Source organism: Danio aesculapii, chromosome 8 (genome assembly GCF_903798145.1).
Source record: "Danio aesculapii chromosome 8, fDanAes4.1, whole genome shotgun sequence".
Classification (NCBI taxonomy): domain Eukaryota; kingdom Metazoa; phylum Chordata; class Actinopteri; order Cypriniformes; family Danionidae; genus Danio; species Danio aesculapii.
In genome coordinates this window covers 35037617-35299986 of record NC_079442.1, presented here as the reverse complement: position 1 = coordinate 35299986, position 262370 = coordinate 35037617, and the positions used below count along the sequence as shown (strand labels likewise).

At 35.7% G+C, this 262370-nt stretch overlaps 11 protein-coding genes across 15 annotated transcripts in view; 3 read left to right on the top strand and 8 right to left on the bottom strand.

The window, feature by feature from the left end:
- fpgt (fucose-1-phosphate guanylyltransferase) overlaps positions 1 to 3386 on the bottom strand; it is a 5272-nt gene extending 1886 nt beyond the window's left edge. Inside the window, exons 1-3 of the mRNA XM_056463844.1 lie at positions 3135 to 3386; positions 2503 to 2670; positions 2025 to 2117 (exon numbers count right to left, since the gene is read on the bottom strand). Coding sequence (XP_056319819.1) covers positions 2025 to 2117; positions 2503 to 2670; positions 3135 to 3207 — 334 coding nt within the window. The 5' untranslated portion in view covers positions 3208 to 3386. The remainder of the gene's footprint in view (positions 1 to 2024; positions 2118 to 2502; positions 2671 to 3134) is intronic.
- A 442-nt stretch (positions 3387 to 3828) lies between these two features.
- lrriq3 (leucine rich repeats and IQ motif containing 3) lies at positions 3829 to 8107 on the top strand. The gene is made up of 7 exons (XM_056463842.1): positions 3829 to 4095; positions 4165 to 4488; positions 4585 to 4715; positions 5089 to 5224; positions 6206 to 6283; positions 6357 to 6468; positions 7425 to 8107. The coding sequence occupies exons 1-7, from the start codon at positions 3829 to 3831 to the stop codon at positions 8015 to 8017; spliced, it is 1641 nt and encodes a 546-aa protein (XP_056319817.1). The 3' UTR covers positions 8018 to 8107.
- A 624-nt stretch (positions 8108 to 8731) lies between these two features.
- On the bottom strand, positions 8732 to 26942 carry acot11b (acyl-CoA thioesterase 11b). Of its 2 annotated transcripts, none has more exons than XM_056463841.1 (16): positions 26800 to 26942; positions 23286 to 23491; positions 22538 to 22607; positions 22404 to 22464; positions 19630 to 19731; positions 19361 to 19496; positions 18917 to 19073; positions 16372 to 16491; positions 13617 to 13755; positions 13392 to 13447; positions 13189 to 13255; positions 12189 to 12272; positions 11931 to 12064; positions 10444 to 10575; positions 9865 to 9991; positions 8732 to 9619 (listed from the first exon to the last, which is right to left on the bottom strand). In XM_056463841.1, exons 2-16 carry the CDS (start codon positions 23476 to 23478, stop codon positions 9461 to 9463), a joined length of 1737 nt encoding a protein of 578 aa, XP_056319816.1. In that variant the 5' UTR covers positions 23479 to 23491; positions 26800 to 26942; the 3' UTR covers positions 8732 to 9460. The 2 variants fall into 2 exon arrangements, with proteins under 2 accessions (XP_056319816.1, XP_056319815.1); XM_056463840.1 differs by having other exon boundaries at positions 23286 to 23488.
- Positions 26943 to 31817: 4875 nt separating this feature from the next.
- ssbp3b (single stranded DNA binding protein 3b) lies at positions 31818 to 58659 on the top strand. 4 transcript variants are annotated; one of them, XM_056463837.1, is made up of 17 exons: positions 31818 to 31997; positions 32912 to 32984; positions 33114 to 33175; positions 34968 to 35052; positions 44024 to 44113; positions 48207 to 48278; positions 48458 to 48517; positions 52211 to 52271; positions 52366 to 52489; positions 53063 to 53111; positions 53491 to 53526; positions 53629 to 53683; positions 53853 to 53917; positions 54099 to 54171; positions 54266 to 54294; positions 54937 to 55035; positions 57066 to 58659. In XM_056463837.1, exons 1-17 carry the CDS (start codon positions 31942 to 31944, stop codon positions 57093 to 57095), a joined length of 1119 nt encoding a protein of 372 aa, XP_056319812.1. In that variant the 5' UTR covers positions 31818 to 31941; the 3' UTR covers positions 57096 to 58659. The 4 variants fall into 4 exon arrangements, with proteins under 4 accessions (XP_056319812.1, XP_056319811.1, XP_056319814.1 ...); XM_056463836.1 differs by having other exon boundaries at positions 31819 to 31997; positions 57063 to 58659; XM_056463839.1 differs by lacking the exon at positions 48207 to 48278 and having other exon boundaries at positions 31819 to 31997.
- A 2689-nt stretch (positions 58660 to 61348) lies between these two features.
- dio1 (iodothyronine deiodinase 1) lies at positions 61349 to 64416 on the bottom strand. Its single transcript, XM_056464405.1, has 4 exons — positions 63928 to 64416; positions 63125 to 63268; positions 62829 to 63028; positions 61349 to 62469 (listed from the first exon to the last, which is right to left on the bottom strand). The coding sequence occupies exons 1-4, from the start codon at positions 64391 to 64393 to the stop codon at positions 62404 to 62406; spliced, it is 876 nt and encodes a 291-aa protein (XP_056320380.1). The 5' UTR covers positions 64394 to 64416; the 3' UTR covers positions 61349 to 62403.
- A 1643-nt stretch (positions 64417 to 66059) lies between these two features.
- On the top strand, positions 66060 to 220961 carry LOC130233677 (zinc finger protein GLIS1). The gene is made up of 11 exons (XM_056463835.1): positions 66060 to 66203; positions 66357 to 66645; positions 121215 to 121404; positions 124542 to 125751; positions 171248 to 171409; positions 177602 to 177712; positions 179037 to 179205; positions 191393 to 191549; positions 209594 to 209751; positions 214712 to 214870; positions 218234 to 220961. The coding sequence occupies exons 2-11, from the start codon at positions 66390 to 66392 to the stop codon at positions 218365 to 218367; spliced, it is 2706 nt and encodes a 901-aa protein (XP_056319810.1). The 5' UTR covers positions 66060 to 66203; positions 66357 to 66389; the 3' UTR covers positions 218368 to 220961.
- A 725-nt stretch (positions 220962 to 221686) lies between these two features.
- On the bottom strand, positions 221687 to 227883 carry rps8b (ribosomal protein S8b). Its single transcript, XM_056463834.1, has 6 exons — positions 227601 to 227883; positions 227063 to 227169; positions 226439 to 226538; positions 225101 to 225276; positions 222613 to 222742; positions 221687 to 222238 (listed from the first exon to the last, which is right to left on the bottom strand). The coding sequence occupies exons 1-6, from the start codon at positions 227602 to 227604 to the stop codon at positions 222129 to 222131; spliced, it is 627 nt and encodes a 208-aa protein (XP_056319809.1). The 5' UTR covers positions 227605 to 227883; the 3' UTR covers positions 221687 to 222128.
- Positions 227884 to 227967: 84 nt separating this feature from the next.
- Positions 227968 to 231570, bottom strand: elovl8b (ELOVL fatty acid elongase 8b). The gene is made up of 8 exons (XM_056463833.1): positions 231355 to 231570; positions 230989 to 231057; positions 230636 to 230823; positions 230398 to 230478; positions 230205 to 230261; positions 229995 to 230109; positions 228598 to 228725; positions 227968 to 228415 (listed from the first exon to the last, which is right to left on the bottom strand). The coding sequence occupies exons 2-8, from the start codon at positions 231044 to 231046 to the stop codon at positions 228248 to 228250; spliced, it is 795 nt and encodes a 264-aa protein (XP_056319808.1). The 5' UTR covers positions 231047 to 231057; positions 231355 to 231570; the 3' UTR covers positions 227968 to 228247.
- A 1027-nt stretch (positions 231571 to 232597) lies between these two features.
- mutyh (mutY DNA glycosylase) lies at positions 232598 to 240733 on the bottom strand. The gene is made up of 15 exons (XM_056464404.1): positions 240326 to 240733; positions 239382 to 239509; positions 238788 to 238827; positions 238630 to 238703; positions 238500 to 238541; positions 238351 to 238422; positions 238164 to 238277; positions 236814 to 236911; positions 235389 to 235533; positions 235222 to 235312; positions 234960 to 235142; positions 234753 to 234898; positions 234430 to 234579; positions 232905 to 232946; positions 232598 to 232783 (listed from the first exon to the last, which is right to left on the bottom strand). The coding sequence occupies exons 1-15, from the start codon at positions 240432 to 240434 to the stop codon at positions 232637 to 232639; spliced, it is 1581 nt and encodes a 526-aa protein (XP_056320379.1). The 5' UTR covers positions 240435 to 240733; the 3' UTR covers positions 232598 to 232636.
- A 2258-nt stretch (positions 240734 to 242991) lies between these two features.
- Positions 242992 to 250033, bottom strand: armh1 (armadillo like helical domain containing 1). Its single transcript, XM_056464461.1, has 12 exons — positions 250010 to 250033; positions 249420 to 249644; positions 247932 to 248000; positions 247155 to 247321; positions 246729 to 246925; positions 245412 to 245496; positions 245219 to 245335; positions 244845 to 244917; positions 244597 to 244726; positions 243443 to 243520; positions 243283 to 243364; positions 242992 to 243146 (listed from the first exon to the last, which is right to left on the bottom strand). Exons 2-12 carry the CDS (start codon positions 249623 to 249625, stop codon positions 243121 to 243123), a joined length of 1230 nt encoding a protein of 409 aa, XP_056320436.1. The 5' UTR covers positions 249626 to 249644; positions 250010 to 250033; the 3' UTR covers positions 242992 to 243120.
- A 2131-nt stretch (positions 250034 to 252164) lies between these two features.
- Positions 252165 to 256044, bottom strand: guk1b (guanylate kinase 1b). Its single transcript, XM_056464511.1, has 7 exons — positions 255933 to 256044; positions 255785 to 255826; positions 253477 to 253573; positions 253190 to 253328; positions 253026 to 253110; positions 252279 to 252364; positions 252165 to 252197 (listed from the first exon to the last, which is right to left on the bottom strand). Exons 1-7 carry the CDS (start codon positions 256042 to 256044, stop codon positions 252165 to 252167), a joined length of 594 nt encoding a protein of 197 aa, XP_056320486.1.
- Between the last annotated feature and the right edge of the window lie 6326 nt (positions 256045 to 262370).

Sequence of the window (262370 nt, the reverse complement as noted above, 5' to 3'; positions counted from 1 at the left end):
CAGCTCAAAATACACCACAAATAATGTTTTATAACTCCTTGAAATGGCCCCTTTTAGGCTTTGATCTTTATTGTGCCATTTTGGTGACTGTCGCTTTAAATTCAAATGAGATTGTGCTCTTTTCAAAAAAGGGGTGGAGCTACAAATACATCAGCATAGTGGCAGATTCAAAAACAAGACTAATTGTCCTACGTTAATGAGGGAGAGATTAAGTGCGTTGGACTTCATGCATCGCTGCGCAGACCGATCAAAATTCGTCTTTAAGTGGTGCATGCCGGTTTGAAATGTTGGCCGGTTTGATGCTGCGCAGATGCCTGTGACTGTCACATGTGGCATCAAAGTACCACAACAGTGCTCCGAGATCAGACAATTGATTCAGCCAGTGCAGCATCTGAAGAGCGACTCTAGGAGCTGCGATGACGACACCGATATTACAAGATTGGCTGGATTCACCACATGACAACAACCACGTGTATTTCTGGTTTATTATTGGACAAATTCTCTCACAAATTTCAAAGCAAACAATTAACTTTTATGCCATCTTTATTTTGTATATATCTTGTGTATATGCTTATTAAAAGATTACAAATATTTTATTGCAGTTTCATATTTTGTTAAATAATTTGTTTATAATGGTTAAATTGTAGCTCATTATTTTGGGTATGTCCTTTTGTTCAATCTTTTTAGATTAAAGTGCTTTTTTTTAATGCTCTCCTTATCCAAAATAATCTTAATCATTTTAAGACTTAATCAAAACATCTTGTTTTGGGTTTTACACTAATATGTATTGGAAAGTTTTATATTTATAAATTTAAATCCTTTTTAGCATATTCAAACAAGAAGTAATAGCCTAAAGAATGATGTTTAAACACCTAGAATTTGTGCTTATTGCTTTGTATTTAATAGGCCTATTCATTGATATTTATTTACCTTTTATGTTTATATTACCCTCTCGTTTACCCTTATTTCTCTCACGTGTTTGTTACATAGGCTACCTAAATTTAATTCATAATTCTTAAACCAAACATAATTCATTAACTTGTTTAAAAGGGAAGTACAGTTTGTGGAGACTGTATTCTGTTTTATTTGTATTGTAAATCTTTAGTTGTTAAAAATAAATAAATAAATAAATAAATAAATAAATGATGATGACGCCATGTGATCGGTTATCATGACTGCCGCTACTTTGAGCATCAAAGTATCCAGCTTGACAGCTCAGTTTTTAACTCGTTTTCAACACCTGCGCGTGGCTAATCTCAATGATCACCGGCTACAGTCTTGGTTCAAGTCGAACGCACCTATTGTCTCTAATGGACGAGCTTTTCGTCTCTCAACATGTACAAAAAATTTTATTAATAACTTTTTACCACTGGAAGCTGGTTATATTCACACACCGTTACCACACAACTGATTTTAAACCCCTCATAAAAGTGTTTTGCATGATAAGTCCCCTTTAAAATCAAAAGTGACAATGTATGGAGTTACAAAAACATCTACTAAGTCTACTAAATGAATAAAATATAAATAATATATAATAATAATGTAGCTTCCACAAAATATTAAGCCTTAAAACATTTTTGAAGCCCTAATAATTAAATAGATTTTTTTTGTTGTTTTTTTTGTAAATTTGTAAAAAAAAACAAAAAAAACATTGGTAACACTTTACTTTGATGGTCCCTTTGAGTATTAGACTGTCTGCTTAAATGTCTGTTGAAAGAGCAGTATCAACAGATATTAACTGACTATAAGAAACTTTGCAAGTACATGTCAACTGACATTAACTAAGAAGAATTAGTTGGCATGTAGATGCAATGTAACTTAAATTCAACAAACGGACCATCAAAATAAAGCGTGACCACAACATTGTTATACATTTATTATTATAAAATAAATGCTGCATTTGTGAGCATAACAGGCGTCTTTCAATAACATTAAAGAATTTTATAAACCCCAAACTTCTGTAATGTACAGTGACTGGTGCAGAAATGAGAGATGGCAAATATTATTGAAGATTAATATAGTACCTGCATGAATAAGGATGACTTTAAATCCAGACAGTGATTTGCCATATTTATCATGAAGACACTGCAGTGAATGTAAAGTGGATCCTCCATTACCTGTGTGAGCAGATGAGGCTTAATATTCTTAAAATTGCATTTCTTAAATTATTTAATTACAATAAAGCTAAAATAAATATTTTAACTTAATAAAAAAACTTAAATGTATATTAAAAATGTTTCCTTCACACCTACATGAAGTAAAAAACGCTAACATTTAAAAAAGTATCTACAAATAAATAAAAATTAAAAATTACAACTAAATAAAAATACATCATTAACATATTAAATAATATTAATAAAAAAGCTAATAAAGAAACTAAAACATGAAATAAAAATGAAAACTGAATATCCATGCCAATTCAAAATACAACAACTAGGGGTGCATCCTAAATCATTATTCTACATAATTTTAGACATGTTTAGCTTTTGAAGATTATTTTACCAATCTTGCATCCTGGAGGATCTGCAAACACATGATAACTGATGCCAAGAGGCAGTTCTTTCCTCTCCAGTTTATCTGTGATTTGAATTTCATAAGCACACCTCTGGTCCTCGTCCACTGCAGTAATGACCACAAGATCCCAAAATTCTTTAGACTTTACTGCTTGACCTGTGGATGAGAAATGAATAACTTGTACTGTTGTTTATAGTTATAGAAACCTTCATGAACATCACACAAGTGAATACTCTTAGCAACAGTAACAGTACTGAAATTAAACTATAGATCGCCAAGTTTATTTGCATATGTACTGTATTTAAACAAACTGAATAGAATACCACTTAATACCATAGTAAACAAAGTTAAGTTATAGATACCTACGTGAACACTACACACGTAAATACTCTCAGCAACAGTAACAAAGAAGTGCTGAACTTAACCTACAGCTTGCCATGTTTATTTGGATATGTACTTCAGTCAAACAAACTGAATAGAATACCACTTAAATACCATAGTAAAAAAACAATACGACCATTCGGTAGCAGTGTAATACCCTAGTTAACCATGGTAAATTCACAGTAGAATTAAAGTTAAAAACAGTTGCACATCCTACATGGATAAAATAGTAACTTTACCTCTCATTTTGTTAAATTTTTCGATTTTGTCTTTGGTAGATTTTTGCAGATAGACGTTTCCGCGTTCTGTCATTATGACAATCACTCGTGTTTATAGCTAACGTTACAATAAATTTCCGTCAACGTCAGTTATGAATCAACAAAAATAAGTCGATGACTGAATCATGTGCGAAAATGATAATTTATTAGCTATTATCAAAAAGTCATTCAAACTGTCACTTAACGTGTTTACATAGGCATTTCCGGGTTCCAGTCATGTGACAACCGAACTCTATGACGTCTCTGCGTTTTTTAGCTCATGTATTATCTTTAAAAATAAATAGCATTTTTTTTACCCAAAATATATTCTTCGACATAAAATGTAATTTTATTTTATCATTACCCAAGTGCTGAATTCGTTTAAAATAAGCTTCCTGTATGTCCAGCCAATGTTGTCATGGCAACTTTTTCTTGCAATCATTCAGCCAACAAAAGAATACAATTGAGAGCCAGGAACAGAACCTCGGTAAGAATAAACTCAACCGCAGATTTGGGAATTTAACAGTTTAATTAAAGTTAAATATAGTCAAATATGTCCAAATAAATATTAGGACTATAATATTAGCATCATCTAGTGATGGCATAGGCCTAATTCAATACATTTCAATGTTTTCAATCTCAAAAAGGAAGAGATAACCATCACCCACAGGTAAAAATGGATTCCCTTGAAGCATACCAGGTTTATTTGGTAAACTGCACTCAATCCCTGTTACTGGACCATGGCTACTGGATATCAGAAGGTGACAAAGACCTAAATGACATTGTGATGGTCAAACTGAACAGCTTACTTGTAAAGAGTCTCGATCAGATTAGATCTTGCAAAACACTGCGGATTTGCATCTTGTCTGACAACTTTTTAACCAGAATTGAAGCTCTCATGGAATGCACTAACTTGGTGAAGATAGATTTGAAAGGCAATCAGGTATGAGATCCATGTACTTTCATGCATGTCTGATTCACTATGATCACTAATAATCATCTTTATGCTCAGATTGTTCAGCTCCCTGATGCTTCATGTTGGAGTCATCTAAAAGAACTGCAACTTCTGTATCTACATGACAACAACATGTCAACCTGGGACAATATTAAAGGCCTGTCGGGTTGTTTAAACTTGACTGCTTTAACTCTGTATGACACCCCAGTAAGTTTAAAGAGGAACTACAGGCACTGTCTGGTCAACAACATATGGTCTCTGAAGGCTTTGGACAACTTTGTTATCTCTGATGAGGAAATCATTGAAAATGTGTGCCTTCCCTTTCGGTTCAAATCAAAGAAACAACACTTTTGTGTCCGTTTGTACCCACCTACAAAGTCGGTTAGTGCTCATTATTTACACTGGTCTTTGTTTTCTCTATTATTTACTGTTATGTCCAAGATTTAAAATAAAATCTCATGTTTTCTTCTTTCTCAGTATTCATTTGAGACAGAGATGAAAGTGATGTATAAAATAATCACTGAGATAAACAGGATTCAAGCCTTTTATTCGCCCACACTTATTATACAGCGCTGGATCCGAGGCTATTTAATTAGAAAAAGTCTTGGGTAAATATGCTATGCATGCTGCTGTGTTTTTGATATCTTGACGTTTGCTATGCAAATTTTCTCTGCTTGCTTGGTCTACTATAAAGTACAGTGATTACTTTAGAGCAGGGCTATCCAAACTCAGTCCTGGAGGGCCGGTGTCCTGCATATTTTAGTTCCAACCTCAAATAAACACACCTGAACCAGCTAATAAAGCTCTTTTTGGGTACAATAGAAACTTCCAGGGAGGTGTGTTGAAGGAAGTTGGGCCCAAACTATGCAGGACACTTGGCCTTCAGGACCGAGTTTGGATAGCCCTGCTTTAGAGGTATTATTTGGGATATTTGTTCAGTGTATTGAGAAGTTGGTTTTATGTGGAATTCTGCATTATCAGGCTTTGTGGTATGAAGAAACTGAGAGCATCTGGAAAACCGTTTATTTCCAATCCAACTGCGAAGGCAGAAAATGAGCAGGTACCATCTCAGCTTCAGGAAACCATGGAGGAGGACACAAATGACCCCCCTGAGCCAGTATGTACTACAATTGACTCATTATTTTGACACTATTATAATAAATCTGTATTTGTTATGTTTTATTTGATAAAAAAAATATGGTAATTTTGTAAAATGCTATTTAAATTGATAGTTCGACCAAAGAATGTTAAAAAATTGTTCTTCACTTGTTCAAAACAATTTGAGTTTCTTTCTTCTGTTGAACACAAAAGAAAAAAGGCTGGTTTCTGGGACCCGATGACTTCCATTATGTCTATATTTATACTATGGATGTCGATGAGTGCTAGCAAGCAGCATATATCTTGCAGAATATCTTCTTTTGCGTTCAACAGCAGGAAGAAACTCATAAATTTAAAACCACAAAAGGCAGAATAAATGATGAGATAATTTTCAGTTTGGGTGATCTAAGACTTTAAAATTAAAATGACTAATTTCTGGTTATTATATATATTAAATGCAATTAATTCCTGTGACTGCAGAGCTGGACTGTCAGTAGTCGCTACTCCAGTCTTCAATGTCACATCAGAACACAATATTATAATTTTATGAGGTTTAATTTGAATTTAACTGAAATAAATAACTCAATGCTGGGTTTGTCCATATTTAACCCAATGTTGGGTTACAAAAATCCAGAATTATATAGAGTGCATTTAGTGTCATTTTTAATGCAATGTATATAATTTCCCCTATGTAAAAAAAACGTACCCTTTCTTACTCTAGCACTAAATTCTCTAAGCAATAACAGTTCCTTTGTAAAATTAGCACGTCTTGTGTGTACCTTGTTGAACCGCTGAATATTTCCTCAATTTTTAGACAAAAACCTCAGCTAAATGTAAATGTAATATTATAGCAACATGTTTCTTGAGTTAATCATAAAAATAATTAAATAATTCTAAAGTGTAAACAATATGATGATAAGAGATGTTGTGCAGCATTTAGTAATGTTTTTAAAAGCTCAAGTGCAGTAGTCTAACATGTAATCGTGTTTCCGATCCAAAGGGAAAGCAGAAGAGAGACACAGAGATCAAAAGGCTTTATGTGAACCTTAATAAACTGATGCAAACGACCTACCCAGAGGTGAAAATATAAGCAATGTACACTTTAAATAAATGAACTGTCTGTACTACTCCTCACTGACTATTTTGCACAGGTTTTACAAGAAAATGCTAAATTACTTGATGGTGAACAAGACATGAAGGCATTATGCAACACTCCTCAATGCAGGCTGAAATTTTCAGTGAAAACAAACAGACCCAACCAAGGTACATCAAGAGTACTGGCTTTAAAGGGAAAGTTCTTCAAAAACAAAAATATACTCACTATTTACTCACCCTGAAGTGGTTCCGAGCCTTTATGGGTTTCTTTCTTCTGTTGAACACAAAAAAATAAATATTTTTTGAAAAATTTAAAACTGGTCGACACGGTGGCTCAGTGGCTAGCACTGTCGCCTCACTGCAAGAAGGTCCCGGCTGGGTGTTCCGGTTTCCCCCACAATCCAAAGGCAAGCACTATAGGTAAATTGAATAAAACTAAATTGGCCGTAGTGTATGTGTGTGAATGAGTGTGTATGGATGTTTCCCAGTACTGGGTTGTAGCTGGAATGGCATCCGCTGTGTAAAACATATGCTGGATAAGTTGGCAGTTCATTCTGCTGTGGCCACCCCTGATGAATAAAGGGACTAAGCTGCAGGAAAATGAATGAATAAAGCTGAAAACTGAACTCAAAATAAAATAAATATATATATTTAAAACAAGCTGAATCAACACAATTCTTGACTTTTTGGGGGGACAACTAAAATTTGTGAAAACGATTAAATTAACTTAACCGATTTGCATTGGGAAGACATGAAGAAATGAAGTCAACTTATTCGTTTTTACAAATTGAAGTGTATTGAACAAAATACAATTACGTTGTCCCAAAAAACTTGAGATTGTGTTGTTTCAGCTCATTTTGAATAGTTTGAACAAATAACAAACCTCATTTTTGAGTGTAAGAAAAACAAATACTATGGAAGTCAATGGTTACTGGTTTTCAGCATTCTTCAAAATATCCTCATTATGGTTCAACAGAAAAAACCTCAAAGATTTAAAACCACATGAGGGTGGGTTAATGATGACAGTTTTCATTTTTGGCAAACTATCCCTTTCAATATATCTTATACAGTAAATACTGCTTTGAGGTTTGGATTCACTGAATGCTTCTGTTTTGCTCTCTTAGATATCAATGATGCTTGTATTGAAGAAAATGGAGAAGGTAACATTCATGTGCTAGGACTGAAGGCTTCAGTCCACCAGAGTGAGCCACTGAGTGATTTGTTGTTGTCCCGTAAAGCCCTCAACCAAAAGCCTGATCCACAGCCTCACTCACCTGCTAAAACTTCAAGAACGCATCTGATGATTAGTCGTCGCCAGGACACCGTCAGCCTCACTCCCTTCAAAATCATTGAAAAAGCCGATCAGGCTTTTGATAAGACCAAAATGCAAAGAGAACTTGCGGAGAAGGTAACCGAGCGTCACGTTGACCGAGAAGTAGCCAAAGGCCGCAGAGTCAACTTTATTGAGGACCGGAGGACAGACATGCGTCTTCGTCAGGAGCGCGAAAGAGAAGATACGGAGAAAACACTCACTCTGCAGAGAGCCAAGCTGGAGCAGGACATCCATCAGGCACGGCAGAAACATTCCCAGTTCATGGAAGATAAGAAGAGGAGGATCCAGGAGCAGGAGATGGTTTGCAGTTTCAGCCGTGAGCACATCTCAATAGCGAGGGCTGTGCTCAGATATAACACATGTAAATGCACTAAGCAACAATAGATGCATTCATTCTTTTTGATTGAACTCTCTGTTTAAGTTGGAAAATTACTTTGAAGTGTTGGTTAGTTAGCAGATTTACTATACTATAATATGGAGCGTAGCATGTCTGATTATATTACAAAAAATTGGGATCTGCTCCTCTTTTCAAAATCCAAAAGATTATATAACATGGATCCAAAAATATTCTCCTATACACATCCACCCCCGTCCATCAGGGACAAGTCAAGAGAGAAACTAGTGTTAAAGCCACCAATTTCTAGTTTTACATAACAAACAACTCCACATTAATTGAATCGTCATTACACTTTCTAATTAAGCAACTAAAATTAGTATGTTAATGTCAGGTTTTTGATTGAGAACAGATATGTATGTGGTTCAAAAATTATTAACATGCAAATAACATTAAAACACGCACATAAGACAGCCCATATAGCTTCAGGAACTGAGAGATAAATATTTTAATTGCCAAAGCCTTTTTTATCTTGTTAAAAATGTGCTGGTACAAGTAATTTATGGAAAAAATAAAATATATATAGCATTAAAAACGATTACAAATTATAATACTAAGACTTTTTCAATAACCAGTGGTGTGAAACTCAATGCATTGCTTTGGCCTGATGTGAAAAGAAAGACTATATAACATCTGTCGCTAACTAGAATGAAAATCTATGCAAACCTCATTGCACATGTCGCATGAAGTACCACATATCGACCTTGCCACTTATTTAAAGTTTATTAGTTGTTTTTTGTGTACCAAAGTCAGTGAGAATGACAGCAGTGCTATAAACTAGCATACAGTAGTCTTTCAGTTTTACATTATTGCACGTGACCCTGAATTCTAGCTTATAAAGGTGAATTATCTAAAGAAACATTTTTAAAATAATAGTATTAACCATGACTACATTATAAAATCAACTCTCCAGCTAATGACAGTAATGCCTTTTTCAAAATTTATACAGAAAAAGAGTTTTACGCACCTACAGATTCATGATCTTTTATATTCAATTCAAATGTGTATCAGATCTACAATGAAATTTTTGACCCTAACAATGTATTTTTAGTGCATTTTTAAGTAAATGGTCTGCTTTGCTCTGAAGTGCAATTTCTTGTTGGTTCGGTTCACTTTCTAATGGCAATATTTCTAAAAAGGCCACAATTTATAACATTAACTCTCATTTCATTGGTCATTTATTATCCCACCATTTTTTTCTGAGAGGTATTAGAAAATCAAACACTACTATTTTTCACTAAGTGAGTGGGTCTCTGTTCTATAATTTGTTTTCAAACGGATCTCAGAACAATTGTTTAGATATGAGAGCAATTGGCCTGTTCACATACAGCTAAACCAACCAAGCTTAAGGAGCAAACGTGCCAGGTGTGAAAGCCCCTAAATGAATTTCTGAAGAGCACTGAATGTTGACCTCAGCTTCTCTCTGAGATTTCTCACAGCATGGAGGTGGGCAGAGAGGCCAGGCTGTCTTTATTCTCCTCCAGGAAAGCGCTACATGAGGCAAAGGTGCGGTAGAAGCTGGAGGAAAGCCCAGCGATGTCAGTGGAGATGTAGGGCAGCACGCCAGGAGTGGCCTGGTTGTAGTATGAAATCTGAGAGAAATGCATACATAAGCATCTAAGCCAGACGCACTTAACCTTTAGTACTTTAACACCTATGTGGCAGAACGAGGAACTACTGTAAGCAGTTTCTGAACCTGAGTTATAAATGGTGTTATTGGCTAATGTCCGCAAATTATTTCAGTTGTAGAGACTGGTGTGTGGAAAGTTGTGTTAACTCTTGAACTATGACTTATTCAGTATAGATGTCCATTGGGCTTTCTGTGTATGTGTATTACCTTAGTGAAAGAGTTTTCCTCTTCCCATATACTGAAGCCAGCACAGAGTACCTCTCCTCTGTTGTAGTCTTCAGTGGGAGGATACGCCGGCAGGGTAACAGAACGCAAGGCAATCAAATAAGGGTCTCTGAAACAGACAAGGATGTGTTATTTTGGTTCTTTAAAAGACAAAATATAGAGATTCTGTATTAGAGGATGAGATGACACGGTGGCTCAGTGGTAAGCACTAACGCCTGACAACAAGAAGGTCACTGGTTCGAGTCCCGGCTGGATCAGTTGGCATTTCTTTGTGGAGTTTGCATGTTCTCCCAGTGTTGGTGTGGGTTTCCTCTGGGTGCTCTGGTTTCCCCCACAGACCAAAGACATGCGGAATAGGTGAATCGAATAAACTAAACTGGCCGTAGTGTATGTGTGTAAATAAGTGTGAATGGATGCTTCCCAGTGCTGGGTTGCAGCTGGAAGGGCATCTGCTGTGTAAAACATATGCTGGATAAGTTGGCGGTTTCGTTCCACTGTGGTGACCCCTGATGAATAATGGACTAAGCCGAAGGAAAATGAATGAATGTATTAGAGGATTACCCAGAATCACAAGGGCGCCTCCTGGAGGCCAGGAGAATGAAGTCTTGGCCTTTGCCTCCTTTCGTCACAGAAGGGGTAAAAACACGGTAGATGGTGTCATCTTCGTTTGAGTCCGTTATTACTTCACACTCTCTGCATCAATTAAAATATCAATGTAAACCTTAAATCAGGTCATTTGACACTGTTGATTACAATTTTATCTTATACACCCTCCATTGTGGCAGACAGTCTGTAAGATTTCTCAGATTTGCCGTAGACATAAAATCCAGTAATTTCACAAAACTAATACTAAGTGTATTATATGGCATAACATTTGCTGCAGTAAATTTGTTATTTTACACAAAGCATAGATGTTGGGGGAGGAGATTATGTCGTTTTATTATGTAGCTGTATTATACACTCTCAGAAATAAAGGTACGCGAGCTGTCACTGGAGTGGTACCTTTTCAAAAGGTACACGTTTGTACTTAAAGGGTACATATTGGTACCTCAAAAGTATATATTAGTACCTAAACACTTTTGTACTTTTTAGGTACTAAAATGTACCCTTGAGATATTAATATGGACCTTTTAGGTACAAATTTGTACCTTTTGACAAGGTACCACTCCAATGACAGCTCACATACCTTTATTTCTGAAAGTGTAGCTACAGAGAATTAAAGGGGTAGTACGCTTAAAAAATGAAAACAAGTCGTCATGTTCTACCCTCTTGTCCTTTCAAACCTGTATGACCACATTTGTGGACCATAAAAGTGTATCAACCAAACTGTGTTGGTGCCAGTTGACTTTGTGATTGACTTCCAAGATTTTTTTTTATTTTTGGAACCCAAATTAAGATATTTTATAATAAAACTAAGTGATTTTTCTGAGTCAATTAAAATTATAGACTCTGATACATATCAAAAAAAGTGAATTAGTCCAAATCTTTTAAAGAGACCAGATCAGGCTTTTATTCATATGTAAACAGTGATTAGCAAATATAAACAGAAGCTCAACCAAACCTGCTTGACATGAGAACAGACCATTTATGTACCTGAATACTTGACTCCCCATCCAGAGAAGCATAAAGCACTATTTATTTAATTTGAAACTTGGCTGTATTATATTTATCTACATTTGTATTTATTAATTATATTTTCTGCACTTGTTCATCTGCTGAAATCCTCTACAGACTTGGATTAATACCTATGGATTTATTTATGAATGTCTTAAAGCTTCAGTGTGTAGGGTGGATAGAGTTTCAAAGGAAGGATAGAATTTTCCCAGTTTAAACATAATTTGATTTGTTCAAATTTGGTTTATAGTTTATTTGAATAATTTTTCCAACACTCTGGTTGGGCACTCTGGTCAAATTGATTGTTTGGGTTTAAAAGAGACATTTGCATTGAATGTTATATAAGCAAACCATATTCTCCCTGATTCCCCCAGTAATGCTAATATCCTTTAGATTATTATTCTCCAACTTGCAGAAAAATGCATTTTACATACTGGTAGTGGTGGTCCCACGCCTTCCTTCGCCTTAGATCAGACAGTAGGAGAAACACCTGCTCAGCTGCAACGGCCACATGGGTCTCCACCTTAAAGCACAGCATCTGGTTCTCCTCCAGAGTGTATAAACTCACCTGTGCACAAAATTTCACCTCATAAATTTCTCTCAAGTGTACACACCATTTTTGTACACTCAAGTAACCTATATAATCTCAAAAGGACCGAATGCAAACTTCAAATTTAATTATTACTACCTACCTTATTTTTCTCAGAGGTCAAGACCCAGTTAGTTTGGGCAGCCAACATCTTAAGTGCCGAAACATTATTGTAACTGAGATACATCTGCCAAGATATGGAATAGTCATATGGCAAGCATCAGTTAAGACAACATTAGCACCTGTCAGCTTTAATTGTGGGGAAAACTGGATCATTTTAAACTTTTGTCAGCCAATTTCATCTTCCTGGTTTAAAATCATTTTTGGGGCGGGATTAAAATCGGTGACAGGCGGGAATCTGCTAGTGGAGTGGTGATGTGTCGGTTTCTCATTATTATTCATATCTGAGTTTTCTTATCCTATGAGAAGTCGCTGCTTCTTGATTATTCATGAGAGCACATGCTTTTCAAAGGCAAGGCAGACCTGCAAAGCTGTGAGACCCAATGACTGGGTGAGACCTCGTCCGTCTTTTAATTTTAACTTTGTAAACTATAAAGTCGTGGGTCTCCTTATGGTTTGTGTCTAATGTTATGAGCCAACTCACAACACTTGTTCGCTCCTCCTTCCTCACCCTGCTCTGCTGCCCACACCCATTCCTCCCTCTGCTCACAGCGATCCACGCCTATCATAGAGCATTTTTGGAAAAAATTCTGAGGTAGACTTGAACCGAAAGAGCGGGTTTTCAATAAAAGCTGCTAGGACTTTTATTACAGTATTTTGGTGTACTTCCACCTGAAACGGTATATTGGCTAAGGGGCAGGGCTTTTTTTCTGTGCATCATTACCTCATATTAATCTAATGGTAAGAGAGATGTGGTTAAGAATATTGTGGCTGAAGCTGTCCAACTGATGTCAACAAAGGACCACTGCTCCAAATGCAGAAGCAAATGGTCAGACTTTGATTGAAGATTATGAAAAACTAACTTTTTTCAGTCGATTAACTTGGACGAATTAATTGTTCACCTAAAGAGTAACAATGTGTGCTTACAAAATATGCATCATAAATACTGATTTCACACAGACTTTTAAAACAGATAAGCTTACCTGGTTACTTGGGTCCCAAGGAACCGACAGAGGAACCTCACTTTGGTTGCAGGATATTATGTATTTCCTGTAAAAGGAGAGCAAATTCATGATCTAAAATGTGACGATGGAATTTATATAACTTTAAAGTAAACTTTGACATAAGGAGTTATATGACACCATATGACATCTTATTATAACAGACTCAATCTTCAGGATGCTACCTGTCAAGGCGGATTTTTTTTCTGGCTATGGCTTCTTGAAAGCGCCTCTTGCCGTCCTTAAAAGAAAGGATGAGAAGATTAGACTTGTTTATAAAAACACTAAGCAAAATCTTCAATTCTAGAATTCATTTGGTTTCACTGTACTGAACTCATCCAGGAATCTCCCCGTCAACAAGTTAAACTCTTCCACCATGTGAGAGATTTGAAGAATGCAACAGTGCTCACCACAGGCTCAGGTCGAATCCTTGGCAATGTGCATGGCTTCCTGTCATTGTCCAAGACCTCAAAGGTCATGAAGGCGGTGTTGATGTGTCGCAGAGGCTCTCCACCCTGATAGGCCTCCGCACACACTCCCACCTCCATACTAGACAAGCACACACAACATAACAGCTGTTACTCTCACTGGCACATTATTAGATACATCTTGCCTTCAGAACTGACTTCTTGGTGTTGGCATAGATTCAGCGAGGTATGGGAAATATTAATCAGAGATTTTGATCTGTCTATACTGACATGATAGATCATGCTGATGTTGCAGATTTGGCAGCCATCACAAGATGGTCACACTGTGGTCCTGAAGGTCAGCAGCACTGCTCAAGTAAATGATGCCAGTTGATACTTGGGGGGCAAAAGTGTGCCAAAAAAATTTCCCCCACACCATAACTCCATCAACCACCAGCCCGAACCATTGATACAATACAGGATGGATCCATAATTTATGTTGTTTATGCAGAATTCTGATTCTACCATTTGAATGTTGCAGCAGAAATTGAGATTGATCAGTTTAGGCAACCTTTTATCATCTTCTATTGTCTAATTTTGTTGAATCTCTCTGAAATGTAGCCTCTGATTCCAACTTAGCTCAGTTCATTTAGAAACATGTCAAAATCTTGAATGTCTACTGCTTTAGCATCAGTCTGAGCTCGCCTGAGTGAGGTGGTCTCACCCCACTTGAAAACAAACTCTTCATTGGTTTGCTTGTATTAAGAAAGCAATCTAAACTAATAGAAGAATGAACCAGACTTTATTAAACTGTATCATTCATAAGATATTGCGTACAGTGCATGTAAAGGCTGGGACACACCAAGCTGAGGGTCGGCCATTGGGTTTTGTTGGTCTGTCGGTTCGGCTAGTTGGTTTGGTGTGTTCCATACGTTGGCTCTCACCGCATTAACATCAGATCACGTTGGCCTGATTTAGCATGTAGAATCAGCGTCGAACTGTAGGCTGACTGATTATTCAGCAACGAATCAGAGCGCGAGTGATGTAGTGAAGTGACATAGTATTAGCAGGTTTAGCATGCTGTGCCGGGAGAAAACCCTGAGCTCTGAGATAATTGAGCCTAGGGCTCCCACCTGGTCGATGAGCATGTAACGCCTGATTTACACAGGGCTTCATCGTCAACGCTTGATGGAGGGCGTGTCTGAAGATGGGGCTGACGCGATCATTATCAATCGTCTACTGTCTGAACTAGGGGATTGGCATAAAGCGATCTGATTAGCTGACGCTTCCATTGGCGCTTGAAGAGTTGAGAAATTCGCAACTGCTGCAACGCCACTGAAGCCAATGGACCCACAATTCAGTTCAGCAAAGCTTGACGTCACCCATTCAAAGTGAATGGGAAGCGTTGATGCTGACGCACCGTGTGAATGGGGCGTAAGGGGGTACGAGATCAGGTAGTTCTCGAGAGCTCCCCCTAGTAAAGAAGGAAGGGGGTGGATGGGGGATTCTCCAAAACGAAGATAAGTGATTCCTGTGACGCTCCAGGGACAGACGAGTCTTCGCTGAGGCCAGCCTCCGCCGCTGAGACTGCAGCTCTGCACAAGACATTTGGCTAGCGGAGAAATTAAAATGGTCGTGCCCAACTGAGTCTGGTTTCTCTCAAGGTTTTTTTTTCTTCACTTTCGCCAATAAGTGAAGTTTTTTCCCTCTCCGCTGTCGCCACTAGCTTGCATGGTTCGGGATCTGTAGAGCTGCGCATCGTTGGATTTGCTCTTCAGTGTTTGGACTCTTAGTAGTGATTATTAAACCACACTGAACTGAGCTCAACTGAACTGAACTTAAACACTACAAACTGAACTACACTGGTCCAATTTACTATGACCTTTTATGTGAAGCTGCTTTGACACAATCTACATTGTAAAAGCGCTGTACAAATAAAGTTGAATTGAATTGAATAAGGAGGTCGTGCTAGATGGGATATTTATAGTGAGTTTGGAATAATCCGATAATTTCGTTGGTGCTAGTTGTGTGGCGTCAGCTTGGTGTGTCCTGGCACCAAAATAGAAGCATTAGTTTTTTTCTAATTCTGGATTAAACTAGAGCAAAAACTATTTAAAACTCCATAGGAAGAACATTTTTTTCAGAACTTCCTAAAATTTAAAAATAACACTGAAGCCTTTATTCTTGATTCTTGGAACAAAGCAAATTATCTATAGGTATAAAAACACCCTTGTATAGCCATCCCATGTTTCACTAATTCTTCTTAATATAGAGGGTTTTCTCTTAAATTATGATTTTGTCAGTTATCCATATGCACGTTGCCATTATGGATATAATTGGCTCGGATGTAAACAACAACATGGATTGCACAGTAAGACACAGGGTGATTCAAAAAGAATACCACAACTTTCGGGTTGATGTAACTCGAGTGTCTGGAGGGGGGTCATGTTGAACATCTATGAACTTGTTTTTTACTGAAAAAACTGAAAGTACTCTTCACATTACCCAATTAATTAATTACCCAAGGTTCCATCATGTTTCTTTGATTAAAAACAGATGTTCAAAATTGTGGTATTCTTTTTGAATCACCCTATACTACTGAATATAATGTTCTGCTTATTTATGAATTGAAATTGAAGTGAATCATTTTCAGCAGCAGCAATCTGAATTAAGTTTTATTTAATTCAGTGGCATCGTTTATGTTCTGCTATCCAAAGTGGCCAACTGATGATGCGTCATAAACAGTTTTTGGATATACCTTTTCTTGAAAGCATTGTTTACGATTGCCTTAAGCACCAGTCGGTCTCCAATGTGGGAGGGGCCACGAAAGTGGAACATGTCGATGCTCTGCAGAGTTGGGTGAGCATTACACAAACGACTAGAGAAAAAAGCATACACAGTATAAGGCATTGAAATATGATTGATTTTACTTGAAGGGGCATTCATAAGACTGTCATGAAGCCTTTATAATCATGATATGTGTCATGAATGAGATTTTATGCATGCTTATGACAACTGTCTTAAATGTCATTAGCTCAGTTGTGTCATTTTAAATGCAATGATGACATTGTTTGAGATGTCTTTGTTAAGACAACTTGACATAAACATATACATCACAACCTGTCTTTAGCGCCTTTTACACAGTAATACCGGTAAATATCGTAAAAATTACGGAATGACATTACTGGTAAATTTAACAAAAAAAAAAACACAGGCACGGACGTTCCGTAATTTTTCCGGAAAAGATCATTCACACATTCATTACAAAATACCAGTAAATTCTGACATCATTAACTAGAAATGACCTATAAACAGCAGCGCTTTTATTTCTAAACATAGCAGTGATCTGCCTTTTCTTGATGGTTTCACTTTTATTTAAAGCTTTAGCATTCATGCAGATGCTCTGTGAGACATCCAAAGGCAGAAGCGCAGCTAAAAGTTTACACACTTGCTACATTACAAATTATGTGGATTGATAAGTATTGTGAACAACTTATATGAAAACATGTGGAGGAACACATTCACATGTTGAGATGTACATAATATGTTCATAATATATGTTCATTAAAATGAACATAGAAACATTATCTGACTAGCAGCTAAATGTGTCTGGAAAAATATTCAAAGGCTTTTATTTTCATAAACAGCACGGATGTGAATACGTCTGAGTATTCTGATTGGCTAAAGTAGACGTTCTCGTTGTGAATGCGCTCTTTCCGGCAATCTTCCATCTGCGTTCACATAGTGCAGCATTCCGGCAAATTACCGGTAATGTTACAACTTCTCTTTCTGGAAAATTGCTGTAACTAATTTACCGGTATTTTCAAAAGGGGCCTGTTCACACATACAGACCATTCTGGAAAATTGCCTGTAATTTTCCAAAAAGTCTGTATCTGTGAAATTGACTTTAATCTTAACAACTCGACAACATAACTTGTCATAATTTGTCATAAACATGATTGTCATGAGCCCATTATAATTGTGTCAGGAATTTTACAACAGCATCCTTAATATTTTTTCATTATCAATAATACTACAATGATACAGATTGAACGTGACATTAAGATTTCATTAAATATAAATGATGTTGTTATAGCATTATTTAACAGAGTATTCACATTTTTACTAAGACATTGTAATGACAAATTCCAATATAGGCTCATTCTGAAAACGTAGCCCTATATATGTTTCTGGAGATGGCGAATTATGTAGCCAAATGTATGTATGGCTGCATTTCGTTTTTAAAAGGAACGCTACAGGGTGGTATGATGCCTTCCCTTTTTTGCGCGCTTACCAGCTGACTGCTGACCTCCCTATGGACGGTTTTCCTGCTGTTACCAGTTTTTCCAGTTAGCTAACTATGTACATTGGCAGACTTGAGACGCAGAGAGGAGATGACCACAACAATGGGGTTCAAGTCTAGTGAAAACGGTTCCAGAAAGCAGGTTAGACAAAAACAGAATCCAAAAAATTAAATAAACGAGTAAATAACAGGGGTAGAATGTGGTAAAAATCCGACAAGGGCTTTTCTTTTCTGTATAGCTTTTTAAAATTGTCAGTTGGGTTTAGGTAAGTGGGTGGGTGGGTCAATTTGTGCTTTTTAAAACACAATTAGTTGGGTTTAGGGAAGGAGGAGGGTGGGTCAGTCGATCGGTCTGTCAGTCTATCATTCAGGCAGTCAACAGCGGCCTCTGGTGGATTTACGTAAGAACAGCAGGCGCGAATGGCACTCGGGAGAGAAATTTGAGATCTCAAAAAGCATACACAGGGGCCTCTGGTGGATTCATGAAAACAAAAACTGGGAAAAAACTTAGCTCTCGGGACGTATTTGGTGGTCTTCAGAAATGTATATAGAGATACGTTTTCAGAATGAGTCTAGGTTGACAAATTCATTTTGTTTTACTGAAAAAGTGATCAGAAAAATATTCATGACACAATTGTAATGGCCTTATGACACTCATGTTTATGACAGATTTATGACAAGTCATGCTGTCTTGATAATGTCAAGTTGTCATAACAAAGTCAAGTTATTATGTATTTATGTCAAATTCTCATAACAAACAATGTCATCTTTGCATTTAAAATGTCATAACTGAGCGAATGAGACTTAATAACAGTTGTCATAAGCAAGCATATGTTATGTCATGATTATAAAGGTGTTATGACTGTCTTCAAAAAAACACCCCCTTTAAATAAAGAGTTTCCATTTTTAACATGTGCTAAATCTAATAAAAAAATGTAATAACAGAAATAAAATATCCTAAAAGAGATTGTATGACTTTAACAGAACAGTGACTGTACACCTGGCAGATATGGTGGCTACATTCTCCATCCAGGCCATGATTTGTCCACCGAAGGTGCTGACCTGGTGATTGGCATGAGGTGGGAGCACCAGCTCGACGCTTTCTACTCGAGTCCTCTCTGCAGACACAGCATCCTGGTAATCCAGACACTCACTCACTGGCAAACACATAGAGCACCACTTATCACTGCATTTTAGAGACTATTTATTCTACACACTTCAACCCACGTGACGCTTTGTAAGGTTTACTGTACATATATACACTTAAATGAGTGTTGGCAGAATGCTCGTGATGAGACACCAAACAAACCGAAAGACACCTTTAATCAGAGCTCAACTTTCGGATTCATGACTCATTTCACGTGGCAAGCGTTTCTAAGCCCTCTCTCTTCAAAGTCTTGGAAGTAAACAAACACACCTGGAGAAAGTGAGTGTCTCCGCTCACCTGTCTGAGAGCAGCAGCTGCTGAGAAGATCGTTAATTATCTCTGCATGGATTAGTCTCATCCTCCTGCGCTCGGCGGCGAGGCTGTACTCCATCTGCTCTGCCTGCGTGTGTGGAATCACCTGCTTCAGCTGTACCTGCGCAAACCCAAATCACAGCTCTAACAAGACATGGACCAAATCCAAGATCTTTTTTTTTTTTTTATCAAGATCTGATTCGATGCTGTAAAAACTGATTTGTTGTGAACTGGTTGGACTGGATGCTTCTTACTTTTCCTGCTTCTGTACGACGGGCAACGAAGGTGGCGAAAGCATGGCAGACTTTCCACTGTCTGTCACTGAAGAGATCCTCACAACTCACTGAAATCCCAACCTGAGAATCATACAATCACACATTTAGCTTTACTACAAATGAACTTAATTAACCCTTGTGCACTGTTTAAATTTACTACCGTTTTGTTATGTTAGGGATAAAAAAAAATCCACTGAATTAAACTGCTGTAAAAATGCTTCAAATAAATATTTTTTTCAAATGTTTTTGCATAAATCTGTTAATCAACCACAGTCCTGATCAAAACTACTAAATTGTTTTGAAAATTACAGGATTTTAACTCTTTAATTTCCAAGTTCACAAATGATGTCACTGATTTGGTGAAAAAAAAAAACACAAAACTGAGGTATTTTCAATAAATGTAGTTGTGGACTGGATTTTTTTTTATCAAAGTCTTGGACATGTAAACAAGTAGTACCAACCTTGGCTTTGATGCATTGTTAGATTTTCATTTTTTCTCCTTAATTTACTGTTGGTGGCTGTTTTTGCCTCATTGACTTCCATTATAACCACATTTGATGGTGCATAAATACACAGTCGTTGTTTTTGTTTACTCCATGTAATTCTGAGTGTTGAGACGAATATTTATATTTTTCAGACACATCAAGGTAAGTGCGTAAAAGTCACTCTTACACTCTCACAGACACACATACACACACTTTAATTGCTGTTATACTCTATATAAAATCCAGAATTTAAGCTTTTTTTGCACAGGCCTATCTAAAGGGTTAATGGTGTCAACTGATGATCAACAGTAAAAATGACAAATTTTACCTCTTCCCAACAGGGAAAACCACCAACAATCAAAAATGCATGATTATATGGTGTCATGGTTTTGTAATAAAAAATGTGATTATAATTGTCAATGGGGTAAAAACAGCCACCAACAGTAAATTAGGGAGAAGTAACTTTCTAAGCAATTTAGTAGTTTTGATCTGGACTGAGGTTGATTAACAGATTTATGCAAAAAAATATATAAAAATGTTTTTCTGAAGCGTTTTTACAGCAGTTTAATTCAGTGGATGTTTTCATCTCGAACATATCAAAAGGGCAGTACATTTGCCCAGAGTGTATTGCTGATTTTTTTTCTATTTCAAAGCATTTTCTCTAACTATGTGTCAAAATAATATTTGTCACCAAAAATCTTTCTGATAGCTGAAACACAGAAAAAGTTATGGCCAAATTAAGACACAAAATCCCCCAGAGTGGATGAAAACAACAGCACATAAGGGTTAACGGGATAGTTTGTCAAAAGCATTTACTCATCCTCAAGTGATCCTAAAGCTTTCTGTTTTCTCTTGAACACAAAAAAGGGATTTTTAAGAATGTTAGAAACTGGTATTAAATGAGCTGAACGAGTAGAAATCTGCAAATGAAAATGCTAATAAAATATATGACATACAAGTACATATTTGTATTATACATATATGTAACATATTTAGAAAAATTGCCACTTACTTATATTTTACCAACCATTGAAATATACATATGTTCAAATATATTATTAATAAAATTATCTAAATATATATTTATGTATATTTATTTTTAATACAACTGTAGTTATACAAATGGTAATAACGGTTGCTAAACTTTACTATTTTACTATATTTAGTATACTTTACTATAATAAATCCATAAATACAAGCATCACTGCAAGCAATTTATCATAAGGGTCAAAAATATTTGCAGTACACAATGGCAAGTTTCCTCTATAAACACACACACACACACACACACACATATATACATACATACATATATATATATATATATATATATATATATATATATATATATATATATATATATATATATATATATATATATATATATATATATATATATATATATATATATATATATATATATATATATAGTTGAAATCAGAATTTGATTGTTTTTTTCTTTTTTAAATGTTTCCCAAATTATGTTTAACAGAGCAATTACATTTTCACAGTATGTCTGATAATATTTTTTCTTCTGGAGAAAGTCTTCGTTGATTTATTTTGACTAGAATAAAAGCAGTTTTTAATTTTTAAAAAAACATTTTAAAGTCAAAATTATTAGCCCCTTTAAGCTATTTTTTTCGATAGTCTACAGAACAAACCATCATTATAAAATAACTAGCTTAATTACCCTAACCTGCCTAGATAACCTAATTAACCTAGTTAAACCTTTAAATGTCACTTTAAGCTGTATAAAAGTGTCTTGAAAAATATCTAGTCAAATATTTTGTACTGTCATCATGGCAAAGATAAAATAAATCAGTTATCAGGAAAAAAATAAACAGGGGTGCTAATAATTCTGACTTCAACTGTATGTATATATATATATATATATATATATATATATATATATATATATATATATATATATATATATATATATATATATATATATATACACACACTATAGTTTCTGAATTCTGTATAGCATCTCTAATATCATTAATATCAAAAATATCATTTATAATATAATAATATCATACATTACTAAATATGAAGCTGTTTTTCTCAATATGTATTCAAATACGATTAGCAAAACCACATATAGGCTTATGTTCATCATATATGCAGACTGTTATCAAAATATCAGCATGACATGTGCTTGTGCTGTTTTTCTATTTATTCACACAACATTTAAGATAGAGCCTATATGTTTGATTTCACATAATAATTTGTCCTTGCTAATATGTGCTAGATGTTCCCACAAACCTCCATGCTGGATGTAAAGGCTCTGTTGACTTTGGCTGTAATGTTCACAACCTGTCCAATCCTGAGAAAACAGCAAAATATGTTTCTTAGTAATTAGGCAAAAACTGTATCGTAGCTGTTGTAAATGTTTTTACCCTATGGTGGTTTCAAAGTGAATGTCATCCACTGAGGCTGTGATACAGGAGCAGCCAGCATGTCTCTCAGCTGGGAACAAAAGAGCAAATATTGACGATTAATAAATGTTTACACCCCTAGCAAGTATTAAAACAGGTTCTTCTTAAAAGCAAATGCGCAAGTGATTCTGAAAGTAGAAGTAGAAAATGTTCAGCGCTACAGAACAAAGTGAAACGCAAACATTTCGTGCAACATTAAGAGATGCCTGCAAAGCTGTTACCAGCCACCATCTGTGCTTTTCACAGTGCCACAAAGGTTTAGCCAAATTCTCAGAAGAAATGCTTTTGCCTTTTACCAGTTAAATGCGATTAAAAATCGTTCCAACTGCTAATAAACTTTCTCACCAGCCCGTTACTCTGTTTATTCACGCTAAGAGGATGGAAATCATAGTCCAAACTGTACAGACTCCTCCATCTGTGATTTCTAATGACACTTAGTACAAGCATATGGTGTGGAGGAGTTTACATGAATATTGGAGGTGACAGCAATGATTCAGACTGAAATTGAATCACCTTAAAAGATTTTTCTGCACTGCGTAATCAACTTGAAATGGCTTCAATTGACGACAGAATATATATAATATAATAATAATAACAAATGATTTAAAAAAAAAGACAAATTATAGAATAAAATGAAATAATAACACTCATGGATGCGATCAAACAGCAATGCACTTTGTTTCTAATATTAGAAATACTCCTAACAAACCAGACAGGCAGGCGGTGGAGTCCATCCACTTGAGCAGTTGCCCAGCGCTCAGTTCTCCACAGTGGTTTGCATGGCAGGGAAGAACTATCTGGCTCATCTTCACTTCTGTTTGGTTTCTGTACGTCTCCCCATTCTCCAGAATAAACACTGAAGGCTCTTGCAGCAGCGCAGGACTCTGGGTCTCACTCGCCATGACTAGGGCTCTGCTGATGCAACATACGCACAATAAGAAGTTTATTTGTGTGTCTGTTTGATGGTAATCTGCATTGGGGTGAGCATTAGACTATAATATGATTTTCCTGAACATTAGGAAGGTGTAATGTCAGAAAGACTCAGGGCGCTTGAAGTCATTAAGCATGCTTTTTAAAATTAACATGTGGTTCAAATGCATGTAATTCGGTGGCTATACATGCCCTGTGGATTTTACTTTTATTTTCAAGAGCCAAAGCCATCTTGAGTCATTTCAGAAGGGATTAGTCATACCGGTTTAGTTCAAAAATAAGACTACTTGAAAGTGCTCCACCAACAGATTTAAAATCAGAGAGAATTCCTTTCTGTATTAATGTGCTGAAGATCAGAACAGATCACAGTGAATATAATGACGTAAATGATAGATAGAAGATATTTTGAACCATCAAGAGAAATTTTCTCATCACCTCAAGCTGCTAGACGCAATGACTTCCGGTTTATTTACTATGTGCAGTCTGTTGATCAGACAAACTTGCACTGCACAGTCAGCCAAACATATTTAACATACACACATTTTGTGATATATTTGTGTATTTTTATTTATACTATGGCTGTTGAATGCTTGATTCTGATTGGCTGATAAACATCTAAGGCGTGCAATTATTTTCAGGCAAAGGTGATGTAGTTCCAGGAAGGTTAGTTCTATAGCACTATGCCAAATTCATTCATTATCCTTTGGCTTAGTCTCTTTATTCATAAGGGGTCGCCACAGCGGAATGAAGTGCCAACTTATCCAGCATTTGTTTTACACAGCGGATGCCCTTCCAGCTGCAACCCTGTACTGGGAAACATCCATACGCACTCATTCACACACATACACTACGGCCAATTTAGTTTATTTATTTAACCTATAGCGCATGTCTTTGTTCTGTGGGGGAAACCGGAGCACCCGGAGGAAACCCACGCCAACACGGGGAGAACATGAAAACTTCACACAGAAATGCCAACTGACCCAGCCGGGACTCGAACCAGTGACCTTCCTGCTGTGAGTGCTAACCACTGAGCCACCCTGTCACCCTACTACACCAAATTATTTAAGTTGTTTCATAGCCTACAACCATCACAAATCAAATCAAAACAGAAGGCTTTAGATGAGATGTGTAAAAACTACTCCACACACAGTGAATGTAAACTATATATATAGATTAAAATTAATAAATTTAAGTCATTTATTCATTCATTTTCCTTCGGCTTAGTCCCTTAATTCATCAGTGGTTGCCACAATGGAATGAACCACCAATTTATCCAGCATATGTTTTACACAGCGGATGCCCTTCCAACTGCAACCCAGTACTGGGAAACATCCTGTGGGGGAAAACGGAGCACCCGGAGAACATGCAAACTCCACACAGAAATGCCAACTGACAAAGCCGGGACTCGAACCAGAGACCTACTTGCTGTGAGGCACCTATAAATTTAAATATTTACATATTAATATTCATAATAATGATTTGAAATGAATGGTTGACAAAAAAAAAATCCTTTTTTAGAGTGTTAATGAAAAACAGAAAACATGTGTTGATGTATTTACCTCCACAGGTGTATTATTTCTGTTCATGAGCTTTTATTTATTGCCAGGAGATATCCATCTTGGTCACACTTTATTTTGATGTTTGTTGAATTTGTTACATTGCATCTCCAGTTGAAGTCAGAATTATTAGCCCCCCTTTGAATTTTTTATTTTTTTTTATATTTCCCAAATGATGTTTAACAGAGCCAGGAAATTTTCACAGTATGTCTGATAATATTTTTTCTTCTGGAGAAAGTCTTATTTGTTTTATTACGGCTAGAATAAAAGCAGTTTTTAATTTTTAAAAATCCATTTTATGGTGAAAATTATTAGCCCCTTTAAGCAATTTTTTTTCGATAGTCTACAGAACAAACCATCGTTATACAATAACTTGCCTAATTACCCTAACCTGCCTAACCTAATTAACCTAGTTAAGCCTTTAAATGTCACTTTAAGCTGTATAGAAGTGTCTTGAAAAATATCTAGTAAAATATTGTGTACTGTAATCATGGCAAAGATAAAAGAAATCAGTTATTAGAGATGAGTTATAAAAGGTATAATGTTTAAAAATGTGTTTAAGAAATCTTCTCTCCGTTAAACAGAAAATGGGGGAAAAAAATAAACAGAGGAGTTAATAATTCTGACTTCAGCTGTACATGTCAATTTATTCTCATTAGATTATAAGTAGACTGTTATGTTTGGGTTAGGGATAGTGTAAGTTGACATGCACTTGCAAAGTTTCTTATAGTCAGTTAAATGTCTGTTGAAGGAGCAGTATCAGCAGATATAAGCAGGCAGTCTACTAATACTCAAATGGACCATCAAAATAAAGTGTTACCAGGATATTTAATATTATATTTAATATTTAAAGTGTTACCTCCATCTTTTGTGTTTTAATGAAATGTCTACATAATATTCATATAATTAATATTACAAACTTTCATTTGTTTGGGAAAAACCCCATTTGTGAGGCACCAAGACATTTTAAAATGCACGATTGTTCTAAAAATAGCTCGCACCATGCACATGTGATGCATACATGTTTAAACTTGTGCAATCTGAAAGCAAAACAATATTAAGTAGGAGAATTGGAGCTAGATCAGAAACAGGACAAAGCCGTTTTTGTCTGAAAAAATGGACGTGCCAAAGCGATTAATACGCTTAACTCCTTTCTGTTTGCATCAAGATAAGTGCTGCGAAAATATAGTTTGTTATTAAGGAACATATAACAATCTGTTACACATAATATTCCGCATTACAGTTCATTTTCGGGCATTTCCCATGTTAGCCCTTGAATGCGTAAACATGAAACCTGCACCTGAAAGAGCGGTAAACAAGCATATAATTATTAGATAATAATTATTATTTAGTTATTCAGCGTTATTCATGTTCACTTCTCATATGAACCAGTCATTTCAGAAAAAGTGAATTATGACCAACAAAAACTGGACTTGCATGTCACCTGTTGTTAACGGACATAACAGAAAAGTTTTGCTCATTCATGAATGTTTTGTTATCATTGATGTTACAGCTAGACTTTCGTCAGTGTAATAAAACATGATTAGCTTATAGACTGTTGAGCATAATGTAACTTTTCAAGGGGAAAAATCCAATTTGATGATAAAATAACAATGTTTTTAGCATGTCTAGATGTTTTCATGAAAAACGAATGTTTTTTCTGAAGTTTACACATTCACTGTCAACTGCGTCTGAACTAATTTACTAGTTTGACAACGAAAATAACGAGCAACTTACGTGAATTAATCTTGAAGCGCTGTCATTTACACGAAGAAAGAAACAAGTCTGTGTGTTGTCTGAATCTTTGCAAGATATCTGAAAACACGTATTAAGACATTCATTTTCCCTGTTAATCGAGTCCCCTCTGCGCTCGACTCCTAATGCCCTGTGAGGTTACAGTGACGCCCAGAAACTTTTTAAGGTAGACTGAGGTCATTACTCAAGATCAACCCTGACCTTGTAGAATTACGTGTGGAATAAATAATTGTCTAATAATAGGGTAACTATCACTGCAAAGTGCATTTGATGTCTCACAAGATTTAATCTGTCCTTTATGAACATTATGCGAAATAATGAATTCTGATGTTTTAATATGGTTGGTTAAACTTTTACACACATGCAGGTAGAATTATAAGTGTTTTGAAATGTGTTTTTGTCAGTTTTTGCTATATTCTTTCATTGAATGGATGTGATTTTGCCATGCCCCACACACTGCTCAGCCAACTCTATTGAGCCTAAAAAGTAGGTAAATTATATCATATTAAAAGATTTTTACATTTTCCTATTGCCTTTAACAAGCTATTTGATGATAAAAAAAATGTTTATTTTGTTTCATGATATTATTAATCATTTTGCACATGTCTTTGAATTGCTGTCCACCCTGTCATGATGTGGTAAATGCCCCTTTAAGAAAGCCTCTGATGTACTCGTTGGCATCCTCATGCCCATTTTGGGATTCTTCAGGAGGTTAAAACACCTGCTGTGCACACAGTAACTATCTACACTTATGTTTCCTTTTTTCCCTCATATTGTGTTTGAAACTGAATGTTGTCAAGTTTAACATGTCCACCCTGTCATAGTGAAATATTAATTAATATTTTTAAAAATCAGAAATTTAAAATATAGCTTTTAAACTGTGTACAAAGAGCTTGAATAGGGAAACTCTTTACCAACTGCAAGTACAACCTGTGTTGAACAAATGCTATCTTTAGCTAAAAATGTCCTCCCTGTCATTGTCCACCCTGTCACAAATCCTTCCTTGACAGGGTGGACATATGCATTGTTATTGACACTTTATTTATTTATTTTTTCTATTGTTAATTAGTTCATGTGTTTATGTTACAACACTTATATACACACACATACTACACCAGTAGATGCAATACATAAGTGGACAATACAAACCTTTTAGCAATATCTTCCTCAGTCTATATAAAGGATATTCCTTTAAAGTCCATATAATAAAGCTCATTGACTGTTTGAAATAAAAATACAGCTCTAAGTATTTGTACATTTATATGAACTTCTGTAATCTATTTACCTCATTTTGAAGGAATAAAAAAACAGTATTATTAAGGTGTTTAACTTGAGTTGCTTCCTACATTCCCTTCACTCATTCAATACAATGTACAATGTAAAGATTTACATTCATTAGCAAATTTAGTTTAATTTGAAGGACGATGATTATTTATTTTCCCATTAATTTGCATATTGATAAAACCTAATTGATAACAGAAGAGGTGGCATGGTGGCTCAGTAGTTTGCAGTAATTAGTGAAAACAGAAGTTCAATTCTTGAAAACTTTTACAACCCTTTTATATGAACCCTTTAATATTTCTTGTTTTACCTGTTGGTTTTCAAACGTTCCTCTATGTAGTTCACTAAATAAAGCCTTTGTCCACCCTGTCATGCCAATGTCCACCCTGTCATCTTGTTTTCCACCGTCATGTTCAACTTTTATGAAAATTAACAAATTATTTATAACCTCAGCAAAACATCTTGTGTGATTTCTTAATTAATCAATAAGGGTCAGGTAAGATTGTTTGAAAGTTTGACAAAATATTTTAGATCTTGAGTTTTATTTTGAAAATAATGTGCAATGATTGCATATTTTATTGGAAAATAAATGTTTTGTCTATTATTTCATTATTATAAATAGACTTTTACCATAATCTAAAAAGTAAGCTTGGTAAAAGGACACATTACCTAACAGAAAAAATATACATTTTATAATCACACTGCAATGAAAATACACTTATACTACTTTAAATTTGTCCATGACAGGGTTGACACAATTTAAAGTTTGTTTACTGTTTTTCTGCTTGCAGATTATTTATATAAAGTGCAGGAGCTTGACCAACATTCATTTCTTACAGCCTAAGGTCTAATTAATACAACAACTATGTGGTTAAATCAAAAATCTCAAACTTTTTTTTTTTAATTTTGAAGTCTCAAAGACACTTTATAGTGATAATGACCCAATAATATATCATATTTTATTAAGCCTCTTTAATAAATAAATAAATAATATAAATAACCATCAAACAGGGTTTTAGTTCATTTATTAATGTAAGAATTTGTTAACAAAAAAATAAATACGTTTTAACTTCCTATTTACACACAGACGCACAAACAAATTTTTTGCTAAATTGATTGGAAATCAAAACTGCAAATACACCCTGGCTGATATGTAAAGCAAAGACTGTACTTAAAATGTCTTAAATCTCCAAAGCTAAATTTTAGGCCTTAAAAAGGTCTTAAATCTACTGAAATATTGTGTTATAGGTTTTAAATCATTTTTTAACAGCTAGCTCTTAAGTTTCCTTTGTTCATGTATAGCTACCCAATCTGGCCATTAACACCCATACAATCACCAACAATCCCAATCTCAATAAAACTTTTATCTTGTCATTTAAAAATAGCTTTTAAATACTTTCCTTATGGTTTACGATGTGATTTTGATTTTCCACTGAAACTTTCCAATTTTCATGAACAGGACTGGTGACAAAATGGTATTTAGTCTGTACTCCATATTTTAGATAAGAATGATTGTTTTGTTGGTTGCAATGAGATTGGTAGATCTTTAAATTTAATTGTGTTAAAAAAGATTATTTGAAAGTAATTAGATGTATTTCCTTACCATTCATTAATATGTTAAAATAGACCCTAGTTTATTCCACTGTCACGCCAAAAATTATGGATATTAAATTAGGTAAGTTGAGATTTGTGGACAAGAAATGTACAAATACGTTTATTAAAAAGTGTCTTACACAGGAATGCTCTTAAAAGAAAAGTCCTTACCAATATTTTTATTATTAAATAATTTTTATTGTTTTATTGACTGAAGTAAGCTACAGCTATGTTTTGTTCTATTCTTGGTGAGGTTTATAGGGTTTGTGAATGGATATATTTGAAAATTAATAAAATAAATAATAAACTAAATTATTATTGTATTATTAAATGTATTAAATTGTAATAATTTTTTGATAAGGCAAGTAAATATCTATAGGCAAATTACCAGTTTATTTAGGATGAGCGCGCATCAAGGTTGCAGAAAAAAATCGGGAGCACTAGAATTTACAGCGAGGGAATGATATTGTATTGTATTGTATTGTATGATCTTGTTGTATTAGAGATAAGTTATATTGACTAAATATTATATATATATTATTTACATAATGCTTTCAGCATGTTATAACAGCTTGTCACCCAGTGATCCCTACTGAAAAAAAAACTGCTTAAACCAGCCTAAACTGGTCAGGCTGGTTTTAGCTGGTCACCCAAGCTGGTTTTAGCTCGTTTCTCAGGCTGGTCATAGCTAGTGTGAGAGGGGTTTTGGCTGGTCAAGGTAGTGTGGTTTTAGCTGGTCAGGCTCTAGAGGGGTTCTGGCCACTTTTTATCTGGTCTTAGTTGGTCAGGTTGGTCATAGCTGGTTTTAGGTGGTCAAGTTGGTCTTAGCTGGTCAAGCTGGTCTTAGCTGGTTTTAGCTGTTCAGGCTGGTTTTAGAGGGGTTTTGGCCACTTTTTAGCTGGTCTTAGTTTGTCAGGTTGATCTTAGCTGGTTTTTAGCTAGTCAAGCTGGTATATCTGGTTTTAACTGGTCAATCTTAGCTGGTTTTAGCTGGTCAGGCTGGTTTTAGAGGGGTTTTGATCACTTTTCAGCTGGTCTTAGTTGGTTGGGCAGGTATTAGCTGGTTTTTGCTGGTCTTGCTGGTGAAATCATTGCTGCAATCAAAAACGAGTAATGTGTATGATTCAGCATAGCATGAACTTACCTGATATAAAACGAGAACTGCAGAGTAGGGCATTTTTAATTAGGTCCTCACTCCATTCAGCTCTTCTTATGGCTGTTAGCCAAAGACGTCTGCGGTTGGCATTAAAAGCTGTGTGGTGTACCGTAAAATTTAAGTTTTCTATTTTTGCATTTTCGAATTTGGCATTCTATACCGCACAACATGATATGTTTGCCATTGCATCTGTTTTTTTGTTTTGTTTTTGCAACCAGTATGCGTGGCTGAACCCGTGTGACATCATGTGTGGCGTAGGTTGGTAATTCCCTTGAATGAAAATTAATTAAAAAAATATTCAAACAAAATTGTTATTGTTATTATTGTATAATTAAATGCATTAAATTGTAGTCATTTTTGATTGGGGAAGTGAAAATCTATTTGAACTGGGATATTCGAAAAAAAATCCTTTGCATTTAGCCCTGCATATGACTAAAATTTCCTTCATAATGTGTAAATATCTTAAAAGGTCTCAAATTTAACTTGGTGAAACCGGCAGAAACCCTGAATTTATAAAAATATAGTAAAATACTATATATCTTAAAGGGACTTTGTGTAAAGTAAACATGTAGTATTTAAACAACGTCTTTAGCATTGCACTTATTATTTTTAGTCACTATTATAAGCTATTTCATTAATTTTTCAGGCCATCCCAGCATGTAAGGGAATGATTCAGGATTCAGATGCCGTTGTTCGCATAACATAGCGATTTCTCTCAGTTTTTTAAAAAAAATTGTATTATCACAAGAGCCATCCCATTCATGCCTGAGAGTAAACAAATGCAGCACTAATTAGCCCAGCGCTTAATGCAACCCATCTTTAAAAGAATCACAGGAAATTGGAGGAAGGAACTATTTGGTCACCGCGCGCACGTCACTGCGGGGGCTTCACGCAAGAGAAATAGCGCTCAGCAATTGGCCGCTTGCCCTTGTCAATCAAACCGCACGCTTCCACCCCCGCCCCGGTGGTCAAGGTTGGTTGAGAAGGCGTCAGTGTGTTTAGTTTGTGCAGTCGAACCTGGAGCAGTGACAGATGAATTGTCGAAAATAGAGGAAAAGGGAACGCGGGCGACTCTCCCGTGCATATACAAAAACATGTTTCCTAAAGGCAAAAGCTCCGTCGTGCCATCGGATGGTCAAGCTCGGGAAAAGTAAGCTCTTTTTGAACGTCGCCCGTCGTGCGTGTGTTATTGTGTTGGATGTAGCCTATTGTTAGGGCAGTATAGGCACGGCTGCATATGGAGTGTATGCTGCTGCTGCTATAGGCTTGTCGTAAGCCTTGAATCGAAAGTGTCCGTCCGTGCGCCATTCTGGGGTCCCCCTATGGCACAGAGCTTTCGCCTCTGGCCATCGTGTTGAAACCCAGAATGAAACCGTGGCTTTTAAAACAAAATTACATGCATTTTAACGTAGCCGTCTGGGGTAGTTTCTGCATGCGGGACGGGCGCTTCTGTGTTCCTTGTTTCATTTCGTCTCAGACGCCAGTGTTGGAGGGGAGTGGGTCCCGTCTTTTGTTTAGTTTTATGCGTTTTGCATGTTCCCGAGGTGCAGACTTGGTCAGTGGGGGTTTTTAGAGCTCTTTAAAATTATAAATGCATGACCAATGTAATCAGCGGATATTTAGCATGATTTTGGTTGGTATTTTATTAGTAATCCGATCCATTTCTAATATAAACATGGTTTGGAAAGAGTGTGGCACAGTATTTTTTAATTTTGTCCCAACCAACCATATTGTGATCTGTTTGTTTGTTGGTTAACACTTTACAAAAATGTTGAATTGGTTAATGTTAATGTATTTACTAACATGAGCAAAAAATAAACAATACATATATTATAATATTTATTCAACTTCGTTAGCATTAATAAAAATAAAGTTAAGTCAGTGCATTAATTAATGTTAACTTGCATAAATATTGATTTTAATATGGCATTAGTAAATGTTGAACTGATTAATAAATGTTGCACAAGTATGGTTATATTACTAAATACATGAACTAATGGAACCTTTTTGTAAAGTGTGACTTTCTATTGTTGTTTAATAACTTAATATTTTGTTTTATTACAGGCTAGCTTTGTATGTTTATGAGTATTTGTTACACATTGGTGCTCAGAAATCTGCTCAGACTTTCCTGTCAGAGGTAAGAGACAGAGTCTCATTATAGAACCATACTTTCAGACTTTTTTTTAATCTTCAAAATTAAAATAGTTTTTCAGTTCTTTAAACAAAATAAACTGAAATATTAATATACATTTCTAATTCATTGTAGATTCGATGGGAAAAGAACATCACGCTGGGAGACCCTCCTGGGTTCCTGCATTCCTGGTGGTGGTGAGTATTTTGAGAGAATTTTGTCTTGAGAAAATTAGCCAAAAATTAGAATTATGTTATTATTTACTTGCCCTCGTGTCCTTGCAAGCCATGACTTTCTTTACTCCTTGGGACACAATGAGAGAGTCTGGTCACTGCGGTTACAATACTGGTCACCAAAGCTTGAAATAAGGAAAAAAGTATATATTCAGTGTGTGTGCTGTTAACTGAACATGTATTCAAACCATAATTTATGTGAGAAATATACTTTACTAAAATCTGTTGATTTATTGTTTTCACACAGAGCCTCTGTATTGCATAGATAATTGTTAATGCTCTGATCACAATCATGAATTATTTTTCTGTGGAAGCAAACTTCATACAGGTTGAACAAGGCAAAAACATATAGTGAATACAGGGCTTGCAACATTTCTAAATTCTTGGAAGCCCTTCGAACTGGCACTCTTCAGTTTTTGGTAGCCCCAACACAAATATAAGTAGCCCAAATAAAATACAATATTTATTAAATAAAAACAAAACCATACATTTACTAAATAAAAAAGATATAATGACGTGTTATAGGCTATATATTCATTTTAAATAACCAAAATTGTGTTAATTAATTATCATTGAAGTTTTTATTTCATAATTTATTTTTAAATAACCAAAAAAAAATATTACGTAAACATTGTTCAGGTTATTATTTGCAGCTATAAAGACATTCCAATATGTTACTGAGTAACGTGTGTGTGTGTGTGTGTGTGTGTTTATATATATATATATATATATATATATATATATATATATATATATATATATATATATATATATATATATATATATATATATCTCTATCTGAACAACTGAATGATTTTAGCTCTGATGAAGAGAAGACACATTTTACCTAAACAGTAAAATTCTGTCGTCATTTTCTCACCCTTCACTCATTTCAGACCTGTTTGTGTTTCTTTCTCTTTTAACCTCTTAAAGTCAAGTGCTATTTTGGGGTTTCCCTCTGGATTTTGCCTACCCAAATTTAAAAGCTTCCCAAATCCACATGCAGAGGTGTAAATTCAAAAGTTTGGTATCATTTTAAAGAAAACCCTTTGCAGTTTCGTAAAACACTGTTGAAAGTGATTAAAATAATTATATGGTATAATAATAATATATGTTGTCTCTGTTATAATAAACCCCTCCCAAAAAGAGGGTTTTTTTTGTAAACTCAAATTTGAAAGTAATCATAGGAAAAAAGAAAAATGTCTCTATCATAATCTAAGGGAGTAAATAACCCACTGGGCAGTGTGTAGATAGATTTTGGTAGCTGATGTCCTGGGGCAATTTTTAATTAAAATTTTTTTTTTAAATCAGGCTACCGAAATTTCTCCCTTCACTTGTTTCAAACCTGTTTGAGCTTTTATTCTTTTTGTTAAACACAGATATATAAGTATTGAAGAAAACAGATTTCGTGATTATTTTGGATTTGTTTTTTTGTCAGTTTTTTAAAATGTGGTTGATTTTAATATTGATCATTAAAAGTCATAAATAAATCTTATTTCAGTATTACATGTGGTCTTATGTGTCAATTCGTAATAGAGAGGTGATTCTGTTTGTAATGTGAAATGAAAAAAAAGTGTTAATTTTTAATAAAAATTGTTAATATGAATAGCATTTATATTCACTAAACAAAAAAAGTCCAAAATGAGAATCAATAACCATGCTTTCTGAGTACTGTAAATGATTTTAATTTGTAGCACAAATATTCCTTTGTGTATGCATGTGCAGATTTATTCAACCACTTTTTTTGTCACTCCAGTGTTTTTTGGGACCTCTACTGCGCAGCTCCAGAGAGGAGAGACACATGTGAACATTCAAGCGAAGCCAAGGCTTTCCATGATTATGTGAGTATATGAGAACATAGACTGTTATATATATATAATGTTATAACATGACGTATGCAGATTCAAGGACAAAATTGCCTTTCTTGTGCCTGTCTCTCTGGAGGAGTGTCTGAGTTGTATAATAAGAAAACCTGTACAGTGTTGTGTATAAAGGATGTAGTAATCATCCTGACAATAGCAATGATGTCAGCAGGATTTTCCATGGAACCGTCACTGTTTGTAGATGAAGATGGTGCGTGGCTGGAAAGAGCAGTTTTGTCGTGTACATGATGACGTTTGTCTGATTGGAAATCAAGATCTGTGTGACCAGAGATTGAAGCCAGGAAAGCTCTTATTATTGATAGATATTTAAAAATTGCTTTGCACTGCACTTCTTAAAATGGATTTGTACACAGATGCCCTTGGCCACAATGACACGTGGTTACTCGCAAGTCTAACAGAAATATTTTTAGGCAAGATGATGCACCATGACCTATCAGTCTTGATTTTGCATAGCACAAATGAGAATGTAATAATTGAGGGAATGCTTGATATTAGTGGTAGAGATGGGTGATGTGCTCAATTTCATATTTTATAAGTCATCTCATATCCTACTAACGATATATATCATATAATAAAGATATACAGTGCATCTGGAAAGTATTCATAGCGCTTCACTTTTTCCACATTTTTTTATGTTACAGCCTTATTCCAAAATGGATTTCAATAATTTATTTCCTCAATTCTACGCACAATAGCCCATAATGACAATGTGAAAAAAAGATGTTTTGAAATTGTTGCAAATTTATTAAAAATAAAAAAGCTGAAAAATCACATGTGTATATAAGTATTCACAGCCTTTGTCGTGAAGCTCTAAATTGAGCTCAGGTACATTCTGTTTCCACTGATCATTCTTGAGATGTTTCAGCAGCTTAATTGGAGTTCACCTGTGGTAAATTCAGTTGATTGGACATGATTTGTAAAGGCATACCTCCACTCCTTCGTAAAGGGCACATAGCAGCCTGCCTGAAATTTGCCAAAAGGCATCGGAAACAAAATTCTCTGGTCTGATGAGACTAAAACTGAACTCTTTGGAGTAAATGCCAGGTGTTGCGTTTGGAGAAAACCAGGCACCGCTCATCACCAGGCTAATATCATCCCTACAGTGAAGCATGGTGGTGGCAGCATCATGCTGTGGGTATGTTTTTCATAGAGGGAAAGATGAATGCAGCAGTGTACAGAGACATCCTGAATGAAAACCTGCTTCAGAGTGCTCTTGACCTCAGACTGGGGCGAAGGTTCATCTTCCAGTAGGACAATGACCCAAAGCACACCACCAAAATATCAATGTAGTGGCTTCACAACAACTCTGTGAATGTCCTTGAGTGGCCCAGCCAAAGCCCAGACTCAAATCCTATTGAACATCTTTGGAGTGATCTGAAAATGGCTGTACACGGTGGCTTTCCATCCAACCTAGTAGAGCTCGAGAGGTACTGCAAAGAGGAATGGGCAAAAATTCCCAAAGACAGGTGTGCCAAGCTTGTGAGGCTGTAATTGCTGCCCAAGGTGCACCAACGAAGTATTGAGCAAAGGCTGTGAATACTTATGTACATGTGATTTTTTTCACTTTTTTTAAATTTTGAATAAATTTGCAACAATTTCAAAAAAATCTTTTTTTTCACATTGTCATTATGGGGTATTGTGTGTAGAATTTTAAGGAAATAAATGAATTTAATCCATTTTGGAATAAGGCTGTAACATATAAAATGTGGAAAAAGTGAAGCGCTGTGAATACCTAAATAACCTAAATGATAGTTTAAGTGATAAAAAAAAATCTTTGTTATAGCTAATATTAAAATGTAAATCATAAATCGTAACATCTGTTAGTACTTTCTCAAGTGCGCTTTCAATACCTTATCTAGGAATGGTGCAGGTCCTAGGCAGAAACCTTGCGCTTTTAGGAAAGAAATTTTAAAAATATGCTATTTAAAATGGATTTGTGGGTAAATGTTCGTTCACAATAGCTTGAATGTACTAATAAATCAAATAAAAAAGACAAATAAATAAAAGAAAAGAGCTGCCAGGATTTTTGAAGCGTACTACTAATTTCTTATTCTGTCTTGTTCTAATTTCTTAATCTTGACATTTCAGGATTTATAAAAGTGATGTGTTCGCTCTCTTTTGATGGTCACTGTTAAATTGTTCCCAGATAAAATGGATAAGACTGTCTTAGATGTTGATTTGGGTATCATTTAATGTATTTTTTATTAAGTGTGCATTCAGAATTCTCCAGTGTTGTATATTTGTTTGTGACTGACTACAAAACGCATAGAAAAATAAACTAAAACCACGTTTTTCTGTGCACTTTTTTTTTGTTTTTGGACAAACTACGCATACTCTGGCTGGCTATACAGAAAAAAAGACTTGTCTGTTCATGATAATGATCTAGAGCAAGTTATGCAAAAATCCCGTTGTAATCATATATTCTCTTAAATAATTTCAGCACTTTTGTTTTTTATGATAAGAGAGTTGAGTTAGCATTTGCAAACAAAACTGCATTTTTAGCTGTGAATAATGTAACGCCTTTGACTACTGTATGTTCAAAAGCTCAACAGAATCACCTGTGCTTGGTTATAAACCTCAGTTTCAAGGAAACCCAAAAAGATGCTGATGCAGTGTGTGCAGATTTAAATGGGATGTATCTCAAATTGACAGTTCAGTTCATTTTTGTTCATAACGCAAAGTAAAACCACAATGGTCGAACTTTGTGCTGAACGATATAGTTCAGTTTACTTCAATCACAACGATAATTTAGTTTAACAGTTAAGGGGCTATTTTTACCCTCTTATCTTGAATTTTAATGGGTATTTTTGTTCATTTTAATGCCATTTTTATATTACATCAGTTATTTCTCCACAGATTGTTAAAAGTCATATATCACATATGACTCAACTACCAGTTGAGTCATATGTGATTATATGGCTTTTAGCAATCTGTGGATAAATGATCAATGAGTCTAACGTTTGGTTAACATTCATGATACCTTAAGTGTATAGCTTATTTAAAATAGTTTTTTCTGTCTGTCCTATAAAGCATGTATGAATGGTGTGACTCTTAGGCCAACATTTTAAGCTTTAAGGTCTGACTCTTTTAATATAAACTTCACAATTGCACTTTTTATGGATTTGTACAAGGCAGATGCTTATTTACATTGACAAAGTTATAACAAAAGCATTGTTGTCAGGTTAATCCAAGTCTGTTTTAGTTTTGGATAACACAACTGTAAAATGTGAAAAAGGCACTTTGGTTTAGTTGCTATTAATATGCAAAACATTATGGCATCTCTGCTTTGAGTGAATTCCCAAGAGGTTACGTTGGAATGGTATGACTCTAAGACCAAAATCTCCAGTTTATTATCGATAGATGTTTTGAAACTGCACTTTTTGAAATGAACTTTTAGGCAGATGGCTGCTTGCAATGGCATAAAGTAAACAAATCTAACAAAAGCAAATTGGATAACAAAAGACTGTAATAAGTGCACTAGTTCTAATTAAAATCCATTATCAGGGTCTCCGCAGAGTCTTAAATTTCAAAAACTGAATTTTAGACCTTAAAGGTCTTAAATTCACTAAAATATTGTCTTGTAGGTCTTAATTTTCCTTTATGTAAAGCTACCCAATCGATTTAACATTTATCCAGTAACCAACAATTCATCTCAATAAAACTTTTATCAAAACTCTATTTATGATTTAAAACTGTAACAGATTAAGTTTTTATTTTTAAAGAGTTTTTTATGTTAGTGTGTACACAATTAGGGTCTGCTTGTTTTGACGCATTGTTTTAAATATGTGGCTAAGAAATTGCTAATCAGAATTAGTTTTTAAATTTAGAATTAGAGGGGCCAAGTAAAAAGAAATTCTGCTGGACCATCAAAAAAATCCTTAGCGTTAAGCCCTATATAAGTCTAAAATTTAATTCTTTATGGTCTTAAAAAGGTCTTAAATTTGAATTTGTGCAACCTGCAGAAACGCTGATTGTTGTGATTTCTCTGCGTGCTCCAAGTAGCACACATAGGAATGGTGTACCCCTTAGACCAAAACTGCAGCTTTAGTCTCTTATTATTAATGCATATTTTCAAACCGCTCTTTTTTTTACATTGGATTTTTAGGCAGATAATCATTAACGATGACATGAAGTTACTAACAAGTTAAACAGGAATCGATAATTCCTAACTTTAGATAACCTAAACAAGACCATAATACGTTTTGATGAAACCACCAGCATTGCTTATTTACAGTTACAACATAAACCACGAATCGTGGCATCTGTATTTACCATTTATCTGTGTTTCCAGCAATTTACTTGGGAATGGCGTTTCTCTTAGTCTGAAATCTCCAGCTTTTGCCTTCTACCAATAATATATGGCCGCTGTTGTCTAGCCGCAAGCTTTAGCGAGGGGGCCACAGGTCAGAGGTCATATGCAGCGAGTCTAAAAATCAAACCCTTGCTCTTCTGTCTAGACGCTCTAATCTGAAAGGATGCTGCCATATAGTGAAACATGAAACCTTATCCATCATCTGAAAATTAGCCGCATGTTTGGCATAGCTGGATCTACCGTAGTGTTGGAGAGCGTTGTATGTTGAAGTCGTTGTGTGATTGGTGACGTTTCCTTGCCTTTTGTACCCAGCTGTGGTTGGGACGGTGGCGTTAGGTCTGTTCTCTCTTATTCTCCAGAGGGTGGGGGAGGAGGCTGCTCCCTCTTTAAACAGTGGCCATGTTGTCTTCATGCTGTGTCAGGGGAAACGCTCCCCCTCGGGCTGCGCTTGGGATGGTGAGTGATTGATGGCTGTCACGGAGGCTGTCGGTAGGCAGATTGAATAGGAGAGAAGAGACAGATGGAAGCGAACTTGGAGCGTGAGGAAGGGATGAGCTGGAGAATGCTGGGCTGTTTTTGTTATTTTAGGCCGGTTATGGGGATATTGTTGAGTTGCTAATGGTTAACTGTGGTGATGGTGGGACTAGGGGTAGATGGTTTGATCAAAATACTAACAATAAATTTCACAATATAGTTATTAAAATTGGTAATTTATTATTGGAAAAATCAACAAAAGGGTTATAATTAATAAACATAAATACTTAAGAAATGAAAAGGACCATGTTTAATATAGTAGGGAGGGATGCACAATATTGGATTTTTGCCAATATTTTCAATCTCCTTTTGGCTGAGCTGTTGCCCGTGTTTTTTCTGTCTGTGTATTTTTGAGGTTTTAGATTTCCGTTTCCCGTAAGTGTGAATTAAAATTAGATTTTTATAATCCCAACAGATGCTTTGTTCCTAGACATAACTGAAATATCTTTAAAAATGATTGTTTTTATTATTTTTATTGGTGGATCCAACAGGAGGCTGGTTGGCTCCACCAGAAAAAAAAAGGATTAATGAAACGAGCAGATAATTTCTTTTTAAAAATGATTTGTTGCATTGGGAGTGCTGTGTTTTCAGTTCATTTTGTAGCATGACTCACTTTGCAAAACAGGAAATTGATGGCAATGGTGACATCAGCAGAAATACCACTGTAGTTTAGGGGGGGAGCAAGTGATGCTATAGAGCAAGTAAACTTTGAAATGTTGTTTTTATTATTATGTTACGTACTAATATTTCCATTAGGGATGTCCTGATCAGGTTTTTTTTGTCCTCCAGTTCGAGTCATTTGAATTTGAGTGGCTGCTGATACCGGAAACCGATCCGATACATTTTATAATACATAAAAAAGAATAAAGAGTGAAGAAACATATCCAGGATATTCCTTATTTTTTTATTTAATTCACCTTATTTTAACATTCAATAACTCTGTTAACAAATGGAGCATTTCTGTGAGGTAGCTTGATCAATCAAGTAATAAATAACACCAATTCTTCACTTTTGGACTACAATAGTAAAAATAAAAAAAATCTAATTTTAAAACAAATAGCTCGTCAACTTAATATACCCGGCATGCATGTAAACAAAAAAAATAAATAAAAGTGTCACAGTGTTTGCAAATCCAGTAATGTGCTTTTAGGAACTGCACTCCTAACTCTTACTGTCATCACAGTAGTAAGTTTCACAGAAGGAAATGTATGTTTTTCTTAATGAAAATGAACATCTCTACCTTGTCATATTTGAGCCCATTTCTGTTCTCATCAAGGATGTTTACAACGCCACTAAAAAGTCTCATCAACTTTATAATACCTCCAGACCACAGACATACTCCATGCTTTATGCTTCAAGCTGCTTCCGTGTTCTACTTTGCCAGCTTTTAACCAATAGCGTCTCTGCAGTAAAGTGATGTCAAACACGTTGCTGTTTCTGTGTGAAGTCAACAAAGAGGTCTAATTCTGTGCCACTGCATAACTATAGATGTGTTAAAAATAATGAGTATATATATACATATATATTTGAGTCCTGATTGGGAGGTAATGTCCGATTGAGTCTGAAACCGTGTGATCGGGCTCAATTTCCATTAACCTTTTTCAGTCCTCTTTTTATTTTTAATAATTAAATTTTTTCCCCCTTTTTTTTTGTGTAATTCTTCTTAAAATTCTTCTTCTTCTTCTTCCTATTCCTCCTCTTCTTCTTCAAATTATTAACATTTTTAGTAAATTTATGCTTATGAGTCCTTTAATTTACTTTCTAAGTTTCATGTTTGAACTTGTAGTGCTCCACCTTCATATTTACCTTGCAGAAAATACATATTTTCCTACCTTTTTGTTTAAATGTATTTTCATGTTCTTTTCGTGTTATGTATAAGTCAGAGCTGTTATAAGTCTGTTGTCTATACCAAATTAAATGTACAAATACGATCTCACAAATTTTACCAAAAATATTTATGCAGAAATGAAATGACATTCTGATCTGTACTAATTAACCCTCTACCGCACGCATTATGATAAATCTATAAAAAAATATTTGACTTTTTCCTTAAAATGGCTTAACTTGAAGTGCTGTAAAAATTTTTGGAAAAATGTATTTTTTTTTTTAAGGTACTTTTTGAAATGTTGCCATATGGCAACAACGTCCAAGAGTGGATCTAACTTAGAAATTTCAAATTTAAAACTTTTTCCTTATAATTAATAATTTAGTTGTTTGAAATTATTTAATTGGTGTTGCAGTATTATAAGCTTTAACTGAGGCCTTATAAATGACACCTTATACATATGTTCCAATAACTCATATTACCACAGTTTTCATTCATTCCATTCTGTTTTACTGAATATTATTAAAAACAAACCTAATATTGTGTTATGTATACAACATACAGTAGGTGTAAATATTTCCTCCAGTGAATATTATAACAAATAAATAACAAGTCTAATATGTCCAGATGCATCAGAATAATGTAGCTACTAGCTAACAATAATTATATATTATACTGTATACTATACTACACCTATCTTATCTGCCTCGGAGCTAAATTACCTGAACTGTCTCTATCAAATGTCCAGTCTGCATCATTCTCATGGTCACTAAAACCCACCTCATTCTCACTTTCATCTGCAGGAAGAGCCAGTTCTGTCCTTCTCTTTCACTTACCATAGAACATGGTGGTCCTCACTAATACACTGTTGCCTGTATTCATATCTATTCAAAAGTAGTATTGCCATTAAAACTAGACTTTAGTCATTTGTTAACGGCCTTTGCATTATGGATAATCAAAAATATATTACTAGCATTCATGTTGTTATTGTTACAACTCAAAAGTTTACCACTGGCCTTGCTAGCTAGCTAACCCATTGCAATATTGCATGTTCCACTATTGCACAGTGTTGCCATTTGGCAACATTTGATCGATTTACAAAAAACTAAATTGGTTTAAAAAAAATTTAGTTGTGAATGTCATCATAACATACTGGAGGTGATGTTTCAGATTTTTTTTTGTGGATCTGACATAATTTGATCCTTGTTTTTATTGACGTTTACATTTGCATTTAGCAACTACTCACAATAAACGCCAGTCTGTCAAAAATCGCGCTACAGAAAAACGCAGTATGTCATGTGACTTAACCAAAGCACATCATTGGCTACACTAAGGTCTTCTCTTTCCAACAAAAAAAAATATGTTGGTCTTGAAACAGTGGCAGGGAAATGAACATAAGTATCATGTCGCCATATGGTTACACTGTGCAGTAGAGGGTTAAAATATGCAAAAGTATAAGCAGTTATGCTAAAATGTATTTAAAATAATTACAATTACTGGTCACACTTTATTTTGAAGGTCCGTTTGTTGAATCGAAATTACATTGCATTTACATGCCAACTAATTCTCATTAGATTATAAGTAGACTCTTAGGTTAGGGTTAGGGTTTAGTGTAAGGTGACATGTACTTGCAAAGTTTCTTATAGTCAGTTAAATGTCTGATGACGGAGCAGTATCGGCAGATATTATATGCTATAACATGCTCAAAAATGAGTGTTAGAACTGATTTTGATATCATGCGGATATTAAAAATAGGATGCCGCCTTGGCTCTTGAGCTGCAGCCTTAACAGTTTGAATGAAAAGCATAGCTGCCCCATTGTAGCGGATCAGTCTCGGTCTGGCTCTTCCCATTGGCCGGTTCTGATCCATTAGGGAGAGCTGCTCCTCTTTCTCTCTGTCTCCTCTCTGTGGTATTTCACAGCGCTCTCTGAAACCCTTGCTCCGTTAACTCGGCCTGAAGTGTGACAGGCAGCAGACCACACTGTGCTTTTTCCGCTGCCATTATATGCATGATCAAATCCCTGTTGTGCTCTGAAACCCAGTTCTTTCCTCTTGGTTTTGTAGACCTTAAAATTGGATTTTACACCAGTCGGTTGTGGCTCTGCCTTTGGCTTTACTGCTCGCTGTTAGAGCGCAGATTTATGCATTTAGTTACATTTTCTACTTGTTCTGTTTTTCTTAGGATAAAAGGCTCAGTGTTTTTAGCATGTCTGGTTAGTTTTCTGATCATTTTATTTATTCTTGATTATATCCACAGAGTGCCGCCGCAGCCCCCAGTCCAGTTCTTGGGAATATGCCACCAGGAGATGGGATGCCTGGTGGACCAATGCCTCCTGGATTCTTCCAGGTTAGACCATCTCCCTCTGTTTAATCTCTTTTCATATCTTTGAATTTACATGGACAACTTGTCAAAGGTTTGGATAAAAGTGAAGTTACAAAATGTTTCTTCATAATGAGGAAAAATTCTATGTCAGTGGTCACCAACGTTTTCTTCAGCCCAAGATCCCTAACCTTGGCCTTGTGGAAAGGCAAGATCTACCTATTAAAAACTGAGAGAAAAAAATATCTATGGCCCAGTCCCAATTCTACCCCTTAGCCCTTCCCCATACCCCTACACCTTGTTTTGCACGTTCATGTGAAGGGGTAGGGGTGTCTCAAATCTCTTTAGCTTGAAGGTGTAGGGCTAAGGGGAAGGGCTAGATGGTCCTTGAAACTAAGATTTTTCCAGCACCATGCTCTAAACCAGGGGTCACATATCTTGTTCCTGGAGGTCTTTTGCCCTGCAGGGTTTAGCTCCAACTTGCCTCAACACACTTGCCTGGGTGTTTCAAGTATACCTAGTAAGAACTTGATTAGCTTGTTCAGGTGTGTTTGATTAGGGTTGGAGCTAAAATCTGAAGGACACTGGGCCTACAGGAACAAGTTTGGTGATCCCTGCTCTAAACCAAGAGGTGGAAAATTTCCCAGAATACACCATCTACAACAGCAGCATGGCTGCACACAGAAGTAAGTAGATGCACAAATTAGCATTATTATTATTTTTTTGTCATTAATACGAATTTTACCGTCATGCTTTAAAAGAAAAAAATTAAAAAGCCAGCTAAATATCGTTATCTATAATTCATACTAATAACTCCTGTATAGTAATCCCACAACGTACTTTCACATCTGACATTCGATGACACTCAAATGTCCTGTCAGAAAAGTCAAGTGGCTGAGTTACAGTGTCTGGTATAATGTTAATGCTGTTTTTGTGTGTTTACATAGATAAATATGGCCATGGTGTAAATGCACAGTTACGTGCTTATTGCCACATTATATTGTTATTGATAACATAATTTATGCCTTCACTGATTTCCTGAAGATAAATACCAAAAATTAACACCACTGGAATAACTACAGCAATCGCAATCATCTGATCTCATATGAAGTAAGAGATCGTAATGACATGTGGTGACGTGTGCAGGTGTTGTAGTGGTGTCTAATTTTTTAGGGGTAAATTTTGTAGGGGTACAAAAATAGAATTGGAATTGGGTTTATATTTTTTATTTGCTTTTTCAGCTTGGGAACTTTAATTTAACGTTGAATTATGTAAAAAACACTAGTTTAATTAATTTTTTTTGCGATTATTGCAACCAAGAAAATCTGATAATACACCTGGATGGCATCTGGAGGGGTGAACATTTGGGTGACAATGCATTGTGACATTAGCAGTAATTAGATCCGATGAAGTGCCTGTAAAAAAAAAGAAGAGATTTGTAAAAAAAAATTTTTTTTATACTTTTGCAGGGACCGCATTAGTATTTTAAAAATGAGCTGCAATAAAATAAAATAAAAATAATAAGAAGAATAATAAGCAACCATAATAAATATAATAAAACAGTAACTGTAACTGCAAACATTCAGCAATTGTAACTGTGGTTTTGTCAATTCAGAACTGGACATTGTGGAAACTTAAGAGCCCAAATCAAACCAAACACATTGTTTGAGCTGATTAGTGCCTTTTTTAAGGCTGATTTCTAATAGCAGTGAGAGTTTTGCAAGCTCTTTATGTCTTTTTCACAGTTTAATCAAAAATAGTTGAGAGTTTTTCAACTCTCTGCACTGTAGGCATGTCTGGGAAACACAAGCGTGTGCAAGCTATCTCGATTTGGGTGTGCAAGCCATGTGTCTCCATTTGAAATGACAAAATTGAGGGCGTAAATGACGCAATATGCGAGTGGGCCCTTATTACTTTGAGCCTCATATGTAGAGCTGTATATCAACATTGTGGCAGTTAACCAATGAAAGTAAAAAGCAGGAGTTGGATCATGAAAAATAATGTGAGATAGACCTACATGCATTTTTTTGTACTTATTCTGCCAGGAGAGTCTATCGTGATCGAGTTGGCCACCACTGGTCTGTACTTATGTGCATGCAGTTTAATTTTAAAAGTATTATTACTACTATAATTAGTACTACCACTATTATGTGTATATAGTTGTATGTTGCTAAGGTTTTTAATGTACATTTTTCTCATTTTTATGTATATTTACTTTATCAACTCTTACTGAAATGACGTTGTTAAAGCTATTATGCTTCAATATGTTTTTATTTATCTTGCTCTTGCCATGAAATGACGACAAGTTTCTGATGTGGCAAAAAAATAAACAATCAAAAAACAAATAGTTGTGTGTTGCATGTATACATTTTTTAAAAGTTTTTTTTTTTTTGAATATTGTTTAGAATAACTGTCTAATTAAAGTATTACTTTTATTAGTAGTAATATATTATTAAATGTGTGTGCAGTTGTAATTATATGTAAATAGTTTTTGCTTATGTGTATCCATGCATTTTTAATTTGATTGTAAAAGTATTATTATTAAGACCACTGTTGTTGAATACTTGTATATGCTTTAACTTTTTTGCAGTTCAAATCATAAATGTGTATATGTACAAAAAATATTATAAATGACTTAACCTGTGTATGAAGATTTAAATATATACAGTTAAAGTCAGAATTATTAGCCCCTTCTTTGAATTTTTTTTCCCTTTTTTTTTAATTTCTCAAATTATGTTTAACATAGCAAGGACATTTTCACAGTATGTCTGATAATATTTTTTTCATCTGGAGAAAGTCTTATTTGTTTTATTTTGGCTAGAGTAAAAGCGTTTTATTTTTTTAGAAGCCATTTTAAGGTCAAAATTATTAGCCCATTTAAGTTATATATTTTTTTCAATAGTCTACAGAACAAACCATTGTTATACAATAGCTTGCATAATTCCCCTAACCTAGTTAACCTAATTAACCTAGTTAAGCCTTTAAATGTCACTTTAAGCTGTATAGAAGTGTCTTGAAAAATATCTTGTAAAACATTATTTACTGTCATCATGGCAAAGATAAAATAAATTCGTTATTAGTGATGAGTTATTAAAACTATTATGTTTAGAAATGTGTTGAAAAAAATCTTCTCTATAATAATTCTGACTTCAACTGTACATGTCGACTATCTAAATAATTAATAATGATGATGTAGGATGCATGCGGTAAAAGCAGGCAACAAACTTCCAGCATTCATGAGAACTTTTTTAATACATGCAAAGATGATCAGACGGTCTACACCAGATGTCAAATTGGACATTCTAGGTTGACGCATTCATATTTATTAAATAACGAAGAATCACCTAAATGTAATATCTGCCAGATTGCTCTCACCATCAAACATATTTTGTTGGAATGTAGAAGTTTAAATTCCGTTAGACAGGATTTTTATAAGGAGAGTACTTTGATGGACATTTTTAAAAACGTACCACCAGGAAGAGTTTTACATTTTTTATCAAAAATAGAACTGAAAAACCATATTTAACTTTGAATAAATTTTTTGTAAATTTTATCTATTTATATTTTATATATTTGTCTAAGTAATTTATTTATTTTTTATATAATACGAATTTGTTTTTATCATGTAATAGTTTAATGTATATCCATTTGGCCACGAAATAGCCATAAGTTGCTGATGTGGCAATAAATATGTAATAAATAAATAAATAAATAATACATGCAAAGATTATCCAGAAGCGAATATAATTGCTTTTATTTTATGCAACGTTGAGCAAAAGAATAGGACATCAGACAACTGACTAGTCAAGTGTTTGCTTTGTTTAATTACATATGCTTGTGTTTTACTCTTTAAATGCAAATTGTGTTCTCCATATAAACGGCGCTCTTGTTGACCCCACTTGCTTATTCATTTGTTTGACAAATGTCTCCACAATGCTTTGCGCTTTCAGTGCGAGTTTAGCTGTTCATTCGCCAGTCGCTTATGATCCTCTGTGCATTCTGTGGTGTTGTTCTCTTTCCAGCTCTTAAAATAGCCTAATGACTCTCTCTGTTTTTCTTCTGTCTCTGTCTCTCCATCACTGGCTACATTTCCATGGCTTGCTCCTGTGTGCTCTCTTAGGGCCCTCCAGGCTCGCAGGCGTCCCCTCACGCTCCTCCTCCCCCTAACAGCATGATGGGACCCCACGGCCAGGTAGCGGCTCCCATCTATTTGGTTTGAGAGATTCTGCCCTATGTGTGGTTTCAGTCTTGCTGTCCTCCCGCTGGCCTGCTCTGCTGAGCTGCGTTTTTGCAGGCTTAATTTGTTTGGTTGCGACTTCATTATATTCAGGCAAAATGCCAAGTGTTACTGTTTTCTGCTTTGTGTTGCAGCCGTTCATGTCCCCTCGCTTTGGTGGAGGACCAAGACCCCCCATCAGAATGGGTAACCAGGTGAGTTCATCAACATGGTAAATAAGAAGGGAAAAGTTTATCTAATTAAGTAGGGGTGTAACGGACCATGGTTGATCTGTGATTCGTGTGAATCAAAACCCACGGTCCGGAACACATGTGACTTGCGGATTAATACCTCTTTTTTTTTTTGTAGATTAATCTTAAATGTGTAATGATCGCAGAGAGATCGCCTCTCACTCCATTCAAATCACATGTATGAAAGCATTTAGGCTTTCCTGTAAAATACAATGATGACAGAAATTGTGGTAGGTTATTCGGGGTGTAGAGGGTTTCTTAGGTTATTAAAAGTGTTTCCTGTAACAACTTGTTGAACCTGCATTAATGCATTTAGTGTAAGCTGCATGATTAATCATTAAAAGATCGGGATCTCAACACCCACGCAACATAAATTATAAAGGATCAAATTTGTGTTTGAAAAAAACACAATCAAGAAAGAGATTGAGTCTTTAGTCTTGAGCTATAAAGTTACAAACAGTCAAATAACAGAAGTTCTGGAGTAACAGTTTATAGCTTGAAATGAACGTTGTAGGCAGCAATTGCATTATTCAACCAATAGGTGGCGACAACCAGCCACACAAAATATGCCACTGAATAATTCATCAAAAATGACACATCTAGCAATGAAACGAAGTTTTAGGAGTCATTAGCTGAATCATATATTGAAAATAAGACTGAAATAAATATTGGTTGTACAAATTATAATGTTAGATTACTACATTTAGCGTTATCAGCAACAGTAGTAGTAACAGTGAATTTTTCACAGTACTGAATATTTACTATCTATATTTATTCAACTAATTATTTCTTCGTTTTATTTTTAATAAAAGTACAGATTCAAAGTTCAGTTTGTTAAAACCAAAAGTGTCTTGCAGTACTGTTTTTGTAATAAATGGAAAGCAAATTTCATTTGTCTCCACCCCGTTTTGGCCTGATCCATGATTTAAACCATAACGTGATCCGAACCGTGAGATTTGTGATCCGTTACACTACTATAATTTAGACACATATTTAAAATAAGCAAACAACAGCAGTAGAATATTACAATTAGTTAATGTTGAAGTTTTCAGCGATTGCAAATAACGTTACATTTTTGCATTGAACAGGGAAATTTTACCCGTTCTTCTGATTTCTACCTCTGTTTACAAAATAAATATTTGTTGTTTATTTATTTATTAATTATAATTTTGATATCTTAACCAATTCTTCTGCTTAATATCTTGTCATTATCTTTGTCCTAATTTCATAAAGTGAATAATTCACTTGTTAAGTCGTGACGTACTGTTCCCAGGTCCAAGCCGCTACTCATTTGAATTGATTTTATTGTCATATCACACATTAAAGTCAATTTTATATAAAATCATAGTGTACACATTAGTCTTTGGACTTGCTGCATCACAGACATCAATGTTTTAACAATTTATAAAAGATTAATCACTTTCTGGCTATGGAATATTAGGCATGGACATATATATTGTGACTGTGATTTTCAAAAGTATGTATTTTGTATTTTTAGAGAAGTTTTACTGTTCAAAAACAAACTTTGTTTTTCATTTTAAGTTTTGGCAAAATTAAAGGTCATTAAACTCGATTTGTGGCTGTTGCCTTTTGCATACAACTATACTTTTATACATAAATAATACCCTGATTCAAATAGTTATATTAAGCAAAACTTCAAATAAAAAAAAATATTCCTATGCGATTCATCGAAAGCATAATCATCCATCTGATCAATTATCAAAAGAATCATCACTTACAATTAATGTCAGTGTCAATTTTATTTATATAGCACTATTAAACACAACCAGAGGATGACCAATGTGCTGCACAATACACATCAGAACAAAAAAATATATTAAATTATGGTTAAAACAGACAATTCTCATTGATAAAATGCCAAATCAAAGAAGTAAGTTTTCAACCTAGGTTTAAAAACAGACAGAGATGAAACCGATCTAATACAGAGAGGCAGAGCATTCCACAACCTAGGACCAGCTACTGCAAAAGCACGGTCACCCCTGCATTTTAGCCTCATTTTAGCCTTGGGGATACATGATAATCTCTGGTTAGATGACCGAAGATTCCGACCAGCTCAATCAACATGTCTGACAGATAAGGTGCCTGGCCATTTAGTGATTTAAAAACCAAGAGAAGAATTTTAAAAGTGACTCGATAGTGCACATGCAACCGACATAAGCATAAGACTGATGTGATGTTTTTTTTGGTACTGGTTAAAAGCCTTGCAGCAGCATTTTGAACTAATTGTAAATGAGAGAAGGTTGTCTGACTAATCCCAAAGTATAGTGAGTTGCAGTAGTCCAACTTAGTGGTAATAAAAGCATGGATTATTAAAAAAAAAAAACTTTCTAGATAGAATAGTATTAGTTATTCATCCTAATTTAGTTATTAGCCCACTTCATTGATCCTTCTTTACATTCAAATAAATTCCAGCATGTCCCTCAAAAAGGTCATAGGTTTAACAGATCATGTGATGGGTGCAATTGGACACCATTAATGGGCAAACCAACAGATCGACCACATTGCACAACATCTAAAAATGTTGTTTTGGTCATTCCAAAAAACCCTTAGCCAACGTTCATCATCGAAGACCGCTCTCTGCTTTCACAAACCAGCGCACAGTTATTGCTTTTTTTATTATAAAAGAAAAGAGGCCCACAGTGACTTCTAATGCTGGAAATTCCATTTTGCTTTTTGATATTTGACACCAGTTTATCAGGAAGGGATGATTTTGTTCTCTTTGACTCATTTGATGGAAACAGGGCTTTATTTGCAAATGTTTCATAACATATTTCAGATTTGCTCATATGTCTAATTTGCATATTTGGATGGAAACATAGCTGGTGACCATGTTTTAAATGGTCTTTCAATTTATCAATAATTGACATTAATGCAACGTGTATCTGTTTCAGTGGCACATTGTGCCCATCATGACAATGTCCAAATAGTATTTAAAACACAAAACATCCTTACCCAATGCAATTTTTACTGTAAATAAAGGCTAGAAGGATTGTAAAAAGAATCAATTATTAATAATTAAATAAAATCATTTAATGGTCAAATGTAATGACTAAGGTGCAGTTTGTCAATAGCATCGTTTTAGAAGTACACACACTGGTAACTGGTGCATTGTGCATTCATGTGAGCAAATACTACGTTCCTGTAAGTGTGTTATTTTCTTCCTAAATATGCATAGGATATTGAGCATGTTAAGGAAAATCTGGAGAATGTGAAAATGCCAGCATTTACTCATGAATGGCTTATGCCTTTTAGTTATTAGCCCACTTTGATCATTGATTCTTGTTCATAAGCCAAATGTACCAGTTAAGTTAGATGATATTATTATACATTTTGGATAATTAATGATCTGATAATGCCGTCCAGCACAACACAACCCCTGGTGGTAAACTGATTCTCTGTTCTGTTTCTCCAAGCATAGTAGTGTACAGTTTTTAATAAACCCTTATGTGTTTGCTTAATTTTCTTTTCACATCTACAATACGCATTGTGTGTGTAAGCCATGTACATCTCAAAACTATTTAAGCCCGTTCTTAATCAGCTATTAATAAAGTGTAGCGATTTTTAAAGGATTATTGATAATCTATCTATCGTTTAATTGTTGGTATCCCTAATCTGTGTGTTTCAACACTCTTCCAGCCCCCAGGTGGAGTTCCAGCCGCCCAGCCAATGCTCCCCAACATGGATCCCAGACTACAAGGTGAGCCTTTTTTGCTTATGGCTTTTATGAGTTCTTAAACGTATTTTATAGCATCAGGATGGCTTAAACTGGTTTGTCTTGTCCTCATATCAAGGGCCTATGCAGAGGATGAATGTTCCTAGAGGAATGGGTCCCATGGGCCCTGGACCCCAGGGTTTTGGAGGAGGGATGAGACCACCACACAACTCAATGGGTCCTGGGATGCCAGGAGTGAACATGTAAGAGCTTTTGTGACAAAGACAACCATTCAGATATTTGGGGTAGAATTATTCAAGTTAAAACCATGAAACAAAAATAATTTAAGCAATACAAATATATGACAAATTGTGATATGTTTCTTCTTCTGGAGAAAGTCTTATTTTATTTCTAGAATATAAGCAGTTTTTAATTTTTTACAAACCATTTTAAGGTCAAAATTATTTGCCCCTTTAAACTATATGTTTTTTCTATAGTCTACTGAACAAACCATCGTTATACAATAACTTGCATAATTACCCTAACCTGCCTAATTAACCTAGTTAAGCCTTTAAATGTCACTAAACTGTAGAGAAGTGTCTTGAAAATTATCTAGTAAAACATTATTTACTGTCATCATGGCAAAGATAAAATAAATCCGTTATTATAAATGAGTTATTAAAACTATTATGTTTAGAAATGTGTTGAAAAAATCTTCTCTCCGTTAAACAGAAATTGGGGAAAAAAATAAACAGGGGGGCTAATAATTCAGGGGGCTACTAATTCTTACTTCAACTGCAATATAATTCAGTAACTATTTTTGTGTGTGTTTGCAGGGGGCCTGGAAATGGGAGACCACCATGGCCAAATCCAAATGCCAACAATGTGAGTGCATTTAAAAAAAAAAAGGTTATAGGTATAGTTCTCCCAAAAATGAAAATATATTTTCACTTTACTGACCCTGAAGTGGTTCCATGTTTCTTCATTCTGTTTAAGACAAAAGAAGATATTTTGAAGCATGTTGATATAAATCAGACAATTTACAGTAGCCATTTCCATAGTAGGATAAAACATGGATACATTGTGATTTTCAAAATATCTTCTTCTGTGTTCATCAGAAGAAAGAGACTCATACAGGTCTTTAAGGGTCAAGTAAACTTACATTTTTGGGTGAACTACCTCTAAAGTATTTTAACACAGTTATCACTCTGATTGTTGTTATTATTTCAAAATGCAATAACAACACTTTATTTTATTTGTGTAGATGCCATATTCATCACCATCTCCTGGAGCATATGGAGTAAGAAAAGACTTCCTTATACTACTGACTTTTTATTTCTATAATAACATATAAAGACTTTAGAGAAATGAATCTCACACAATAATCCATTTGTTTCTTCAGGGTCCACAAGGAGGGGGCCCTCCAGGAACACCTGGGATTGTCCCCAGTCCAGCAGGTACATTTGCCACACAACCTGTCTTTCATAAGCTTCAATAACTGAATTCAGTTCATCTCTGATTTGCAAAGATGTGAGATTTCGCACAGGGTCTGCTTGAAGCACATTATTGATCGTTGAACTGATCATGCAGAAAACTCAGTTACATTAAACATTTCTCGCCCCTCAGACTCCAACAACTCCAGTGAAAACCTGTACACCATGATAAACTCAGGAGGTGGAGGTCGCAACAACGTAAGAGACAGACCTGCTGACTCATTTCTCACAGGCACTCTGTTCCGTAATTGCCTGCTGTAGTACATTAATGGAGCAGAAGTGCCTCTGGTTGTGTTCATGTTACCCTTTTTCATCATTACTGTCTGATGACAGTACTCAGGTTTTTTTAAATGTATTATCTCCCTGTGGTTTTGTTCAGTTTCCCATTGGCCCAGGCTCTGAGGGCCCTCTAGGGGCCATGGCAGGAATGGACCCAATGCATATGAATGGAGGTAAATACACATGCTTCTATTTGTAATTTAACAAAGGAAAATCTTATCCAATTGAATATAATTGTAAATAATTCTGTGTCTTTTCTTTTTGTAGGTTCAGGAGACCTGGATGGACTTCCAAAGGTGATTTATAATTTTAGGACTTTGATTATATTCAGGTGACTTTGAAACGTACTCGTAAACCTGCTGTAGAAGACTATTTAAAGAAATAGTTCACCCAAAAAATGAGAAATCTGTCATCATTTACTTATCAACTTATTTCAAACCTGTATGAGTTTCTTTTGTTGAACCCAAAGGAAGATATCCTGAAGAATGTTGGAACAAAACAGACACTAACTTCCATAGTATAGTATTTTTTGTATCTATGTAGGTGAATAGCTGCTTTTTCCAACATTGTTTACAATATCTTGCTTTGTGCTCAACAGAAGAAATAAATTAATAAGTTTAGAACCACTTGTGTGAGGAAATGTTCCTTTTTTTGCATTGTATGGTTTTATTATAGCACTTTAAAAAAAAAAGAATCAGCAATGTAAATTAATTTTAAACCTTTTATTAGTTTTGAAAAAGTCGGACTAAAATAGGACTGCAGATGGGATTGGGAATATTTTAAGTACCATTTATTGATGACAGGGCCTATTTTCTACAAGAATCCAATGGTTAAATCTCATTGGATTTTTTTTTGTTAAGAGGAATCCAAGACTGGGCTATAAATATGTAGTTTAACATGATGTATGAAAACTTGCCAACTAAGTATCTCCTCAACAGAACTCTCCTAACAACATGAGTGGCATGAGCAATCCCCCCGGGACCCCCAGAGATGAAGATGTAGGAGGCAGCTACCTTCACTCTTTCCAGAATGAGAATGTAAGATTCATCCACCTTGACTGTGCTTTTAAGATAACAGATTAAAGTGCGGCTTGGAAAATGCTAGCAACTCGCAATACGTTATTTTGGTTCTCAAATGGATGTATGCTGGAACATTCAAAAATGGAACATAATTGATGCTAGCAGGAATTTGGACCAATATAAGATTACAGGGTTTGGCTAAGCAATGTGATGTAAGGGACAAGTTGCTATAAAAAAAAATGATGATCAAAAAAAATCTTTTTGATCATCATAAATTTTACAACAAGGGCTGAGGAGTAAATTAATTGTGTGTTACATATTTAAATGACATTATATTAAGTAACTGTATTTTGTAATTTTTTTTGTTATTTTGTTACATTTTAAATAGTTGTAATCAAATTACCATTGCATTCGAAAAGAATATTAGATTACCAATTTTACACGACAATTTAAATTTCTTTGAACTTTTACTGTAATTTCCTTTAATATCCAAGCAAACATGGGTATTTTAACCAATAAGGCAACCTATTCTCTGTTTAATAAAAACTGAGTGCAATCTGTTCATTTAGCAATTCATAGTAGTTCTCCTAAAATACACTTTGCAATAATTAACATTTCCATACCAATCATACATGGAATAAACGCTTATGAAGTCAAATAATATCTTTGTCTGCTTTACAGATAAACGTGAAGTCCTTATTCATTTAATACTGGTGCGGTAATGCAAGTTCATGATTTGATTCTTTGAAAACAGATCATTCTTTCGAGTCGATCTTAAGTTAATCATTTATTTGAAATCATGGTGAATGATTCACAAACTGGACAGAAATGGGGTGTGTTTCGCTAAAGCAGAGGTGTCCAAACTCAGTCCTGGAGGGTCAGTGTCCTGCATAGTTTAGTTCCAGCTTCCTTCAGCACACCTGCTTGGATGTTTCTAGTATACCTAGAAAGAGCTTGATTAGCTGGTTCATGTGTGTCTAATTGGGGTTGGAACTAGGCAGGGGCCGGTATAAGATTCTCACGGTATGATATAACCTTGGATAAAAATATCACGGTTTCACGGTTTTGTGCTCACTGCTTTAAGATATATTCTTTTTAAATGTCTGGGTAGAAAACAAAAAACTTTTTCCCTTTTGAAAACAATAGATTCTGTTTTTTGAAAGATTTATGATATTTTGGAGCAGTAAACACGTCAGGCTAAATAATTCAAATGAATCATTGACTTCTGCTTCATTAGTTTCAAAAACCCAGATTTCTTTACAATTTAAAATGGCATCTTTGAAAATTTTTTCTGCTGGAGATACTGTTGTCCTAAAAACAAACAAAAAAAATGTAAATAAAAAATCTTACACACACCTTATTAGGAAAATTTTGCTTTTCCAAACCGTGGTATACCTTAAAAACGATTATCGTCCCATGCCTAGTTGGAACTAAACTTTGCAGGACATCGGCCTTCCAGGACCGAGTTTGGACACCCCTAAAGCATTGTTAGTGAACTGAGCTTGTTAAATTGCTTTAAGCTGTATCATTCATCTGCTTTGACCATCAGTTTTCACTGATTTTATTTATTTTTTTGTGCCTTCTCTTCTCTCTCCATTCACTTCCTTGTCAATTTTGACTTCGATTCCTTTGTGCCATTAAATAGAGGATTTTCAGTAAAGTAAAATCTTGAAAGTTTAGTCCAATCATTAAACAAATCTGTTGTATAACTTGGACAACTCCTGGATACTTTTGGGATATGTTTGGATTTATTTTGAAGCTTGAAATGTAGCATAAAATGGCAGTATTTTTTACATAGCTTCAGTATTTCAACATATTCTAATGTTTAGATTAAGTTACCAAGCCTGAGTAATCTAAAAAAATCCATTATAAATGACCTTTTTAAGCGTGTATTTTACATTTTATTTTATAAGTAATCTTCCCAGCCCTGATCCTACATTCATAGGGTCATATACTTCAGCCTTTGGAACTTTTTAAAAGGCACCTGTGAGCTGATTTAAGATCCAACAACTTCCAGTTTTGACTTTTTTGTTTTGTCTTTACAGCAGTACTCTCCTTCCATGACCATGAGCGTCTGATGCCAGTCTGTTTGCTCTGTTCTGGAAACTCACAGTTGGCCATCAATGACACAGACAGAGTACATGTACAGGAAATGGAATTGGGTGGGACTGACCTGCGTCCTCACAAGTGGTCTCATGCAATATCAAAATCATTTTTGTTGTTACTTTTTTTTTTTTTCAAATGGCTAGCAAATCTTTTTCCTCTCCAAGATCAGAAGATCTAAATGTAACTCAATGCTACCGGATTTAGTTTTCTTGTTCCCCCTCTGAGGCCATCTCTCATTAAGAAGCGAAGTATGGTTACCGCTGACATAATTGCTGGATGTGTGTACATTTTGTGCCGAAGAGGAATAGCCGCAGTTCACTCTCTCGAAATCCGACATCCAACTTCAGCATGGTTTACACGTACCAAACTTCCTCCGACTTTTTGACACTGAACTCTCATACGTGGCCTTGAATTCTGTGAATATTTTATTGCCTTTCGATGACCTGTTTTGATTTTTCTCCATCAAGTGGTGAGAGAGTCCAGTCTTTTCTGAACACGGGAAGACTCAACAGTTGTATTTCCCTCATACACTGTCATTTTTGTTTCATCTTCAAGCATTATTAAGCAGCTGCTTTTAAGGAATAATTGCATTGACGGGTCCCATCCTGAATATGACTTACGATTTCGTTTTTCTGCACTGATTTCATGTTTTTCTCGTTTATTTCTTCTGAAATTAAACTGCTGTCTAAATCTTTGGTCAAAGACTGAATGATACGTCGATTCTCTCAGATGCTGACCCTTACAAACATACTACCTACGAGACCTTCTCAGAGCTCTTTGGGCAGGTGACTGGATTACACACGCCTGGATGCGTCTCTCTGCAAAATGTTCGGCCGCTCTTGCGTTTTAATTATGTCATGATGAATTTGTGATGGTTAAAGATTACCCATATCATGTTTTTCTTCTTTTTTTATATGTAATTCCCTGCCATGTGCCTCTTGTTTTAGCTCTGAAATGGTTTGATATTGCTTCAAGGGCATGCTCTTAAAAGAACATCGCCTTGGTAAGCCAGACTCTAGTGTGTTTGGGGTTTTTTTTGTGTTAGGTTTCATTTAAGCGACATCAGACAAAGTCATAATACAGTTAGAATGGTAACTTATTCTATTTATACAGACATTTGGTCATTGTTTTACATTTTAGTAGTTGTTTTCCACTGCTTTTGTTAGCTTGTGCATCATACCTTTATCTGTGGGCTGAATAGGCTTGTTTGTATATTGACTACTAAATTATTTGGCTCCTTTCTAAGTTTTTTTTTTTATGTTTTTCAGTCATTCATACTAATTCAAACAGGAAAGCATAGTTTCAGCCTAACTTCAGTTTCCAGCTTATTGCTTTTAAAAGAGAAAAGGGAAAGTTCAATGTGAAGTGATTTTAACTTTGGAAAATGATGTATAGCTTTTGATGTTCCCTGACTTCTTTAGGGTAGCATCTCTCCAGAGGGCCAAGATCCAGCCATTTGATTTCCATGTAAATCATTCTCTTTGAATCAGTGAACCAGTTTCGATGTAAGATAAAGTTGTTCCCAAATTGTCTCAAGCCTTTCTGTCTGTTTTCACTTGACTTTTTTTGCTTTGTAAAATGTCCAGCAGTGGGCATGGCTCAAATGTGCAGAAAGAACAAGTGCTTGATGAGAGTCCTACAGGTCTGCCTGAGCGGCTGAAAACTGGAGATGGTGAGTGTCACATTTATTTGACTCCTCAAATATTCAGTGATCATGAACGGTGATTAGAGGATTGTTGGCACAAGATTTTTATCTTAAATAGTATTAGGCGCTGTTTCCAGGATGCACAATTTGGCATTTCACTTGCCTTATTAGCTTTCTTTTCGCTAAACATGCTAATATTAACTCGTTCAAAACCGTTCTGACTCCTCAATTGACCCCAACAATTTTGAAGGCCTCAGTCTCATATAGACCATTTTGAGGGATGTAAACAATAACAATGGTCCTGATGTATTTCCTGTATTACATTTTAAATTTCCAAAGCTTCCAAGAATCCAAAAAGGTCCTCATATTGATAATGTTATGATAGCTGTTTTAACGTTAAGATATGATTAAATTGTCTCTTGTTGCAGTTGCAAAATAGTTTAACAACAAGCAGGAAATGTTCATGGGCCAGTGACACCACCAATTTGAAGTGATCTATAGTTAATAGGTTTCTTCTGGTACATCTGCTGTAATAACAAAACTAATAATTATAAAATATATATATTACCCAAATATTATTAATTATTATTACAATTTATAAAGATTTAAAACCACGTGGGTTTTTCATTTTGGGTGAACAATCCCTTTAACAGCAGCTAAAATAAAGAATTAAAAAGGTTTTAGGAGTACAAGACCACTTTTTTAACCAATTAATAAATTTTAATTGACCTTTTTAATCAATTATGATTTATTGAATAATATTTTAAGTCCATTCCTGCATAAAAAAATATTTTAGGTCTTATCATATCCAGGAAAGCAAAGTTAAGCTATTAATTCATTTAATTTTTACAAATATTAGCCATGGTTTTATAGTAAGAGTGGAAATAAAACAACATGTTTGTGAGTGTACTTTGACTACCAGTTGTATATTGACAGTTTTGCTACGAACACCATGGTTAAACCATGTTGACTTTGTATTTTTGCTTTTACATTTGACACTGGTCATAATTTATACCCTTGATAACCAAGTAATTCTGGATGTTCATGCACGGAGGTTTCAAACAGCAGTCATAAACCTTGCTCCTTATTAGCATATTTGTGGCAAAGTGCAGACTTGTTAGGTGCAGAGAAAAGTGTCAAACCGCTGTGTGAACAGACAATCCTGCTGCAAAATGTGACAAATCCTAAACGACGGTAATAGCTTGATTGCTGTATTTACATGTCTGTACTGCACTTCAATAATGCGACTAAAAGCGGCATACTCCACACTGTCACCTTAGAATTTTAAGGTTCTATCTGACATTTTTGTCAAAATTGAGTTATTGACAGATTCTTATTAAATGACAACTTATTTACATTATGGGATGTTTTTTTATAAGTTGTTTACATTTTAAGACGTTTTATTTAAAAAAACAAATGTTACACATAACGTTTGCTATGGAATACAAAAACTTTAAAGCTCAATATCTCATAATCATTCAGAACACTGATAAAACCTTATAATTCCAAGGTGACGACATGTCTTAATCCGATTTCTGTTTAGTTCAATTATGAACTTAATCGGATTAAATTATTCAAAAATCGCTGTTTACATGGTAGACTTTTAAACTATTGTCTTAATCGTATTAAAATCAGGTTATTGGTGTCTATGTAAACATGCTCACTGATACGCCAAACTAATCAGCTAACCTGTTTAAGTAAAGCCTCTAGCATTTGAACATCCTCATAAATGGGCTTTTTGTGCTGTAAACTTCTTCAGTTGAGCCCTGCTCCATCACAAATTGCAATCTTTTTTTTTTTCAACTGTAAAATGACCATCTATATAATATGTGCTCATTTTTATGACCGTCCAAAGCATGTGAGATGATTTGCTAGACCTGAGTGTTCCAAAACCTGAACTTTGTAACAACATTTCACACTGCAAGTTTGGCACTGAAGATGTGATCTGTAGGTTTTATAACTCTAGTTAAAGACCAGAGCTAACACCTCTGCTATATTTGAAGTATGAAATTTTCCTTCATCCATGGTTAAAATGGTTATTTAAAATAACTTTAACTCAGAGTTAAGCACTGTGTGAAAAACACAGTTATGATAATGACTCAACAGTGCTAACCTTTTATTTCTTGTTGAGTCTAATCTGTTTTTTGGCCACATGGCTTCATCTTCTGATGTTGTGCACCACTTTTGGCCGTCAAAACAACACAATCTTGACTGCCAAATACATCATGTGACAAGAGTCCAAAATACAGCCATAAGAATAGTGCTAATAGGTGGCACGGTGGCACAATGGGTATCGCTGTCGCCTCACAGCAAGAAGGTCGCTGGTTCGAGCCCCGGCTGGGTCAGTTGGCATTTCTGTGTGGAGTTTGCATGTTCTCCCCATGTTGGTGTGGATTTCCCCCATAGTCCAAAGACATGCGTAGTGTATTGTGTGAATGCAGTGTATGGGTGTTTCCCAGTGCTAGAAGTGCAACCACTGCATTAAATGTATACTGGATGAGTTGGCGGTTCATTCCATTTTGTTAACCCCTGATTAATAAAGGGACTAAGTCGAAAAGAAAATGAATGAATGAATAGTGCTGATAGTTATAGTTGTTTATTATTCATATACATCAAAGGAATAAATAGAGAGATCAAAACTCAAACAAAAAGTGCTTCAGGGGTAATTAATGTGTCTGTGCTCTTAGGATAAGGGATTCATAAAGATAAACAACAAAATCAGAAGTTAACCCTGATGAAGGCAAGTTTTGCCACAATAGTGCTGTTTTTTTTTTTTTTTTTTTTTTTTTAATAATAGCAGTGCCTTGGACTTATGATTTTGTTGTTTAAATAAAGAGATCATGTGGAAATTCTCAGTTCCTATACATTTACAATTTATAATTGAGTAAAACAAAATTAGTTTGTTCTGCAAACTGCTGATAAATTCTTCTAAATAAAAAAAAATGCTAATGTAAAATAAATAAAATGACAATTTAGTTATTTGTTGTTATATTAATTTGTTTATATTAATAGTTTTAGAAGATTTGTTCAAAATGGGAACACCTTTTTTCATGAAAGGACAAGAACACACAACTATTATGGTATAAGTTTTTAGACAAGTCATGCTTGTATATGCTGACTCTTATGAAATATATATTTTTATTTGAAAAGTAGCTGAGAACTCTGTATGTTTGTGAAATCTGTTTTTTTTTAAGAACAAATGACTGAATCATCAGTTTACACAGTTCAGTTTTACCCTGTAAGCATCATTTACAGTCACAAGTTAAAAAACAAATTCAGAAAAGCATACATGCTCATTGCAATCTCTGCTATTTGAGTATATGCTGGAATGATAATTGTGCACATTGCATTTATACTGCATTTGCATGAAAGCTTAATTTTTATAGAACTAAAAAAAATCTATATTTTGATATATAAAGGCAATCTATATATTAAAAATATGCTACTGATGCTACCATTGCTTGCATTTTCCATCCGCCCCAATGTCTGAAACATCAAGTTACAGAAACCATCTGGTTTAATCTGTACCCGTCACAAACAAACACGAAGGCTCAGAAAATGAATCCAGGCGCTACAATTTCAGAAAAGTGCAAAGATATAAATATTTTCCCTTTTTTTGTTTTTTTTTTCCTCCTTTATTTTATTTTTTCCAGAACTTTTCGAACCTCTTCAGGTTTGTACCCCCAAGGTCCGATGCCTCCCTGTTAGGAAGAATAAAAATTGTGAAAATCCTTCTTCACTGTGGACTTCCGGATGGATATATTTAGACTATACAACACACTAGAGCTCAAAAATGCAACAAAAGCAAAAGAGCAGACCCAGGCGACTATAAAACTCATGCTTTGCCTCATGCTGTTCAGCTCGTTCCAAACCTTTCACCTCTATAAACACGTGAAATCTCTTACTGCAAGAGCACGGGCCATGTAAAAGCCCCTGGCCAAGGTCAAAATGTTCCAAAGGTTTCACTCGCAGCTCTCAACTGCTCTCACGAGAGCTGTTATGAAACTTTGGAGGCATTTCCTGTACTGCGTGCAGATTTTCAGCATTGCGAAATACTCACCTGATAGATAACTTTGCCGCTTTGAATGACATAGAGCCGCTCGGGCAGGGCTCCGTATTTGCTGGCAGTTATGTTGGTCATCTCATCCACCACCACAGGGCATAGAGGGTCTTCTTTGAGCAGGGTCCGAGCTGCAGCAAGCCTCTCCTCCAAGTTTTTGTGCACCCTGATGTCCACGTTGTTTGTAAAGGCCCATGCATCTATAGCAAATATGCAAATGACTCTGCATTATATAAACACCCTATTGTTGCATCAAGGCTACTGTAAACTTGCTACAGTATTGTGATTGTTATTACCAGTTGCATGAGCCTCAGCAAGGTAAACAATGAGGAAATCTGTGACATCGCTGAAGTCCTTGACAAGCTGTTTGAACTCGTCAAGTTTGTAGAGAAACGGGGGTCAGGTGCAGCTTCCGAAACTCAGAACCAGTGGACGGTTACCTGTATTTAAAAAAAAACAAAAACAAAACAAATGAACAGAATGGATCAGAACAGCACCATTCATATTATATTTATAATAAATTATTACAAGTATTAGAATTTAAAAGTAATATAACTATTTAAAATAAAATAAAAACAAATCCATATATGATAAACCAAGTTTACTACTACTACTACTACTACTACTACTACTACTAATAATAATAATAATAATAATAATTATAAATTGATAACAATAAATGTGATTTAATGTAATAAGCAATAAATAAATGCAAAAAAGTCGTATGACTGAGAGCTCAATTTAAATATTGCAATAATAATAAAATATTGTTGAAATAAAATCTTGATTGTGCAGTAAGTTAACTTATTTTAATTAAGCAATCAATATTCACTAAGAAAATGGAACTAAATAGGGTTGAGCAGTCAGTTTATATTAAAACAACAAATATTTAATATAAATTTCCAAAATATTGAAAATATTCTAATTATTCTAATAAATATGATAATTTGCATAATGTATTTACCTCATATGCATCCTGCCGAAGAAGTAAATACATTATGCAAATTATCATCATATTTATTAGAATAATTGGAATATTTCTAATAATAAAAATAATCAAATAAACATGGTGATAATTTGCATAACGTATTTACTGTACCTTTAAGAAAACGATGAACGCTTGTCTTCTGTCGGTCCAGGGTAAATAAAGCGCTGTCCGGAGCGGCGTGTCCCTCAAACGCCTCGAGGCCCAGCGAGCACCAGTTGACGAAGAACAAGGTTTTAATGAACGCCAAAGAGAACAAAGCCGGTCCCCAATCTTCGTATTTGAATTTAGGGTTTTGGGTCATCGTAGACCTCTCCCCCATTTTCAGATGGATTTTCCTCATGCGTTCTGGGGAAATGATTGACAGGAGCTTCAACAGGGACATCTGCAGGATAGCAGCGCACACCATCAACACAGCTGATATATAAACAAAAAGTTTTCTCAGCGCAAATCCCACTGTGGACCCCATCGAGAGATTTGCGAGTGCACGCGTCGTGCTGTAAACACTACACCAAACTAAAACGATATCAAAGTTCGCGTATGTTTTACTAAAGAGGCGTGCCGTCCTCCAGAACAACATTATATCACGCCGAAATCAGGAGAATCGAATCAGAGGTTTCGCTCAGGATTATTTACTAGTTGCGCCAGAACGTCACTCTGCGTAATTAATATTCATGAGATAGGATTTAATAGGTTTTTGGCTCTATTATATGTGTGGGACTCATGGCGGTGCTACTGATTAGATCTAAACCATTCCCATCATAAGGACCCGTTTTCGGTCAAATAAATAAATAAAGCAAAAATACTGATATTGTGTAAGATTATAAAAAATAAGATTATATAAAAAGTTACAGGCCTGTTGCCAGCCTGATGTAAAGGGTGATTCTTTTTTTCTCAAAATGTGGACCTTTTATATTTTGTATTTATTTATAAGATATAAATACCGAGTTTTAGTGACATTGTTAGCTGTATTAAGCGTGTTGGATGGTGATCAAAGACACTTTTTATTGTTCCTAAAGATTTAGAATAAAGAAAAATTAATAAATACTTATTTTTAAAATACAATCACATATTATTAGAAAAAAATATGAGTCTGTTAAAGTTTTAAATTAAAAAACTAGCCTACTGTCATTTATTAGGCAAATAGCAAACTGGCCAGCACATTCAACTTTCCCATTTGAGCTTTATAATTTAAGCTTCGTGATTTGTCTAGCCTCTCTTGGGGGAAAAAAATACATTTGATAAAATTCATTGATAACAACAATATCTAAATTAGTTTTCAAATTAGTTTTAATATTGGCCGCTTTTGGTGCTTTACACCTTTTAATTTGTCATTTTTGTTTCAAAAATAAGTTCCACAATTTAGAATAAATGTTACTTGTAAAATGCTTTCTCTGTTTGAAAACAATGCAGCAGTAAAAGATGACTTCACCTACATCTAACTGTATGTATTCTTGCACAACTGAATGTTGGACTCATGAAAAATAATAGTTTGCATTGGCCAAAACTAATAAACTGAAGTCACACTGATGTGACAGTCAACAGATGATTCAGCTTGGTCTTAAAGCCTTTTTCAATGGGTTATTTTCACCATGATGGCATAGCTGCCAAAATAGGACAAATGACCTCATGTATGAGACAAATTCTGGACCTTTGTCATTGAGGGTCATTGTGGGTCTTTCGAACCACCCGAACCCAGCCCTCCCTGGCTACGAGCCTGTTACATATTCATATCAGAAGCCTGGACCTGCCAGCTTTAGATTCTAAAATTGTCCATAAGATGTCACTGTTGGTATGTTTGAGAACAACTTTTTGTGCATATTTCACAACTATCTATTTATATACAACTGCTCTCTGCGAGCTTTGTCCTTTTATTTCATAAAAATATAAAGTATAAATTACATGTATGCCATATGTAGACGTCTTAGTTATCTGCTCATTGAATATTTATTGAAGTCTCCTTTTGATGTTTTGTCCAAAACATATGTCTTTGTTTTTGTTGGTAGGGATTATAATCTCATGTATGCTATATCATATATTGTTTTACTAGGTTATAAAGCTCTGTTTTAGTGATATGGAAATTATTATTCCCAGTTTGAAATGGCTTGAGATCAGTTTCATCACTCACAGCGCATACAGTTAGTTTCGATTGGTCCCTCCCCCTTTCAGCCCCGTATATTCATTGGAACGTCGAGCTGTCAGTCAAAGCGCGGACGCATGTTTTGGTTTTCAGAATTGATGCTATAGAAAACTCATAAAATTGCAGCTGAAACGGGAGAGAGGATGCGGTCGGTAAGAACACATTTAACAGCCTGTTGGTCGCAGAAGTTGACAGTGATCATCATACAATCAAAATATCCTCTCTTTCTTGCGTTGGAGGGTTTAAATAGGTAGCTATATTTAAAAAAAAAGTCTACCACAAAGTATGCTGAGATTTAATTATTCATTGTGTGTTACTGTACATTTGGAGATTTGTTTTTGGTGTTGCTTCAGAGCACTGTTATAAGGGTTTGTTCATGGCGCAACCTTTCATTCTCCCACAGGTAAAAGAAACGATAAGGACTATAGTACGGGACATGCACACTTGGAAATCAGAGGTCCAGATGCAGAAATCTGCAGCTCTCATTGGGATGGTCAGTCATCAGACTGATTTCACCGAGCTCACTTTCTCCATGTTCAGCAGTAAAGCAGACATCTGCCCGAAACGCGTTCCTGCTGACGGCTGTGGCTCGAATCCCGCCTCGATACAGATGCGCTGCGGGTCCGAAGATCTCAAACTTCACGCGCATCACACCGCCAAGCTGCACTGCTTCACCATGTCACCTGGAGAGGGTATGTACCGGCGGGCTTTTCTCTTAACAGATGTATTTAAACGACTTTCACGGATAGCCTATATTTAAATATGTGTATACAGGAGTGTATTTGGATTTCATAGGCTTAATTTGGGTTGTGGATAAAAATCATCCTAGCTCAAGCATAATTAGGCTATTAAAAATTTTAATCTAAAACAGCAATACAAATAATTCGCATACACCACTCCAATACAATAATGACAAACAAATAAAAAAAAAGAAAATGCAAAAAGATATATGATACACACAATCAAACCATTCAGTGTGTAATAGAAGGAAGGTTCTGTATACCTTTATCAAAATGTTTTTTGGCTTCCGTAACTTAATTAAACAGATGCCAAATGTCAATGTGCACAAGAAAAAGGGCCATTCATTATTTGCATACTTTTAATGGTTTGAATATATTGTAAAGACACATGCATGTAATAAACTAACAATAAAAAATACAAATATATGTTGATAACTAATTAATTATGTAGGAATGTATCCCTTTAATCATTAGCAATACAATCAACCACAGAAATTGAAGTTTGGCGTTGTCAGTTTAGGCAAAGCATTGACTTTGTCATGTGTTGAAAAAACTGAACTTTTAAATTAGGAAAGTTTGTTCACTTTACATTATTTCACTTATTTATAACAGACACTGACACACATATAGGGTGTCACATTTTGACGCAATTCTTTATTGATAGAGTTTTTAAAAGTGTGTTTCTGTATCGGGAATAGAAATGTAACCTTTATAAATACTAAATAGGCTAACAAAAAAGTCAGATTTCAGATTGTCAAAATAATTAGACTATTAAAATGACAAATTTTCTTCACATCTGACAATTTGCGAGGTACATTAATTAATGATTACATCCTTAAATGAATAATTCAACCACACATTAAAATTATGTCATAATTCTGACCTTCACATAGCTCCAAACTTGATTGTCTTGCAACTGTGGAACAAGAAAGCAGATGATAGGAATTTACAGCCTTAGTCAACATTCGCTATCATATAGCATCTTTTTTCATGCACGCTCTAAAACCCAATAAGTTAAGGTAGCTCAAACCATTTGAGGAAATCGATTGCAACAAACCATTTAAGTTTAAAAACTAATCTTAATGAGTACTGTGAACTTAATCAATTTAAGTAAATGAAGCAATTTGAGCACAATAATAGCACCCAATAAATGAAGAGAACTCAAACCAACTGAGTACTGTAAAACCCAATGAGTTAAGGCAACTCAAACTGTTTAAGGAAACCGATTGCAAAAAAACAAGTTGAGTTAAAAAAACTAATCTATAGGAGTACTGTGAACTTGCTCCATTTAAGTTGAAGTAATGCTGTATTTAATTAACTCATTACCTTCAACACGGAGTTCAAAACTCTTTTTTTAAATGAGTAGAATTAATTTTCAGTAAATTTTGAGTTAACTACATTCATTTCATTTCATAAAGTTTACTGTTAGGGTTTACAATGCAGTGAAAGTAAATGGTGACTAAAGCTGTCTGGTGAATAGTGACTAAGTCTATCATCTCCTTTTATATTTCCCTGACGCAAGTAAGCAAACCCAGTTATCCCAACATGAGGGTGAATATTTAATAGAACTATAATTAATAGGTGGTTTAAATTAAATCATGCTATTGCACCGGCAGACCACTGTATAGCCTATAGAATGTACAGTAGCTTCATTCATAGTCATACACACATCTTAATACTTGCAGCTTCACTTTTTTTTGTTGCAGAATGAACACTTTCTATTGCTTTAAGCTCCTCTGTATGTTCATATGTGTGCTTAAATATGCATAAAACTCCTATTGCAAGTCAGTGGTCATGCACCGCTCTGAAACATGGCTTTCTTGTGTTGGACTTTAGGGTGGTCACTTTGTTTAGACGATGCTACAGTGGCGTGGGCTTGCAGAGGCTGGCACAGTTAACCGCGTACTCCAGCTTATGATTATACAAATTTGACTTGCAAAAGTAATCATACCTTGTCGCCAAAAGGATTTGATTATGATGTTTGCCTGACAAATTCAAACCAAATGTTTTTAGAATGTGTCTCAGCATTTATGGGACGTGGTTCCACAATTCACCCCATCTAGATAGTGTCTATCACATGTATTTGACAGAAGGGAACACTAATTATTTAAGCATGCCTCTTTGAGCATGCTATTAAATTGCTAGAAAGGAATAGGTGAAATAGTTTGAGCGTGTAGTGTTTTGTGTGCATTGTTGACATATTTCAGAGAGGATGTTACTGATATTGTAGCTTTTTGTGTAAGTATTAGAGTAAATTATTGCATCAATCCGGAAAAATCTGTTGTTTATGTATTTTAGATAATCAGTAGTAATCGATCAGATGCTTGTTTGTATGTAATACCCTATAAAAAAAATGTATAATTATTTTTTCTGAAGAAGCATTTTCTTTTTTGTCGGCAATTATACTTGCAGAGACTTCATAGGAAAGCAGTGCTGCAGTAATTTATAATTAGAGTTCAATTATAAAGGTTTGTTTTCCGTATGCCATTAGTAGTCAGATTATAATATAAATTTTGCTGTCCATATCATATCAAGTGGACAACTAATAATTAAAAGTTGTATTTTTTTTAATTCATATAAAACATCGACTTAAATATGTGTAAAAGAATGTTGCATCATCATTCAGACAATGACATTTTTGTAAAAGAGAAACAACTTTATTCTAACCTGTAATTAAAAACAAATTACAATATTAAGCAGACATAAATGTTACTGTCTTTCAGATTATTAAAAGCTTTTTATATATATATATATAAGCTTTTTTTTACTATGATTTATAAAAAGTTTATATATATATAAAGCTTTTAATAATCTGAAATACAATAACATTCATTCACCGTTGCTGCTTCACAAACGTCACTTTAGAGCTAGTATTTGAATGATTCTCTAGCGTAATGTCTAAAGTGATAACTAAACAGGAGATTTCATTGACATTTTAACATTATAAGGCTGAACCGCATGAAATCACATCAGATTTCCCAGTATTTCTTTTTTTGCAATCGGGATATCACAATAATTAACCCCGAAAAAGCCAAAACGCTAAACACATGCGGCCATTTCTTCTTTCTTTTTACTGAACTAATCTGCAGTAACAAAAACAGGAGACGCATTAGAAACATTTATATAATTAGGGCTTATTATGCGTATTAGGATATATTAAAAATTAGGGCTTATTATAAGGTCTCTGTCGCCATGTTGTTGATGGACAACGCCAACCATCTTTGCTCTGCTCAGTATGACAGGTTGATGGATGGCGACGCGCTGTATCTCCGAAATTAAAAATAGGCACTATCCTTTTAAATAAACTGCATAGTTGCAATATAAACAACAACATTCTCGACTAAAAAGCCTCAAATGTTCAATATGGTCACCTTAGAATTATAAGGTTCTATCTGACATTTTTGTCAAAATTGAGTTAGTGAATAAGTAATTAATTGACATTATTAAATGAAAACTTATTTACATTATGGGATGTTCTTTATAAGTTGTTTACATTTTAAGACTTTTTATTTAAATACAAATGTTACACACATACTATTATTAATATTATTATAATTTTTTTATTTTATTATTTATTTACTTATTTTTGTAATTTGCAGAAATGGCTATAGGATCAAAAAATGGCTAAGGTGCATTCGTTTTTTTAGCAAAAGTCATGAGCCTTACCAACTATTATAAACAGGCTTTTAACAAAAGTTGATATCACATGGCTAACTTTCTGCTAAAACCTGTTGAATTACAGTACAGTTACTGTTTTCACTGTTTCAACCCATCTCTGCTTCCAAGACTTAATGTAATTGTTCGTAAATAGTTTGAAGCACTATAGCACTGTCATGTTTTACAATTCAACAAGATCATTTATGGCCACTAAAAGTGTTAGTTGGCAACTTCACACATGCTCATGATGAACATTTTAAAAATGCAGCCAGTCTGATGGGACAAAATCTGTAGGTCACACTTTATTTTGATGGTCCGTTTGTTGAATTTAAGTTACATTGCATCTACATGCTAATTAATTCTCAATGCAAGTAGACTGTTAGGTTGGGGATAGGGTTAAGGTTAGTGTAAGTTGACATGTACTTGCAAAGTTTCTTATAGTCAGTTAAATGTCTGTTGGAGGAGCAGTATCAACAGATATTAAGCAGACAGTCTACTAATACTCAAATGGTCCATCAAAATAAAGTGTTACCAATCTTTATAGCACATCTAATTAAGTTCTTTTTGTTTAATATTCTTTTAGTTTTTAAATTGAACATTCTGATATTACATTGAACAAGCCAAGGTCGTTTTTCATCATATGAGATTATCATTATCAGTTGCTGTGATTGTCTCTGGTTGTGTTTTTTGAGCACAAGGTACTACTTAAGACAAACTCCCACGAAGTGTTGATTCAGCTCATGAAAAAATGAGTAATTGACTCCAAAGGGAATCATTGCTATAGTGTTTCAGGTTTCCATGGCAATGAGTCTACTCCTACACACACTTACAAACTCGGCACCGCTTGGTCACTCTGTGTCATTTGTGCCCATAAGTTGAATTCCTCAAGATGTGTGGTGTGGTGTTGGCATAACAGGTTAGCAAAGCTTATTAAAAACCCACAGATTCATTTGTCAGATTCAGTTTTCATCTTTAGATGGAATGCTTTATATATATGTATATAAAAAAGGTTTAAATTTGGTGTCTGTAAACATGTGTTGTCCACTTTGTTTTCTTTGCTGTGGCTGACTGTACTTGAGGGAAAAAAATGTTGATGTCTTTGATTGCATCACCACTAAACTGCTTTGGATTTTTTTTGGACTGCACAATTACCTGCTTTCCCCTGGACATTTTCCGTTCTTTTCTCTTGTCTTTGGACTTTCTCTCTCACACCTACACACACTTGATCTCGGTGGAGTTGTGCTCTCACTCCCACACATCCTCCTCGACTGCGGCCCACGTCTTTTGGGGGAACTCCTATGACATCAGAATGAGGCACGGATGAATTGATTGTGTGGGGAAACTGTAATGTTTGCAGCTTGTTCCATTGATTCAGAGCATTCTCATGATCAACGCGCGGTGCTATTTCATCCTGGTCAGTGACATCACCGAGCAAACCTTTAAAAAAGTGAGCGTTTCTCAGCGTCAGTCACCAAAGCTTCGAGAGCCAGCTTGCTGTAATTGAAGCCACTGAATCATTTCTCCCCAACAGGTCTCTGGAGGAGCTTTTAGAGTGTTGATGCAGTATAATTTAGATGGGAGTTATGAGCTTATTTTAGAGAAAAAAAAAGATGCGGTCGGTGAGGCATAATCTGCAGAAAAACATTTTATAATCTAATCAGGCAGCGTTTGATGAAAGACGCTCTTGTGGTTTCAGAAGATTACAGCATGTGACGCTCCATCGTTATGGTTTGGGATCGCTCCGTCATACTTTTTCAAATAATCTGTAAAACCTCAACGTACTTGAGTGCTGAGGTAAAACATTTAGACGTCGGCGACTTTTTATTGTTATTCGGATTAAAACAACAGCTTTTTATGGCACCTGTGATGTCATAGCCTGCATCCAGTTTGGTTTAATGCATGTGGGACGTGTAATACTAAGTCAAAGAAACATCCTTCATCCTTTTTCCTGCCAGCACAACCCTCAAACCGATAATTCTGTTTAAAAAATATGATCTGCTTTGAATAAGTGTCGAAATATCACTGGAATACCAGAGGAAATGTGCTCTGGACCTGAGCTTAAACGGAGGAAAAACAGAATTGGCTCTGATGTGTCATCATAAAATGTATTTTTAGCTTGGACCATGTCTTGAGAATCACTCATAAAAATGCGCCCACACTCTCCAATCTTTCCCCCCTCTCTTGCTTTTTGATATAGGGTTGAATTCCTGCCTCGTGTGAAATGGATCTGATTGTTTTGCCTGTACTCTCTCTGTCTCCCTGACTCCGCACTGAGATGAAGGGGCTACTCGCAGTCGGCCGGTGCCAGGGGGACGTGCCACAGCTAACCGCACATCTACATGGGCCGAATTACTCATGCATTTTCAGACGGCAGCAACTGCGTCTCCAGACTTCTCAGCGCGTGTGACTGCTTGCGGGTGGCTTTTTGATTTACATTTCAACAGTGGCACTTGCTGTTCTTGGCCTCGTGCTCGTTTGCTTCATCAAAGAAAAATCCGCTCTGCTTTAAGCGGACACGAGGGCCCCTCACGATGTCCGTGACCCTTTGTATCCACTGTTGATTCAGTGTTAAAGGTGACGGATGGCCATCAACACCCTGCTGGTACAGCTGTATTTCAACTCCGCCCAGTTCACTTGCCTGTTTAGTAGAGCATAAATATGGATAGTACCAAAACTGGTGCCAAGTTCCCTGGTGGGTCTTTTATTAGAATAAGTATTATTCTTTTATATCGAGAAATACCACAAAGATTACAGCAGATTCTCGGTACAAACACAATCTGGCCGCACAAACCAAGCCTTTAATTTATACGGAGGACGTAGTGAATGTAGACAGATTCATAAGACGCTTTCCTGCCAGCCCTCAGACCTTCGGTTTTACAAGTCTGGGCACGTCAGCCATCCAATCGAGCACTGGCTTCATTCGAGTGGCTGAAAACAAACGCGCAAACATTTATTCCTTCATTAGCGGAGAGCAGAAATCATTCCAGTAGGCATGGTTATATCCTCTGTGTTGTGCGTCGTGCCAGGAAGCTGCCATGGGGCAGTGCCCATTCAGTCTGCGATCCGATTGGCTGGAATGACCCTTGAGGACTATGAAATACATTATAAAGTCTAATAGTGCAGTTTATATACTTTATTGCTGGTTGTTAATAAAGCGCAGGGCTCTGGAAGAATTAGTTACTCTCTGTTCCACTAGTGATCCAGCAGCAAGCGAGTGTAATGTTACATTACTCTCTGGGATTTCTGAAGGCTAATAAGCTGGCATGAGCTCTGAATGTAGATTGTTTAGAATGAAAACACTTTGCCTTTACGAACAGATCTGGATTATGAGATGAAGCCATTTGTCTTTAGAGTCACTGAAGGCTGTAAATTTAATGCGTTCGTGCAGTTTGTGAATTGCATGTTACGATGGTTGAAGGCAATGCGGCATAAGTTTAAAAGCTTTTATTTTTTATAACTTTTTGTCTAGCGCTGTTCTCCAGTCTCAGTAAATTGCTAAAATAACATTTCACCGCCATCTCTGTTGACCATGTGTCATGTAAACTCGACCTTTTGCAGTTCAAAGGCCAAAAAAAGGAACTGACAGGCATTAATAAATATTCTGGAATGGACAGTTTGCTTTGAGCACATAAAATATCATTTATGTCCCCATTTTCTGCAATAAAACCAATATTTTTGTGAATACCAGACATTGTAGAGTGGAACCAATAATGTTGTGCTGTTCTTATTTTTTGTCACGTCTAGCGGCAGTCCGGTTAGATTATTCTGACCTGAAGGGGCTGAATTTTTTTTATTATTATTATTTTTTAGGCATTTGAGAACAGTCTACAGTCTTGAATCAGTAAGCTCTGAGCACTGCTTCCTGTTTCCGTCGAGCTGCTGTTGGATTACTAAGACGGAGACATGCTCAGACCGAGGTTAAAAGAACACCGAACATTATTAAACTTTTCTCTGTCAGACAACTCTGTCGTCTCATCTCCACACAGTGCTCTGGGGTGTTTACTTGGACTTACAGCATAAATTGAAATCAGCAGTTTGGCAGGTTAATATTTGGAGAAAGAGATGCCGGTATACGATAAGCGGACACAATTTCCCACGGTACAGACGGACCGTCCTGATCTTTTACTTAGTTTTTATGTTATGGGAATTTATGTGAAATGCAAGAACTTTTGACCAATAACTGCTCTGTGGCTTGTAAAAAAAATAAAAATTAGACTAGACTGTAACTGCAGGGCATAAGCAGCAATTTAATAAATCCTAGAAATAGTTTTTATTTTAATAATGGCCATAAATAAGGTCAAATATTATTTGAAAGGCAGCCATTTACAGTAGGATGACCATAAACTTGATTATTATGAAGTCAGTTATAGTTCTTATATTGATCACAGTTTTAAATCATTAATAAATAAATCATTAAATATTAAATTCTAGAAAGAAGTTAATAGCACAATTGCCTCACAGCAAGAAGGTTGCTGGTTCGAGTCCCGGCTGGGTCAGTTGGCATTTCTGTGTGAAGTTTGCATGTTCTTCCCGTGTTCGTGTGGGTTTCCTCCTGGTGCCCCCACATGCGCTATAGGTGAATTGGGTAAGCTAAATTATCTGTAGTGTATGTGTGTGAATGAGTGTGTATGGATGTTTTCCAGTGATGGGTTGCAGCTGGAAGGGCATCAGTTGCGTAAACCGTATGCTGGATAAGTTGGCAGTTCATTCCGCTGTGGCAACCCCAGATTAATAAACGGGCTAAGCCGAAAAAAGAAAATGAATAAATAATAATAATAATAATAAAAAGCTGCATGGCTACAGCAGTTCCATCTACATGATTTCTCTGATACAGATGGCATTGTGTATTAAAAATAGTCTGATGGATTATTATGCAGTAGCTCTATATTTATTCAGTGTGTGCCACATTAAAATGTACAAGCACAAGATTAACAACCTGTTTAGCCATATTTCGAAGCAAAAGAGACAGTTCTTTTCATTGAATCCAAAACATATAGCTTAAACAATTGAGTTCAGGGCGACATGGTGGCTCAGTGGTTAGCACTGTCGCCTCACAGCAAGAAGGTCGCTGGTTCGAGTCCAGGCTGGCCCAGTTGGTATTTCTGTGTGAAGTTTGCATGTACTTCTTGAGTTCGCTTGGGTTTCATCCAGGTGCTCCGGTTTCCCCCACAGTCCAAAGATGTGGTGAATTGAATAAATCAAATTGGCCATCATGTATGTGTGTGAATGTGAGTGTGTATGGATGTTTTACAGCACTGGGTTGTGGCTGTAAGGGCATCTGCTGTGTAAAACACATGCTGGATAAGTTGGAAGTTCATTCCGCTGTGGCGACCCCTGATGAATAAAGGGACAAAACAGAAGGAAAATGAATGAGTGAATGAAGTTTTATAATGTATGTAGAACTTTTGAAATATTTTTTAAAAATATCGTGATTAGTTACTCCATTAGTTTCTGTTGGTTTATAAAAGGTTGTATTTGCAAATATTTCATTTATCATAATTAGATGTACAGTTGAAGTCAGAATTATTATTAGCCGCCCTGAATTATTACCCCCCCCCCCCCTGTTTTTTTCTCCCAATTTCTGTTTAACGGAGAGAAGATTTTTTTCAACACATTTCTAAACATAATAGTTTTAATAACTCATCTCTAATAACTGATTTATTTTATCTTTGCCATGATGACAGTAAACAATATTTGACTAGATATTTTTCAAGACTCTGAACAGCTTAAAGTGACATTTAAAGGCTTAACTAGGTTAATTTGGTTAACTAGACAGGTTAGGGTAGTTAGGCAAGTTATTGTATAATGATGGTTTGTTCTGTAGACTATTGGAAAAAAATCTAGCTTAAAGGGGCTAATAATTTTGACCTTAAAATGTTTTTTAGAAAATTAAAAACTGCTTTTATTCTAACTGAAATAAAACAAATAACTTTCTCCTGAAGAAAAAATCAGACATACTGTGAAAATTTTCTTGCTCTGTTAAACATCATTTGGAAAAAAAAATATATAAAAATAATTCTGATTTCAACTGTAGGAGACACAATTACACCAGATTTAAATCCATTTCTTTTCTCCTCTTTTGAACACTTTCATGTGCTTTTTCTATAAAATATCTCAGTATCACAGTATTGTGATTACTGCTCTAAAATATATTATTTTTAAATGTCTGGGTAAAAAACAAAAACTTTTTTCCCCTTTCAACACAGTATTTTTTATTTTTTGAAAGATTTATATTATTTTGGAACAGTAAACATCAGGCTAAATAATTCAAATTAATTATTGACTTCTGCTGTCTTCATTAGTTTCAAAAACACAGATTTCTTTACAATTTAAAACACAGTGTCTTTGGATATTTTTTCTGCTAGAGATACTGTTGTCCTAAAATACAAAAAAAAATGTAAATAAAAATTCTTACGCATACCTTGGGAATGATATTACAAATGTTGTTAAACCTTACATATGTTTTAAAACCATTACTTTTTCGAACCTTGGTATACCTTGAAAACGGTTATCTTCCCATGCCTAATGTGTACGTCTACTGGTGGTTAAAATGCTACATTTTATATGACTTTGAATGGTGGACTTAAATAGATTTTAAATTTGTCCTGGTTATTAATGCACAGTTGATTGATGACATCAGAAAACAACTATTCATAATTCTGAAGCTGAATTATTGTGTTTGAGACATATGCTTGTCATTTCCCTTGACAACGTTATTAGACCATTTTAAGACCATCATAGGCCACAGATAAAATGAGACATTTGTCATCATCAAATTATGTTCAACATTATATAGGCTAGAGTATACTGACTCAGTAAACATTTATTCTCATGCACAACACTTTGTGTAAGCTATATAAGAAAAAAAACGCATCAAATGCTTGTCGTAATCATAACTCTAAAGTGTGATATGATCATGTAAATAAAGTGTGCGGTTTTGGTATTGGTTTTACTTTCACTGCCGAGTGCGGTTTATGTCGTGGCTTTCGTCACTTTGAAAAAAAAAAAAAAAAACATACATGCAAATCATTCTTCCTGCGCGGCTCCCAAACGATCGCTCTGTGCAACAAACTGAACATTATTTACATCTTTATAAGCTGTTATTCACAAACTATGCAGGTTCTGTTCACTAAAGTATACATCAATTGCAGTCCTCTCAGTAGTAAACAAAAGCTCACGTGTGATTTTGTGGCCGTGAATACATTTCTAAATTACACCGTGAATTACACCTTATAAATACAGTATGTGACACTTTTAACACCATTTGGAGGTGTCCACATTGCTAAGCAACGTATAAAAAAACAATGTGAAGACTTGTGCGACCGCCTGCTCCTCTCAAACTTGAAAATACAATTGGCTGAATCGTAGAGATGCTGAATTAAGATCATGTGGGGGTTTGAGATCGAGATCACAATCTTTTTTCAACTGCCTGGCTAGTGCTCTTCCATTACACATCCTGTGACGTTTAATAATGAGTTAGTGAGTTTAGCCTTTACTGTAAATAGGCTACTCATAGTATGCATGACGAGCCTTACAGTTTAAGGCATAAAGACAATCCAAATTTCTAATAATGCACTTGAGATATGTCTGCAATAGCTCATGAGAAAGCAACGCATAAGAGGAGAGAGAAACTAATGCGTCCTGGCCCTTTAACAGGATAAGAGGAATTTGAGGAATGAATGTTGACTTCAGCTTTTTACAATTTGCACTGAGTTTGCTGACTTATCACCTACCGCAAATATTTCCCCCACTATTTCACCCTTTAAGCCCTTACCGCAATCTCACAGATGAGTTTTCCAGGGTCTGGTCCATGCCAAACTTTCCACTGGAGTCACCCCTTTATGCGCATATGTGTGTGTGCGAGAACATACTCATCATGCTGTAGCAAATGTGGCGTAAACGCTAAGATACTTCTCTAGTGTTGACACAGCATTAATTCCACTGTCAAACGTTCCATTAACATGAGAAATAAGACATCCCATTATGGCAATATGCTCAAGTTTTCTTTCAACCAGGCGTGTGCTTCTAAAAAGGCATGAGAACCATTTCTTGGGTGCAAATCAGTTTTGAATATACCATCCCATTAGACATATAAAGACAATATAGTATGGAATATCGTAGAGTTTATTCTGAATGATTTATCAGTGTAATTTATTATTTTTTTTATTGTGATGTTTCTAATCAGAATAACTCCCTTCTGGGCAACGTTGTGAGATCCACCAATTGCAAATGACAAATCCAATGATCCAAGCAATTCCCGACGGGCAAGAGTCAAATATGTACTGCAGCTAAATTTTCTTGTCAATTCTCTTAACAGTGCTTACTGTAATCCTATTTCTTTACACAGACTCTTCAGTAATCTCGGGAATGACAACTGTATTCATATACAGAACTAACTTTTAAAAGCTGTAGGTTGTGGTAACTTTATTTTCAGAAGTTCTATGCATTGTGTAGAACCAAACAGAACTAGCTGTCAGTGATCTATTTATATGTGAATTATTGATGTGGCACTCTTCTGTATGTTGAGCAAGAAATCACAAGGAAGTAGTAGCATCTCATCAGTGTTGCCAGATCTTTCTAAAAAAACAAATAAGAACACAAAACACCATGTTAAACTTAAAACCAAACTCTTTATCTTGGAAATATGCCACATGCTAAACTATTGTGACCTTCACTTTCCTATTTTATTAAGTTTATAAACTAGATTGCTTGAGGCCAAATATTCTTAATTAGTAGTGACGTGTGAAATATTGGCCACTATATCGGCATTGACCAATAAATGATTCTTTTAAATGCTATAGTTATCGGTTCAATGAGTATTATGACTGTATTATTTCTACCAATTCAATCGCTTTAAGGCAAAATGTAAGGTTTTTATATCAAAATATCCCAAAACCACTAGAATGGTGTTATACACTCATCAGCCACTTTATTAGGTACACCTGTCCTACTGCCTGTTAACGCAAATTTCTAATCAGCCAAGTACATGGCAGCAACTGAGTGCATTTAGGCATGTAGACATGGTCAAGACGATCTGCTGCAGTTCAAACTGAGCATCAGAATGGGAAAGTAAGGGGATTCAAGTGAGTCTGAACATGGCATGGTTGTTGGTGCCAGACGGGCTGGTCTGAGTATTTCAGAAACTGCTGATCTACAGGGATTTTCTCACACAACCATCTCTAGGGCTTACAGAGTATGGTCCGAAAGAGAGAAAATATCCAGTTAGCGGCAGTTCTGTGGGCTCAAATGCTTTGTTGATGACAGAGGTTAGGGGAGAATGGCCAGACTGCGAGCTGATAGAAAGGCAACACTCCTGTCAGCTAAAAACAGGAAACTGAGGCTACAATTCACACAGGCCCACCAAAATTGGACAATAGAAGATTGGAAAAATGTTGCCTGGTCTGATAAGTCTCGATTTCTGTTGCGACATTCAGATGGTAGGGTCAGAATTTGGCATCAACTACATGAAAGCATGGATGGATCCTGCCTTGTATCAACAGTTCAGGCTTGTGGTGGTGGTGTAATGGTGTGGGGGCTATTTTCTTGGCACACTTTGGGCCTATTAGTACCAATTGAGCATCGTGTCAATGCCACAGCCTACCCGAGTATTGTTGCTGACCATGTCAATCCCTTTATGACCACAGTGTACCCATCTTCTGATGGCTACTTCCAGCAGGATATTGCACCATGTCATAAAGCACAAATCATCTTAGACTGTTTTCTCTAACATGACAATGAGTTCACTGTACACAAATGGCCTCCACAGTCACCAGATTTCAATCCAATAGAGCACCTTTGGGATGTGGTGGAACGAGAGATTTGCACCATGGATGTGCAGCTGACAAATTTGCAGCAACTGTGTGATGCTATCATATCAATATGGACCAAAATCTCGGAGTAATATTTCCAGTACCGTGTTGAATCTATGCCACGAAGGATTAAGGCAGTTCTGAAGGCAAAAGGGGTCATTTCTAATTCTAAAATTAGTGACACGGACTATGTACTGTGTCGCCATGTTAAGGTTTGCTTTGATAGAAAACAGGGAAACATAAAAGTTTCTTTGATATGTTGTGTGATTTATTTAACTTCACTGAGCACCATTAAAACAGAAGTATATTAAGTATGATAAAACCACAAACCACTCCTCAACATGATCACGACTGAAAGAACTGGAAGCCACTGTGGCAAAATAATTACATATTGTGCCTTTAAAGATTTAATGTTTACAAGCCTTTTAAGGTTTTTGAACAGATGCTGCTTTCTATATTATATGAACTGGTTGCGCCAACAAACAAGGACTTTATTTTATGCTAAAGGAAGCGCGGGAGCTTTTCCACCATAAAAAACTTAGCAATTTGTAAGGGATTTTAGAAAATGACAATTTTATTTTATAATGAAGCTCAGAATAATTCACATTAAAATTTGCATTCATTCCCCTTCATATCAATGTCAGGCAAAAAATTTCCATAGCCAGAGTGAAGTTCTGCTATACATTACTCTTGTTTAACTCACAATAATAAAGAAAAAACTAATCACAACTTCCATTTCACGCAAATGCAAAGACATCTGAGCGACACCAGTTCTGACTGAAGAAAAAGGAAGTGGGCTTTGTGAACTCCAGGTCACATTTGTAAGTGACGGAGCGCAGAATGCATGTTGATCGCGTCTGTCACACGTAACCACCATTTCTCATGCGCGTGTGTTTCTTATTGAACGAACACATGTGAAGGAGGTTATACATCGCTAGATCTTATGGAAACGCAGTGTGTGCGTGCTCTATCTCCGTGGAGAAAGTGGAAACGAAAACAATTTCAGTCTAATCAGAACCAGGTCACTCTGTTGTCCGGGCCGTGTTTGACGTTTACAGCCTTTCCTTGGCTCCAAGCTCTCACTTTACAGCAGAGTCGGTTCATGAAGCTACGCTGCACCATATAACTGATTTGCTAACGTTCCTAAATCTACACATAAAGCAATGCCTGACTTCACAAGGTTCCTATTTAAAGAGAGAGGATGACACAGGCTAGAGGAAGCAGTTGTTGTATATCACTTGCAGATTCTGACAAAAATATTGAGGGGAGAAAAAGTGAGGAGCAGTATGTGTTCCAAGTCTCTCTCGTTGGGCTGAATAATACTGAATCAAGCGCTTGTGTTGTGAATGACCTAACAGCTTTGCTTTTTAAAAACTGAAATGAAGTAAGGCCTGACAGCCAGGTGCTGTGTGCTTGGCCAACCATTTCACTTCTCCGGCCAGCTGGAAAACGAGTCCCAGAATTTATCTGCACCCTTTTCCCTTGACAAATTATTTTATTGTTCTCGCACAGTTGGTTTGCATTTATTCTTTTGGCTAATGATAGGTTAAGGCAGAGTGATCGGCTTTCTCTGTGTTATGCTGCAAACGCACCCCAATTGGGCCTGTTCCTGCAATGACAAAGCATGTTCCCTCTCTACACTGACAGAAAGATCGATCGTGAGTTTAATGCTGGGGAACTCGTGGCAGAAAGATTCATCAAAAGGGATTTTCTGATTTGCGACATAAAGAAATTGCATTACACTGCAAAAGTCTTGCCTCGGGATACCTGAAAACCTAACCCCAGTGCCTGGAGGTCAGATCTTTTTGCTGGCTCTTTATTGAATTACAGGGTCGTTGATATTGTAGGAATGTCCCTGCATGCTGCAGATGGAGAGATATCAGGGTTATAACTGTCTGCTCACTGCACTCTACCTGACCCGAGCACAGTAGACGAGAGCTAGCCCGCTAATCTTTTACAAATGCTGCTAGTCTCCAAGACCAGGCTTTCTCAAAGATGACCGAGTCAAAACAGCCCCTGTTTCCCAATGAGCCTCCATTGAAAATATGTCTGAATCAAACAGTGACTAACACATACCTTCTGTCTGCGGGGTTACTTTGCGAATCAGAGCAAGCCTTACCGGAGACGCTTGCGCTCATCTGGAGGCTCTGGTTTCTCTTTAGAGTCAGCACACTTATTTTCAAGGATGTTACAGAGTGGAGACAGTCGACCGCCTAGAGGATTGTATTGTCATAACAAATCCGTAAGTCTTTACAATCACTGACGTCTCAGCCAAGCTAAGGCATGACGTCAAGAGGAGAAAGTTATACGTTAGCATTAGCATTTCACATTCAGCAAGGATAATGGATTGCACAAGTATTTCGTACATTTAAATTCTCGTTATTTGACATAGAACAGCATTTCATGTGTGGATTATTTTATAGTTGTAAATGTTGCAAATAAAATAATAGTATAATAATTCCTTACATTTATATAGGGCTTTTCTGGGTACTCGAATCGCTTTACACATTTTGTGGGGAATTTCCTCATCCACCATCAGTGTGCAGCAATTACCTGGATGACGTGACAGTAGCCATTTTGCACCAGATCGCAATTTATGGAGAGGATGAAGCCAATATGGGGATGGTTAGAGGGCCACCATGAGCAAATTTGGCCATTATATCCTAGGCACACCCCTACTATTTTCGAAGGACATCCTGGGATTTTTAATGACCACAGAGAGTCAGAACCTTGGTTTAACATCTCATCCGAAAAGCGGCGCTCACAGACAGTGTACCACCCCCTTCACTATACTGGGGCATTAGGACCCACACATACCGTTGGGTGAGCACACCCTGCTGGCTTCCCTAACACCTCTTCCAAAAGCAACCTAGTGTGGTCTCCCATCCAGGTACTGACCATGTGCAACCCTGTTTAGCTTTAGTGGGCGAACATGTGAGAGCTGTAGATAGCTAGTTGCTGGCTAATATAAAGTGTAAAAAAATTAAGAAACAGATTTTTTTTTGTTCTGAATGATTTAGAAGTAAAAGTATTAACAAATATTCATATTGTCAATTTTTAAATACATATAGAAAATATATAAATATTTAAATTCAAAATGTGTGTTAAACTTGTTAATGTATTCAGTAACATTCATCGCTTAATACCTTTCATTTAGTTTTGCTTGTATGTTTTTTTTTTTTTTTTTTTTAGAATCTCATATTGATTGTAATGGTTGACTTGCATTTTATTGGCAAGGCAAGTTTATTTATATATCACATTTCATACACAATGGTAATTTAAAATACTTTAGAGAAACAGGAATAAAAAAGACAAGAAAATATAAACAACAAAGATGATTAAAAATGGATTATAATGTGTTAAACGGGTTTAAAGGAATGAAAAAAAAAGAAAGACATAATAGTGTGATCTGTTGGATGTAGCACAGTGCTCATTCAGTAAAGACATGGCTAAACAGATGTGTCTTGATTTGAATGTTCCTAATGTTGGAGCACATCTGATCATTTCTGGAAGCTGATTCCAGCAACAGGGTACAGTAGCTGAAGGTCAATTCACCCTGCTTTGACTGATTGAAGAGTCCAATACAGTAATCCATGCTGCTGGTGATAAAAGCATGAACAAATTTCTTTAAGTCCTTACTGGAAACAAAGCACCTGATTCTTGCAATGTTTTTGAGATGGTAGTATGCTGATTTAGTTACTTCTTGGACATGACTACTGAAACTCAGATCTGACTCCAGAATCACACCAAGATTCTTGACCTTATTTTTTGTTGTTTGACCCCTAGAGCCAAGGTATGCATTCACCTTGAGAACCTCATCTCTGTTTTCTCTTTGTTTAATTGAAGAAAGTTTTGGCACATCTAACTGTTAATTTCATCAATGCATTGGCAGAGGGTGTCAATGAGCTGAAGTCATTAGGCAGCAAGGCAAAGTAGATCTGTGTCATTAGCATAGCTGTGGTAAATTTGGTTCTTTCTCATAATTTGGCTCAGTGGGAGCATATAAATGTTGAACAGGAGTAATGTAATATAACAAAAATTATTATTATTTTGATTCACATCATTCGTTTTCATAGTTTTATAAATAAATGTAATTTCTGCAACTCTATAAATGGTATGTTTAAAATGCAGCTGTTTTTGAATGTATTTCAATGACAAAAGCTTTTTGTTTAGAAGCTGATTGTGTAATTACAGCTCTAACCAGTAGGGGCTGACAGGGTTGTACAAACCATCAAAATCTTGACTACTTGATGAATCCATACGGACCTCGACATTTGCTTTAGCATTCACACTAAATCACTCATTAAACTAGCAAGCCCAACATGTTTTGACAAACATCTTATCAGTCAAGCATATGGACAGAAATGACGTCAGGCGTACGGCTTCATTTCGAAGGCTTTTTGTTTCTCCCACGCCTTCCTCCGCTGTGAATGTGAATTTGATTGGAGGCACGGAGCTTTCTAAACATGTTTCTCATTCCATTTCACTAGATCCCTGCCAACCACACATCTTGAAAAGGACTTTGAGTTGTATTTTCATATGTTCTCTTTGTTTACATGGGGTTAGCCACATCTTCAGATCACTCGGTGCTTTAATTGACTCCATATAGTTTTGACTTGACTCCAGTAACAAATAGAAGGACTGTCTTTGAGTATTAGTGGATGGCAGAGAAATGTAGGGAAGCCAGCAAACAAGACTTGCGTAATAGCTTTCTATGTACATGTTTTCGATGCTTTCTCATCATTATCTCAGCGATTCGTTTTGCTTGCTTGTACTTTTTTGATAGAGCGTACATTGCATCAGACCACTTGATGTTAAACGATGTTAAAATGATAAATGAGCGAGTCATTGAGAAATTGATTCAAAATGAGTAACTTCTTTGTGAAAAATTGTCTTTGAAAAGTTGTGATTTAAAAGTAAGTTATGATAATTAAAATAAAGTTACTAACTAGAAAAATAAGTTGAGATAAAGAAAAATGTTGTGAAAACTTTAAAAAATCAAGTGATAGGAAAAAAAAGAAAAATTAAGATGTGATAACTAGGCAAATGAAGTTGTGATAATCAGAAAAATTAAGTTGATTATTAGATTAAGCAATTGAGTAACTATTTTTGAAAGCAGAACAGAGAAAAAACAGAGAACAGAGAACAGAGAACTGTGTATTTAAAATGTAAGTCTCGTAGTGCTATTTTTTTGTTGAACTGTTGTATAAAATCCATTCCTTGGTGATCATGCTGATAAAAAAAGTACACTGTAAAAAGGATTAGTTATTTAAAGCAAGTAAACCAATTGCTTTACAAAAATAAAGTACACTCATTGTAACTTGGAACTGTTAAGTTGATTTAATTTTTATAATTATGGTAATTGTACTTACTTTTTTAAAGTCAGCTAATCCTTTTTTACAGTGTCAGACTATTTTAGCATGTCTGTTTTCTAATAATAACTGTAAGTATCTCAATATTACATATTTGGTGCTTCATTAAGTCTATAAAATCTACAATTATAGCCTGTATTGAATTTAGAAGACACACTGGAGATAGAAACAGAAAAGATACAGCTGTATACAGAAAATCTGGGGAAAAAAAACAAATGTAATTAAAGTGTAATGAAAAAAAGTGATTTGTTTACTTTTATTTAAAAAAAAAAGTGACAATGGGTTTACTTGCGTTATTTTTGTAAAATCAACTAGTTGCTTTAAAGTTTACTCTCTTTAAGTAACTAATCTCTTTACAGTGTACACTCTTGCTTGTGTGATGATACCACATTATGTAACTACATCACATAGATATAAAACATAATTACAACAAAGTGTGTTTTAAAACACGGCAGCAGGCAGACGTAAACATGACATCAGATTGACGTTGTACCCAGTGTTGTGGGAACGTAGCATTTTTTATTTTTTTATTTATTTATTTTTTGGAAATTAATAGGGTTGACGTCAGAAGCCAACGTCAAATATCAGTATATTTGATATTGAACAAATATCAGCGTCTAATGATGTTACAGCTTGACGTTGTGTGGACGTCACCATTATGATGTCTATCAGACGTTGGATTTTGATTGCCATACCTGACGAATAAATGTCCATATTGAACATTAATATGAAGTTGATTTAAGATGTTGGCTCGACATTGGGTCACTTTCCAACACAACCTAAAATAAACCAAATATTTGACGTTGTTATTGTACGCCAAACTAACATTGTCCTTATATGCTGGCTAGACATTGAATTTTGGTTACATGACATCACAAACTAATTCTAACCTAATATTAACATTTTATGACGTTGTGCGCCTATTGGGAATGAAAACAGGTTGATGTTCTCTTGACATGACTGATAAACTTGAAAAATATAAAAGCTGAATCTTTGCTGAAACTGTTTTCAGATTTGCTGTCCATTCCACTTTGTAATATATAAATATTATATTTAAACTAATATGTTAAGCTAATGTAAGCTAATATTTTAACTAAATGTGCCAATGTAAAATAAGTGCACCTTAAAAGTGTGCTTTAAAATCTAATTTTACACACAACCTTGTCTGAACAAACATCAATGAATGTAAAAGAAATAAACATACTTTTAGACCAATTCAAAACAGTCTAATTCAAAATATGGTCAGCATTTAAATGAACAGTTTAACTACTGTAAAATACCTTGTTTTTTTACCATGTCGTCAAGGCTTATTAGACTTGCCAATAGACTAGCGAGGCTGAATTGACCATCAGCTGCATGTCAGATCGAGTTTGTACATCTTGTAGATGCCAGCTTTCTACAAGCCTCAAGGGTTTGGAAAGCAGGAACCAAGTCTAATAATTGGCTAGCAAATCATTAGGATATGAACAGCATTGCCAGCCAAAACTCACTCATTTAAAAAGCATACAAAAAGCCCGTAGGAACCCACCATGGACCCATTTTTAACATGTTTGTATTAGCGATGATGTATAATGGCAAGAATTCATATTTCGCCTCAAATTATGCTTCAGAAAAAAAAAACTTTTGGGTTTTTTTTTCCTGCAAAGGAAACAAATATTTGCATTTCAAAGCTCTTTTGGAGTGAATGAAAAACAAACTCTTTATGGGTTTGGAGACTTTTTTGGAAAAGTCCAGGGATGAAATGAATATGATTTATGCTTTATAAATGCACTGCTAATGCCAGGTTGTGTGAAAATGCTGGTGTTAAGTCATGCTTACAGCCCTGAGAGGGAATAAAGATCTACAAAACACTAGCTAACGGACTTTCACAGCTGTTCATGATACATTAGCCAAACTCTGGATGAGGAGTTAAACCGTGAACTTGTTGGTTGAGCCATAACTCAAGGCATTTTGTTGTAATGAAGTGGTTTACACATGTAGTTAAGTAAAAGTGGAAAACAGTGGTTGACAAAGCACACAAATCTTTAGTAAAAGTGCTTTTACCCTGATGAAATGTTACACCATTACATTGAGTACTACTTTATCACTTTACTTTTTTTTTTGTACTGAAGTAACAAGTTAAAAAGACTCGTGATGAATGTGTATTCATTTTGCAGGAAAACATTTTGATTTATTACAAGAACCTAAACGCTGATAACAGCTAATGATAAATAATGGTTATTTTAAGTGAAAACAAGTGAAAAATAACAAAATATAATTCAAAAATAATAAAATATAGTATAAAAATGAGTAAAATGTCCACATTCATTGGACATAATGCCCATTGAAATAATGCCCACATACATTTTATAGCATAACCTGCCCTTAAACCTAACAGTAGATTTAGATCATGAACAATTGACGGTCATAACCTAAATATAATATTTATTTTCAAATAAAAAGACTTAAATTTTGCCTCCGACACTTAGGAATTTTGATATCCCATTCTTGGTTCATTTTGAGTCAGACTTGTGAACTCATTGTTAACTGTAAACTCGCTTTGATTGAATGATTTGAATTAATGAATCATTAACTGGAGATTCTCTCCAATCAGATATTTTGAATCTGTTTACTGGAATCAGACTCTGATTTATTTATTCAGTGAATCTTTAACTAGAGACTCACTCTGATTTATTCATTTGAATCAGTAAATCTTTAACTAGAGACTCACTCTGATTTATTCATTTGAATCAGTGAATCTTTAACTGGAGACTCACTCTGATTAATTCATTTGAAACAGTGAATCTTTAACTAGAGACTCACTCTGATTTATTCATTTAAATCAGTGAAACTCTAATTGGAGAATCATTCTAGTTTATTCATTTGAATCAGTGAATCTTTAACTGGAGACTCACTCTAATTTATTTATTTGAATCAGTGAATCTTTAACTGGAGACTCACTCTAATTTATTTATTTGAATCAGTGAATCTTTAACTGGAGACTCACTCTGATTTATTCATTTGAATCAGTGAATCTGTAACTGGAGACTCACTCTGATTTATTCATTTGAATCAGTGAATCTTTAACTGGAGACTCACTCTGATTTATTCATTTGAATCAGCGAATCTTTAACTGTAGTCTCACTCTGATTTATTCATTTGAATCAGTGAATCTTTTACTGGAGACTCACTCTGATGTATTCATTTGAATCAGTCAATCTTTAACTGGACAATCTTTAACTTTAACTTTCACTTAATCACTAAAGCATTAAAGATTTAATTCACTCCAAAAAATGAAAATTCTGTCATCATTTACACACCATTTACTTATTTTTTTTTTTTTTTTTTGCTGTTGAACACAAAGGGAGATATTTTGAAGAAAGAGGGAAACCTGTAACCACTGACTTCCATAGTATGTGTTTTTCCTACTATGTAAGTCAATGGTTTTCAGAAGAAATAAACTCAAAGTTTGGACATTTGAGAGTGAGTAAAGATTCATTTTAGGGTAAACTATCCATATAACTGATTCGAATCACTACGTTGTGGACTCAAGAACAGATATAATCAGATCAGTCCAAGTCACAAACGAATCGAACCCATTTAACAGGTTAACTAGAACGAAATCAGCTTGTTTATACAACAGACACTGATATCAAGCCTCAGAGATTGTGATGAAGTCAGAATAATGGGGATCAACTAGTAAAAAGTATGATATTGTGGTTTGAAATATACTAAAGTAAAAGCTTCCCAATATAAAAACACTCAAATAAAATGGAGCATATTTAAAACTGTACTTATGTGTCCACCACTGGTAATAGACATCCATCAAGCAAGCAAGCGAGCAGAGAAAACAGCAGGACCTGTGACCTGCTGAATGCTTGCACAGGGAGAATGCTTTTGCTCCGCTGATGGTGGGCCCGTCTCCACAGCTGGATATGACTCTCTGTCTGCGTAAATATTCCTTTATTTACCACCTTCCCCTACCGAACCATATCGCTGTCTACGATTGAAAGAATTTCCATTAAAATCACCCCATGATGCCATGCTTTTATATGCATGACGCCCCCATTTCTGCATTTGCCTTTTTTAGGCTCCTCAGCCCTCATTTCTCAAAGCGGCAGTCGGTGTTATTCCTGACCGGGGGCTCCTGTGCTGACGGATGCTCTACCTTCTCTTCTGCTCTCTCGGGACATTTGCATTGTGAGGGCCCCGTTTGATGTGTGATGATGTATATTGTCTGCTGGTCTGTCCTCTCTCAGGTTTCCAGGGGCCTGAGCGGGACAGGAGTTGCGGAAGGAACTATAAAAGGGGGTCGGTTGTAGAGCGATCCTTTGGTTTGTGAGCATGAAACCCCACACAACAAAAAGAGTCACTTTGTTTTTGCCCACTTCCGCTCAGGGATATGTGTGGTTTGAAACTCTATGCAGGTTGAGGGTGATGGAAAAACAGCAACGCATGTCAATGTATTCTGTGAATATGAAATGTGAGTTAGGGTGAGTACTGTGAGCACTTTTAAACTTTCAAAAAGTCAGCTATTTTATTAAAGGAAGTTGGTTTTTAATTGCAGAAGAATATTACTATTATCATTAATATATCTGTGTCATGAATATTACTATACTGAATATTAATTTGTGCTACTGTTTGGAACTGGTTGAGATATTCTTTTGGTGTAAATAAATTAATCCTAAATACAGATTTAATTAATATACACTGTAAAAGCACACAATTCATTTGTGTTGTCCCAACACAAATCATTAAGTTAATGTAATAAATTTAAGTGGATTGAACATAAAGCAATTGAGTTGACCCCCCAAAAATGAAAGACCATTGTGTTGTTTTAGCTCATTTTAAATGAGTTGTTTGAACAAACAGCAAACATCTTTTTTTTTTTGGAGTGTCTGATTAATCATAAATTATTAAAAACAATTATATTATGATATACATTTACCGGTCACTTTATTAGGTACACTTGTCTAACTGCTTAACGCAATTTTTTTAATCAGCCAATCACATGCTGATAGAAATGCAACAGTTACTCAAATAACCACTCGTTTCAACCGGGGTATGCAGAAGAGCATCTCTGAATGCGCAACGTGTCAACCCTTGAGGCAGATGGGCTACAGCAGCAGAAGACCACACCCCGTTGGCATTATCCTGTCAGCTAAAAACAGGAAACTGAGGCTACAATTCACACAGACTCACCAAAATTGGACAATAGAAGATTGGAAAAACGTTGCCTGGTCTGATGAGTCTCGATTTCTGCCATGACATTTGGATGGTAGGGTCAGAATTTGGCATCAACAACATAAAAGCATGGATCCATCCTGCCTTGTAGCAATGGTTTAGGCTGGCGGTGGTGGTGTAATGGTGTTGGGGATATTTTCTTGGCACACTCTCGACCTATTAGTACCAATTTAGCATTGTGCCAACACCACAGCCTGTCCATAATGACGCCACAGCCAGAGTATTGTTGCTGACCATGTCCATCCCTTTATGACCACAGTGTACTCATCTTCTGATGGCTACTTCCAGCAGGATAACGCGCCATGTTATAAAGCATGAATAATCTCACACTTGTTTCTTAAACATGACAATGAGTTCACTGTACTCAAATGGCCTCCACAGTCACCAGATTTCAATCCAATAGAGCACCTTTGGGATGTGGTGGAACGGGAGATTCGCACCATGGATGTGCAGCTGACAAATCTGCAGCAATTGTTTGATGCTATCATGTCAATATAGACCAAAATCTCTGAGGAATATTTCCAGTGCCTTGTTGACTCTATGCCACGAAGGATTAAGGCAGTTTTGAAGGCAAAAGGGGGTCCAACCTGGTACAAGTAAGGTGTACCTAACAAAGTATAAAAAAATAATAATAACAGAAATTAATAAAAATAACAGTTCAAAATAACTGTTCTCTATTTTAATATGTTTATAATTGCTATTTGGTCCTGTGATGGTAAAAAGGAATTTTCAGCAGCCACTACTCCAGTCACATGAGCAGTTAAAATGATTTGATTTCTGTGCAGATTAGTATTAGTATTCACATTATTATTCATGTTGAAACCGTTTGTTCTTTACAATATATATTTGCTGAAACCATACTACGTTTTTAATGATGGAAAAAAGTTTAACAACAACAAAAATTTTGATTTGTTTGTTACGGTTTAATAAATTATTGTATTTTTTTAACTTTGTCTACTATAATACAGATTTGTGTCAATAATATACCAGTCAGGAGGCACGGTGGCTCAGTTGTTAGCACTGTCGCCTCACAGCAAGAAAGTCGCTGATTCGAGTTCTGGCTGGGCCAGCTGGCATTTCTGTGTGGAGTTTGCATGTCCTCCTTGTGTTCTTGTGAGTTTCCTCCGGGTGTTCCGGTTTCCCCCACAGTCCAAAGACATGCGCTATAGGTGAATTGGGTAAGCTTAATTGTCCGTAGTGTATGTGTAAATGTGAGAGTGTATGGATGTTTCCCAGTGATGGGTTGTGGCTGGAAGGGCATCCGATGTGTAAAACAAATACTGGATAAGTTGGTGGTTCATTCCGCTGTGGCGACCCCTGATTAATAAAGGGACTAAGCTGGAAAGAAAACGAACGAATGAATGAATAGAATTGGTTGTAGTGTATTGAGTGCGTGTTTCCCAGTACTGGGTTACGGCTTGAAGGGCATCCGCTGTGTAAAACATATCATGGAATAGTTGGCGGTTTATTGAATGAATCACTGAGTTGAATTTTTTTTTTTAATAATTATTTTTTTGTTTTCACCTTTTGATGACAGAACAGTGAAGATTTACAGACAGGAAAGTATGGGGAGCAGAGAGAGGGGAAGGATCGGCAAAGGACCTCAAGCTGGGAATCGAGCTCGGGTCGCCCAAGCACCTGGGTGCTATATGTCGACGCACTAACCACTAGGCTATTGGCATTGACAAGAGTTGAACTCTTTAACCATATTGTTTATGAATGATTCATTTAGATCTGTGAACTGAATCAGCTCATTCTTTCAAATGATTCAGTGTTCAAAAATGAATCCACCGCTATTTTTTCATAAACATTCCAGAGCTACCGTACGTTTTCTGAGGAGTCATCTGGATTACTTTTACGACTCCTTTATTGTGCCTCAATTATAATTGCATAGAAGAAAAAGCATAGAAAATTGCCTTTAAATTGTCTCCTTGTGCGATCTGCGAGAAACATTTCAGAATACCATGAGGGTGAGAAAACGATGACAGAATTTTCATTTCTTGCAGAATTATTCCTTTGAGCAAAATCTGGACCTTAATCTGAAAATGATGTTCTTCCAAACATGATGATTGATTGAGCTTGCTCTGGTGCAAGAGTCAAATGTGAAGGAATCAAGAGTCAGCATGGACTCAATTTGACAGTTCTATTTATTTGTGAAGTTGCCCTGGGCTGAATAACTCCATTGTGTTCTTCAAAGCCCGAAACGGTCTTCGTCGCGTTTCCATGATGCTTGACTGAGAGAGAGAGAGAGAGAGAGAGAGAGAGAGAGAGAGAGAGCTTTGATAGTGACTAAGTTAGTTTACCATTGCAGTCTTCAGCCAACTCCGTCATCTGCTGCGAATTTGCAGATAACATTTGTTTGGGGATATCAGCAGGGATTATGTTCTTGTTTCGGCTTGAACTGGTCATCTCAGCACACTGTAATAGGAAATCACGGGGCTTGAAGAGGGAAACATGAAACAAGATGAATAATCAAATAAAAATATATAAGGTTTTCCTTCTCTGCCCCTTTTGTCAAAGCAAATCATGACTCTTAAAAAAAAAAACATGAAGCCAAGTCATTTCTTAATCACCAAGACTATACTCCGTTAATGAGTTTGGTCGATTCTATCCCAATTCTTGCCAGGGACTTCAAAGCTGAACCAATTACATTTGAATGCTTTGAATGTCTTATTCTGAAAGAACGCTTCCATTATTTTTTTCCCTCCACTAAAACAACCATAACAAAAAATAGGAAATGAAATATGATTCTCTGTAGTGTTCCTCACGTAACCATCTGGTTTTCTCATCTAATAACAAAGGATCCCTAAGAGAATTGCAGACGGGGCTATGTTGCGTAGATAACGATATAATCATTGTCAAACGTTGTTCTATTTATTTATGACTCAATTAAGTGCTCCTCTCATTAAAGCCGGGGTATGGCATTTTTTTCCCCTAAATGTTTTTTGTTATACTGGCTGAAAGACTTTTCAAATGCATAAATGCAGAGGTTTGTGGAAGGCTCAGGACCATAATAAAATGGTCATGTGATAGGATGTCATACCTGCCAATCATTTTGAATACTATTTTGCATGAGTTCCTGCAGACCAAGGGAAGCAGCAGCTATCTTTCATTTCTCCTAAACAAACACCAGACACATTACAGCTTATGATGTATAACACAGATATGACAAAAAAGTATGAGTTAAGAGAGAGCCAAAAGAAGAATTAGCATTGGATTTTACATTGGCAGCAGATGTAGTGTGCAAAGTAGGGTCTGTCTGCAGACTGAAAGACAGGGGTGTAACATGAAGGGGCATAACTTGTAGTTTGTTAGAGACATAATCTGAAGTTATGGGGACCCATATGTCAAAACTATATTCTCTGTAAGATGGCGCTGTACATCAGTTATTAACATCTAGACCTCCACACCTAAACCCAACCATCATCGTTATTACCGTCTACACCTACCTCAACCCTTAACCCAACCATCAACTATTCATTTCGTTACCTACCATAACCTAAAACCCAACCATCATAGTTATTAACATCTACACCTTCCCAAACCCTTAACCCAACCATCACAGTAATTAATGTCTATACCTACCACAACCCTAAACCCAACCATTATCGTTATTAACATCTACACTCTCCCCAAATCTAAAACCCAATCATCAGTTAATAACATCTACACCTTCCCAAACCCTTAACCCAACCATCACATTAATTAATGTCTATACCTACCACAACCCTAAACCCAACCATTATCGTTATTAACATCTACACTCTCCCCAAATCTAAAACCCAATCATCAGTTAATAACATCTACACCTTCCCAAACCCTTAACCCAACCATCACAGTAATTAATGTCTATACATACCACAACCCTAAACCCAACCATTATCATTATTAACATCTACACCTTCCCCAAATCTAAAACCTAACCATCATAGTTATTAACATCTACACCTTCCCAAACCCTTAAACCAACCATCACAATTGTCTATACCTACCACAACCCTAAACCCAACCATCATAGTTATTAACGTCTACACCTTCCCCAAACCTAAAACCCAACCATCATAGTTAATAACATCTACACCTTTTCAAACCCTTAACCCAACCATCACAATTGTCTATACCTACCACAACCCTAAACCCAACCATCATAGTTATTAACGTCTACACCCTCCCTAAACCTAAAACCCAACCATCATAGTTAATAACATCTACACCTTCTCAAACCCTTAACCCAACCATCACAGTTGCCTGTACCTACCACAACCTTAAACCCAACCGTCATCGTTATTAACGTCTACACCTTCCCCAACCCTAAACCCAACCATCACAGTTATAAATGTCTACACCAACTCAAACCTTTAACTTAACCATCATAGTTATTAATTTCTATACCTACCACAACCCTAAACCCAACCATCAAAGTTTTTAACATCTATACCTTCCCCAAACCTAAAACCCAACCATCATAGTTAATAACATCTACACCTTCCCAAACCCTTAACCCAACCATCACAGTAATTAATGTCTATACATACCACAACCCTAAACCCAACCATCATAGTTAATAACATCTACACCTTCTCAAACCCTTAACCTAGTGTTTCCAACCCTGTTCCTGGAGGCACACCAACAGTACATATTTTGGATGTCTCCCTTTTCTGACCCATTAACTTCAGGTGTTGGAGTCTCTTCTGATGTTATGATAAGTTGATTCAGGTGTGTTTGATTAGGGAGAGGTTGAAAATGTGTACTGTTGGTGTGCCTTCAGGAACAGGGTTGGGAAACACTGCCTTAACCCAACCATCACAGTTGTCTATGCCTACCACAACCTTAAAACCAACCATCATCGTTATTTACATCTACAACTTCCCCAACCCTAAACCCAACCATCACAGTTATAAATGTCTACACCTACCCAAACCTTTAACCCAACCATCACAGTTATTCATGTCTATACCTACCACAACCCTAAACCTAACCATCATAGTTATTAACGTCTACTCCTTCCCCAACCCTAAACCCAACCATCACAGTTATAAATGTCTACACCTACCCAAACCTTTAACCCAACCACCACAGTTATTAACGTCTATACAACAACGCTAAACTCAATCATCATCATTATTAACATCTACTCCTTCCCCAAACCTAAACCCAACCATCACAGTTTTTAATGACTAAGCTAACTGTTATGACAAAATGGATGATGAAGTCAGCGAGCTGCATGGTGGAGTTACTAAATGAATGAATATGATAATATATTAAATGAATTGGTTGTGGAAAATTTGAAGAAAACTCATGAAGACATCTGGTGAAAACATTCTCTGGTAAGTATGTCCGCCATCTTGCCAACAACATCTCGTTGTGACATCTCGCATGGTTCAATGGGATCCCAATAACTGCAAGTTTCGCCTCTCTAACTTACTACAAATTACGATCCTTCATGTTACGCCCCCCTCTTGCAGTTCGCAGACAGATACACTTAAATGTGCCTAAAAAATAAACCGGTGGTTGCAGTTTTTCTTAGATAATTGGTTATTGTTGTAACAATGCATTGTTATATTGAGATATTACAATTTATAGTTTTATTTAAGACTCTGCTTACTGTCTAAGATATAAGTCACCCAAAAATATAATATGATTTTAAACCTGGTGTTCTTGTTGTTTTAAACTGCAAGTTTTTGTTCATTTCTCAAACACAGATGTAGAATTTTTTATGTAACTTGAGAGATTTCTGCCTCTTCATTAAAAGTCTGTTCCCCTGAAGATTAAAAGATCCCAAAAAGGTCAATGGCATCGTAAAGATAATCTATAGATGGGTCTTATCCAAATCCAAGTCTTCTGAAGAGACACTATGGCTTTATATGGTGACAGATTTACAGCACACATACTGCAGTGAACACAGACATTCAAAAATGTGTGTGACGCACAAGAACAACATGAGGGAGAGAAAATTGAGAATTTCACATTAAACATCTATATATAATGTATAATAGTTCAAGAGGGAATCTTTAAGGGTCCTGATAATGACAAATGTCTGATAATATTGTAGTATAATAATGTTTTTTAATGGATTTTCTTAATGTAATGCAATTTTGTGTGTGTGTGTGTGTGTGCGTGCGTGCGTGCGTGCGTGCGTGCGTGCGTGCGTGCGTGCGTGCGTGCGTGCGTGCGTATTAGCTCAACACTAGCAGGTTTTAACAATAACGATAAATGAATTGTTTACATGTGCATTGTTTACATGGTTACCAGCATAACTTGTGTTTTGCATTCTAACAACTGTATGGGACACTGGTTGCTGGTTTTCTGATGCAGCTTGGAATGCTTGTTGCTTATTGAACAGCGCATGCTATTATTTGTGTTCTGCTTTAATCCCAGCAAAAACAACAACTCATTTTTGTTACAAATCAGTTATCATAGTGTTTGTTTATATCTTAATAAAAGCCAATTATCCAATTAATTTTACATTTCAATTTAAAATCCCACTATTATGCCTTTTTAAAGTGTTCCTCATTTGTTTCTGAGGTCTTCTACGACAGGTTTACGTACAGCTAAAGTCAAAAAACACATTCATTATCTACAGATACATATACATTTCAAATTACCTCTCAAATTATTTGTCTTAGATGATTCGTGTGATTCGTTGGATTTCCTTTGTATTGGGCTAAAGTGTCATTATACGTAACATTACTACTTTAACTCCATTTCTCAGTAGCATGGTGCTAGTGTCACCTTTTTTTCCCCTGAATAATACACCTTATTAAAGGTCTTTTGTTGAAGTTGTGCTGTAGTTAAAGCTCAAATCAGTGGCTTATTTGTGTATGATGGCAGTTCACAACCAGATTTTTGGTGCATTGTTGACATCTTATGCTCCTGATGGTGACATCACATATCAACGGTTTGGCACGAAGTAGATTTTTGCTTGATTAAAATGGACAACGAGTAATAGATTCTCAAAACTTGGTTTTGTTATTATGTGGATCACATTTTTGTCTTTTTTTGCTGATCTGTTTTTTTTTGTGGCCAAAGTGGTTTGTAACCATTGATGAATAAACAACTGAACTGAACAATTAAAACTGCCTATCTATTTGACTGACACATTTATTGATAGCCTTGTGCTAGTATAAATGTTTTGTCACAATAATATATTCTCAATATGAGGTCAACAACTCAAATCAGCTACAACCCAGTGGACACCTTTATGTCAAAACAACATGATATGAATATAATTAAGAAAGTGATTGAAGACATTGTAGAACCTTTAACCTATGTTTGTAATAGATCTTTCCAATCTGGTAAATTTCCAAATAAAATGAAAAATGCAAAGATAATCCACTTTATTGATCTGGAGATAAACACTTCTTTACAAATTATAGGCCTGTTTCTATACTGTATCTCAGTTTTTTAAAAAATTTTGTGTAAACTTTTTGCTGAAAGGCCTAATAATTTCATAGAAACACAACCTTTTAGCTGATGAGCATTAGCTGATGGTTTCAGGAAAAACAGATCAACATCTCTGGCATCAACAGAAATTATTTAGGAAATTACTAATAAGATAGATTAAAAGGTATTTGGAATTTTTATAGATTTAAAGAAGGCGTTTGTTATAATAAATAATAATATATTGTTAAATAAATTAGAAAGGTATGGTATTAGAGGAGTAGCCTTAGATTGGATAAGTTATTTAAAAATTAAAAATGGCCAACAGTTTGTGAAAATTGGCAACCATAAATCTTCAAATCTAAATGTAATTTGTGGCATACCTCAAGGATCAGTTTTAGGTTCAATATTGTTTATAATTTACATTTAATGATATGTGTAAGATATCAGAGTTGTTTAAGTTTATTTTATTTGTGGATGATACCAGTATTTTGTTCTGGGATCATATTAATAAATTGGCATTGTGGTTTGATTTAAATAAATTGTCATTAAATATAAGTAAAACAAAGGTTATGCTATTTGGGAGATTAAAAAGTAGTCATAATACAGATTTAAAAATAGATAATGAAGTTATAGAAAGCGTATATGCAGTTAAGTTGTATTGTATCATAAAATTAGTTTAATTAGTAAAATTAGCAATAGTGTATAAACCAAGATTTATCCTGCACAATAAATCAATGTATTATATAACACACTTATATTGCCATACATGAGTTATTATGTTGAAATTTGGGGGAATACAAATAAATCTAACATTTGATCCTTATGTGCAATAAAGAAAGTAATTAGACTGATAGAAAATGTGGGGTATTTGGAGCATACAAATCCTTTAATTTTTAAATTGGAGATACTTCAGTTCAATGATTTGGTTAAATTTTAAACAGCACAATTTATGTTTAAAGCTAGGACTAAATTACTTTTGAAATGCATACGAAAAAGAAGAAAGACAAGGGGGGTATAATCTGAGAGATGAACAACATTTTAGGGGCTGAAAACAAGGAGAATTTTAAAAAATGTGTGTGTGGCTGAATGTGGTGTGAAATTATGGAACAGATTCTCAAACAATGTCAGGATATTAATCAATTTAAAAAGTTGTATAAATATATATTATTAAAGGGATATTAGAGGTGATTAAAAAGAATAAAATGAGAAATGTATGATGAAATTTCAAATAATGGTTGTTTGGTCTATGTTATAAAATGTAAATGTACTAATGGAATCAAACATATAATATGTCAAAGATGCCAAAAGGCTCAAATATGTCTCATATAAATCTCATATGTCACATGTAAAAACAAGAGATAAGCAAAAGAAGAAATAAGTTGAAGTAATAGACGAATGATGTGTGTGGTAATGGGGTGGAAAAATAAAAAGCTTGTGTTTCATCCTGCTCCATTTCCACCATGTTGAAATGTATTTTTTTTTGGTTAAAGAATTTTTATGGATGATTTTTCTGTTCAAATTAAATAAATCAAATCAAACATCAAATTGACATCAAGCATGACGTCAAAGAACACCTCAAAACGGCGAATCGATTTGATGCCAAAACCCTGACATCGGTTGGGCATACACATACTGATGCCTTTTTGACCAACAAAATAATGACATAAAAATGTTATAATATAAGAAAAGTTTTATTCATCTGAAAGCTTCAATTTCAAATGACAAATTTACATTGGATTTTAAATCCCTACAATGGATTTAAACTACCTTGATGTTACGTCAAAATAACATCATATTGACATCTTACACTGGCGTTGAATTTACAGGGTTTCATAATTGAAACTGAAATTCCCTGTGACTTGTTTTGGCAATTAAGTTCATGTTTACCTATTATATTTGCAAAAAAGGTTAAAACAGGTCAAATTCAAAAAGGTATAATGGGGCACTTTAAATAAAGACCAATTATCCAATTTTAATACATTATATAATGAAGAAAAATGATGCTGGCTTCATGTTTAGTGGGACAGCAAAATCCTCAGAGTTAAACGAAAACAGCTCAATGATCACATGGCTTCAATCTAAAAAGACTCAAAAGTAATAATGAATCAGTGTCGCAGTTAGTGAAATAAAGTAGATCTTTTATAATAGATGTAATTTATTATAATGGCATCATTAACCTTTATAAATGTCTTTATTGTCACTTTTGATCAATTGAATGCGTCTTTCCTGAAGAGATGAATAGAAATGATGTATGTATACGGTCTCCAGCTTCAGACAAGTGTACTCTCATTTGGAAAGAGGATCTGTGATGTGTGCTTGTGAGGTTCCTCTCATGTTTTGCGGTTGAATTTGGCCACTGTCATTTTGAGTGGAACTTCCTGCCATCTGCATTCAATCGAATTCGCTCACAGTTTCAGGCTTGCTCGTAAATATTGGAAGCAGCCTAAAGTGAACGCCGTACTCGGAAATGTATGCCAGTACAGTTGTGTACAGAGATGCCTTTGGCTTACAGGCAGTGATAGGACATTCATTGGCTCGTTATTGGTCAATTTTTATAATGCGCCTTTATTTCTAGTCTGTTAAAATTAAGTAGGCTAATAGGGCTGCGGAAAAGTGTATAGTAAAACTCCATTCGTCATGTATTTATTGGAAATGGCGCGCTGACCATTAGCTGTCACACCTTAGGAATGCTCCAAATGAAAATATTAGCCTTGACTCATACAATACAGGAATTTGCGCCTAGGACGTTGGACACTGTACAAGTCTGCATTTCACTTTTAATTAAAAGGGCCAGTTTTCATAATAAGGATTACGCGAGAACTGGATTATTAAGTCACAGCCCTGACAGCCTGATTTAGTGTGAAGAGAGATTTTTCAAATGGAATTAATTTCCCATAATCTTTGAAGGGAATACAAGAGTGTTTAAATATGACTTCAGAGGGCAAACAGTGAAACCCAAGCATTTTGCTCCTAAAGAAACTCTCTATTTCTGTTCAAACATGGCCTGATTGTTTTGTCATTAAAAAAAAAAAGCTTAGAATAACCACCAAGGCGTGCAGAAACAAAACAGTTGCGCACACACACACACACAAAACAGAAACGGCGTAATACAAGCCATACAGTTTCACTGCGGCAGTATCACAGGACCTCCGAGGTCCCAACGTTCTTGTGTTTTTTACAGTGCCCCAAAGACCCGTCAAGATCCCATAAAAGCCAAAACAGCAGCCTGTGATGAGGTTTAATGTTAAAGCTGTACATTTTTACAGCACAAGACACAGGAATGCAGAGCAGCCTCATGCTACCGATGCCTTTACATTGTAATCACCCCCAGTATTTCACACTCTATAGATTTCTTGGGCCTGATGTAAAATTGTTTCCAGTAACCTCATCCTCTAGGAGGTAGACCGTAAAATGAGAGCTCTATTCATGAACCCGTTTCTTACTACTGTTCACTGTAAAACAGCTCATTGTTATTGTTAAAGGGATACAACAAGATTCCGTACCAATCATTTAGTTAAATGTTGCTTTAGTTAAATGGTGATTTTTATTTTTTTTTTGTGATACATATATATATATATATTATATATATATATATATATATATATATATATATATATATATATATATATATATATATATATATATATATATATATATATACATTTCTATGATGACAGCTGAATTTTCTGTTGTTTTCAGTGTCTTGTTATTCTTTAGAAATGATTGCTTTCTGATAATCTGATTTAGTGCTCAAATGTAGCAAGTTGTATTCTGTCTGGAATTTAAAATAAAAATTAAATAAATACAGTACACTATATTCCACTAGAGAGTTGCAGATCTTTATCTCCGCTAATAAAGCACAATAAATCGTCACCTTGAAATTATATGGTTCTATCTGCGCTCTAAATGAGTTGAGATATTGAAAGTTTTTGCATTCCATATTGCAAACAATATGTGTGCAGCAGTTCTCGTTCGTACATTAACATGACAGAGACTCTAAATGTACATTATCAAAATTCTCTTCAATTTGCAAATTGGGGTGAACAAAAGAGGGCGAATGCAGAGAGAACCTTCTAATTCTAAAAAGTAATTTTCTACTTGTTCTATCTGGCAGATCATTCACTTAAGCATTACTTATCAAGAAATACAATCTGTCTGCATATTAATTTAATAGTAAAAAATGGTTTGAAAATTGAATGTTTAGGGTGAATATTTTTCCTTGTTCGAATTAAGCATACAAAGCTGTGCTAAATATTTTGTTCAGTGCAGCTGTTAATTTTATGTAATTAATATGGTCATATTTATTGAATTATGTGCTTTATATGAATTATTTAGTTATATTTATTAAATTATATGCCTATAAGTCTGTTATTTTTACTAAACAATATATATTATTTGAGTTTAGCACTAGAGATATAAAAACTGTATTAAAAAAATGCAGTAGGGATCGGTATGATATCGGTGCATCCCTACATTCAGTGAAAGAAAAAGTGTAATGAAGCCAATGTTAGATAAAGTCAGAGCTCCAAAAATAAGCCCATGTTAGTTAACCGTCTTTACTTCAGCAAAATACCTTTCACAGACACCTCATCTTGGATTACAGTGACCAAGTCTTTTATCCAATAGTCATGATAAAAATGACCAAAGATGATGATGATCATTGTTGCGACAGTATTGAAGAAGACTCTTGCTTTTCAGAGTCACTGAACACTGATATTGAAGGATGACTTGAATTCTTGTGGCTTTGGAAAACTTTTGAAAAACTGAGTTCGAGATGGCAGGAGCGGCGCTGTACCGTATTTGATGATCTGATGAGAGCCTATGTGTTACCAATCAAAAAAACTAAAGCCATGAGCACCGTCTCTGGCACAATGGGCACCGCGGTGGCTCTGCCAGGCTCTCCAGCACCACCCTGATCCAGCCTCACCCGCCGCTTACTGGAAACCCAAGCGATGGTGGTCCAGATCCACCCACGTCAGTCCACTGAGGACAGACTCGCAGGCTCCTCCAGTGACAGCCAGCCGCCAGCAGGTGGTGACATGCCCAAGAGGAACCCACTAATTACAAGAACACTATAGAAGAGCATCAGCACTGATCACAATCTTTGGAAGCTTGTCAAGAAGTCTGCTTGATCCCGGTCAGGAAGGATTATCTTTTTTTGGGGGGGTATTCATATAGATGATACAGTTTTGAAATTACCTTGTAATGATTTAATCACCATGAGCTTTGATTTATAAGGGTCTCTTGTCCAAGCGTGCGGTTTAGTCATTGGACCGTAGGAGTAGCTCAGGCAGTGTTTTGTGTTTGTTTGTGTTCAGTAGTCTGCGGTCAGTTTCGGACTGTTTTAGGAGCCGAGGCTGTTACGAAATCAGTGGCCAGCTGCATCTGTCCCTCCATCCTTCTTCTTTTGTTTGATGAAGTCTTGTGTAGGTCTAACGTTACAGGGTATCTTTAAGCATATTATTTGTACATTAATTTTGTCTGTGCAACTGAAACCTCTCATGTGGTTGCAGAAGAGAGAATCCAGCACATTTTGCTGTGAATGGTTGCTTAAAGGAATAGCTCACCCACAAATAAATATTCTGGTATTATTTACTCAGCATTTACTTGGTTTCAAAACCATAAGCTCATAAGCTTTTTTTTTTGGTCCAAGGAATGTAAGCAAAAAGTGCCAAAAAGTACAAATAAACTTACAGTATTCTGCTTCTGTTGTATTTTTACACTTGCTTGTTGTTACAAGCTGTATGGATTATTCTTTTTGTTTCACACAAACTGAATGACAAGAGTAAATAATACCATTAATTACCCATTTTAGTTTATGTAGTTCAGTCATATTACGACTGAATGTGCACATAATCATTTGTGTGTGTAAATTCACCAACTGGCCACTTTATTAGGTACACCTTACTAGTACCGATTTGTACCCACTTTTGCCTTCAGAACTGCTTTAATCCTTCGTGGCATAGATTCAACAAGGTACTGGAAATATTCCTCGGAGATTTTGGTCCATATTGACATGATAGCATCACGCAGTTGCTACAGATTTGTTGGCTGCACATCCATAATGCGAATTTCCCTTTCTACCACATCCCAAAGGTGCTCTATTGGATTGAGTTCTCGTGACTGTGAAGGCCATTTAATTACAGTGAACTCATTGTCATGTTTAAGAAACCAGTTTAAGATGATTCAAGACATGGTGCGTTATCCTGCTGAAAGTATCCATCAGAAGATGGGTACACTGTGGTCATAAAGGAATGGACATGGTCAGCAATAATACTTAGGTATGCTGTGGCATTGACACGATGGTCAGTTAGTACTAATGGGCCCAAAGTGTGCCTAGAAAATATCCCCACACTATTACACCACCACCACCACCAGCCTGAACCTTTGATACAAGGCAGGATGGATCCATGCTTTCATGTTGTTGATGCCAAATTCTGACCCTACCATCTGAATGTTGCAGCAGAAATAGAGACTCGTCAGACCAGGCAACGTTCTTCCAATCTTCTATTGTCTAATTTTGGTGAGCCTGTGCGAACTGTGGTCTAAGTTTCCTGTTCTTAGCTGACAGGAGGTCACCAGGTGTGGTCTTCTGCTGCTGTAACCCACCTGCCTCAAGGTTGGACGTGTTGTGTGTTCAGAGATGCTGTTCTGCAGATCTCTGTTGTAACGCTTGTTTATTTGAGTTACTGTTGCCTTTCTATCATCTCAAACCAGTATGGCCAATCTCCTCTGGCATCAACGAGGCATTTGCGCCATCAGAACTGATATTTTCTCTTTTTCAGGCCATTCTCTGTAAACCCTAGAGATGGTTGTGCATGAAAATCCCAGGTAGATCAGCAGTTTCTGAAATACTCAGACCAACCCGTTTGGCACCAACAACCTTGCCACATTAAAGTCACTTAAATCACTTTTCTTCCCATTCTGATGCTCTGAACTGCAGCAGATCGTCTTGACCATGCCTAAATGCATTGAGTTGCTGCCATTTAAGTGGCTGATCAGAAATTAGTGTTTATGAGCAGTTGGACTGGTGTACCTAATAAAGTGGCCGGTGCGTCTAGATGTACATTTGTATATCTACATTTACATGTATGTTTTATTGTTTTGGTTTATTTAGTTGCGTTTCATTTAATTTAAAATCTTTTTTTCATTAAGGTTTTTATGTTAACAATAAATCAGGCCATCTCAGTTTGTTTTTCTTCTTTTAGCAAACCTTGTTTTCTGACATAATAATACTGGCTTAAGAATATATGTACGCTAAATATGGTGTTTTATCTTTAGAACTTAAACACAAACCAGGACCGTCTTCTTATAGAAACTACCATAACAAACCAATTTCATCCTCATGTAAAACCCAGTCTAGTGGTACCAATAATCCAGCAAGAAAAACAAAGCATTTCAGTCCCTCATAATTTAATCGGGATTTTTTTTCTCCCTGTCTATACAGGGCCGAGCACCTGTTTGAGGGATCCTTTCCCCAGACTTTGTTATTTTTCATTTCGTTGTACCCTCAGGTTTTCAATCAAACCTTCATTACTAAGCAAACAAATAAGTTCCGGGTCTGTGTGGAGACACAAATATAGACTCGAGTTATAAGATTTAAACATGGAAAAGGCTCTTGTCGATAATACGCAACATCTGCGCAGGACACTGCGGTTGTGTTGAGGATTCAGTATAAGCCCACAGCTCAGGTGTCTGCTGACCCTGTCTCTGCATGAAAAAAGACATAAAGGAAAACAAAGAAGACAGTGAGAAAAGCAGAGTCAAAAAATATGAGTCAATTGCTTTGTTTTTTCCTGAAGAAAATGCTATGGGTTGTTATGGTGTTTAGGGTAGGGCAGAAGGAAATATAATCAAATATATAATTAACTTATTTTAATTGTTTATTAATCATATCCATTTAGAAGGTTGTGCAACACAAACTCACTGGAGAAATTTGAGTCTACCAAGATTTTTTTTTAAAACTCCCTATAGATACAGTTTGCTGCAGTTTTTAGCTTTAATGAAGACCAGAAGCTGTGAAAATCCAACAACTTTATTCTTTTTTTCTCAGATGTAATAGGTTACATGCCGAAGCATGCTAATAGGACTTTTCATTTGCCAGTAACCTGGGTTAAGCACTTCCGGTGAACAGTATGCCATTTCAAAATCGGCGCGCTTAAGGTCTGTTTTCTTTAAAAATCAGCTATCTCCACTGGCTGAGTGATATCCGATATAAAGTGTGTCTCAGATTGTACAAGAAGCACTGCATTAAATTAAAAATTTCCCCGCCATGTCTTTATAATATGAGCATTTATTTTACCCCAGTATATTCAATGGAGCTTCTGCGCTAGCCTGCTGATTCTGACAGGTGCGTGCGAGTAAACAGCTTTTTGTCTTGTTTTAAGCTTGAGCAACTGAATGAATGCCAAAGTCTGTTTAACTGATTGTATTTTAATAACATTACAACATCGATGCTGTAAAAGGAACCATGTAAAATGGAAAAAAACTCACAATAACCAGTCACCGGAAGTTTATCAGTATGGGAACAACACTAGCTCGGCATATACCCTATTATAGAGCAGATTATAAATCCACAAAGACTCACAGTTCCCTTTACAATACTGTGGTATTACCACAAAACACGTTTATTCTAGTGCTTGATACATTTTAACATTCGCATCACATATTGATTGCAAGGCTTTTCCAACACAGTAAACTTGCTTAATAGTTCACATGGTACAGCTTTGTATTTTTAAAATAATGAAATGGCAAATCGTGTGAAACAGTTTAACAAGAAAACAGAGATTCATATTTTAGTTTATCCATGGAGCTTTTTAGAGATGACTCAACTTTCAACTCAAGTACTGCACTTGACTGGATTTAAGTTGAGTAAACTCATTTTCACAAATTTCCTGAAACTTTTTTTTTTTTTTTTTTTTTTTACACTTTTGTGTGTTTACTATAGTTTATGACAGAAACGTTCTTATTTGGCTATCTTCTTTTAATCTAGACCTTTTTGAACCAGTAGGCATCTTAATGTCATTTCCATGGAGTGATTTATGCACGTGATGTATGCAATAGTTTTAGTTTATATTGTTTACGTGGTGGATGTTGTGCTCCCTCTCTCTCTCTCTCTCTCTCTCTCTCTCTCTCTCTCTCTCTCTCTCTCTCTCTCTCTCTCTCTCTCTCTCTCTCTCTCTCGTTAACTTAAATACTTGTGCTTAAATACTTGTTCTACTTGACAATATAAAAGCTTTTTTTAGTCCTCGTGTATGAGATTTAAGGTTTGGGACTCTGCTGAAGTCTGATCTGAAATGAAAGCGTTAGACCTGACGTCATTAGCTATGGTTTTTAATGATGCACGACTCACATTGACAGGTGAAAATCTGATCTATGTGCTTACACTGCAGACACGAGGGTACAGATCCGATTCATATCAGATAAATTTCCACATATGAAAGGCCTGAATCTGATTTGAGTAAATCTGAATCCATGTGATTTTTTTTTTCCGTAAGGCTGAAGTCAGAATTATTAGCCCCCTTTGATTTTTTTTTTCCCCCAAATGATGTTTAACAGAGCAAGGAAATTTTCACAGAATGACTGATAATATTTTTTCTTCTGGAGAAAGTCTTATTTTATTTTGGCTAAAATAAAAGCAGTTTAATTTTTTAGAAACCATTTTATGGTCAAAATTTTAGCCCCTTTAAGCTAAATATTTTTTCGATAGTCTACAGAACAACCCATCGTTATACAATAACTTGTCTAATTACCCTAACCTGCCTAGTTAACCTAATTAACCTAGTTAAGCCTTTAAATGTCACTTTAAGCTGTATAGAAGTGTCTTGAAAAATATCTAGTCAAATATTATTTACCGTCACCACAGCAAAGATAAAATAAATCAGTTATTATAAATAAGTTAATAAAACTATTGTATTTATAAATATGTTGATAAAATCTTCTCTCCGTTAAGCAGAAATTTGGGATAAAATAAACAAGGGGGCTAATAATTCAGGGGGACTAATAATTCTGACTTCAACTGTACATGGGTCGAATACGGTCTGTGCCACTTGGGAGAAAAAAAACGGAAATGGGTCACTTGAACCATACAGTGTAAATGCAGCCTAAATTTGTATACAAAAAAAATGTGTGCGTGCATATGTGCATCAAATAGACGGAGAGCAACAAAGAATGGATCTGAATGCAAACAATTCACAATAAAAAGCAATTAATTACTTAGAAAAGTGAGAAACCTGTTGCCTTAAAAGTGATGAGTTAACGTTACTTAAAGTGAGTATACCTGTTGTGATTTAACAGATTTAGTCACTTTTACACTCGACTGAATAAAAAATTTGGCTTATAAATATTGATTATTTTTATTTAGGCTTTTTATTTTTATTAGACTTTAAATGTAGCCTTTAAATCAACAAAATCAACCAAAATTGCTAAACATTCATGCATTTTCATACACTAAAAATGCTGAGTTCCACACAATCGATTTATGTTGGGTCAGCATGAAGGAATTAAGTTCAATTAAAAGTTTATAAGTTTTACAAATTAAAGTGGATTGAACATGAAACAATGATGTTTTCTCTCCCTAAAAACTCAAGAATTGTGTTCTTTCAGCTTACCTCATATAAGTAGTTTGAACAAACAGCAAATATCATGTTTTGAGTGTAGCCTTGGAGAAAATATTTGCCATTTTTCTAAATCTGATTTATTTATATTTAGTCCCTTTGTATATTAAGTAGGTCTGAAGGATTTTGTTTGTCTTAAGGTCCGCCAGGTACAACTGTAAAACAATCGATCACTTCCTTTTTTAAAATAAAAGTAATAGATCTTCTTTTCTCAACAAGCCACATGATTTGAGCTATCTTTCATGCCCAGATGCCAACGTTTAATCCCTAACCCAAAGTGTGAGCGCTAGAAATAGTAATGGCCACCTTTGCTAGCCCCACTAACAAGTTAATAAGGCAGAAAAAGACAAGAGGAGAAGAGCATCAGAGACTTCAGCTGCTTATTAACTGTTTAAGTGCGGATGCTATGATTTATGCTGCTAAAGTGGCCCGAGTAGAGATGTCACCGCGCATTTCCAGATGCATCTATCTTGTGGTTTTGGCAGCTTGTTGTTGTGTAGACTCACGTGTTTGACGTTGATACACACATACGTGCACACACTGAAGCGCTGTCTTGTATTCCTGTGTCTTCACACATCTGCTTTCCATTGCCAGCATCTCTGAAGACTTGAAAACATTAAATGCTGGCACAAGCTCGGTCTCACTCCAGCACTTAATGCTGCACTTAGGTGACTTGAAAGGCAGGAGGCGAGAATTGTAGAAAATGAAGTGTCACCGAAATAAAAAATCGCCTGAGATTACCACCAATTACATTTAATAATGGCCGATCGACGCATCTGCTGATCAGATGGAGAGAGTCCCGTGGTCCAGCGGTGGGGTTTTTGGGGTTGGGGGGTGGATTTACTGTTTTCTCCTACTGTATGGGACTGTAATCAGGGGTTCTTAACAGGTTTTGCTTCACATATGAATTTTGTTTTGGACTTCAAGTCAGGGCTTAGTTTATTAAAGGGATAGTTCACCCAAAAATGACATTTCTATCATAGTTTACTCACCACTCATTCATTCAGATGAGTTAAATGGATAGTTTACCCAAAACTTAATATATACTCACACTCAAGTGTCTGAACTTTTTTGAGTTTTTTACTTCTGTTGAACACAATTGAATATTGGATTTACATTTGATAGAGAAAAGATATATTTTTTAAAATGCTGCTTGCTGGGACATTTCTTTTGCTACTACAGAAGTCGCTGGGTCCCAGCTATCAGCATTCTTTTTTTGTGCTCAACAAAAGAAAGAAACCCAAATGAAGGCTGAATTGAATGATGAATCTTTAGCTGTGTCTCATTTCAGAGACGTTGCATCCTCCGAAGGATGCATTCGAAGGGAGCTGTGTCATCGCAGCAGGACAAAAGCTGTCTCATTTCAAAAAATTAGAAGGCTCCCTTAAATGTAGCCTCAAAATGTGTCCTTCGTTTGCCAGGTAACAATCAATGGATCCTTCGCGGCCTATAATAATTCTGACTACACTGCACATGGGTCGAATACGGTCTGTGCCACTTGGGAGAAAAAAAAATCGGAATTGGGTCACTTGAACATACAGTGTAAATGCAGTCTAAATTTGTATACAAAAAAAGTGTGCGTGCATATGCACATGAGATAGAGGTAAGGCATCAAAGAATGGATCTGAATGCAAACAATTTACAATAAAAAGCAATTAATTACTTAGAAAAGTGAGAAACCTGTTGCCTTAAAAGTGGTGAGTTAACTTTACTTAAAGTGAGTAAAACTGTTGTGATTTAACAGATTTAGTCACGTTTTACACTCGACTAAAATAAAAATTTTATTATTATAAATATTGATTATTTTTATTTAGGACTTTAAATGTAGCTTTTAAATCAACAAAATCAACCAAAATTGCTAAACATTCATGCATTTTCGTACACTATAAAAATGCTGAGTTCCACACAATCGATTTATGTTGGGACAACATGAAGGAAATAAGTTCAATTATAAGATTATAAGTTTTACAAATTAAAGTGGATTGAACATGAAACAATGATGTTGTCCCTCCCTAAAAACTCAAGAATTGTGTTCTTTCAGCTTATCTCATATAAGTAGTTTGAACAAACAGCAAATATCATGTTTGGAGTGTAGCCTTGGAGAAAATATTTGCCATTTTTTATTCTGATTTATTTATATTAAGTCCTATTGTATATTAAGTAGGTCTGAAGGATTTTGTTTGTCTTAAGGTCCGCCAGGTACAACTGTAAAACAATCGATCACTTTCTTTTTTTAAATAAAAGTAATAGATCTTCTTTTCTCAACAAGCCGCATGATTTGAGCTATCTTTCATGCACAGATGTCAACGTTTAATCCCTAACCCAAAGTGTGAGCGCTAGAAATAGTAATGGCCACCTTTGCTAGCCCCACTAACAAGTTAATAAGGCAGAAAAAGACAAGAGGAGAAGTGCATCTTGAACATCCCAAGATTCTTTGTGTGCTGATAACGGCAGGACGTTTTTAAAAGAAATCTTGGATTAAATGTATGAATTAGGTTTATTTCACTTGGATATTTAAACACATGTTTAAAAGCAAGAAGAGTATGACATGTCTTACGAAAGAGTGATATTTTAGACAGATTACATTTTTATGTGTACTAGGCATGGGACGATAACCGTTTTCAAGGTATTCCACAGTTTGGAAAAGTCAAGGTTTTCAAACCATCAAAATTTTCTGCAATATCCTTCCTAAGGTATGTGTAAGATTTTTTTTATTTACTTTTTTGTTTGTTTTTTAGGACAACAGTATCTCCAGCAGAAAAGATGCCATTTTAAATTGTAAAAAAATCTGTTTTTGAAACAAATGAAGACAGCAGAAGTGAATAATTCATTTAGCCTGACATGTTCACTGTTACAAAATATTATAAATGTTTCTTAAATTAAAATATACTGTGTTTAAAAGGGAAAAAAGTTTTAGTTTTTTACCCAGACATTTAAACAGAGTATATTTTAGAGCAGTAATCACAATACCGTGAAACCGTGATATTTTTATGCAAGGTTATCATACCGTCAGAATCTTATACCGGCCCATGCCTAATGTGTACATGTATGGATCAAAGGAAATATATTTCCAGCTTCTGTAAACCTTCCCTTGCCTTCAGATCTCTTAAAATAAGTCCTAAAATTACCTTAGAAATAAAAGTCAATCCAAATTTAATTACTGCATATTAACAGCAGCATTTATGGTTGCCAGGTGATGAGATCTGTCCTCTGTAGGTTAGATTGTCTCATTTTAAAACGCTCTGCTCGGCCTGTGTGAACTTCGAAGGACTCACCTTTCAAGTCTGCATCCTTCGAAGAATGCAGCCTCTGAAATGAGACACAGCTTTTGATTTGAATGACGGATTTTTCATTTTTTTATCCATTTAATACAAAAAAATTGCTAAAAAGTCTAAAAAGAAAATGCTAAAATCATTCTGTCTTTATGTGTACAGTATCTTCATAACTGATCCTGAATGCAAAAATATTTAGAAATGGTTCTACATTTGCAATCTCTGCATTTGAGACATCAGCAATAAGTACATTTTAAACTGTTTTATGTCTGATGCTCTCCCAGGCTTTATTTGATTAGATATACAGAACAAGAAATATTACTATTCATTCATTTTCTTTTCGGCTTAGTCCCTTTATTAATCAGAGGTCGCCACAGTGAAATGAACCGCCAACTTATCCAGCAAATGTTTTACTCAGCGGATGCCCTTCTAGCTCCAACCTATCACTGGGAAACAACCATACAATCTCATTCACACACATACACTTTGAAAAATTTTGCTTACCCAACTCACCTATACCGCATGTCTTTGGACTATGGGGGAAACCCGTGCACCCGGAGGAAACCCACTCGAACACGGGGAGAACATGCAAACTCCTCACTGAAATGCCAACTGACCCAGCCGGGGCTTGAACCAGTGACCTTCTTGCTGTGAAGCGACAGCACTACCCACTGCGCCACCCCAGAAATTATATTATTGACATTAAAATGTTCTATTAATATATTTCAATTGTTCATTTGCATAAGCAGTTCACACACCAGATGGGGCCTGCTCCATCTTTAAATTATTAGGTGAATTGGAGACACTAAATTGGCTGTAGTGTATGTGCGAGCGTGTGGGTGTTTCCCAGTGTTGGGTTGCGGCTGGAAGGGCATCCGCTGTGTAAAACAAGTGCTGGATAACTTGGTGGTTCATTCCGCTGTGGCGACCCCAGATTAAGTCGAAAAGAAAATGAATGAATGAATGAAATATTGGTACATGGACTGTTGTTACACTGAGTGACATACTCTAACTCATGGTGAAAATGTTTAATTGATTTTCTAAAAAAATGGCAATATATAACATAATTGGGCAAGTTATACTGTATGGAAACATGCTAACTTTAGAGTTGTTTTTTTATTTACATCCATAGAAAACAGTGTGCTTTAAAATAAATATACAACCAAATCAGAGATGAATCAAAATAGTGCTTGATTATGAGCACAGACTTTGCTATACCTTTTATAAAAGTTGACATGTCTGTATAAATTAATTACACAGAATGGTAGCTTTTGTCATATAAAACAGCTTTGTTATTTGCTGTATGTCCAAAGTCCTCATATTGTTGTGTATTGTGAATGATTATAGCAGTGTTTTTCTCCTCTCAGCTGAGATTTTGTTCTGGTGTTTTTGTGAATGAGGCCAGAACTTCAGTCTGGTCTTTATCAGCAGCTCTGCTTTACCCTCAGGTGTTTTTGGCACCACAGCGCATGATCTCACACCCAAGACTGTCATTCTTTAATAGCTTCTGAATGCTTGCAAACCTGCCCCCTCCTTTACCCTGTCTTACATTTGGTGGAGGATCAGAGGTCTGGAGAAACATGCCCTCTGTGTTCTGTCCGTCTTCCAGGTATAGATGAGAACCAGTGCGTCTCAGTGCGAGATGCAGATGAGTAGTTTGGGAAAGGAGGTATTTTAAGGGTCTCTGTGATATATATCAAGATTTTTATTAAATCTGTTCTGCACTTGCATAGTTGACATAAAGCAGCAGCAATTCTGTTTATACTAAATGAATTTTGAATTTAGACATTTAGAATTTTCCATAATTGTTTTTATTACATTTTATTTTATAATACATTTTTTTATTTTATTATTTTATTTTATAATATTTTTTGTTTTATTTTGTTATTTTATTAAAAAATATATTTATTTAATTTTATTTTATATTAAATTTTTTATTTTATAATATTTTTTATTTTATTTTATAATCTTCTTTATTTTATTTTATAATATTTTTTATTTTATTATTTTATTTTATAATATTTTAATTTTATTTTATAATGTTTTATTTTACAATAGTTTTTATTTTATACATTTTTTGTTTTATTTTATTTTAATTTATTTCATTTCATGATATTTTATTTTTATTTTATACTTTTTTGTTTTGTTTTATTTTATTTTATAATTTTTTTATTTTAATTTATTTTATAATATTTTATTTTATAATTTTTTTATTTTATTTTATTTCATATAATTTTATTTAATGTTTTTTTGTTTTATTTTATTTCATAATATTTTATTTTATTTTATAATTTTTTTTGTTTTGTTGATGATGAACAAACCAACAACTGGTTTTCACTTGAACATTTCACATAGCCATTAAGTTGATATTCATTGATATTCCTTCCTTCCTTCCTTCCTTCCTTCCTTCCTTCCTTCCTTCTTTCTTTTCTTTCTTCCAAAGCAAAGTATATCATGACAAACATTTTGGGGAAGGTAGCTGAAATATGTATGCATTTTATTTGAAATACAGTTTATTACACGTATATTCCATGTCTGTTTGTAAATTCAATTCAAACTCAATGGCAAAGTACATCTACAGCCACTGGCCTGCTGTGTATAATGCAGCGTTTTTAGTTGTTTTCATAGATCCATGTAAACAGATCTAAACTTTTTTTAGAAAACTTTTCAAAGACACAAAGACTAATCTTTTCATTTTTAATCCATTGATGGCACACTTCTTTTAATCACCATCAATAACTCTGGTTCGAATTTGGCCTCTAATTTCCACCTTATTGTCCCTATGCACGAATAGCAGAATAAAACCCAGTAATTATACTGTAAATTAAAAGAAAAGTTGGCTGTGGGTTCCACTGCTGTCTGAGCACTCTTCTCTTTGTCCCAGCTTTCACAACTGCTGCTTTCACAGACATCCACCAAAACCCAGAGCAATATCCAATAGTGTATTACCACTGCAAATCCAATATAAATCCAATCTAACAGTCTGTCCAAATATCCACATGTGGAGGAGCTTCTCTTATTTAGCCTCGCCGTGACTAATTCTGTTAATATAACAAAGCGTCGTATCTTTAAGCCCCTCCAATGTTTCTCTCCATATAGAGCAAGGCTTTTAATACATACTTGGATCTGAATCAATGTAACTTGGCAGCATTTTCTGGAGTTGGACAATAATACAGTAAAAGGAGCATGCGGAGTGTGACGTATCCTGATGCTGAGCCATTTGCCTCAACTTATACAGGTTGGATGTGCATATTTTTGCATTGCACAAGAGTGCCGATTGGGGAGAGTCATCACCATCAGCAAAGGCATTTCATCTATTATTCATTATCGTTGCTATGCACTTAATCAACAGTGTCTCAGAGGTTCACCTGATATTTCCAAAAGCAGGCATATTTGTCTTGTGATCCTCGTGGTTGCTTAAAAAGCTGTTTTGGGGGTTAAAGGGAGTTAGCTGAAGGGCTAATGGCAAATTGTTTTCACAAGCTGCCTCTTGTGGGTAGAATTGCATCCCAGATATGATATTGAGCAATTTTGAGAATCTGTAGAACAGATTTGGGTCTCAAATTCTTGTGGCTTCTGGCTATATTCTCTCTGCACCTCACATCAGCGGTATAGTTTCCCTCTCCTTAACTTTGTGGCATTTGAGGCTTCTTGTGAAACCGATTATCAGTGTCACTTACTAGAATCAAGCCAAAAAGATATCCTGTCTATTCTAAATGGAGCTCGCATGTTTTCTGATTTTAGCATATTCTGAATACTGGCTAAAACTAAGACATTTAGATTTTTATTATTTCCTTACTTAAGCGCAATTAATAGTGCACTATACAGGCTAAAACTAGGCTAGACACAACACTGGCGCTTTGGGTGAATGTGCCCAGGGATGCATTTTTGAGAACTGAGAAATATGTACCATATATCTGCATTTTGTCTTTTTTTTTTTGACTGGTTTGCTTGGAAGTTCACCATGAACGGTGTCAGACTTGGGACGCATAGCGGGGCAGACTGGGGTTCGAGTCAGGCGAAGGACGATTTCAGAAACCAGGTAAAACAAACCCCCCCCAAAAAATGCGTTGTTGTGGTAGAAACACAAAGTCGCGATGCCTTTTGTCTTCTAATTTGCTTTCGAAAACACTATCAATTGAGTTTAGGGAAGGGGCCTGGTGGGTCAGTCGATCCTAAGCTAATATATCATGTACAACAAGCCAACCGGCTTCTCTCATGGACGTGCATGCGAAGGACGTATGCATAAATGTATACATCGATCTCTGGTGGATTTACATGGTATGGCATGTAAAAAAGGTGGATTGTCATCTCCAGGTTGGAGGAAAGTCCTCACCCCAGGTGGAGGAGTTCAAGTATCTTGGGGTTTTGTTCACGAGTGAGGAAAAGATGGAATGTAATATTGACAGGCGGATCGATGCAGCGGCAGCAATAATGCTGTTGATGTATCGGTCCTTTGTGGTAAAGAAGGAACTGAGCCGAAAGGCAAAGCTCTCGATTTACCAGTCAATCTACGTTCCTACTCAGAATCAGAATCAGTTTTATTGCCAAGTGTGCTTCACACACACAAAGAATTTGTTTTGGCTACAGAAGGTTCCAGTGTACATAAAGTGACAAGTGACCAACACAAAATAGATATGAAAAAAAGACGATAAACATTTAACAGAGATGCAGTTAGTCAAGAAATCTGGATGTTGAGTTTTATGTACAGATTTGCTATAAATATACAGATTATACGGTGCTGTGTACAAGTGCGAATGGAGAAAGTGTTGCATTGTATATTGATATAAGGTGCTCTGTACAAGTGCGTATGAGAAACTATTGCACATGTTTATTGCACAGTTGGGGAATATTTAACTGTTTATTAGGTAGATGGCCGACCAGACGGTAACAGTACGAACAGGTTGTGTGCTGGGTGCGAGGCGTCCAGAGTGATTTTGTGAGCCCTTTTATTCATTCTGGAAGAGTACAGTTCTTGAAGTGTAGGAAGGGTAGTGCCAGTGATTCGTTCAGCAGTCCGGACTATTCACTGTAGTTTACGGAGGTCTGTTTTGGCAGCTGAGCCGAACCAGACAGTGATTGAAGTGAAGAGGATGGATTGGATGACAGCTGAGTAGAACTGTATGAACAGCTCCTGTGGCAGGTTAAACAGTTGACGAAAGAAATACAGTCTCTGCTGGGCTTTCTTCACAATAGAGTCTATGTGAATGTCCCACTTCAGATCCTGAGAGATGGTGGTGCCCAGGAACCTGAATGACTCTACTGCAGCCACAGTGCTGTTCATGATGGTGAGTGGGAGGAGTGCAGGGGGGTTTCTCCTAAAGTCCACTATCATCTCCACTGTTTTGAGCGTGTTCAGCTTCAGGTTGTTGTATCTGCACCATAACGCCAGCCACTCCACCTCCTGTCTGTATGCAGACTCGTCACAGTTCCGGATGAGACCAATAACAGTAGTGTCGTCTGCAAACTTCAGGAGCTTGATGGAGGGGTCTTTTGCGGTGCAGTTGTTGGTGTATAGGAAGAAGAGCAGTGGAGAGAGAACACATCCCTGAGGGGCACCAGTGCTGATGGTGCGGCTGTCGTATGTAATTTTGCCCATTCTGACTACCTGTTGTCTATCTGTCAGAAAGCTGGTGATCTACTGAAAGACCTAGGTAGGAACAGAGAGCTGGGTCAGTTTGTACTTGAGCAGTGATGGGACGATGGTGTTAAAGACAGAACTGAAGTCCACAAACAGAATCCTTGCGTAGTTCCCTGGTTTGTCCAGATGTTGTAGGGTGTAATGCAGTCCCATGTTGACTGCATCATCCACAGACCGGTTTGCTCTATAGGCAAACTGCAGGGGTCCAGTGCTGTCCTTCAGATGTCTTTCAGTCCTACTCTCACCTATGGTCATGAACTTTGGGTCATGACCGAACGGACAAGATCTCGGATACAAGTGTCTGAAATGAGTTTCCTTCGCAGGGTGGCAGGATGCACCATTATTGATAGAGTGAGGAGCTCTGTCACCCTGTAGGAGGTCAGAGTAGAGCCGCTGCTCCTCCACATAGAGAGAAGTCAGCTGAGGTGGCTCGGGCATCTGTTTCAAATGCCTCCTGGACACCAACCTAGGGAGGTGTTCCAGATTTGTCCCACCAGGAAGAGGCCTTGGGGAAGACCCAGGACACGCTGGAGCAAATTGTTTCTCAGCTTGCCTGGGAACACCTCGGAATCCCCCGGAGGAGCTGAAGGAAGTGTCTGGGAAGAGGGAAGTTTGGGGTTCTCTCCTAAGACTGCTGCCCCCGAGACCCGGCCCCGAAAAAGTGGATGAAAATGAATAAATGAATGTATAAAAAACATATTTCAAATACACCCCCAGATTGTCAAAAATGTTCACAAGGGTCTCTAGTGGATTTGTGAAAACAAACCAAAAACAGAAGACATAGTTCAGAGTACGTATTTCTTGGTTCTCAAAAATTTAGCCCTGGACACATAATTCCAAAGAGCCTCGGAAAGCTGGATTTGTCCTAATTTAACCTTTTTCTCAACCCAATAGTCTAGTTGTTTATAACGGATGCCATTCTAATTTGTGTTTTAGACCATTTAATATTGTGGACTGAGATCTTTTCTAAAACATGTAGTGCAGATGCAAGTTTATTATTGTGGAGACCAAGCCTCAAAAAACCTTGAATATTTCAATTCCTGCTTTTACAAGTAATAGTGTGAATAGTGATGAAACATGCATGCTACAGGCTATGAAGGTCTCTCATCAAATAAAGTCATCATAAATAGGATTAGAGTGCTGTGGGGTATTTAAATGTAGTTTTTACTAAATAATAATATTTGAACACAAAACTATTGAATTAACATAACAACACAATATAAACAAATCGACAGCTATTTGCTTACATGGTGACTTTTTGTGGCGCATTCATAGTTAAGATAGGCTACCAAAATTTTAAAGTCAAATTATCATATTGTTCTAACAACTAATATAAATACAGTTCTATAAAACTAAAAAAGTTTTTGCTAAAGATGAATAGGCTATGTGTTTTTCTCAGATTACTTGTGGATTACAACCATCATATCTTGTATTTTGAAAAGGCAAAGTTGATCGTTTTGATATTTTGAGTGAACATTGTCATTGTTAACCATCTGTAGTAGCATACAAAGGGATGCAAGAATAGCAGGACATAATTAAAAGTGTGTCCGTTTTTGTGGAAAGAAATTATCCCAGTATCATTGACAAACCTCTCAATCCTCTCCAGATGAAGCAAGAAAGCTCTGGCTTTAGCTCAGCGTGCAGTGATGTTATACACAAACATAGTTTGACATTCCAACTGTGAGATTTCTAAGCCAAGAAAAAAAAACATCCAAGATTTAATAAACAACCATTATTATTCTTTGAAAACTTCGAATGGATGTGAAAAGTGTGTTTCTTCTGTTTATAGAGTTGAGTAGATCCAGCATGTGCTTTACAGGACCTGCGTGTCTTGTGACCTTCTGCTTCATTGTTTCTCCTTCTCTCATTTCTTCACGCCTCTCAACACTCATTTCTTTGTTTCCCTTGATTTTTTCCGGGTTTAAAGCAATTACTTGTCACCTTCTCATTTTGTGTACTTGGAAGCAATATCTTACCAAAACTCCTTTTGTCTTTTGGTTTGGCTTTTATGCACATTTTTAGTCGCTGGTTTTGATCAGGGTCCGCTGGGTGATGCATTATTAATATCATCATTGTGAGCAAATTAGATTTTTGAAATTAAGTTACAAAAACTTGAAAGATGCGGTCACCCACACTGGAGTCAAAAAGAGTGTTGGCTTTCTTTCTGGAAATATTTTCAAACGTTATGAAACCATATTTGTCTTTGTTTTGATGACATTTGCTACAATTGGTTCCCCTTGTACACTCACACTGATTTATCTCACTTAAAAACAACAAACAATAATAAACAGACTCAATATATTGATTAAGTTCAAAATATTGGCCAATCAGGAACAAGTATTTCATAAATCTTGAAAAAGCCTACATAGAAATCTGATGTATGTATATAAATGTGTAAGTAACATATTGTAATGGCCATTTACAGTACTTATCTTTTTCAACCAATGCAATTACAAATATGTACATATGTGTATAATTATATATATTTATACAACAGTTCTGTCTGGTTCTTGAATCTGATTTATATGATTATGATATGTGATGTTTTATAAATGTGTAATCCAAATACAGACTTTCATCTCATATATGTAATTTGCATATACTGCCATATATCAGATATATATTAAATCTGTTTAAGAAATTTGAACTATTAAGCAAAAATGGCTATGTTTAAACACAGTTGTGTTCCAACACCCTACTGAAAAAATCAGCTTAAACCAGCCTAGGCTGGTTGACTGGTTTTAGCTGGTCAACCAGGCTGGTTTTAGAGGGGTTTTGGCCACTTTCAGGCTGGTTTCCAGCCATTTCCAGCCTGGGCTTAGCTGGTCAGGCTGGGAGATGACCAGTTAAAACCAGCTTAACCAGCGTAGCCAGGCTGGGAGCCCAGCCAAAACCAGCTATGTCCAGCTTAAACCAGGCTGGTCAAGCTGGTTTTAGCGGGTCATTTTCCAGCCTGACCAGCTAAGACCAGGCTGGAAATGGCTGGAAGTGGCCAAAACCCCTTTAAAACCAGGCTGGTCGACCAGCTAAGACTGGTTTAAGCTGTTTTTTTTCAGTAGGGCAGTCTGTGGATATCACCAATTTTTAATGGTACAAATTTATTAATTTAATTTTTGTTTAAATTACACTTTGCAGAAATTGACATTCTCCCTTTGTACATGTCATCAGAGGGGGAAAACCCTGCCCATAATGACGATTTCTCCCTTAATAGCATAGGACATTAGTCTTGATTTTTTTAAATCTGCCACAATGCTGACGCATAGTTATTTGTAGCTCTGCCCTCTTTTGAAAAAGTGCAATCTCATTTGAATTTAAAGCGACAGTCACCAAAGTGGCACAATTGGGATCAAAGCCTAAAAGGGGCTGTTTCGAAGAGTTATAAAACATTATTTGTGGAGTATTTTGAGCTGAAATTTCATATACACACTCTAGGGACATCAGGGACTTATTTTGCCTCTTGTAGAAAGGGGCATACAGAGTTAATCATAGCGAAAGCTTTGGAGAATTGAAATTGTTCATTTGTTTACTGCATTTTTCACTTGTTTCAGTGAATGGAGGCTGTATCTCGTTCTGTTCAGAGAAGGAGAGCACCTGTGAGCTGACAGCAGAAGAAGGACCATCACTGCGCTGCGGACAGAGCCTGTCAGTTCAGTCTGGAGCTCCGTACCATCACAACAGTCACTGTGAACAGCCCACACACACTCTACACCTGCAGGAAAGCCCAAGTCCAGACACCGGGTGAGACCTCACTGCACTATTGGATTTATAATTAATAACAGCTTGGAACATATTGAATGCATCACTGTAAGTGAAAATTGCATGTTGTGAAACATACTCTTTTCAGTTTTGACTTGAATGTGAGCAAATTATCTATGACAAATCTGATTTATTATACACTACCTGACAAAAATGTCTTGTTGCCTATCCAAATTTTAAGAACAACAAATAACAAGTTGACTTCTAGTTGATCATTTGGTATCAGAAGTGGCTTATATGAAAGGCAAAGGCCTCTAGATTACGCTTATTTTACCAAAATAAAATATGATCATGTTTTGATTTTTAAGTATTTGATTAGGACAGTAAGGTCTGACTTTGCTTAGACAAAAGTCCTGTCACTTAACAGAAATAATGTACAGCATAGAATATAAAGTCATGGTGCAGCGGAAAAAGAATTAATATTGTGTATGACTTCCATGAGCTTGGAGGACTGCATCCATACATCTCTGCAATGACTCAAATAACTTATTAATAAAGTCATCTGGAATGGCAAAGAAAGCGTTCTTGCAGGACTCCTAGAGTACATCAAGATTCTTTGGATTCATCTTCAATGTTTTCCTAATCTTACCCCAGACATGCTCAATAATGTTCATGTCTGGTGACTGGGCTGGCCAATGTGAAGGAGCGTATGAGAAGTATGAGGAGCGCTATCCTGCTGAAGAATTTGCCCTCTCTTGTGGTTTGTAAGGTAATGTGTAGCACAAATGTCTTGATACCTCTGGCTGTTGATGTTGCCATCCACTATGCAGATCTCTCACACTCCCCCATACTGAATGTTACTTCAAATCATAATTTTTCCTTTACCAAACTTCTGTAAGAATCTTGGGTACATGCGGGTTCCAATAGGTCCAATAGTTAGGAAGATGATTCATTGGAAAAATCTACCTTCTGCCACTTTTCCAAATGATCAACTAAGTCAAGTTATTATTTGTTGCTCTTACAACTGGGATCCAGGTAGTGTAAACTGGCTGTTCATATTGTGACATCGCATTCTGTGTCTGCACCACCTCCTAATCACATTTTGTTTTTGATGAAATTAATAATTGTATTAGTCATTGATGCATTCAGTTACACAAAAGTAATAGAAAATATGTTTAGAATGTAATAAGTTTACTTTTTTAATCCTGAAAAAATATTAAGCAGCCCATTTTTCACAGTTTTCAGCATTAATGATTATAATAAACTTTTATTATAATTGTTGCATGTTTAGATGCTCAATTTTAAAGGATCTGGTACTCCAATACTGAAATAGAGCTGCTAAGAGTTCAACTTCATCATCACAGGAAAATACTATTTCTATATATTAAAATAAAAAGTTTACTATTTACTTAAAATTTTAAAATATTTATTTAAAATAGTAATGTTAGTTCATACAGTTAATAATATTACAGCTTTTACTGTATTTTGATAAAAACGTGACATTGGTGAACATGAGAGGCTTTCTTTTCAAAAACCAATTAAATTTTTTGTAATTTTTTTATTACAATTAAAAACTTTTGAATGATAGTATGTTATTAAGATTTTAATTACATTCACATTTATTTATTTAGCAGACACTTTTATTCAATTGAGTACAACAGAAGCAAATAAATTCAACAGAAAAGCCACAATATGTACTTGCTGTGCTATACATCAGATCAGACTATACATTAGATATCATAGAGTATATTTTAAAATTATTTAATAAATAAATAAGAAACAAATAAGAAATTACAATAAGCTTGTGTTAGTCTTTATGGTTGATTTACTAATAAAAAATTATGTTTGCTCTTGATTTTGGTATTTTGAGCCATCTAGCAGATAATGCAAGTGATCAATAGAAAAGCACACCCATTAAACACTTTTCAAAATATAAAGATGAATACTCTCTGTATTATATATATATTTTTATTTTATAGTGATGCCTACTGCATTAAGAACATACTGTAAATTCATATCTGCACAGCAAATAATATAGGTTGTTTAATGCTGAGTGGAACAAGTCAAATAACCCAGTCAAACACTGCAGTACTGATGGCGCTTCTTGGCTCCATTTGTGTTTTAAACGGCTAGGAAAAGAGACTGCTGTCAGTTTCTGTGTAGCCGCAGTACTGTTGAAACCCCTCGTTTCAGCAAGGGATGATTTCCAAAGTGCTTTCACTCCAAACACGCTGTCCAGCTCTCCCAATATTGTCACTGAATGTCACCGTTCCAGCCAAACAGGAAGTGGTGAGCCTGAATGGAGCGACTCATGACAAACTTGAGGCTTCAGCTCAGCCGGTGCACTAGCATTAGCGGTTTCCCGCACCAAGTGAAAAGGGTACTCAGACAAAATCGTTCATAGGCTGCTAGGACAGAGGGCCCTTCTCACATCATTCCGGAGCTTTGCACACAAATCCATAATGAGCAAACTGACAGGAATTATTATGTGGAAGATCACAGCGACGCACTGGGAAATATGACCCCCATTCAAGAAGGGCAAAGATTCCCACTATAATGGGGAGTATTGTAAACACAGAACGTTTAGAGGCCCACCATTATACCAGCAGAACCAGGTGACTTCTATTTATCCCACATGTAGGCTTCGGTTAACCCCTATTGTGTCATCAAAGCCTGTCATACGCTGGACATGACAGCCTGCCTGTATTCATCTCTCTCCTTTCTTATTTTTAAATACCCATTCATAACTATACTTCAGGCCAAATTTCCTGCATCATTTATTCATGGAATTGCTCCGGAGCGTTTGTGGTGGATCTAACCGGTGTTTAAAGTACACCGCAGTGGAAACCCATACGATGGCTGTTTCCTGAGAATGAAGGGCACATAAAAAGGAACTTCTGATCAGCATAAAACCAAACATTATACTGACCTAATACAACTCTTTAAAGATTTGCAAAAGAATCTCCAATCGGTCAGACACTGTCAGTGTTAACAGAGATGTTTGAGACCACAGGTTTTGCCAGCACCGGAGCACAGAGCTCGTCTGTTTCCGTAGATCTGGCAGCTCTTTGAGAAGCCCTGGCCTTTATCTTTCAACAGGCCGGGCTGCTAATAGTGTGCATATTCTTCCTGCCTAAACTCTCCTCATATTCCTCTGGGTGTGTTTCATTCTCCCGCAGGTCTGCTGGCTTTCAGACGGATCTCAGCTCATCGTCTCTGTCCGCCGGCGTCAATGGGTGTCATGCCTTGCCCTCGTACCCCATCAAACAGGAGGGCTACAAGCTGGGATCGTCCCTGGGCGAATTTTCAGGAGGGATGGGAGCGGTTCGCAGGGATATGGACTGTCAGGGTAGCAATGATGGTAACTTAGCAACTGTTCTGTCGTTGTCGGCAATGGCGGTGACTGTGTATCCATTTAATAATGAAGATGGCTCCACCCCGCTGGCTTTGTCCCCGAGCTCACGTCACTCAGCAAGGCCAAACGCAAGCGGACTGAAGAGACGGTGCCTCTCGGTGGCCTCCCAGTCCGCCTCGGAGGGAATCGATATCGTCGCCAACATCTGCTCCTCCCAGATGTCCTGCATTAACGGCCTGCGCACCAATTCGTCATCGCCCACCGCCGGCACGTTCTCCCACAGGTCTCTCTCCGCACCCAGCCCTCAGTTGCCGTCACCTTCCACCTCGTCCTGTCTCCTGCCCCTCTCCTCTTCGTCATCGTCCTCCTCGGTGTCCTCAGTTGAGCATTGTGAGGACGTGGGCTCCATGCAGCCCGGGCCCACTGGTGTGGGGAGCAGCGACGGGCTCGGACTTCTGATACAGCCCGCTGCGTTATTGGATGGCTGCACCCCAACGCTGAAACAAGAACCGGCGGATGAGTTCTCTCCAAGTGAGGAGGAGCTCTTTCAGCATCACTATCAGCATCTGACGAGCCGCGCAAGCCACTGCGGTGGGCATTCCCAACATCACCACCATCACCACCACCATCAGACTGGCCCCCCACGGCCGCCCATGCCCCCTCCCTACCACCTGCACCAGTACATGGGCTCCGGCCCAGGAACCCTACTGCATCTTCAGAGCCAACAGCAGTCTCCACCCTCAGGCCTGCTGGCACAGCCCAAACAAACGGGCCTGGTGGAGCAGCAGGTGGGCGACAGGGAGGACGTGTTTAGCGATAAACAGGTTTGCCGTTGGATCGACTGCAGCGCAGCATATGAGCAGCAGGAGGAGCTGGTTAGGCACATCGAGAAGGTCCACATCGATCAACGCAAGGGCGAGGACTTCACCTGCTTTTGGGCCGGATGCGTCCGACGCTACAAACCCTTCAACGCCCGATACAAGCTGCTCATCCACATGAGGGTTCACTCTGGAGAGAAACCCAACAAATGCATGGTGAGTCTCCACAGTTTTTTTTAATGGCTGTCAAAAGTGCAGCATTTTCAACAGTTCCCTATGATGAAGTTCATTATAAGTGGCAGATGAAATGGCCTTGAAAAGGCATAAGCAGTTTTTAGGAGTGAAATGTTTTTGTTGGAATTCACAGTGAGTTTAATTTGAGTGGAAAGCTGGTGAAAGCTAATGCCGGTGTAATTATTTTTAATTAAGAAGTTCAGATTTTTAAGCATGTATTATCAGCAGAGGACAAGTAATTCTTTCATTAGGCTTTAGTAAATCAAATTTCTTTCTGAAGGCCCCACAAGATTTTATAATAATTTAAGGCCTCCTTTATTTGAGGAATAGATTTAGAAGTTCTCTCCGAGCTTCATTTTTTTAAAACGGCTTTCAAGGGACCACCGATGCCTATTTTCCTCTGTGTTTTTTTTCTCTTCACAACCATATCGCATGGCATGAGAAATTATGATTTCAACCAAAAGTGCAGCGAACTTTTCCACTGACGGGTTTGGGTATTTAATTGGACCTGTAGTCTAGCTGTATAAATAGTGTTGTGGTGAAATTCAAGACATCCAGGTAAAACTCTCAGATTGCACAAGTCAACACACTAATCAATGTCAAAGTGCCTTTTCTAACATTCTCAGCTCAAGTGGAAAAATGGCTCCAGCCCCACCAATGCGCAAGTCCAAATACACAATTAGTCCACAATTTGTGTAGGGTGAAACTCTGTTTATTTTCTTAAGATCTCTTTCTCTCTCTCTCTCTCTCTCTCTCTCTCTCTCTCTCTCTCTCTCTCTCTCTCTTCTCTCTCTCTTTTAAAAAAGAAATGATTGAGATCTTTAAAAAACCTACACATCTGTTTAACATAACCAAACAATGCATGCACTTGATCCCTTTAAATAGGAGGTTTAAACGTTTAGCCGTCCCACAAGTATTAAGCGAATTGGCTCTTTATCCAAACTAAACACTTGGAAAAATGTAGTAGTCTGTAAGAACGGAGCCGCAGAGGAGATGACCAGCGAAATTCCCCTCTATTGCTCAATCGGAGAATGTTGGATTTCTTGTCAGATATCTTCCATTTCATACACAAGACCCTTGTCCAAAAAGCGTTTTATTTTACTCATACTTAAACGTCTTGTTTTGAAGTCGGCCTATTCCTTCAAATCCCGGGATACCTTTTAGTCTCCAAATGATCTGTTTAGCCATGTCAATAGGAGACAGCTGCACGCTAATATGCGGAGTATGTTACAAGGGCAACATTTATATTAACCAGCATTAAGTAGTTCCGCTGAGGTTGTTAATGACAAGTTTTGTTTACTCTCCAGAGGATGTTGGTTTACTCTATACGCTCAGAGCAGCTGGACTGACAGACGTAATTAGATCATGTAAATTCCTTCAAATCCGCTCAGCTACATTTTACGCATTGTCGCCCATTCTGCAACATAAGCATCGAAGTTTGTTGTTTTATTTTTTATAATACAATCTGTTTTTCTCACTTACTCGTACTTGTACAATAACGCGGTAGGAGTTCTGTTCTTACTCTAAAAGCTCTGCCCGGAGTATGTGGCAAGAGCACGGGTGTCACGAGCTGTCAGAGTAAACAAACACTGGGTTTTATTCAGTGTCGACGCTAAGCAGATGCTAAGATAGGAACAAGCGCATGTATTGTTGTAAAATGGCTGGACATTGTCTCTGGATGTAGTGAGGGCCTCTTGGTTAGTCAACTCTGCCCAAATACAGCCTCTGTTTTCAGGCAGTTTGCTGGCTAAGGTTGGAATTGCATTATTGTGCCCTGCGCAGAGAAAATATTAGCTTAAGTCAAAGGGTAAAGATTTTGTTATTGTTAGTGATTTATTAAGTGATCACATTTGGCAGTACACACAGGGGAGCATTACACTGAAAAAAATGATGTCTGCTTAATTGTTGCAAACAATTTATATGGGTTGAATTCAAGCAAATAAATTAAATTGAGTAATGTTCAACTTAATTTGTTTGTTTAAATTCAGCCCAAATAAATTGTTTACAACCACTTAGCTTAAAAAAAATAGTAAATCCAAGCAATCATCTTTGAATATATTGGCTGGGCGATTTGGCCTAAAATTAAAATCTCGGTTAATTGAACATTTTAACTCGATTATGAATAAAGAATGATTATTTTATTGAATAATTAAATTTTTTTGCCCTCATAGTTCATTGATAAGTTTTGTACAGTAAATATGCTCACATAATACAAGTGAGAGATTTTTTGATGAAGGATGCGTTACTGGATTTTAAAATAATTGAAGGAAACACACTATCTATACACTCTCGGAAATAAGATACGAGAACTGTCAATGGGGTGGTACCTTTTCAGAAGATACACATTTGTACTTAGAGTCCATATTGGCACCTCTAAAGCTTATATTTGTACCTACAATTTTTAAGAGGTACACTTTTGTACTTTTTAGGTATACTAATATGTACCCTTGAGGTATCTATAGGACCCTTTAGGTACAAATGTGTACCTTTTGTAAAGGTACGACCCCAGTGACAGTTCTCTTAGCTTTATTTCTGAGGGTGTACTATTTATGATTATTTATTGAACAACGTTTAACAACTGAAATTAAAACACACATTAGCTAAAACCATCAGTCACTTTCTTATAAATTAGTAAAAATAAATCACTTGCACTTATGGACACAAAATCAGTTGTTTTCAATGTTTATTGTATAAAACATATTTAAAGTATAAAATAAGCAGTATCTCTTCTAAATAAAATAAGTCTTGCATATCCTGTAGATAATATTTTAAACAGTGCAATGGGCTCTACAGCTAGAGCTTTGAAGCCGACGATAAACTTCCGGTGAAAGCTAAATGTGACTATTTTCAATTTCACAAGGTTGTTTTTACAGCATCGATGTTGTAATGTAATTACAATACATTCAGTTAATTAGACTTCAGCATTCATTTAGTTGTTCAAGCATAAAACGAAATGAAAGACCGTTGTAACCACTTGCACCATCAGTAGCAACAGGTTAGCGCAGAAATTCTATTGAAAATACTTGGGTAAAATAAACTGTGATATTTTAAAGACATGGCAGGGAGAAATGGAGTTTAATGCAGTGCTTCTTGTTTGGTCTGAGACCCACTTCATATTGTATATCTAATATTTTTTTAGCTGATTTTTAAAGAAATCAGATCTTAAACATGACAATTTTGTAATGGAAAGACAGGTCACTGGAAGCCCTTGGGCTGTCTGGCTGAAAATTAAAAGTCTGTGTGCATATAGCCTATTTCTTGCATCATCTGTAAACAAATGTTTTAATTTAAATAATAATTTTGATGTAACGGAAGCTTCCAATCAGCTTCCAATCATCGTCAATGTAGACTACTCACACGGTAAGGTTTAGTAATTGAACAAATCGACCTGAAAATTTTTTTTATTGTTTATTAGTACGGAATTAATCGCCCAGCCCCATTTAAATATTTTTATTGTATATATTGTTATTTTATAATACCAGTTATTTATTTTGCTGAACATATAATGCAAAAATGTGAAGGCTGGCAGAATAAAAATTTTTTTGACTGGTAGTGTATTTTGCTTTAAAGTTTTAGCAACATGATTTTGTTTGTCCTCATATTATTGTGTTTTTATTTATTTTTTTACTTTAAGCTATTGTAGTTTTTTCAAAGTTTTATTTAACTTTAAAAAAAATCTGATGTAACTTTTTCAGTAAACATTCATTTTATTTTAAGATTTTATCTTAGATTAGTTTTAGTTAACTATAATCACCTACACTAATACTTTATCTATAATCTATCAATAGTCATCTAATCTAATCTAATACTGAGTGAGTATTTTTTCCCAGTATTGATTTCCAATTCACATTTCTACTGTTTAGTTATTATTATTATAAGTGACTTACAATGATATAATGCACTTTTGTAGTTTCATTGCAGTTTTCAGTACTTTATAAATAAAATAAATAAATAATACATTGATTTATTCACATTCCACAAGTGGAATAAGTGCGCGTATTTGACCTTGAAACCTGCTCAGCCTCTGACATGTTCTCATGTTTTCCTCTGATCCGATATCATCCCATGATGATGACCTCTGCCGGAAGCAACCTTAGTCTAAAACATGTAGCATCTGCGATCCTCGCGCAATATACAAAGACATTTTGGTATTCAAGCTATTTGCGCAGAGGAAACCGATGAGACTTTTTGATTTAGAAGCAGATGCTTCAGAAAAACCCAGCTAATCCCTTTATTATCTTTCCAACTGCAGATTCCTCGGAGAGCACACGAGGCACGATTCTCCAGCATCCAAACACAACACTCCCTCATTCCTCTCTCTCTCTCTTTCTCTTTTTGTCTTTTCTCCCAGCTGTGCTGCTTTTCATTTGTATCATGCAGCGCCTTGGCAGGAAAAAGTCATTATCACAAACATAGGACGGGGGTTCTGACTCTCTGCTTTGTCACCGTTCATACCTGGATGCGGTTTTATGCCCCGGCACGTAAAAACGCAGCTACATCTGCAAGCACTGAGCTCGGCAGACTCTTAAAAACCGCTCTGCGGAGTTGGAGAGGCTTTTTTTTGGTTCCCCCTGTCCAATTAAAAATCGCCACAGGCTGTTTTGTGGTAGTCGGACGGCCGAGAGAGAAGGCATCTAAAAGGAAACAACATAATCTTACTGCAATATCCTGTTGTGTTTCATGCCTAATTCGAGTGTTGTTTTAGTTTATTGCTTTTTTGCCCTTCTCGTCTGCATTAATATTAAAAATTTATCCCGCAAAATGCTGTCCCAGGGCTCTCATGCGTCAATGCTGTACTGGATTCAACTCTGGATTTGCGTTTGGGATCACCTATTCGAGTGGCTCGTGAAATTGATGTGAATATTCATCTGCTGATAATACTCCTGTTATTATCCTGCTGATCATGTTTGATGAGCAGATCCGTGCTGCAGCGCTGGATGTTAATGATTCCTTTTATATTGAATTTCCTCTGGAATGCATTGTTTTAATCCTATTACATTAATATCTTGGCGTTGTTTTTTTGCGAGTCAACATGAGGTTTCGTGCCGTTTTCTGCAGTTTGTGCCTGCTGTGACAGGTTTAGTATATGGGTTGTGCTGTTCTGGTTTTTATGTGGTTCGTGTATGTTTACTACTGTACTACACGGTCACTGAGTTCTCAGAGTCATAATAACACTCTGCATTAATTCCTCTGACCTTTTAGGTTTTACTACTTTGGCTTTTCATGCGTCATCTGCGCTGACATTCATTTAGATGTATGTCTGATGCTAATATTTCAGTGTGTTTTGGAAGCGGATTGTTTGTTTGGTTTCTTTCAAACATGATTTTTTTGTGTGTGTTCGCTTTTCATGTCTTTTCAAGTAGAGGTAAAATTTTAAATCAAATACTTTCCTCACCTATGATTTTTTTGAATGAAGGCTCGGAAAATCTTTTTGATTCACCATGTCATCATCTTAATCACATACATTTGACTTGTAAATAATAGAAATAAAATGTAAAATAGAAAAAAAGATGTAAATAATAGATAGATAGATAGACAGACAGACAGACATACAGACAGACAGACAGACAGACAGACAGACAGACAGACAGACAGACAGACAGACAGACAGACAGATAGATAGATAGATAGATAGATAGATAGATAGATAGATAGATAGATAGATAGATAGATAGATAGATTGATTGATTTGCTATTAATTTTGTAATAATTTTTTATGAAGCGGTGAATGTGTCTGACCAGTGGAAGAATAAAGTATCATAATTATGAAAATGTATCACAGTTTTAATGTTTTTATTTGTGATTCTCAAGATTTTTATTAATTTATTTATTAAAATGTATGGAGATTATTATTATTATTGTTATTAATATCTTGTGAAAGAAAAATTCACTAATAATAATAATAATAATAATAATAACAACAATAATAATAATAATAATAGTAATAATAATGTATTTAAAATATTAAATGAATTATAATGTAATAATTATTACTTTACTATTGTTAATTTGTCAATGGCTACCTCTGAGGTTGCCAGCTCTTGTTTTATTGTTTCTCATTTGTGAATTGTTTAGTTTACAGACCACACATGCAGGGTGTGCAGGTTTTTGCTATAATAATAATAATAATAATAATAATAATAATAATAATAATAATAATAATAATAATAATAATAATAATAATAATAATAATAATAATAATAATAAATATGTTAATTTTGAATAACTTTGTAATAAAGCGTTAAAGATTTCTGACCAGTGTAAGAATAAAGTATCGCAGTTATATAAATTAAACACGGGTTTAATGTTTTCATTTGTGAATTGTTTATTTTACAAGATAATAATAATAATAATAATAATAATAATAATAATAATAATAATAATAGTAATAATAGTAATAATTATGATGATGATTATTATTATTATTTATATTATTTTGTGACAGAAACAGTACACAAGCAATAAAAAAAAGTAATAAAAAAAAATAATAATAATAAATAAATAAATATGTTAATTTTGTATTTGATTTTTAATAAAGCAGTAAAGGTTTCTGACCAGTAAAAGTATAAAGTATCGTAACTGTTCAAATTAAACATAGATTTAATGTTTTCATTTGTGTATTGTTTCTTTCACAAGATAATAATAATAATAAGAATTATTATTATTATTATTATTATTATTATTATTATTATTATTATTATTATTATTATTATTATTATCATCTTGTAAAAGAAACAATACACAAATGTTATTATTATTATTATTATTATTATTATTATTATTATCATTATTGTTATTATTATTATTATATTAAATGAATTATAATGTAATAATTATTTCTTTACTATTGCTCATTTGCCAATAGCTACCTCTAAGGTTGCCAGCTCTTGTTTTTATGTTTCTCATTTGTGAATTGTTTAGTTTACAGATCACATGTGCAGGGTGTGCAGGTTTTTGTTATTCATTTTTAAACTGTGACTAATTTTTTTAATGAAGCAGTAAAAGGTTTTGAGCGCTGCACACCCACTTTCTTGCATTTCTCATCTTGGTTGTCCTCATCATCACCTGACAGTTGGTCATTGCAAATTTTTTCGAAAAAGTATATTTCTTTTTTTCTTTTTTATATCACACTGTATTGTTAATGGATATTAGGATTTACTTCCTGAACCACACATTTTTTTTGTTACATCACCAGAATTAAATGTGGAGCCTCTTTTACAACACATTCGTTTCAAAAGTTTCAACATACAAGCCCTTGCTTGAGGGAAAACTGGCTTCAACAACCTGCTGGGAAAAAAAAACATAGATCATGGAATTTCCTTTTGCTAGTGTGAAACCAGCGAATTAATGTATATATAAAGATTTATTAGACTGATTTTTGGATGGAAATCTCCAGCAACAGACGGCCCAGACGTTTGCCAAAATGGCGTGTTTTGGAATAAATGGAGGATTTTGTGAGCAATCAACACAGATGCTAGAGATGAAACGGCTAACGCCATTAGCTAATTAAAACACACGGTCTGACTTTTATTTCCTCTGAATGCACAGCGAAACCTGAGTCGTCTGTGTTCTGCCCCGTCAAAGGCAGAAAGTGGCGTTGATACTAATGTGGATGTACTAGAATGAGCTGCTGACATTACTGCCCTGTCCACTTTACTTAGCAGCTGCCAACTCTATGAACTCTGTTGTGCTAGCAGGTCCTGACAGTTACCTGCACTGAAGCAGTAGGACTCGAAGACTGTTTCCTAGTTGCTTCAACTCCATTTGCCAAAGCTTTGCATTCTGGGTAAATTTTAAACAGTGGTTTTAAACAGTAGGTTTTAAACAGTGACCTGGAGGGGAGCTGCTTAGTCACTAAAATTGACAAAGTTTATTTTGCTAGCGTTATTCTTTAGGTGAACAATGAATCTGTACAAGTTAATCCACTGGAAAAAAAAGTTTGTTTCGTTAATCTTCAATCATTTGTTGCCTTCTGTTGATGTCAGTTTGACTGCTTCAGCCACAATATTCTTAACCACACCCCTCTTGCCATTAGTTTGCTATGAGGGAATGATGCACAAAAAGAAAACCCCACCTCTATTTAATCTTTTGTTTCAGTTGAAAGTAGGGCTGCACAATATATCATTTGAGCATTGATATTGCAATGTGTGTATCCGCAATAGTCACATTGTGGAATTAGATTATTTATTAAAGATTAAAAGATATTATTATTTCTAAATCATTTATACAATGATGACCATGTTATTTTATGTTTGACTGTTTAATTTCTGTACCTAATTACTGTTAGAATCTCCAGAACACCATAAAGCGCTGTTTATTTGGCTTATCTTTGCTCTGTTTTATATGCTTGTAATTTATTATGATTTATCCAAACACACTGAATAGAAAAAGACTTGATAATTCCAATCTATCTAAATCAATGAAATCTTTCCAAATATTCAATTCATCTGGTGAAATTATATTCACAATGCAATATATTCGTACATCGCAGCAAAACAAAATATTGCAATGCCAGATTTTTCCAATATCGTGTGCCCCAGTTGGAAGTACATCAGCATACTGAAATAAAAGTCTCTGTGACTTCCGATTCATGCTGACTTTAAAGGTTAAAATTGGCCTAAAGGAAAAAAACTAAATACCTATTTTTGCTTCCCAATTAAAATATCTAAATATTTTTAAATCATAATTCATTTATCGGAGATGCTAAATGACCAAATTAAGTCTTGTTTTTGTTTGTTTATGCAAGAAGTCATGTGTTAATTTTCTGATTGAATTAAGTTGAGACACTTGCTTCATTTTTATAAGAATTGGTGTTTTTATCTTTTAAAAAGCTACTAGTTTTATTGGTATGCTCCTAAGTAGTGTGCTTTTCTTTAATGTTGATATGCATTATATAATGGCTTCACATTTTACAAGTTAATCCAAAGTCCAAGACACTTGAGAAATGTGGAAAAAATATTAAAAATCTTTTATTAACATGGCTATTCCTTAAAACTGCACCTATGCATTTCGGCAAACACTTGCCTTCATCAGGATAACAATGATCAGGTGCATCTGTATCCCTTACCCAAAGAGCACCGACACGTTAAGTAAGCTACCCCTGAGCACTATTTGTTTGATTTTGGATTTTTAAACCAAAGTCCCTTTAAGGCAAGTCATTTCACTCGGCGGCCGTCCTTGAAGTTTCTCTCGGGCAGTATGCTCGAGCATTCTGTCTGAATGGGGAAACATCAAATTCTCCAAAATTGCTTGCCAAGCTTATGATTAAACTTCATATTAGTAATCAACATTAAAATTAAACAACAACTGTCTCTAGTAATTTCATTTCTAAACGTTGAATAAAACTCTGCAGTATTGTATGTCTTGTCCGAGCCCCTCCCTCGGAGACTCGTCAGTCTATAGCGATATATAATTGGTTCTAGGGCAGCACAATTTATCGTTTTAGCATCGATATTGCAATGTGAACATTCACAATACAAACATCACAAATATATACAATGTTAAGTCTGGATTGTAATTTAACTTTTTACAAGGTTTTAAAAACATTCAGGTCTAAGGAATTGAACTGTTTCTAACTTTAACAAGTTAATAACAATAAATTCTATTGAAATGTTTATTCAAAAAGACTATGCAGTATTATTTTACATTTGATTATTCAATTACTGTATCCCTGAATACAGTTCGACTCCTTGAGAATTCTTTTTCTTTATTGAATTTGACTACACCTGTAGATTGTTTTTTATATTTTATGCATTCACACTTCCCTATGGGATAATCCCAATCAATCTAAAATGTTTTTCCAAATAGTTATTCAACACATATAGTGAAATTGTATTCATATAGCAGAATAAAAAAATATTATTATATTATATTATTATTATATTTTTCCAATATCGTGCAGCCATATTTGGCTCCTCTACTAAGGCGGGGCTTCATTCGCCATATTTACTGTTACACTTTTCCCCATTTAAAACTATACGAGTGATACGCCTTGTGTGTTATATAGTCTTCGGTTAAAACCAGTTAACATCATGCAACATTTGTTATGCCAAATAAGCATTTTAATTGTTAACAGTTAAAAAAAACTGGATGTAGTGTAACTTTACACAATACATTTAAGTAATACTATTAGCATTTTAATATAGCATTTTGAGCACAGTAGCAATTATAAGACGTAATGTATAAAAATTCCATTTAGATTTACAATTGTTGGCACTCGCGACAGAAATTTGAGATCTCAGAAAGTGTACACAGCGGCCGGGATTCGTGAAACAAAAACTGTGAAAAAAGGTTGCTCCTGGGAGGTATTTGGCACTCTCCAGAAATGTATTTAGGGGAACATTTTCAGAATGAGCCTGAGTTGCAATTATGCCTTGAGAAGATACTTTTTCCAAAGAGAAAGAAGACTTAAAATTAATATATAGCGCTTTTCCAATAAACTTAAATAGATTTTTTTTTTTATCATTTATTAACTTTTTTTATTTGCTTAATTTGTTTAACTCTCTAAACTCTGTTATGCTAGCAAGTCATGACAGTTACCTGCACCGACTCCAGGACTGTTTCCTATTTGTTTCCACTTCATTTGCCAAAGTTTTGCATTCTGGGTGAGTTGGGTTTAAACAGTGGCTCAGGGACGTCGTTCTGTTTGTGGTATTTAATGTGAAGGTGGAGTGAATGATTCCAGCGCAGTCATTGTTCATATGAGTTTTCAGAAATGTCATTAATCTCACCCGAGTCTAAGTTTCCAGATGGTACTGCAGAAGAACATACGTGGTCCAAATCGTTTTTGCAATTACGGCTCATAATTTGCAACCTTCAACTCGCTAATGTTTCATCACGGTTGAATTATATCTTTAATTTCAAGATCAACAAATCCGCCTCCTTTTTTTTTCGAGTTCTGTCAGCTCCAATCTGCGATTCGATTGTCTCTCCGTCATGCTAATAGCTAAGCAACGGAGACCATATGTGATACATATATTAGCATGATGAAACCGCTGGCATGAAATGTCTGAGATTTGTCAGGAGACTGATATTTTGGCAAAGCAATGAAAGGCCTGGGAATTGATGGATCGTGCTTGTTTTCCTTGTCAAATACGCCAGGCCAAGTTCTTGTCAAGCCGTAAAAGGTTTCCAGTCATTTTGTACAGTAATGCAATCCAGTCAGTCCTCCTCTTCTCTCGCTTACATTCTGCCACTTAAGCAGTCTTAATAGCTACTTAACCCATAACCATTGTCAAATATCTTATTTACTGCTTTTTAAACAGGGTTTCTGTCTTCATTCACATTGAACTATGAACTATGAACCATGAACTAGGACTTTAAAAGGTCATTCATGCAATTAAATGTTGCATGCAATGCAAAATGTCTTCTTCAATATTTCTCCATTTCATAATCTAAATAGCTAAACATCATTAAATCAGGGTAAATATATTTGAGATGTATTTTTGAATGAACAACCTACTGTCAGTTTTGTTTTTGTGAGTTTACGGTCTGTAAAACAATCATTTTTTACTCTTCAGTTTTTGTCTTGTTTCTAGTCCAACTGCAGTATACACAAATTCTTGAGTCAAGAAGCATTTTAAGAATATTGTCTTGTTTTTTTTAATTAATATGTCAAAATTAAGTGAGTTTTTCCCTAAAACAAGTGAAATAATCTGCCAATGGCAATAATCTTAAGTAATCGTAAAACATCTTGTAATTGCTTTAAAATACGATTATTTTACTTACCGCACTGGCAGATAATATTTTGCTTGTTTTAAGGAAAGATTCTCTTAATTTTAAATTATTATTTCTAATAACAAAGCAATATTTTTTGATTGTCTAGAAAAAGGTTCTTGATTTAAGAATATTTTAGATATTTGAACTAAAAACAAGACAAAAACTCTAAGCAAGAAAATATTTTTTTCTGGTTAAATTAAGTTTTTGGCCACTAACATGCAGTATAATCATGATTCATTTTAATAAAAATGAGATTGTTATATATGTTAAGCAGCTGCAAGTCTCATTTTTATGCTTCTTAGTCATTCATTTGTCTGTAAAGTTGATTTACAACAACATTTGTTGCAGAACAAACAACATCTGCTGTGTAATGTTTGTTGCAACAAATAATCATTTCAGTGTTTTTCCTTTTCTCTAAGGAGAATAGGATCTACTGTAACTACATGATTCAGTTATTTAATTTTCATACTAAATTAACGTTAACAGTTAGTATTGCAACATATAATATTTCAAGTAGCAATTGCTACATATACAATTTTTAAATATTTAGCAGATGCTTTTATCCAGAATGACTTGCAAAAGAGGAACAGTTAATTCATAAAATAACCAACAATAGTTGTAAAATGAAGTACATCACCATTCACATGAAGTAGGTTTTTCTGTGCCACACACACACTTAAGAGTATGAGATTTCATATTTCATGATTCTCAAGTAAATGTATCTTAATTTAAGTTAGTTAGATAGATAATGTACTGTGTACTGGGTTGTGGCTGTAAAGCCATTCGCTCCGTAAAACATTTGCTGGAATAGTTGGCGGTTCGTTCTGTGTGGCAACCACTGATAAATAAGGGACTAAGCTGAAGAAAAATTAACGAATATGATAGATATTTAATTTAAGATAGATGTTCAGATATATAAGAAAACAATACAAATATGCTAAGAAGAATGTCATGTTTTTAGTAGTGTGATCAGAATAAAACTAATGTTATCAAGCAAGAATTTGGATTACTTACATAGTAAATGTTGAGATATGATTAATAAATTCTGTGCAAATAATGTTCATTATTAGTTTATGATAGTAAATATATTAAATAACTAATTAAAGTTTATTGAAAAAAGTGTGACCCAAACATTAAACTGTTTTTCAATTAAAATTAATCTAATAGAGATGGCTTAAGTAATAAAGATGTGTGTGAATACTGTGTATTCCATCAAAATGTATATTTACAGAACATATTGATGTTCAGCATAAATAAACACACCCACTTTTGAAAATAATTATTTTTATGCATGTATCAGTGAATAAAGCCAATAATATTCTGTGCATATAAGAAAAACTGTTTTATTAAACAGTTATATTATTAAAATAAGAGTGTGGTCAAGTAACATCTTTAGGAATAGAAAGAGAATACATTTAAAGTTAAAGAATTATTTAAAAATAAATTAATACGATTCTAAACTACAAAATTTAAACTAAATTAGATTTTTTTTTTTACATTTTCAAATTCTCTTGATTTGTTTTTTTTTTTATTGAGATTTTATTTATTTTTTTCCCCTCAACATAATAACTTAGGTGGACTGTGGTCTTAAGTTCCAGTCTTTCACTTTGGTACTGATTAATCTAATGTATATGCAAAAGTATTATTGTAAAGCATCCTATTGAAAATATTAGTTTAAAAGATACATCTGTGAGGGCTATACTTGTTTATGCTGAGCACACTGTATCCTAAATATTCATTCAATTTTGTAACATGGAAAAACCAGACTGTTGGACAGATGGATTTGTCCATATAATCCACATTTGAGTTGAAACAGCCAACATTTTTTTCGAGTGCATAAAAAAGTCCAAACGTTTTCTTTATTAAACTTGCAGAAAGGCTGTTAAAGCCTATATTATGGGATACATTCATGTCAGCCAATTCACCTGATGCCTTTAGGGTTTTAAATGCGCCAGGTACCAAAAGAACGATACAGCCATACATGTTTTGTGCTAATTGCATTTGTCTGGAATGCCATATTTTGAGTAAGTAATATACCTGAAATGTGAGACTGATGGCCACATTATTCGAGCATTGTGTCATATCTGTCCTGAATCCAAGTGCTTAATCGGTTTAACCCTGTAAGTGGGGCGTATCGTCTACTAACACACCGAGGGGACCAAATACAGCTAATGGCCAAAATTTCCTCAGGCTTATTGAGCGCTAAAGTCAGTATACTACATGCATGTATGACTTTCTATTGAGGTGAACGGGACTTAGTTCCATCATGCTAAATATGGAGCAGGAGGCTTATCTTTAATGGACTTTCTAGCAGATTTGTGAAAGGTAATATGGAACATTCTCCATTACACATAATATTTGCTGAAATTACTCCTGGGAATATCTCCATAAAGAGAGGGATTGTTGACTGAACTTCTATTTATTGTTCCCTGACTCTTGCTTTGTGAGATATGAGAACATTTATTGCACCTTTTTCGTTTATTTACAGCACAAAGTTGTGGAAACACACATTTTTTTCCCATTGTCTTATTTTCACTATATAGTATTATAAATTTCTGTTAGCGCCATACTGCTTTTATTATTCCATTTTGCTATTTTTATTAGCCCATATAACCTCTGTCTGTATTTTTTGTAGTTGTTTATTAGCATTGCAGAACAAACGTGCAGAAAATCAGTTGGTTTAACATGATCCAGCCAGGTGACATTAAAAAATCTGGTGCTCAGTGTGCCAAGAAATTGTTGAGCTGTTGGAAAGCGAAGTGTTGCTAGTTAAAGACAGAAATTTGGCACCCGGTAGTTCCTGCACATTTGAGATTGTTTTATCTTTTTAAAAGCGCTGCTAGTCTTGTTTTAATGCTCTTTAATCAGAAATTTGATTGATGGTTTCACACTTTTACAAGTTAGGCTCAATCACTCTAAAGTCATGTTAATAGTTAGTATTTCAACATAACATTGCAAGTAGGAATATTAACATTTGTGCAGATGATTTATTCAAAGTGACTTACAAAAGAGGAACAAAGCAATTAATTAGAGCCAACAACAGTTTGAATACACAATGTCTGTGTATTATTTATAAAAAAAATATATATAAAAAGTAAAATTTGTGTCACTTGACTTACTCTGGAGAGGCACGGTGGCTCAGTGGTTAGTACTGTTGCCTCACAGCAATCAAGTCGCTGGTTCGAGTCCCGGTTGGGTCAGTTGGCATTTCTGTGTGAAGTTGTGTGTGTTCTCCCCGTGTTTGCATGGGTTTCCTTCGGGAGCTCCGGTTTAACCTCACAATCCAAGGACATGCACTATAGGTGAATAAGCTAAATTCTCCAAAGTGTATGTGTGTAAATGTGAGAGTATATGGGTGTTTCCCAGTACTGGGTTGCAGCTGGAAGGGCATTCGCTGTGTAAAACATATGCTGGATAAGTTGGCGGGTCATTCCACTGTGGCGACCTTTTGATAAATAAAGGGACTAAGCTGAAGAAAAAAGAATGAATGAATGACGTACTCTGAGATGGAAAGAGGATTTAGATGTTAAGTATTCTAATATATTGTGTAGGTGAATTAAATTATTTAAGTAATAAATAATTAATAAAGTTTTATTAAATTTATAGTAAAAAGATAAACTAAGAAAAAAAAGTCAATTTGAAATTATGTTATTTTGTTCTTCAGAGGATTTAAAAGCCTTGAAAATCCTATTTATGAAAACTTTAAGTATTTTTTTGGAAGCTTTCTATCCTTTTTAATATTTTTGTGCTGCATTGAGGTTCTGCAGTACTAACGTGACACATTAATAAAACATGAAAAAACTTTTATTATTATATTAGTTTTTTGTTGTTTTTTTTAGATTCGACAAAACTAATCTGAATTATTTCAAACATTTCAACAACACAATTAAATAACACTTTGACTTTTTAACTTTGCAATAGTACTATTAATAGATGTCCTTCAGGTCACCTTTTAATCTAGCCGATTCGAGTGTTATCACTTGATTGAATGGGCATTATCAGTGGTTATCAACTGATAGATATGGGTAGGGAGCCTACTAGTAGGCTCAAAAGGCTGTAATCATCTATCCACATGGTTAATCAGCTATAGAATATATACGGCTGTGGACCAAAGTTAATGAGAATTATTTATTAAATTTCCCATTAATTGTATTTTATTAACGTCTACCCCTACACCAACCCTAAACCCAACCGTCACAGTAATGTAAAAACAGATCTGGATCTGGAGTCTTCTCTAATAGTATAAATGATTAACCATTTGGATGGATGATTACAGCCTTCTGAGCCTACTAATAGACGCAGAAGACCCCCACTGGCCCATATCGATCAGCTGATATCCACTAATAACGCCCATTCAATCGAATGATAACATTCGAATCGGGTGTCTAATCTGGTTATCTATAAACATGTATTGTGTATTGCAAATTTTGACTCCTTCATTTCTCTTTTGCAAGTCACTTTAAAATAAAATCATCTGTTAAAATGCCTAAATGTTAATGTAGATATATCAAAAGGGATTTTGTTTTGTATATCTACAATAACTAATTAAAATGTAACATTAAGTCACAAATGTTGGCAAGTGAGCTTTACTTACAGTACATAGTACTTCCTAAATAAAAAGAGCATTTATCTAACATTTTGGTCACAAGTATGGCAATAAATATGTTTTATTCATTTTTTATTAATTTCAAGTGCTAAAACTATTTGTGTAGTGTTTTTATTGCGCTAGTTGCACATTAGAAATGTGGTAATAAATTAATATAATAGTGATTTAATGCCTCAGAGTGGGCTCTTTATGGCCTAAATGTACACAGGGCCAGTCATAAATATGCTTAATTTAGAGTATCTTCCTCATTGTCATTACAGAGAGCTTGTTGACATGGAGCTGATGCCAAGTGCCATCTGCCAAACACTCCTCAGAATAAATAACAGTAGTCAGGGTGCTATTTACATCGCACCCCAGCCTTTCCGCAAACATTCGCCATAAACGCCAGCATGGAAACAGAGCGTGGACAGTTTCGACTTAAACCTGAATGTCCCAGTGTCCTCCGAATGGGTTTGTTGAGGTACAGATGGGCCATGGGACTTAAAGCAGCACAGAGAGCCAGGTTAGGATCCCAAGTATCTCTCAATCCCAAACTGAGCCAGTTAATAAACAGCCACATAACTGGAGGCTTTATGGTGCCCCAAACCACGTTCTCAATGACAAACTTATGGACTGTGATAGGGCTGTCTCACTTGTCATCAGTGGTCGATCACATACCAAAGTTTAGACCAATGTTACATTTGCTGTTCTAGTGATGGTATAATGACAAGTTTTTTAGTCACTTTATCAGAATACAATCAGAAAATACAGGCAATTTTTTTTTTTTTTGCACAATTGTTTACTACAGTATATGCGAAAGAGAGATGGAAGATTGATTGCTTCTAGCTATTCTTTTATCAAACATCCCGGAGGTTCTATCATGTTTTATGCTGCTTTTCTGCTTTTTTTTTTTCATGATAATGATCCTAAATACACTACCTGACAAAAGTGTTGTCACCTATCCAGGTTTTAGGAGCAACAAATAAGAACTTCTAGTTTTAGTTGATCATTTGATATCAGAAGTGGCTTATATGAAAGGCAAAGGCCTCTAGATTACGCTTATTTTACCAAAATAAAATATGATCATGCCTTGATTTTTAATTATTTAATTAGGGCAGTAAGGTCTGACTTTGCTTAGACAAATGTCTTGTCACAAATGAGAAATAATTTACAGTATAGAATATAAAGTTATGGTGCAGTGGAAAAAGAATTAATATTGTGTATGACTCCCATGAGCTTGAACAACTGCATCCATACATCTCTGCAATGACTCAAATACCTTATTAATAAAGTCATCTGGAATGGCAAAGAAAGCATTCTTGCAGGACTCCCAGAGTTCATCAAGATTCTTTGGATTAATCTTCAATGCCTTCTCCTTCATCTTACCTAAGACATGCTCAATAATGTTCATGTCTGATGACTGGGCTGGCCAATCCTGATGCACTTTGTCCTTCTTTGCTTTCAAGAACTTTGACGATGAGGCTGAAGTTTGAGAAGGAGCGCTATCCTGCTGAAGAATTTGCCCTCTTCTGTGGTTTGTAATGTAATGGGCAGCCCAAATACCTCAGGCTGTTGATGTTGCCATCCACTCTCCAGATCTATCGCACATCCTCATACTGAATTTAATCCCAAATCATTGTTTTTTATTATAGAGTTTTGTGAGAATTTTGGGTCCAAGCAAGGTCCAATATGTCTTCTGCATTGTTAATGATGATTGGGATGCAGTTCAACAGATGATTCATCTGAAAAATCTATACCTTCTGCCACTTTTCCAATGATCAATTAGAAGTAAAGTTATTATTTGTTGCTCTTACAACTGGGATCGACAACAAGACTTTTGTCAGGGAGTGTACACAGCTAATGCAATGAAATCACATTTAGATAGACAAACAGTGAAACGCTGATTGTCATGAAATGGCCTGCACAGAGTCCAGACCTTAATATTATAGAGCCAGTATGGGACAACCAGGACAGAAAAGTAGTTGCAAACAGTTTATATGGGCTGATTTTAAACAAACAAATTACATTTAATAATGTTCCTAACTTAAACTTGATTTGTTTATTCAGTCCAAATAAACAGTTTACAATCACTTACCTTAAAAATGTAGTAAATCAAATGAATATTTTTTTATTGAAGTGCTGAAAGAATGCTTTTATTAAATAGAACATTATGTCAGAAACCTTCAGTACACAGGCTTTCCAAAACTTTTCAGAAAACAACAGAACAGTCTCTCCAAAACAGCAACATCACATATTAAACAGACTTTTCCTTCGGGTGTCGTGGGTAGCACTATCGCCTCACAGCAAAAAGGTCACTGGTTCGAGCCTCGGCTGGGTCAGTTGGCATTTCTGTGTGGAGTTTGCATGTTTTCCCTGTGTTCCTCCAGGCGCTCCGTTTTCCTCCACAAGTTCAGAGACATTGGCTATAGGTAAATTAAGTAAGCTATATTGTCAATAGTGTATGTGTGTGAATGAGTGTGTATGGATGTTTCCCAGTGATGGGTTGCAGCTGGAAGGGCATCCTCTGTGTAAAACATATGCTGGATAAGTTGGCGGTTCATTCCGCTGTGGCAACCCCAGATTAATAAAGGAACTAAGCTGAAAATGAATGAATGAATGAGACTTTTTTCTTTCCTTAAATTTCCTTTTCATTTCTTCTGAAAATTACGTTCTCTTTTTTTTTTCTTTAGTTTAGTTTAGCTTGGTCTACACATTTCCTGTTTTTTCAATTTTTATTTAAATATAGATCTATATAATGTGCTGGTGCTGGCCTGCACAAACTTATACACAGTGTATTACAGTACAGTAGATCTTACCAGAACCACATCTTAACCAGCGGTCTTTCCCACAAAACTGAGATGGTAATGGCTGCGGATTTGGGGATAGACTAGCATTTGCAGTGTGTTGGAAAGATGTCGTTTTGGTTCCACATTTGAAGCGGGGTGTTATATGGAGATCTGGCAGGACGTGGTGCGCTTTACTGCTGACTCACAGCTGGATTCAACGGGCCAATTAGAGCCCTGCCATGAAACCATTCGTTCTCCGCCAGAAGAGCTGTCCACGCCTTCTCTCAAAGCACTTGTCTGTTTAGATTGTCGAGTCCATACATTTATTTCAACGTTCAGTGTAGAGGCAGAAACAATTCCGGCTCTGCTGTGAGTTTGAGTGCATGTCTATACCATTAATAATAACTTCTGCACTTCATACTAACACCAGCAATACTCTGTTTGTTTTAACCAACGATACTTTGAACATATTGGCGAAGTCCTGTTATTGTTAAATGTTTTGAAATATTTGTTGTTCAGTGTGTAACGTAATTTTTGCCCTTTAATAGTTTTTTCAGAATTACATTTTTTTTGTCAAGTTGGAAATAATAAAGTTGAAAATATAAAAATAAAGTCAGAAATATGTGAGATATAAAGTTGCAGTTGCATATAAAACCATACAATTTTGAGATGTGAAGTCAAAACTTGTTGTTTGTTAATATTTAAAATTTGGGTTATTAAGATATAAGAATTTTTAAATTAATACTTTTATTTAATGACATAAAATTTGTTTAAAATTATGGTAAATACATACCAACAATTGGTAATATTTTACATTATTGCTCATTAGTATTGATTAATATTAATTAGTATCTGTTCATTATTAGACCATGTTTTCCCAGTTCCACTAAGTAATATTTTTATAATGTATTATCAAAGTCAAAATTGTTTGTTAATCTTGCTATTATTGTTCATTAAGATTTTTAATGATTTTGAAGTTTTTCATGTTATTATAGTTAACTGGTGGTAACAAGCGTTATGGTAGCGCAGTGGGTAGCACGATTGCTTCACAGCAAGAAGGTCACTGGTTCGAGCCTCTTCTGGGTCAGTTGCCATTTCTGTGTGGAGTTAGCATGTTTTCCCCATGTTCACGTGGGTTTTCTCTGGGTGCTCTGGTTTTTCTAATAATCGGGTAAATTGAGCTGCAAAATCTTATCTAAACAATAAAACACTAAAACAAGAGACAACCTAAACAACAACAAAAATAATACAACACAAATGAACTGACACAAGTGAGGAGTTTGGTGCTGATTCAGGTGCTCCTCTAGATCAGCGCAAGCTGACCTTTTAAACGTGGTGGACTAGCTCCTGATTGGTGCACTGAGTGTTTTATAATGGTGTCTGAGGACCTTCTCGACCAATAGTCGCACACCTGGGCAGGGCAGAATACACAAAAAGAAGGGAAGAAGAAAGTGAAACAGAAAACACAAAACACACGGGGAATGTAACACGTGAGAAAAGTGACATCGAATATTCTACACTGAAATAAATGATTCATTAGATTTACTCAAACTTTTTAAGGTAACTGGTTCCAAACCAATTATATGGGCTGAAATTAAGTTAAGTTGAACATTACCAATTTTAATTTGTTTGGTTAAATTCGGCCCAAAAGTTCTTTGCAACCATTCATTCATTCATTCATTCATTCATTTTCCTTCGGTGTAGTCTCTATTTCAGCGGTCACCACAGCGGAATAAACCACCAACTATTCTGGCATATGACTTATGCAGTGGATGCCCTTCCAGCTGCAACCCAGTCCTTGGGAGCACACTCATACAAACACATACACGCTCGCATTCACACACACACTCATACACTACGGCCAATTTAGTTTATCCAATTCACCTACAGTATAGTGCATGTCTTTGGACTGTGGGGGAAACTGTAGGACTCAGAGGAAACCCCACACGAACATGCAACCTCCATACAGAAACTTCGACTGGTCCAGCTGGGCCAATGAAAATAACATAGTCCTAACAACTGCCTCCACTCTTTGCATCCAGTTACCTTAAAAAAAATTTGTAAATACAATTAATAATTTTTTTCCACTGTATTTCACTTGCTGTTGTTTTGTTTTTCTGAACTTTCTATTCATCCTGATGGTATCATGAAAAAAATGCATCATAGTTTCCTAAAAAATATGATTTAGCAGACAATGGCGCACCATTGGCCACATACTGTACATGTGCACAGTTCAGTTTGATTTACTACTTTGTTGTCTATTTGGATAAACATCTGCTAAATGATTAAATGTAAAATTTTTACCGCAAGCAGCAATCATTCAGGCCCAGCACAATAAAAACAAAAAAATCAAAACATGCAGGAAAAATCTAACCAACTGCAACAAAAACAGTGGTTCCCAAAGAAGGGGTCGTAACCCCCCGGGGGATCACAGGACAATGAGGGGGGTGTTGTTTGGCGATTTCCAAAAATCAAATTAATTTTATTAAACTATTAGAATAGCTAGAATATTTTATCTATAACCCACAGAAGAACAAAGGACCCTTTTCACAATTCCAGGTTTCTCAGTAGCTGAAGACGTCATAGCTGGGTAAACTTACAGCACAGTGAATGGTAGTTGCAATGGTGGTTACAACCCTATTTGCTGGAATACTAAAAGAAAAACTCCATGATGGTGTTATCAAGACTTTCAGAAAAAGAAAAAAAATTGAGTGAGTCTGATGACGGCAGCCAGAGGAGAGAACAACGTCAAATTTACTCACATTTATTAGCCCCATAGACGCTGCATTAGAAACACCTCACATAAGCGGTAATATTGTTTTTTGTACTTTGATGCAAAGATGATATAATACATTCATAAATGCATATAAATGTTCATACGATATTCAAAAATAAAACTGTTAAAAACTTTCAAGTATTTAAGATTATGATGACCATTAAATGCGTCATAACAGTCTTGTGAAAAGGGTTTATAGTAGTTTTTTTGTTTAATTATTTTTTTGTTATTATTATTTTTTTATTATTTTTTAGGGGTTTTCACCTTTTTTTTGACAGGACAGTAAAGAGAATTGACAGGAAAGTGTGGAACACCGGAGTGCATGTGTCGGTGCACTTTCCACTACGCCATTGGCACCAACGGGTCCATAGTAGTTTATAGTAACATTGTTAACATGTTAATAATAAACATTAAAAACAACATGCAAAGGAAATGATTTTTGCGACCCCTGGGGTGATTATGTTATATTAAAGACACAGCAATAGCGTCAGATGCAGCACATTGATTTTATAGCACCAGGTTAAGCTTTGTCACACGTTTATGGCACTCTCATACATTAAATATAAATACAGGCCACAACTGAACATGGAGGATGGTCTCTGAGGGGCGTTTTCCAAAATTAAACGATGAATAGATTTGGGCCTATTGGTATGTGTGTGCCGTTGTGTGCAAAGTTTATAGATTTATAACTACCTCAGACAATATTGGGGGTTGTGAGTCACTGGCATTGTTATTTTGAGGGTCGCTGGCTAAAAAGTTTGGGAACATCTGTTCTAAAGTAATTCACGCATATTGTACTCACGAGGACGTAAGTATTTTACGTTTTGCCAGTTTAGTGGCTAATTCGCATGAATTCGTACAAGTTTAGTTCTACAAAAATGTACGATTTTAAAAAGGAGGCCTTCACCCAGTGATGGTAATGGTGCCATGTCTCCTTTTTAAAATCGTACATTTTCGTACGACTAAACTCGTATGAATTCGTACAAAAATATACGATTTTAAAAAGGAGGCGTGGCACCCAACCCCACCCCTAAACCCAACCGTCATTGGGAGATAAGCAAATCATACTAAATTGTACAAATTAGATCCTACGAATTCATACGAATTAGCCACTAAATCAAAAACATATTGCTGTGAGATTGCGTTTATTGCACATAAGTTCATGCACTCATGGCCTTGCAGTCACTGCTCCAGCAGAAATGTTTCCCAATGAAATGTGCGCGGCTCATTGATGTGGATTCCCAAAAGATCAGTAGCAAACAACAAATGTGTTGTTCATTTCGGTGACAAACAGCCAAATCCTTTTTTCCCCCCAAACAATGATTTCATTCCTTCTCCAAGGTCTCGATGCTTGCTGATAAATTCTTCTGTGACCTCAAAGCTGACGTCTCATCGATTCGCCCCTTAAATTTGATTTAAAGCGGCAGGTTTGTGGAGCTATAAAGGATTCGGTTTCTTAATGGAATTGAATATGACCATAAAGAAATGCTCCAAATCTCAGTATAATGTCCAGCCATTGTTTCCACAGTAGTGAAAAATTAAAGAAAATAGCACGCTCAATGGCTCCTCGAAGACTGGATATTATCCTCTTCAAAGCTTAAATACAACCAGAACAAGTGACACGGATGAGCCAAATTCATATTTCAGCATAGAAAAGCCAAGACGTAGATTAGGTCATGCGCAATTTAATGCAGAGATGGAAAGTGGAAATTAGCATAAAAAAAACGCTGCTTTGTAATAGCGTGAACTTCTCGCTTGCAAATACCATAGAGGAGAGCGAGTGCCAACCTCAGACTCATATTACTGCTAAGGTAAACAGGTACGTGATGAGAAATTCAAGTTAAACACTCTATAAATGTGAAAACGTTTAGGGTTGTATATCACAGGACAGTGAGGCCTTGTTATTCTTTTCATTTTCATTTTTTCCCCTCAAATATTAACAGTGTTATTTATTTCTTTTACTTTAAATAAAGTTCTGTTTTAATATATGCATCAATTTAAACAATTATTTAATATATATATACACACACATATATATATATATATATATATATATATATATATATATATATATATATATATATATATATATATATATACACACACATACTGTTAACGATTTTTGTAAATTACGCAATATTTAACCCTGATATCAACTGTATTTTACTGTAGGACAAATATGCAGTATGTTACTGTATTTTAAAGTTGCATTGTAAAAATTACTGTTCATTTTGCAGTACAGATATACACACAATTTACCATAAATACATATAAAGCAAGATAAATGGTGCTGAAAATGCAAATACAGTATTTTGCTGTAATTGATTTAGAGTAGGTTACCGTAGATTTTACAGGAAATTATTAACAGTGTATAATAAAAACAAATAAACTGTCTACTTTCATTTTTCAAATAATGTTTGTTAAAATATATTCTTAGAATAAGGGGGATAATAACACTGAAAGGTCAGTTTGGGCATTACACTTATAATTCATTTTATTTTACTCGCACAAATTTAGATTAGTTATTATGTTGTTTATGTACGTATTTATTACCTTTTATTGACTTAGTGTGTATAATTACTTAATCTTCAGTATGAAATATGGGAATAACTTACCGTAATATAAAGTTGAAGTCAGAATTATTAGCTCTCCTGAATTGTTAGCACCCTATATATGTTTTCCCCAATTACTGTTCAATGGGAAGAAGATTTTTTTTACAACACATTTATAAACATAATAGTTTTAATAACTAATTTTTAATAACTGATTTATTTTATCTTTGCCATATTTTACTCGATATTTTTCAAGATACTAGTATTTAGCTTAAAGTGATATTTAAAGGCTTAACTAAGTTAGGGTAATTAGGCAAGTCATTGAACAGTTTAACAGTGGTTTATTCTTTAGACAACATATTGCTTAAGAGGGCTAATAATATTGACCTTAAAAATTATTTTTTGTAATTTTTTAAATTAAAATTAGCCGAAATAAAGCGAATAAGACTTTCTCTCTTTTTTTCAGAAGAAAAATATTATAGGAAATACTGTGAAACTCCTTGCTCTGTTAAACTTAATTTTGGTAATATTTGAAAAAGAAAAAAAATCATAGGAGGGCTAATAAAATAAGTTCTAAGTTGGCTTTTTTTATTAACATCTTACAATTTTATATTGTTTTTACCTATGTTAATTTTGACAGCCAATTGTGATTTAGTTTCAGTATTAGTCTTTTGACTAAAACTCCATTTGGTTTTAGCCATATTTTAGTCTTCTGAATCATTTTAGTTTAGTCAACTAAATTTTAAAAAGATTTATATAAACCAAATCAAAATATATTTGGTTTAATTTAAGTGTAATTTAATTAAAATGTTGTATACATTTATTTATACAAAATATGGAATATAGCTTTTCTGTTGAAGACCAAAAGTTAGATATGCATTGTTTATTTAAATCATAAGCAATATGTAAAATTATGTGTCAGCAAGAAAAGTAGACAATGATAATTAAGGATTTTGCAATTATTTAGCAAACTGTTTATTTTAACATGGTAACTGCTAGCCTTTTACCCTGTTGAACAGTTTCATGCAATTGAATCTTTGAAAGGGCTTAAAATAGTTTAAGTTCACTTTGCAATATCAATCTATAGCAAGCTTTACTGTTGTAGTTGCTGTTACAGTACATGGTGCTCAGCTGTAAAGCATTGATTAAATAAGTAGAGTAATGACTTATGACTGGCAAATGATAATGTGTTATCTTGTAAAATGTGCACTCAGTCCCATGGCTCTTTTAACTCACATAGAGGAATTCTAATCGAAGATGTAGGTAAAAAATACAATTCTGATCGAATATTTACCAAAATACATCCCTGAATCACATTCTCGTCTGGTTTTATTAGTCAGGGTAAATGTCAGTATGTTTTTATTATAGTTGTCGTTATCATCACAAAGAAAACACTGATTAAAGAAACACTCCACTTTTTTTGGAAATAGGCTCATTTTACAAGTCACCTAGAGTTAAACAGTTGAGTTTTACCATTTTAAAATCCATTCAGCTGATCTCCAGGTCTGGCGGGAGCATGTTTAGCTTAGCTTAGCATAGATCATTGAATCGGATTAGACCATTAGCATCTCACACAAAAAAATAGAGAGAGATGATATGATAATTTTTCTATTTAAAGCTTCACACTTATAAAGAGGTTGTTTCCAAACAAGTGGAGTGTTCCTTCAAATAAATTAGATAATTTGGTTAATGGTGTTGGCCTTTAAAAATAACAGTTTTGAGATCTTAAAGAGCGGGTTGAATTGTAGCGAGACAAAAGGTTGGTTAGATAAACAGGAGCTATATATTATACAATATATATATATATATATATATATATATATATATATATATATATATATATATATATATATATATATATATATCAAAAGAAGCAATATTTTATAATCAATACGGAACTTAATAGGCAGCCAAGTGTAAGGAGGATAAAATTGGGGTGATATGATCACAATTTTTATTTAGTTTTCGCCTAGTTTTCGTCGGTAGAAACTTGTTTGTCATGAAAATTATGACGAAAATTTTTCGTCAACGAAATGAACACTAATCATTTCACTAATTCTAAATTAGTGACCTTGTTTCCTTCCCCCTTTTGTTGTACTATTATATTTCCATCTAATGACATGTTTTCTTTATAAGAATTACATACATATTTATTTTCAGTGCAAAACAACATGCCTCATATTCCACTGAGTCCACATGATTTAATGTGGAGTCACTCTATATGACGTCTCATTATTAATAACGTGTTCTGCTCTGAAATATGACCTGAAAAATTGCTCTTTGCTGCACTTCTGAGCAGAAAATAACAAAACAATACAATCCTGAAGGACAAACGCAACAATGAGGCTCCCAAAAGACTCCAGCGCAAGCTCTCTCTATCGTAGTTGAATTTCATCACATATCTGGAAGGCGTAAATGTTCAACTCTTCAATCCAACTGTGCCAGATGTCACTCGGATCAACTAAACACTTAACACATACTTTATACTGTATCTTGCCTTAGTGACCTATTGTCCAGTTGAATGGTTTTGTTTTGGTCACTAATCTCACAGAGACTTTGGCGTAGAGCTGTTTGGTTTGGCATGCGTAAAGGCACCCTGGGATGCTCATTTGTTGTCAGGTTGGAGATATAGAGAAGCTTATAGAGTGGGCATGAGAGGGAGCCAGCTGTGTCAACTCTACACTTGATGCCAGCATGGGTGGAGGAGCGGAAAAATAGGCTAGGCGAGTTTATGCTGTGTCTGACAGTGTCATATATTGAGAGATGTTATGAAATCTGGCCCTTTTTCTGTATCTAGCCAATGCATGTGCAGGATAATAATGCATCATTCAGTATATTATTCAAAGAAACGAATGGAAAGGATTCATAGCATGAATCTGAATATTTTAAATATCTCTATTCCATCAGTTTTCTTGTAAAGCTCACAATTTAAAGAACACAGTCAAAAGAAAATGCTCCGTCGAAAATAATTCAATTCAATTGAATTCACAATTGTTTGTATAGCGCTTTTACAATGTAGATTGTGTCAAAGCAGCTTCACATAGAAAATCAGTAAACTGAAACAGTGTCAGTCCAGTTTTCAGTGTTTAAGTTCAGTTCAGTGTAGCTCAGTTCAGTGTGGTTTAATAATCACTACTGAGAGTCCAACACTGATAAGCAAATCCATCGATGCGCAGCTCTACAGATCCCGAACCATGCAAGCCAGTGGAAGGAAAAAACTTCACCAATTGGCGAAAGTGAAGAATTAAAAAACCTCGAGAGAAACCAGGTTCAGTTAGGCACAACCATTTCTCCTATGGCCAAACGTCTTTTGTAGAGCTGCAGTCTAGGCGCTGGAGAAGCTGGACATCAACGAGACTCGTCTGTCCCCGGAGCGTCACAGGAATGAGTCTCATGGTCTCCACTCCTCCATGACCCCCACAGCAGCTGCTCAGGGTACGACTGCACCCATTCCATTCTGAGCTGTGATCGAACCGGCTATTCTTTGTATGGGAGTCGGCTGCTCTAACAAGGTGGCTTAAGACTGTGGCTTCTGTCGCTAGAGCACCTTTTGATGTCAGAGGAGTGAGGTTTACCTGCATAGCACTTCACAGCTAGCTCTCTGCAACTCTCACGTAGTCGCCCACTGAAGCTAAGCAGGGCTGCACCTGGATGGGAGACCACATAGGAAAGCTAGGATGCTGCTGGAAGTGGTGTTAGTGAGACCAGCAGTGGGCGCTCAACCTACGGTCTGTGTGGGTCTTAAGTATATTAATAGGGACTCTATACTGCCCAGTGAGTGCCATCTTTTGGATGAGAAGTTCATCCATTCAGGTGAGTTCAGGATTATTAGCCCCCTTTGATTTTTTTCTTCTTTTTAAATATTTCCCAAATAATGTCTAACAGAGTAAGGAAATTTTCACAGTATGTCTGATAATATTTTTTCTTCTGGAGAAAGTCTTATTGGTTTTATTTCGGCTAGAATTAAAGCTGATTTTTTTTTTTAAAACCATTTTAAGGTCAAAATTATTAGCCCCTTTAAGCTATATATATTTTTTGATTAGTCTACAGAACAAATCATTGTTATACAATAGCTTGCCTAATTACTCTAACCTGCCTAGTTAACCTAATTAACCTAGTTTAACCTACTGATAAACCTATCTCATTTAAATTTATGTAATTTAAAAAGCGTTATATATTATATACATATATATATATATATATATATATATATATATATATATATATATATATATATATATATTATATATATATATATATATATATATATATATATATATATATATATTATATATATATATATATATACATGTACATATATACATATACATGTACATACACATAATATAACAGTATCGAAACAATGGCACATTAATATCAGCTGATTTCTCAAATTACAAAGACAAAAGATTTGTATCAGCTATAAAGGAATTCCATATATTGAAACACTTTTCAGCTGTTCTCTTTTCTCTTATGAACAATTGTCTAATTATTCCTTTAAAACAAAATTATTTATTATATTAGTACATGCTGCACAATCAATGTAAAACATTTTGACCATAATGTATTCAAATTAAACCAGACTTTTATTTTGACAGGTTTCTTGTGTCTGACAGTGTCACAAGTCATATTATGAAATGTGACATTTTTGGGTGTTTAGCCTATTCATGTGTAGGATTATAATGCATCAGTCAATATATTATAAAGAAAAATAAATGGAAAGTTTTAATGCACATAAAATTATGATTAGTTTGAGTAAAATGACCCAGATTTTGGCTGAATATGCAAGATTTATGCAAGTATGTGCATATTAATTATAACATTTGCTAATGTAAAACGCTCAATGAACTATTCCCTGTAAATTAAAGGCAATTTAGTTCAGTTTAAATCACATAATAGACTCCAGTTCTGTTCAAAAGATTTAGAGTTTATATTTTGCATGTGTCTGACAGTCTTATAATGAGAAATGTTATGAGTTGTGGCCTTTTTCTGTATTTAGTCTACAGTTTGGGCCACGTTTGAACTTGATGAAGTATGGCATGACCCTGACAGACAGTTTAAAAAAAATAAATAACTCACTTATGAGAATTATGAGTTTACATGATGTCAGAAAGTGCCATAAATCAAGTATAAGAGGGCGAAACTCACACTCCAACACATTAAAAGTGACTTGTTTCTGGCTTAAAGAGGAAGTTTCTGAGCGATTAAAGTCAGCGTTTCTGTCATGTTATCCACCACCGCTGCTGGGAAGCGAACGCTAGCAGGTGTCAGTGAGTAGATGGGGACTGACGGATGTTAATGGACACTGAGATCCCTCTGCGTCAAACTTTGGATTTGTACCTCCGCAGGCATGAACACTCTGCACATATCATGTTGAGGAGTTTCATTGCATCTCACTGTGTGCTGGTTCATGTTGCACGAAACAGGGAGATAATTGATGGCCCGCTGGTATTGTGAAGGCATCGGGGCGAGTGTAATACTCTCTAATTAGCTATTAGAGATGCTTAGAGGAGAGAGAGTGAGAGGCCGGTTACTGGAGTGACAGATTGAGCCTGCTGTCCATCAGTACTTGCAGAGAAACCGAAAACACTTCTTTTGGCTTCTGTGGTGTTCGGTTTAACGAAGAAAACACTGATTAAAGAAACACTCCACGTTTTTGGAATTAGGCTCATTTTACAAGTCACCTAGAGTTAAACAGTTGAGTTTTACCATTTTAAAATCCATTCAGCTGATCTCCAGGTCTGGCAGGAGCATGTTTAGCTTAGCTTAGCATAGAGCATTAGACCATTAGCATCTTACTCCAAAAAAAAAATAGAGAGAGATGATATGATCATTTTTCTATTTAAAGCTTCACTCTTATAAAGAGGTTATTTCCAAACAAGTGGAGTGTTCCATCACATAAATTAGATATTTTGGTTAATGGTGTTGGTCTTTAGGTCTGTGTTTTTATTTATTTTCCATTTTCAGTTCTTTAAAAATAACAGTTTTAGATTATAAAGAGCGGGTTGGATTGTAGCGAGACAAAAGGTTGGTTATATAAACAGGAGCTAGATTATTTAAAGCTTTATAGGTAAGAAGCAATATTTTATAATCAATACGGAACTTAATAGGCAGCCAGTGTAAGGAGGATAAAATTGGGGTGATATGATCATATTTTCTAGACCTGGTACTAGATAAAGTTTATTAATAGAGGATGATGGGCATTACAGTAATCCAGCCTAGAAGTCATAAAAGCATGAACTAGCTTTCTGCATCTGAGATGGAGAGCATACTTTATAACTTTCCCATAACTTTGTTAACTTTGTATCCCTCTAATTGCAGGTCGTTGTGTGATCTGCTGTGTACAGGATTTAGGCCAAATAAGTAATAATTCTGTTTTGTCTGAATTTAAGAGAAAAAAATTGTTGGTCATCCAGTCTTTAACATCTTTAATACTCAGTTAGCTTAGACAGTTCAGACATCTCATCAGGTTTAGTTGAAATATATAATTGAGTATTATCTGCATAGCAGTGAAAACTGATCCCATGTCTTCTAATAATGTCTCCCAGGGGTAGCATGTATATTGTAAACAGCAAAGGGCCTAAAACTGATCCTTGGAGCACCCCATACTTTACTGGCCTGACTTGTGAAAGCTGTCCATTAATATTCACAAACTGATAACGGTCAGCTAAGTATGACTTAAACCATTGTAGAGCCTGTCCCTGCACACCTGTAGAATTTAAGCGGCCTATGAGGATTTTGTGATCGATGGTGTCATATGCAGCACTGAGATAAAGCAAAACTAATAATGAGATGCACCCTTTGTCAGCAGCTAAGAGTAAATCGTTGGTTATTTTCACTAATGCAGTTTGTGTACTGTGATAAGGCCTGAAACCTGACTGAAACACCTCAAAAACATTGTTCACCCGCAGAAAGGAGCATAATTGAGCAGAAACTACTTATTCTAGTATTTTAGACATAAATGGAAAATTTGAAATAGGCCTATAATTAGCTAGGTTGCTGGGGTCCAGTTGTGGTTTCTTAATAATAATCTTAATAACAGATAGCTTGAAAGGATTTGAAACATGGCCTAAAGATAGAGAAGAGTTAATGAGGATAACCCCATAAGTGTGCAATATAATATGAACTTACTTTTATGTAATAACCTACAGTAGTAGGTAAGGCCACTTAATATAAAGTGGAACCATAAGATTCTAATGCTCAACAAAGCTGTTTTTACTGTACATTAGTTAAATTCAAATATTATTGAATGAATAAAATCTGTAATACTTTAAATTAGTTTATTAGTAAATTTATCTCCGATGGCCGATAGACATCACAATGCTGTGTTGGCATCGCAATCCTCTGCCCGCCACCGTCATTTTAAAACAAAAAACGATCCACGTCCACACTGGCGTTTCATTTAGCATTTCTGAAAAGATCTTCGTCCACACTGTACCACTGAAAACATCACATGAACACACACACTCTGTTATGCGCTGCAGCATATGTACACGTCTGAGCTCCAGCAGTTAGCGGGTGCTTTGAGCACAAAACCCCAGAAGAGCAGTGCACGTTGGACAGACTATCAAGAATGTACCACTGGATCGTGTCTCACTATAGTTGTTAAACGTGATATTTTATTCATCTTGTCTCTATGTAATGACTCTTAAATCTTTTGAATCTATCAGGTAACGTGTCACAGCGTCAGTACACTGCTTCAATCTTTCGCTTTCACGCTTGTACTTAGTAATTTTGGCGAAAACCTCAGATACTGTTGGTTGGTTGCTGTCGGTTGTGCACCTTTTTTACCAACCAAGTTTGTTGACGCCATTATAATGACACAGATCACTCTGCCTATTCATGCCAGAATCCTGTGGAAAAAATGATTGACATTTGGTAATTTGTGTGTAACTTATCTTAACTTATTTATGATTTGGTTATGGGTAAAACAAAGACCATGTGGGTCAGGTAGTTGAAACGGTAGCCTACAAATAATTAATTTGTTATGAATTTATTAATTATTCATGAATAATTAATTCACCGTGGCCTACAACGATGATGCCATTGTCCATCGTGATGTTTCACATTAGAAATTGTACAATGCTAAATTGGTGGACATCGCCTAACCCTACTTTAAATTTAAAATTATAAAAATACTTGTTTTCTATTTTAATATATTTGTAAAAGGTCTTTTTTTTTCTGGGATGCAAAGATAAATGATTCCATTAATTTTGTCTTTATGTTGTGATTATAACTGTATTTCTTACTATAATAATAGTAGCTTAATGTAACACAACCATATAAAAAACACCAGCAACATTATACTCCTGGCATTCTGCCTCAGTTCTGAAGTAAGGCATTTTACCTTTTTAAATTGTTTATTTTTGATAATAATGAATTGTAATGTTCATAAATGTAAAATGCGATGCAGTGACATCTACACCTTCGTTGAAAGGGCAGGTAGGAGAAACCCTGTATTTGTGATTTAGGTTCACTGTGATAGATCCAGGATCTTAAACTCACATTGCATAAACACTTCACATTGTTTCAATACAGTTTGGCATATGTAAAAGAAAAATATTGTTCCAAAAGCCACTAAAATCAGAATGTATGATGTTGGAATGAAGCCTGAATCATGACCATGCATTTCAGCCAAAGCTTATGGTACAAAGATGACTTTTACTGCAATGATCTGTCTTCAGGATGCATTAGTGATCATGCCACCTTGTCATAAATTCAGATTATTGTGGCAGGTGTGGGACATTAGAGAAAGTTCATGTTTGATCAAGACCTTTAGGAAGGAACTTGAAGAAGCGGCATCTGACCTGGAAGGGAAGCATCATCTCTGTAAATTTGAACCTTTTCCTAGGTCACATCTAGTTTTGCTGGCTGCTTTGTCTCCTGGCTGGTAACACTTTGACGGTGCACCTCAGATCAATGCTGGGTTAAGTGCTCCCATAAAGACCCACATGTTTCCTGCATGTTTTCCTTCAGGATTCCCATATGTAGCATAAGCTGCTAATGCCCAACCTCCATAGCGGCGAGGTCAGAATCCATAATACACCTTCAATACAATTTCCTTCAAAAAGGTGAAGTAGGGGGTTGAGTAATGACTATGCGAGAGGCCCAATTTAGTCATCATAGGTTGCTTCCTGTGAAGGTCCCATCTACAATCTACATGGGTTTCAATCTGGTTTAACCAGTGTTGCATGAGAAGAAAAAAGGCTGTTCGGAGCAAATTTGCTAGTCATTTACATGACTACTTCCTTCGCCGGTGTATCGGCCAAGCCTTCGATCCCATCTGGACAACATTTGTCAGCTGAGGATTGGTGTACGCATCACATCAGGTACAAATCAAATGTTTTGAAATGCAAAAGCAGCGGGCGAAAGAGTAACAAAGAAAAATCAAAAGATTCATGACAATAATCGAATGTGAATTGACTTCAGCTTCGTTCCAAAAAATATGTTTTTCCGAAATACCCCGAAGAGAGAGAAAGTGCAAAATTAACCAGATCTTTGATTCATATTAGGCCTCCTATTTGCAACAGATGAAGTTGGCTGCTAAAACGAGTGGCGTTTGGATGTGGAAATGATATGTGTAAACTATGTAATGCGAATGTTTTAGCTAAGCTGTGTTTAATTTTGTACCCTGATGAAGTGCATGAGAAACCTGTCTCCCCTTAGCTGTCTCATTGAATCATATGGATATAATTTCATCCATTTACGTTTTTCTGCTCTTTGCTGTGGTTGCCAGGGGGCATTTGGAAACAGCCAGATTAAAGGCACATGTTCGCTTTTGCCTGTAGTTTTTAGCCACTTCGCCTGAGCTCCGCTGTTCTCCGTGCCGAAATACGTGTCGGCGGTTTCTCTTTTACAGGTCGCAGTTACTCCAGGCGCTCAGCGGTAAACCTCGTAACACCTCTCCTTCTCCAACAGGAACCCCAATCGATTTTGTACAAGTGCTGATCACAGAGCTCCGCAGACAGACCCCGTGCTGCATATCTGAAAGTGCTGAGGCAATTTGGATGTCACAAGCAATTTCAGAAAACGTGTCGGACTGTAAGAAAGAAGTCATGGTGCTCATTAAAATGTGCTTTTCAGCCCACTAATTATGAGTAATAATGTATTTAATGCTTGTTAGTCGCTAAAGGTTTTAATGTCAGAATAAATGCATGCCTTAGGGAAGGTGAGATTGGTAGTTACAGTATAATGGGGAAATATGTTTTATGTTTCTGAGCACCTCCGAATGTTAACGGGAACAGCGTTGGACCTTTGACTCCTTGGGAAAGAATGTGGCCTGAATGCAATTCCCATAATAAGCACATTTTCTCTCTTTCTCTCCATCCTGGTCTGCTCAGTGTGCCGTCATCAACGTCAGAAATGTGCCATAATGGTTGGCTTGTGTTCTGCAAGTATTCAGGGGCATTAATGAACTTTTTTTTATACTACAGCTTTTAGATGCCCTGTTGGATGTTTTTCGGCCGCAATCACGCTTAATTTCCCATAGAGTCATCAGACTGGGGTCGAGCGGCCTGCAATCATCTCTGATTGGCTCTGTGCGGCTGACACAACTGTCAGGCCGAACTGTCACTCTGTGTGTACACAGCCGAACCTGAGGCCCACTTCGGAAAGATGGCATCAAATGACTTCCCACCATCAGCTTTTAACGGTCATCATTCTGTTTACCCTCACACACAAGCTTTTAAAGAGGAAAGCTAAACACGTTTATGGCAATTGATGTGATTAGTGTGCTAAACTGTTTATGTAAATAAAATCAAAGCGCAGTGGAGACTTAAGAGCTGTCATGGTTGGTTTACAGTGGTTTAAAAATGAAACATATATTTAGTGTATCTAGGGCCTCTGATTTTTATGATTGTTTGTTTGTTAAAAAATTCAGACTAAAGCAGGTCGTACACCAGAAGCGGCGCTCGGCGACGCACAGCGATGCCACGCAGCACCATGCATTTCAGAATTCTAAACATAGGTTTCTTTAAAGGTACACACACTGGCGTCGCAAGTCGTCAGCTGTCCGCAGCGCCCAGCAACGACTCAGGACACGAGTGTGCGAGTGTGGTGTGCGATACTTTCAACTGTCATGTGCGCTGAGCGGCGCATCTGGTGTGTGACGCCCTTAACATTTAAGAGCACTGACACCGATTCAACTAAGTTTAACAGATGGTTACAGCAGCACCAGATTTATCATCGCTGCACATGTAATATTAATAATGTTAAATCATTTTGTCTCTTAGAAATAACAAAATATTTGAGTAGCTTGAGATGAAAGTAGCATGTAAGTTGAGATCCAGATGTAAATTTATTATCATTAACAAAAACAGAACCATCTGTAAAAGTCAACTCAGGCTCATTCTGAAAACGTACCACTATATACATTTTTGGAGAGTGACAAATACGCCCACGGAGCTACATTTTTGCTGTTTTTGTTTCTGCAAATGCACCAGAGGCCGCTTTGTATGCTTTCTGAGATCTCAAATTTCTCTCACGAGTGCCATTCACGCCTGCTCTTCTCACATAAATCCACCAGGGGCCAGTGTCGATTAACTGTTTGACTGATTGAGCCACCCTCCTCCTTCCCTGAACCCAACCAATAGTGCTTTTTTAAAAGCACAGATTAACCCGCTCACCCACTTCCCTAAAACCAACCAACCGTTTTAAAAGCAATTCAGAAAGAGAAAAGCACTCATCTGATTTTTACCACATTTTCAGATTTTACCTTGTTGTTTACTTGTTTACTTTATTTTTTGGATTCTGTTTTTGTCTTACCCGCGTTCTGGAACCATTCTTCGCCAGACTTGAACCCCGTGATCGTGGTCAGCAATGACCGACCTCTCTGCATCTACAGAGGATAAGCGCTCTGTTGTTTAGCGTAAAAACGAGCGCCGTCATACCGCCCAGTAGCGTTCGCTTTGAAAACTAAATGCAGCCATACGTACGTCTGGCTACATAATTCACGATCTCCAGAAATGTATATAGGGCTACGTTTTCAGAATGAGCCTATGTTGGTGAAAATTTAAACAGCCTCATCGTTTGTGCATTTGTAGATCAATAAACTATTATTCACAATACTGTAGAATAACCTCACCACCATAATAAAAAGTAGCCTAACTTTATGTGTCCTGTGACATTTGTTCTGAAACACAAAAATTCTAATAAAATATAAACTACTCATTTGAAAAACTCACCCACTATCCTTCGGCTTAGCCCCTGACTATCAGGCGTCACCACAGCAGAATAAACTGCCAATTATTCTGGAATATGTTTATTATGCAGCAGATGACCCTCCAGATGCATTTAAAAAGCTTATTTAAGATATTTAATACCTAACATAATGTATATGTGTATATATATATATATATATATATATATATATATATATATATATATATATATATATATATATATATATATATATATATATATATATATATATATATCCCACATTTCAGTGGTTTCAGTTAGTGTCACTATGGTACACTCTAAAAAAAGTGTTTTTAACCCAATGTTGCTTCAGATACTACACTGTAAATAAAGCAGTTCAAGAGTTCACACTTAGCTGATGATTGATTATAATATTATATAAACTGTGTTTGGCATGCAGTCCCAGTAGAGGGCTCTGAGCTCATAAGATCCTCTAGCCTGGGGCTACCTCCCATTTGAAAGGCAAGAGGGGAGTTTGAGTTCAGGTAGGTCTCGAGAACTCTCGCTTATTTATGACTAATGGCATTTAGGAATTGCTGATTAAGAGCTCATCAATGGTGCCATTTTGGTTTGGTAAATTCACCTAAGTCGCATGTCTTTGGATTGTGGGTGGAAACCGGAGAACCCAGGGGAAACCCATGCAAGCACAGAGAGAACATGTAAACTCGACAAAGAAACGTCTACTGGCCAAGTAAGGATTTGAACCAATGACATTCTTGCTGCGAGGCAAGAGTGCTAACCACTGGGCCGCCATAGCGCCCTGTCAAGGAAAATGAGGGAGGAGTAGGTTTGGAAGAGGGGATTCTTCAAGATGAAGATAACTAAAGTAAGAAATTCTGTTTATTTATTGTGAGTTAGGAATCATCCGATTGGTGAATCCTCTGTTGCTAATGCAGGACCAGCTGTGGTCAATCATAAGCATGTGATCCTCTCGAAATTAGTTTATAAATAAACTTCACTTATTGAGAAGGCTCTGGCTGCAGACCAAGTGCAGATGCAAGCTGAGCTGCGTGCAAAACTTTTAATGTGCACACCTAACCCTACCCCTCGCAGTGATATCACTAGCTGCATTGAGTGCATTGTGTCTTGAGACTGCATGCCTCAGCTTGCATATGCAAGTCTGCAGTCAGACTATTATTGCAATTATTTGACTTTTCTTAAAAAAGCTATTTAACCTGTTGCTTTTACAGGAAATAATTTACTTTGCTTGAAGTGAGTAAACACATTGCCTTAAAATTATTAATAAAATGATGTGCGTAATTATAAAAATTATAATTCCATTGGTCCATTGGGTTTACATTTAAGTATAGTCAACTTGTTGCTTTTAAGGCAACAGGTTTACTCACTTTTTGTAAAAGTAATGTAACTATTCATACATTAGTTATATTACATTTACAAATAAAAAAAACATCCTTGGGTTAAAGTCTTTGTGAAATCTAAATTTACAATGTTTATTTTGCTAGCCACATTGTTATTCTTTAGGTAAACAATTAGCAAGTTAATCTAGCAATTTTTAAATGTTTTTTTTTTTTTAGGTGTAGTTTCAACTAATTTCAAGAGGAGCACTGGATATGATTGACCGCAGTTGGTCTCTCATCTTTAATCATTAGTAAGCCAATCGAATAATTCCAAGCTCACTATTAATACCCTGACTAACATTAGTCCCTCATCTTCGTTTTTTGGAGAATCCCCCCCATCCACTCCATCTCCGCCTTTCCTTCTTTATCAGGGGAAGCTTTCGATAACAACCTGATCTCGTATCCCCTCACATGCTCATTCACCTGGCGGGAGCCCTGGGCTCAATTATCTTCAAGCTCATGATTCTCTCCTGGAACAGCATGTCAAACCTGCTATTATTATCAAGTGTTGAACTCTTGAGAATCTTTAATCAAAATCTGACCATTTGCTTGTGCTCTGGAGTGAGCTTTCTCTGTTGACATCAGTTAAATGGCTTCAGCCACAACATTCTTAACCACACCTCTCTTACCGCTAGTTTGCTCTATTGTAGTTTGTATCAGAGAGCTCTGTAGAAAACTTGAACAATACTTCTTAGTGGATGTAAAACAACTGGTCCAGGGAAACGCAATAGGTCAAGCTCATGCAGCGCTAAAAAGTGGTTATTGCAACATGTAATTTAACAACTGACAATTCCTTTTTGGTACATTCAGGATGCATCTCATACATGCAGCCGAATGTCATCACTTTTCAGTTGAAAAAAATCTACTCGAACTGGCAGAAAGAAACTCAAAATGTGACCATTGACTCGCCATCTGGAGCCATGCATTCCTCGGTTTACATTTGAGGATGTTTTGATAGATGTTGACGTCAGTTGTGCATTAGAGTTATTTGGAAAATGATGTTCCGTGCTTGGCAAATACAGATGCATTTTTGTGCCGCTTTACAAAAAAGAATGTTATGTTCTTAAGAGTGCAAAAATAAAACACTAAAGACAATGAGGGACGTTAAGCGAGAGAAAGAAATTCCTTCCTGTCATGTGGATTAAACTCTGGCAGAGTGCGTTGTTTGCAAGGCATCCCAGAATGCATAGCTGTGTTTGCAAGGTATCCCAGAATGCTTCGCGCCTCGCTCCATTGGCAGCCGATCCTCACGTTAATGGTGAGCTTTACACAATTAGCAGGCTTCTCTCCGCTGACCCATAAATTCAATTTAGCCTGAAATTTGTATTGCATTAAAGAAAGCAGTGACAGAATGATTATTTCCCCTATACATAAATACACACCTTCGGGGATATGCATAATCGCAGTGTTTGTTTTGAAAACCCGGATTTTAGGATTCAGTGCAGGGCATATATCTCTGGTGTGATATGTGAGTATATGGCTTGCCTGGTTTTCGGAGACTTTATTAAGTTCTGTGTTGTGGGTACGGTCGGAGATGTTTTCATGCTGTGAAATAATACAGACGCAAGTTGACATTGTGAGATCTGCCCAAAAGCCCAAAGTAAATGTTTCTCAACCGCTGCGCTGCTCCATTGTGTGAGTTTAACTTATTCATGTGCTGTCTTAAAGCGTGTGGCCAGATTCAGTTCAGAATGATAGATTTTTAAACACCAGAATTTATATGATGTTTACTTTTTATAAGAGAGATGTTATATAGCATTTTTGGGACATTAAATGGATTAAAGGGGACCTATTTTGCAAAAATCACTTTTATAAAGAGTTTAAGTGAAGTTTATTTATATATAATCTAATTTCGAGAGGATCACATGCTCATGAATACTCACGGCTGGTCCCGCATTATTCAAGTTATGATTCACCAATCATGATGATTCCTAAGTCTCCATAAATAGCCTAAGTTCCATACCATAGTCATCTTCTTTTTGAAGAATCCTCCCTTCTTAGATGGGTGGCACTGTTGTCCCACAGCAAGAACATCATTGGTTTTAGTCCTTACCAGGCCAATCGACGTTTCTGTGCGGAGTTCACATGTTCTCCCTGTGCTCTCGTGGGTTTCCCCCGGGTCCCTGAATTTTCTCCCATCATCCAAAAACATGTAACTTAAGTTAACTGACTAATCCAAATCGCCACTGTAGACGTGCTGCTAGTAAGTAATTATATTTTCACAGCACATTGCACACTAGCTTCAAACAACAGGGGAGTTCTCGAGATCTACCTAAGCTCAAACTCCCCTCTCGGGGTGCAAAGGGAGGGAGCCCCGGGGTCGAGGATCTTATGAGCTCAGGGCTCTCTCCCGGGACAGCATACCAAAAACACTTTACAATCCATCATCAACTTAGAGGAAACTCTTGAAGCACAGTTGTGTGGCAACAGTGTGAAAATAGTCAGCATCTAATGGTAAAAATTTATATTATATTTGATTGACATTCTCGTGTTGAACATATCATCATAGTGGGAAAGCTCTTCCCATAAGTGACGATCTTTTCCTCATTAGCATAAACAGTCCTGAATGAGAAGCAGCCGTCTGCCATTGGAGTACAAGTAGGTCTCGCTGCAGCCTGGAGACCTCCAAGTTGAAGGGATTACACCGCAAGTAGATTGGGTGATCTCCAACCAGGTTGGGTTAGGTTGAGACATTAAAGAGCCCCTATTATGTATTAAAAAGGTCATATTTTGGTTTTGGGGGTCTCCAAGAACAAGCTAAAATGCAGGCAAACTCACAAAAACACTTTCATTGTCTTATAATATGCATTTATTTTTACCTGATCATCCCAGCGACTCCCAAATGATTCGTTCAGCAAGTCATTTGTGAGACAGAGAGAAATGCCCACCATGGCTTATTAACAATATTGAAGTAGTCAGAGTGCAGAGTGTATGTGTGAGCCCAATGCAGTAGTGCATTAAAGCAATGCCGTTAAGCACCAGCATATTACTCTAAACCATGACACACATTCAGTATTAATCCACACAGTGGCAAAAGCTGAACTACTTTGAAACTTGACCGCCGCACATCTATAGGAACAGCTGTAATGCTGAGGTATGTTTGAAAAAATAAGCTTCAACCACTATCTCTTCACAGCCTTATCTTTGAGTAGGGAAAATAACACTAACTTTTCCTCACACTTTAGATCACAGCATCTTCGCGACATGATTCAACCGGGATCTGCTACAATGTTTGTTTTCTTTTTCTTTTTACAGTGTTTGTGGGCGGGGCTCGGCTAAAGATTCATTACCAAAAAGATTCATTTGAACTTGAACTTGGACTCTTTTATAGATTAATCAACAGTTTCAAACACGGTGCACTTTCAGATTTAAGAAAACATATTAGGACCCTTTAATAAAGACATTAATAAAACATCAGATTACTGTGAGGTTGGGTTTAGGGTCGGGGTAGGTGTAGACCTTAATAAAACACAACAGTTTACTGTGAGACTGGGTTTAGGGTTGGGGTAGGTGTTGACATTAAATAAATAAAAACTCCAAGTTTTTACAGCCCACTTGGAGCTCAAGGCCCACCCACTTTGAGCTGGGTCCAGCCTCCGTTTATACCCTTCTCTTAGAGTTTGAATCTGTCGCTACCATATTTATCTCTTCACCTCCTTTTGAAAGAAGTGCTTAGAGCACAATCTTATTTGAATTTAAAGCGACAGTAACCAAAACTCCACAATTTGGATCAAAGCCTAAATGGGACACAGAGATCTGTGGGGTGTTTTGAGCTGAAACTTCCCATACACACTGTAAAGACATCGGAGACTTATTTTACATCTCATTTTACATCATGTTCAGCCAATTCGAATGTTGTCCCTTGATTGAATGGGCGTTATCAGTGGTTATCAGCTGATAAGATACGGGCCAGTAGATTAGATAGATTAGATTTAACTTTATTGTCATTACACATGTACAAATACAAGCAACACAGGCTCATTGTGAAAACGTAGCCCTGCGGACGTTTCTGGAGACAGCGAATTACGTAGGCGGAGGTACGTGTGGCTGCATTTCATTTTTTTAAATGAACGCTATGGGGCGTTGTGACGCCGTTCCTTTTCGCGCTTACCAGCTGACCGACCGCTTACCTACGTATGGACTGCATTCCTGCTGCAACCAGTTTGTCCCGTTAGCGCGCCAAGTACGTCGGCGGATTTGAGATGCAGAGAGGAGTTGACCACAAAGACGGGGGTTCGAGTCCGGAGACCCTTTTGAGCCTACCAGTAGGTGCAGAAAGCCCCTACTGGCCCATATCTATCAACTGATAACCACTGGTAAAACTCATTCAATCGAGTGATAACATTCAAAGCGGGTGTAATGTTACACAATATTTATTGTTCAAATAAATGATCTTCTTTTAAATGTTTAATTTATCAAAGTATTCTGCAAACAATTATTTAACACTTTCCACATAATCATTTTTTACCTTTCGAATACATAAAATGAATAATACAGCCTATTAGAATCATTTCTGAAGAATGATGAGTGGAGAAATAACATGAAATTTTAGCTTTGCCCTTACATGATTAAATTACTTTTTAGATGGTATATTTAAAAAGGCTACTGAATCTTTCCAGCACACTGTAATTTTTATATGTAATAACTTTTATATTTTATGTTTTAAATTAAAAATGACCTACTTTAATAGCTAGTGTATTATTTTCATCCTAAATACACACATAAATATTATTACTACAGTCTTGGCATAATTTGACAAAGTGAAAGCTTCTTAGGAAGTTACACAAACATTATTGTGGCTAAAAATGTGATTCAAATTTTCACACAAAATTTAAATGTCCTTATTTAAGTGATTGTAGTTTTACACATATTAATTGTATTGATTTTTATTCAACTTTTTATTAGTATTGTTTTGAATCTTAAAGTCTAGGCCTGTATCTGTGACTCACAGCAAAGTGTCATTTGAATGCAGTCAAATGTAAATGCAAGCCCTGTTTCATATTAATGTCTGTATGTCTAATCATATGTGAAACCACATTTTCACTTTCCTCATTCTTTTAATGCGCCAAGTAAGAATTTTACACTCACACACACACACACACACACACACACGCACACACACACACACACACACACACACACACACGCACGCACGCACGCACGCACACACACACACACACACACACACACACACACACACACTGTATAATCCAGGTCACTCAATATATCCTGACCGTGACAGTCTAGGGTTTCGCCCCGTATTAAATGGCCTGGCCTCAATAGCAAGCCCTTTGCGAATGATTGAAGGAGGCCAGAGCCCGAATGATGTTCTGAAGGCCCATTAGAAGAATGGAAGGCTCTTTCCTTCAGTGAAACTGGAGCTGCGACAGAAGCGGGGCCTCAGTTTGAGGTCAGTGGACAATAGAGAGCAAAGCTGCCATGTCAGGTTTCACTCTCACTGACACCTCCATAAGCTGCCATTCTGACTCATCCAAGGCTTCTGATTGGCTGATAGTGTTCTGTGGGAAGGGCTATGAGAAAAGATTGTATAGGATGAATGATGCATTTAATTTACACAATTAATTACGCATAGAGCTAATCATTAATTTGTGCAATTTGAAGAGGCGTGGCATAGTCATCATTATTCTGCGCAATTGAAGAATTCTGATTGGTCCAGGGTTTGTAAGGGTGCTAGAAATCTACAAATATGTTTGGATTTTAATCTAGACTTTTCAAAGTTTGAAAAGTACTTAAATTCTGGATAAACTGCTTGAAAGTGCTTTCATAACATTTTTTCTTACTAAATAGGTACTGTATTGATAAATAAAGATTTAAATAAAACAATATACAACGTATTAAAGAGTAATTGTGACAGTAATTCATTGTTGTGCTTGGGACAAACATGCCATCAAAATGCTATACTATACTATACTATACTATACTATACTGTAATGTACTATACTATACTATACTATACTGTAATGTACTATACTATACTATACTGTAATGTACTATACTATACTGTACTATACTGTAATGTACTATACTATACAATAGTATACTATACTATACTATACTATACTATACTATACTATACTATACTATACTATACTGTAATGTACTATACTATACTATACTATACTATACTGTAATGTACTATACTATACAATAGTATACTATACTATACTATACTATATTGTACTGTACTGTAGTGATGTAGTATGTACAGTAGTCAACATGGGTGTTGTTCAATAGATTTACACACACACAAAAAAAAAAAACGTTTAAAAAAAGGGTAAAATGACTGGCAGCTGCCAAACAAAAACTATAAAATTACGTAAAAATTTCTTTGTTGAAATAAAGTGCAAAAATAATAAATGTAAATAAATTTTCATTAAAATGTTTACAGAAAAACACTGTTGTTTTGCAGACATTTCCTATATTATTGCGATCAAATACATTCAATAAAGTTTCAAACTAAGAGTTTTACAAAGAAATTTTACAAAGAAAGACTTTTCAAACACCATCAATAAATTGACTGCACTAAAAATTCAAGAGAAAACAATGTTATTTAACAGAATTTCCCCTAAATCATTATGAATGAACACCTTCGATAAAAATGTCAAGACATGCTGAAGGTAGTAATTGAACAGTTTTATTCAAAAAAGTCTGAAAAAAAACAAGCTAGATACAACTGATTAAAATTCTTACAACTTTAAAATTACAAGAATTAAAAAAAGAATTGTTAGCATGGTCATAAACATAATATAGCAAGGTACACAAGTAATTGCAATTTATTAATTTAATTTTAAATAATTTTAAATGTAATTAAAAAGAAAAACAGGAAAAATCTGTATAAATAATACAGCAATTTTGATGTTTAAAACAGACAAATTGCTGTAGTTTCTTATTAATTATATAATTATATTATTGTTTTGCAGTTTTGAATATAATTTAAAATACAGTAATTTCCTGTAATTTTTGTTTTTAAAGTAGAAACAAAAAATCAGTAATTTGTCTTTAATGATAAAGTATCTAAAATGAAAGTCAAACTGTTAATTTAGAGAGATTGTTTGTTATTTTATTAAGTTTTGAATATAAATTGAAATGACAAAAAAATTACAGTAAAAATTGTTGAGATATTTTCTGTAAAAAATATATATATTTTTTTTACAGTGTAGGGAAACTTTGATGAAAGATTTTGATCCTCTTCAAATGTTGAGTACCCTATATGTATGTAAATATGTCATTTGCTACACTTGTAAAGTACCGGAAACGTTTGGAAGGGCTCTTGGAAACAACTTTAGAAAAGCTGTAAGAACCAGCTTGGTCATATCATGACAAAATTAATACATTATTATTAATATATATTTCAGAGTTAAATAGTGATCCAAATGCATCTCTCTCACACTAAAGGCAACGTCTAATAAACCACCATGCTCCATCATCCATTCTTACCTCTGTAAAGGACTTGTTGATGTTGATTGGTGTCTTTTCTCTGTCAGTTTGAAGGGTGTAACAAAGCCTTCTCAAGGCTGGAGAATCTGAAGATTCACTTGAGGAGTCACACAGGAGAGAAGCCGTATCTGTGCCAGCACCCGGGCTGTCAGAAAGCCTTCAGCAACTCCAGCGACAGGGCAAAGCACCAGCGCACACATCTGGACACTGTAAGTACCTGACCTTAAACTTGAAAGGAATGCTTCAAAATTCAGGAAAACAAATGGCTTTTTTGAATTATCCAAACTTGTAGTAATGCTACTGAATTTATGACTTTCTCTAATTACTAAATTCTTCTTTAACGTGTTACAGCAGTGTCATTGAAAAGAGTCTTAAACAGTTATCTTTCTCACATGTAGCTGTGAAAAAAAGCCCTTCTTATTATTGACTCTTTATTTGAAACACTCCTCCCTCTTGTATTTAGCAATTCGTTGTAATGAATTGGTTCAATATAAAAAGTTGACACATTAAAGTTAATTTATTATATTATATTAAAGCTATTCATCCTAAAAGTTATTATATAATGTTTTTTTAAATAATTAATACACAATATTATACTATACCTATATGATATTCATTCTGGTGTATCAGTTAATTTGGACAATTCACAGTAATGGAACAGATTCATAAAATAATAGAAGTCTGTGTATACCCGTTTAGATGTATTTTGTCTGGCTGTTTTGCTAAATTAAGATGTTCACTGCCATTTTTGTATAATTTATAGATTAGTGCTGTTGTTTAATAATGCTCAATTGCTTGCTGCCCAAACATTATTCCAAAAATCAATATTTCTATACAGAATTTAGTATTTATTTTGCAACTACATTACACAGACTCAGTTTTAACTTGTTTAACTTTTCCTAAACTAAACTGAGATTCTATAGAGCCTTTAAGTTCTGTTTAAAAGTCCCAACTGCTGAAAATATGGAGCCAGATCAGTCTCAAAAATAATACATTTACAAAATATAATTCATACATGCACACCACAAATCACATTTACAAAATCCAATTCGTGAGTTCAAAACACAATTCATAAATACACAAATCCAATTCATTCATTCATTTTCGGCTTAGCCCCTTTATTAATCCGGGGTCGCCAAAGCGGAATGAACCGCCAACTTATCCAGCACATGTTTTACGCAGCGGATGCCCTTACTGCCCCAACCCATCTCTGGGAAACATCCATACACACTCACTCACACTTATACACTACAGACAATTTAGCCTTCCCAATTCACCTGACTGTGGGGGAAACCGGAGCACCCGGAGGAAACCCACACGAACGCAGGGAAAACATGCAAACTCCACACAGAAACGCCAACTGACCCAGCCGAGGCTCGATCCAGCGAACTTCTTACTGTGAGGCGACAGCACTACCTACAGTGCCACTGCATCGCCACAAATCCAATTCATAAATTTAAAACACAATTCGTAAATACACAAATCCAGTTAAAAATTAAAAACACGATTCAAAAATACCAGAATCCCATTCGTAAATTTAAAACACAATTCGTAAATACACAAATCCCATTCGTAAATTCAAAAGGAGATTCAAAAATACACAAATCCAATTCACAAATTCAAAACACCATTCAAAAATACCCAAATCCAATTCACAAATTCAAAACACCATTCAAAAATACCCAAATCCAATTCACAAATTCAAAACACCATTCAAAAATACACAAATCCAATTCACAAATTCAAAACACCATTCAAAAATACACAAATCCAATTCACAAATTCAAAACACCATTCAAAAATACCCAAATCCAATTCACAAATTCAAAACACCATTCAAAAATACCCAAATCCAATTCACAAATTCAAAACACCAATCAAAATACACAAATCCAATTCATTTGGCAAAAAAAAAAAAAAGATTTTTACTTGTGAATTCACAAATTGTGTTGTATTTATGAACTGTGTTTTGAATTTACAAATTGGATTTTTAAATGTGAATTGTGCTGTGCATGTATGATTTTTATTTTGCAAATGTATTATTTTTGAGACTGATCTAGCTCCATTCCGAAAGGGATAGTGGTTCTAAACAGGGTGCGAATTATACATTGACGATCAGGGGGAGGGGGGGGGGGCATGTACTTTTTTGGTAATGTTAGCTTGTGTAAAACATGCTAATCAAATGTATGCATTTATTTTAATTACCTCTAATTTATTAATAAAAAGTATTTCAGTTTTCGGTGTTTTGAGATTAATTTGCTGTTTCAGAGGTTACTGTAGGTCAAACTATACAAACTGCCGCAATTTTACTTTACTTTTAGGCTGTATGTAGAAACGAACAGCTATTTTACAAGAAAGGTGTCTTTTGAACACTTACGGTGTCTATCTGTGCTGTTGATCTGCCGGTTTCCAACTTTTCAATTATTTTGCTCTCTCGCATAGACTGATTGGCATGATTTTGTGTTCACAATGATATGAACAATGATATGTTATAGGGGTGGTCAAATATATGTTTATATTATCTATTATTTTAATTATTAATATTATTTAAAATACAGATCAGAGCAAACTATTTCTCACTATTTAAAGGACTGACCCCCTATACATGTTGTTTGGATACCCTTCAGGGGGTATCAAGCATTAATTAAGGGGGGGGGGGGGTCAATCCCCCCAACCCCCGTTGTAATTTGCACCCTGGTTCTAAACCTTTGAGTGGTTTTCTTCTGTTAAACACAAAGGAAGATTGTTTGAAAGCTGAAATCCTGTAACTATTGACTTCCATAGTATTTGTTTTTCCTACTATGGAATTCAATGGTTACAGGTTTACAACATTTTTCTAAATATATATATTTTTTTGTATGTTGAACAGAAGAAAGATACTCATAACAGTTTTAAACAAGTAAAGGGTGAGTAAATGATGACAGAACCATCCCTTTAAATTCCCAGCCAAACTGAGCTTTCAAACAAACCTATAAATGTGCTGTTTGCTATACCTTTCTTTGACCCAAATGATCACAACATGCTTAAAGATATGTCTCTATGGGTTGATGAAGGAAAACGGGTTATATATCATACATCGTTTAACACCATGCTCCGTTTGGAAGAGCAACGACACATGGCAGAGAGAGACAGAAAAAGCAACACACAGAGAGAAGCAGGCATGACTTGCATCCCACTCCAACAATGTGAGGAAAAATAAAAGTCAGGGAAAGCTTGAGTTAGTAATTCCTCACTAACTGGCAAACACTGTGCTGTATCACATCTCAGCAGAGCTCCAGCGCTACGCTACCACCACACTGCCATGGTCAATTAGGCCTCCGACTCCAGATGCCCACCGCTGCACATTAACCCTGTCACAGCCTTCCCACACGCCTCATATACAGTGAAAAAAATCACTCCCACTGTAATGATATTTATTCTTGACGGCCTATTTTCCTTTTTTTTCCATTCCCAAGCTTTCTCGTTTTCTGTTTTCACTGCATTTAAATGGCAGGGGGATAATGTGGCATTGCACAGTGAAAACAAATAAATGCACAGAGACGAGCTGCCCTGCGAGCGGCTTGTAAAAACAGCGTTATTTAGAGAACGAGGGAAGGTAGGAAAGGAGAGCTAATAAAGGAAGCCTATCCACTTTCACTTTAATGACTGCCTCTGTTTTAGAAAAAAAAAGAGCAACGTAAAATGCATGGGAGAAAATCACCTCTGCATGTTTTGGATTGAAAGACAAACAGTGAAGTTTGCAACATAGGCTCATTCTGAAAATTCATAGCTCATTCGCAGCCCTATATTCATTTCTGGAGATCTCGAATTATGTAGTCAGAGAAGTATGTATGGTCGCACTTCATCTTCAAAATGAACGCTACAAGCCGGTATGATGCCGTTCCTTTTCGCGCTTACCAGCTGACAACTTACCTCCAGCTTTTCCACTGTTAGCAGTTTGTCTAGTTAGTCTCGTCATGTATGTCGGCGAACTTGAGATAGAGAGAGTAGCTGACCACAATGATGGAGTTTGAGTCCAGCAAAGAACGGTTCCAGAAAGCGAGTGAGACAAAAAATAAAGCCAAAAAATAAAATAAACAAGTAAATAACAGGGTGACAATGTGGTAAAAAATGAAAACATGGTAAAAATCATGTGAGGGCTTTTCTTTTTCTGAATTGCTTTTTAAAACTTTCTGTTGGGTTTGGGAAAGAGGGACAAACTGTGCTTTTGGAAGCACTATTAGTTGGGTTTATGGAAGGAGGAGGGTATGTCAGTCAATGAGACACCTGAGCTCTCGCTCCTCCTCCTGTTTTAGGGCGTACACCCACCCCATCCCTAACCCCAACCCCCAGTGACATCACTCGTAGAAGAAGTGCAAGGAAGGGGGAGCTGGAGCTCAAGCTCCCCCTTGCTGGAGCTCAGCTCTGCCCAAGTGGCTCTGCAGTGAGCACCACTTGCAGTCAATTGGTCTGTCATTCAGTCAGTTAACAGCGACCTCTGGTGGATTTATACGAGAACATCAGGCGTGTATGGCACTTGCGAGAGAAATTTAAGATCTGAAAAAGCGTACACAGCAGCCTCTGATAGATTCGTGAAAACAAAAACTGCAAAAAACGTTGCTCCTAGGATATATTTGGCGCTCTCCAGAAATGTATATAGGGGTACGTTTTCAGAAGGAGCCTGGGTTGGAAGTTTACCAGAGGGAATCTATACTAATAATACTAATACGTATCTTATCAGACAAAAATATTAGCCCCCCTGTGAAACGTAAATTCTTTTCAAAATATTTCAATACAACTGATGACAAACAGAGAGGTTTTAAACAGTTTTTATAACTAATATTTAATAACTAGTTTTTTTGTCTTTGCCACTGTGACAAACTTTTACTAGTTATTTTTCAAGATACTAGTATTCAGCTTAAAGTGCAATTTAAAGGCCTAACTCCATTAATTTGGTTAAGTGGGCAAGTTAAGTTGGGAGGTCATTGGACAACTGTGTTGTGTTATGTAGCAAATTGGAGAAAAATCTTTTTTTAATATAAAAACTGCTTATATTCCAGCTAAACTAACAGAAATAAGACTTTCTCTAGAAGAAAAAAAATGGAAAATGTGAACTGTGAAAATATACTTTTTCTGTTTCTTTTTTTAACCAAATTTAGCTTTCAATTGTAAGTTTAAACACTTCAAAAGTGATTAAATGTGCAACATAAAACAAAACTGGCTAAGTAGTTTGTTTCCTGTAAACCAGTAAATGAATGTTTGTACAGTACTTGCCTGTATGCTTGCATGACATTTACCGAACAATCTGTATTCTTCTTTCCTCTTCCTGTGTCTTCTCAGCTGAAAGGTAGGATGCTGTCTTTCCTCTTCAACTTTTTTTTTGACTATTTGTAAACGCTGAAAAATGTATGCACTCTTAGAAATAAGGATTTTAAAATGATTTTAGAAACTAAGATGATTTCGTGAAGAACCATTAACATATATGGGTAATGAAAAGGTTCTTTATATTCGAAAAATATCAAGATTATGAAAATATTGACAATTAATTTGTTCTATGAAGAACTTTTCACTAAAAGAAGATCATTCTACAGAATTATTATAGAATACCCCTAATTGGTTTGTCCTGGCACCTTTACTGTTAACAGTGAGCTGTGTGTTCAAAGGTGTGTTGTCAAAAATGTAAATTTACACACAATTTACTCCAAACTTGTTTAAGTTTCTTTTTATCTGAACACAAGATATTTTGGGTGGGAAGATATTTTGGGAAGATATTTTGAAGAATGTTGGTATCCAGTTAATGGTCCCCATTGACTTCTATAACAGAGGAAAAATGCCATAGAGGTCAATAGGGACTAACAATAATTTGGTTGCCCATGTTCCTCAGGATATCTTCTTTTGTGTTCATCTAAAGAAAGAAATGCATAAAGGCTTGGAAAATGTGCTGGGTGAGTAAATAATTAAGAAGAAATCTAATTTATTTTGATCATTTTTTTGTTGTTGTTTTGGTAACCTGGAAATTTTGCTAATTTGTTTTTTTACATTTTATTCCTTTTATGTAATAATATTTCTTTGTTTTCAGTTTTTAAGTAAAAGTTGTTAAATGTTTATTGAATTATGACCTACCCCCCTCTCCTTTCTTGTTTTATATTTTGAAATGTAATGTAAATTTAGTGTCATTATATATCAGTATATAGGTTTTCACAAACAGCACATTTCCTTTAGCAGTTCAGAATAGTTGCTTGTATAAATGCACTGTGTTTAATGTCTCTTATTAACTTTAATTATAGCTACTCAATTATAAATGCTGCCGTAATGCAATGATTACCGTCTTTGTGTCCATAGCCGTGTGTTTCCATGTCTTCTTTGTGGCCGAGCTGTGTATAATTATGCTACTCAGACTCATTGTGCTTTTCCTGTTTCAGAAACCATATGCGTGTCAGATCCCAGGATGCACCAAGCGCTACACAGACCCCAGTTCCCTCCGCAAGCACGTGAAGATCCACTCTGCCAAAGAGCAGCAGGTGCGTCGAAAGGTACGGATACAAACGCACATCCAGAAATTCCCACGTACAAATCATCAGCGCATCAGAGTACAATTAGCTTTTTGGCTCTTGCAGAAAGATGGCTTGTAGATATTTTTCATGGTCGGTTGTGTCTTTTTCACGGCTTGGTGCAGTTGGTTCTACTTAGGTTTGTCTTTGAAAATCATTTCCCCAACAATAGATCAACTCCGACCACATTTCAGCATCTACATGGTGAAGAGTGCATTCCTCATTAAAGTTGGTAATTATAAGCAGAATGGTCTTATTGTTGCACCGCTTTAAACGACAGCTGACTGATGCGTTCTTCTTACTTGCTGTTGTAAGCGGAAACACATGTGAGCGTGTACCATTGGTAATAATCTGTGCAGCACTATACCCCAGTGGCCAGATGTTGTGGGCCTATGTCAAACAAACACTCCCACTCCATCTATCGCAAGCGACGCCTGTTGTAGCAAAGCACCAAGGCTCCATTACGCTTGACAAATGGCTGGGAGATTTACACAAAAATCTCAACTGCAAGACGTGCGGTTTGCGCTCTTTTGTAATGTTCGAGAGCTGCAGCCCGTTCGAGGGTAATTAAAATGTGTTTGTTTTGTGTCTAATTCACGAGTTTGCGAGCTTTTAGTTTGAAAATGGTAATTGCAGTGGAATTAAAATGACATAACGCATTCAAGTTGCATGTCACGGCTCATTTCGGCTATTGTTTATTGCAAAGAATCGTCTCCAGATTCGGTCCACTCATCACGGATTCATGTGACCGAAGATAATTTTCCAGTTAAACATAATTCCATGCTACAATCCGAGCTTTCAAAGTCAGTCTAAAAGCCCTAAATACATATGACTCCCCAAACTCTAAACAAATGTCACATGTAATGCATGATTACTCCCAGATCTTTGATTTTGGAAAAATAAGTCTTGCATGCTAATCTCACCAGCAGAGGAGACCTCTCCACCTCTCTTTAGCCACAAACGTGGCGTCCTAACCTGCACTCGGGACGATGGATGTGTCTGTGGGGTATGTTCTTCCCCTCATCCCCTCATGTTTCCAATCAAAGGTTCTTGTTTGTGGTGAAAAAACGTTCCTTTCTAAGCTCGTCATTTTTTATGCCGGATAGAAGGGGAAGATTGATGTGTCTTCTTTATTGAAGGCTTTTGTTTGGGCCTGATCCAGTTTACAAAAGTGTGCCTCTCCTCATTTTACACCATCTCACTCAGCAACAGATGATCCACGGGTTTTAAACATAATTGCCTCCATTCATGTTTTGATATTTGAATATTGTTTACTTTATCGCTCGTGTCTCTTTTTGATTGACAGCTTAGGGCCTGCCCCCATTTAGAATCAGATGCTCTGAGTGAATGTCTGTCAATCCAGCATCTACATGGCTCCGCCCCTTCCCAGCATTCCCACTGCCCTGCCAGCTCTCAGCACTCTCTGAATGGGAAAGAAGGTCGTTCCCCAGCACTCGGGCAGGAGATGTTCACGGGTAAGCCTTACATTATTCTTTATATGCACTGTTTTTGATGGTGATGTGAAGCAGGTGTGGTATAAAGAAGAAATCAGACTGAAAAGAGGAATGAGTGTTTAGTTTAATTAGTGGATTTTAATTGTGATTTATTGGCACTTGATAACACAAGCATCTCTGTTATTTTTGCTCATACCATACGAATTAAACTTGGGCTCAGGCTTTGCTTGTACTACAAACACAATGATAGCTCATGTTATTTGGCTTATTACTATTTCAGTTGCTTAGCCTGATGGATATTAAAACTGCCCACACAGCTTTTGGCCTTTAAGCAACAATATAAAACCATTCAGGGGTCCATTTCCCAAAAAGTTAACTAAAATCATTACAAATCTAATTTTGGTGATTTGTGGCCCATCGTTCTAAGTTCCAATGAACATTTGCAAACAGTGTCGCAAACTTGTTGCAAAAGCTAGCAATGTAGTTAGAAGCAAACAGTAGTTCCTGGTTGTGTTGTATTGTGAGTTATCCTCTCTATGCCCTATTCCTTTGAATTGACTATCTCTTTAAATTCTTTTGAAACTATCCACTTTCAATAATTAAGTAATTTTTTAATACTGTTCCGTTTTAACAATCATCAAACTGACAATTGTGCTCCCTTCTTAGTGCACTATGACAGCATTTATACCATTTTGAACACAGCTGTGGCTTCAGAATAAAGGTGACTTTCAAGATTTACAAGCAAAAATCTCATACATTTCTGAAGCTTGGGAAAGCAAAACATATGCATTAATGACTTTAATATTTAAAACATAGACCTATTTACACTGTTTTCATTTATGCAACATTTCTGCATAGATTTGAGTATAATGTCAAATTGTTTTTAATTAATTTAAATAAAATATTCATTCATTAATAAATGGCTTCGGCCCTTATTTATCAGGGGTCACCACAGCGCAATGAACTATTCCAGCATGTGTTTTACACAGCGGATGCCCTTCCAGCTGCAACCCATCATTGGGAAACACCTATACACACTCATTCACACACACACTCATACACTACAGCCAGTTTAGATAATCTAATTCACCTATAACGCATGTCTTTGGACTGTGAAATAAAACAAGAGCACCCGGAGAGAACCCACATGAACACTGGAAAAACAAACAAACAAACTCCACACAGAAATGCCGACTGGCCTAGCCAGGACTCGAACCATTGATCTTGTTGTTGTGAGGTGACAGTGCTAACCACTGAGCAACCATATTGCCTTAAATAAAATAACTTTTCTAAAATTGACTTTGTGAAACCAAATGTAATTTGTAAAAATAAATAAAAGAAAATATATATTTTTACATGTCATTGAATGGCCAGATCTCTGATTTATATTAAATTAGGCTACATGTTCTTGTGAGTAGTTTTATGTTTCGTTTACGCTAGTTACAATAGTAAACTGCAAAAAACTTCCAAGCAATCACCTAGCAATGCACCTAAAAAGAACTCAGCTATGCTCTAGCAGTGGCTCTATTAACTACTACCCAGAATTCCCTAGCTACTACCTGGTAGTGCCTCAAGTAACTACCCAGATTTCATTAGCAAATACCTAGCAGTACCTCAAAACACCCTGTGGTGACCACAAAGCAACTGCTGAAAACTCTCTTGCAACCACCTAGCAATGCCCTGGGTAACTATTCAGAACACCCCAGCAACAACCTAGAGATAACTACTCAGAATTTACTAATCAATCAATAGCCTGAGTAACTGACAATAGCACCCTAACAACCACCTTGCAGTAGGGCTGGGAAATTTGGCCTAAAATCAAAATTTCGATTAATTGAACATTTTAACTCGATTATGATTAATGAACGATTATTTTATTTATTTATTTATTTTGCCCTCATAGTTCACTGACAAGTTTTATTAGACGTCCAATCATCGTCAATGTAGTGCAAGGCTCAAGAATGAGTTCATCGTCCTACTTGACCAGAGATTGGATGTGGCTGCAAAGAGGCCGCAGAAGTAGAAATCAGCCACAGCCTTTAACTAGGCGGGGTCACGTGACATGTAGGGAAAGTAATTGAAAAAAATCGTCCTGGAAAAAATAGATCGATTATGGATTCTGAATGTCGATTTCGATGACTTTTCGATTAATCACCCAGCCCTACCTTGCAGTGTTTTTCGTAACTACCCAGTAACTCCAGCCGCTTGTTAAGTGTTATGTCACTTGAAGCAGCTTCCGCAGACTCAACAAATGTTAATAATAAATGTTTACAAAGTGAAATCCCGAATCGCAATATATATACATATATTTATATTTATATATATATATATATATATATATATATATATATATATATATATATATATATATATATATGTATATGTATATGTATGTGTGTGTGTGTGTGTGTGTGTGTGTGTGTGTGTGGGTGTGTGTGTGTATAAAATGAATCAATTTTATTAATCAATTAATTAATTCATTAATTAATCTGAAAATTATGCATATATATACGTACATACATACATACATATATATATACGTATGTATGTATGTGTGTATGTATGTTGTATGTATGTATGTATAGATATATATATATGTATGTATGTATACTATATATCCATGCCTAATATCCGATGGCCAGAAATTGATTCATTTTTTATAAATTGTAAAAATATTGGTGTCTGTGATGCAGCAAGTTCAGAGACTGTTGTGTACACCATGATTTTACTGTATATAAAATTAACTTTAATGTGTAATATGACTAAAAGGTGGTCATAAACAAATGTTTTCTCAATTCAAATGAGTGGCGGCTTGGACCCGGAAACAGTATTCATACTGTATGTCACCCCTTAACAAGAGGACAGCAACACCTAGCATTGTGATGAAAGTTTTAGATGGTCGTCCATCATATTTGGAATCTCAGATCAGGAGTTAATATGTTTAAATAATCCCACTAATAATATTTTTGAAAAAATCCAAAATGTACATAAACGATTCGGCAGATTATGTTGATTGTAACATTATACTTTAACTTGTGAGATGAACTGCAGCCTTCCGAAGCGTGAGAGAAGCGATTGTATGTCTTGGTCTTTAGCATCCATTAGTGCTTGTTTTTGTAGGAGCATATGTGCTGTCTAATTTATGTATCCTAAGATGTTTGTAGAGATGGGTAGAGGATTGTTCCCTCCACCCTAACGTTTTTACCAAAACCCAGATGTGTTTAAGTGTACGTTCACTTTGCAGAACCATTTATGTGATCCAAAACCAATAAGCTACAATTTAACAGCTCAAATGGACATGACAGAATAAAGGGGATTGTAATGTTATGAAGACCATATGCTATGATAATATTGCAAACAGCTGCAATGCACGATCTGCGTTCGATGTGAATTTTCCCATGCTACTTCCAATGTTATGCAATTCGAGCTAAATCGAAGCTAGAGGACACTTACCTTAAAATACCCAGTGATGACTCATGACTCTTTGATTTTGGAGATGGAGGTCAGAGGTTAAAGTGTTGCATGTTTTGTTTTTCTGCTTGTTTTGTATTAGTTAAACCGCAGTAGTTACAGCCCTCCCTGTGAGTAATTTTTCTTGTTCTTTGGCTTGTTCTTGTCTAAATGCTGAACATACTGTAGTGCAATAGATAGAAGAGGAGATTCGAGAAAACATGCTGTTGTAAACCTTGATGTCATCGTTTTTTTATTTCATGGAACACAGCGTTCAGAAAGTTTCCTTTCTGTGTTGCACTTTACAAAATGGACAGTTTACGAAAAATGGGCACTAAAGCTTTCAGGCTTTATGAATGTTATCCATTTGACGACATCACTGTATTCTCAAACCAGATGATAGCTTTGTGTGAGAAACAGACCAAAATTTGTTTCATCACTGATAATCTTTATTTTCAGATCTCAGCATGCACCAACGATAAGCAGTGCGTGTAAAGTGCTGATGTCAGCTATTTTACTTCACTATTGCTTTTCATTTTAGAGTGAAATGTAATTTTGCACTTATTTAAATCATTGTTTTGATTCAATAGTCTTATTTAGTTGTAATATTTATATATGATTATTGTTATGTTTATCATTAAATGGAATATTGAAGGATCATAGACCCCCCTCTTTCAGCGACGGTTAGTTCTTGTGCTCTATGAATGTGTCTCTCATTATACACATGTGACAAACTTCACCAATTGATAAAAGTGAAGGAACAAAAAAATCCTCGAGAGAAACCAGGCTCAGTTGGGCATGACCATTTTTTTCCTTTGACCAAACTTCCTGTGCAGTCTAACATTTTAAGTGTTAGATCATTTATATATATATATATATATATATATATATATATATATATATATATATATATATATATGTATATATATATATATGTGTGTGTGTGTATATATATATATATATATATATACATGTATATATATGTATATATATGTATATATATATATATATATATATATATATATATATATATATATATATATACATATATATATATATATATATATATATATATATATATATATATATATATATATATATATATATATATATATATATATATATATACATGTATATATATGTATGTATGTATGTATATGTATGTATGTATGTATGTATGTATATATATGTATGTATGTATGTATAATAAATAATAATAATAAATAAATTGACCCTTAGATAGCAAACTGTTAAAGGGATAGTTGTTCACCCAGAAATAAAAACTATAGCCCTAAAGAAAAGAATGAGATAACCATCTGACATTAATTGTATGTGTGAGTTTTGTTTACAGATGGGGATATTTTAGCTCGACCAAGAGTCTAAAAAACCATTTATGTCCACTAAGAAGAATGGAGATGCCACTTGCTGTCATGTCCCCTACGCATGGACCCTTTTCACAAATCTGTTATGACACGTTTAAGAGCCATCAGAATCTTAAATGCTTGAAAGTTTTTCATATTTTGATTTTTAAAAGAAGTATGTACATTTATATGCATTTATGAATGTATTATATCATCTTTGCGTCAAATTACAAAAAACTAATTACTGTTTATGCGAGGTGTTTCTAATGCAGCATCTATGGGGCTGAGCGTAAATTTGACGTTATTCTCTCCTCTGGCTGCCGTCAGTCTCACAATATTTTTCTCGATAACACCATCATGGTGTTTTTCTTTTATTGTTTCAGTAAATAGGGTTGTAAAAAATTATTTGTTGTACTCTCCCATTCACTGCGTTCTAAGTTTACCCAACTATGACGCCTTCCGCTACTGAGAAACCCAGAAAAGTGAAAAGGGTCTATTAAAACTAAGATAAAGGAATCAGATCTTTAGTGGTTTAAAGTGATATAATGAATTGGAGTTATACTGTTATTCCGCACTAACTGGACATACTGTATGTCGTTCTTCCACATTTGAGAAATAATTTTTATACTGACACATATACCTTTATACTGAAAAATTTTTATCTCCTTAGAATTGAGAAGCGTTTGTTGTTTATCTTCAATTAAATAAAAATATAAAATATATTGTTCACAATCCAAATAAAAAAAAATCTTAGTACTCAAAATTTGAAAATATGGTTCTTCGTCTCAAGGCCTCTGTTATTCTCACTCATGTGGTTTTAAAGCATTTATCAAATGTTCTTTTTTGTGTTCAACAGAAGAAAGAATCTCAATAAGATTTAAACAGGTGAAGGATGAGTAAAAGATGGCAGAAACTTATAACTTATTTTGTGATTTGGCTGAAGTGATTTATAAAAGATCACTGCCAAACAAATTATTTTTTGTCAGACAACACATTTTTAGCTTTAGAGTTTCAATCGCTATATGAATAAATGAAATAACGAATAAATGAATGAATGCTTATTAACAGCAGTGTTGTATTATTATTAACAGCACTTCCAACAACAACCTAGATTTTTCCATGTGGTCCCTCATCCAGGTATACCATTATATCCAGGTATGAGCCAGGCTCAACCCTGCTTAGCTACAGTGTGTCTTGGGCTACAGAGTGAAATGTCTGTAAAATATTTGACTGTAATTACACAGAAACACCAAAAATTGTGTGATTAGTAATTTAGACAACTGTTGAACAACAAATAGCAGCAATTTTATTTGAGAAATTGTTTTAAGAGCAGAGATTGAGGCAGGAGAAAGGTAAAACAGACCTTAGACGTCGGTGTGAGAGTAATTTGAAGGACGGTTGCAGAACTGCCCTTCATTAAAGCATCTTTGTGCAAAACACACTTTGCACTGCAACAGTTTAAATCGCCCACAACGTGTGCCAGGGAAAAATCGGCATCCTGGCTTACACCAGCTCGCATTCACTCAGTTCAAAGAGGAGAAGCTGTTGGTGCTTCAGTGTGTAAATGTCTTTAGCCTGAAGGACCTTTTATGTTACTGTGGCTGTTTGTTCTTGTTTAGAGGAGAAGTTGTGGTTGGGTCTGGCCAAGATGCCTGCATTTAATGTTCTTGATTTTTCTGCCTCTTCATATACGCTTTGTTCTGGGGCCAGTAGAAGAGAAAAAGCAAAGTGGAGAGTGGGTACCTCTGTTATTTTGTAATTTGCACATGTAAAGTGCGCTCTGATCCTATGTTGTGCCTTTGTGTAGGTTGTATTTGGCTACTTCATACAATTTTGCATTGATTCTCTGTGGCTGCTTATTTGAGTTTGAAAATTATGTGTTTTCATAAGATGGTTACCGGCTCCTGAATTTTTTACCTGGATGATCTATAGCAGAGGTACCCAAAGTCATCCTGGAAAGCCAGCGTCCATTGTAGTTTGGCACCAACTTCCTTCAACACGCCTGCCTGGAAGATTCTAGTATACCTATAAAGAGCTTGATTAACTGGTTTAGGAGTGTTTAACTGGGGTTGGAATTAAAATATGCAGAAAACTGTCCCTCCAGGATTGAGTTTAGGCACCCTTATCTACAGGTAACCACACCCAAAAGGATTCGCAAACATTTGCAGAAGTACAGGTCATTTTAATAATTGTATTTGTGAACTGAAATAATAATCTCTTTTATTTTGTTAAAATCATATATTTAAAGGGTTCACAAACTTTAAATTATATATATAAATACACTGCAAAAAAATTCTGTTATTTCACCTTTTTTCCGGCATCTGGGGTACCGAAAAAATGGTAAAATTACGGTCGTTAAATTACAGAAACTTGCCGTAAAATAACACACGTTAAATTACAGAAATTTCCTTAAACTTAAATTTCCAGTCAATTTCTGTAATTTAACGTCTGTTATTTTATACTAAATTTCTGTAATTTAACATCTGTTATTTTATGGTAACTTTCTGTAATTTAACGTCTGTTATTTTATTGTAAATTTCTGTAGTTTGATGTCTGATATTTTACTGTAAATTAAGAAAGAGAGAGATTTTAAAAAATTCTTCAAGATAAATTGACATAAATTCTCGGTATCCTTAGTATTTATGTATTTTTGTATTTTGTATTTTGTCTTTATTACATTTATTTCAAGGTTTTACAATCAATAAAACCCCAATACCCAAAACTTCTATCAAACACTAATTCACATTCCACAACTTCAGACATCCAAAGCTTCAAAAACACCTCCCAGATATCACACAATTCTGAGGATTTTTTCCTTATTATATACAGATGAAGTCAGAATTATTACAATTTCTCATCCAAAGTCTAATGGAGAGGCGATTATCATTTTTCCAACATAAAGCAATACAACGTCTTGTTTGTGTTAAACATAAATCAATCAAATTTCTTTCTTTAGTAGACAAAGCACAGCTGTCTTCATACATATTCAATATATAAAATCCAGGACTTAAAGGAATTGGAATGAAAATAAATTGAGAAATATATTGAGTCACCTCCACCTCATATTTTTGTACCTCCTCACATTCCCACACACAATAAAAAATGATCAGGGATATTAGGGTTGCATTTATTTAATCATACAGGAGTAACATAAGTTTTCTATACCCAATTATATTGAAGCAGTCTCAATCGGGAATTCAATGTGCATTCAAGCTTATTGTATTCCAGTACTCTAGTAGAATATCCATTTTTGTATCTTGAATCCCTGCTAGTCTTTTGTTTTTAGAGTTTGAAGAGATGATTTTCTCTTAATATGTTATAGAATTGTGTAATTCGCCCTTTGATGGAACTTTTTAGATGTATTTTTTGTATTACTAAACTAGGTTTGATTAAAATGTTAATATTTTTTATTGTCAAAAGTTCTGATGACATTTTTTTTCAAGCAAAAGCTAATTTTCTTTTAATAATTATCTATATTTGGTTTTGTAATTCATTTTTATCCTGACCATATTTTATCTTGACCTTTGTGTACTGTATAGCTTTTTAAAGGAAAAATTGTTACAGACATACAAACTGTTAATGAAGTAACAGGGAAAATGCCAATTAAATATGCATACAAACTGATCAATACTCAGATTATCTGGAAATTCTTGCCCACTCTTAGCCATTAGAGTGTAATTCTGCATTTTGGTTCATTCTCTCCTCTCCCTCCAGCAGATAACAACTAAAGCAATCATGGCCATTACTTGCTGAACGCTTCCCAGTCTGGTAGCAGATGTTAGGGCTAAAGGGGAAAGCATTTAAGGACTTTGATTGATGATTTCGAGTAATGAATCAAGTTTGTAACCAGTTCAGAAAACTGTCAGATAGGCCCCGCTTCCACCATAAAGCAGTTGGAGAGGAACACAAAGAGAAGTAATGCTGGGAAGAGCCGTCAACGACTGTCAAGGCACAGCCGTCCCTCCAGAGGCCTTCTGGGAAAACAATTACTGGGCAAATTCAGAGGAGCACTTTAACATTAGCAACCAGGAACAGTGTCCGCCTGTCAGTCTCTCAGGCTGCACAAGAAGCCCAGGGATTGAAGAAGCCCCTTTACAGAACAAGCAACTATCATTTTATCTGGCCTGGTTTGCGTACAGTAGTATAATCTATGATGAGATGACATTTGGAGCTCTGATCTATGCTGTTATTTCCATTATAAACTGCAGCTGGAGTTGATGTGTCTGCCGTTTTTCATTTCAAGGTTGTGTGTCTTTGGCTAAAGATCCAGCTTACCTGTTCTAGTTATTTCTGAATGAGTAGCTTAAAGCAGATCTGCCTTTATTCATTCGTTTTGAAGTTCTGTATCATTAAAGTAAATTAATCATTAGCTATCTTACCATCCAGGTATTTTTATGCGCAGTTTGGATATGCGCATAAAAATGATTGATGCAAATGCCAAGATGCGCATAAGTTTTGAAAATGCGCATAAAAACCATATGCGCATAACTGAGTAGGATAAACTTTTTATTCAATTAGAAAAAAATGCATGTAAACTACGATGGAAACACTTTTAGCGAACAAATTTCAGTATGCGCATTAAAAAAGTCATGTGATTTTGTTATAAGAGATCATGTGATGATAAAAATGTGTATGACTGGACAAACCAGCAGGCTGAGCACATTGTGAAACATCTAAAATGTTCTTTTGTTCATTCTAAGTTGCCGTATCCATTTGCGTATTAGTGTTATTATATTATTAAAGAGCTTCAGAAGATTCCATCTTTACTGTTGATATTTGGCACCAGTTAATCAGGAAGTGATGATTTTGTTCTCTTTGACTCGTTGGATGGAAACGCTGCTTTATTCGCATGTCTGTTATGCGATAATCCTGCTTTTTCCTGCATCTTTGGATATAAACATGGCTATTGACTTGCATTCAAAAAATTACTTGTGTTAGGAAATGTATTTTGAATTAATTATTTGCTTAAATTAATCATTGACTCGTTTTTAAAGATGTCACTTGTTTTGAATGCAGTGTTGGGGAAAGTAACTATTAAAAATGCATTACAATATTGAGTTACTTCCCAAAAAAGTAACTAGTTGCGTTACTTTTTATGGTAAGTAATGCGTTAGGTTACTGTTGAGTTACTTTTGTGTTACTTTTTATTGCCTGGCTGAGGCTTGATCTCTTTCAGAACTTTTTTTTTTTCTTTTTTAAAAGAGGAGCTCTGCAATTAACAACACTCTATTGACCTTATTCCTCAATGCGGAAGTGCGCTCATTTTTGCGATTGTTTTAGAACTTCCGATTCAGCTGCCTATGGGAGAAATGACTAGGAATAATAAACTGCAGAAAACAGTCAAACTACTTACTCTACAAAAAAGTGTTTGCATGACAATACAGAAAAAGTAGAATAATTAATAACAAAATATCAGTTTGCAACACCAAGCAGCAAAACAAGCTGTTTTTAACATCTAAAAATGAATGGAAGTGAATGAGACCCTAAGTCTCGAGCCAAAATGATTCAAATGGCTGCGCCCGCTCGTACGTGGAGAATAAGGTGAATAGCCTACATCTACATTTACCTTTAAAAAACACATCCAAAAAAACGTTTTAGGATAATGTTATCTGAGAACTTTCGAGAGCTGACCCCAGTGCTCATGTGTTTGCTACTTCTGTACTATTTATATAAAGTAAAATCAGTGACCATTGAGACTATAATCCTCTTTTCCTTTTCTTTGATGCGTTCAAAATAATGAACACAATTTTGTATTGACTGCGTGATTCAGTGTGACTACTTTAATTTTAATTCAGCAGTTTATTTTTAAAAGCTAATTAATGAAACTAAAAAGCAACACGCTTTACATTTTAAAAAGTAACAAACATTTTATTACCGATTTTTTTAAAAGTAATGCAATACTTTGGGGCGACATGGTGGCGCAGTGGGTAGCGCTGTCGCCTCACAGCAAGAAGGTCACTGGATTGAGCACCGGCTAGGTCAGTTGGCGTTTCTGTGTGGAGTGTGCATGTTCTCCCCGTGTTGGCGTGGGTTTCCTCCAGGTGTTCTGGTTTCCCCCACAGTCCAAAGACGTGCTATAGGTGAATTGGGTAAGCTAATTGTCCATAGCGTATGTCTTGGTCCTCCAGATTTGGGGTTGAGCGTTGGCATAACAACCCAACTCATAAAAAACTATGTTAAGAAGTAAAGTTTATTTATAAACTAATTTCGAGAGGATCATGTGCTTTTGATCCAATTTATGATTCACCAGTCAGACAATTCATAAACCACTATAAATACACCAAGTTCCATTTAATAGCCGTATTCTTTTTGAAGAATCCCCCCTTCCACCCCTACTCCTCCTCCTTTCCTAGATGGGTGGCACTGTGGCCCAGTGGTTAGCACTGTTGCCTCACAGCAAGAACGTCACTGGTTCTAGTCCTTACCAAGCTAGCCAATGATTCTGTGTGGAGTTTACACTCCCCTTCTCCCCATGCTCACGTGGGTTTCCCCCGGGTTCCCCAGGTTCCTCCCACCGTCCAAAAACATGGAACTTAAGATAATTGACTAATCCAAATTGGCACCATAGACATGCCCCTAGTAAGTAGTTATCTCTTAAGAGCAATCACTATCTGTTTATTAGTTACTACAGCAGGGGAGTTCTCGAGATCTACCTGAGCTCAAACTCCCCTCTTGTCTTGCAAACTGGAGGGAGCCCTGGGCTCGAGGATCTTATGAGCTCAGGACTCTCCCGGGACAGCATACCAAAAAGGCTTTATAATCAATCATCAGCTAAGTGTGAGCTCTTGAAACACAATTATGCTGTGGCTAAATATCAACTTCGATATAAATGGCCCTGGGAGTAATGCGTTACTTTACTTGTTACTTAGAAAAGTAAGATTATTACTTAACTCACATTACTTGTAATGCGTTACCACCAACACTGTTTGTATGTATCAGTGAATTTTAAATAAATCCTGAGTAAATGAATAATTAATTGACTTTTAAAGATATTCACTTGTTTAATTTGGAAATAAATCACTCGCTTGAGTAAATGAACCGCCAACTCACCTTTAAAGGCATTCACATACTTTGTTTGAAAATAGATGAGTGTTTTTGAGTGAATATTTGTGTGAAGAATTCATTTATTCACCAATAAAGAACATCTATCAAGGATGTTAAAAACAACATCCCTCAGTCAAATCCATTCTGCACGACAACATTAATCATGTACAGTAAATTGCTAACAGCAAAAAACAGGAACAGTTAATTTAATCCAAAGGGCCTTGGTGTGTTTGTGTTGTCATAACAAGTGCCTGTTGCCATTAAGAGTTGTTTGTGGAGATTTAATTTGGTCAATGTGCCGCTCTTGAGGTTTATCAGGCATGTTTTGCACATTAGTTTTGTTTGTCTTCCAGGCCTGTACGCCGGCTCCAGCACGACACACAATGGAGCCCCACTTGAGTTGCTCTCTTCTGGACCCGACTTGCCGCCCAGGCAGCCCCGCATGGACCGTGACATTGGCAGCCCCCATCATCTCTCCCCGCTGTCCGGCCTCGAAAACACCCGAGAAGGGTAAGTATTGAACCCGTCGAGCATCACTTTTACTCCCAGTTGCTTTGACATATATTTAGGGCGGAGTAGCTCAATGTAGATGATGTCAGGGGTTGTCATCAGTTATGGATATCACTGTAGTCATAGTTACACACACTGGGACTGTTCCAATTAGTGAGCTGTCACTAAAAGGCTGTTCCAAGAGATATCTCCTTTTGACCCGATTCCACAAATGCAATTCCCTAATTCACTATGATGTTCTAGAGTGATCCATCCAGGATGTCTGAGTTAGAAAACATGGACTTTTCAAAATAAATGACAAAAGTTAAACTCACTTAGTAATCACTACTGAATGAATCATGAATCAGTTGAGTGAATGATTCATGAGCGTACTCATAGCCTGTTGATTCTTTATGGAATGACTCTTTGGCTGAAATCAAAATAACATACCAGCATACTAGTTTTACTAGTTTTGCCATAAAAGGAATTAATAAGTAGTGTGCTATTCTTAGCCATTGTTGTTGAATAAATCGGTTGAGTTGTTGACTCATTTACAAAGTCAATCGATGCGCATCACACATAATATACTGTATAGTCAAAACTTCACAACTATTAAAATTCTATTAAACAGAATGTGGAAACCAGTATGTAAGCTGAGTAGTATGCCCGGATACTTAGTATTTGAAACCAGTTGGTGAGATGATCTACTCAGTGCTTACTTTGAGCAGGATCTTGCCGGATTCTGTTCCGGAAAATGTCAGATATTTGTGTTTTGCATTTCAGTATTTATTTTAATAGATCATGTGTTAACTTTTGCATGGTGAACACCTACATGTGTGTGTGAGAGTGAGATAGACAGGGAGGTCTGTGTGGATTGTGTGTACGCACACACACACACACGACAGTAGTCACCATGCGAAAGTTAAAGCAAAAGTCACGTTAAACTATTGACCCTCATTAACATTTTCAGCTAATCGACTTTCTTATGTTAACAATTACTCTTATTGGTTGGTGATTGTTTCGCGTGCAGTGTACAGCAAAAATGAATAATGGCATAGTGGTCTGCCTTAATAATATCTGTATTTTCATGTCAAAGAGGCACTATGTGAGTCATTTCATTATTATTTTCACTTGGCACATAATAATAATGATTGTTTATACGATTTAAGTTTGTAACTACATGTTTTATTATCCATGACTGACCTATAATGTTATATAAGGCACAAAATAATTAAAGACTGTTCAGAAATGTGATGCTCTTTTTTTGCGTTATCACCATTTAATGACGTTATGTTCCGAGAAAACTGAAGTTGTGTGGTGGACGTCGGTCACGGTAACTTTTATTTCCTGGTTTTGTTCCGGGAATTATTCATTTACAAATTAAGCACTGGATTTACTACTTCTGGTGAGATTTTTAATTGAGATTAAACGATTATTGCATCATATACCGGCCCCCTTTCCAGTTGTACGCATTTGTTGCTCTGCAAAGCTCAGTTTCACATGTAAATGACTAAAAGCATGTACTGTAATGTAACGTTTGCAGCACGGGATGTCCATCATTCATTAATGTACATTCGAATCAGTCATGTTTTTAAAAGCGCGAAAAAGATCGCATGCTGTTGTGTGTGTGCGCTCAGCCTCAGAGATGAGCAGAGCACACACATTTTAAGTCATCTTAATGTGAGCGCTTTAATGGTCAAATACATGCAAATTTGTGTCAAAACGTGGTGTTTAGTGATTATTCAAATTAACCCTCATTTATGTAATAAACAAGTTGAGAATTAAAAGACATGTGAAAGTGAAACCGTAAGTCAGAACCATACTGCTCTTAAAGAGACAGCGTGCAATATTCCTGATGCCGACTTTTTTTTATTATTTTGACTCTTGATTGAAGGACTTTTGTAGCAATAATTTAAAAAAATCTACAGTGAAGATGCTTAAAGCACAGTTTGTTTCATATTTTTATTCTATTGTATTTATTTCCCTTTTCTTATTTACAGGGAGGAAAATAACTGTATATATATAATTGAAGTCAGAATTATGAGCCCTTCTCAATTATTAGCAACCCTTCCCCCCTCCCCAATTTCTGTTGAAGATAGAAAGAAGATTTTTCTAAACAAACGCATTTCTAAACATAATAGATTTAATAACTAATTTCTGATAACTGATTTATTTTATCTTTGCCATGATGACAGTAAATAATATTTTACTAGATGCTCTTCAAGTAATCAGCTTAAAGTGCAATTCAAAGGCTTAATTAGGGTAATTAGGCAAGTCATTATATATGAGTGGTTTGTTCTGTAGACAATCCAAAACAAATATTGCTTAACTGGGAAACCTTTAAACCTGCAGGTAAAAAATATTTAAACCTGATTTTATTCTAGCCAGAATAAAACAAATAAGACTTTCTCCAGAAGAAAAAATATTAAAGGAAATATTATGAAAATTTTTTGAATCTGTTAAACATAATTTGGGAAATATTTAAAATACAAAATTCACAGGAGGGTGAATAATTTTCAACTTCAACTGTATATCCTTTTGAATAATCATGATTACCATTATGACCAAAATAATCGTAATTACAATTTTTCCCTTAATCGAGCAAGTGGGTTCGAAAATCGAACCGGGGGTTGAGGACCACTATTTTAACGAGTGAGTTGAAATCATCATCAATCAATCATTTGGACTGATTAATTGACTCGCTCGTTAATACTCATAAAGCCTTTTGATTTATTCTAGAATAAATCACTGTTTTTGAAAAAAATCATTTGTAATCGATTAAATGTCTCAATCATAAACGAGGTCGTTTTTCGCCATCTTGCGATGTACCTTCTCTGGAAAGAGTGGTGAAAAATAATTTTGAAAAATAACGAGTTTCTTATTTTAAAAACCTAATACCAGCAAAAATCACCTATTCCTATTTCTTGACGTCATAAAATTGCTTTGAAATAGCTAGTCACTCTGGGATCTTGTTACTATTTCAATGCAGCTAAGTTTTTCCTCATAACAGGAGATTTTCTTTGGTAATGTGTGCTGTTTAATGTGCTGTTCACTGTGTAAGGACCGTATTGATTTAGGGGCCTGGATTTATTTACCAGCCAAAGCACCAGCGGCAGATTTTTCCCTTGTCCATACCGAGTGTTTGTTTTAATTGTAACACTCTCTCAAAGCACACACCCTACATGCATTTGACGCATGCGTCTGCGCTCTTCCATTGCTCTGGCTTCAGTGTGTATTTATCCAGCAAATCTACATTAAACCAATGTCACCTTAACACAACATAAACCACGTCTGTGCTCTGGGCTTCAGTTTGGAGGTGTCGCTGCTATTGAAAGCAGGACCATGCTTGCCCCAAAAATAAAAAATAAAATTCGGACTCACGTCTGTTCCTCTCTGTCGTCAAGCTGTGTTTTGAGTGTTCTGGAGAAATACAATGAAGCCTAATATGTTCCTGACAGGACTGAGGCATGTTTCCTATTAAAAAAAAAACAAAAACCTGATTTCCCCCCGGACCAGCAAAGTAGAGCTGCAAATCCAATGTGTCATCAAGATGCATTATGTGTATAGTGACAAATAGAGATTCTGGAACTGAGAAAGAGATTGAAAATACATTCATTTTTATTAAGCTTTTGATTCAAATTAAATTGTTAGTTTTTTATTGTAGATAATTTGCTTAACACTGCGATTTAAGAACTTGTAAACAACATTGAATCAACAAGCTGCTTAGTCATAGCTGTTGTGAAATGATTCAAATTTTAAGTGGTTCGTCACTAAGCTGATACATATATACATGCAATTCTACTTGATCTCTGGTCAGTTTTACTAATGTGGACATATTGTAATGACATTTTCAAAACAAAAAAGGAACCAATGGCCTGAATTGATTCCCAGGTATTACAAAATGTATACAGTATATACTTTATTTATATGTTAACATATAAGGACACTAAAAGTACACTTCATGTGATTACCATTCGCAACACAGTCACTCACACCAGATTCATCAGCAGTGTTGCCAACTATTTTCAATGAAAAGGCACTAACCTTTGTTCGAAAAGTCGCTTATTGTTACTAGATTATGTCATGCATCAATTTGCATATTAATGATGTCATTACGTACAACCGTTTCTGTTTGTTTAACAGCCTGTGGTTAATAAAGGGGTATTAATATTTGCACTATGCTTTATATATGCATGTCAATTTAATTAAAGGCATTTTTGAGTACAGTAGATGTGTAGTAAATTTGTAGAAATCTCAGACATAATAAACTCAGAAGTTAAGAAATTGGTGTCACTAAAATCTCTGTAATGGTAAGAAAAAAAATAAAAGTTTAAGTTAAATGTAAAACAAAGGAGAAGCAGATTGGTTTGATTATACAATATCAGGGAAATACCTCACACTTGTGGTGATAAAACATTTACCGTCTGTATGCAGAGGAATGATCTGCTCTCAGGATGCAGGTGGGAGAGATGCCTGTGTGAGGACTGGGCTGCTTGTGAGTGCTCTGAGGCGGGGGAGGGGCTGACGGAATCACATGTGACTCTTTGAGAAGAGTAGGAATGGTACAGTACAGACATGCTAGTCTATAAAAATCTCCAGTGACACCAAAAAAGTCACTAGATTTGTTTTTTTGAAAATTTGTCCTAAATTTAAAGGCTAAATATAGTGACAAAGTTGCTAAGTTGGCAACACTGTTCATCAGACTCTACTTTTTCTTTTCAGAAATTATGAGTTATAAGAATTTCTTTGTATTCATTTATAATATAGTTGTCTATCTTGTAATACCACTTGCACTCATCAACATAGAGACTATGCTTATTACTAACTATTAACTATTTTTTACTGTCTTCAGTAGTTTGTTGTTATCCTTGTTCTGTCTCTGTTTTTTTTTTTTTTTTTGCTGTGCAGTTTCAGTGTTGACATCTTGTGGAAACAACAAATTAGTGCAAAAAAAACTAACTCTACCCATTGAAGAACTACACAAAAAAAAAATTACCTGCAAGTACTGAAGTTTACTTTTAGCTTAAACATAAGTAAAAGCCGTTTTATTAAATTAAATTCAATACATCTTTATTTCTATTGCACTTTTACAAATGTAGATTGTGAAAAAGCAGCTTAACATAGAAGTTCTTGTAAATTGAAACTGTGTCAGTCCAGTTTTCAGAGTTAAAGTTCAGTTTAGTTCAGTTCAGTGTGGTTAATTTTCACTGCTGAAAGTTCAAACACTGAAGAGCAAATCCACTGATGCGCAGCTCCACAAGTGCTTTTTAGGCCAGAAAAATATAAAAATTGACATTTTTGTTAGCATAAGCCTATTGGACACGTCAGTTTCTAGCAAAAAAATCCTACAACACACATAAAATGTGCCCAGGCTGCAGTGAGTTGTCATGTTCTTTAAAATCTATCGGAAAGGTGAGCTGTTTTTCCAGGTCACAGAAACAACGCAAAACAAGCCCAAGAAAATTAGTGAACCATTTTAAAGCTCCAAAAATAATTACAGCTACTTGGAGAGGAATGAGAGCTGAATAAAACAGCTCAGGGGATACGCATGTAACACTATACGCCATTGCACTGAAGGTCATAATGACATATTCGAGACTCTGCCTTTCACTGACACTGAAGGTCAGTGAAAGGCAGAGTCTGCGAAAATGTAAGATTATACACACCCTTCACACAACAGCATGACATGATGGTGGAACTTAACTTTTTTGTAAGTAATGAGCACGTTCCTTAGGATTACTTGCCAACCCGGACAAAGGTATATACTTCATCTGCTTCTTTATTTCAGAAACTTTCACTGTCACTTAACTCATCAATTTTCCAATTTTTATCTTCCTAAAGTTTGCAATTGTAGAGGTTAATGTCAGATAGGTTTAGGGGTATTATATTTTGGAATATTTTATCCAATCTCCCCTTTAATATGCTAAAATATACACTCACCGGCCACTTTATTAGGTACACCTTACTAGTTTCTAGTTGGACCCCATTTTGCCTTGAGAACTGACTTAATCCTCTCTGACATAGATTGAGCAAGGTACTGAAAATATTCCTCAGAGATTTTGGTCCATCTTGACATGATAGCATCACAAAGTTGCTGCAGATTTGTCGGCTGCACATCCATGATGTGAATTTCACGTTCCACCACATTCCAAAGGTGCTCTATTGGATTGAGATCTGGTGAAAGTGGAGGCCATTTGAGTACAGTGAACTTATTGTCATGTTCAAGGCTCAAACCAGTCTGAGATAATTTGCGCTTTATGACATGGTGCAGCAGAAATCGAGACTCATCACCCCAGGCAACGTTTTTCCAATCTTTTATTGTCCAATTTCGGTGAGCCTGTGCGAATTTTATAGCCTCAGTTTCGTGTTCTTAATTGATGGGAGTGGCACCCGGTGTGGCCTTCTGCTGCTGTAGCATATCTACTTTAAGGTTCGATGTGATGTGTGTTTAGAGATGCTCTTCTGCAGACCTCGGTTGTAACGCTGTAATGTTGTAACCATGTCTAAATCCCTAAATGTATTGAGTTGCTGCCCAGTGATTGGCCTATTAGAAATTTGGATTAACAAGCAGTTGGACAAGTGTACCTAATAAAGTGGCCAGTAAGTGTAACGTATTATGTACAGCTTAAGTTTTTTATTTTTTATTTTTATTTTGGGCTGGCGATATATTGTAATACATCAGTCATTATTTACATTGATATATATGTATTGTAGTTTAACTTTTTTTAAACATAATTTCATAAGCTGTTTTCTCTATGATTTAGATGGATGCTCTTTCAGGTAAAACTAAAACAACAACAATCAAACAACAAAAAAAACTAGCTGTGGATCTTGGCATACCGTATTTTATCCAGCTTGTAAGTCAAACGTCAGCTGTAATATAACCACTTCCCCTTACAGAAAACAAAAATGCCTGTCATCTTGTTTGTGGAAGTCATTAGGGTTGGGGTTCCCGGTCCAAAAAAATGCACATTCGCACATATAGCAGGCTTTATCCAGCACAACATCCCTGCCAGGACCTGCAACCAACCAGGTATGAAACATCTACTCACGTCTGACGATGGAGCATTTTGATTTACATGTTTAAAGCCTGGAGTATACACTCGGCTGCCAAAGTCAACAGCAGCTGCCGCTCTTGTTTTTCCCAAACGGTTTAGCAGGACGTTAAACATTTTGACAAAATTATCTAACTCGCTTGACTCCACTGCTGCAGCCTCTGACCTCATTGCTAAATGTGTTTACCCTGGCTGAAATGGCCCATTTAGACTCCTTTTACTTCGCAAATACTAGTGTCATTTTCTGAAGCTAATATAAAAAAATATGCCAGTGAAAATACATCCAGCGGTCTCCGTTTGAAATGGAGGCAGGCAGGAGGAGAAGCTGGAGGACCGACAGGCTTGATGGGTGGCATTGGCACATCAGCGAGCTTCATTTACGCGTTTTGTGGGGGACAGTTTTACAGTAAAATTAGAAATGGCTGATCCTGGTGTTTCTTCATTGTAACGAGAAACAGATTTTTATTAAGAAGTTTTTGAAATCTTTTTTTTTTTTCACCGAAGATACATTTATTTCAGTCATAATACAGTAAAAACAATAATGGTCTGAAATATTATTACAACTTATATTAAGTATAGGCTATGTTTCTATTTTAATATATTTTGAATTTAGCCCTCGGATGACAGCTCTTAAACGTCACATGATCCTTTAGAAATCACACTAATATTGAATGCATTGTGTCTGATATTGCATCTCTGAAATATGCAGTCTCAGCTTACATGATCAAGTACATGATCAAGGCTGCATCCAGATACTTTTGCTAATATTTGTCAGGTCAGGGATGCAAGTGGAAAAACGTGGTGTTTTTGGGACGATGAAAAATTATATATTAACATAATATTATTATTATAAATAATAATAATTAATATCTACATGACATATATTAGCACAACTATTTACATTGCAAATAAATGCTGTTCTATAATTCCTGTTCATTAACAAATCATTTTTAAGTGAATATTTTCCACATCAGTATTTACACATACTTTATGTTTAATCATCTGATAGATGATTTTATGCAATTATTAATAATAATTTTACTATATTGTTAATATAATTCATTCATTCATTTTCTTTTCGGCTTAGTCCCTTTATTAATGTGGGGTCGCCACATTGGAATGGAATGAACTGCCAACTTATCCAGCACATGTTTTACGCAGCAGATGCCCTTCCATCTGCAACCCATTACTGGGAAACAACCAAACACACTCATACACTGCAGACAGTTTAGCCTATCCAATTTACCTTTACCACATGTTTTTGGACTTGTGAGGGGAAACCGGAGTACCCAGAGAAAGTCTACGCCAACACGGGGAGAACATGGGGAGAATTACACACAGAAGTCCCAACTGACCCAGCCAGGGCTCGAACCAGCAACCTTGTTGCTGTGAGGCAATTGTGCTACCCACTGCACCACTGTGCTGCCCCTGTTAATATAACATGTTTTATTAATATTATATTATCACGAATATATGAAACAATTGATTAAAGCACTTATCGTTAAGTCGTTATCAACATTCAACTTGAAATAAGAATCAATATTAATAATCCAGGACCACTAATAATTGCTTATAGATGAGCATATATAAATCATTTTTGATATTCAACTTTACCATAAGGGGCAACACTGTGGCTTAGGGGTATGTCGCCACACAGCAAAAAGGTCACTGGTTCGAGTCCCGGCTGGGTCAATTGGCGTTTCTGTGTGGAGTTTGCATGTTTTTCCTGTGTTCGCGTGGGTTTCCTCCGGATGCTCCGGTTTCCCCCACAGTCCAAAGACATGCGCTATAGGTGAATTGAATAAACTAAATTGGCCGTAGTGTATGTGTTTGAGTGTGAGAGTGTATGGGTGTTTCCCAGTACTGGGTTGCTGCTGGAAGGGCATCTGCTGTGTAAAACATATACTGGATAAGTTGGCGGTTTATTCCGCTGTGGAGACCCCTGATGAATAAAGGGACTAAGCCTAAAGAAAATAAATGAACTTTACCATATCTGTGCTGTCGGTTAATTAAACTTTGAAATCCAGTTTATTATGCAATGCTGTGATTAAATAAATAATCTAGTTTCTTTCAAGAAATTTCAGGAAAGGGAAAATGTATAGCTATCATTATGTTAAAAGCAAAAAGCTTCACAAAATATACATTTAGTGGAAAAAAAATATCTATTTGATTCAGTTTCATTATATTATATTATATTATATTATATTATATTATATTATATTATATTATATTATATTATATTATATTATATTATATTATATTATATTATATTATATTATTCATGTTCTTTTCGGCTTAGTCTCTTAATTAATGAGGGGTCGCCACAGCAGAATGAACCGGCAAATTATCCAGCATATATCACACTCGGTTTTAAGGGCCAAGGGGAAGGGGTACAAAAACAGAATTATTTTTGAGGCCTGTGACCTTGTGCAAACGTATGCCTCCCCCCAGTGCTGATAATATATAGCCAAATCACTTGTATAATATTGCTCATATATTATATTATATTATATTATATTATATTATATTATATTATATTATATTATATTACATTACATTACATTACATTACATTACATTACATTACATTACATTGCATTATATTATATATTATATTATATCTATATTTTGAAGAGTTCAGATGTAAAATCCTCTGCGTGCCAAGTTTTCTTCTAATATTAGCATTTTTCTCAGGCTCCTATATCATGATTCAGTAATTTCACTTTTATGGCAAATAATGTTTTTTCTATCACTTTAACATGAAATAACTGAACATAAACATAAGAGGCTAAGAACAATGCTCATTGTAGAAGAAAATTACAGATGGAACATAGAGGTTTTTGTATCTGAACTCTTCATTTATTATTATTGTATGAAAACATGGGTTATTTAATAATGACTAGTGTCATTTACTGCAAAGAAATGCTCTGAATGATAATATTCTTATTTGAAAATGTCAAGAAAATTATAGTTGAGAAAATAAAATAGTAATCTTAGTCTGCTACTATAGTATAGTCATAAAAGAACCGAGTTTGAGTAGTTTCAGTATCACCGGCTGATGTAAACAGTAGCTGTGCTGACACATTGTGTCTTAAGGTAATTTCCCCGCTTGACTGCATGCTGAGCGTTTGAGCGCTTCAGCTTCTGCGTGTAGAGGCTCAGATCAGTGAGGGCCTGATCTCTCACGAGTGGCTTTAGTTTGCTAACCAGAACCAGAAAGGTTCCCACCGCCTCGTGCCAAGCCAGCGGCCAGTACGTTTCTTCAATCAGAAGAGCTTACTGAGAGACGGCAGGGATATTCATTCTCGCTCATACACTTCGTCTCCCTGCAGACCTCGACCTGACAGGTGAGACGAGACAAACCGGGAACAGAGCGCTCATCTTCATGAATCTTCATTCAAAGAGGATGAGAGGGAAAAAAAACTCCCATCTTGATCTGCTTTGTCTCCAGACAACTCTTGGAGGATTTGTCTGTTTGAGTGTAAGGATTGCCTCACATCTGAAAGCAACACCTCTGCTGCACGATTTGTAAGGTCCTTGACCCCTCTATTTGGAATTAAACTGCAACGTGACACTCCAGGGTTTGTGAACGACAGAGCTTTTCATGAAACTCACAGGCTGCATTTAATAACAGTACTGTTATACAATCAAAATTGTAACTTTTCTGTGAGTATAAGCAGTGACACCTAACTATGAAATAACAGAAAAGTGCCATGTTTTCAGTCATGTTTCAGAGGCTGTTTCTCAATATGCGTTCTTAAGTAATTGTTCTTTTCTTCTCATGTATTGTAATCATCAACCCAGTTCAATCAGTTCAATTCCAGTACACAAGAAGAATGTGTTCTTGATATCGAGGATGTATTAAATGCATTCTTGAGAGTGCAGCACTCACTTGAAGTCCCAGAATTATTGCAGCTAAATATAATGGAGTGGGGAAGCAGAGTACTTTCACCTGGAAATTTTAAAGAGCCCCTATTATGCATTAAAAAAGCTCATATTTTGGTTTTAGGGGTCTCCAACAACAGGCTAATATGCATGAAAGGTCAAAAAACACTCATGGTCTTATAATATGCATTTATTTTTACCTAATTATCCCAAAGACTCCCATATGATTCATTCATGGGTTCCCAAACCCCTCCTAAGCGCAATGCAAAACTGCTCTGATTGGTCCGATGACCCAGTCTGTTATGATTGGTCAACTTCGTTCAGCGCAAGATGGAAAGAATCGCCAACCATGGCTTATCAACGTTGTTGAAGTAGTCAGAATGCAGAGTATATGTGTGAGCCCAATGCAGGAGTGCATTAAAGCAATGCAGTTAAACACCAGCATATTGCTCTATACTTAACCATTAAGTAATAACAATGACACTCATACAGTATTAATCCACACAGTGGCAAAACTATTTTAAACTTGACCACCGCACATGTATAGGAACAGCTGACGGTGGCCATTGCAACAACAAATGACAGAGGATCACAAGCTCACAAACGCATTTAAATCAGTAAAGAAAGAAGCACGCATTGAGTTTTCAACGTGGTTTTGGCCGCGATATGTGAATATAAAGAGTTAACCAGATACAGTACAAGTCACTTAGAGCTGTGTTGCACACTGCATGTAAGGTAATTTTCAAAAATCCATAATAGAGGCTCTAATAAAGACATAAAGCACGTTGAAAGGTGTTTATTTGCTGAAAATTGCAAGTTTTTCCAAAATTTTTTGTGCAAAGTAAGCATTTTAAAAATAAGGCTTTTAAAATGAAAACAAACAAAGAATAAACCAGTGAATGAATGAATTATTTTCTGTTAAAACTTTTGAAGGTCACGTGACCATCAAGAAGATCGTATAGCATCTCATTTCTCACAATATCCATTCTGTGTTTTCTGTGTCTTCCATGTTCATTTTTCTGAGTTAACTTGGCAAGACATCGGTCTCCATGAGAATGGAAGTCCGTTCTCTTGGTATTGAGAAACAGCCAGTCATTTCACACAATCTCTCCTCTTCATATGCATCAGACACTTTCTTATTAACATTTTGCAATTCTGAGTGTGCTCCACACAGGTGAGTGTTATTGACAAATCACCTGTAAGACACACTTTCTCCTTTCTGAATGCTTGGACGTAGGTAAAAAAAATTAATCTAAACTAATTTAGTCTTGTCATAGTATTTACTGTACATACTGCTACTCTCAGATGATTTAAAAAGCTTTTTTATCCTCATTTGTACGTAGGTTGCTTTGGATAAAAGTATCTGAAAAATGAATAAATGTTTATATTCATTTTTGAAAAAAAAAAAAAAAACGTCAATGTTTAAATTTCAGAAAGGTTTTTAAGAATCAATATTTGGTGGAATAACCCTGATTTTTCACTTACAACAAATAAAAACATTTGCTATGACCAGCTGACATGACATAAGCGACCGAATTGACATTATTTAAAAAAATGTAACTTAGAAAACCTAGTTTGCTGGTTTGTTCACTTCAAATTGAGATTTGTTTTTGTGTGGTCAAAGTTACTATGTTCCACTTGGGCCACAGTTCTTTGATCCCGGGCTGTTGGCTTTTTTCTGAGCCAGACATTCAGTAACAGTGTTTTTAACAAGAAGCCCGTCCAGTGAATCATATTCAGAAGAGTCACGTTCACTGCATGTGTCTGCTGTGCTGAGTAAGGTCTTACTCATGTTAACTGAACGATGCTTTAGGACATTTCACAGAAGTTCCCATGGAGTCACATTCACTGAATCACAGTCAGCATTAAACACATTGCCTTTATTACTCAATCTGCTACTTTGAAGAAATACCATTTGTAAACACTTTGTTCACAAGCAAACTATTAGGGGTTAGGTCATTATGCTTTGAAGTTTCTGTGAAGTCGACTCATTGCTTTTTCTAGGTAGTGGACCAGAGTTTCCTGTCCCAAGTAAAAAAATGCCTGCAAAACAATCTGTTTATTTACTTGCATCTATAGTAGTGCTATATGTCTACTTATTGCTGCTATCAAAACTTCTAATTGACAATATTAATTATTTTTGTTAATTATTATTTCTGTATTAACTTCACTAGTGTTCAATAGATTTGGGTTGGTAAAGGCCCCAATCAAAGCTCTGTAGTGTTAAACATTTAGATGAAACATTGCTATAAACGAAGAACAAAACTTGATATAGTTTAGAGACAATATAGCGACATTAAGATGAATATGTAAATACATTCTGCTGATTTTACTCTTAATAAGAACATAAACATGAACAGCTATTAAGAATACATCTGATAATTGTGATGTGGATGTCTGCACAGGCTCTGTAATTTGGCCGTTTCTTCTATAAAGCAGCACTTCAGTGTTAATGACAGATTTATGGCTTTAACAGACTGAACAGAAGAAATTGATCAGAAACTATTTCCAATAGGGGTGCTAGTTTTTTTTTCTCAACAAAACCAACCCACCAAACGTTTTTAAATTTATCTTTGTTCTTTGATTTTGTTTAAAATGTATTAGGGCCTTAAGAGTCTCTCATGCGCACATAGAAAAAAAAGGGATCCTCAAAGAATCTTGCTGTAACATAGGAGTCGGGGTACAATGGAGTTGAGGGTCCAAATGCAGTTTATTAATAGCTTAGTCAGGCAGGCAATGGTCAAACAGGAACAAACAGTGAAATCCAAAAGGCATAGTCAAGTAGCAGATGAACTGTTAGTAGAGTGGGCAGGCAGGATAAACACAACATGACTGTAACAAGGTGAGGAACAGAAAACACTAAACAAGGCAAGGATCAGGAAACATGGCAAGACATGGCAAGCAAACGCTTCGTAAAGTTACAAGAGTTTAAATATACAACACAAAACAAGACTCAGCAATGTGTGTGAGAGAGGTGAATATATAGTTCATGCAATCAGTCTGTGATTCATTTCCAGTTGTGTGTGTGCAATCAGGGAGAGAACTGTTCCTTGTGTGTGTGTGTGAGGTGCATGATGGCATTTGAAGTCCAGTTCCGTGACAGATTTGTAATTCTCCAGCAATCTGCAGCTGCTAGATCGCTGGTGATTGTGACATTTTCAATGATAATTTTTTTTAAATAACCTTTTTTTTGTTGTTGTTGTTGTTGTGTTAAGAAGAAAAATTTAATGATCTAAAAATCTGTTTCACCAAAACCTTTTGTGCAATAATGTTCTTTAAATGTTTCATCAATACTTAATACTGTCAAACAACAGCACTCACTATTGAGTGGTGAGCTGGCTTGACAAACCACCTGTAGGACACACTCTCTCCTCTCCATGTGCACCAGACACTTTCTTATCAACACACCTTACTTCTTGGGAAATATTGTGCAGTTCTGAGCGTGCGCCACACAGGAGAGTAGGTTTGACAAACCCCCTGTAGGACACACTCTCTACTCTACGTATGCTCAGAGAAAAAAAAAAAAATCTAAACTAACTTAGACTTGTCTGTGCATTTATATACCACTGCGCTGATGATTTCAAGTGTTTCTTTTATCCACACTTGTAAGTCATTTTAAATAAAATGATCTGCTAAATGCATAAATATACATGTTAAAGGTTCAGTGTCTGTTGATTAAATAGAATTTTTAAAATACAGCATACATTTTTTTTAATTTCCATGATCTAGCGAGGCACTTCAAGGTCAGCTTAATAGTCAATGAACGTGACATTAGATGAACATGAACTTTGGGATGGTCAGCGGCCATATGATGTGAGGCTTTATAGTCACAAAAAGAGCCTGCGAAGGTGAAAGCAGACGATCAATGAAGGTAAATACTAAAGGGAGAGATTAATCCTACATATGAAAGATTCCCCTCATTCCTGGAGCCTTAGCGCGCTGCAGCTGGCAGTGATTATAGCATGATTCACTTTAGCTGCACATAGAGGCTGCTTGTAAAAATATGAACAGTATAACTGTTTCCTGAGCCTGTGCTGACAGCAGATCCCAGGGGGAAACACTGCCGCCGTGCTCTCGCAGAAACACATGACCGCACGTCAAATCACAGCCAGCGACTAGATCCCAACCGCTTTCATGCAAACGAACACCAGCTAGCTCGCTAACGCTAATTCCTAAAACTTATATTGTGAAATATGTTGCACAGTCTTTGAGGACATATGGCTATGTGAGGAGAGCCCTGTGACTCATGGGGTTACATCCGATCACAGTTTGAAGAAAAAAGTTGTAGATTAATTATTTTTTATGCACTTGTGATGAAACTGAGTCCTCGGAATGGGATTTTGGCTAACATTGAAAAACGACATAATGGTCTAACAGATGTAACAGCCAAGGAAGTCCTTATCAGATTCTGGGCGAATGAACGATGGGAAATATCACTCCCACACGAGGCCTGAAGCATAAATAAGAAAGAATTATCACGTCACTGGAGGCCAAATTCTGCATTAGCGCTTCACTAGGACTTAACTCTGTGGATGATAGTACAAAAGGCAATTTAAATGCTATTTATCATGTGCTTGCTTGAATGTACATGCTTTAAATGTGCGCTTAGTCATCTTTCTTTGTGTAAAAGAACTTTAACTTATAAACGAAATGTGTATATTTTGCGAAATACTTCATTTCTCTACCGACCTATGAGCTGTGGACACTGAATTACTTTCCTGAGGTAAATGTAATGCTATATGTTGTTGTATGCAAGTTATATTATAGATGTTTTCATAGCTGAAACAGTGATTGAGCAATTACTTGAGACATGAGATCATCAGTGCATTTATGTTGAACTGCCTACACTTTACAATAAGGTTTCATTAGTTAATGTATTTACTAACATAAACCAAGTATTGGACAGCATTTATTAATCATAGTTTGATATTTACTAATGCATCATTAAAATCTAAATACATGCTTGTTAGCATTAGTTAATGCATCATGAGTTAACATGAACTAACAACGAACAACTGTGTTTTCATTAACTGACGTTAACAAACATGAACACTGTAATAAATGTACTCTTCATTGTTTGTTCATGTTAGTAAATTCATTAACTAGCATTAACTGATGGCTGATTTATACTTCTGCGTCAAGCGCAGACGTATGGTCCGGCGCAGCCTTCGCGTGGTCGCATAGCCCTCACCGTGGCTGACGCCGACGCTGGCGAGCACCTCTCAAAAAATTGAACTACACATCACAATGACCTGTAGCGCAAGCTCTGTGATTGGTCAGCTCGGTCGTGGTGACAAGTGTGGGCGGTGCTGAGAGCCACAAGCCCGATGGAGTGAGTGTTTACAAGTTTTGAGTCGTGTCGAAGGAGCTCCAGATGGAGACTTTTGTTTTGTGATTACCTTATGGTCAAAGTTGTTGCACGTCCGCCAGTTCCCGCCTTTTGAATGAGTGAGTTTATACATTGCCTATATGTACCAAAATACATTGCCTATATTCACTGAGAAATGGATACAAACATTCATTTTCAAAATGGGGTGTACTCAATTATGCTGAGCACTGTAGTTAGTGATTTAATAACTTTTTCATTCTAGAACAAAAGTTGGTGTAGTGCTGGATATTTCATAACTGCTGTTGCCTTATTAGGCCCACACGGAATCTGCGCGTGCAGAGTTCCGCAGATTTTCCGCAAAATTCCGCAGATTTTTAGCCCATCATTAATTCTGTTTATTTACTTGAGTAAATGTGTGTAAATCTAAATTTATTCAGTTTTTAAAATAATTACAGTAATATTATTGACTAATATGAAAATATTCATCTGATTTATGTATAATGCAGTTTGTACAATAGTATTTGTGTAATTTGGCAGATTCTACAATATTGCAGCTCTATAGTGTTAATGTCAGATTTGTGCCTTCAACAGACTGAATAGAAGAAATGGACTAGAGAAGATATTCCAGTATGGTTGCCAGGTCTGCAACAAAACCCACCAACCAAAATAATTCTAGATGGGTCAACTATTTTGCCTCATTACCTGAGACAAGAAAAGCTAATAATCATTTCTAAAAAAAAAAAAAAAAAAAAGAATTGTATTAATTCCACACTTTTGAATTGGTTTATAGTTTCATCAGAGTTTGGGGGTAGACTAGCATACTGTATACAGAACCACTTACACTCACCGGCCACTTTATTAGGTACTGCTCGTTAACCCAAATTTCTAATCAGCCAATCAAATTGCAGCAACTCAATGCATTTAGGCATGTAGACATGGTCAAGACGATCTGCTGCAGTTCAAATCAAAAATCTTTAGAATTAATAACATAACAAATGTGAATATGTGTATAATTGTTGATCTTATATCATCAAGACCAAGCAGGCATTAAATTGTCCTCTGTTCATCCATGTATAAGATTACAGCTTTACGTGTCCTCATAATATCTCTCCATAACAGTATCACGATGAGCATCTGTTTGTCATACTTGCGTTTAAACAGGCGATTCTCTGAGTTTGTTTTTGTTCTCTCTTCATTTCTGAAATTCAGAATACGAGTCTTTGATGTGTGCACTAAAAGCAGAGAGTCTTGACTTAGGGGGGCAGGAACGACTTCACAGGGCCGTTCGGTTGGCACTCCGTGTCTTGCTGGAAGTTGGTTTTGCATATTTGAAGACTTGCTTTTGACAGCTGCATCTAATGGCACTAACAAAGCCTTCATTTGTTCCATTGTGTGCGAGCTATCATAACTTCCCCAGAGCCATCACAGTGTACAGTAAGTCAGGGGCATGTTATGTATAAGTGGCATCTGGAGCGAAGAACGGGCTTGTACTCAATCAAAACCAGGCTCATGACTTTCCATTATAACAAAAATTGGAAAAGGATGAAGCATGTTGGAATAAATAAAAAATAAATGAATAAAATAAATAAATAATGCTTCACTTGAGGCTGTTTGACTCTTTTCTGAGGTAACCCGTTCTCAGGGTTAAAGGTGGGATGAGGTGAGACTCCAAAGTACTTTGAATAGCATCCAGAAAACTCTTTTTGTTTTGTATTTTATGCTATCTTTTGGCCTGCTTGCTTGTCATCCGCCATTATTATTATTATTAATAGCGATCGTTCACCATGTCTCATCTAGGTTATCCGGAGCTTTGCTGTCTCCAGGGATCAGTCTTCTGAAGGCCGCTACGTCTCCTCCACCAACACTAGAGAAGCAGAACAACTCCTCCAACCAGCAACATCTCCACACACATCACAAACCCTACAGCACCTTCCACAACCTGCCATCCAGTGAGGGTACGACATCTTTGTTTGTCTGGCTAAGTTTGCGATAGACAACTGCATTTATTTACACTTGGCCATGTACACATTGTAAAGTTTCTACTGCATTTAAAAGAACACTCTACTTTTTTGTAAAATAGTTCATCTATTTACAGTTCAAGTACAGAGTTAAAGAGTTGAGTTTCACCATCTTTGAGCACTTTTAGCTTAGCTTAGCATCATTGAGTTGGATTAGACCATTAGCATCTCGCTCCAAAATGTGAAAAAAGAGTTTCAATATTTTTAGATTTAAGCTTGACACGTCTGTAGTTACATTGGGGAGTAAGACCGACGGAAATTTGCTTTTGATATGCTATTTTAATAAAGTAGATATGGCTAGGAACTATTTTCTCATTCCAGCAAAAATTCTCATTCCAGCAAAATAATCAAAGAACTTTGCCGTCATATCATATTCAGTGTTGTGCAAGTTACTTCCAAACTGTAATACATTACAGATTACTTATTGCTGTGATTTAAAAGTAATCCCTTACCTTATAATATTACTGTCTCAAAATTGTAATATGTTACATTACTCTTATATTACTTTTTAGTTACTTTCACCAAAACAACTACAGAATTAGAACTTAACATTCTAAAATGACTAAATGTACTGCAGAGCATTTTACATCCAGTAGAAAGCGATATGATGTAGCAGAATGACGGTGACCTATCCAGGCTACTAACAATATAGTATATATTTGGCAACGTGAAGGCTCAAGACAATGCAAGAAAGGATAAGAGCCAGAATCACAAATGATCAAAGTCTGTTGAAAGTATGGTAAAGGTAAAGTGATTATCTGGCAATATCTGTGAATAGCTTGGCTATTTTCATATTAGACACAACAGGCCTATATGTAAACTCCAATGCCATGACGAGATGCATTTTTTTCTTAATCTTGCCATTATTCTATTCACTTTAAATTCAGGTTCACAACACAAAACTGTCATGCACAAAGTGAGCATGATGAACATAGCTTTCTCAATATAATGCTCGTGCACCGATTTCCTCTGTGGACAAAACTGCTTGTGAGCTCTCAAATATACGCTGCTCGCGTGCAAATTTTCTCATGCTCTCTCAAATATGCACTGCTCACGCACAAAATTTCTTGTGCGCTCACAGTACACTACTCGCTCAGTGAGATTATATGCAGACTCACAATTTGTGTCTTGTGTTCCCTCTTCCTTTCATGCTTTTTGATATAATTTATATTTGTACACTATTTATTAACAATAACCAAAATACTAAAATAGACTTACATATACATTTTTTAATCTAATCCACTATAACCTTTTTTGTTGTTTGTTATATGATGAAATATTTCCAATTTCAAACACTTAAGACACATAGAAAAGAAGTTGAATGCAAAGAATACATTTTTAAAAAACATTTATTAAACATCCAAAAGGTGCACCATACTAATCAAATAAAACAACATTTAAACAAAAGTAAATGCATGCAAGCAGAAATGTAACCGATAAAAATAGAGGAAAACTTGATGAGGTATTATAGCCTACTGAACTATTCACTCCTCAAATAAATCTCACTATCAATCCCATTTTATCATGGCAACTAAAATAAATTGAACACGTCTCTGTTGTCTTCCACATTGCTGATGAGATTGTGGAGGACATTTTCCCTGTCATGAACAGTGTTTTGAACAGTTCTACAGTAAAGTACTTCAATTAATCAGTTGTGCTAATACTAGTTGCTATGGTAACACAAGCGTAATATAAACAAATTACCCAGTGCTGTAGTTTTTTTTTTACAATATAGGGTATACTATACTACAATTCACCACACTTTACTGTAGTAAAACTACACTTTGTATTTCATTTTATCAGTTCACTATTCTTAATACTACAGTATGCTGAAGCATTCATTAACAAATTGTAAATAATACTAGCCTAAAACATAGGCAGTATATCTAACACTCAAAAACACAAGTATTTATTATAGAATTTATCATAACCTTTTATTGTTTCGTGTATTGCTAATAAATACCGTAGCAATATATAAACCATATCAACATTCTTGGGATAACCAATTGAACAGGAGGATCTGGAGTGCAAAAGCACGAAAAGAAGAGGAAACATGAGGCACAAAATGTAAGTCTGCATCATCTGACGGAGCCAGAGCAGATCATTCGCACGTGAGCAGCCGTGTTTTGAGTGCATGCGACTGCGAAAAAAAAATTGCGGTCGAGTTGTCCACGAACAGAGAATTACATGAATGCGCTCTTGTAAAACTGCGCTTACGACTGTTGTCAGTGAATTAACGCCATATGCACATACGTCCATCTCGCGAATGTACTGTCTTCTGCTCATCTATTTTACCGCTCTTCCGCTGCACGTCAGGGCTTGACCTTACTGTGAACCGGGCTGAGCCAATAGCCTCGGACCTCGAGCTCAGAGGCTGAAATCATTCCGCTTTCAAAGTAAAAAAGTTCCAATAGCCAGAGTGATATTAATGACAACACGCGCATATATTCACTAACCACGAACAGAAAATAGAACTTACTTGCGGTATTTTTTATTTGGTAATGTCTTGCGGGCGAAAAGTTTGTTGTAACGCACGCGTTACTGAACATGTACCGAGTAAAATATTACTGAAAATGTATAAGTAATGCCTTACACTACTGCGTTACAGGAAAATGTAATACATTACTGTAATACATTACTTTTGTAACGCATTACTCCCAACACTGATCATATTACACAGATTCTAACGTGGTGCAAGTGTAAGGTTGGATGTTTTATTTCAGGTGCTGTGTAATATTATTGCACCTGCTGCATTTATGGTATGGGAACAAAGTTTCTTCATAATTATCCCTACTGAAAAAAACAGCTTAAACCAGCCTACGCTGGTTGACTGGTTTTAGCTGGTCAACCAGGCTGGTTTTAGAGGGGTTTTGGCCACTTCTAGGCTGGTTTCCAGCCATTTCCAGCCTGGGCTTAGCTGGTCAGGCTGGGAAATGACCAGCTAAAACCAGCTTGACCAGCCTAGCCAGGTTGGGAGCCCAGCCAAAACCAGCTATGTCCAGGTTAAACCAGGCTGGTCAAGCTGGTTTTAGCTGGTCATTTTCCAGCCTGACCAGCTAAATCCAGGCTGGAAATGGCTGGAAACAAGCCTGGAAGTGGCCAAAACCCCTCTAAAACCAAGCTGGTCAACCAGCTAAAACCAGCCAACCAGCCTAGGCTGGTTTAAGCTGTTTTTTTTCAGTAGGGATGCCAGAATGAGAGTATGCTTCCTAGCCATATTGACCTAAAAAATAGCAACTTTTTATTTTCCATCAGTCTTAATTAAAATTTAAATAAGCAAAGGATGAAAACTCTTAGGTCGTTATTGAGCAAGATCGCTAATTGTCTAATCTGATTTAATGATCTATGCTAAGCTAAGCTAAAAGTGCACCTGCCAGACCTGTGAGAACAGCTGAATGGATTCGGTAAAAGTAGAGTAAAAGTATAAACAGTTTTGATCATGTTGGTTATTTAGAGGCCTAGAAATGTGCCATATTAAATATGATAAAGTAGGTTTATTGGGTTCAAATGATGACCAGACTTTTGATGCACATGTATATTTTGAAAATAGCCAAAAATACATTAAATGGTTCAAAATAGTAATTATTTTAATGCTAAAAATGATTGTTCTGTGAAACCAAAGATCATTTTCCATGAACATATTTGGTAAGTTGTCCTACTATACTATATATACATATATCTCAAAACTGATTAGTAGTGTGCATGGCAAAGAACTTTATTTAGACAACTGTAAAGGGGATTTTCATATTTATTTATTTTTTATTAGTTTGAACCCTCTGATCCTAGATTTTCAAATAGTACTATATTGGTCAAAGTATATATAAATGAAAAGCTTTTTATTAAGATTTCAGTTGATGTCTTTACTTAAAAATGCCACTTCCCAGCAGGCACACAACATCATAACATGTTAAAATTAGCCTAGATTTAGGTTGTGACGTCAGGTAACCAAAATTCAATGTCTAGCCAGCATCTCAGGATGTTATTCTGATGTCCAATAATGAAGTCAAATGATGTTGATATTTGGTTGACTTTAGGTTGTGTTAGAAAATAACCAAAACCAACATCGAGCCAACATCTTAAACCAACGTCATATTGACATCAAATACTGACATTTATTCATTAGGTATGGCAACCAAAATCTAATGTCTGATAGATGACACAGTGGTAATGACCACACAAGCTGTTACATCATTAGGTGTTCATATTTGATTGTTTTTAGGTTGGACGTTGGACATTGATGTCAGCCTAACGTTGAGTTTTGACATCAACCCGATTTTCGTTTCCAAACAAAATGCAACATCCCCATGACATTGGGGTACAACAATCAAATGTCATGTTGACGTACTGTGACTGCTGGGTTGTCTAAACTAAGAATTTGTAGTCCTGGGTCAAAATTGTCAATTTCGATTTTATTTTGACTTCAGTTGTGAGACAATATTAATGGCGATGACTGATTGCTAAGAGTGAATTCTCTCAGCATCCATCTCCTAGCTTTACGTCTGACCTGTTTGATTAGACAGTTCAAAAATATCCACACATGAGTATCTGCTGTCAGAGAAAGTATCAGTATGTGAACTGGCGTAGTCTCCGCTGTGCTCTGCATTAGCCAGAACATGTGGCCTGGAACCACAAGAGGAAACTTCTCACACTAAAACCAGCCAGTCCAAAACAACTCAGCTGTCTGTCAAAAGAGCTGCTCTGAAGGAGAAACGCTCAGTTGTCAGGACACAGATGCACATGTGTAAACTACATCTGAAAGAGACTACTTGTTGAACACTTCCTGAGAAACAGGAATAAACACATGCCTTTGTTTAAGAGTTATCCAAAGCTTTGAACCTATAGTAAATCCACTTTCAAATGAGATGTTTTTATATTGTGTTTATGTGTGTGTTTGCAGATTATCGTGGAAACTTCCAGAGCTGTTTTCATTTTGGTGACAGCTACAGAATGGATCAGTCCATCGGCGGCGGCCATCAACCTGCAGAGTCGCACAATTTCAACCCAAACCCACACAATGGTTTTCACATGAGCTGCTCCACCAGCACCTCCTCCACAGGTACACACACACACACACACACACACACACACACACACACACACACACACACACACACACACACACACACACACACACACACACACACACACACACACACACACACACACACACACTGCAAATGTTTTCAATATTTTGAAATACATGTTGCGTATATGACACTTTTTACATACTGTATGTGTAATCGAAATATAAACTCGTATGTCATATGTATTTTGCATATATTGCTATACATCAGATTTTTATGTGGGTTGTTATTAAAAATTAATTATTTGAATTGTTGAAAATTGAATGCGCTGAAAAGCCTATTTTACCTGTATGAATCTACACTTACTGGCCACTTTATTAGGTACACCTGTCCAACTGCTCGTAAACGCAAATTTCTAATCAGCCAATCACATGGCAGCAACTCAGGGCATTTAGGCATGTAGACATGGTCAAAATGATCTGCTGCAGTTCAAACCGAGCATCAGAATAGGGAAGAAAGGGGATTAAAGGGACTTTGAACGTGGCATGGTTGTTGGTGCCAGACGGGCTGGTCTGAGTATTTCAGAAACTGCTGATCTACCTGGATTTTCACACACAACCATCTCTAGGGTTTACAGAGAATGGTCTAAAAAAAGAGAAAATATACAGTGAGCGGCAGTTCTGTGGTTGCAAATACCTTGTTGATGCCAGATGTCAGAGGAGAATGGCCAGACAGTTCGAGCTGATAGAAAGGCAACAGTCATTCAAACAAACACTCGTTACAACCGAGGTATGCAGAAGAGCATCTCTGAATGCACAGCATGCCAAACCTTGAGGCGGATCGGCTACATCAACAGACCACACCGGGTGCCACTCCTGTCAGCTAAGAACAGGAAACTCAGGCTACAATTCAATGGTGGTGGTGGTGTAATGTGTGGGGGATATTTTCCTGGCACACTTTAGACTCATTAGTACCAATTGAGTCGTGTCAACTGTCAACACCACAGCCTACCAGAGTATTGTTGCTGACCATGTCCATACCTTTATGACCACAGTGTACCCATCTTCTGATGGTTACTTCAAGCAGTATAACGCACCATGTCATAAAGTGCAAATCCTTGCAGACTGTTTTTTTGAATATAAGTTCACTATACTCAAATGTCCTCCACAGTCACCAGATCCTAATCCAATAGAGCACCTTCGTTTGTGGTAGAAAGGGAGATTCGTATCATGGATGTGCAGCAGACAAATCTGCAGCAACTGTGTAATGCTATCATGTCAATATGAACCAAAATCTCTGAGGAATATTTCCAGCACCTTGTTGAATCTATTCCATGAAGGATTAAAGCCTGGTTTATACTTCTGCGTCAAGTGATCGGCGTGACCCATGGCACATGCAACGCGCGTAGCTGTGCATTTATATTTCTGTGCGCTGTTTCTGTTCCTCTGCAATAACGCTAGTTGGCAGTGAGGTGTTTGTGTTCCTCTGTGTCGAGTTTCTCCGCTGGTGTTTTGTTTTTTCTAAACGCTTCCTTAATGTACAAGTGGTTCAAACTTGCTCATTTTGAGGCAGGAACCGGCGGTCGTGCAACAACTTTAACCATGAGGTAAACACAAAACAAAACTTTCCATTCGGAGCTCCTTTACGAGACTTGACACCTGTAAATAGTCGCTCCATCGGGCTCGTGCGGCTCTCTGTCTCGCCCACACTGGTCAGCGCTACAAAGCCGGCCAATCACAGAGCTTGCGCTATGCGTCGTTGCGACATGTAGTTAAATGTTTTGAGAGGTGTGAGTCAGCGACGCCGACGGCCACAGCGAGGGCTATGCGTCCACGTGTAGGCTGCGCCGTAGCAAAATGGGGTCCAACCCGGTACTAGTAAAGCCTGGTTTATAGTTCTGCGTCAAGTTATCAGCATGACATACGGCGCAAGCCTTGCACGTAGGCGTGCATTTATACTTCTGCACGCTGTTTCTGTTGCTCTGCAATACACTTCCGAAACGCTTGACGCAGAAGTATAAATCAGCCTTAAGGTGTACCTAATAAAGTGGCCAGAGAGTGTATTTTGGCATTGACAGTTCCCTGAAGAAACTTTAACATTCATAGAACTTTCTAAGGTTCTTTATAGTGGTAAAGGGTTCAGGTTTGTATGTGTCTCAGCGTATACAAAAAATGAATACTGAATACTTAATGGGATTGTTTATCCAAAAATTTAAATTTCCTCACCATTTACTTAAACTTTTATGGATTTTTTCTTCTGTTGAACACAAAACAAGATATTTTGAAGAATGTTTGAATCATTGACATCCATTGTAGGAATAAAAATACAATGGCTGTTTTTCAGACATTTTTCAGAATATCTTCCTTTGTGTTCAACAAAAGACAGGTTTGAAAGGATGAGTAAATCATGGCAGAATTAGCATTTTTGAGTGAACTATCCCTTAAATGGGTGTCACTATTGAAAATACCATTTATTTTTTATTATATTTTATATATTTTTTAAATATTAAATGAGCATTCAAAATTGACCCGGTCCCTTTAAAATGATCTTCTCTTCAAAGGTCAATATTAGTAGCATAATTGGAACGTAAATGTATTAAAATCCAGTTTCCATAATTTGTGTTTTTAAATGTTTTCCACTTATTTACAGTTGTGAATTGCATTATGGGATGTTGATCTCTGCTCTGTCGACTTTTGGTGTTAAAAATTCAACTCTACAGTTTAACAAAGGGACTTTTATTGACATTTTAGTAGTTTGAAATATTAATAATAATGTATAGAGAAAAATGTCTGTTAAATAAGTGTACTGGCAGTTAAACAGTTACAATGTTTTTGTAATGTACAACACCAACTCAGACAATATTTAACATTAAACTATTAAAAATGTTAATAAAAGTCACTTTTTTTTTTTATTTCCAAAATTCTTATTGTTGGAATTAAGACCAAGGTCCCATAATGCAAAAGCATAAAATAAATGGGATAAAATAAGCATAAAATAAACAGGTGCACTGACAAGCTAACTGGATGAATTTGTATTGTCTATTTTCTTACATATGTATAAATGTACTTACATAGCTTGTAAAAAAAAATTCTTGGTACCTAAATATTTTAGTTGAATCAAATGAACTTTTCTAGTCGTGTCAAACTGACTAAAAATATTATAGTAAACTTTAAGTAAATAAATCAAAATTAGTTGAAACCTGATTAAGGTAAATTAACAAAAAGATTGTCGTGAAGTTTAGAAAAATCTTTGTTAACACTTTATTTTGATGGTTCATTTAAGTATTAGTAGACTCAAAAGGACCATCAAAATAGTGTGACCAAATCTTTTTACATTGTATGTTTTCTGATTTTAATGAAAGTATGACGCTTTTTTCTTTTCTTTGGTTAATTCAGGTTTCAGCTTGGTGCCGGACATCATAGGGTCAGGTTGCCAGTTCTCGCCGGGCACCGAGGAGAGTGTCTTCTTCCAGGTGGGCGGCTTTGATCGCGGCTTGAGCCAAATGTCATCAGTGTACACAGAGACGTAGAGCCAGCTCACCTGTCCACCATCAACACTAATGTCTTCTTTTAGACCAAACGCTCTTTTTTTATTCTACTTTCATCTATGCAGTTTCAACCCGTCTCAGTTTCTTCAGCATTCGTCTTTGTTGTTGATTGTGCAGTGCATCCAGAAAGTATTCATAGCGCTTAACTTTTCCCATATTTTTTTGTTACAGCCTTATTCCAAAGTGTATTAAATTCATTTATTTTCTCAAAACTCTACACACAATACACCATAATGACAATGTGAAAAAAGATTTTTTTTTTAATTGTTGCAAATTTATTAAAAATAAAAAAGCTGAAAAATCACATGTACAGAAGGATTCACAACGTTTGTCGTGAAGCTCTAAATTGAGCTCAGGTACATTCTGTTTTCACTGACCATTCTTGAGATGTTTCAGCAGCTTAATTGGAGTTCACCTGTGGTAAATTCAGTTGATTGGACATGGTTTGAAAAGGCATACACCTGTCTGTATAAGGTCCCAGGGTTGACAGTGCATGTCAAAGCACAAACCAAGCATGAAACAAAGGAATTGTCTGTAGACCTCCAAGGCAGGATCGTCTCGAGGCACAAGGCTGGTGAAGGTTACAGAAAAATATCTGCTGCTCTGAAAGTTCCAATGAGCACAGTGGCCTCCATCATCCGTAAGTGGAAGATGTTTGGAACCACCAGAACTCTTCCTAAAGCTGGCCGGTCATATAAGCTGAGTGATCGGGGGAGAAGGGCCTAAGTCAGAAAGGTGATCAATAACCCGATGGTCACTTTGTCTGAGTTCCAGCATTCTTCTGTGGAGAGAGGAGAACCTTACAGATGGACAACCATCTGTGCAGCAATCCACCAGACCTGTATGATAGAGTGGCCAGACGGAAGACACTCGCCACCTGGAATTTGTCAAAAGGCATCTGAAGGACTCTCAGACCATAAGAAACAAAATTCTCTGGTCTGATGAGACTAAAATTGAACGCTTTGGAGTAAATGTCAGGCGTTAAGTATGGAGAAGACCAGGCACTGCTCATCACCAGGCTAATATCATCCCTACAGTGAAGCATGGTGGTGGCAGCATCATGCTGTGGGGATGTTTTTCAGCAGGAACTGAAAGACTAGTCAGCATAGAGGGAAAGATGAATGCAGCAATGTACAGAGACATCCTGAATGAAAACCTGCTTCAGAGTGCTCTTGACCTCAGACTGGGGCGATGGTTCATCTTCCAGCAGGACAATGACCACACCGCCAAATATCAATGTAGTGGCTTCACAACAACTCTGTGAATGTTCTTGAGTGGCCCAGCCAGAGCCCAAACCTAAATACTATTAAACATCTCTGGAGAGATCTGAAAATGGCTGTACACTGTCACTTCCCATCCAACCTGATAGAGCTCATGAGGTGCTGTAAAGAGAAATGGGCAAAAATTCCCAAAGACAGGTGTGCCAAGCTCATATTGGCATCATATTCAAAAAGACTTGAGGCTGTAATTGCTGCCAAAGGTGCATCAACAAAGTATTGAGCAAAGCTGTGAATTTTAAAGAAAATCTTTTTTCACATTGTCATTATGGGATATTGTGTGTAGAATTTAAGGAAATAAATTCATTTAATCCAGTTTGGAATAAGGCTGTAACAAAACAAAATGTGGAAAAAGTAAAGCGCTATGAATATTTTCCTGATGCACGGTATTTAAAGCCTTGTTGGATTAAAACCCCTCAGTGGACTGAAATATTATCAGTTTCCTCCATTAAACAAAAAGCTGCTGCTCCACCACACCGAATGGTCAATCATGAGAGCTTGGTGTTTATTTGTAGGATGAAATTGCACTTTTTTTTCCCACAGTGTTCTCAAAGATATCTCAGTAGGCACCTTGATGTCAAAACAGCATCAAATCGACATCAGCAATGATGTCAAAAACGCAAATCGGTTTGATGTCAAACTCTTGACATTGACCACCAAAATAATGATACAAAAAGTATAAGAAAGGTTTTATTCATCTGAAAGCTTCAATCACAGATTAACATTAAGTTTTGTAAAAAAAAAAAAAATCCAGGACAGTCCAGTAATCTATTTTTTTTTTAATGCTAATTTGATGTCGTATTGACATAATGGTAGTCAATTGACATCAAATAGATTTGCATTTTTGACTTGTTTTTGTAACAAGGTGCCCACTGGGATGTTGACAGTCCCCTGAATTCTGGCTTGTCGTCATCACGACATCGCTAGTCTTAATAAATCCAGCTGGTCAGCGCTGATCTAATTGTGACCCTGGAAGGGTTTGAACAAAACTTCAGAACGGCCGCATCTGTGCTCATCAGTGATGAGATCCACATTTCCCTCTCCCAGCTCTCGTTCTCTCATTGTGTTGGAAACAATTATTTAGTGTTGCTGTGTTTTGTCAGTGAATGTTTGCAAATGTTTGTATTGCTTTGTCATTCGGTTGTCATCATCCCAGATAAACAGAGTTCTTTATTTTGTAACGGTTGATGGCTTTAATATCTACCACACTTTCAGCGTATGTATAAAATGTACAGTTTTTGTTTAATATTAATAATTATGTCAGTCTCTCGATCTCTGAAAAAATAAATGACTCTTGAATATTGCAGTCTGGTGCTCATCATTGTACTTATGTTGCTCATAAATAAATATCATTAAGCTCAGTTTAAGTACTATAAAATATACAGAGAGCTTCAGTTGGAAATGATTTGCGTATGTTCCCTAAAAAGGTTTCTTAGAAGCTGTCATGATAGACTGAACAGGGAAAAAAAACATTTAGGAAACTATTGTTAGGTAGACACTGCCCCCTTTTGGAGGATAATAAACATGTCAACCTACACACGTGTCCAAAATTTGCTAAATATCACAAACAAAGGAGATCATAGCAAATAAAACACTTTAACAGTGTAAAGTGATACATTTTATACATTTATTCAGGGCTCTACACTCAGAAGCACCTCTCTTAAGTTAAAGACAACACTAAAGACAATCAAATAAATTTATTATGGATTATGAATCATTTGCATGGGTCACAGTCAAAAGTTAGGTTCTTAAAAGTTAAAAGTCAAATATGGGTTGTTTGTACATAATTTGTCCTGTTAAAATAATGTAAATCATAAATGCTTTCAGCAAAATGATTTTAATTTAAAATATTATAATTGATAAATGTAGTGAGATGTATATACAATGATCAACATATGAAGTAGATCAAAACCTTTCCTCAAAGTTGTCCTGAAACGATCAAACAACACTCGTATTAGGAAAAGTTTGAAAAACTTTTTTGTTTACTACAGTCCTGTCTATCTATCTGTCTGTCTGTCTATCTATCGCAGTAAGTATATATATATGTATGTGTGTGTGTGCGCGTTTACTTTCAACATGCATAATTCACAAAAATTAATTTAATTTTGACATCAAATCAAATTGGGTTATTCTCTTTGACCCACATTCAAGAATTACTCATTTTATTTTCATTCGAAATGTATTATTTAACTTAATTTAGAAAAAAAAAATACTTTAGTTTAGTGAAATCTGACATAAAAAAGGAATAAAGATTAAATAAATGGTAACATGAAAGTGCTGTTTGTGAGTAAAAGTGCTGAAGGTTTTATATTGTGCAAAATGCAATATTTGAGGGAAATTAATTAGCTTAAATTTTAGCTTAAGAAATATAAGACTATTTCACAATACAAGTCATTTTTCACATTCTTGCAGTCATTTTCAGCCATAAATGATCTTACGATGGAGCCCAGGTTATATTGCTGGAGTCTATTTGCCTTTCTTGGCCTTGATCTTGCGGAGGTAAAACTCCAACTCTTTCCCCTCCAGGATGTATCCGTCTGCTCTGCCACACTGGCCAGGCCTGGACGCAATACAAGCTGAGAAAAAAAACAACAACGTTAAAAACAAGACAGAAGCTTGGGACACTTCTACTGACTAAACTAAGATTAGTCATTTGTACGTTTTGTACAACACAGAAATATGAAACATGAGTGTAAGACAGCGTAACATGCTAATGGTGTGTGTTTCTTGTTGTAATAGGCATGCCTCAAATCATCCTAAAATCAGAACATCCTGTGACTATTACTAAATCAGTCAGTGAGGATTAGGACACGTACTGTTGTTTATTTGCTTTGGACTGTGGAGTGAATGCACTTGGACTCAAGCTTTTGCTGTTGAAAACAACTTTTCCCAACGGTCAATTTAGAAAAATTATGAGTGTCATTCCCAAGATTCATGCAGGGAAACTGACCGAGAAGCTTGCCCTGCAAAAACTGCTCCTCCAGCAAACTGCTGATCTTGCTCTTCTTCCTGCGTCCCTCAATCTTCTTCTGAACCTTCTTTGAGCGCTTCTTGTTCAAGATCTCCTCCTCTTCTGGAGTCTGAAGGATGAGAATATAGGCTACATGTGCATGTATAAAGGCAATCAGTCAGCATTTCTCTTTATTACAAGCTCTGAGAAGGTTTATCTGGAAAACATTTTGTCAACCAGTATTTGATCACAAAAATCGAACAAGCAAAGAAATAGAAAGCGATTATTGAAAATATTTTATACAAACATTTCACACTTTTCTTTGGTATTCGTACTCCTTCAGTTCACTTCACTGTGTGCAAGGGTGGCTGATTTTTAGTTTAACCAGTTTTTTGGGCTTTGTTTGTTCCAAGTATATATCCCTGCAGCCCGGAGACCTCCAAGTAGGAGGAACTTATACCACAGGTAGGTTGGGTAAAGGCTTGAAGCAAGGGTGCCCAAACTCGATCATTGCATAGTTTAAATCCAACCCTATTCAGACACATCTGGGCTAGCTAATCAAGCTCTTAGTAGATTTGCTAGAAATGTCCTGGCAGGTATGTTGAGGCAATTTAAAGCTAAACTATGCAGGACAATGGCCCTGATATAGTGTCATATTTGTTATGCTGTACAACGATAACTAATGTTTTTTTTTCCATTATTGAATAGGGTCAGCTTTGGGTTGGTGTAGGCGCAAAGTATAATAATAATTCCTTACATTTATATAGCCCTTTACACATTTTTTGGGGGAATCTTCTCATCCACCACCAGTGTGCAGCATCCACCTGGATGACACGACGGTAGCCATATTGCCCCAGACGGCACACCAGCTGATTGGTGGAGAGGAGACAGAGTGATGAAGTCAATTATGATATGGGGATGGTTAGGAGGCCATGATGGATAGAGGCCAGAGGGCAAATTTGGCCAGGATGCCAGAGTTAAACCCCTAATCTTTTTCAAAGGACATTTTTTTTAACGACCACAGAGAGTCAGGACCTTAGTTTAACATCTCATCCGAAAGACAGTGCTCACTGAGCAGTATAGACTCCCTTTCACTATATTGGGGAATTAGGACCCACACAGACCACAGGTTGGGCGCCCCCTGCTGGTCTAACTAACACCAGTTCCCGCAGCAACTTAGCTTTCCCATGTGGTGTCCCATCCAGGTAATGACCGGGCGCAGCCCTGCTCGGCTTCAGTGGGCGACCATGTGAGAGTTGCAGAGAGCATACTAGCTGCCGGCAAAGTATAATAATACAAGACATTAAATAAATGAATTAAAAGCCCCAAGAGGTGTTTTGTACAGCCCACTTATAGCCCAAGTATCACCCATTTGGAGCTGGTTCCAACCTCCGTTTATACCTAACTTTTTTTTTTCATTGTTAATTTTCTGTCTAGCAGTAGCCAGATGTGCTTTTTCTATAGTTGTTATTTTAAAATTCAAATCATGTCATTGATTTTTGAAATTCACATAACTAATACACACACTCTAAACAAAATATCTGTTAATTAACCGTTTCTGTATTTTGTGATTCACAAGTGTTTTAAGTTTATTTACGGTTGTGAATTGCATTATGGGACCTTGATCTCTCCTCTGCCGACTTTTAATGATGAAAATTTAACTCTACAGGTTAACTAAGTGATCCGCAGTTTGAAATAATATAATGTATAAGAAATTATATAAGTCTGTAGGATAACAGAAAAATGTACTCGTGGTTTTTTACAAGTACTGTCATATACAACACCAACACAGACAATATTCATTAATTCATTTTCTTTTCAGCTTAGTCCATTTATTACTCAGGGGTCGCCACAGCAGAATGAACCACCAACTTATCCATTGCAAACGAACACAAACCAGGCTCAAACCAGCAACCTTCTTGCTGTGAGGTGACATCGCTACCCACTGCGTCATCACACTGCCTCCCAGACAATATATCTCTTTAAAAATTCTAAATTAAAAATGTTAACAGTAACTTCTTTGAACTTTTCAGGGTTAAAAGTTGTTGGAAAAAATTAATAAAGTCCCATAATGCAATTCAAAAGCAGAAATAAACAAAAAAATAAATAGAAATGGGAATCACAAAATACGGAAAACTGCTAATTTACGAATATGTTTTACAGTGTAGCTAATGAAATGTCAGTTTCAGTAATTTCATTCATGACTGAAAAAGCATTACAGGATTCCACTTGGCATCTGCAGTATTTCGATTGGTTACTTCTTTGCACACACACACACACAATGCTCAACTTTGTATAAACAATAGTTTCTGTTGCTTAACTCCAAATGGAAATACAAACTCCAAACCAACCATCCAAACATGGCACACGAGAGCTTGAGGTTTTGGAAAATCTCCTGTCATTTCTGTGCAGTATGCATGAGACGCCTGGCACTCTAAAAATAGACATGCACATCTATTTATACTGTGCTCTGTAAATTGAAACCTACCAGCTTCGCTCCTTTCTTGCGGCCCAGAGGAATGGCGTAGTGGGCTTCATACCACTGCCTGTACGGCGCGCTGTCCACCAGAACAATGCAGTTCTTCACTAAGGTCTTGGTTCTCACAAGCTCATTGTTGGAGGCATTGTACACAACGTCAATGATCCTGGTCTTGCGAGTACAACCTGTGTGTTATAACGACAAAATTAGACATGCTTTCAATTCTGAGAACTTCCAGAGTCTGATTTTTTTTTCTACCAATGTCATGTTTAGATTTGGTTACAGAGAATAAATAATACCCATGGCATGATGTACGCCATGTGTAAAACTGAAAAATGTCCATGCGGCCCAAGAGACGGACATTTAAGAACAGGTCGATTCAACAGTTTGCCCTGTTCGAGCAAAGTGTTTTGTTAAACAGTAATGAGTTACATCAGAGGCTTCATGCAAAATTTATGAGAAAATTTCCAGGCACCACTTCCATGATCTCAGTCTAAAAGCATCTCATGGTTTTAATACTTCTAAATGCACTGACACACAAACTTATTGTCCTGACAACCAATAAAAATATTGGTTAGCAAGACATTTGGAAGGGCTACAGGTGGGAAAACATTCCAAAAACCAACCAGTCCGTCAGTCTATTTTATAAGAAGTTTGTGAGTTTGCTGACAGCTCGGTCACTCCTTCAACAGACCGCAATCGTTTACATTTTTAGTGGACTTCTTAGGTCAAAAATAAAGTCATTCAGCAGAGCTTGTCAGTTTGTATTCTGTCCAAAAAAAATAAAGAATTACAAAACATCAAGACAACAAATATTTTTGTTGCTTTAACTTATTTAAATAAGTTAATCAGGTTTCAACAATTTTTTTTTAAGTTATTCAAAGTTTAACTTAACATTTTATATCAGTTTGATTGATTAGAGTTGAAATGACAAGAAAAGTTAATTTGATTCAACTAAACAATTTAAGGCAACAAGATCTTTTTTACAGTGTGGACATTAAACCTAAAAAACAAACATCCATATTAATTAAAAGATTATAAAATGTAAGCAAATGTTTATTGTAAGCATACCAAGTTACAATTTTTCGAAGATGTTGGAAACCCATAACCATTGTCATCCATATTGCATTCTTCAAAATACCTTCTTTTGTGTTCACTGCGGGTTTGAAATGAACATTTTCATTTTCGAACTATCATTTTAAATATGTTTGCTTAAATAAAGCTTTTAGATGTGTTATTCACTTGATTATTGTTTATTAACAAAACACCTACTGAACTTGTTGGTCAAATCTGGATGTAAGAAAGGAAGGAAGGGGTGTGTTATGATGGACAGAGATGTTCACTCACATTCTGAGCCCCAGGAGAAGTTCCCGCTGTCCAGCCTAAGTGCGCGGTATTTCTTATTTCCGCCACGCACACGCACAGTGTGAATACGGCGGGGGCCAATCTAAAAGGTTTGAAGACAATTACAAATGTTTACTTGTATTCTGTTGTTCATATTGTGTGAAACAGTTTTGTAATGTAGATTGCGTCTCTACAGTATATATCCATATATAGCAATGGTCTCAAACTCAATTCCTGGAGGGCCGCAGCTCTGCGTAGTTTAGCTCCAACTAACACCTGCTTAAAAGTCTCTAGTACTGTAGTTTTGAACACCTTGATTAGTTGAATCAGCGCTGTTTGATTGGAACAAAACTGTGCAGAGCTGCGGTCCTCAAGGAATCGAGTTTAAGACCCATGATCTAAAGATAAAGAGACTTTAGTAGCCTAATGAGATCTACTAGAGCAGGGGTGTCAAACTCAGTTCCTGTAGGACCGCAACTCTGCACAGTTTAGTTCCAACCCTACTTCAACACAAGAACCTGGAGGTTTAAAATAAGCCTTAAGGACTCAATTAGTTTGGGTCAAAACAAAACTATGCAGAGCTGTGGCCAGAGTTTGACAAACGTGTACCAGAGTAAAGTATTGCACCTTTGTGTTTGCTGGAGGCCGGCCCAACTCATACTTTCTTTTCTTATGGTACGGCTTCCGTTTTCCTCCTGTTTTACGACGCTTGTGCCAGTGATCCCTGGAGATTCCTGAAGAGAACAGACACCAACAGATTTTGTCGATTATGTAGTTTAATGTCATTTTGGCTTGGATAAAGTGAAATTATTAGAAGACCTAGTTATTAGTTTTATTCATCTACTGTTTCAATGTAAGCTACAAACTGTTTAGGCTACATGAAGTCAGTCTCGCTGTTTGTCTTGACGTTGTTATTGTTATTTACAGTATCGTAAAAGGAAGCGCTTTGCTGTATCTGCGCATTGCACCTGTCGCAGATATTGAGCTGCGTGATACGAGTGCTGGATATTTAGCAATTAGCAAGAAAAACCGCCATTATGCTACTGTCCTGTGCTGTTTATTCACACACACAAACACTATATCACGTTCATATGTCCATAACATAATCTGACATTTATGTATTAGACGGTGTCGACAATGCTGACAGAACTGCGTAAATACTTACCCATTCCTGGGTCGCTTTGAGGCTACGAGTTTTTGTGTTGCCAGGTCATTGAAGCAAAACCCACTCAACTAAAAATAGGAATTTGTCAAATCGCTATCAAGAGGTTCGTTTGGTGTCTTCGGTGGCTGCTGTTGCACTCCGGATGTGGGTTCCGCTTAGTTACATCCGCTTATTTCATTTAAAACGGATCTGTTCAAAAGCAAAACTTGGGTAAAACTCGGTGGAAAAATAAGGATTGGGCAACACACTGCCTGTCTCCTTATAAGCTACAGTACACCCACGTACACAGTGCCATCTAGTGCACGTCACTGTTGTTAAATAACAATTTAGACCGCAGAAGGCTAAAAAAAACAATCTTGACCCATCATACAGTGATTTAAAACGACATTACACTTTATTTACATTCAAGTTAATTTGGTTGATGATAATATAAAGCTGTATATTTCACTTCTCTCAAATGCAAAAAGCGTAAAAAGTAGCACGTCCCTGAAAAGTTACATTTACAAACTAAATCTGATATGAGGTCAGCGGTTTTAACAAATCCTTTTAATCCTGATCACTAAATAACACCAAGAATGCAGTAATGCAATGTGTACGGGGATGCAGAATTTGTCTGTTCCTCTCCTCAGCGTGTGACTCAAATGCTGTTAAGACTTCTTGCTCTTCCTCTTTATGTAGCTCTGGTAGTAAAAGTTGCTGAAAAGTATGATGAGACTGACACAGTAGGCAAACACAACTGCATTCATGGAGTCAGGAAATTCACACTCAGTGAAAAGGTTGTATCCAGTGTGAACAGTCAGCAAAATAAACTGGACCTGTAATGAGATGTGGTTCATATTAATCTACTAACTAATCTGTATTTAAGCAATTCATTTTAAATAGATATTAAAAAAAATTAATAAATTAGGTCAATGTGTTTTTTTCAAGGTATGAATGGACAAAAAAAAAGCCAAATTTGCAGTGTGTGTATAAACATGTGTGTGTGTCTTGTGTGTACCAGCTGCAGTGAGGTAAGATAGCGCTTCCACCACAGATATTTCTGCAGGTGAGGGCCCAGAGCTGCCAGGCCATAGTAAGAATACATCAAAATATGAACAAACGTGTTCAGCAGCCCTATAAAAAATGCTGAAACGATAAAACGACAATATTCTGTTTTTAAAAATGCACATGTTTGTCATATTAATGAGTTTAATATACACTCGCCGGTCATTTTAATAGGTCCACCTGTCCATCTGCCAGTTAACGCAAATTTCTAATCAGCCAAGTACATGGCAACAACTAAATGCATTTAATCATGTAGACATGGTCCAGACGATCTGCTGCAGTTCAAATTGAGCATCAGAATAGAGAAGAAAGGGGATTTAAGTGACTTTGAATGTGGCATGGTTGTTGGTGCCAAACGGGCTGGTCTGAGTATTTCAGTATTTTCACGCACAACCATCTCTAGGGTTTACAGAGAATGCTCCGAAAAAGAGAAAATATCCAGTGAGAGAGTTCTGTGGGTGCAAATGCCTTGTTGATGCCAGAGGTCAGAGGAGACAGGCCAGACTGGTTTGAGCTTATAGAAAGGCAACAGTAACCCTTATAAACACTCGTTACAACCGAGGTATGCAGAAGAGCATCTCTGAATGCACAACATGTCGAACCTTGAGGCGGATGGGCTACAGCAGCAGAAGACCACACCGGATGCCACTCCTGTCAGCTAAAAACAGAAAACTGAGGCTACAATTCACACAGACTCACCGAAATTGAACAATAGAAGATTGGAAAAATGTTGCCTGGTCTGATGAGTCTCGATTTCTGCTGCAACACTCGGATGGTAAGGTTAGAATTTAGCATTAACATTACAATTTGGTAGTGTAATAGTGTGGGGGGTATTTTCTTGGCACACTTTCGGCCCGTTAGTATGAATTGAGCATTGTGTCAACGCCACAGCCTACCTGAGTATTGTTACTGACCATGTCCACACCTTTAAGACCACAGTGCACCCATCTTCTCATGGCTTCTTCCAGCAGGATAACACGCCATGTCATAAAACGCAAATCATCTCAGACTGGTTTCTTGAACATGATAATGAGTTTATTGTACTCAAATGGTCTCCAATCACCAGAGCTCAATCCAATAGAGCACCTTTGGGATGTGGTGGACAGATTTGCATCATGGATGTGCAGCCAACAAATCTGCAGCAACTGCGTGATGCTATCATGTCCATATGAACCAAAATCTCTGAGATATATTTTCAGTACTTTGTTGAACCTATGCCACGAAGGATTAAGGCAGTTCTAAAGGCAAAAGTGAGTCCAACTTGGTACTAGTAATATGTACCTAATAAAGTGGCTGGTGAGTGTAAATGTTTTACATATAACCAATGTTTATTCATGTATTTCTACTTACATTGCCCTCCTGCCACGTATTTAACACCTGCCCACCAGTTGAAGATCATTGTCCCATGATGATACACATGAAGAAATGTGAGCTGGCTATTCTTTTTTCTTAGGATAAAAAAAACCTATATGTGGAAGGTAAAAAAAATAAAACATCATTCATTGAGTCATGCCTATACAACCGATATAAATATTTATTTTTTACATTTGTTAAACTTACTGTATCACTAAGCTCAATTACTTTAGAGAAAAAAAACCACCAGCATACATTGGCCATCTGAAAAAGTCAAATAAAAAAAGCAATGTTTAGTAAAGACAAAGATAACACTATATGCTCATTTTATTTTCAGTACAAAATATATTACGTATATTTCAAAATATTACTGAATTAAAAAGAGACGAGACATAATCACCCTCATTCCCAATGGACTGGTGCTGTAGTCCACAGGCTGACACAGGTAACTGTAGTTTGCCAGCCAAGATGTGACCAGGAACTGTGGAAAGAAACAAAACTTTGTTGATAAAAGGTCATGATGAGGACACAGATCTTCAGTATTCACATGTTTGATGACTTGGTTATTTAGAGCAAGACCTTGATGGTAAGATAAACAGCCTGAAGTAATTGAGTAATGTACAAAACGCATTATTTACCTCATGGAACATGTATACAGACAAACCAACCATGGCAAAGTTGTATACAATAAGCAGTCCTTTTAGGTTCACTGGTTCCATGTTTTTCATAAGCTTGGGTCCGATCCAAATAACACCCAGATAGCATAAAAATATACAGATGATCGGTACAGGAGAGTACACTAGTAGCCATGGGTCAGTCCGCTTGTCTGAAACATGCAATCAAACACAAAGCTTTGCAACTCAGGGCATTCTACAAATTTATGTTCATATTTTGTGATACATTTTTATGTACTGTCATTGATTAATTTGCATATTTAGCTGGTCGTAGTTGACTTGACTAGAATAAATCATGCTTATTAAATAAATCTTACCCCCATTCTCCACAATCCATTGATGCATGGATTCCAGTCTCTGCCATGCGGATTCCATTGGGAACACTACTACAGTCATTAAAAAGACACAGGCAAGACTACAATTACACAACACGTGAAAATACTAGTTATTCCAGTTACTACCACTGCACCGTCGTACACCCTTAGGATAACATATAGGTTTTCATTAAAATAAGAGAGGTTAAGATGAAATGCAGCCAATTCTATTGAACAACGTGCACGTTAATAACGTGAAGTGTAAAGTACACAGTGAATTAACTATTTGTTGTTGTGGTGGTTATGTGTGTGGATTAATCCATGTTTTGTCAACCGTTTGCATCTGCATAAATGTACCGGTGAACTTACCTGTGGAGGGGTTATAACGCTACCGCACCGTGTGGCTGTTCTGATCAATCGTACGGTCAGATGGGAACTTTGAACAAATTTGCTTGAGTAACACGGGAAATTGTGTGTTATCAGTTGTTATGCAGAAGTACACAGAACTATTTAGAAGGAAAACTTTGGACTGCACCCATTTTCATTTCAACTCACATTGCGCAGTTAAAAGTCTCTATTGTGGAGTAAAACTAAGCATGACTCTCAATGCAAATATATGTCGGCGATAATAATTATTATTATAACGACACCAAAAATAATTTAAACCTGTTTTGTTGCCGTAAAGCCTCGTTTCCCCACGTGTTATATATCTTAAATATAGGCGGAGTATTTAAACATAAGCAGGTGGGTAAGAAGAAATTGGACTCTTATTTTGACAACCCAGCATTAGAAAGAAAAAGGCATTCAGGGCGCAGAGAATTAAAAGAACATGACCATAATTTAATTATTCTGTCTGACAACATGCTGCTAAATTAATAATACGACGCTTAGTTAAAGGGATAGTTAATAAAAAAAAAGTCTGATTTACACATCCACTTGTTTCAAAACTTTTTAAGTTTAACACTGAAGAAACAGCCACTGCCTTCCATATAGTATATATATTTTTGTTTCTACAATGGACGTTCATAGCTACCCCCCCCCCCCCAACATTCTAGAGTATCTTATTTTGTGTTCAAATGAAAAAATTCATAAAGGTTTAGAACCACGATGAGGAAACTTACATTCTATACGCTTAAAGGCAAAATATATACACATGATATCAAGGCACATTTACACATTTGTTATAGAGCATTTTGTGGGATAAAAACAATAACAATGGTCCTTACTTATTTCCTGTTTTACATTTTTAATTTCTATAGCTTCCGAGAATCCAAAACGATCCACATATTGATAATGTTATGATAGCTGTTTTATCGTGAAGGTGTGATTGAATTGCCTCTTGTTATAGTTATGAAATAGTTTGATAAAGCAGGAAATGTTCATGGACCACTGACATCACTGCATTGAAATGGTCTATAAACATTTATTCAGGACAATACTACATCCTATAAGAATTTATTTTTAAAGACATTATACATTTATTATTTACTTAAAAACACCTAATATAAATGCCCGTTTTCCTTAATAAAACAGTGCTGCAGATGTGTTATTATACAGTATGATACTGTGAAACAATATAAAAATGTACATGATGACCACAGGTTATTTAAAAAAAAAAAAAAACAAGATTTAATATCCAGACCAGCAGTTCTTAAGAGCATTTGCTTTTAACTGTTGTCTTTGAGGTAGAGAAGAATTTACTAAGGCAGAGTTGTTTGGGTCCTACATTAGTAGCAGCACCTTTGGTTTTTTTTATTTTGTTTGACTGTTTCTCAGCGCCGGCTTTTCTCTTCTTTTCCTTAAAAAGTATCAAATATATTGATCAGATAAAGTAATATTTAAAATCAGTAGCATATGAAATTGAAATAAATACTTAACAGTACAAAATATAAAGCGCATGTAATCTCAGAAAAACTAACCTTGTGGTCCAACTTGCTTGAAGATTCATAGAGCTTCATAATCTGTAATTTAATACAAAAGATAATTCATTTTAGCATTTTTATTTCATTAAATTTGCAATTGCTTTTTTTATGATAACATTTCTTTAAAGGGTCACGAAACACCAACTTTTTTTGAGATGTTGACTCATATATTTGTCCCAACCTGCTAAAAAACACTGTTAGGACACATATATTTCACAAAAAAAGTGAAAATGAGTTGTTTTTGTGTTATTTTGAGCAAATTCTTTCTTTCGGTTTGAAAAGAAATTTTGACAGCTACGTCACAGCGATTAGATCCTTGTGTAAATTCCAGTGTGGAGACTGGATGTCTGTAACTTTGAGTTTTCAGCATTAATTCATGAGGAAAAACTTGGTTCGAACCAATCAATGTGCTTTATTGTAAATGAGGTGCAACTTCATTAATATGCATGATAGCTTTGAAGACACCCTTTACCTGTAACAGTGTTCAGAGAGACGCCACGTTGTGTTGCCAACCGTAATTCAAAAATTGGAAGAAGAAGAATTGTTCCGAGACATGGGTCGTCAGTGTTGTGTTTATAAATGTGCTGCAAGGTTTGGTTTTCATTTTTCCCACGATGAGAGCATCGATTGCGTGTGGATCCACACATGTGGATTACAGTGGTCTGCTAACTCGCAACAAAAATATGTTAGGAAGGAACATTTTTAACCCGAGAGCTTTTCGCATCTGGAAATGGTTAAATCTGGATTTACCACTCGTCTTCTTTTAAAAAAGACGCAGCTCCAGTTTGTGTGGATTGTCCTGTCTCAACGGATTTGGTAAGTGTGTGATCAGTGTTCTTTGTTTATGTTTATTCAGATGGCAAAGTTAGTTAGTATCATCAGCAGAACTCTTTCAGTTTTTAAAGACATACCTTAGTCAAATTGCTTTAGTTACTAAGTTTATCCAACATCTCGTTTGTCATGGGAGGCATGCATGAAATGTTCCTGAATGAAAGTGAAAGTGCCAAACTGCAGTTGAAGTCGACAAATTAAGAATGAAACACCCGAAATTACGTGAAATTCCAGAGGAAATATGGATAGCATGGTGACGCGATGACGATAATCATTTTATGTGCAATAACATGTAAAATGGAATCATGAAATGAACATTCAAAAGGCAACTCATGTAAACACCTTAATCATATTATTGTCTTATTCAGATTAAGGCAAATAATTCGATTACTAATGACCATGTAAACATAATAACTCTCTATCTCCCCTGTGTCTGTGTTTGTGTTGCCTCTGTGAAAATCAGCTGTTGTTCACATACTGAAACTCCCCTTTTCATGCAAACCCTTCCCTCTTTCGCCACTCGACACTCCCACCTAAACAAAGCTGGGCTCACCCACTTTCCTGGCTTTTTTTGAAACTAGAGGTGTGAAAACACCCTGCTGAGACAGGTGAGTTTCATGGCCCGTTAAGCTAATTTTACCACACTGGTGAGTTTGGCTTTTTCTGTGACACCAATGAAAACACACTCAACCTTTTTAACCCCAGTGGACACAGCCGCCTCCTGCAGAGCAGATTTAGTTAGCCAGCAGGTCTTCTGCTTTTCCTCTCTGTCATGGCAGTCAGAAACACGCACCAAAAACACAATGTAGGTTTGATGGATGTGGGAGAAAATATGCACCACCTGACAGAAGACATAAAAGATGTGGACAAATATCAAACATGTGCATTGTAACCACCAAAGAGATGCACATCATGAGCAAAGAGATGATTCATACATTTGCTCAATGCATTTTGATCAATTTGAAACCATTCTGAACCCATGAAGACATAGATGTCGAGAAAACACACACACACCTCTCCCACAAACTGCACTGAGTTAGTGTCCAGGGGTGTTTCCAGCCATTTCTGCATCATGTCACATATCAACTCTTTATATTTATTCTCAGAGACGTCAGCCTGCAAGAGCACACTGGGTAGCTCCCACATCCCAGCCAGGAGTCCTGTAAAAAAACAAGCAAGTAAATGCATGTCTAATTCATCCCATCATAACAGTAGTTTTACCTTTGCTTGGCCTCTGAGTGAGCAGGTACTCCGTCTCCTCTCCGGCTTGCTGGCGCTCCACTATACAGGTCAGTGTTTGTTCCACACGTGGAGCCTTTTTAACAGGCTTTCTGGGATAATTCTGTACCCCCAGCTGAGGGTCCCAGTCCTCTGACAGACACAAGTTACAGCTGCCAGCAGACACTGTTAGAGAACGTGAACAGATATTAAACAGTGCATACGATTTGATGCACTGATAGATGATTTTAGACCATTTACTTACTACAATTCTCTATATCAGGAACAGGGTTTTTGAGATTTGAGGCAAGTTTACTTAGAAGTCTTTTGCAGTCAGTCTCTTGTTTAATGCTCATCTACAGTATATAAAAAGAACATTGTTATAAAATAGGCTAGGTTATACAGTGTTTGGTGAGAGCTGCTGGAAAGTACCTTCTTGAAAGCATGGCAGTGGGTCTGAACAGGACACTGACTGCACAGAGGGGATTTTGGGGTGCAGACTCTGGCTCCTAACTCCATCATAGCCTGATTAAAGTCTCCTGGTCTCTCTGGGTCAACAAGTGTATCTGCAATTCTCCTGAAAAAGGCCACGATGCAGTTCAACATATACAGTTGAAGTCAACATTATTCACCCTCCTGTAAGTTTTACTTTTACAAATATTTCCCAAATTATGATCTAAGATGATTTTGCAGATCCTGGATCTATTAATCTCGATAACTGATCTCTGGCTAATTTGCCAGAGGATGGATGAACTGATCTGAGATCTGCGTGGGTTGTGAAAGACTGATCTATTAATCCTCAAAATCATGATCAGCAATGCAACAATTGCAGCTGATGGCACAGCAGCGTTATGACATCATCTGATTACTATTCAATTATCCATGTGAGCAAAATTATATAAAATTCGTAGTAAACGGTTTGTTAAATAGGATACGCAATAACTTTCCACCTTTGTTGTGGGCTGCAGGCTTTACACTTTCATGTGTCAAGAATATTTAGCAATTTATTCAGTTTTACATTTAGAGCGGATTTTCTTTATTATTATTGTTGTTATTGTAAGGAAAACAATTAAACCATTATGGTAAATCGAGTTAAAATGTACTTTTTAAATAAAAAGTTAAAAGTCTTATGTTGGCGATTGGACAGGTGTTGGCCAGATTCAGTAGCTATACACAAACAAAGGAAAATTAAGACCTATTTAAAACAGATTTAAGACCTACAACACAATATTTCAGTAGATTTAAGACTTTTTAAGGCCTGATATTCTAAATTATAATACATGGGGCTAATAATTCAGAAGGGCTAATAATTCTGACTTCAACTGTATATTAAAAAATTGATTTATATATTTGCTTAACATTCCCCATTATGATTCTTTAGATTACACCTTTGATATAGTGTGTATTATAACTCTTTCTAATTGCTTGAAATGTCTGCAAAGTTTCAAAGATCCAAACCAACACAAGTTTGTAACCAAATGGCAGCTTCACTGGCTGCTCGTGTACAGCCACCATTCATCTCTTCGCTGCAAAAGCAAATGCACTCTCAAACAATGAAGAGATGATCCAGTAAAAGAAACATCATCGGCAGCAGTACTGTTAGTATTACTGTGCTGGGGACACTGAATTTCTCATCCGTTTCCAACATGTGTTGTAAATATTACACTTAAACATTTGACCAATCAAAGCAAATAATTTAGAGAGATAAGATACACTTCAATACCTGTAGAAATATTTTGACCTTAAATTCAGATAAAGCTTTTGTTATAGGAGACCTCAAAAACAAAAGGAAAAACCTCCAGAAAAAGCTTAAAAGTGAACTTTAAGAGTAAATCAACTTGTTGGATGTTTCAGTACCACAAAGTATCTGTTACAGCAGGACTGCTGCTGTCTGCTCCTATGGCTCGAACGCGACACAGAACTCGAATGACGTTTCCATCAACAGCACCTGTCACCTGGAGAACAATAAACCCCAATGCAGTAAATGAACAAACTTTATTTACAGCAAACTATCTTCCATGTTTAATATGTGACAAATTGATATTTACTGTTTACTAGAGTATCATGCAAGTAATTAAATAAAGGTAATAGTTTTTGGTGTGCAGTTATGTCCCATAAATGTAGACACAGAGTCCTCTCACTCATATCCACAATCACTTTCCAGCTTGATTATTAGCGAAATTTTGAGACATGGGTTTCTTATTAATATTTAAGACATGATACATATAAAATTTATTTTTTTATTTAGTTTTTAATGCCATATCAGCAGCATTGGCTATATTCATGGCAAAAACATATACTAAATATACAATATATAAACATATAATCATATCAGTTTCTTAACAAATATACACTGTTAAAAAAAACAAAAAAAAACAACTTACAAGTAGCAACAACTCTGAAAACAGTCATATACAATCTTTTAGTTTGATTTAAGATAAATATTGCTAAACTGCACCAGAAGACACCTTTTCAAACATTTCACTTAAAATATTTCCCGAATAAAAACGTTCTCTAAAATCATTTAAAAATACACATTCTATTAAAATATGCTTTATCGTCAAAATATTCTTACACAAGTCACAAATCGGTTTTTCTTCTCCCTTTAATAAATATGCGTGTGTGAGTCTTGAGTGTCCAATTCTACATCTCTTATGTACATCTCTACCTGGTCATGTATATTTTCAAAATGATAATTATTTCTTTCATTTACAAATGGATTCACTTCATACAATTTGTTATTCCTACATTCATCCCATTATATTTGTCATTTCTCATTAATATACAGATTTAAAACAGGTTTAATATCAGACACAGGAATTTTAAATTCCGTTATCTCTAACTGTAAGGCTTTCTTAGCTGCTTTATCTGCACGTTCGTTTCCAATGAATCCCATTTGTCCAGTTATCCAGCAGAAAATAATATCAAAGTCTTTTTTCTTTAAAAGGTCCACTTTTTCTATTATGCTAAAAATCATAGGAAGATCAGTTTTCATTGATTTAAGTGCTTGTAAACAGGACATTGGATCTGTGCAAATTAAAAACTGGCGTTACTGTTCTTTTTCTATTTGTTCCAAAGCTAAAAACAATGCACAAGCTTCAGCTGTGAATATTGTGTCACATATGAAATAATCAACTCTTAAGATAGATTAGTGAAAATCAGATGTGAGTAGCACAGAGACCAAATTTTATCACCAAAACAATTTACCTGTCCAAGTGCTATAGAACCAATCGCTCCGGCTGTGTAGCGTCCAACGCCAGGCAGCTGTTTCAACAGTCCAGCTGTAGTCTTTGGCATCTCCCCATCCAGTTCTGATAGCACCTATTTTAAGAAATCATGTTTATAATGTCTTAAATTTTATGCATAACTTATCCTTTATGTTGTTTAAACCTACTTTCTGAGCACCTTCATGCAGTCTGCGTCCTCTAGAGTAGTATCCAAGACCTGACCACATTTGGTTCACTTCCTGCAGGGAGAAAACAATGCACTGCTGTCAGATGTTCACCGTGTCTCTGTGTGTTTATTTTGTGGATTAAGTTTCACCTCCAGTGTAGCAGCAGCAAGTTTTTCCACAGTCGGCCATCTCTAAAAATAAATATGGAGAAAAAGCGTAAAGATATGGCAGTCCAGAGGTGCCGCCAGAGGAGAAATGTGATCAAAGATGCGTGTCTACCTTCATCCATCTGTTATAGTAGTCTATCACTGTGGCCACTTGAGTCTGTTGTAACATGATTTCTGAAACCCATACTGAGATAAGCATGAGAGAAAATTAATATGATACATAAGATTTATGGTATCATCATTGCGACAATCAAATTTTTAGTTCCATACCTGCATATGTCCTGATATTATCATCTGGTTCTGTCATCGCCTGTATGGTTTACAATGAGATCCAAAATGAGAAAAAAAAATCTTATTTTTATTGCGCAGTCAGGAAAATATATAATGCAAGCATTAGTTGTGGCAGCTATTTAAGGTCACACTTTATTTTGATGGTCCATTTGTTGAATTTAAGTTACATTGCATCTACATGCCAACTAATTCTCATTAGATCATAAGTAGACTGTTAAATTGGGGTTAGGGTTGGGGTTTGTGTAAGTTGACATGTACTTGCAAAGTTTCTTATAGTTAGTCAAATGTCTGTTGAATGTCTGCATCAACATATATTAAGCAGACAGTCTACTAATACTCAAATGGACCATCGAAATAAAGTGTTACCATATTTAATAAACGAATAAAAGATTCATTTATGTTTTTTACACAATCAATTTAAGTGGTTTTATATGTATGCAATATATTAAATCTGCTTTGAAATGAAAGAAACGCTCAACATATTAATGTTAATTATCTCTCAGACCTACAATCCCCCCATAATATATAAAAAAAAGTAAATGTAAATATAGATAATATTTTAAATTACTTTACCAATGTCCTCCAGGGAAGCTCTCTCTTATTTTGATCATACCACTCCATCAGGTGAGAGCGGAACACGGATATTTCAGTTGGATCATGGAAAACGTGATATAATGAGGGTTCAGTTTCAGATGTTTCCTCTGGTGGAATAAAAACAAGACAAAGTCAAACAATAATGTTACACAACTTTGAAGTCACTCAGATTAACACCTTAAAAGGATAGTTCACCCAAAAATTAAAATAATTACTCAACATTTACTCTCCCTCAAGTGGTTCTAAAACTTATTGAGGTAAAGTTGGTTTTATAGTTGCACAATCATTCAGTGACAACTTGTGACATGCTCCCTATATTATTTACCACGCTACTTTAAATATCCGGTCTGAAATCGCATGCAAGTATGACTTCAAAACAACATTAGCACTATTTAATTGACTAAACAATGTTGTACATTGATAGACACCGGGTGATAATATGATTTAACTATTTAGAATTTGTAAAGAATCCTTTTCTGAAATTATATTAGAATGTGTGAGTATAAATCAACCTTTACCACAGTCTAAAACTTTAGCACTTTCTTTTTCCTGCTGAACACAAAAGAAGATATTTTGAAGAATGTAAGGAACTGGTAGCCAAGTAGTCATTGACCACTTTAGAAAAATAAATACCACAGAAGTCAATGGTTGGCAGTTTCCAACATTCTTCAGAATATTATCTTTTGTGTTCAACAACAACAAAAAAGAAACTCCAAAACTCTTGAAAAAAGTGGAGGATGCCCAATGACATGATTTTCATTTTTGGGTCAACTCTTCCTTCACCTGTCAGTCAACATTTTGAGTTCTGACTTGAAAATAAAGATTATACTGTAGATCTATAATTAATTATAGATGGTACGTCCGTAGATATGTTTTTGTTGTCGTTACAGATATTTACCTGTGTGATGGTGACAGTCACTCACCTTTAATGGAAGGCTTTGATTTTCTGTTCTTATTGCAGGATTTGATCAGCTCAGTATTTTCTATGGCCGCTCTCTTCCCCTTCAAAACAGTAGATCTTAACCTGCTCATGGTGCTAATTCAGCCCTCAGATTTAAACAGCTTTTAAAACTGTTAAACATCGACTGAAAACTAAATGAGCACAAACTGACATGCATAAATATGCTCTTATACAAAAAATTATGACGAATAAAACAGTACGTTAAAATCGTGGACTAATACAACATGTACAACAGTGTTTACACCAACTTGTATTCAACATCATGCGGCTGCAGCGCTTGACTCCCGCCTTCTGTTTTACTTCCTGGAGGGCGGGACGTGTTTGGACCAATAGCTGACTTTGGAACTCCGCGTCACTCGCTTGCTATGAACAAAATGAGCTCTTAACAATTTTTACAAATGTTTGGTTTTGGAAATAAGTTTATTCAGACTTAAAATGTTCTATAAAGGCATCAACAGTTCAGATATAGTACAGAACAATACAACTAAAAGATTTTTTATCCATAGGGGTCTGAGGCAGGGCTGCCCAATTTCTTCATTTTTGTTTTTGACCGTGGTGGAATTATTAGCGATTAAATTTGAATGGCATAACTTTATTTGATAGAGAAATAAAAATATCACAATTGGTGGATGATACAACTTTATTTTAGAAATGTGAAATTAAAACTGCAATTGATTTAATTAAAGTTTTTTCAAACGCCTCAGGTCTTCATTTAAATCTTAAAAATGTGAGATTCTTCCAGTACATGATTCTGGTGAGCAAGTTAAAGAATGTGTTAAATATTTAGGAATTCTTATATCCAAAAACTTATTAGTGAGACAGCAAAAGAAAAAAAAAAGATTTTTGACAACTGGTTAAGAATGGATCTTTCCTTTTTAGGTAAAATTTTCTTAACATAAGTAGAGTGTTTGTCCAGGTTTATTTTCCCAGGACTGTCTTTATTTATTCCTGATTCTGTTGGTAAATAAATTAATAAATGATTAGTAAATTTTTGTTGGAAAAACAAACAAACATCACCAGCTTAAAAAAACTCAGTATTGGCAGAGAACAAATGCAATGGAGGTTTGAGATATTAGATTATATAGTTATGAACCATACATTCAAAATTAATTTGATGAAAAATTGTGCAATTGACCCTGATTTATTATGTTTTTTTATTCAATATCTTTAAGAAGGTGGGTGGTCTCAAGTTTCTTTTGACTTGCAATTTTTCACCCTCAAAATTACCAGTAAAATTATCAAAATTTCATGAGCAAACACTCCTGGCTTGGAAACTTTGCTTTGTGCACAATTTTTCTCCTCACAGAATGAATATTTGGAATAACGAATTGATTACTGTTAAAGAAAAGAGTTTATTTCTGGAGAAATGATTGGAACATGGGTTGGTATATGTAAGTGATTTATTTAATTCACATTTAAGGATCTATTCATATGAATCATTTTTTATCTAAGTTAAATTTTCCTGTTAAAGTTAAAGAATTTTTGACAGTGATCAAAGCTATGCCCTCGGGACTCGTTAATTTAATGTACAGTCATTCGACCTATTATAAGATAGTAAATAAAGAATGTAATTTCCTGATAAATGGTACAATTATATTGGAATTCTTTATTATGGGAGGTTAGTTGGAGAAAAGCATGGCTGCTACTATACACATTTTGCATTTCAAATAAATTAAGAGAAATTCATTTAAAGATTTTACATAAAATATACCCGACCAACGTGTTTCTTTCCTAATTTTCAGATATTGAGAAAGAATGTTCATTTTGTAAAAACAGTGAGAAATCCTTATGTCACTTATTTGTTGATTGTCAGAGTGAGCAGTTATTTTGAAAAGTTTTTCTGTATATTCTGCTAAAAGTAATACTTTGATAACATTGAATGCAAAAGAAATTATTTGTTATTTTGAAAATGGTGATAAACAAATTAACAATTTGGTTAATTTTATTACTTTAAATGGTAAATTCTTTATCCACAAATGTAGACTTTCAAAATCTCCTCATTTATACAAGGTTTTTGTCAATGAACTTATTCTGTTAATGTCTCTCAAAGCTGTAAAAAATGTAAAAGCTCTGTCTATTGTAAGCTATTATAAATCTTTGATGTCTTGTGAATGTCTTCCATTTGTTATTGTTTTTGTTTTGTGTTTTTTTTTTCTCAATTATCTTTGGAATTTTTGTTTGTTGCCTGTTTTTGCTGTATTTGTAAATTACTAATGCATAATAAAAAAATTAAAAAAATAAAATTAAATAAAAAAAGCTCTTAATGAAATGGATGTACTAAGCTTTAGTTCAGTATTTTGTTTGTGTGTGTAACTTTTAGTATTTTAACGCACCCTACTATGGTACAAACGGCACTTGATAATGGCACTTCATAATTTTTAGGTTAGCTTCTACTGCCTTAAATTAGTTCCCCATTAGTTTCCAATGTGTACAAAAAGCAATCGATGACCTTTTATGCATGTAGGCATTTATTTATTTATTTTGTTTGTTTGTTGGTGTATTTACCCATCTTTCCAATTTTTTTTTAAATCCTATTAATAATGAGCAATTTTTTGCAATTATTAATTTAGATGTTTACATCATACAGCTTTTACATATTACATATAAGATTTATTGCAAAGAGCTTTGTGCACCCACATGATTGAGCCAAAGAAATAAAGACTGTTCACTATCGGTGTTATCACTTTTATATAATTTCTGTATAAAAACACCATGAACTAAACAAATTTTTATTGTTGATCTTGTTTCAAGCAGTGTTCAGTCATCTGAACTCTCCCCAGTTACTAAAAAAAAATAAAAGGGAAGAGAAAGGACATTACAAAATACAATGTATTAAATTAAGAATGGGTTAAAAATATGTCTTTAAATAAGGACAAAAACATACAACCTAGCTTTGTCTCTCTAGATTTACCAACTCACCACATGAAATGTTCACTTTATTTGAGCGTAAAATGTCAGCTTGAATGTCATCCATGCTCAAATGCAGGACATCAACATTATGCTATAAACAACATACAGAAGTTCACTTTAGACTGAATGTAAATCTTTTGTGAAAATATGTCAAAGGAAATGACCTCACCATGAAAGACTCAAACAGTGCAGTGCCCATAGCTCTGCGTACATGCTCTTCCACCACAGGATACATGCGCACAAAATGCTATCCAGACAATTACACATTCATATGAATACTTATATGACTTGTAAGATGTACTTATATGAAAGAAACACTCCACTTGCTAAATGACAATAATAAATGAAGAGTTCAGATGCAAAAACCTCTAAATGCCGTCTGAAATGTTCCCCTAAAATGAGCATTATTGTCAGCCCCCTTCGATTATGTTCAGTTTTTTTCACTTGAAAGGCAATGAAAAGAACTTATTTGTCACTATAAAAGTAAAATTACTGAGCCTACATGCAGAATTAAGAGAAAAATGCTAATTTTAGAAGAAAATATCAAATGGCTTTTAGAGGTTTTTGCATCTAAACTCTTCAAATATAGACACTCAATTTACAACTTCCCATAGAGCTAAATAGTTGAGTTTTAATATTTCTGAAATTATTCTGCCAGTCTCTGGGTCTGGTGGGATCACACTTAGCTTAGCATAAATCACTGAATAGCATTTTGCTCAAAAATAACCAAAGAGTTTCAATAATTGTCCTATTTTAAAGGGCCATGAACCCCCCCCCAACAGCAACACAAACAGGGCATGACTGCAGCAGGCACAATGATATTATGCAGCACCTGAAAATAGCAAACTTCCTTAATCATTACATTATTATGAGAGCATAGTTTCTAGCCATATTTGCCTACTAAATAAAAAAAAATTAGTGCACAATATAAATACAAAAGAATCAAGTTTTAAATGGAGAACTTTTTTGAGTGAGATGCTAATTATGGTCTAATCTGATTCAATGATTTATGCTAAGCTAAGCTAAAAGTGCTCCTGCCAGGCCCGGAGATTGGCTTGATGGACTAAAAAATGGTAAAACACAACTGTTAAACTTGCGGGGGGCTTAAAGTGTTAAGCTGCCGTTTTTGATTTCATTCTGATTGTCAGTGTCATCTTTCATGATGTCATCTTTCACCATCATCATCAAAACCTAAATAGCAATGATACTTTTGCTGCTATAGCTTTTAATATTTTATATTTATTGTTCTTGTTTTGGTAATTGCTTTGGTTTTAAGATTTTGTAACACGCAGATGACATTAACAGTAGATATTTAAACAGTACCTCTAAAGCCAGGCTAGCTTGTCTCTGTGAATCTGCATGTTGCTGGTTTCCCATTGCATACAGTAAGTGATGGATCACTCTGAGAGAAAGCAGCTCTTTGGATACATCCTCACTCCTTTGTGCCAAAATCCTGTAACATCACGTCAGTAAACAGGGCATAATAAACACACAGATCAGCATGGTTTATAATATTTTGCGTGCCATATGTCTTGGATGCATGACATGAGTATTTGAAGTGTTGATTTTACCTGATGGTTTTAGCAGAAGCTGCTTGCTGGAGAAGCGCAGGGAGAGAATCGGTTGTTTTGGCCACTTCTTGATCTAACAAGACAAAGAAACTGCTTCAGCTGAGTTTCAAATACAGCACAGGACTGTTTATGATTCTCATGTCAGATAAATCAATAATTGAGAAAAATGCTAATTCAAGGCACAATCCATGTTTGTTTCTCGTCTATTTTGTTTGTTGCTCTGAATGAAACTACAAAGAATAAAAGGTAGTTGGATTTGAGGAGGTCTCCATGCTGCAATGTGATCATAATGCAAAGCAGTATTGTTATTGGAGAACTGCTGTTTTGGTTGCAAATAGCAAACAAATGGAGAGAAAATGAGCAACAGAGCTTACCCTCCAGGATCTTGTGTTTGGGGATTCTTTCTTTAGTTGGTTTGAGAAAAGCCACCAGACCCCTGAGCAAAGCCTGTCCAACCTCAGAATGCATGAGCTCTGTTATCAGTTCTATGGCTGGAAAGAAATTAGGTAGTGAGCATCACAAGAGAGTAAACAACCGACAATGAAAAATCTGAAATGAGCAAATTGCCTTCATGTTGCACTTCTAAATGTGGAGACCTCAGCAGATTCAGTAAGGGTTCCACAATGCTGTGATGGGCTGATTTGACAATGGGCTAAAAGTGACAGAAAGATTTTATATGTATAGTATACAGTATATGAAGTCACATTCTCCATGCAGAAAAAAAAAACACATGAAGTCACATGAATATGTACAAAACCACACGTTTGTGATTTTAACATGTGATTGCACACTAAATTATATACACACTATATCTATGAATCAAAGATGAAAAGAGGCATATTTAGCAAAACAATAATCATTTGGTGATTTTTTAAAGAGTCTAAAATACTAATTAAATCGAATTTTAAATCATACCTGGACATACAATATACTTGTTGGGATAATTTACCCAAAATTGAAAATTACTTCCTTGTTTACTCTTCCTTATGTGGTTTTAACCATTTCTGAGTTTCTTTCTTCTGTTGAACACAAAAGAAGATACTTTGAAAAATGCTGATTGCTGGCACCCATTGACCTGCATAGTAGAAACAAATTACAATGGAAGTTAAAGGGTGCCAGATACCAGCATTCTTCAAAATATCTTATAACAGAAGAAAGAAACTCAAATAGGTTTTGAACAAGTGAAGAGTGTGTAAATGACGACATAATTTTTTTTGGGGGGGGGGGGTGAACTATAAACAACTTAATTAAACATTTGTTGCTAATGACATTTGGTATGATCATTCAAGTGCATGAGTCAATGCAGCTTCACATAGAAGGTTATAGTAAATTGAAACAGTGTCAGTCCAGTTTTCAGAGTTGAAGTTCAGTTTAGTTCAGCTCAGAGTGGTTTAACTTTCACTGCTGAAAGTCCAAACACAGAAGAGCAAATCAATGATTAAACAATGGTAAATATTAAATATTACATAACAATGATTTCTGAAGGATCATGTAATATTGTAGACCTAAAAATTCAGCTTTGGATCCCAGAATTTAAAGCTGCAGGCTATAAAAACAGCTACACTGAACTTGGACAGCAAAATGGGCAGATTCTGGAAGCTATAATAAATTATTTGATGAGTATTTTGAGCTGAAACTTTAGACATTCTGGAGACAACAAAGTCTTATCTTACATCTTCTGAAAGAGGTAAAATAGGTGCCCTTTAAATGTATTCATTATGACAAATGATTTTCCTTAACAGGCATTCAATATGTTTTCTATAAAAACATAACTATACATTCATTTTGATGTGGAAGTCACATCTTTGACCCACATAGTAGAGTTCTGTAAACAGTTCAAAACTCCTCTGCAAATTCTCATCCTGTTATTGTACACTGTGGTACCTGAACTATACGCAGGATCTGCAAAACAAGCTGTTGTGCTCGTGGTGAAGTGCAGGTCAGCAGGGCGATCAGCCCTTTGTACACCTGATTCTGGTATTTGGGATTTCCGTGTGCCAAAGACTCGAGAAGGGCGGCTGCGGTCTCCTGAGTCTCCTCCGTCTCAGACTTGGCCAAACATTCAGCTACGGCCTTCACACCTGTCAATCACAGAACAACAGATGTGAGCGCTGAAATCAGTTCATGATCCAGTGTATGTATGTGTATACTGTTGTCTGCCAAGATCCTCAAATGGATCCAGATTGGGGTTTTAACCTCACAAAATATTTCATGGAAATCTTGCAAACTCTCATTTCTTAATGTATCGCTGCAAAATGAGCTGGAGCTGTTTCACTTTTTTGATTGTCAGTTTGAGGTGCTGTTGAATACCGTAGCTTTCACAGACAAGCTCTTTATATTTTTGGCCCGTGTTGCTGATGATCTGAAGCAGGCGAAGAGCTTCGGTCTTGTCCTCTTCTTTGAGTTTGTCCTGTCCTAGAATCTCCAGCAGGGTCAGCACTCCACCAACCTCCAGAAACTCCATCATGTACTGATGACTGATCAAACAAACAAAACCAAAAACTCCATTCTGCCATCACATTGCATTACATTCTGTTTTATTTTGCTCTTTTTCCAAGGTTTTACTTCTACAGGGTTTCATCAAGTCAAATTTAAGACTTTTAAAGACCCTTTTAAGACCATTAAGAATGAAATGTTAGACTTATTCAGGGTTAATAATTTTTTCTAAAGGCCTGGTATTATCATAAGGAATCGTGAAATTATTTTTAGCTTTATTTTTATTTAATTTGGGGAATTTGCTGTAAAAATATCTAGCAGCTGTTGTGAATTGTATCTCTGCAATTAAAAAAACTAAATATAAAAAAAATAAACAAGATATATAGTTGGTCATTGGATGGATGTCGGCCCAAATTCAGTAGCTTTCCTTGGACAAAGCAAAATTAAGAGCTGTTTAAAACTATTTAAGACCCACAACACAATATTTCAGTGAATTTAAGACTTTATAAAACCCAGCCATTCTAGAGCCAAAGCTTATATTCTGGCAATTAAGTGAAGTGCAATTTATTGAATCTTTTTAAATTTTTTTTATTTAGCATATTTCACCACAAGTGCTGAAGTTATATTCAGAAGATTTGTTTTCTTTTTTACTTGCTGCTGGCAGAGAGGAAAACGCCCACCGCTCTCAACTGAAGGTCTAGACATGTTCCAAACATGTATCTGGAAACACAACATTTAAGGATAGACACAACTACTGAAATTTTAAACATGTAAAGTGTTAGTTAGATGTTTAAGGGGTAACTCATTTTTAAAGCACAGAGAAGTAATAAAAAAAGGAGAACGCTTGCAAATTCTCAGTTGATCTGGATTTACTAGGTATGAAGATATATAAAATGTCAATATTTGTTTTATTCCATCAAGGTATTTGGTTTATTATTACTATCTCATTTATTCATTCATTCATTCTCTTTTCGGCTTAGTCCCTTTATTGATCTGGGGCTGCCATAGCGGAATAAACCGGAGCACCTAGAGGAAACCCATGCAAACTCCACACAGAAATGCTAACTGACCCAGCCGAGGCTTGAACCAGAAACCTTCTTGCAGTGAGGTGATTGTGCTACCCACTGAACCACCGTGACACCCATATTATTATTATTTTCACATTTCAAATAGAAACATAATTTAAATACATACATGAAGAGTAATTATAAGGTATGATAGTCATAAAAAAATTACTTGTATCAGTTACTTTTTTTTGGACCACATAGGAAACTAATGAGGAACTTTTAAGTAAATTTAAGTTTTGTTTGTGTAAACTAAAAGTGTATTTTAGTGTTGTTGTTTTTTCATTACAAAATGTACATTTTAAGCTTTATTTCCACTTAAGCAATAATCTGACATAGGTATTTAAAAAAAAACATTTAAGTATGTGCATTAAGACATTTAAAGATTTATGACAGACAGTATATATTAGAAATTATTATTTCAGGTTTAGATTTTTTTCAGAAAATGGCAAAAAAAATAGTCTGAAAACTTTTATTTTTACTTATATTTTAACTAATATTACTTTTTAAAATCTTTTATTTGTTGTTAGGGTTAGGTTAAAACTTTTATGAGATATGAAAAAAAGTTTAAAACAAAACATTCCTATTGCATTTAAAATAAATATAATCATGACACATTTTTGTTATTATAAAACTCAATGGAAACACTTTTATTTGATATTTGAAAAGAAATATAAGGTGATTAACAGGTGGTGAGTGTTTTACCCAAACACAGCTATACAATGTAAATCCAGGGGAAATGAGAATCTTGGAGTGCTCTTATTTTTTTCCTACAAACATATTGAGGTAAAGTTGATTTTATATTCACACATTCAGACTTTCTCCTTACTAATATAAATTTCAGAAAATTATTCTTTGCAAATAGTGAAATCTAAATAGTGAAATCATATTAGCAGCCTATGACTATCAAAGTACAACACTGTTCACAGTCAAATAAATAACGTTAATGAGGTCATATTTACATGTGATTTCAGAACGATGTATAGGGAGCATGTCACACGTTGTCACTGAACGAATGTGCGAATATAAAATCAACTTTACCTCAGTGTAAAACATTAGCATAATGTGTGGATACGTTAGTCTTAACCAGGCAGTGAGTCGAGAGAGGAACAGGCTGGCGACTTGGGCAAACTCCAGCTCCAGTTCAGGGCACGTCTTTCCTGTGTTCTTGTCCAGAAACTCCCTCAGCATTCGACTGCGCACTGTTTTATTGGCCTGGTCCCACTCATGGAGAAAACACATGACCTGACTGATGGACAGCTGCTCCTTACTGCTGAACATGACTCGAGCATGTCAACAACTGCAGAAGAATTAAACACAGATGTCTGTAACGTTACCTCTAATGTAAAACGGTTATGAATAGATTCAAAACATTATATTGTTTTTTTTTTATAGCACATAAATTAAGATTAATAAAATATGAAGACATAACATGTTATAACCGCCATTATTCATCTTAATCTATATATCTGAAAGCTGTATCGTATGTTTTAAAGTTTTGTTTTCAATAATAAAACAGCTGTGTCTGATTGTGGTTGTTTTCCACATATTATATACATTTTTCTTTAAACGAAGAATAAAAATTTGTTACTTTAACATTTGAGTTTTCGCTGTTTTATTGTGTTTATGAAACAACGCATTTGGAAATCACGACCCGTTTCTTACCTTCACTTCCGCCGATGTTTGTCGTTGCCATGGTTACTGACTGAGCTTTACGGTGTCTGTTAAGGCACATTCACAGTAGGCCAGTGGACCATGGCTCTCAAGTCTCACGCATTCACCGTGAGACACAAGCATTTCAACTTCTACTATAAATTATTAATCATACCATTGTGTTGAGATTTTCACAGATCTGTTTTCTTTAACAATGGCCAATCCCACATTTTTTCTAGAAATCTGCTGCAATTTTTATTCTCCTTTTCTAAATTTTCATCTTCAACCTTTAGTTACAACTTTTTATGCACATAAATAAACTTCTCGTCGTTTTTCATTTTGACTGATTTGAGCAACCATATAAACAACAAAACACACACTCACAGGCCAATTTATTAGGTACACCTTATGTACCGAGTTGGACCCCCTTTTGCCTTCAGACTCGTGGCATTCAACAAGGGACTGGAAATATTCCTCAGAGATTTTGGTCCATATTGACATGATAGCATCACACAGTTGCTACAGATTTGTCGACTGCACATCCATGATGCGAATCTCCCGTTCCACCACATCCGAAAGGTGCTCTATTGGATTGACATCTGGTGACTGTTGAGGATATTTGAGTACAGTGAACTCATTGTCATGGTTAAGAAACCAGCCTGAGATGTTTCGTGTTTTATGACATGGCACATTATCCTGCTGGAAGTAGCCATCAGAAGATGGGTCACTGTGGTCATAAAGGGATGGACATGGTCAGCAACAATACTCAGGTAGGCTGTGGCAGTTGACACGATGCTCAATTGGTACTTATGAGCCCAAAGTGTGCCAAGAAAATAGCCCCCACACCATTACACCACCATCACCAGCCTGAACTGATGATACAAGGCAGGATGGATCCATGCTTTCATGCTGTTGATGCCAAATTCTGACTCTACCATCCAAATGTCGCAGCAGAAATCGAGCTCATCAGACCAGGCAACGTTTTTCCAGTCTTCTATTGTCTAATTTTGTTGAGCCTGTGTGAATTGTAGCCTCAGTTTCCTGTTCTTAGCTGACAGGAGTGGCACCCAGTGTGGTCCTCTGCTGATGTAGCCGATTCGCCTTAAGGTTTTCACGCGTTGTGAGTTCAGAGAAGCTCTTCTTTATACCTCGGTTGTAACGAGTGGTTATTTGAGTTACTGTTGCCTTTCTATCAGCTGGAACCAGTCAGGCCATTCTCCTCTCACCTCTGGCATCAACAAGGCATTTGTGCCCACAGAACTGCCACTCACTAGATATTTTCTCTTTTTCAGACCATTCTCTGTAAACCCTAGAGATGGTTGTGCGTGAAAATCCCAGTAGATTCAGAAATACTCAGACCAGCCCGTCTGGCACCATCAACCATGTTCAAAGTCACTTAAATCACCTTTCTTCCCCATTCTGATGCTCACTTTGAACTGCAGCAGATTGTCTTGACCATGTCTACATGCCCAAATGCACTGAGTTGCTGCCATGCGATTGGCTGATTAGAAATTAGAAAGGAGCAGTTGGACAGTTGTACCTAATAAAGTGGCCAGTGAGTGTACTAGAGTTAATTAGTTCTCCTTGAGGGTAAATTAAAAGCGAAAGAACACACACAAAAAATAATGGAAAAATGCTTTATTGTAGTTTTATTTTCATTTTATTTCAGCTAGACCAGAAACTTCTTTATGTTCAACAAATTTACTAACATGAATGTGTCAACTAATCATTCTCTTAAATACATTTAACCCTTTGAAGGCTATCTGGGATTTAAACATGCTCTCTATAAGGATGTTAAAAAGCATCATATTTATATTATAGAATTAACACACAAACTATAGTTTAATCAGCTCATTTTATTTTAGGATACCACACAGTTTCCCCACTTCAATATTCAAGGTGCAATTATGCTCCTGAAAGAGGTTATAGAGACAAGTCCTTATTGTGCATGAAATAAGTTAAAATGCACATATAGATTTTGTCCCACGGTCAGAGAAAAGATCTATATCACATTCGTATGAATATAACACTCGTCTTGATTAACCGTTAAAGCATTTTCGAGTCTGACATGAGAGCCAACACTATAATTGCACCATCCAAGGCTGGAAAAAAGGCTTCATGTCCTCTGTAGTCGCGCAGAAAAATAAAAAGTGCCATTTATCCTTTTTTATTTCTGGGCATCTTGGACCTTCTCAATTTCCTGTAAATCAAAGCAATACAAAAAACAAATCAACATATCCATGTCAACAAAAATATTTTTACAAAGTTATAATAATTTTACCTCAATAAGAACACTTTTGAGTTTCTCATAGGCTTCTTCCAGATTATCATTAACGATTACAATATCAAATACTCCAGGTTCCTTACCTACGAAACAGAAGACAACGTCACTGAACTCTTAGTAAAGGACAAAGATTTTACCTTTTATCTTGAATGTCCGTTTGTGCCTAACAACCAGGAAACATTTTAACTTTGGGGTAGACTTGTGTAGCTTTTGTTTTTATTTTATAGAAACACTTAATCATTTATTCTTTTGTTTTTTTTTTTGTAAGTATATACTTCTATACTTGGCTCTCATTAAAATTATTTCAATCCCAAATATTGTTTTGGAAGATATATTCTTTTGCAAATGTGATTTACATAATAATGTTGACAGTTTAATTTTGTTGCTGGGTAAATATCAAATTCATTCTTGTAAATGGGAAAAAAATGTGTGCCCTAAAAGATAAAAAGTGGTTAAAAAATAAATAAATAAAAATAAAATAACTAAATAGTTTATTACTGTAATGTTTTTTTATGTATCTTTTACTTCTGTATTATTGTTCTAAGTATTTTCATTTTAATTTATTTATTTCACTGAATGTGTCTTGTGCTGTCGATTGCTCCCTATTTTTGATGAAAAAAAAAACACAACACAACTAAAAAACACAACTAAAAATGCTAATACACAAAACAAAACAAAAAACAAGGGAATAAAGTCTTCTCTCAAGAAAATATGAATTATTGTACAGTAAGTGTTGCGGCTTACTGAGCTCCATGTCAATCCTCGCTGCTTCCAGTCGCTTCTGTAGACTATCCTCTGTCTCCGTTTGTCTGTCCCTCAGACGCTTTTCCTGAAAAAATAAAAATAAAGGTTTCTATATTTGACGACAATTTAAATGCTGTGTATCAGATTATTTTTCATCAACTGACCAGGATCTCCATTGAAGGTGGCTGGATGGAGATGTATATAGGGTTTAGATCGGTCTTCTTGATGTTTTTCACTCCTTGTATGTCAACATCCAAGATGCAGATGAGGTTTTGTGCCTGAACATCCTCAATGGATGATTTGCTGCATGTAACAGAAAATATTAAAGCAATTGATGTTTTGTTGTTGTAAATAATAATTTTCTGAATCTAATATATTTTGGCCATTAGTATGAAGACAAAAAAAAGTGGTAGATGGATAATGAGATAATATAGTAATGTCCAAAACATACCTGGTTCCATACATGTTTCCAGAAAACTCTGCATTCTCAATGAACTCGTCCTTGTCAATTCCTTCTTGCATCTTCTCTCTGGTGACAAAGTGATAATCTGGGTTGAGGACAGAAATGAGATATGTTGTTAAAAACAAATTAATTTTCAGAAAATCGTCAGTTGGTCTGTAGCTAGTCAACATTTGACAATAAAGTGTGCTTATTTAATATAATCTGACCATTTAAAGAAATTCTTTTAGTACTTGTAAGAAAGGATTTTCACAAGATGGGTACACACGAACAGAATTTTCATCTTTAATAAAATTATGTGGCATTTCGGAAGTCAGTACTCCCAAACAACAACAAAGAAATATGTTGTGCTCACTAGAGGGCGCCAAATATTTATTTCAGAAACGTATCGTACGACATGTATCTTTCTAAGCGTCAACTATGGTTTTGAAACTTACTTTTCATTTACAAAACTATCCTGCCATTTGGAAAAAATACTACAGTAACTACAGTAGAAAATATTATAGTGTTTTTGATCCATAGAAAATTACTTGTGGCTTCATACTCAATACTGTAGCAGTCTACAACTATATATTATATCACAATAGCCTTCACCACAGTTAACTGTAGTAAAACTAAAGTATACTACAGTATTTATTCTGGTTAATTAGTTCACTATAATTAATACTACAAAATGATTAAGCATTCATTAACAATGATTGGGAGACTCTATAAAATAGGCCTACAGTATAATACACTTTACTATAGCATGGCTAAAAAACACATAGTATTTACAATAAATTACTATTTATTAGTGTGTTTTTTTTTTCATGTGGGTTTGAATTTCAACTTCATAGAAATGTATAATCTTAAAAATCCTTGGGTTAAAAATTACTTTAGGTAACTAGGTTCATACAGTACCATTCTGAAGGCTTAACTCCACAACAGCACTTCAGGGGGAACTAAAGCGGGACAGTAAGGGTTCTGCAGACAACACAAAACAACAAATTCACAACTACAGGACAGCAAAACACTGACATCATCCGTGGCAGCTCTGCAGTGGAGACAGCCATTAGCATATCAACATCCGTCTGAGGAAAAACATATCGTAAAACACTGGACTATACGCACAGCTAGTGTTATTCAGCCAAAGATGAACTTCCGGTGAAAGCTTTATGTGACTATTTTTAAACTTTATAAGGTTCCTTTTACAGCATGGATGTTGTAATGTAATTCAAATATAATTAGTTAAATAGACTTAAACATCCATTTGGTTGTTAAAGCATAAAAAAGTGATAAAAGAAAGTATTTTAACGACATGCCACGAAAAAATATAATTTAATGCAGTGCTTCTTGTTTAGTCTGATACTCATTTCATATTGTATCTCAGCCAGCAGGGAAGATCAATGTTTTTTTTTTTAAAGAAATCAGATCATAAGCGCGGCGATTTTGTATGGGATGACAATTAACCAGAAACCCTAAGCCTGGCTGACTGAAATTAAAAGTCCGTGTGCATATACCCCATTCAATTAGCATTGACTGCTTTCAAGATACTCCAAAAAAAAAAAAAAAAGATGTCGGATTTATCTTTTCTACCTTAAAGTCCTAAAGAACGATTAGATGTTGTGATGCGAATGACTTGTCTCTGGCTACGGCTTGTGATCTAGGGATGATATGCCACAGTAAAACCACTATAGGGAACACAGGGGGCTATTTTCAAACGCTTTTTACTCCAAAGTGCATTGATGTCAAAGTGAAAATGAGATGTTCGCAATCTTAGCTTTGTGATTTTTGGCCTGGAATGTAATTTGCTTACAAAGTTTGAAGATTTGAGAAAGATGAAAGTAACCCCCATTACTCTCTCATCACATTAAATATGCCAATAATCGGCTATAATCAATGATGGAAACCAAATCTACACCTTCAGATGTCACAGAGGACAGGACGTCCGCTACAGGAAGTAATGTAGCCCCCAGAAGCATTGGGAGACAATTCAGCCCTAGAGAAAACAACAAAGGCACATTGGGGAATAAAGAGAAAAATTTACCCCTGCGTAAATGTTTGGAAATATATCTAAACAGTTCACTTGGGAGTAAGAAGCATGCAGGACTATTGTGTGTAATACAGTTACAGACTAGAGGGTCTTTTAAACTGGAAGGGAACTAGGTGAGAAATCCTTTCTATTTCTTATTTATTTTCTGTTTCTCATACACTTTCTAATTTGCATACTAGTAGGCATTTAATTTGGTTATTAGTCCTTTCCACTTCTAAACTTATATATCAAGTAATATATTTGTAAAGTGGGAAAATCCTGGCCTGCCTTTTCCATCTTCCTCTCCTGGCCGAGGATTTCTGGTGGTGTCTGCAGAGAAAAAAGAAAATAGATCAAGATAATATAAATAATTATGCAGAGCTATTTGGTTACTTGTCATGTGGCTGTCTATTTTGTCCATATTGCTGATACATACGAGAGACGCTGAATCCAAAAACCCCTTCATATTCCTTCATGAGTCTCTTCAACAGGGTGCTTTTCCCAGCTCCTGACGGGCCACTCAAAACTACTGGTCTGGGTCCAGACATGTCTCTGTGAGCAGGCAAAACAGTTGCCATCTGTATAAATTGCTTAGACTATAGTCTTTTTGTTCATCAAGACAGTACATATCTTATAAAATTCAAGTTGTATTTAAAGCTTGACTGGATAAATCAGAAAAAAATGAGTTTCTCTCGACTAAGTGCTGGTTAAGTTTAGCCCATGCAAATGTTAGCCAGTGCATTTGTCTCTTGAAGTATATATGCCACTTTCTGTATATGCCAAACTACTGTGTGCAACAAAACTTTAAATGATTTTGTGCAACAATAGGATTGTGTGTAGACAAAGAGAGATTTTAAAAAAGGTTTTAAATACACATTATTTTTCACTGGTTTGGTTCAATATGATTCTTTATGCATTTGAAGTTTCATTATCTGCATTTTTAGGTCAAAAACTGTAAAACAGTATAGTACTATTGGGAAATATTTTTACAATTTAGAATGGCTGTTCTTATTTTACAATGATAATATACCCCACTATTAAAATGCAGTCATCATTTTCTTACCCGACACTTGTTTCTTTCTTTTGTTGAAAACATTGTTAGAAACCAGAGGTCTGTTCGTTGTACCTCACTTAAATGATCTAAGATGATTTGGCAGATCCTGGATCTTTTAATCTTGATAACTGATCTCTGGCTAATTTGGTTTTTCAAACAAGTTCGCAAATCAGATTAGAATGTCTGGATGAACTGATCTGAGATCACTGCGTGTGTTGTGAAGGACAGATCTATCGATCCTCAAAATCATGATCAGCAATGCAACGATTGCAGCTGATGACACAGCAATGTAATGACATCATCTGATTAATATTTAATTATCCATGCGAGCAACATGACATAAAATTCGTAGTAAATGGTTTGTTAAATATGACACGCAATAACTTTACACATTTGTTGTGGGCTGCAGGCTTTACACTTTCATGTGTCAAGAGTATTTAGCAATTTATTTAGTTTTACATTTAGAGCGGACTTTCTTTATTATAGCCTAGGCCTACTCAAGTTTCTGAATAAATGGCTGTTTAAATTAATTTTGCATTAAAAAAAGCATTCTGATATTATACAATTTGTGCATGTCTGTAATCATACACAACTTGTTCTAAAGCTGGTACCTTAAAATTATATATATATATATATATATATATATATATATATATATATATATATATATATATATATATATATATATATATATATATATATATATATATATGTATATATATGTATATATATATATATATATATATATGTATATATATATATATATATATATATATATATATATATATATATATATATATATATATATATATACAGACTTATGCAATCTGCACTCCAAAATAAAAATGTTTTTTTATTTTTTGATTCTTTTAAACTATTTACTATTTTCCCAGGTGTATAACTATTGTAAGAATATATAAGGAATGTCAGAATTCAGTACATACTTTCAGTATTTCCTTTGTGATCTAATCCTGTTTATATGAAAAGAGCCTGCTCCTGAGCAGGTTTGAGCTACCAGACCTGTTGCTATGACAACAACTCTCAGTTTTTTGAAGAACGAAACAATCCTGGATCGTGTCAAATCGTCAATAACCAAATCCAGCTAACTGAGTAATCCACAAACGAAGAACAGACCACAGTAGTCATTTTTTCAAGTTTTTTTTTACACTATGAAAGTCATACTAGTTTCCAACATTGTTCTTGGTATCTACTTGTGTGTTCAAAAAAGCAATGAAACTAACTAAAGGTTGGAACCAATTAATATTATAATTATATTTGCTTTGCTCAATTAAATCAGTCTTTGTTAATGTTTGTTTGTTTGTTTTTAATGATATATACATATACATACATATATATATATATATATATATATATATATATATATGTATATCGAAATAAAAAGACAAGGCAACTTTCACATTGGTAGTAAAGTACTTCCTATTTCTTTTGACATCAAAATATTGTAGTGTAAATCCATCTGTCACTACTCAACCTCCCAATTACCATCCATATATGTCAACACAGACAAGTATGTGCATGCGTTTTGGCATTTTAATGCCAAAAACATAAACGGTAAAATAAACAACATTAAAAGTAAGTTTGATTACAGTGGACTGCCAAAACATCCATAACTCTCAAAATCCATAGAAACTCCAGAGATTTAGATTTATACTGTAGTGTAGTGCTGAAATTAGCTAGAAAACTAGAAAAGCTGTCATTTTACATATCATTTTGGTCACACTTTATTTTGATGGTCTGTTTGTTGAATTTAAGTTACATTGCATCTACTTGCCAACTAATTCTCGTTAGATTATAAATAGACTGTCAGGTTGGGTTGAGGTTGGGGTTAGTGTAAGTTGACATGCACTTGCAAAGTTTCTTATAGTCAGTTAAATGTCTGCTGAAGGAGCAGTATCAGCAGATATTAAGCAGACAGTCTACTAATACTCAAATGAACCATTAAAATAAAGTGTTACCATATATTCTTTTTTATTAAATCACCTTTAAAACAACAATAACAAAAAACGTCCGTATGGAAGGTGGATTAGGTCCAGCAGGAAGCTTGTCTTGGGAGAGAGAGAGTGCTATAAGCTTGAGAAGCTCACATGGACAGACACTGAGCCTATTGCACACCTGCGTCTCTCCAACAGAGAAGCTCAGGAACTAATCCACTGAGCCGGCGATTAGTGATTCTGTTTTGAGGTCTGTGGACTGGGCCTTGGGAAGGAGAACTGGTTAAACAAAGTAAAAATCTAACAAACAAACAACAAAACAATGACTCTATTTCCTGATTTTTTTCCCCTGTTATTGCACTTCTATATCAGAATAAAGTCAATAAAGTCATCTTTAAAAACGTTACATGATGATATTCCAGATCAGTTAAAAAATAAACATTTATGTCCTCATGTCTTTCTGAATAACGCAGTTTAGCAAAGCATTACATGATTTACATGCCAGCAAAGGATTTCCATGTTCATGTAAAGTGGCATGAAAATGTCTTAATGAAGTCAGGCTAGGCCATTGAAGAGGATTACCCAGCATAAGCCAAATGACAAAGGCCCAGTGACCTGATGCCTGTTTTTTCTACAATGTCTGTCTGGAATTATATCTGGTCCATTTTTTTAGGGACTCTGCAGGACACCGAATAAATTTGCAGTTGTCTCCAAGCAGTTTGCCGGCACTGTTTATTCAATCAGATATCCTTAAACCATCAGATCTGATGTCATATTTTGGCGACTGTACGGTATTTTTAAGTGTGTCTCTATTTTCAAGCCAACACAAAATAAAATAAGTAAAATTATAATAAAGTACTTATATAATATGATTAATTATATAAAACAATGCAATCAAATTAGTAAAGGATCAATTAAAATCCAGTGTATGCACGTGCCCGCTGTTTATTTCGCTTGTGCATGTTTAATACCAAAAACTTACTTCAGAAAAGTCTAACCAGGTGTAATTACATAAAAATAAACCCTAATTTTGAACACAGGAATAAAACAAAGGCAACTCTTACCTTGTCTGTGAAGGTCAGATGGTGAAGTGACTGTAAGTGTGTGTTTGTTACTCACTGACTTACTGCCACAGCTTACTGCCAGCTACAATTACCACCTCCTCCACTGACTCCCAGCCAATCACACTGCACATGCCATGTATCTGTTTTCAATGAAAAAAAAACGATGAGGGGTTACTAATCATGTTGACATTGAAAACATCAGTAACCACTTTGAACTCCTTATCAGTGATGGTGCAAATGTTCAAAAGTCTTATGGGTCCATATTAATACCAGTAATACATTCAAGTACGCATAAACGAAAGTGTAATTATTTAATATTTAAATATATGCAGATATGAAATTAAATTACATTGAAACTAAACCAGATTATTAAACATATCAGATAATTATGCAGAATTAAAGTGTACTTTGTTTTTTAAGACAATGTGTAAATGCAGATTTACTACATGTTCTGATCTGTCAAATAAATATAATGAATCTGAAAATAATATCAGTATAATGAATCTGAGTATAATCTGAATTGTTTTTTATTATTAAAATGAGAGTATTGTTAATATTAAATAAAAATAGGGAATAATAAATAATAACAGAGTTTAAATGTCATATTTTTCCATAAATCTCACTAATAAAGCCATTCATGCTCTTTTAACTTGATTCTTTGCAAAAAATGACAGAAAATAATTTGAATTAATTGGATTGTTGAGGCTGGGGATGTAAAGAAATGTTGCATCAGGGAGTTTTGACAAAAATATACTACACGTGGAGCAGTTGGTAACTTCTTTTTTAGACCCATGGCTTGGCTAATCCAGCAATAACCTAAATCCTCACAGACGAGTGTGCGCATACTGCTGCTAATTAGAGATATGTCAGGACATCAGCCTCAGACATCCATTTATGGGGTCATTCATAAAGGCATCTTCAAGAATGGCTGAAATGAACTGGCCAGGTGGTGATAAGATACTTGTGAGGCAATAAATAGACAGAAAGGTAAGTGCTGAGGTTATTTGCCTGTTAGTGTGTCAGTGTAAACTGTATAGCGCCACTGATTTCCATCCACTTTATAATTAGCTTAAGAATGGGTAGGCAGTTTGTAATTTGAATGTGCTACGCAGGCCTCTTATGTCATTTACTTGATCTATTATACAACTATTATACAAACCTAGTCTATTTAACTACTACCATAATTACTTAGTAACTAATAGTGTGATTTGTACATGAAAATTAAAAGACCATAAATTCTGCTCAGTATTTTACTGAAAACATAATGAAGTTCTTTCTAAACACAAGTTACCTTAAAAAACAGATTTTTAAAAGTATTTTTTGCCAACTCTGTCTACCATGGTGGTGGTTGAAGGGGACAGAATCGACAATTTCAAATTTTTTAAACCAAACCACCACCTGCTACCACAAACGCTACAAATTATTGGTTAAATTGTGTTTAAAAGACTAGACCAGACAGACAGACAGACAGACAGACAGACAGACAGACAGACAGTCAAACAGACAGAGACTGACAGACAAATAAATAGACAGACAGACAGAAAGACAAAGATGTAGAGACAGACAAAAAGAAATAAACAGATAGACAGACAGACAAGTAAATAGACAGACAGACAGACAGACAGACAGACAAGTAAAATAGACAGAAAAATAAACAGAGACAAACTGTCAGACAGACAAATAGACAGACTGATACAGACAGACAGATAGACCAATAGATAGACAGGTAGATAGAGACAGACAGATATAGACTGACTGAAAGACAGACAGACAGACAGACAGACAGACAGACAGACAGACAGACAGACAGACAGACAGACAGACAGACAGACAGACAGACAGACAGACAGACAGACAGACAGACAGACAGACAGACAGATAGATAGATAGATAGATAGATAGATAGATAGATAGATAGATAGATAGATAGATAGATAGATAGATAGATAGATAGATAGATAGATAGATAGATAGATAGATAGATAGATAGATAGATAGATAGATAGATAGATAGACAGACCAATAAAGACAGTCAGGCAGATAGAAACAGAGAGATAGACAGACAGAGACACACAGATAGACAGACAGACAAATAGGCTGACATTTTACAGTGTGGACCAAAAGACAGACAGATAAAGACAGACAGACAGACAGACAGACAGACAGACAGACAGATGGATAGACAGGCAGATATGGACAGACAGACCGATAGAAAGACAGCAAGACAGACCTACAGATGGACAGACAGGCAGATAGATAGATAGATAGATAGATACAGTAGATAGATAGATAGATAGATAGATAGATAGATAGATAGATAGATAGATAGATAGATAGATAGATAGATAGATAGATAGATAGATAGATAGATAGATAGATAGATAGATAGATAGATAGATAGATAGATAGATAGATAGATAGATAGATAGATAGATAGATAGATAGATAGATAGATAGATAGAAGACTAAAACTGTGTACATGGTATAGGATCAGTAAATGCTTGCGGTCGAGTCAAAAGCATTTAGGGCACATTTGTTAGACAACAACTTTAGTTTATTTTTTGTCAAAGAAAACATGAGGCTGTACAAAATACATAATCATAAAACTGAGCTGGTTTTGTGTTTCATTCTATTTCAGTTCTATCAAAAGTGCTTGACGATCGTTCAGTTACCTGTAGTAACATGACTAGAGAGTCTAGACAGTAACAAAACTATTGCTAAAATACCACATAGGAAACTGAACTCTTTTCTCTGTTAGTGCTGATCTCAGTTCCTGGAGTCCTGTAGCGAGTCGGTGTCAGAAG

Excerpts from the sequence above, each read along its gene's own strand:
- armh1 (XM_056464461.1), bottom strand. The coding sequence starts at position 249,625 with ATGTTCAGCAGTAAGGAGCAGCTGTCCATCAGTCAGGTCATGTGTTTT. Across the intron at positions 248,001-249,419 it reads ACTGCCTGGTTAAGACTAAC|ATACATGTTTGGAACATGTC; the intron begins GTATCCACACAT and ends TTGTGTTTCCAG. Across the intron at positions 244,918-245,218 it reads CAAACACAAGATCCTGGAGG|ATCAAGAAGTGGCCAAAACA; the intron begins GTAAGCTCTGTT and ends TTGTCTTGTTAG.
- elovl8b (XM_056463833.1), bottom strand. The coding sequence starts at position 231,046 with ATGGAATCCGCATGGCAGAGACTGGAATCCATGCATCAATGGATTGTG. Across the intron at positions 230,824-230,988 it reads ATGGATTGTGGAGAATGGGG|ACAAGCGGACTGACCCATGG; the intron begins GTAAGATTTATT and ends TGCATGTTTCAG. Across the intron at positions 230,479-230,635 it reads CTGTATACATGTTCCATGAG|TTCCTGGTCACATCTTGGCT; the intron begins GTAAATAATGCG and ends TTCTTTCCACAG.
- mutyh (XM_056464404.1), bottom strand. The coding sequence starts at position 240,434 with ATGAGCAGGTTAAGATCTACTGTTTTGAAGGGGAAGAGAGCGGCCATA. Across the intron at positions 239,510-240,325 it reads ATCAAAGCCTTCCATTAAAG|AGGAAACATCTGAAACTGAA; the intron begins GTGAGTGACTGT and ends TTATTCCACCAG. Across the intron at positions 238,542-238,629 it reads ACTATAACAGATGGATGAAG|AGATGGCCGACTGTGGAAAA; the intron begins GTAGACACGCAT and ends ATTTATTTTTAG.
- ssbp3b (XM_056463836.1), top strand. The coding sequence starts at position 31,942 with ATGTTTCCTAAAGGCAAAAGCTCCGTCGTGCCATCGGATGGTCAAGCT. Across the intron at positions 32,985-33,113 it reads CTCAGACTTTCCTGTCAGAG|ATTCGATGGGAAAAGAACAT; the intron begins GTAAGAGACAGA and ends AATTCATTGTAG. Across the intron at positions 53,918-54,098 it reads GAGGTGGAGGTCGCAACAAC|TTTCCCATTGGCCCAGGCTC; the intron begins GTAAGAGACAGA and ends GGTTTTGTTCAG.
- lrriq3 (XM_056463842.1), top strand. The coding sequence starts at position 3,829 with ATGGATTCCCTTGAAGCATACCAGGTTTATTTGGTAAACTGCACTCAA. Across the intron at positions 5,225-6,205 it reads CAAATGACCCCCCTGAGCCA|GGAAAGCAGAAGAGAGACAC; the intron begins GTATGTACTACA and ends TCCGATCCAAAG. Across the intron at positions 6,469-7,424 it reads AACAAACAGACCCAACCAAG|ATATCAATGATGCTTGTATT; the intron begins GTACATCAAGAG and ends TTGCTCTCTTAG.
- LOC130233677 (XM_056463835.1), top strand. The coding sequence starts at position 66,390 with ATGCACACTTGGAAATCAGAGGTCCAGATGCAGAAATCTGCAGCTCTC. Across the intron at positions 171,410-177,601 it reads AGCGCACACATCTGGACACT|AAACCATATGCGTGTCAGAT; the intron begins GTAAGTACCTGA and ends TTCCTGTTTCAG. Across the intron at positions 177,713-179,036 it reads AGCAGCAGGTGCGTCGAAAG|CTTAGGGCCTGCCCCCATTT; the intron begins GTACGGATACAA and ends TTTGATTGACAG.
- acot11b (XM_056463841.1), bottom strand. The coding sequence starts at position 23,478 with ATGGCGAGTGAGACCCAGAGTCCTGCGCTGCTGCAAGAGCCTTCAGTG. Across the intron at positions 19,497-19,629 it reads GTCGTACAGAAGCAGGAAAA|GTACAGCTGAAGCAGGTGAT; the intron begins GTAAGAAGCATC and ends GGGTTTGCGCAG. Across the intron at positions 9,620-9,864 it reads AGGAAAACTCTTTCACTAAG|ATTTCATACTACAACCAGGC; the intron begins GTAATACACATA and ends CATTTCTCTCAG.
- rps8b (XM_056463834.1), bottom strand. Across the intron at positions 225,277-226,438 it reads CTTCTCCTGGGGCTCAGAAT|GTTGTACTCGCAAGACCAGG; the intron begins GTGAGTGAACAT and ends TATAACACACAG. Across the intron at positions 222,239-222,612 it reads TTTGCAGGGCAAGCTTCTCG|CTTGTATTGCGTCCAGGCCT; the intron begins GTCAGTTTCCCT and ends TTTTTTTCTCAG.
- guk1b (XM_056464511.1), bottom strand. The coding sequence starts at position 256,044 with ATGTCTGGACCCAGACCAGTAGTTTTGAGTGGCCCGTCAGGAGCTGGG. Across the intron at positions 255,827-255,932 it reads TTTTGGATTCAGCGTCTCTC|ACACCACCAGAAATCCTCGG; the intron begins GTATGTATCAGC and ends TTTTCTCTGCAG. Across the intron at positions 252,365-253,025 it reads GAGGATTGACATGGAGCTCA|GTAAGGAACCTGGAGTATTT; the intron begins GTAAGCCGCAAC and ends TCTGTTTCGTAG.